At 46.2% G+C, this 286,686-nt stretch overlaps 7 protein-coding genes and 3 long non-coding RNA genes across 25 annotated transcripts; 4 read left to right on the top strand and 6 right to left on the bottom strand.

Annotated features, from left to right (window-relative positions):
• Positions 1–45,015: 45,015 nt before the first annotated feature.
• Positions 45,016–46,745, bottom strand: LOC310851286 (5'-AMP-activated protein kinase catalytic subunit alpha-1-like). The gene is made up of 2 exons (XM_083753506.1): positions 45,330–46,745; positions 45,016–45,262 (listed from the first exon to the last, which is right to left on the bottom strand). Exons 1-2 carry the CDS (start codon positions 46,734–46,736, stop codon positions 45,017–45,019), a joined length of 1,653 nt encoding a protein of 550 aa, XP_083609632.1. The 5' UTR covers positions 46,737–46,745; the 3' UTR covers position 45,016.
• Positions 46,746–72,967: 26,222 nt separating this feature from the next.
• On the bottom strand, positions 72,968–89,714 carry RCC1 (regulator of chromosome condensation 1). Of its 2 annotated transcripts, none has more exons than XM_083750889.1 (10): positions 89,618–89,714; positions 84,293–84,362; positions 82,670–82,857; positions 81,559–81,738; positions 81,334–81,457; positions 80,170–80,292; positions 78,364–78,519; positions 76,859–76,978; positions 75,432–75,584; positions 72,968–74,873 (listed from the first exon to the last, which is right to left on the bottom strand). In XM_083750889.1, the coding sequence occupies exons 2-10, from the start codon at positions 84,348–84,350 to the stop codon at positions 74,701–74,703; spliced, it is 1,275 nt and encodes a 424-aa protein (XP_083607015.1). In that variant the 5' UTR covers positions 84,351–84,362; positions 89,618–89,714; the 3' UTR covers positions 72,968–74,700. The 2 variants fall into 2 exon arrangements, with proteins under 2 accessions (XP_083607015.1, XP_083607016.1); XM_083750890.1 differs by having other exon boundaries at positions 89,606–89,710.
• Positions 89,715–92,341: 2,627 nt separating this feature from the next.
• LOC310849972 lies at positions 92,342–99,605 on the bottom strand. 3 transcript variants are annotated; one of them, XR_014567141.1, is made up of 6 exons: positions 99,551–99,601; positions 98,352–98,431; positions 97,132–97,269; positions 95,526–95,579; positions 94,614–94,758; positions 92,342–92,992 (listed from the first exon to the last, which is right to left on the bottom strand). It is a non-coding gene; the product is annotated as an uncharacterized lncRNA (long non-coding RNA). The 3 variants fall into 3 exon arrangements; XR_014567142.1 differs by lacking the exon at positions 99,551–99,601 and adding an exon at positions 99,161–99,182; XR_014567140.1 differs by lacking the exon at positions 92,342–92,992 and adding an exon at positions 94,096–94,539 and having other exon boundaries at positions 94,583–94,758; positions 99,551–99,605.
• A 576-nt stretch (positions 99,606–100,181) lies between these two features.
• SYTL1 (synaptotagmin like 1) lies at positions 100,182–142,485 on the top strand. Of its 9 annotated transcripts, XM_083750831.1 has the most exons (17): positions 100,182–100,317; positions 105,143–105,343; positions 108,007–108,158; positions 119,775–120,166; positions 122,415–122,563; positions 124,088–124,187; positions 126,613–126,661; positions 129,388–129,451; positions 130,044–130,132; positions 130,905–131,033; positions 133,048–133,214; positions 133,661–133,763; positions 134,306–134,467; positions 137,608–137,686; positions 139,425–139,524; positions 140,260–140,465; positions 140,877–142,485. In XM_083750831.1, exons 4-17 carry the CDS (start codon positions 120,039–120,041, stop codon positions 141,014–141,016), a joined length of 1,665 nt encoding a protein of 554 aa, XP_083606957.1. In that variant the 5' UTR covers positions 100,182–100,317; positions 105,143–105,343; positions 108,007–108,158; positions 119,775–120,038; the 3' UTR covers positions 141,017–142,485. The 9 variants fall into 9 exon arrangements, with proteins under 9 accessions (XP_083606957.1, XP_083606963.1, XP_083606959.1 ...); XM_083750836.1 differs by lacking the exons at positions 100,182–100,317; positions 105,143–105,343; positions 108,007–108,158 and adding exons at positions 108,212–108,467; positions 108,644–108,691 and having other exon boundaries at positions 124,091–124,187; XM_083750830.1 differs by lacking the exons at positions 100,182–100,317; positions 105,143–105,343; positions 108,007–108,158 and adding exons at positions 108,212–108,467; positions 108,644–108,691.
• Positions 141,425–181,036, bottom strand: MAP3K6 (mitogen-activated protein kinase kinase kinase 6). The gene is made up of 29 exons (XM_083750623.1): positions 180,433–181,036; positions 176,987–177,126; positions 172,198–172,221; positions 170,548–170,738; positions 166,290–166,458; positions 165,790–165,896; positions 164,997–165,167; positions 164,621–164,733; positions 163,706–163,865; positions 163,088–163,238; positions 160,972–161,079; positions 160,602–160,651; positions 159,214–159,309; positions 157,284–157,362; positions 156,956–157,089; positions 155,850–155,977; positions 154,209–154,345; positions 152,780–152,885; positions 152,503–152,660; positions 150,752–150,929; positions 150,246–150,393; positions 148,655–148,826; positions 147,440–147,643; positions 146,110–146,215; positions 145,409–145,658; positions 144,458–144,567; positions 143,885–143,997; positions 142,912–142,988; positions 141,425–142,088 (listed from the first exon to the last, which is right to left on the bottom strand). The coding sequence occupies exons 1-29, from the start codon at positions 180,776–180,778 to the stop codon at positions 141,944–141,946; spliced, it is 4,071 nt and encodes a 1,356-aa protein (XP_083606749.1). The 5' UTR covers positions 180,779–181,036; the 3' UTR covers positions 141,425–141,943.
• Positions 181,037–189,490: 8,454 nt separating this feature from the next.
• LOC310849953 (ficolin-2-like) lies at positions 189,491–199,008 on the bottom strand. Its single transcript, XM_083750984.1, has 6 exons — positions 198,580–199,008; positions 195,961–195,996; positions 193,270–193,397; positions 192,405–192,534; positions 191,294–191,428; positions 189,491–189,797 (listed from the first exon to the last, which is right to left on the bottom strand). Exons 1-6 carry the CDS (start codon positions 198,668–198,670, stop codon positions 189,556–189,558), a joined length of 762 nt encoding a protein of 253 aa, XP_083607110.1. The 5' UTR covers positions 198,671–199,008; the 3' UTR covers positions 189,491–189,555.
• On the top strand, positions 196,003–197,691 carry LOC310849989. The gene is made up of 3 exons (XR_014567171.1): positions 196,003–196,545; positions 196,704–197,349; positions 197,383–197,691. It is a non-coding gene; the product is annotated as an uncharacterized lncRNA (long non-coding RNA).
• A 2,982-nt stretch (positions 199,009–201,990) lies between the features above and the next one.
• On the bottom strand, positions 201,991–240,933 carry CD164L2 (CD164 molecule like 2). 2 transcript variants are annotated; one of them, XM_083751004.1, is made up of 6 exons: positions 240,602–240,933; positions 225,570–225,677; positions 221,780–221,857; positions 220,721–220,810; positions 215,716–215,878; positions 201,991–202,872 (listed from the first exon to the last, which is right to left on the bottom strand). In XM_083751004.1, exons 1-6 carry the CDS (start codon positions 240,690–240,692, stop codon positions 202,866–202,868), a joined length of 537 nt encoding a protein of 178 aa, XP_083607130.1. In that variant the 5' UTR covers positions 240,693–240,933; the 3' UTR covers positions 201,991–202,865. The 2 variants fall into 2 exon arrangements, with proteins under 2 accessions (XP_083607130.1, XP_083607129.1); XM_083751003.1 differs by lacking the exon at positions 201,991–202,872 and adding an exon at positions 204,880–210,843 and having other exon boundaries at positions 240,602–240,877.
• Positions 211,478–244,982, top strand: LOC310849985. Of its 3 annotated transcripts, none has more exons than XR_014567165.1 (3): positions 211,478–215,085; positions 216,293–216,472; positions 244,789–244,982. It is a non-coding gene; the product is annotated as an uncharacterized lncRNA (long non-coding RNA). The 3 variants fall into 3 exon arrangements; XR_014567166.1 differs by lacking the exon at positions 244,789–244,982 and adding an exon at positions 220,319–220,417; XR_014567167.1 differs by lacking the exon at positions 244,789–244,982 and adding an exon at positions 219,439–220,165.
• Positions 244,983–267,745: 22,763 nt separating this feature from the next.
• Positions 267,746–271,815, top strand: GPR3 (G protein-coupled receptor 3). 2 transcript variants are annotated; one of them, XM_083750946.1, is made up of 2 exons: positions 267,746–268,126; positions 269,471–271,815. In XM_083750946.1, exon 2 carries the CDS (start codon positions 269,487–269,489, stop codon positions 270,474–270,476), a length of 990 nt encoding a protein of 329 aa, XP_083607072.1. In that variant the 5' UTR covers positions 267,746–268,126; positions 269,471–269,486; the 3' UTR covers positions 270,477–271,815. The 2 variants fall into 2 exon arrangements, with proteins under 2 accessions (XP_083607072.1, XP_083607073.1); XM_083750947.1 differs by lacking the exon at positions 267,746–268,126 and adding an exon at positions 268,139–268,234.
• Positions 271,816–286,686: the final 14,871 nt, after the last annotated feature.

Raw genomic sequence — 286,686 nt, 5'->3', positions numbered from 1 at the left:
GCTGGGTTTTTAATCCACGTTCACACAACATTATCCAAAATGCATACATATCTTGTACTTTGTTATAATATACTGCTGTTTGGTGCATTGCTTCTGGAGCTAGTTTGAGTCCACAGATATGCAACTCACTCTCAGGTAAGTGTGGTTGGGATTTGCAGCCTTAGGCATGTTCATTCATTTCAATAGATCTACTCTGAGTAGGGCTAGCATTGGCTGCAATGCTAGACCTGCAACTCTAACCCCACTTACTTGTGAGTAAGACCTATAGGATTCAATAGTACACTCGAATGAGTGGATATCATGAGGGTTGCCCGGTAAGCTTACTTTTTCCAGACCTGTATTAACCAGAACCATTATATTTCAGAGCGCTGGCCCTCACAAGACAATGTCCAAAATAATTGTATAACATTATTATTAGGAGGAGAAGGAGGAGTAAATTAATAACAGTAACAATTTAATTTATGGATTGCTTCCCATGAAGTCGCTCAAAGTGATTTCACGATCCAATAAAAGCATATTTAAAACAACTGCACATATATATATATAATAAAACAATTTCAAATCCATTATAGATGCCAACTGGGATAGAAAAGAAAATCCATTTAGAAGGCTTGTTGAAAGTAAACATAAAACTGTATAAACATAAAAACTTGCAACATCAAATTAAAGCCCACATTACACCCCTTACAATGAGCAGTAGAGCATAATAAAAGCCGTATCAAATAAAATTAAAACCCAGATCGAAGCCCCTTAGAATGAGTCAATCAGTTAAAAAGCAAATTAAAGGCAAAACATCTTAAAGGAGCGATCCTTTCTTTATTGGTGCAGGAAATTCAGAAAATGGTGCAAATGCTGGAAGGACAACATGCCATGTGCATGCCCTTGGAAGTCCTCTGTTCTGCTTCGAGAAAAGTTTGCTGGCATAGGTGTCTTGCCAGCCAAGCAGGAGAAATGAGGCATGCTGGGGTTGGATGCAGAAAGGCCACCTCCTAACCTCCTTCACAATCCCAGGATAATCTGGCTTCAGTTATCCATGCTCTGAAAGCTTCTGATATTGTCTACTGCAACATGCTCTCCAGGGAGCTACCCTTGAAAACTGTTAGGAAGTACAGTGGACACTCGGGTTGCGAATGTGATCCATGCAGGATGCACATTCACAACCTGCAGCATTCGCAACCCATGTCTGCGCACGTGCAGGTTGTGATTCGGCGCTTCTGCACATGCGCAAAGCGTGATTTAGCACTTCTGTGGATGTGCGACTGCCGAAACCCAGAAGTAACCTGTTCTGGTACTTCCTGGCAGGGGAGCCACCATGATCAAGAAGTAACCTGTTCTGGTACTTCCGGGTTTCAGAGGTCCGTAACCCGGGAAAAAACCTCCACCTGAAGCGGCTGTAACCCGAGGTATGACTGTACAGCCATGTTTCAGTTGACATATTGTTTCAGAAAATGCAAAATAGGTGGGCTTGCCATTAAATGCTTGCCAGTGTGGTGTAGTGGTTAAGAGCAATAGACTCATAATCTGGTGAACCGGGTTTGCGTCTCCGCTCCTCCACATGCAGCTCCTGGGTGACCTTGGGCCAGTCACACTTCTCTGAAGTCTCTCAGCCCCACTCACCTCACAGAGTGTTTGTTGTGGGGAAGGAAGGGAAAGGAGAATGTTAGCCACTTTGAGACTCCTTCAGGTAGTGATAAAGCAGGATATCAAATCCAAACTCTTCTACGCTTCTACTCTTCTTCTTCTAAATGTGAACTGAATCCAATTCTTCCACCACCCCTATCACACCAGTGTAAGATAGGGTTGCTCAACCTAAGTTCTTTTAAAAGTTACCAGCGATGGGGCTGTGCCTACTTTCTAAGGAAGAGCATCCCATAAATACAAGCCAACTGCAAAAACTGCCATCATCCCTACTACTCATCAGCCTCTTATAAATGGGCCAGAGAGCTAACCCTGGGCAAGATATGACATTCCCTCTGCTTATTCATTTGCTTTAATAATAATCATCCTCCTCCTCCATCCAGCCTGCCTCTTCCCCAGCTGTGGTCCAGGACCCTGCAGGCATAGCAAAGCATTTGCTTCAGCATAATTTTGATTTAGATTTTTTGCCAGGTAATTGTTCTCAGTAATGGGAAAGTAATGAAAGGCAAGGCTTGATCTCTGGTGGCTTAACATCCAGCACAGCTCATACCTAAGAGACGTCTCACACCCTCTCTCTTCCCTTCTTGCCCTCTCTCAGATCCGTGACCTATATGGTAAATCATGTGGTGTCATGAATTTGGCTAGCTTGGTTGCTGCGAATGAGCAGATGGGGACTGGACTAAAAGAGGCATTTCTGAATGAGCGTGGATGAAAGAATTGTTTTGCAAAGCAAAATGTGTATCTTAGGGAACGATGCGACCAAATGTGTTGAGAGAAATTTGCACCCAAAGTACTGATGGATTTTCAACCCCGTAAGGTAGAAGAGCTGCCCCCACACCTATTTTGTCCAGATCTCGGGCTGTACTCTGGACGTTCCCAATATTCCAAGGGGCAAGGGCTAAAGGACGACTCTCTGTTTCTGGGTTCTCCCCAGGCAAATGAAGCCAAATTATACAGTAGCAGATGTTGCCAAAGAAGTCCCAAAACACCAGTTTACAACCTAAGGCTTAATCCAAATGAACACACCACCAAGATGAAGAGGTAGGTGTTTTCTTTTTAAAAAATGGCTCAGCTCTAATTACAACTCTCAGTATTAGCTGGCTAAGATGTGTCTTCAATTGGGCAAGAAACATGGACTCAATCTGGGCCCCTGTTTTGGGTGAATGTAATCTGAGCTGGTGGAAAAGAATTAGGAGAGTGAAATGCAGTGAGGCTGAACTGCAACAAATGCTCACATGTGACCTGCACACTGCACATGTAGAGAGCATCAGCGCAGGAAGGTAGTGGCTCCCCACAGCAATGCCAACAGCTTCCCTGCAATAGTTCGGCATGGATAAAAGGATTTAGATGGCTTGATCTCAGATGGATGGAAGGGAAGTCCTTCAGGAGATGGGTTTCCTTAACTAGTCCAGAATGGTTAGCTCCCTCCTTTGCAGCTGCCCCATATCTTCTGGGGGAACCACTATCCCAGCCTTCCCCAATCCTTTGCCTTCTGGATGCTGTGGACTACAACTCCCATCAGCCTCAGCTGCAGTTCAGCCTCTTCTGCAGGGTCACAGGTTAGCCATTACTGCTTTAAGTCACCTAGAGAGCACCTGCTGCCTATAGAATTTAGGGTAGACACTGCAGATGCCATACCTTGCAAGCTACAAGGACATGCTCACATTCTCATCTTCATCTTCTCATCTTCAAGATTCTTCCCTATCACTACGACACATTGCTAGATGCCATTTTCCATTTGTCAAAGTTTATAGAATTATGCATGGCACAGAGAGAGCGGAGAGAGAAACGTTTCCCCTTCCTCTCTTGTAACGCTAGAACTCATGGGCAGAGATGAATGTTAGAAGATTTGTGGCAGGTAAAGAAAAACATTTCTTTCCACAGTTCCTAGTTAAACTATGGCACTCACTTCAGCAGGAGACACAGATGGCCACCCACTTGGATGGCTTTAAAAGCGGATCCGCCTCTGAATACCAGTTGCTGGGTTAGGGTTAGGGGGGGACTCTGTATCTGTGGGATGTGAAACACAAGAGCAGTCAAGTACAACATTCCTAGAGTGAACATGTTTACACATGGGGAGGAATGTTTGTCCAGCCAGCAGGTAAACTTCCTGTTTCCTTCTAGGCTGGGACAGACTTCCTCTGCATGTGACTAGAAGTGGGTGTGGCCTCACCTGTGCAGGTAACTACAAAAGCACAGGGCAGGGCAGCCATCTCTTTGACTATATGCATCGAAGAAGCAACATCTGCTTAGCCAAAGATGCTCTCTTGGCCAAAAGGGACTGTCTCCTTATGAGATAGTTTCCAGGTGTATGTTGCTTTTCTAAGCTAGGTCTGCCTTCTGAGATCCGACTGTGAACAGAATGTGAGTAAACTCTTTTTTATACTTTTATAGAAGACTGTGTTGTGTCTTTTCTTTTATGAGGGAATAAGGGGGAAATACCACAATAGTTATTATTGAGGCTTTAGCGAGCCTGAGCAAACGCATCCGCTGTAAGTTTAAAAGGGGAATGTTACTCTGCTAAATTGTGAAACCTGTTAACACAAGTTGGAAAGGCTATAATCAAACAATATATCCTCTCCTGCATCCCTGAACATTCCCACATGCTCCACTGGTGTACCCACACTGTCTCGACCACCACCGTCCTGCCTGACTCCACACAATTCTGGTAAGCAGCAGCGATATCACTCTGGGGAGGTTGTTGCCAGCCACTCCTGCATAGCACAAAGTGAGAAGTATTTCAGGAGAACTACCTGAAAATGATTCACAGATGGTATATAACTCCAAGTAGGCTTTCTAAGAGGTATAAGACTGAATCAGAAAAGTGCTGGGGGTGCAAAGAGGTGGAGGGGACGTTCTTTCATATGTGATGGACTTGTAAAAGGGTAAAAGAGTATTGGGAAATGATCCATAATGAATTGAAAAAAATGTTTTAAAGTAAGTACTTTCCAAAAAAAAATAATAATCAGAGTCCTTTCTGTTGGGGATAATTCAGACTGAAATTCCCAGGTGTCATAAAAGGTTATTTATGTATGCTACTACTGTGGCCCATGTTTTGTTAGCCCAAAAATGGGCGAGGTCCCAACCAAAGAAGAATAGCAACTTAAGTTGACAGAGTATGCACAACTTGCAGACTTAACATATAGAATAAGAGAACAAGAAGAACATATGTTTAAAGAAGATTGGAAAACGTTTATTGAATATCAGGGAAATAATTCTGTACAGCTGAAAATGCTGGCAGCATTAAGATAAATTCAACAGTTTAAATAAGTTTTGATGGCTGAAATAATGAAATACTGAATTGTATAGTTTTTGTAAAATATGTAGGGATTTATGATATGTAAAATGAACCGTGGAAAGAGAAGAAGGGATTAATATTTTAAGGATGTAAAATGAGTATTTTAAATTGTAAAACAGAAAAGTTAATAAAAAATTTATATATATTAAAAAAAAGTGGGAAGTATTTCTTTCCTGTGTATATAAGAGCAAATGTGTATTTGATAGGAGTGGAGATCAAGAGCTTCTTGGGGCTTGCATATTGCTGCATCGGTGAAGAATTTCTATTACTTCTTTTCAACTTTGAACCTGCAGCAGCAGTATATATTGTATGAATGGAATATCTGTGTCCACTCACAAGGAAATGCCTTTCAAACAGATGCCACTGCAGAAAACCTTTTAGAAAAGCTTATAGAACACAGCAGCCTTTGCAACCATGGTCCTTCTTCTGGATTTCAAAGGCTTTGAGCAATAAACCTTTGTATCCTATTACTGTAGTATATCCAGAAGCTACAAAACATATTTAGCCAGCATAACTAGAATTTAGGACAGATTTACCGTACATGAGATTACACGCCGTGCTCATACTAAAACATTGTAAAGCCATGTAATACCATTTAGCCATTATTGTACATTTTTATTAGCTACCAGTTACAGAATTTGGGCCGTGTTAAAATTATTGCAAATGTGTGTGAAATAAATATGTTCAGTCAGTTTTATTCGGTTACTTGCACTCAGAGATCAGTCAGGGATTACGTTCTCTAGGTTTGGTTTTCCCAAGAAGCAGAAAAACAAAATATTTGAAACGCAAGATAAAACAGCCTTCCCCAACCCGGTGCTCTCCAGGTGTTATTGGACTACAACTCCCATCAGCCTCAGCCAGCATGAACAATGTTAGCTTAGCACAGGAGCCTCCCAGACAAAAAAAAGGGGGGGGTGCAGGTTACACCACAATGAGAAAATAGCTTTGGAGATCTTCTCAAGGTTCTTTGAGAACGTGTGCTTGTTAGTGGGCTGAAGAATAAAGGTTGCAAGGAGTCCATTTGCAAACGCAAAGCAGGAAGGCATAACACTGTGATATAATTTTAGTTTAATACCCTGACAATTTAAGGCTGGGAGGGGAAAAAAGTAATTTAAATGCAAATGAAAGCTCTGAGAAAATACAACAGAAGAGTCTGCACCAGCCAGGAACTTTCACTCTCAGTTTAATAAGTCTTTGGAATTTAAGTATTTATTACTTCTGCTATTTCAGTTTATCAAAGCTTTCTGTTCCCTCTCCCCTTTCGCTAAAGAATGCAAAGGATACAAAAGGTGATGAGATTAGACAGAACTGGGGTTTCAGTCAATATATATTACTGTCAAGTGACATGATGGGCATGCTCACAAAGGAAAATAAGATTATATCCTCCCAGTGTTCAAAGCGAAATACATTGATTAAAAAAATTAAATCATACAAAAATGTGATTTAGTGTCCCCACAGCACTAGTTTCTAAAGTTTTGACTAAGGGGAACATTTTATAGGATTAGTTAATCTCACATACAGAACCCTCTTTACACAGTATTATTCTGCTTTGCAAACCACTTATTTCAGGGGGTTTTTAAAAAATAAACTGCATCTGAAAGCCAGTGAGCTCCTGGCAGTGCTTTGACCAGATCCTTTATGCCTTGGTCAGCCATCACCTGGAGTACTGTGTCTAGTTCTGGGCATCACAGCTTTAAAAGGATGCTGACAAGCTGGCATGTGCTGTGAAGGCAGGCAGCCAAGATGATAGGGGCACTGGAAACCAAGCCTCATCAGAAAAGGTTCTGAGTATGTTTAGCCTGGTGAAGAGAAAACTGAGAGGTGATATGATAGCCATCTTCAAATATCTGAAGGGCTGTCACATGGAAGATGGAGCAAGCTTGTTTTCTGCTGCTCCAGAGGGTATTCACCTGAACCAGTGAATTCAAACTAAACATTAGGAAGACCTTTCTGATGGCGAAAGCAGTTCAAGAGTGGAACAGATTACCTTGGGAGATGGGAAACTTCCATTAGAAGTCAGTGCTGGGGCCCTGGCAGTTGTCCAAGGCTGTCAGATGCTGATAGTAATACTAAATACTGATACTGATACTGATACTGATAATACTAATTTATTTAAATCCCGCCCATCTGGCTGGGTTTCCCCAGCCACTATGGAGACAGTGACCACCGCAGGCAGCCATTTTAACTTCCCACAATGTGATGCAATGTTATGTTGGGGACATTGTGGGAAATAGAAATTGGCACCCACAAGCTTCCATTAAGTAAACTCACAGCCAGGAGACCACTAATGCAGTGGGGCGTCCACCAGAAGGTACTTTATCAAACTCAGCATCAGTGCATCATACAGACTATGCTATGGCATCTTCATAAACATTTCCACCCCCCATTGTTCTGCCCAGGCACTGAGGCCCAGCGCTGAGGGCCTTCTTGCGGTTCCCTCCCTGTGAGAAGCGAGGTTACAGGGAACCAGGCAGAGGGCCTTCTCGGTGGTGGCACTCGCCCTGTGGAATGCCTTCCCATCAGATGTCAAGGAAATAAACAACTGTCTGACTTTTAGAAGACATCTGAAGGCAGCCCTGTTTAGGGAAGTTTTTAATATTTGGTGTTTTATTCTGTCTTTAATCTGTTGAGAGCCACCCAGAGTGGCTGGGGAAACCCAGCCGGATGGGTGGGGTATTACTATTATTATTATTATTATTATTATTATTATTATTATTATTATTACTGGATCTGAAGGAACTACATTCAAGACCAGTGTTATCCGTGAAGCTCCCTATATGCAGCTATGGATGAGTGACTCTCTTCCAGCCTCTGTTCCCCCATCTTTAGCATGGGAAACCCTTGTGTCCTGGGGTTATCGTGAGAGCAAACTCTTGCAGCCTTTCTGGCTGCTCCAATTAGGCCACAAGTGAGACTGCTAAGCAAAATTTGCAAGTACAAAACCTGTGTCATGCACCATTTTCTGCATTTCAAATGTGTTGTTATTGTTTTTGTTATATGAGTCAAATTTACAGAAAAGAGAGGAGGGAAAGACAGAGGCAATCCTGAATAGTAATTAAGATATTTCAATAGTCATAGATCTGATTCCTCCCCCCCCTTCCCCTGTTTCCTGCTTTCTTATCTCAGCTTGATAAATGAAAGCCTGTCAAGCACAGGTAGAAATGCAATAGGGAGGATGAATTTCACATTGGGTCCTTGTGCTGAGACAGACAAAAGACAGACAGCAGGATGCTGTCACCTGTCTGGGATGGAAACAGAAGCAGTCCTCCATATATCATTCCTGACCAGCTTCTGCGACACACACACTCTCTCTCTTGTCTCCCTCTCTCTGTGTCTTTGTTTCCTCAGGGATTAGTGATGTCACAGGGTTGGGCCTTGGAGACAGATGTTAATTGGGAGAGGGGATAGATGGAAGGCAGACCCTGCAGTGCAAGGCAACCCTGGAGGCTTCAAACACAGCTGTCTGGAACCCTACCAGGGTTCAATGTTGTAGAAAGGTCAAAATATGCCAAATTAGCCCCCAAGTTCGGAAATATCTAAAAAGTACAACCCTTCCCATATACTCACTATCCTCCCATTTGAACTTACGTAGACATTTCTGTAGCAATGACAAACCTAGACAGCATCTTAAAAAGCAGAGACATCACCTTGCCAACAAAGGTCCGTATAGTTCAAGCTCTGGTTTTCCCAGTAGTGATGTATGGAAGTGAGAGCTGGACCATAAAGAAGGCTGATCGCTTTTGAATTATGGTGTTGGAGGAGACTCTTGAGAGTCCCATGGACTGCAAGAAGATCAAACCTTTCCATTCTTAAGGAAATCAGCCCTGAGTGCTCACTGGAAGGACAGATCGTGAAGCTGAGGCTCCAGTACTTTGGCCACCTCATGAGAAGAGAAGAGCTTGATGTTGAAGAAAAGACCTTGATGTTGGGAAAGATGGAGGGCACAAGGAGAAGGGGACGACAGAGGACGAGATGGTTGGACAGTGTTCTCGAAACTACCAGCATGAGTTTGACCAAACTGTGGGAGGCAGTAGAAGACAGGAGTGCCTGGCGTGCTCTGTTCCATGGGGTCACAAAGAGTCGGACATGACTAAACCACTAAACAAAGACATTTCTGTCAATCTCTCATTTTCTGGCTAATCAGCTCTTTGCAGTGCTCAGCCAATCCCATAGCTGTCAACCTTTCCCTTTTCTTCCAAGGAATCCTATTCAGAATAAGGGAATTTCCCTTAAAAAGAGGGGAAAGTTGACAGCTATGAATCCTACTCCAGAACTATTACCATAGCCAGGAGGTCCCTTCCCATCTATCTCCAAGTGGAAGAACAAAATCTTTAAAAAATAGCATTTTAGTAGGGTTAGTCCTAGCAGCTTTATGGGTTCCCACTCTCTCCGGTTAGGAAGCCAGTCAGGACAGAGGAGACAGCATGCAGCTACAGGATATACATACAGTCACACAACAACCTTAATAGATCTGTTTCATTGTGGATCTTATCTGAATCAAGTGTTCTGAGCATGCTCAGAGCTTTTTTCTTGAAGGCTGCACCTCCTCACCATAAAGAGCAACCGGAATTGCTTCATACTTTGAGCACCTTTTTATTTGTCTGTCAATCTCGTGTGTGAGAGGGAGGGAGGGAGGGAGGGAGGGAGAGCAGTGGTGGACACAGTGTGAGTTTCTCTGAAATATAGAACTATTTTTTATTTAAGCATTTTGCATTTATTTTTGTGAATGGAGGCACTGGGTAGAATGATAGGGTGTGTTTTAGCCACTTTCCTGCATTCCCTTATTAAAAACTGCAGCAGCTGCTGGCAGGGCAGGTTGATCTGAACCACATGGAATTCCAGAGTATTTTTTTTAGAGTATTTCCAGAAAAGGTATGCATGCATATGTAGAGATCTGCTTCTGATAGATTGTTCTTTCAATTTAGAGAAAGATGTGTTGGATAATGAAAAGTTAAATTGATTTGGGTTGGGGATGAAAACTGCATGCAACCAGAAGCAATTGTGGAACACTCTGCCCACCCAGAGTTGGTTAGCACCGATTTTATCTTTCAACACCAGCTGAAGATCTTCCTGCAGCAGGCATTTCAGGTTTGATAGAGAGCCAGTGTGATGAGAGATGTTTTGATACTCTGATCTACTGTTTTAACCTCATGGTTTATTGTATTCTGTTCTATTGTTAGCAACTTGCGATCTGTTATGATGAAGAGCGAAATATAAATTCTACAAACAAAGAAATCAATATTCTGTACTGTAACACGATGGCAGATTCATTATGCCTTAAAAAGCATGTAGCATGGCAATTGAGACATCCCAGGTCATATCAGAATGAAGCTTTTGTTGTTTGAGAAATCATATTTAGTCTATTAAAATATGTTAGATGGAGCAGAAATATCAACTGGGAAGTGTGCAATTTGATATGCTCTGATCTGTTTAAGGTGTGCGCAGCATGCATCCTGCATAGACCGATGTTCTTGCACGTTGTTGTTACTCATTGTTACGTGAACAAACCATGAAGCTGCTTCATTTTAGGACTGGCAAATGCTTATACGTTCAAGGGCTCAATACTTACCCTTGCCATTTTATGTGGTTTCTTTTTTAAAAAGGAAGTTTTATTGAGTTCCAGTAAATACATGTTATAAAATTATCTTCTGGACCTCTCTGAGATCTTATGATGAATATAACATCTAATAAAACAAAATCCCTGCAACAGTAACCAAATTATCCCCTTCTCTCAAGTAGGAGAAGATGGCTTCAACAGTGTCCATTGTTCCATAACTAGCCTTGTGTATGTGCTGGGTGCCAGGTTGCATTGTGTCCATTTAGAAAAGCTATAAGCAGATTCCATTTTTCAGATCCAGGCAGTTCCGGGCCTTTACCTGTTTTTGCATCAAAGCAAACGCCCGCACTTCCTGTCTCCATAACGCAAGCTGAAAACGATCCAAGTTCTTCCAATTCTGTGTTATAAGTTGGTGGGCTGCCATGAGAAGGAATGTGATCAGCTCTTTAAGTTGTGCGTTCCTTTGGTGTTCATGAAAAAGAGTTAACAGAGCCGGTTGTGGTGTGCATAACAGCATTTCTTGTGTAATGAGACTAATCCCTTTGAAGACATCCATCCAAAACTGCCTTATTTCATCACAGGCTGACTACCTATGGAACACAGTGCCAACAGCCCTACACTCTTGCCAACAAAGAGGTAAAGGTAAAGGGACCCCTGACCATTAGGTCCAATTGTGACCGACTCTGGGGTTGCGGCGCTCATCTTGCTTTATTGACCGAGGGAGCCGGTGTACAGCTTCCGGGTCATGTGACCAGCATGACTAAGCCACTTCTGGCGAACCAGAGCAGCACATGGAAATGCCGTTTACCTTCCCGCTGGAGTGGTACCTATTTATCTACTTGCACTTTGAGGTGCTTTCAAACTGCTAGGTTGGCAGGAGCAAGGACTGAGCAATGGGAGCTCACCCCGTCGCGGGGATTCGAACCACCAACCTTCTGATCGGCAAGTCCTAGGCTCTGTGGATTAACCCACAGCGCCACCCGCGTCCCTGCCAACAAAGAGGAGATGAGGACAAATTATGTTCGATGCCATTGGTGTAAAAGTTTAAAAGTCTTTTCTCTTTTCTTAGTTGAAATGGAATGTAGAGGCCCACATATTGGGAGTTTTTTTCCTTTTTAGTTTATACAGTTTGTAATCAGATAAGTATCTCCATTTATGGTCTGTAAGTACATTATATTTAATCTTGTTTCATTTATTTGTAATAAAGGCAATCACCACTTCTGTAACTCAGTCCCCCACACTCTTGGTCAACAACTATAAATGATTACTTTGAGGAAGAGATATGTGGCTGACTTGGTCAATCCAATTATTTCTTTCTTTCTTTTCTGGAGGAAAGGGCAGAAAGCCTATTAACTTTAATACTCGACATCTGATGTTGTCTGTCAGATGTCTTATAGGCATAAATGCAGACTGGTTGGTGGGTATTGCCCCCCCTCCCAAACTTTGCACAATTATTGCCTTCTAATAAATATCTTACCATATTAATAAATGGGAGCTATATGATTTTACTTTCTTGGGGTCCATGATCACTGCAGATGGTGACAGCAGTCACGAAATTAAAAGACGCCTGCTTCTTGGGAGAAAAGCAATGACAAACCTAGACAGCATCTTAAAAAGCAGAGACATCATCTTGCCAATAAAGGTCTGTATAGTTAAAGCTATGGTTTTCCCAGTAGTGATGTATGGAAGTGAGAGCTGGACCATAAAGAAGGCTGATTGCCGAAGAATTTATGCTTTTGAATTATGGTGCTGGAGGAGACTCTTGAGAGTCCCATGGACAGCAAGAAGATCAAACCTATCAATTCTTAAGGAAATCAGCCCTGAGTGCTCACTGGAAGGACAGATCATGAAGCTGAGGCTCCAATACTTTGGCCACCTCATGAGAAGAGAAGACTCCCTGGAAAAGACCCTGATGTTGGGAAAGGTGGAGGGCACAAGGAGACGGGGACGGCAGAGGACGAGATGGTTGGACAGTGTTCTCGAAGCTACCAGCATGAGTTTGACCAAACTGCGGGAGGCAGTGGAAGACAGAAGTGCCTAGTGTGCTCTGGTCCAGGGGGTCACAAAGAGTCGGACACGACTAAACAACAATAACAACAACATATGAAGCAACGTGCAGCTTGATGTACTGTTACTAGTCTTGTTTCTTGCAGAATTCAAAAGCTTGAAAAGTGTTAACAAAATCATGGAAAGTCCTGTTCGGGGGGGGGGGGTGACATATAAACAGGGAACTTGGAGAGGTCAAAAAAGCAAGGGCAAATTTATTTCTGCTTGGTATGATTTTATTGTTTCCATTTATAATGCAGGATACATCGAGTCTCCCTCCACCCAACCCTAGCCTATAAATGGCTGTGAATAATACAATAAAATAGGGATGTATGTTGAGCTCCACAAACTAATGTTTGCTGGAAATGCAAATCATCCCCCTGCCAAATATCCATGTTACTGGTGTTTCTATTTTTATAGGCTCGTTATAATTTCTATTATATCAATGATGCCTCTGGCCCCTTTTATGTACCTGCTTTGATATTTCGTGCCTGTTTTCTATGATGATTCTGTTCTAAGCTTGATTTAGCATTTTAATAAATAATTGATAATTAGTTTGAAAAGAAGGAAAGTAAGTATTAGGTGTAGAAATCGGATTCCTGAGAATATTGGTGCAAACAAGGAACACAGGAAGCTACCATATGCCGTGTCAAACCAATGGTCCATCTAAGTTCAATTTTGTCTGCACCAGGGTTTCCCAAACTTGGGTCGCCAGCTGTTTTTGGACTACAATTCCCATCATTCCTGACCACTGATCCTGCTAGCAAGGGATGATGGGAGTTGTAGTCCAAAAGCAGCTGGGGACCAAAGATTGGCAAACACTCCTCTACACTGACTGGCGGTGGGTCTCCGCCGTTTCAAGCAGGACCCTTTCCCAGTCCTACGTGGAGATACCAGGGGTTTAATCTGAGACCTTTTGTATGCCGGAGATGTACTCTCCCACTGAGCGATGGCATGACAGATCCATTCTTTGATCCTGACCCAGGATTATTTTCTGGGAGGAAGAAAACTAGTCCTGCATGCAGCTGTAGGTAAGGCAGGGACTCCCAAATAGAAACATACACCTGCAAAATGTAGCCTGAATCCAGATGCTTATTTCTAAGAGTCCCAGTTTAAAATTGAGTTTAATATTGTAAATAGAAACAGTTTATATTTATATATTTATTGCAGGGTATATGTTTTCTAATTTGAAATTGGAATATGGGGGTTAAAAAGAAAGCCTGTTTAAAATACAGGTTTCTAGCTCCCAGGGCTAGAAAGTCAGATCAGAAGGCTGGCGGTTCGAATCCCTGCGAGGGGGTGAGCTCCTGTTGTTCGGTCCCTGCTCCTGCCCACTTAGCAGTTCGAAAGCACGTCAAAGTTCAAGTAGATAAATAGGTCCTGAAGGACTCTTTCCCAGTCCTAATGGTCAGGGGTACCTTTACCTTTAGCTCTCAGGGCTACAAAGAGGTGTTTTAAATTTGCTTTGGGGGGAACGCCTGCTGAAATCTCAGTGTCCAGAGCAGTGGCTGAATACAATTTGCAACGAATGGTGTTCCATTCAGCTTCTTGCCCCTCCCTACAACTTGAAAAGCTGGCATCAGTTATGCAAAATATTTAATATTGAATGCTTCTGGTGGAACAATCATTCATGATTTGCATGATTTAAACAGACTGTCAAATTCACATTTGTTGCAATGGGTTATTTAATGTTTTAACAAAAAAATTAATAAAAAAATGCAGTGTGCACACAGCCCTACTAATTATTGCAGCCTCTGAAAGGCTGATGTGTGGCCAGGGGGTGGACTTGCTAACCTCCTGGCAACTCCTCCCCTTACATACACAACAAGACTGTTAAGATGAAGACAGGTGCAGATTATTTCAGGGGTTGCTCCCTGTCCCATGGAAGGGCCCTCATCTCCTTTCAGACAGACATAGAGCCTTCTTCCAAGGAGTGAACTTGAATTTGCCCGGTGCTGATTGGCCAGCCTTTCTGTCAGTCAGGAAGCAACTCCCCACACCTCTTCTCATAGCTGGGCTATGCTCAGAGCCAATTGGTGAGCCCTTGTGTCAGTGAGCAAGGCAGCTCGGATCTGTCCTGCCCCCACTTCTTCAGCTAGTCTTTCTGGCTCAGACACACATTTCCCAGCATCATAATATGAGTGACTCATCAGGTGTATACATGGGCATTGCTACCTTTCCATCTTCGTTTGATGGAGCATGAAGTCATTTTCTTTTAGCTTCAGGATAGAACTCATTCACGCCAGCCAGAACCTCTATCCACAAACAAAGCCCTCGTAATTGGTAATTGTTCCGTTTCAAAATGGCGCAACTTAAGCCTTGATGCAGCTCCCTGGGTTTTGTGAGAGGCTCCTAAATTCTGAATACATTTTTCAGTGTCCTCTCAAGAGGAGAGTTTGAACCACAGCCAAGAGAGTCATAACAAGCCATTTGCCATGTACATAATAATGCAGTTATGAAGTCACTCTAGACCTGAGATTCAGATAAAGGAAGGGACTGGTGTATACCGTAATTAATTGTGTGATGCGAGAGCAAAGACTTCTGCATTCATATTAGCTGTTAGGTTGCTTAATTAGAAAGAGTTTTATGTACAAAAGTAATTACCTCTAATACAAGTATTAGCCGCATAGGGTTGTCTCCAACTAGGTTTAACTCAGCGTAGACCCATTGAAATTAATAGACCTAACTTAGTATAGTTCAGTAAGTTCAATTGGTCTACTGAATATGACTAGCATTGGCTATATATGATACTTCACATTTACCTTGTTTACAGTGCTTCATCTATGTGCTAATTTGTAATCCTTAAAACAACCATATAAGGTAGACTAGTAATTTAATCCCTTGTTACAATTTGGGCAGGGTGAGAGAAAGAGAGTGGTTTCTCTAAAACAGAGATAGGGAACAGGTGGCCCTCCAGATATTGTTGAACATCAACTCCCATCATCCTGTCTTGGACCATGCTGGCTGGGACTGATGGGAGTAGGAGTCCAAAAGGATCTGGAGGACCACAAGTTCCTCGTGTTTGGTCTAAGGCAGCGATTCTCAACCTGTGGGTCCCCAGATGTTGTTGAACTAAAACTCCCATCACCCCTGAGCTCTGGCCTTGCTAGCTAGGGGTGACGGGCGTTGTAGTTCAACAACATCTGGGGACCCACAGGTTGAGAAAGGCTGGCAACCTGGTGAGTTCAAAGCAAACACTCAATTCAACCTGAAGACTTACAACCTGAAGACACTGTGTGTGTGTGTGTGAGAGAGAGAGAGAGAGAGAGAGAGAGAGAGAGAGAGAGAGAGAGAGATTGAGCGCATGTCATAAGCAAAAGCATTTTGTAGCACCAGGCTCAGCCCTGACTGGTACAACTAGACAGACGCTAACTGATTGCTGCCACCACATAATTTTATTTCATCATTCATCCTACAGGTGTAGCTGCTAGTAAAATGAATGGATTCTTTTACAGCCAGGTAGTGTGCTGTTTATATGAGTTTTTTAAATAGGTAATCCAGCTGCACTCATAAAGCTGGCACATATTTAGCAAAGGAAAGAGAGTGAGAACACTTGATGAAGAGACTGAGAACACTTGAGAGAGAGTGAGAACACTTGATGAAGTTGAATCCATTTAAGGCTATTATTATTATTATTATTGTCAGGGATGCAGCGGGAGCGCAGGGAGGGGAGGCGATGGAGAGCGAGGGGGAGCAATCCGAGGGCAGCGCAGGAGAAGATGACAGTAGCCCGAGAGATTCCATGAGCCTCTCCAGCGAATCGGAAGATTCACAGAAGGGGGCGCCGGTGGCCAGGGCAAGGGGGGCCCCAAGGGGGACACCCCAGAAGCAAGGGGCCAGCGGGGACTCCCAGAGCAGCAGTTAGAAATCAGGACCAGCTTCCCCACCAGAGCGTAGTGGGGGGGAGGAGTCCCAGGTATCGGGGCCAGCGGATTCACCACCAGCGAGAGAAGATGAGTCAGGATTGACCACGCCTCCATCGGAGAGTGGGGGAACGGTCAAGAGGAAGGTTGCCGGTTGGGCGCGCGCGCCAAGTTCAAACGTACAGGCGAGCAAAACAGCAGGTAGCCCGGATAGGGAGCCAGGTCCTAAAGCCCGCCAGAAGGAGGGGCAAGAATCAGGGGGGTCATCGTCAGAAGAGTCCAGAAAGGATGAAACCCCAGCGGGCAGGAGGGCCCAGAGGAGGAAGGAGCTAAGGAAGAGGTGGAGCAAGGCTAGAGTCTTAAACTGGTGTGGAAGGGGAGGAGATTCAGACGGAGCTTCGCCGGTCTAGGGTTTAAGACATAGAGCTGCACGCTGTGGCTTTGAAATGGAAACTGAACGTCAATAAAAACTTTTGTATATAACTACAGCCGGGCGTTGGTCCTCTGTGAGCTGGGACATAGGGGCGGCTCTGACAATTATTATTATTATTATTATTATTATTATTATTATTATTATTATTAATTTATATGCTGCCCTTCTGATTGGGTTGCCCCAGCTACTCTGGGCGGCTCCCAACCAAAGATGTTAAAAAACACAATGCAACTTCATCACCTTCAGCTAGGAGTAGGAAACACGTGGCCCTCCAGATGTTGCTGTACTACAGCTCCCATCATCCCTAACCATTGCTCACCCTAGCTGGTGCTCATGGGAGTTGGAGTCCAACAACATCTGGAGATGCCCCTGCCTTACCTAAGAACATAAGAATCTGGTAGATCAGGCCAGTGGCCCATATATGCTACCATCCTGTTGAAGGAAAATCAACTCAGGTGTGTATCTAATTCCTCTGAATGTGTGATCCACCTTTAACCTTCTGACTGAAGTTGTCCATCTCTACCAAAGTCCTCCTTCTCTAACGCAGTCCAAGTTCATGGGGGTAGGCCAGCTATTAAGACAAGACCATGAGACACCACAAACTTTTCACTATCCACTTTTTCCGTGTCATGCATCCTTCAGCTTCAGTCATGTTACTCCTCACTCCCCTTTTCTCTAAACTAAAAAGTCCGTATTGCTGCAACGTTCCCTGAAAGGAGAGTTCTTCTTCCACTGCCTTGATCATTTGGCTGCCTTTTCCTGAACTCTACAATATCCTTTTTACAGGTGTGGAGACCAGAACTTAGATGCCAAGGTGATACATCCGAATGCTCAGTGTGTTATTTTTTTAAATCGGTCAAGACTTTGCCATTGACCAGGCATAAGCAGAATAACTCCCTTGTCTGCACTGTCAGTGATGTCTTCAGCATCTCCCTCAAAACTGAACTCAAAACTCTGGAGGCACTTTGAGTCTGTTGCGTACTGTTCCAACAAAATGCATTAGCTCATAGCAAAAACAATTTAGCTGCAAGCATATATAAAAGAGGAAGGGAGCTGGCCAGTCATGAATCATATCTCCAAAGTGTAATGCAGGCTCAAGTCTTTATTATTCAGATAACAGCTCATCAAAGAAGAACTTGTTGGGTAGAATAATAAAGTGAGGACAACAATCGTATCTCTTCCAGGGGCGAGAAGAAAATAGAGCATGGAGACCTTGGGAGTGCTGTTAGCTAAGCTACCTATGCCCTGGAGCTGATATTTCAGCAGAGCTACTGGTTTGTTCCTCCCCACTACCTTTTATTTATGTATTGCATTTTTATTCCATCATTGCTCAAAGGATCTGAAAGTGGTATACACGGTTCTCCTCCTCCTATTTAATCTCTACAACAAGCCTGCGAGGTAGGTTAGGCTGAGAGTGAGTGACAGGATCAAGGTCACCCAGTGAACTTCACGACCAAGTGGGGATTTCAACCCTGGCCTCCCAGCTGCTAGTCTGACACTCTAACCATTAAACCACACTGGCTCTCTACACACTGCAACCCTCTGTGCCCTGAGAACTGGGAGACCCTCCTGAATCTTATAGGTTATGGCAGAGTTAGCCAGGACAGCTAACACCAAATATAAATTACAATAAAACGTAATAGAAAAACAACAACAAACAAACAATTAAAACACGGCTAAAATACAGCTTACAATGCAGCCTCATTTTAGTAGTAGCCCATAAATCGAGACCATAAAGGGAGGAAACATCAGATATTCACCTGAGCCAGCTATCCGTGCTGGTCCTACATGGGCCAGCAAAAAAGCCAAGGGAAAATTTATATACAAAAACCCCATACCGTATAAGGGGTCAGAGTGAGTCTAAGCCGAAGGCCAGGCAGAACAGCTCCGTCTTGCAGGCCCTGCGGAAAGATGTCAAATCCCACAGGGCCCTGGTCTCTTGTGAGAGAGTGTTCCACCAAGTCGGGGCCAGTGCTGAAACCAATCTAACCTCTTTGAGGCTCAGGACCTCCCAAGTGTTGTTATTTATGGACCTTAAGGTCCTCTGTGGGACATACCAGGAGAGGCGGTCCTGTAGGTACAAGGGTCCTAGGCCGCATTTCCCCTGATAATGGGGGATTGATAATCCCTGATCATGGGGATGGGGCTATTGGAAGTTGGAATCCAAAACCATTTGGAAGGCACCATGTTGGCTGCCTTCTATGGATACCGCATGGAGGGTTCAACAGCAGAAGTGGTGGGTGGTTGTTGTTTACTGGAGGGGAAGGTTGTACAAATGCTATACAAACATTACCAGCGGATACCATCTAACTCCCCTGACAATGCGTTTGCACTGCACCAACCTCCCCTCTTCTTCCTGGTAAGCAATAGTGAGCCACCAGCCAGGAAGCTAACGTAGCAGCTCCAACCCAACCAGCAAGTCCCTTCTGTTCTACCCAGGAGGAATGGTCTAACACAGAGAGAGAGAAACTTGGCAGGATATGCAAGCATTCCCCAACCCAACTGCACCAGTATAGCGAAGGGAGCAGAGTGTCAGACTAGGGCCTGGGAGACTAGAGTTCAAATCCCTGCTTAGCCATAAAGCTCATTGGGTGACCTTGGGCCAGTCGCTGCCTCTCAGCCTAACCTACCTCACAGGCTTGTTGTGGGGATTAAAGGAGGAGGAGGAGAACAATGTGGGCCACCTCAAGCTCCTTGAAGGAAAGGTGGGGTGTAACACAGATCAATAAGTAAATAAACAAATGTTTCCATTTTGAATTTCCTGGTGCGCAGGCAAAGTTTGTTTTGCAGAGACAGTTGCACCATTCAAAGGTAAGGGGGTGTGTGTGTGTGTGTGTGTGTGTGTGTGTGTGTAACCTGAACAAATAATAATAATTCTGAACCGTCATTTCTGACCTTTACAACAAATTAAGAATAAATGATCTGGGGGAATCATTAGAGCACACAAACAAATCACAGCGAGAGAATGTCCTTGCAAAATCTTTGCAGCTACTCTAGGGAAGGAAAGATAAGCAGATTGCACCTCGCTGGGCAAATTTACGCAGAGAGAGTAATTTTCATCAAGTCAGGAGAAAGGAATGGCACAATGTTCCCAATAAGAGACCCATTATTCTGAATTAATAACCCACCCTTCCCCAGTTTTGGGTGGATTAACAGATAATATGATAAATCCTTTAGGAAATCCATATAAAGACATCCCTCCCCATGAAAGAAACACATCAAAGCCATTCATTTCAGCGGCATAACAAAATGCTTTTGTTTCACAGGGAACGGGGAGAGACAAGGCGCACACCAGATGACAGTTCGTCCTCCCTCGGATACGGAAAGCTAAAATCACATCTTTCAAACATCTTTTGTGCGCCCGTTGAAAGCTCTTTGTGTTCATTGAAGACTCAACCAGAGAATGGGTGCCTGGGAGAAGAAAAACACTGGGAATGCGAAGATCCACTTAAGTCACATGTTCCTTCTGTTGGCATTCATTCCCCAGTGGCCCCTGTTGAGACCCAGTCCATAGAAGCCTCTGGTAAGGACTAGAGGGTGGTGCTAAATGAGAGAGAGGATGTGTATGCCACTTTGAGCACCTTGGAGAAACAGGTGGGATATAAATGCAATGGACAAATAAATACAGTGGTACCTCGGGTTACATACACTTCAGGTTACATACGCTTCAGGTTACAGACTCCGCTAACCCAGAAATAGTACCTCAGGTTAAGAACTTTCCTTCAGGATGAGAACAGAAATTGTGCTCTGGCAGCACGGCAGCAGCAGAAAGCCCCATTAGCTAAAGTGGTGCTTCAGGTTAAGTACAGTTTCAGGTTAAGAACGGACCTCTGGAACGAATTACGGTAAGTACTTAACCTGAGGTACCACTGTACTTTGGATAGATACTGCTTTAGTTCAGGCCAGGATAAGGAAAACTGCTTTATCCCTGGTCCATCTAGCCCTCAGACAAGTTATACCAGGTATAGTTAAGCACTGGAATAACCAATAAATAAACCCACCATGAAGGGGGTTAGTGGGGGGGGGGGTGCAGAGATAGTGCTTCTCCACTGGTCCAGGTCAACCTGGCTCAGTTACACCAGGGAAATGATTTACACTGTCCATGTATTTTGTCTGCTGTTAATAACAGAGCTCCCATCAGTGCTTACCATTCTTATTTCAATTCATCATATCCTAGAAGGCCGTTTTTATGAAGAAAAAACACCATTATATCCCATGCACCAGTGATGCCATGACAAAAGAGATCAATGCCTCCACAGTACATTTCAGAATATTTCCTTCAATTAGGAAAGCATGGGTCGGTCTGTTTCTGGTCCTGCTGTCAGTTCCACATTTGTTTGCGGCAAGAACAATTTCATAACAACAGCAATTGATGCCACCGCAGCATATAGGAAATGAATCCATGTGTTTTTTAAAAAAACAAAAAACCCACAGCATTTCAATAGTATAAATGTAACAACATTACACGTCTGATGGCGGCAGCAGAAATAATAAATGTGTTTGAACAGTTTCTCCTCTACACTGCCTCTGAAGTCCCGTCGTTTCTCGTAGTCGGTGCAATAGGGCCAAAGCAGGTGTCCTAGATGCTGAGAGGGATAGTGTCTCATCAATTTGGCAGAAAGGGATCTTCCAGATGTGTATTGCATCAGTCGGTTCAACTCCTAGCTACTGCTATAACATATATGGGGCTGTTTTGCATACAGCGCTGTCTCCTGCAGTGAGGGCCAGAGGGTGTGCTTGCATAGAGATAGGAGCATATGATAGTGCTGTATACCAGGGATAGAGAAACTCAGACCCAGGAGCAAGCTGTGGCCCTCCAGGTCTCTTGATCTGGTTCTCAGGACTCTACCCTGGGCCTTACCTCCTCGTCCCCTCTCTGCAGGCCTCACCCCTCACTCTGCAAGCTCCCTAAGAGTTTTTTGCTTGGTTGGAATGCATCCTCAGACTCTGATCGTGCTTCTTGCCTGCCTGAGTGGAGGTGTGTGACTGTTAGAATTCCTGCTCCATGATTGCAGTCATGGGATTGTTTCTTTCACACGACAGTATATGTTTTGACTCCACAGAGTGGGAAGTCACGGGGACAGGATGTTTGTGTTACTGCGTTCCGTGAAGTGGGACTATTGTCCTTTGTTCTTTTTCTCTTTGCTGTCTGATGCTAGAAAGAGAGGGAGCCATGTTGCAGTGCTCCGTGTGAAATGCTGAGCTGAAATGCTGAGTTGCTGAGGTCTGTCATGCATGATGCACAAATTCTGCAGATCCCTAAGTGTGCCAGTGTCTGTTGGCATCGGTCGCTGTGATGTTCGGGAAGAAGAAAGCTTTTGAGAGCCAGTGTGGTTTAGTGGTTAAGAGCGGTGGACTCGTAATCTGGTAAACCGGGTTCGCTTCCCTGCCCCTCCACATGCAACTGCTGGGTGACCTTGGGCTAGTCACGTTTCTCTGAAGTCTCTCAGCCTCACTCACCTCACAGAGTGTTTGTTGTGGGGGAGGAAGGGAAAGGAGGTTGTTAGCCGCTTTGAGACTCCTTAGGGTAGTGATAAAGCGGGATATCAAATCCAAACTCTTCTTCTTTTGAAGCTCCTGAACGATCGACCAGGAAGGAAGGGAATATGCCAGTCAGGCATGTGTCTCTGCCAGGGTCCTACTCAAGTGTAGGCTGAGCTCCTGACAGTGACTGTGTGTAGCCTACGGTACAAAGGCAAAATGTACGCTTGCTGCTCTGCTCACTTTTTGCCTTTGCCCCTATGTACCACTGACGTCAGTGATGGCTGGAGCCCCTTGGAAATGGTGGAGAAGGTGGCAAGGAGGCTAACAGTAGGTGGCACCAGAGAGCCAATGACAGGTGGGGCCAACTAGCTCTACTTTTGTCCCAGCCTCCTCCTCCCTGCTGAGTTCTTGCAAGGGCAAGACTGAGGCTGACTAGGAGAAGGAAGCTGGCAGGCACTGCCACTTCCTTGGACTGTGTAATTAAGAAAGCAGGTGGCCTTGGAGAAACCAAAACTGAGGATGGTGGGGTAGTACTTCACTTGCCCTGGTGGACTGGCCTCCACCGACTGGCGTGTGACACCCTTCTGGAAGGTTGCCCCTGGTGTCGCCTTAGGCCAGGGTTTCCCATACTTGGGTATCCAGCTGCTTTTGGACTACAACTCCCATCATCCCTAGCTAGCTAGCAGGACCAATGGTCAAGGATGATGGGAACTGTAGTCCAAAAACAGCTGATGACCCAAGTTTTGGAAACCCTGCCTTAGACTGAAGCAGATCATTTGGTCCATCTGGCTCAGCACGATTGCCAAGAGGGGGAACTTTCCTAATCCTGTCTGGACATAGCAGAGATTGCACACTGAAATTTCAGCACAAAGAATTCATGTTCTACCACTAAGCTACAGCCCTTTTCCCCTGGTGTGAACCAGCGCCAGCATACACACAACTGTTGCAGATTTCTCTGCCAGTACACACAAATGGTGCCTCTATGCAAATGTGGCTTGGCTGTGAGTCCAGTGGAAGATCTGCCTGCTCCAGGAGTGATCACATGGGAGTAACCCCCTCAGTAAACAAGGAGATGCTCATTTCCTTGATAAATGGTAGGTATATACTGAAGTGAGAACCGCCTGGCTCAGAAGGCTCCTTGTTTCGTTATAATGGTGGTTGTATTGTGCTTTATCACCTGCCCACTCCTGTTTTGAGCACAATTATGAATTCAGGATGACTCACAGGCTGCAGTAAGCGCTGACTGCATTCTACTCCCCTTGTCCACAGATTCAGACCCTGGAGCCTGAAACAATCCTTTCCCCCTTGATATAGGATGAATTAAAACTTAGAGTTAACATAAGGGTTTCCAGGAGATTCGGTGATAAGCAGAGCCCTGCCAGATCAGACCCATTTAGTGGAGGATTTTGTTTACCCTGACAGCCAATCGGACTCTTTGCTGAAGCTCACAAGCAGAACATGTGAAGGCAACATCCATCTTTCTCACTATCGTTGTTTTCCAGCCAAAGATATCAGGTCATGCTGCCCCTAGACCAGGCAGCCCCACTTAGCCATCGTGGCAAATAGACACTGACAGATCTACCCATCATACATTTTTCTAAATCTAAGCCAGTGGTCTTCACCTTGACTTGTTCCCATGAATTCCACACATTATGCATTATGTAAAGGAGCACTTTCTCTTGTCTGCCTTGAATCTCCTGCCAATCAGTTTCACTGGGTGACACCCCGCCTCAAGTTCTATTATTATTAATGTGGGACAAAAACTATCTCTAACTACTTTGTCCATACAATGCACAATAAACCTCGAACTTCAGTCATCTCCCCTCCACGTACTGAAAACCCTCAAATGCTTAGCTTTTAACAGTATTTGATACTCAATGCAGCATAATATTTAGCATTCAGTCATTGCCATGCAGTGATATTTGGCATAGGACTACTGCAGTTTTCTTTTTTACAAGCGGAACCTGCATCCAGTTGCAGGATGAAATTGTCCCCCCAGCCATGTCCAAGGCTGCTCTACTCCGTTCCCCCACCTCTTCTGTTTCTCATATCCTCCAGCTCAGTTTCTCTGCCCACTGAGCATGCTCACTGGGGTTTCCCTTAGGTTTCTGTACTTCCTCAAACCTTGGGGTTCCCTGAATTCTGCTGATATCAGCCTCTTGTGTGTTGCTAGTACCGTTTTGGCAATATAAGGATGGGCAGCTGAAGGCTGAGGTCACTGTTAGTATACAGCAGGGATGATAAACTTGTTGGACTCCAACTCCTGTCAGCCACTCCCAGCATGACCAAAGGTCAGAGAAGATGAGACCAGGGGCAGACTCTGGTCTTTCAAATGATCACCTTGCCAACAAAGGCCCGTATAGTTAAAGCTATGGTTTTCCCAGTGGTGATGTATGGAAGTGAGAGCTGGACCATAAAGAAGGCTGATCACTGAAGAATTGATGCTTTTGAATTAGGAGGAGACTCTTGAGAGTCCCATGGACTGCAAGAAGATTAAACCTATCCATTCTTAAGGAAATTAGCCCTGAGTGCTCACTGGAAGGACAAATCCTGAAGCTGAGGCTCCAATACTTTGGACACCTCATGAGAAGAGAAGACTCCCTGGAAAAGACCCTGATGTTGGTAAAGATGGAGGGCACAAGGAGAAGGGGATGACAGAGGATGAGATGGTTGGACAGTGTTCTCAAAGCTACCAGCATGAGTTTGACCAAACTGCGGGAGGCAGTGGAAGACAGGAGTGCCTGGCGTGCTCTGGTCCATGGGGTCACGAAGAGTCAGACACAACTAAACAACTAAACAACAACAAAATGAGTCCTAAATGCAACGCCTCTGCCACCTCTCACCTTCCCTTCTGCTCAATTCACTATGTTCTAGTTGTGGCACCCTGCGGCACCCCCTACGCTTGGCACCCAGTGTGGCAGAACCGCTTGCACTGCCCTAAATCCACTTCCAATGAGAGTTGTAGTCTAGCAAAAGTATAAAATTATAAAAATATAACCATCCACATCCACATTTGGAGATTCCTCTGAATCTCTGGACTTCCCACCTTCCCCACCGTGGGTCCTATGATTAAACCTTTTCTACTGCACCTTTTTCAATAGTCCATATTTTATATAAATCCATTATCTCCATAGTACTTACCACATTATGAGTGTTATTGCAACCCTGTTAATGTTTTCATCTGCTTACAGTGGTCTCCAAGATAAATTATAAAGTTCCCCCATTCTTTGTTAAGGTTTTGGTCTTCTTGGTTCTTGAGCTTTCTGGTCAGTTTTGCCATTTCGGCATAGTCCAACAGTTTAGTTTGCCATTCCTCTCTAGTAAGGACTTTATCTTCTTTCCATCTCTGGGCTAATAGCATAGTGCAGCTGTCATCGCATACATAAAAAGTCTTTTCTGCTCCTTTGGAATATTGGTATGTACAATTCCTAATAGAAAAGCTTCTGGTTTCTTTTTTATAAAAGTTATTTTAAACATTTTTTTCAGTTCATTATATATCATTTCCCAGAACCTGCAACAATCAATTTGGTTCAAAGATTCCAAAAAGTTCAACTTTTACATTTTGGTATCAAAGCGTTGCACACTAATTTTTCAGAAAGCTGCTCCAGTTCCAGGAAGCACTCTATATTTAAGTTACAGAAAGTATTTTTATTTTTATTTAAAAGAACTAGTGATTTTTTAAAAACTAAGGTTTTGACCTTAGGTTCGATTCTTCTGGGGACTATTGATATCACAGCACTTTCCGCAACAGGACATTAAAGCAACTTGCCGGAATAAATGGAAGTGGTTTAATATGTTAAGCAGCTGCAATTTTTGGTACGTGTGGTGTTTGGTTGAAAAGAACAATGGGAAGAGAGCTGAATCAAACAATGCAGAGTTAAAATTAACGCAGCTGATGAATCAGACTCATTGTCTTGGTATCTCGCATGACGACTTCGGAAGCTGTTGTAAGAAACAGCGAGAATGATGGGTGCATACAAAGTTGGGGGTGAAATAATTGCCACTTAATTGGTGAAAGGAAAACATCTTATTAAAAGCAATTGGCTGCCAGATATTTCCAGGTGGGGGATGCGAAGGAGGACTTAATGAGAGTGGGGAGAAGAACTGTTTTGCCACTGTGAACTGCAGACAAAATGGGTGAAAAGATCACAAGAAGATTCCAGCTTCTTTGGTGTCTCAACATTCTCTGGCTGGGCCCTTCTCACCATTAGAGCCTGCATGGAAAATGCTTCACCAACTGAATTCCTGCTTGTTGAACAGATGCAAAAAAAAAAAAAAAAAGCACAGAGGCCCTCCACTGTCAGAGGCAGTATGCTCTGAATACCAGTTGCTAGAAACCTGGGCTTGGGCTCAGGTCCTGCTTCTGAGAAGAGGCTGAGGAACTAGATGGACCAATAACCTGATCTAGACAGCTCTTCTTATGCCTGAAGAATGCTGCCAACTCAGCCTCGTTAACACAGAGTTGTTACTCCCCAAAGAACATAAGAAGAGTCTGCTGGCCCATCTTGTCCAACATCCTGTTCTCACGATGGTTAACCAGATGTCCATGGGAAATTCTCAAGTAGGACCTGAGTGGAACAGCACTCTCCCCCACAAACAACCCACTGCATGGTTCCCACAAAATGGTATTCAGAAGCACATTGCCTTTGACCAGGCATAGGCAAACTCGGCCCTCCAGCTGTTTTGGGACTACAACTCCCATCAACCTTAGCTAACAGGACCAGTGGTCAGGGATGATGGGAGTTGTAGTCCCAAAACAACTGGAGGGCCGAATTTCCCTATGCCTGCCTTTGACAGTGAAGGTTGAACATAACCATCAGGGGTAGTAGCCATTGACAGAGCAGAGAAGGTTAGTAAGGGAAGGCTGAAGCCAGTGGGAAACTTCGAAGTACAGGAGCTTGTGACATTATCCACTGAATGAGTTGCAAGATACCAGATTTTCCTTATGAACTTCCAGGAAGCACCCAGTCGGTCACCCTGTGAAATAGGATGTTGGACCAGATTGCGAGTAGGCAATCTGAAGACACAGAGCTACATGTAGCTTTTGTCCCAATTTCATAAGCCCCCTGCAAGCCATCCATTTAGACCTGTGGCAGAAGCCATGGGATGTCTGTAGCTCCAGGACAGAATGTGTTTTTATACACACAGAACATACACACACACACACACACACACACACACACACACACACACACACATCATATATGCATATAGGTTTATATACTAAAAATACATATTTATATGCACACTTTCCCCTAGTTTTTACATTTTTGTACACCTCAAAGAGGTGGAGAACGACATTGCAAAATTCAGAGTAGCACGGATTCCTAAGGCTGACTGTGTTTGGGTTCACATCTTTTTAGGGAAAGCGCAAATTTAAATGAAAACTGAATTGAATTTATTCTCTGTACCTAAGCTATCATCCTGATCCAGCAGTATCTTCTTATATTCTTATCTTGGTTCACACTGTTCCTTCTGTGAAAATGCACCCCCTCCATTCTCAAGCCGTAACTATGAAACCTCTCCCGCTGCTCTCCATCGTGCTGCCTTCTCTATTAGAAATCTATTTCCTATTCTGCCCCTCAGCTCTTCCCCATTTCCCTCTGAGCCATGCGCCTTAATCAGCCTGGCTGGAAGGGAGTTTCTGACAAAGCTTCAGTAAATGAAAACTAGTGACACATATCATTAATTCAGAACATGGGAGAGCAACAGGGGTTGGGGTTGGCAGGGGTAAAGACAAGGAGGAAAATAAATGAAGTTTATTATTTGCAACAGGCAATGACATGAGTGACAAATCATTAAGGGTGGTAATTACTTGCTAGATTAGACTCCCTCTAGATTAACATGAATATGTACACAATTAGATAGTTTTCGTCTGACAGCTGGGACTGTTTGCAAATTGGTTTTCTTTTAAAGGTGGATGTGTGGTATTTTACCTCCAGGATAAAAAAAGAGTGGTCTTAAATCCCTACCTGTCTTAGCAAAGCCTAGGCTGCTCATGTACTGCATTGCTAAAAAATCCTACCATAGGTCTACTTTTTCTATGTTAATTTTTACACCATAATGAGGTTTTCAGCAGGTTTCTTGGCAAAATGTCATCTGTCCCCTCCCCATCTCCCTGGTCTGGTCAGTTGACCTCTGTGTGCCTATCTGGCTGTGGCCACAACCGTGGGGGCAGCAAAACTGCCATCAGTCTCAGCTGCAAAGCACAGCAGCTAGATTGATGGCAAGTGCAAAAAGGCATGGACATATAATGCTGATTCTGGTCTGACTGCACTGGCTTCCAATTTGCTTCTGGGCTCAATTCAAAGTGCCGGCTTTGAAATTTAAAGCCTTGTGTGGCTTGGAACCACTATGCCTAAAAGAACTGATTTATGAATTTGAGATCAGCATGGCCCTGAGGCTATTTGAGGTCAGCATGCAGAAGTTTAATGGTTCAGTCCCTGGCATTTCCAGGTAGAGCTGGGAATGTCCCCCATCTGAACCCCTGGAGAGTCACTGCCAGTATACAATACCAATCTAGATGAACCAATGTCTGACTGAGTCTGCATTCACACAGCAGTGAGGTGCACCTGTCATTAACTTTCAGGAGGACTTTAAACACATTCCTGTTCACCCAGGTGTTTGGTGACTGAAGAACATGTTCCTGGCAAACCTGAGATCACTGGATGGAAGGATGTTTTAAACTCCAATTGGTTTTAGAATGTTTTAACTGTTTGTTCATGCTTTTCTTTCATTTTTAAATTCTGGATCTCTTTGCTGCCCTGGGCTCCTTTGGAAGGAAGGGCGGGATATAAAGTCAATAAACAGATAACTAAATAATGTGCCCCATTTCTGGAACAGAAATCAATCCAATGAACACATTCATTGTTTGCTGTTGCTATCTTCAATCCATAAATTATAATTTATTACTCCAGCCCTCCTCAATTTGCATTGTGTTTCCTTGGATTGGAATGAGTGGCGTTTGCGCTGAAATGAATGTCACAGAATAATATAATGAATTCCATAAAGGTCTGCCACAGTGGAAAGTGAGACGAATAGCATAGTTTTTATCAGAAGTCAAACTGCAGCAGCATGGAAACAGCGCTGCATGCTACAAACACAGGGCAGAATGGAAACCAAGGCCTTCTTACACCCATACTGGTCCAGTACAGTCATACCTCATGTTGCGTTAGGTTTATGTTGTGTCTTTTCGGCTTGCGAACACGGCAAACCCAGAAATGTATACTTCAGGGTTTCGCCGCATGTGTATGAGCAGAAGCATTCTGCACACTTTGTGCATGCGCAGAAGTGCTCTATCACACTCTGCGCTTGTGCAGAAGCGCCGCTCTAGTTGTGGACTTTTCGGTGCGCAAACAGCACCCCAGAACAGATCGTGTCCACAACTAGAGGTATCACTGTATATTCATTTTAAAATAGATCTTCCAGTAATATTAGTTTAGTGGATTTCTATAAAGGTGTGGCTCAAGAGGACTTGTGTTCTGCAGCAAGTTCCACAGGCCATCGAGAAAGAGGCCACATTTGACCCCTGGTTTCCCAACCCTTTAACTACTGTTACAAGGTGCTCAGGAGGCACCCGACTCATCCATTTCAAGCTGTGACCACATGGAGAGGGAAAGGACGACACAGCCATTTCTCATAAGCCCATCAAGCCAGCTGAGACTCCTAAACTGGCAGACATTTCAGAAATTAAGTGTGATCTTTCCTATCCCTGCTGCTTTTTGGAATAGGGATGTTTGGCCATCTGGCCAATTTAGATCCTGGAAATTGCAATGTCTATTTGACCCTCAAAACTGAGTATTTTGCAGTGAATATCTGACCATGATTGACAACAACAAAAGAAGGCAGAGTTGGTTGGTTGGTTGGTTGGTTGGTTGGTTGGTTGGTTGGTTGGTTGGTTAGTTAATGAAGTGATGGAAACAGACATGCCAAACTCTCACTCATTTGTTCTTTTCTCCTTGAAGCTGTTGGGGTGATCAAGGATTTTGCTCAGTCCGTTTTTCAAATTGAATTGTGTTGACTCTGTAGGCTAATATGTGGATCAGAAACACCATTATCCTTTGAATTCTGCAATGCAACTCTTAGCACAAAATCATACCAAAATTGCATATACCGTAAATAAAAGTATTGGTGGTATCTAACATTAGTGAGACTCCGTGTGGACTCACTGAGATGGGTGGGCGTGACTCATTTCGGCCCATTCATTTCAATGGGTCACCTCCAATGTTGCAGCTTTGCAAGTGGAAGGGACTTCTTTTGTTGCAGTGGGACTTCCTATTGTTTTCCCTTTAGCCCCATGAACACCCCCAAAATCAGATTAGAGGGGCATGGGGAGGAGAGGAATTGGAAGTCCCATTGCAGCAGCAGAACCCAACTGGATGCAACCCAAGAAGTCTACTCAGAGTAGAATTGAGTTGACAATGTGTGTGTTTAAATGCATAGGGAATGAAATATTTTGTAATATATATGTATATAATATATATTTTGAAAAATGCATACCTAAAAGAGTGCATTCTGCAATGTCAACCATCTTGGGCCCTGTGCTCAACAGAGGAGGCCCTATTGGTGGTGGCTTTGCCGGGGGCTGCCCTGTTGGTGGTGATCTGTGACAGGACCTTCTCAGTGGTGGCTTTCTATTTCAGGAATGCCCTTCCTTGTGCTGAGGATGTCCAGTTTGCCTCTGTTTCACTGTGTGTGAGAGAGCTAAGGTGAGAATTCCCAGACTGTGGTCCACAAGCCTCCTTCACTTGGTCCATGTCATGTCTGTGGACTGAAAAATCACATCAATGGATTGTTAGTTGCATTTTTATTGCCTCTTCTGTTCCTTATATTGTATTTTACTGTATTATGGCTTGAATTCTATGAATCTCAAGTTGTAACATGGTAAAATGCAATCTGTAAGAAATAAAAGAAGCAATAACGATACAGTTGAGACCCACTTGAGTGGCTCAAGTGTCGGACTAAGACCTGGGAGGATGGGATTCAAATCCTCATTTAGCCACAAAACTCACTGGGTGACCTTGGGCTAGTTGCAGCCCCCCCCCCCCAGCTTGACCTACCTCACAGGGTTGTTGTGGGGATAAATGTGGTGGAAAGCTCTGTCACAAGAGACTAGAGCCCTGCGGGACTTGACATCTTTCCACAGGGCCTGAAAGACAGAGCTGTTCTGCCTGGCCTTTGGTTTGGACTCGGCCTGACCCTTATGTTTCCCTCCCCTTATGGTTTTGATTTATCAGCTATTTTAAAATGAGGCTGCATTTTAAATTGCATTTTAACCTGTATTTTAAATTGGTTTTTTTTTCCTCCCCCCCCCCTCTTTTTTTTCCTATTACATTTTTACTGTGATTTTATTGGTGTTAGCCACCCTGAGCCCAGCTCTGGCCGGGGAGGGCGGGGTATAAATAAAATTATTATTATTATTATTATTATTATTATTATTATTATTATTATTATTATTAAAATGAGGAAGGGGAGAACCATGTACTCTACCCAGAACCTTTTGAAGAAAAAGGTGGGAATGTAAAGGCAATAAAGAAATTAAAAATCATAGAGCATCTAGCATAGAGCCTGGCAATTGCTGCAACAAACAGAAATGTAACTGCCAAGACTCTCAGCAATTTTCAAGGGATACATGGGGTGGGAGTGGAGGTGGAGGTGAAGGAACCACTGAGCTAAGAGGTTGCGATGACTAGCCAGCCCTCCTCAGTGCACGTCCACTCTCACTGCGACAGCGTTATATCTATGCTTACGCTCATCACCACAGCTTCCCAGTCTTTTCCTCCAAGGAAATACATTTCATGTAGTAATGGTTGAAACAGCCCTGACTTGAATAACGAATCAGGCATCAAGTTCTATTTCATAAGCGTTCCTACTCCGGCAAGATGTTATTGATCGCTCTTCTTGGCTTGGAGGATTCTCCCAAGAGAGTTTCTTTAGCATTGTTGTTGATACAAGATTAAGGAGCAAGTGAAGCTGCTGAGCAACTTCATCAGCAGGGAGATGAAGGCCCTGCTCATTTTGGGTTTACGAGGCTGCGTCAAACAACACTTTCCATCAAAGTGCTGGATAGGAAAATATAATATCATGCAGGGATGGAGGAGAAATTCTGTTCAGTCGAGTATTTCCAACTCAAATCTAATTTGCAGTTTTGAAAGCAACATGTGAACTGGAGCACAGCTACCATTTGAAATTTGTGCTTCTCCAGATCTTGTGATGCTCTCCTCGAAGCAAATAATGCATACAAAAATGAAATTTTTTTTTTAGGAAAGTGTGAATAGAAATATACAGAGAAAATAACCTATAAAATATATTATATTTGGTTGTACTAAATGTGTACGTCAGGTCAAATTGCATACAAAGAAATGTATAAGGAAAGATTTGCAGTAAAATTATGTCAAATTTTCACAATTTTGCATTTCCTCTGTCCTTTCTTTTCTTTTGAGGGAGAATCCAAGGAATTCAAGCTGATTCCACATTCAGGCAGGCCTGGTTGTTGAGCAGCAGTCAAGATGCTCAGTTCTTGCACACTTCCATCCTTGTCCATTCTGCATTGAAGGAATATTCTCCTCTCTGTTCACTTTAAAAGCCACTCTTGCTTCTGTGCTTTGGACCAGTGGAGGCTACCCCATTAGGGTAAGTGGATCACTGCCTCACCAACATCCACCTGCCTCCAGCCAGCCCCAGCTTGCCTTTGTAAAACTCAACAGAAAAGAGAATGGGGGCAAAACTGGAATTAGTTGGCTCTGCCTGTCATTGGCTCTGGCGCCACCTACTGTTGCCTTCCCTGCCTTCCGGCCCTACTGGTCCCAATGGGCACAAGCCACCACTGCCTTCAAAACATGGTAGACATCCTGCATGAATGGTCCTTAAAAGCATCTGATTTCTACAAGCCACTTAATTTCCCACCCCCTCTCTCTTTTTCCTTTTCTTTGTTTTCATGGCATCTAACAGAATGAGTTGACATGGAAAGGAACTGGTGTTTTTTTTAAAAAAAAGGAGAAACCAAACATGAAGGTTATTTCCACTTTGAAAAGGTCAAGTGCTTAAAAGTGAAAGGCAGGTGTGTGGAGGGGGGGGTGGAGAACAATAACCCAGCAATCAATTTTCTTCATATTGAGGAAATCAAAGATATTCGCTTTTTACTCTTGTCTCAACAGCTCTGTTAATTTGCTTTAGTGTAGCCCTTCAGAGTGGGACCCACTGCGTAATTGACAGAGGCCAGATGGCTGTCTCATAGACGGCAGGCAGGGCAACAAACAGGCAGCTGCAGCAAGGAATACAGGTCATTAATATCCAACATTTATGACTGGTGCTTCATTAGAAAGGGGACCTTGGTCTAGAGAGGGGCATCTCAGGAACAAGAAATAGGCAGAGTCCTCAGATCTTCCAACAGCTGAGGGACTTGTTTTGTTTTTATTTTCACAGTGCATCTCCTAGGTTTCCCTCCCTAAGGAAAGGTTATGGGTCAGATCTCAGTAGGTCTCCAGAAGCTATCTTAAATCAATAAAAAGTGCCCAGTGGGGCCAGCCCTACCATGAGGCAGAGTGAAGTGGCCATCAGGAAATGGCGGCAGTTCAGTGGTGGAGCAAATGCTTTCCATGTAGAAAGTTCAACCCCTGGTATCTCTGGGTAGGACTTGGGGTCAGGGAGAAGACTCAGGGGAGGGAGAGTTGCTGCTAATTAGTGTAGGCAAAATTGGGGTAGATGAGCTCAGTATAAGGCAACTTCTAATGTTCATCCTGGGCCCCTCTCCCCAGCCCCCAGCCACTGCCTCCTCCTGCCCCAGTGGCAGTAATGGCCCCTTGCTGCTGGTTTGGGCTGTACATTTCACTGAGTGACATTTCCTCCAGCAGCATTGAAAAAGGCAAACACAGAGGAAGGCGGCTGAATCTGGCATCGCACAGGTGCATGTGTTGCATACTATCGCTGCCGCACTGCAGTGTTTGTCACAGGGTGCAGTGAATCGGCGTCAGGAGGAGTTGTGCGCAAGCTGCAGCGAGGTGCTGGAAGGCAGAGCTAATCTGCTACCCTCCAGTGAAGAGGAGGTTGGGGTGGGGAAGGGCTACAACTCAGTGGCAGAGCAATGAGGTGGTAGAGTGGCGACGGAGTGAGCTCCCGTTGCTCTGTCCCAGCTCCTGCCAACCTAGCAGTTCAAAAGCACACCAGTGCAAGTAGATAAATAGGTACCACTATGGGTGGAAGGTAAATGGCGTTTCCGTGCACTCTGGTTTCTGTCATGGTGTCCTCTTGCGCCAGAAGCAGTTTAGTCATGCTGGCCACATAACCAGGAAAACTGTCTGTGGTCAAACATCGGCTCCCTTGGCCAGTAAAGTGAGAAGAGTGCCACAATCCCATAGTCACCTTTGACTGGACTTAACTGTCCAGGGGTCATTTACCTTTACCTAAAGCGATGGTGCTGGAGGAGACTCTTGAGAGTCCCATGGACTGCAAGAAGATCAAACCTATCCATTCTTAAGGAAATCAGCCCTGAGTGCTCACTGGAAGGACAGATCCTGAAGCTGAGGCTCCAATACTTTGGCCACCTCATGAGAAGAGAAGACTCCCTGGAAAAGACCCTGATGTTGGGAAAGATGGAGGGCACAAGGAGAAGGGGACGACAGAGGACGAGATGGTTGGACAGTGTTCTTGAAGCTACCAGCATGAGTTTGACCAAACTGCGGGAGGCAGTGGAAGACAGGAGTGTCTGGCGTGCTCTGGTCCAGGGGGTCACGAAGAGTCGGACACAACTAAACGACTAAACAACAAAGCGATGGCTTTGGAGGGTGGGGGCTCAGTCAGTCTCTAGGGCGGGCCAGCCCTGTCCATACGACTCTTACAGACAGAGGTTATACTGGCCTTGCCTGACAGCTTGGCTTTATGACTCTTTCCTGCCATTTGGAGTTAAAGGTCTAGAAGAGTGTCCATCTTTTGCATACTGCTGTAGCTCTATCCCCCAGCCCTTTTAAACTCTGAGGGGAATGTACGCAGCCACCATGTCATCCTGCCTGTTTTCATGCCCCTGGGATCGGGTTTTATTTCCTATTGTGTATGAGGAGATAAGAAACAGCTAGAAATCTGACAGCTGGCTTGCTAGGGCAACCATTGAGGCTAGTTTCCCATCTGGCCCTCCAGCCTTTCCATGCCTGCTCTGACATTATAGCCCTCTGGCAAAGTATTGGTTTCCCCCCCTTTCCTGTAGGATGGCCAAATTGCTGAGAGCTCAAGGCAGGCAAGCAGGCAGGCAAGCAAGCATTGCCCTCGGCCAGGTCTCAGCAGGAGGGTTCAAACCTGTTTAGGCTTTCAGCAATCTGGCCATTCGCAGACAACTGCTCTGGAGGGTGAAAAGAAAGAGGAAAAGCTATTCATATAATTTTTCCTGTCTCCCTGGGTTGCGCAAGGCTAAGCCAGCTCACTTCCCCTTCTGAAAAGACCCCTCCAGGTTTATTGAGTGTTCATCCTGATTTGCTTGCACAAAGCTTACACAGAGGCAAGATTATATCCTGTCTTTATTGACCATTCACTCCGATTGGTATACATGGGCAGTGGTGTGATAATAAGCAAAAAGAGCTAAATGAGAATAGACATGGAAGGCACGACTCCCCCACTGATGTGAGCTGCGCTTCTGGTCCATGGTGGACCACTGATAATGCTCCCCTAGATTTATCTCAGTGATGGACCTGGGACATACACAACAAGGCTTGAGGTATCTTGTGTATCAGCGGGACGCAGGTGGCGCTGTGGGTTAAAGCCTCAGCGCCTAGGACTTGCCGATTGAAAGGTCGGCGGTTCGAATCCCTGCGGCGGGGTGCGCTCCCGCTGCTCGGTCCCAGCGCCTGCCAACCTAGTAGTTCGAAAGGACCTCCGGGTGCAAGTAGATAAATAGGGACCGCTTACCAGCGGGAAGGTAAACGGTGTTTCCGTGTGCAGCTCTGGCTCGCCAGATGCAGCTTTGTCACGCTGGCCACGTGACCCGGAAGTGTCTCCGGACAGCGCTGGCCCCTGGCCTCTTAAGTGAGATGGGCGCACAACCCCAGAGTCTGTCAAGACTGGCCCGTACGGGCAGGGGTACCTTTACCTTACCTATCTTGTGTATCATAATCTTGCATTTGTCCCAATAGCTTTGAAACAGCTACTATTTTTGCTATACCAGTCTTATCCATCCTCTCCCCCCCCCCCCGCCCCGATAAAGGAAAATCTGCCTTAACAAGGTGGGATTAGGCTACATACAACACAAGCACAATGCCCGTCCCTCAAGAGTGTGTGGTTGGGGCACAGCAAATGCACCATAAATGTCTAATGTGGAATTGCCCACAGAGTCCAAGAGATCCTGAGAAGAAGCAAAACAAAGCTGTAATGAATCACCGGCCGCAAAGATGCTATGAAACTAACGAAGCTGATTTATTAAAATAGAAAGCACTTGTTATGTACTGAGTTGAATAGGATCCAAACTGCAGCAGTCTGATTGGTCCTAGAACAATAGGATCCAAAAGGCAGCAGTCTGATTGGTCCTAGAACAATAGGATTCAGAATGCAGCAGTCTGATTGGTCCTAGAACAATGCAGCAGTATGATTGGTTGGCAGGAACCACCCAATCATGCTCCAGATAGAAGTGAATCCACAACCTGATTGGCTTACAGTAGAATTCCGGAATTAGCCAATCATGTGCAGCCCATTGTGTAAATAATATATATAAAGCAGATACTTTGAGGGGACTTTCATTCATTCCTCCTCACCACTATGAGCTGAATAAAGAGCATGAAATCACTTTGCGACTCTGAGTATATTTCAGCACTAATATACAATTTTATTAAAAGAGGCAGCGCGGATATAAAATAGAAGATGCTAAGTTATTGAGCTGGCTTATGAGGATCCAAATCAAGGCAGCTGGCGAGTCTTAACAGAGATTTTATTATTGAGGGCCAAATGGGGAATAGGCTGTCTGGAGGGATACTTGACTCTTGTGGACTCTTCAAAAGATAATGTGAATACATTGGGCCGGTTTCAACTCTGCTGTTCTGCTCACTCAGCCTCCCTTTCCCTGCCTCCCCTTTCCCTGCCTCCCTTCCCATCACATGTTCCCTGCACCTTCCTCAAGACCACCCTGGAGGGTGGGGAGAACACCCAGGACAGCACAGGGGAGAGGGGAGACAATTCCATTGGGCAAGCAGAAATGCTAGTGCTGATTGATGTAGCCCTACGTTGAGCAATGCATTCATTTTAATTACTGATATCCTTCCCAATAGCGATAAATTCATTCTTCCCCACACCTCTGAGTCTTTCCTTATTTCTCTCCAAAAGCTCTTGTATAGTGATCCTTAAAAATATTTATATTCTTAGCTGTTGTCCATACTCCTAAATATTAAACTTTCTTCTCAATCATCAGTTCCATTACTTGTTGTAGGTCTTATTTAAACTGCTCTGTCACATTTTTCATCAACACTTTCATTTTGCTTTTATTTAGTTTAAAACCTGCTGCTTCTCTAAACTTGAGAATCTCTTCCAAGACCCTCGATATGCTCGCCACAGGGTCTTCTACTGTTTTCCTTTGGACCAGAACACCAAGGCCAAGGGTGGGCAGCCCGGGACCTCCATACATACTGTCTAGGCTTGTGCCCCAGGGACATCAGTTTGACTTCACCTCTGAAGGCGCACTCCATTGTTTCTGTTATAAGAATTCTAAGGTCCCAGATATAAAATAAACGTTCAAAAATGTACGAGGCAAACACATACATAAGTATATAAACCACGTGTCTGAAATAGTACAGGAAAGCTATCCTGAAGCCATTTGCTGAAGCCATTTTGACTTTCCCAGTGAACTCAAATATTTCTCTGCAAGGAGAAAGGGAAAGCGAAAGCCTCCCCATTCTCTTTTGCTTACAAATCCTGTCTTAGGGGTGTATTTGTGTATGAATAGGGTGAGCCTGTGACCTGGATTCAGGAACTAAAAGTATTTACCATCACAAAAGCAATCAGTGACCATTATCAGATATCCTGGCAGACAGGATTTCTGCTGTAGACCGCCTCCTTCTGCGATGTATGTATGATGTTTTAGGAGGGTGGTCTTGGGCTACAGGGTGGCCAATTTCAAAAGTCTGTGTAAGGGCTTGCGCACCATCGTTCTGGGTTCTCTCCTCCCTCCTGTGTGTGGTGAGTGGGGACCCTGTTGCAACAGTTAATAAAGATCAGGCTTACTAGCTGCTTTGCTTCTCAATATTCTCTGGTTGGCCTCTGTTATTTTCTCCAACCGATAGGGAACCCACTTAAGGACTGTATACTGGCTCTTGGATACCCCATAAGGAAAAGGAGCAGGTTTTTTTCCTATAACATCACTCAAGACAGACGGAGGCCAACAACAACTTTCACAAAATCCACACTCTGGCTTAAGCACAGTCACATCATGTTGCCAAAAGGAAAGAAAAAAGTCAGTCACTTGCAGTATGGCCTCTAGCTACTTTCAGCTTGTGAGAAGTCTTTTCCAGAAGAGCAGTTTGCCAGAGTATCTCTTGCTAATTACGAAGCCTCTCTCCCCTCTGCCAGCTCCACTAACTTGGCCAGGATCACGCAGTCAGGAATGAAAGGGCGAGGGAACATCTCCATCGACCCTCTGGCACAAATCAAACCCATTGCTGCCCTGCAGGGATACTAATTGGCGATGTGCTTGCCTTTGGAAGCATCTGAAAAGGCACCTCCGTAGGGGTGCAGTATTGGCAGTGAAAAACATACAATGAGATTAAACCAAGCGGCTCTGGGGGAAGATACACCTCCCGTCAGGATCACCTGCTTCGTAGTCCTCGCCTGCGTATTTACACAGAGAGTTTTCCGCCAATGCATCTGTGCTCAAACAGGGTCACGTTAAATAAATAAACAAATCTAAAACCAGTATAGTATAATAATGGTACAAAATAAAAAGTACAATATCTCTGCCAGCATAAAAAAGCATTTAAAAAGAAAGTCAAACATCAGCATTCATTTAACATTCATCAAGTGAAGTGAACTTAAAGATCACCAATAAGTCCAATAAAAACATCCAACAACTTCACATCCCAAAGTAACCTCCAAGCTGATGACTTATACCTGAAGGAGCATCTCCACCCCCATCGTTCAGCCATGAGGTCCAGCACTGAGGGCTTTCTCGGGAGTGGCACCCGCCCTGTGGAATGCCCTCCCATCAGATGACAAGGAAATAAACAACTATCTGACTTTTAGAATACATCTGAAGGCAGCCCTGTTTAGGGAAGTTTTTAATGTTTGGTGTTTTATCGTGTTTTTAATATTCTGTTGGGAGCTGCCCAGAGCGGCTGGGGAAACCCGGCCAGATGGGTGGGGTATAAATAATGAAATAATGAAAGTCCCAAACTTTTATCCCTCAGCCCAATAAGCCAGAAGGTCCCCTCTGTGTTCCTCTGGAGGCAGCTCTGTTATGATGGCTTCTGGGGATGGAGGGTGGGGACAACCATTTCCCCAATGGGGTTCCCAACACTGTACCTCTCTTGTCATGCTGTGTATGGTGTAGTGGTTAGAGTGTTGGATTAGGACTTGGGAGACCAGGGTTCAAAGCCCCCCTTGGCCATGAAATTCACTGGGTAACCTCAGGGCCAGTCACAGTCTCTCAGCCTGACCTACCTCACAGGGTTGTTGTGAGGATAAAATGAGGGGGAGTGAAACCATGTACGCTACTTTGAGCTCCTTGTCGAAAATAATAATAATAATAATAATAATAATAATAATAATAATAATAATAGTTATTTATACATTTATACCCCACCCATCTGGCTGGGTTCCCCCAGCCACTCTGGGCAGCTCCCAACAGAATATTAAAAACAAACAAGCTTCCAACAAAACAATAGTCCTTCAGATATTAAAAGCTTCCCTAAACAGGGCTGCCTTCAGATGTCTTCTAAAAGCTTGGTACGAAAGGTGGGATACAAATGCAAAATTATGATAATGATGGGCATTTGATGGGCAGGCGGAGTTATTTCAGAGGCCTCTGAGTCTAAATGTAAGCATGGCTTGGGGGGGGGCAGGGATTTAGGAAGGCATTCCCAGGGAGGAATTGGTGGATGCTGGGGATTGTAGCCAACTAACTTTTACTCAGAGTAAACCCATTGAAATTAATGGTCCTAACATAAGCCCCATCTGCACTACACATTTAATCAGCCATGGCTTCCCCCAAGGAATCCTGGGAGCTGTAGTATGCTAAGGGTGATGAGAGTCGTTAGGAGACCCCATTTGCCCCAGAGAAGTGTAGTTCCCAGAGTTCCCTGGGAAGAGGGATTGGCTGTTAAACAGCCCTGGAAATTGTCACTCTTTGTTGGAAACAGGGGTGTCCTAACAACTGTCAGGATCCTCAACAAACTACCAGTCCCAGAATTCTTTGAGCGAAGCCATGGGCAATAACCCCGCAAAAAGCATTCATTCCATTGTTCCTACATGCTGCCCTTCGAACCAAATTCTCTGGGTGACTCGCAGAAGCAATAAAATACAGAAGACAATTCGCAATGCAGTCACTGAATGCGGAACAAAATGAAGCCCCAAAACGCACCCGCCTACCGAAAACCACCACCACCACCAATGAAATCAGCATGAATTTCAGCAGCTCAGACAATTAAAACCAGCATAAAATCCAGCAAGGGGGAACTTGGCACAAAAATAGGAACACCCAATGGAATGCATTTTAAAAACACGGGAGAACATAGAAGACAGGAGTGATCCTGTTGGATTAGACCAAAGACCCATCTGTTCAGTCCGATTGAGCACTAAAAAGTAGTTTTCCTGGGGGGAGGGGAGCAGTGGGACAAGAGGAAGTGTGGATAACACTTCAATTGAATCACACCCCCCAAATCCATAATTCAGTGGCAAACTCTGTCCGATACTGGAGATTCGGGGTTTCTAAAACCAGCATTTTGAAAAGTAGAACTGGAAACAGAATGGAAGGAATTGCAAATGTGACAGAGCGTTGGTGACATACAAAGCTATTTAAAATTCCCCATCACTAACCTGACCACCTACTGCGTGGGCCAACTGAGGCACAGGGTATATGTCATGAACAGATAGCTAGCTCTCCAGAGACAGACGGACAGAGAATGAGAGACCTTCTGGAGCATGTCAAACATTTTCTAACTGATCCATATAACACCTCCCCAACTGTAAAAAACATGATTTCCCCCTGAATAACCCAAGCTCTCTTGTATCCTCAGAGGCAGTTTCCAACAAAAGTGAATCAGAGCTGGGAACGCAGCCCAGATGTTCTCCCATCTATATCGGCTACCCCGTTCTTTCTGTGTGCAAAGTTAATTACTATTTATGAAGAGCTTTCATCTTTATTTCAAAAGTGTCGTTGTTTGGTGAGCCACAACACTGGCACATGCATATAGATAGATAGATGTATGCTCATCTGACATCATCATGATTCAGATCTGCACCTACCAAGATAAAGGACACAGATGAAGGAGAACTGGGGTGGAGCAAGGTGCAGCAAAAGGGCTGCTGGAGCAGCAAGGATAGGGCCGGCCCTATCATTAGGTAGAATGAGGCAACTGGCTCAGGGGATCAGGAATAGGCACTGAGGAGTTGGAGGACAGGGCTGGGTATGCTGCTCTGTACTCCTCAAGTTGCCCAACTGCCCCTGTGGTGGTCAAGGATGCTTTCTCAGTGACGTAGTTTCGGGGGGCACAAGGCACAAAAGTGTTACAGGGTGCAAAATTACAACACCTGGCGCTGCCTCAATATAGCTGCGTGCTTCCGTCGCTGGGCTCCACTGAAAATGAATTTTCTTTGAAAACCAGGAATTCACCTCTCCAGACAACGGAACGATTCTTCTTTTCTATATCTCTGCGGCTGCACTCTCCTGGGTGATGCGGACCCTATTAAGCAGTTGAATGTGCATGTGTACTCTGTTTCCCTCCCGCACAGCCCCAGGCACTGGCAACCCATGCTACACCACTGCCAGAGTTGAAATGAGATTCAACACAAGTGTGGTAAACTCAGAATAAACCTTGGTGACAGCCAAGGCTTTTTTCAGCTGGAACTTGCTGGAACTCAATTCCGGCACCTCTCAGGTGGGCACCATTGCCATTATAAGAGAACAAGGGAGGTGTTCGTGGTGAGTTCCTGCACCTCTTTTTCTAGAAAAATAGCACTGGTTACAGCTCATGGTTTGCCTGGAGCAAGAATGATGCACTAAGCCAAGCCATAACTTAGCTTGCAGCAACAGGAGGACAGAACAGCTATGATCTCTTTTTTGGGAGCCCACACACTCACACATCTGCTCTAAGCCATGGTTTGGCTTAGCATTCCACCTAAAATTTACTGTGAAGAAATTCCAGAATCTAGCACTCAAGGATTGGGAAGCAAATCCTCCAATGGGGACTGTGCAAAGACAGCTTTATATACATGAAGAAATATCCACAAAGAATTTTCCATCTAAAAGGAGTTGGAAAGTAAAAGACTCTGGTGCTTGCAGAGACCTTGAAGACAGATGTGTCCTTGCTGGCAGCTTGCCTTGTTTGATTTAGAGATGCTGTTGAGAGAGCACCTTTCAAACACCAGACCATGCCTGTAAGATTTACACCCCAGTACTAGGAGATAACTCTTTTTGTTCAAACTGCTCTGCCCTGGTGAAATTATTTCGGGCTAGGTCATACATATTTGCAACTTCAGGTGTTAGATCTTATCATTAATTCAGTTTTGGAGATTAGATCCCACTGCCATTCGATTTCAGAATGGTTTATGATATAAAGTTCTGTTTTTAAAAGGGGGTGTGTGGATTTCTCCACTGTATGGGAATACATTTATCTCTACAACATCCATTATTTGTGGAACATTTTAACGCAAATCTGGACATCAGCTTCCACAGTGACAATAGCTCCAAATTAGGAAATTAAAGAGATTGTGCATAGTTGCCTGGTTTGACAATACCATTTTTGCTAGTTGTGTTTGTGTCTCTCGGCTGCTGAGTTGTCCACAGGGGTAGGTGAATGTATCAATTTCAATGTGTCATTTTCCCACTCTTAATTCCATTCTCCAGGTTGCTGCATCAGTTTGCATTTAAAAAAAATAATCCTAAAATTCATCAGCATTTTAGTGCTAATTTCCCGTAATGTAAACATTTGGGTAAACACTATATTTTCCCAAATATAATGCATTTTTATGTATTATTTTCAGCAATATACCCAGTATGCATTTCTGTGCACTCTTTCCACTAATAACTGCATTTTGCTACACATTATTTCATTGAAGAACTGCACCACGAAATTCAAGATATGCAAATTTAAAGCATTAACTGTGTTTTAGATTGCATATTGCATCAGAATGAGCAAACTTAGTTGTTGTTGTTTAGTCGCTTAGTCGTGTCCGATTCTTCATGACCCCATGGACCAGAGCACGCCAGGCACTCCTGTCTTCCACTGCCTCCCACAGTTTGGTCAAACTCATGCTGGTAGCTTCGAGAACACTGTCCAACCATCTTGTCCTCTGTCGTCCCCTTCTCCTTGTGCCCTCCACCTTTCCCAACATCAGGGTCTTTTCCAGGGAGTCTTCTCTTCTCATGAGGTGGCCAAAGTATTGGAGCCTCAGCTTCAGGATCTGTCCTTCTAGTGAGCACTCAGGGCTGATTTCCTTAAGAATGGATAGGTTTGATCTTCTTGCAGTCCATGGGACTCTCAAGAGTCTCCTCCAGCACCATAATTCAAAAACATCAATTCTTCGGCGATCAGCCACCTTTATAGTCCAGCTCTCACTTCCATATATCACTACTGGGAAAACCATAGCTTTAAGTATATGGACCTTACAAACTTAGTAGGTATGCATTAAAATTTGAACTGAACTAAATTTTGTTCCCTGTCCCTAGCCTAGGTTAGGCTGTGATTCAGTTTGTGCTTTGTTTCAGAAAGTACAAAACCAGTAAATTTGCCTTTATACGCGTGCTGGATCGAATTCCACCCCCACCCCCAATCCCTACTTCCTTGTAAACACACAGGATCTTAGCCTTAGTGGCTTGAGCTGCAGAAGACAATCCAAACTGAATGGAATTCCTATACTCCTGCAACTCATCAATCTTTCCATTTTATAATTGGTTTTCCACCATACTCATGCATCATCACCCCTTTCTGGAAAATAAAATGCTCTGAATTAATTTCATAAGGATTATTTATTGGTCCTCTATTGTCAACGGTCTGTTCCATGTTGCGCTTTCCAGTTTTATAGCATCTATGAGTTAAATAGAGGGGGGGGGACCCGTTAAGACTCCTGCTGGTGGATGAGGGCTGAAATAATTTCCTCTCTGTTCCAGAACGCGAAACTGAAAATAATCTGGGTAACAACAAAGCCATCATCATTCGCAAAGACAAGGTCCTGCTGTTCCCCAGTATTGTTAGTGATTGACTTCACCACCACCACCAACAGCATTCTCCCCACCCCCACCCCCAGCTATCCACTTCTAAATTGTGGGGGAAGGCTTTAATCCCCATTATATATATAAAAAAGCTGAATAGAGATGACTTGGCCACATGCTCCGGTAACTTCCAGATTGGATTGTTGCAATCCACTCTACTTGGAACTGCCCTTGAAGACAACTCAGAAACTTCAATTGGTCCAAAATGCAGACGCCAGATTGTTGGCTGGGGTTCCCTTCAGGTCTCATATGCTAATCGCTGTTTTAAAACAGTTGCACCAGCTTTCTGTTTGTTTCTTTTTTTTTTTCATTGTGCAAGTATTTTAATAAGAATTGCACACATCTCAAAAAATTCTATCGTGTGGCTCCCTGATCTTGGGGTTAACTCGGTTGCAGAGGAATCGAGGGAAGAGGTCACCGATGAGGTAAGAGACATATCAGAGGATTTTCCTTGAGCTTCAGTGTCCAAATCCTTCTGACAAGATCTGTAGGTCGTCACAGAGCCTGACCTCTGGGGAGTGGTAGTCCCCGATTTTCCTTCGGTAATTTCATTTCTGGGTTTGCAGCGTTTGGGAGCCGATTTCTTCAGGAGCCAAGCCGTTCGACAACCAAGGTACCACATCAATGCTACGAAAATCCAGTAGGTAAGTCCTACTGTCGACCTGGTATAACTGGAGGCTCATTTTGGAATACGTGCCGGTCACTGGATTCTTCCTTCGAACACGCAAGTAGTATGGATTCACCACCTTCCACTCGTAATCCAGCTGTTTGATTGCTCGACAAACTTCTGCCATGATGTCATTGGGTCGACTCTGGCTCCGGATTCCCAAATGCCACTTAGCTCTCCTGACCCCTTGATGTTTGGACTTCTGTGGGTTTAGCTCGTCGAGCGTATGGCGTTGCCCTGGCGTTTCAGCCACTAAAAATGGCACTCTTTCGGGGTGGGGGCGGGAGAAGTGATCATCGAGAAAGGAATCTGGTGGGCTTGTAGCCAAATAGAAGTCTTTTGCTTCATTCATTATTCTCCTGTTATCTATAATCAGGTGGTAGGCGACCGCTAAAGGATCCTGGTGGTTCCGGTTATACAGGCAGCCCAGCACCTCCTCCTCTGTGCATTCGAATTTATCGCAGACCTCTTTTAAGGCTTCGTCGTCAATCATCGTTGAACTGTAAGACGGGTCCTCGGGAAAGAGGTACTTGGGGAGGTCTTGCTTGAACCATTCGTGTTCCCTTATGTCTCTGATTGTAGCTCTCTTCATGGGATCCACCTGCAACATGTGTTTCAAAAGGCTAATTACTGCTGGATTCAGGTACTGAGGCGTATAAAAGATACCATCACATATCTTCTTAAAAAGAGTTGGCACATGATCATCATCAAATGGAAGTGTTCCACATAGCAAAGCATAGAGAATAACGCCACTGCTCCATATACCCACTTCAGGACCTGCGTATAACCTTCCTGAAATTACTTCTGGAGCAGCATAGTTAGGAGAACCACAGCTTGTTCTTAAAAATTCTCCATCTGACATCATATTTGAGAGGCCAAAATCGGCAATCTTGGCATTCATGTGTGCATCAAGCAGTACATTTTCAGGTTTCAAGTCTCTATGCACTACCATATGCCTATGGCAATAATCCACACCAGAAAGGATTTGCTGGAACAGACGTCTACTCTCCTTTTCATCAAGCCTTCCATTTTTACAGATGTAATCAAACAGTTCACCTCCTGAAACATATTCCATCACCATGAATATATCGGATGGGGTGCTGATAACTTGGTACAGCTTGATTATGTGCGGATGCCGGAAAAGCTTCAGGTTCTGAATCTCTCTGCGGATTTCCCCCACCACATCAAGGCTGCAAATCTTCTGCCTGTTCAAGATCTTCATGGCCACTTTGTGCCCAGTCAGCTCGTGTTTGCCAACCTTGACTTTGCCGAAGGTGCCCACGCCCAGCGTGTCCCCCAAGATGTAGTGCCCTATCTTCACCCGCCCGTGCTCATGTTTCTGTTTATCCGCCGCCGCCATCTTGCGCCGAGAGCCCCTTTCTGTTTGTTTCTGGGCCCAATTGAAAGGTGCTCACATTAGTGTTTTGTTATGTACTGAGCTGAATCCTAGAACAATGGGATCCAGAATACAGCAGTCTGATTGGTCCACAGGAGCCACCCAATCCAGCTCCAGGTGGAAGTGACTCAGTGACCTGATTGGCCTGCAGGAGCAGCCCAGAATTAGCCAATCATGTGGGGCCCATTGTGTAAATAATGTATATATAGCTAGACGTTTTGGGGAAAGTTTCATTCATTGCTACTAGGAGCTGAATAAAGAGCATGAAATTCACACTCAACTCCGAATATATTTTATGTTTAAAGCCCTACATGACTCAGGCCCCAAACACCTCCTTCCTTACAGACCTACTCAAGTGCTAAGATCAGCGGAAGATGCCCTTTTGGTTGCTCCACCACCTTCAAAAGCTCAAAATTCACTCACACACCCCCACTGCCTCTCACTTTCCATTCCACAGCATAGTTGCAGTGCTCCCTGTGGCTCCACGCTCAGTGGAACTGAACCGGTTGTGCTCTCCTAAATCCACCTCTAGTAGCCCAGCTCCTGCAGCCTTTTGCCTAATTTTATGAGGGTGGCAAGGAGGAAGAAACTTGAGGGGGGGAGCAGCATAAAGAGAGAGAAAATGAGAAAATGAGGTTGCCCCACTCACTCTACTAGCCACAATAGTGGGTTCTACCTCCACATTTAGAGGCAATACTGTTCTGAACCAATCCTTTGGTTCCAACCCTGCCCTCTTTTGACTCCAGTCTCACCCATTGCCAGCACACAAACCTGCAAACTACCCCTAGCTGAATGCAGCCTTTGACAGGAAAAAAAAGGTCTCCCAGCCCTGCTGCAGATTCTCTCTTTGTATGCCACAAACAAATCTGTTTCTTTTGCAAGTCTGGCAGAGCGAGATGAGTGCTTCTAGGCGCCTTGACAATCCAGTCAGCTGAGCACCCCGCCAGCGCCAAAATCCTAGCACAACAGTCCTTATAAAGCCTTGCGACTTGCACCTCTGTTCAAGTAACCTGCCTCTGGCATGAGGACTCTGCTTGTCTCCTGACAGTCAGCATTTTGTGGGGGGTGTCTGAGCACATATCTGGAAATGCAGATCTGTGCAATGAATGTGTATTAAAGCAGTCCATCACCCTTTCAATTTATTTATTTATTTTTAAACAGACTTTATACATTGAGGAAAACGATGGGGAAACGTGCTGAAAAGTGTGGGATGAAGGAACGATTAATGGGAAGACTCTTACAGTAAGTACCATGGAAGCAACTCAGGAAGAATTCAGAAGGATAAATGCTCATTGTCATATAACCAGCCCACAAACAAATCAGAAAGAATTAGCAATAGAGAGATCCAGCGCCGATGGCCTTCTGGCAGTTCCCTCACTGTGAGAAGTGAGGTTACAGGGAACCAGACAGAGTGCCTAAAAAGGGCTGCCTTCAGATGCCTTCTAAAAGTCTGGTAGTTGTTCTTCTCTTTGACATCTGGTGGGAGGGTGCTCCACAGGGTGGGCGCCGCTACTGAGAAGGCCCTCTGACTGATTCCCTGTAACTTGGCTTCTCGCAGTGAGGGAACCGCCAGAAGGCCCTTGATGCTGGACCTCAGTGTCTGGGCAGAATGATGGTGGTGGAGATGCTCCTTCAGGAATACAGGACCGAGGCCGTTTAGGGCTTTAAAGGTCAGCACCAACACTTTGAATTGTGCTCAGAAATGCAGAGCGAGCTTGTCCACTCCCCTCTCTGGCCCACAGGAGCACCAGGGCGGCAACGGCGGCGAAGGGAAAATGAGTGGCGAGAAAGGGCTAGCTCCAGAGTGGGGCTGCTTAAAATGGCGCTCAGCCAACTCAGCCCAGCCCCCTTCCTCCTCTAGGCAGGGCGGGGAGAAGCCAGGAGGAGGGAGGGAGGAGGCGCAGCCATGGTGTGTGTGAGGGAGGGGCAGGATGGAATGGCGCAAACGAACAGAATCCCCACACCAATCCACGGACAGTCCACGGGCCAGATCCTGAAGGCAATTGGGCCTGATCCGGCCCGCGGACCTTAGTTTTCCGACCCCTGGTCTAACCTGTACATTAGCTTTGTGCAAGCAACTCAGGATGAATGCTCAGTCAATGGGTCATCTGCAAGACCCATCTTCCTGGCTTCTGATTCTTCGGCTCTTGAGCTCTCTATCTGACTTTGATTGCCTGCCCAATTCTGTCTCCCCTGATTCTCATTTGCTGCTCTGGAAGTCAAATGTTGCCTGATCTGAATTACCAACCCACTTATTGGACAGGCAGGAGTCTGGTGTCCTGACGTCCGACCCTGCCGAGGCCAGATGCAGACAAAAGGATCAATTGGATGCTCTAATTGCCTATCCCCAACAGCCAGATGTTCCAACCTCCTCTTGCCCTCATCTGCCTCATCTTCTCTTTCCTTCAACGTCGCTTCTCTCCCCAGCTTTAATTAGCCCATAGCAAAGGTCAGCATTACAATGAGGAATACCAAATGACAGATCATTACATCAGCCAGACTTCAAGGTCTAGGGGTAGCATCCCCCTTCATCTCATAAATACCAAAGAGGGAAATGTGGTCAAGAAGAGGTCATCCCATTTCAGAGATCAGTTCAAAAAACTGCTGATTGGATGTCCGTGTTTTCTGCATCGTTGGCTGGGGCTGTAGCCTGCCAATCTTTTTCTACACCAGGAAAAAAATTCTAGGAAATGCTTGCCATAGAAATAGACATTGATTATTCCTTTTAGTCACCCTGTAGTACACAAAATGTGATGTTTAATTGGATCAAATCCGTATTCTGAATGAAGTGTCAAAGCTAATCAATTATTTCCAGCTTGTTAAAAACTTCCTGTGCCTCAGCTGTGGTTCTTAATTGGGGGGGGGGGTCCTTAATGGATCTCAGGAGGAAAATAGGGAATGTATCAGAACAGAAGATGAAATGCTTAAGAGTAGATGTCACACTGATACAAAGTTATAGAAACAGAAACTAAGTGAAGCAACAGGGCAAATTAAATATTGAACCTGCTAGTAGAAAGCTAATGGAACTCTTCTTCAGACAGAATCAGAAAAACTCAAGATCTAAAAATGGCTCCTCCAAGATTTATTTTATTGTTAAATATCAAGGTGGAAAACAATAATATATGCCAATACAATAAACACAAGATTCATAAAGACAATAAAAGATAATCACAAAGATGGCAGGCTCATTTTGGAAAACAACTGAATAGGACTGTTTTAGGTAACTCCTCCCCTTAGGAGACAGAGCTTTTAAGAGTTATTTGCCAAAGAACCCTGTTATCCAGTCAAGTTGCTGGAAAGAAATACAGTTCTTTCTGAATAACATAATGCAACAGAAGCATGAAAGGAATATTAGAAAACCACACAGAAGCAGCAGCTTTATAATAATGAAAGCTAACAAAATATTCCTCATGTCTGACTGCACCTCATGTCAGGAGAATTCTGAGCCAGACCTTTATTACTTAATATAACTCCATCAACATTCATGGTCTTTCCAGTGTACAAGAGCAGAGGTCTCTGCCTGAGGAGCTTACAATCTGAATGCCATTCCTCATAAGTTGGACTTGTGGCTGCAGACACCTAGACAAGGCTCTGGGTACAGAGGCAAAGGGATCGCCATTTTACCTGTGTTCCCATATTACTACTGTTATTCATTTATTTGTTTATTTACTATTAAGTTTCAAGGGTTCTCCTATCTGCGGAGGCTGATGGCTTTCCATTTGTGAGAGGAAGTACATATTGCAAACCAACTTAATTTCCCAAAGGCCCAAAGAAGACTTCTGTAATTACTTGGCTCCGTGACCACAAACCCCGCCTTACTCTGTAATGAAGCCAGATGGATCTTTAGCAACACAGAGGCTCAGGTGGAGTTTTCTCAGAGTTAGAAGATTGAAGGGAATTTCACTGGGTATGAGGAAATTTTGTCAGAAGAAGGGGAAAGCATAATAAAACCACAGGGTCCTGCCATCGTGAAACTGATGAGACTTTGAATACTGTCTGCTTGTTTCCTGAAACATTTCCCCCTTTTAAATATCTCAATACTAGGGATGGATGGCTGGATCGGCCTAAAGTCAGATTGTTTGCTTGGGCCGTGTACCAGATTCTGTCAAAGCCTGAAGTCCAAATGGAATTGGGCAAATTCAAGGGGATCTGGGCTTGGGCCAAGTAGGGTTGAGTCAGCCTGGGATTGCCCTGGGTCAGGCCATCTGGAGTGATCCAAAGATGTCAGGTGGCAAAATAAATCAGTTAATTTTGGGTATAATCAATATTTAAAGCTGGGGTTGGGAATCTGTGGATATGATCAGACTACAATTCCCATCATCTCTGAAATAATAGTTACTGGTGGCAAAATAGGGTTCCCATTTTTCATTTTCCGCAATAGCCTATCCTAGGCCTGATACCTGCATATATTAACAATTTATCCTTAATTTCCATAGTATCTTTGTTCATTAAACATTGAGGAGTATGTGTGCGTCCTTTACTTCCTGAAACATGCCTACCGGTTGACTGATGACTAGTCAGCCACCATCATCTCTCTGTCTTTTGTGGTTCCACACAAACACCAAAGCAGGTTAAATTGAGGCCATGGAGGGCCATTGCCCATTGCTGGTGAGGGTGCCTCTTCCTCAGTAAGAGCTCACCCACAATTCTGCTTGCCCTGTGCTTAGAAAGCATGTCTGAGAGGTTTTTCACAGGTTCCAAGCTTTCTGGTCAGAGGTCTGAGTAGTTTTTTTGTTTGTCCCGCAGCCTTCCCCGGGAAAACCTGCGGGTTACTGCTGAAGAGGAACAAATCAAAGAAAACCCAATTGATGTTTGCTTGGATTCAGTGGTAAACAGCAGGTTTTCCCCAGGGGGGAAGGGGCAGGACAAGTGGAATTGTGGACAAGCCCGTATCACCAGCAGGCCCAGTGATGATCCAGATTTATTTTTGCTCAGTGGGGGGAATGATGTACAGTCAAATAAATCCACAGACTTCTCAGAGCCAGAGGCCTCCAGCTTTTGGCAGTACCCTGTGTGGTGCTAAAATTCAGTGCCCCCCCCCCAGCCTCTCGCACTCTGTCCCACAGCATTGGAGCCACACCAGTCAAGCTACCCTAAAACCACATCTGGAGACTTACATGTCCCAGCAGTTAGAAATTTCAGTTCTTTGCAATCAGCAGCATGTGTGAAAATGCATTGCCATTGCGAGAGAAAGGCGACAGAGAGGTTGCACTTAAGTTGAGATACTCAAGAGCCACAGTGAAGAGCGAAGTGTCCCAGTCCCCATCCCCCAACTCAAGTGCTTCTGAACAGCTGTGCTTGACTGTAGCCTCTTTTCTGCCTGAGAGCCCAACAAATTGCTGGTACATCATAACGAGAGGCTAAATTATGACTTCATTGCTAGCCGTCTGTCTACTGTGACATGCAGGGAGTTTTTGAAAGGCAGAAGGATCTGGACAGACACAGTTAAGGGGGGGGGGAGAAATTAAGTTCAGTTCATATCTAAAGGCAAATCTGCAGATTCTGATGTAATGTGCAAATTGACGCCCTTTGAGATACACATATCTCCAAAATTGAGAATGCAGCACATTATAAACACACTCCTTTTTTTTCTGGAAAGCAATCATAACGTTGTCTGCCCTCTCTCACTTCGACTAAATTAGTCAATTTCTTCACATTTATTGCAACCCAACCTGTAATCGTTCAGTCTTCCAGTGTGGGAGTTCTTGTCTTTTCCCAGTTATAAAATATGGATATTCATGCAGCAGTTAATATATTAATAGCCCTTTCTTTGTTATCTAGTAAGATTATGATCTTTGACATATCCAAGGTCTGTGGCTATTGGATTAATGGGCAGTATGCCTTCTGCCATGGCTTCTATTTCTGTTGAAATCTTGCTCTAGAGTTTCTTTACTTTAGGACAAGTCCAGAAAATATGCTGCATGTTGGCGTTGTTCAATTACAGCACCCGGACAAATTGCTTGCTGTTCTAAATATAGAATTAAGACGTGGCAGTGTCTTATAAAAACTTACTTTGCAATTGATACTTAAGAGTTTGCAGTGGTATATTCAATCAAAGTCACTTCAATACTTTAGTTCTGAAGGCTCAGGTAGCCTCAGTAGTGCAGAGTGCCTTCCATCAGCTTCAGCTGATGGCCCAGATCCTCCCCTATCTGCACAGGGATAGCCTAACTTCTGTTGTCTAGCTCTGGTAACCTCTAGGTCAGGCTACTACAATGTGTTATACATGGGGCTGCCTCTGAAGATGTTTCAGAAACTTCAGCTGGTGAAGAATCTGGTGGACAGAATGACGCAAGACGGATTGAGCATATAATCCCAGTACATTTCCAAACACAATTCAAAGTGTTGGTGCTGACCTTTAAAGCCCTAAATGGCCTCGGTGCTGTATACCTGAAGGAGCATCTCCCCCCCCCCCATCGTTCACCCCGGACACTGAGATCCAGTGCTGAGGGCCTTCTGGCAGTTCCCTCACTGTGAGAAGTGAGGTTACAGGGAACCAGGCAGAGGGCCTTCTCGGCAGTGGCACCCACCCTGTGGAGCACCCTCCCATCAGATGTCAAGGAAATAAGCAGCTATCTTACTTTTAAAAGACATCTGAAGGCAGCCCAGTTTAGGGAAGATTTTAAAATTTAATGCTGTATTGTTTTTAACCCTCGATTGGGAGCTGCCCAGAGTGGCTGGAGAAACTCAGCCAGATGGGCAGGGTATAAATATATTATTATTATTATTATTATTATTATTATTATTATTATTATTACACCAATCCTGCCCTGACTGCCAATTAGTTTTCAGGCCCAATTCAAAGTGCTGGTTTTGACCTATAAAGCCTAAAATGGCTCAGGACCGCAATACCTCAAGAACCGCCTCTCCTCATATGAACCGACTTGGACCCTGTGATCATCATCTGAGGCTCTTCTTTGTGTAGCTCCTTCATGAGAGGTCTGGAGGGCGGCAACACGGGAACAGGCCTTTTCTGCAGTGGCTTCCCATTTATGGAATGCTCTCCCCACGTAGACTTGCCTGGCACCTTCTTTAGGCGCCAGGCCAAAACATTTCTCTGTGACCAGGCCTTTGGCTGATGAACCATCTATGGCTTTTTAAATGACTTTGTGAGAGGGGGTTATTGGTTTCTTTGCTTCTTACTAAGTTGTCATAGAATCGCAGAAACATAGAATTGCAGAGTTGGAAGGTACCACAAGGGTCATCTAGTCCAACCCCCGCAATGCAGAAACCTTTTGCCCAATGTGGGACTCAAACCCAAGACCCTGAGATTAAGAGTCTTCACGCTCTACCGACTGAGCTAACGTACTCTCCTCATTTGTATTTTTATGTTGTAAACTGCCTGTAATCTTTGGGTGAAGGGTGGTATAGACATTTAATAAGTAAAATAAACAAACAGATAAATAAAAATTGATAGTTTGGATCCTCATCCCTTTCTTTGTTCTTCAGTTCATACACCAGGGCTGGGCACAATGTCCAGTTTGCATGTGGAAGACACAAGGTTCCATCTTGACCTTCCCCAGGAGAGTGTAAGCAATATTGAGCTACATAAGTCAATGACTCTGTATCAGGCAGTTTCCTGTATTCCCAGTGTTCTTCCCTTGTTTGTTATTCAGAGAGACTCAGCCATGGTGTGTGCCTAAAGAGTGGCATGTCAGAAACAAAATTACAGGGTTTGGGGTTGGAGATTGGGGCAGGGTGCTGCAGAGAGAGAAACATTCAGAACCTTCAATAGCAGTCAATCGACAGCTGCACTTAACAATGGTTATGATTTCAGTGCTGATGTTGCCTTGCAGAAGGTTCTGCTGCTTTCATCATTCCAGCCTGAGTCACATTGGCAAGGGAAGACAACTGGAGGAGCAGGAGCGAAAGAATTATCATCAACATCAACACCACCATCTGAAAACACCTTTGTTAAAAAAGTAGAGACATCACCTTGCCAACAAAGGTCTGTATAGTAAAAGCCATGGTTTTCCCAGTAGTGATGTATGGAAGTGAGAGCTGGACCATAAAGGCGGCTGATCACCGAAGAATTGATGCTTTTGAATTATGGTGCTGGAGGAGACTCTTGAGAGTCCCATGGACTGCAAGAAGATCAAACCTCTCCATTCTTAAGGAAATCAGCCCTGAGTGCTCACTGGAAGGACAGATCCTGAAGCTGAGGCTCCAATACTTTGGCCACCTCATGAGAAGAGAAGACTCCCTGGAAAAGAGCCTGACGTTGGGAAAGATGGAGGGCACAAGGAGAAGGGGACGACAGAGGACGAGATGGTTGGACAGTGTTCTCGAAGCTACCACCATGAGTTTGACTAAACTGTGGGAGGCAGTGGGAGACAGAAGTGCCTGGCATGCTCTGGTCCATGGGGTCACGAAGAGTCAGACACGACTAAACGACTAAACAACAACAACATCCAGATGTCCTGGGCCCATTGTTGTTCAACGTCTTTATAAATGACTTGGGTGAAGGTGTTGAGGGGACGCTCATCAAATTTGCAGAGGACACCAAACTGGGAGGGTTGACTAATGTAGAGTTGCCATTATTTCAAAGAGCAAAAAGAGGACATATTTGCTACTTTTAACTATGGATCTCTATGATGACTCTCATCATGAAAAAGAGGACACGTCCTGGAAAAAGAGGACATATGGCAACCCTAGAATGCCACAGAAGATGGGGCAAAGTGCACATTAAAATGTATGTCAAAACAAAATTTTAAAAATTCCATCCAGTAGCACCTTAGAGACCAACTAAGTCAGTTCTTGGTATGAGCTTTCGTGTGCATGCACACTTCTTCAGATACACTGAAACAGAAGTCACCAGACCCTTATATATAGTGAGAGGGTGGGGAGGGGTATTACTCAGAAGGGTGGTAGGAATGGGTGATTGGCTGATAGGTGTGGTAAACCTGCTGACAACTGTTAACGACTGCAATTGGTCTTACAGGAAAAAGCAAATTCCTCTAGTAAGTTATTATTTTCACTAATATATACATTTTAATTACAGTTAGGTAGCCATGGTGGTCTGCTGTAGTTGAAACAAAATAAAAAAAATCCTTCCAGTAGGACCTTGGATCATGCTTTTTGCCCCTGGGCAATTCGGCTCTAGGAACCACGCATTTGCTCCATGAGATGTTGTGATGGCCTGGGATTCCGATTCAGAGGACGAACCAGAGGAATCCCAGCCTGCACAGGAGTCCCTGCCTCCAGGGCCGGCTGAACTGGGGCAAGGCCTAGATGCTGAAGAGCCTGCACCTGTGGCAGAGCACCAGGAGCTGGCCCCAGGTGAAACCCTTCTGGCCCCAGAGGGGCTTGAGGACTCAGTGGCTACAGGTGAGCCTCCTCCAGGGCCCAGTAACCCTTCGGCCTCTCCTGATCTGCAGAGGCTTAGGGCAGAGAGGCGAAGGGAACTGGTTGCTCCCAGGAGGAGTGCTCGCCTTAAGGTCAGAGGAGGTGGGGCTCCTGGGGGCCGGAACCGCCCCTGGCCTTAGAAGAGGATAAAAGCCCAGTCAGCCCGGCCCCAGGTTGCGGGAGCAACGTCGTTGTTGGCTTCGGACCTTCCTGTGCTCCTGTTCCCTGCCCGGCCTCCTGTTCCTGACCATCCGGTGCTCCTGTTCCCTGCTCGGCCTCCTGTTCCTGACCATCCGGTGTTCCTGTTCCCTGCTCGGCCTCCTGTTCCAGCGTTCCTGTTCCCCGCCCGGCTCTCCGCCTCGGACCTCGCCCCTCTTTGTGTGGACTCTGCTTACGCCCACGGTACCTTACCCCCGGGTCCAGCACAGTTTGCTCCCGCCAGCCCGCACTCCCCCTTTGTTGGGGTGCGTTCGGGGAAAGGCAGAAGCCATGGCCGACCAAGCAGCTACCCTGGTGGCATTGGCCCAGGAGAACCAGGCCTTGACCCACATCGTGCAGCAGCTCAGCGATGTGGTCACGGCACTTCAGCAGCGGTTGGACGCCCTACCGGCTCCTGGGGCCGACGCCCCGGCTCCTGGCAAGTACCCAGTGGCTTTGCCAGAGAAATTTGATGGGGACCCGGCCAGCTTCCCCATGTTCCTTGCCCAGGCCAAGTTGTATATTCAAGGGAGAGCTCAGAACTTCCCTGACGACCGCACCAAGGTACACTTTTTGATTAGTTTGTTAAAGGACCAGGCGTCCAAATGGGCATTGCCGCTGCTCAGGCAAGACTCCCCCTTGCTGATAGACTATATGGGGTTTTGCAATCTTTTGGAGGCCGCGTTTGGTAACCCCCAGAAGGGGAGTCAAGCCAACCGGGCAATCAGGCGGTTGAAACAGGGCAAGTCCACTGTGGCTGCATACACCACGGAATTCCGGCTGCTGGCACAGGACTTGACCTGGAATGACTCTGCTCTTCGGGACCAGTATCTCGAGGGGCTTTCAGACGAGATACTGGACCAGCTGGCCACAATGGAACGCCCCACCACGCTAGAAGCCCTCATTCAACGGAGTCTGCAAATAGACGATCGGCTGGAGGACCGTCGCCAGGCCCGGGGCCGCCGGCACTTCCAGTTCTCGGCGCCAGTTTCTACTAGCAGCTCCACGGCCACAGCCGAGTCATCGGAGGAGCCTATGCAGCTTGGGGCAGTGAGGCCACGCCTCTCCCCCGCGGAGAAGGTGCGGCGTCGGGAGGGGAATCTATGTCTCTACTGTGGCGGAAGCGAACACTACGCCCGGTCCTGTCCTGAGAAACGCCAGCCACAGGGAAACCGCCAACCCCCAGTAGCTGATGGCCCTGGCTACCTGGGGTCCCAAACAGCGCAGAATGGGGCCGCACCAATTGAATTGCAACACCTTATGGTTCCGGTACGTCTATACCCTCCAGGTGGGCCCTGGATCCTTACCCATGCTCTGGTGGATTCGGGGGCAACCCGCTCCTATATGGACGCTGTTTTTGCTGCCCATCATCGGGTGCCACTTCAGAACAAGCCAGAACCGGTACAGGTGGAGGCAATCGATGGACGGCTCCTGCGTTCAGGTGCCGTTACTCAGGAGACCCAGCCCTTGGTCCTGTGTCTCCAGCAGCATCGGGAGATGCGAACTTTGGACATTGCCTCCATGCCCCGGTTCCCCCTGGTGCTTGGGATGGACTGGCTGGAGGCTCACAATGTGCAGATTGACTGGGTCAAACGGACTGTGCACTTCCCAGACCCAAGCTCCCACGCCCAAACCGAGATGCTAGCAGCTGCGCCCTCTGAGGAGGCTGCATCTACGCTCCCCGCTGAATACCGGGACTATCACGATGTGTTCGAGGAACGGGAGGCAGACCAGCTGCCGCCACATCGCTCTTTTGACTGCGGCATAGACCTCCAGCCCTGAGCGCCTCTACCGGTGAGTCGCTTATACTCTCTTACAGAGCCAGAGCGCGAGGCTTTGCAAGACTTCTTGCGCAAGAACCTGGAGCGTGGTTTCATTAGGCCTTCTACCTCGCCCACCGCTGCGCCAGTGCTCTTTGTTAAGAAGAAATGTGGGGAGCTCCGCCTTTGCCATGATTATCGGGCCCTGAACAAAATTATCATCCCAGACCGGTACCCCTTGCCCCTTATTTCAGAGTTGCTGGAGCGGGTGCAAGGGGCGCAGGTGTTCACCAAGCTAGACCTCCGGGGGGCCTACAATTTGATTCGGATCCGAGCCGGTGATGAGTGGAAGACAGCATTCGGGACCCGGTACAGACAGTTCGAATACCTGGTGATGCCCTTCGGTTTGTGCAACGCGCCCGCTGTGTTCCAACGGTACATTAACCATGTGTTCCAGGACTTGCTAGACAAGTATGTGGTGGTGTACTTGGATGACATTCTGGTCTGGGAGACTCCAGGACCAGAGAGAAGAGACGGTGGAAGAAGATTGGAAGAAGTTTAAAGAATATTTGGAAAAAATATGTTAATATTTAAATCTTAGAATAGCTTTGGAAGTGGATATAGGCTGTAGGGTTAGAAGTAGAAGATAGTGTATTTTAAAATAGTATTACTTGTAAGGGATAAAATGTGAAGATTTTTATGGTAAAAGTAAGTGTGATTTAAAAAATGGTTAAAAATTATGATATATGTAAACTTCTAAAGATGAGGTAAAATGAAAATCAGATAGGGGGGACTTGGGGAAGCTTACCTAACAATGTTTAGGAAAAATAATGATAAGACAAGAATTTGTTTGTATTGTTTGTTTTTCTGTTTATGTTGTTTATTTGTGTTATAAAATGAATAAAAAAAATTGAGGGGGGGGGAGAGAACTTCCAGTGGAGGAGAATCCACCACCTGCCAAGCTAGTCTGTTTCACTGTTGAACAGCTCTTTCCCTCAGAAAGTTATTACTAATGTTTAATTGGAATCTCCTTTCCTGTAATTTGAATCCACTGGTTTAGGCCCTACTTTCTTGGTGCATGTGAAACATCCCATGATGGTTCCCAACTATAATCCTCCAATCCTATAAGAAGATTACAAATTCAGGAAGTCTACTTCAAGGGATATACTTGTTCCTTAAATTCCCTGCTCGAAATGGTCTTTAAACAGACCATAAAGGAACGGACAGATCAGCCTTTTTACAATTTGTGTCAGTTTCTGCATGTGTGCAGAATGCATTCTGTCCCAATTCCGCAATGATCTGCAAATAAATAAAAATAAAAATCCATACAAGAGTTTGTATTTGAGTATTTAAACACATACTTAAAAACATGTTTCATCCCAAAATATTATTTCATTTTTTCATCTTGGTGTACACCTTTCAAAATGTATTTTATCCTAACATATGCATTTTTACACATTTTTGTATGCTATTTTAGCAGAAGACTGTAGCGCTCAATTTTGAGGAGTGCAAAATCTAAAGGATAACTATGTTTTGATCCCCAGTACTTGTCCAGGAGAGGCAAACTAAGTTAGTTCTCTTAAATATGCAAACATAACATTTTCCCCCTACAAGATATTGTTATCCTTCCAGCAATCTTGAACCTTTCCAATTGGCATGACTGTTTCTCCTGTCAAAGCCCCTGAAGATGAACTGATTGGCCCACTGCTATTACTGATATCCATGGACCATTGTCAGCTACAGAGGTGAAGCATGAAGAAGTCTGGACTGAAAGCAGCCCCTGAATTACAATGCCTTCCTCAGCCAGTCAGCTATTGGCTGCTTTGGGTGGGAACCCACAACAGACATCCAGACTCAGCTCAGCTTCTGGAAGGAAGCCAGAGGTTCTATCCTCCATCAAGACATCCAACAGCTTGGCTTGATACAGTTAAGCTGGCTGAGAGCAGGAGGAGGTTGTCCCATATGACTGAAGCCTGGAGCATCATGCATTGGGTCTGTTGTTGTGCTGTTACGATTCATAGGCAGCTGAAAGGCTGATTTGGCTGCCTGTCAGCAGCAGCAGGAGGTTAGGAGGATTGGATTTTGGTGGCTTTGTAGAGTGGAGTCATCGTTGCATCAGCAAAAAAAGGTCACCGTACCTTTCATAGGACAGAAAACTGGTTCCAGTTCCACACACATTTTATTTTATTGCCCATTTTATGCAAAAATATATATATATTTGGCCCTCTTAATGAAGGAGGGGATTGATCACACTGACTCTTCCAGGGTGTCCTATCTGCTGAACAATTATAGGAATGACATTGTGGAGAATGTGGCAAGATTTTTGAGTGACGCCATTAAATTACATCACTATAGGTCCTAAAAGCCATTTTCATACCTGATAATGTCTGGACAGATTTATCCCAAGGTATCTCCTACTATGTTTCGTTAACTGTGTTGTGCTCTGATCCATGTATACAATGCACTTTTTCTATGCCAATAAAGGAGATTGATTGATTCATTCATTGATTGATTCCAGATCATCCTCACAACATATGGCCTTGAATGGGGGAGAGGGTCTTCTTTTTTCACTAAAACAGGATAGCGATAGGATGGCTCAGCTCACTCCTTAAAAGTGAGCTTAGCCTCCTTTCCAGCACCTACTATCCAGGAGAAAAATCTTCAATAAAATGACAGGCAGACCCAGACCCAACATCTGCAGTCAGTACCTTCAAAACAACTGCCAGGGCCCCAGCAGAACTCACCGCTGCACTGGTCCCCCTACTGGTGTTGGGGTCTGCAGCTTGCCATTTTAAGCGCCTACACACATATCCCTGTCCAGTTCTGAAGGGGAACAGGCTGGCTTCAGTCTGAACTAGGTAAGAACAGGACCTCGGACAGCTCCAAGGAAGCCTTGGTTGCACCAGCTCTCTCCTGAGATACAGCAGCTGCTGATATGTTGTCACTACAGGGAGCTATAGCCAGGTATCGTAAGCAGGCAAGACCTGGTGTGTGGTGTTCTCCATCTTCTTGTAGGACCTGCTTATGTTCAACGGAGTTTCAAGCAAAACACAACCTAAGTTTCTCCGGAAAAAGAAATTGAAGCACTCCAATTAATTTGCCTATGTACTTGCACAGAAACTAGCTGAAAGGCAACATTTGGAGATCTGCATTGATCATTACAATGCATCCTTAATTGTTATTGTTGCATAATAGAAGATTATTGTATAATCTTAGAAGGTTGTATAATCTTAGAAGGGGGCCAGGCTGTGAGAGGGCACGATAGTGGCTAGCATGAAGGCATACCTCACTTCTGAATTTGCTCCCAGCTCCCTCCAGAGGAAGAGCCATAGCTCAGTGGCTGAGCTTCTGTTTGGCATGCAGGAGTTATCTAGGGGAAATATCCCAGTCTGAATGAGCCGCTGTTCTTGAGAGCTGCTGCCAGTCAGTGGAGACAGATGAACCAATGGTCTGACTTAGTATAGGGCAGCTTCTTGTGATCCTCAGCGCTTGCTAACTCTTCCAGTGGAGAAGCCCTGACGATGTTACACACAAATGACTGTAAGAAAACCCTGACTTCCCTCCCCCCCTTTATTTTATTTTCACAAGCACACATCTGGCACACTGTGGGAGTCAAGGAAGCCGCTGGAGTGGCAATTCTGTGTGAAATGGTAGCAAAAAGGTTAAGCATCACTTCTTCCCAGTAGCTCCTCCACTTAAAATCTCAGCCTCGTTTACGCACCTTAGACTTGGGGCGGCGGGGGGGGGGATAGAAGAGTGGGAAAGAGTTTTCCCTGGAAAGGAAAGGAAATGAATTCAACTATTTTAATCTTGTGTTATGAAACCAAGGCATAAAAACTAGCATTCACACTTTTTAAAAGTCTAATAGGGAGCTCTAAATTTGCAAGCTTCAAGTGGGAGTTTCCAAGTATAGACACCCTTTTGTATTCATGCCCCATGTAGGGAAATATGAAGGTGGGGAGCCCTGCTGGGCAAATGAGGGGTTGCTGCAGGAGGTGTTGGGGTGCCATGTGCTCAACGTGGGCTCTACACACAGAGACACACACTCACAGAAGGGGAGAGAGATTCAGGTGTGTGAATGAGCAGTGGTTATGGAAGCATGGTCCCTTCAGGCAACCCTCCTGAGAAAATTAACCTAAAGGCAGATCCATGCTACGCACACAAAAAATGGGCAGATCCACGCTACACATTTAAAGCATATGCAACACAAATTTAAAGCACACGACATCTCCCCAAGAACTACAGTTCCCAGGATTCTTTGTGGGGGAAAGAATGCACTTCAAATGTGTTTTGACTATGCTTCTTTTTATATAATGTTTTTATTTAATTTTAAATAGTATAAACATATGACAAACAACAATTCAAAGTCCAAATCTCAAGATTACTCTGAGCCTCCTGACTTCCCTCCATCCCTTCCATGGGTCCTAATTATAATATTTACAACTGTATTTCAATATTTATCCAAATTTTTATCCTTCTAAATTATCCATACTTTCTGTTACTTTACAAGGGTGGTTAAAATCCTGCCAAGGTTTTAACTTGCTTGTAGTGGTCTCGTAAGTAAATCATAAACTTTTCCCATTCTTTTTAAAAGTTCTTGACTTCTGAGCTTCCCAGTTAATTTTGCCATTTCAGCATGGTCCATCATCTTGGTTAGCCATTCTCCTCTGGTCAGGGTTGTTTCTTCCTTCCATCTCTGGGCTGGTAGTATCCGTGTGGCTGTTGTCACATACATAAACATCAGTAAGTTATGTTTATGTATTTGAGTATGCTTTAAATGTATAGTCCGGATCTTCCTTTCATCTGTGTACAGTGGTACCTTGGGTTACCTACGCTTCAGGTTACAGACTCCACTAACCCAGAAATAGTGCTTCAGGTTAAGAACTTTGTTTCAGGATGGGAACAGAAATCGTGCTCCGGTGGCGTGGCAGGAGCAGGAGGCCCCATTAGCTAAAGTGGTGCTTCAGGTTAAGAACAATTTCAGGTTAAGAACAGACCTCCAGAACAAATTAAGTACTTAACCTGAGGTACCACTGTACACACTATACATTTAAGGCACATTTAAAACACACTCCCATCCCCTACAATATTCCCAAAGTTGGGAACAGAGTGATCAGGAATGTGGCATTCAGCAGTGTGTGTGTGTGTGTGTGTGTGGTAGAGGTTAAACCAGGCTTCCTCAAATTTGGCCCTCCAGATGTTTTGAGACTACAATTCCCATCATCCTTGACCACTGGTCCTGCTAGCTAGGGATCATGGGAGTTGTAGGCCAAAAACATCTGGAGGGCCGAGTTTGAGGAAGCCTGGGTTAAAGCTTTCCTTCCTGTGTTATTCCACCGCACAAAAATAAATTACCACCTCTGTACCTGCCTTAAGTTAGGCTGTTCTAAGTAAACAAATTGTGCTTTAACCAGGAACGGACTCTTTTTGTGAAAGGACTGTGAGTTACTGAAAACTAATCCCTAGGCTTGCAATGTGCTCAGAAGCACCCTGTTCTTTCATTCCAGTTCCCTCTTCCACTTGTATTCACACCTCTTTGTTTTCATGGGACAACCATCTGCTTTTAAATGATGTTTCACATACCATTCGAAGCACCCTTGGCAGAGTTTGCCCCCAAAAGGAAGCTTTTAAATATTTTTAAATAAAAGAATCACCCAGTCCTGAAACACAATTGAGCAAGCATCCCATTCTGTGCGCCCTCTACTGGAAGAAGAGTATCCCAAATGAGCCAATCATGCTCTCTCTTCCTTCTGTAGCAGAATGGCCCAATCTATGCCTTGGGAGCCAGTCAAGTAATTAGATAAAAGATAATGAAAGCACTGGACCCAATTAAAGGTACTACTGCTGGATCATGAAATTGTGAACTGGTGGGCTGTTTGAGTGTTGTAGCAAGACTGATGGAGGCGAAAACTGTTAAGGCCCAGGAATTCAGGCATCTGTTCCATTCTGTGGTTTTTTAAAAAGAATTTTTGAGAGCCAATAAGCATGTTGGCTGCTTGCAAGAAGTGACGGGGAGGGATGCAGGCTATACAATCGTTCCGAGTAAATCTAGGACTCCGTTTCTTACTTTTTGGAACTGCATTCATGAGAGTTCTGAAGCACAACATTTACATTTCAATAGGGTTGCCATATGTCTGGAATTTCCAGGACATAGCCGGGATTCAGCCATCAGAAACAGTGTCCGGGTGGAAATCGATGAAATGTCCAGGAAAATCTGGACATATGGCAATTCATGTCGGAAGTGTAGATTTTGGTGAATATCCTTAAAAATAGCTCAAAAACTTCTTTTGTTCTTTGAGATTTTGCAAAACAAAATTCAACAACTTTGCCAAACGAAAGCTCAATAGGATTTTCACTTTTTTGAAATATGGCAACCCTAACTTAAATAGCATGGCTCCCCCCACCCCACCCCACCCCCAAATTCTGGGACGTGTAGTTTCCCCCATCCTCACAGTGCTACAAACTACAAGATTCCTTGGAAGAAGTCATATTCTTTCAAACACAACAGTATTTGCACCTTGTCCTGCCTACTTTTTACACTTTGCAATGTACAGACCACCAGCAGCAGAAAGTCCTTTAATTAAGTCTGTTTAATTAAGCAGACTTTTGACCTTGTGCTGATATATTTTTTCTTTTCTGATGCTCTTTTCTTCCATTTAATTTACGGTTTGGCACATTTTTAACTCACCGATGCTGTTGGATTTGTAAGCCGCCCAGAGTAGCTGAGGAAACCCAGCCAGATGGGTGGGGTATAAATAATAAAAATATCATCATCATCATCTGCTCATATTTGCTAGTTCATTTGTTTACCATTTTAACGCAGGGATGGGGAGCATCCCAGAAGATACTGGCATACAACTCTCATCAACCAGCATGGGCAATGATCAGAGACAGTGGGAGCTGGAGTCCAGCAACATCTGGGAAAACCACAGGCAGGGCTGAATTAATAATAATAATAATAATAATAATAATAATAATAATAATAAATTATCTATAACCTGCCCATCTGTGGCCCTGAGCACCAAAAAGATTATGGTCCCCACCATATGTAATCCAAAATAAAACCAATTTTATTTTTCGGAATGACACAAAACTTACATGTATGCTAAAAGGCACATGCATGTATGTCATGTACAACACATGGCAGCACCTGATTTCCCCACATTGTTTTGATCTAAATCAGCAGGACAACCCGTAGTTGAGGTGGGAATAAGTAATGAAAAGAGAGCAGAAAAATGGGGGAAGAGTGCAGAGCGGCAAATTCTTTCAAAGAAAATATCCTCATCAGCTTTGCTGGTGTCCTAAGCACATGACCTGCTTCCGTCCAGTTTGGACGACTAGCTTCCATCCAATTGGAAATGCTGTGGTTAAGCCGATGTGTTTGCGTTGTGGAATCTGTTGCGCATGTGTAAATGACAAGAGCATGTGCCGATGATGTGCTTCATTGAAAGGAGTTGGGGGGGGTTAAAGAAACAGATAACAAATCAGGTAATGGTGTGTACAGCCATGCAAAATGTGATTTAAAATGCAGTGTGGGGGCAGGGAGAAAACCTCGCTGCCCTTGGTTTGGCAACAACTGGAAGGACACACATCCCTGAGTCAGATCAAAACAAATTCCATCCAGGGCTGCTGGGATTACGAAACAATTATTGTTCTCCCTCCCCCACTTTTATATGCCTGTTGTCTTTGTCCATGGAGTTTTCTTGGCAGGGATACTGGAGTGGCTTGCCGGTTCCTGCTCCAGCTGGATCACGTTTGGTCAAAACTCTCCACTATGACCTGTCCGTCTTGGGTGGCCCTGCACGGCATAGCTCATAGCTTCTCTGAGTTATTCAAGCCCCTTCGCCATGGCAAGGCAGTGATCCATGAAGGGAAAGATGGAGGGCACAAGGAGAAGGGGATGACAGAGGATGAGATGGTTGGACAGTGTTCTTGAAGCTACCAGCATGAGTTTGACCGAACTGCGGGAGGCAGTGGAAGACAGGAGTGCCTGGCGTGCTCTGGTCCATGGGGTCACGAAGTCGGACAAAACTAAACAACAACAACCCCCACTTTGGAAAAAGAGAAAATAGTTATTCAGGCCAGTCTCCAGCACTAAGCAAAACCCATGTTAATGTTCATTATTTTGCTTTTTCAGCAAATGTGCTTCTCCCAAGTATGAAGGTGGTGCTGCCACAACAAGACAAGGCTACACCTGTTGGATTTTCCAGGTCTCCTTGCTTAAACATAGCCCTTTTTTGTTGTTCCATTGTTTCCAATCAGACCCCACATCAAACATGCTCAGGTTTGAAGCATTTCCCTATTATTATCAAGTATCATGATACTCTCCAGTGAGCCAAACCCCTACAAAAGGCCATGAATGTCTTGTTAAGAAAGATTTTGCTCATCTTGGCTGTTTTCCCAAGCAGCCTTTTTAAATGGCTGCTACGTTTCCAGGGCACTTTGCAAGAAAGGCAGAACATTCGCCGCTTCATTCGCTCCCACTCCAAATCTAGCACTGTGGCTTCTCACTATTAGCCTTTCTGGACCTTGCGTCATTAATTTCTTTACAGATCTTTTGATCTAGCTAGAAAAAAAGGGAGAAAAAGAAATGTGATTTTCTATCCGTGGTCCATGTCTGCCCAACTGCTGCTTACTGCTGCCATCTTGTGAGCTGTTTTTAAAACTATAATTACATTTAAAGGAGTTCTACTGATTTAATCAAGGGTGAGTCGTGAATCCAGCAAGAATGAAATTTCACTAATGATTATTTCATTATTGAATAATGACTATAAAATGTTTGCAAATATTTTAGCAAATAGGATGAAAAAGGTATTAAAGGAAATGATTCATAGGGATAAACAGGTTTCCTTCCTGGTAGGCAGATGAAGGATAACATAAGAAATATAATCAACATAATGGAGTATCTGTCAAACAGGAAGGATAAACAAGCGATGTTGATATTTGTGGGTGCCGAGAAGGCCTTTGATAATATTTCTTGGGAATTTATGTTAAAGAATTTGGAATATATGGATATGGGTCAATCTTTTCTGAGTGGTATAAAGGCAATATATTCGGAGCAGAGAGCAAAATTAATTGTTAACAATGTTATAACAGAAAATATTGCCATAACTAAGGGTACAAGACAAGGGTGTCCTTTATCTCCGTTATTATTCATTTCGGTCCTGGAAGTCTTCCTAAGAACACTAATAAATAATGAAAAAATAAAAGGTGTGACAGTTGGTTGTAATGAATACAAGGTTAAAGCCTTTGCCGATGACTTGGTTATAACTATAGAAGATCCTATGCAGAGTGTCAAAGAGGTGTTAGAAGAGATAGAACATTTTGGTCAGGTGTCCGGCTTTAAGTTAAATAGGAAAAAAACTAAAATAATTGCTAAGAATATGGATCAAGAGACAATAGAAAGAATACAGCAACAAACAGAGATGAATGTTGTTAAGAAAGTTAAGTATTTAGGGATTACGTTAACTCCCAGGAGTATTGACCTGTTTCAAAACAATTATGTACCAATATGGAATAAAATTAAATGTGACCTAGAGGTGTGGGGAAGAATGAAACTATCATTATGGGGAAGAATTGCAACGATAAAGATGAGCGTGCTACCGAAAATGTTGTTTCTGTTTCAAACAATTCCAATAATTAAAGGTGTGACAATATTTAAAGAATGGCAAAGAATAACGTCAAGATACATCTGGCAGGGCAAGAAGCCAAGAATAAAATTTAAGATATTAACAGATGCAAAAGATAGAGGAGGCTTTGCCCTGCCAGATTTAAAGTTATATTATGAAGCTTTGTGTCTTTGCTGGGTGAAAGAATGGATAAAGTTAGAAAACACAGAATTGTTGGATTTAGAAGGTTATGATAATAGATTCGGTTGGCACGCATATTTATGGTGTGAAAAGAATAGAGTGCATAAAGGTTTTGAAAACCACATCTTTAGAGGATCGTTGATTGAAGTCTGGAATAGGTATAAAAAATTATTAGAGTTTAAAACTCCATATTGGCTATCACCATTGGAGATAGAGAGTGTGAAAAAGATCAATATGACAGGGAGATGGATTACATATGAGAATTTGATAATCAAAGAAGGTAATAAATGGAAATTGAAACCATATGAAGAAGTTAAAGAAAATGTGAATGATTGGTTGCACTATTTTCAGTTGAATGCAATGTTCAAAAAAGAGATGTCAGAAAGAGGTTTTCAGGAAAAGAAATCTAGGTTTCATCAAGAAATCTTGAATAGTGATGTTAAAATTTTATCAAAAATGTATAAATTATTACTTGAGTGGCATACAAAGGACAAAGAAGTAAAATCAGTTATGATTCAGTGGGCCAAAGATTTTGGTTATAATATACAATTTGATGAGTGGATAAAATTGTGGAAAGAAGGAATGAAATTCACTGCATGTACTACAATAAAAGAAAATGTTATGAAAATGATGTACAGATGGTATGTAACACCAGTGAAACTTGGTAAGATGTATAAAGTCAGTAATAAATGTTGGAAATGTCAGGAAAAAGGAGGAACATTTTATCACATGTGGTGGGAGTGTAAGAAAGTAAAAGGTTTCTGGGAAATGATTTATAATGAGATGAAGAAAATGTTGAAATATACTTTTGTTAAGAAACCAGAAGCATTTTTATTAGGAATATTAGGGAATGAAATTAAAAAGAAGGATGTGAAGTTATTTAGGTATGCAGTGACGGCAGCTAGAATTTTGATGGCCCAGAAATGGAAACAGGAAGAAATGCCGACGAGGGAAGAATGGAGAATGAAACTGATGGAATACACAGAAATGGATAAATTAACGGGGAAAATTTGGAACCAACGCGATCAGAGATTCACCGAGGACTGGAATAAATTTACAGAGTATATCAAAAATTTATGTGAGGAACAATTAACGCTTGTTGGCTTTCAAGAAGCTCTGTGAAAATGATTGATAGAAATGTTGCTTAAAAGATATGATGAGATTAAGATTGTTAAAGCGCAATATAAATTTAAGAAATGTGAGTAATTGTGATAATATGGAAAATTGTCAGACAGGCTGAGGGAAGTCTAAAAGATGTATATGTTAGAAGTGGATGTTAAACATGGATGGAATGCATATTGGAAATTGAATAAAAATTAATTGGGGATTCAACTTCAAGGAATAGCTTTTAGATTAAAAATTTTTGCACATGTTGCTAATTAGTTGTAAAACAGCGTTTCAAGTCCTGTCCTCCACTCTCACTCCTTTTAAAAAACCCATAAATCTAACAGCATTCATAACGGATTATGCTGGTGGAGCGGGGGAGGAAGGAGATGAATTTGGGAAAATATATATTCAGGGAACAAGCTAGACAAAACTGAGGATTTCAAAGTTTTAAATTGGCAAACATTAAGCATCTGCTGTGCAGCCTTACAGCCATTACCCAGAAGTCTCCCTGAGTTCCATGGAACTCACAGTTCAACATGTATTTAGAATTATAGCTTAACTCTCCCGCTTAAAACAAGATGTAAAATGTCCTTCATCTAGCTGGATCATAGCCTCAATATTTAATTTGTAAATCTGAATTGGATTGATTTATTTAGCCTGTTCTATAAGATCTGAATCCTAAACACCTGTGTCCTAAATACCTGATCTATACATCCAGAACAGACCCTCCAGGGACTGCACTTCAGAGTCATATTGCATAGTCCCCATGTCAAAAAACAACCCCCGAACATAGAAAGCTAGGTTCCCAGGGAAAAGATAGCCCATATCTTTCTTTCTGATATTCTAGAATTCTCCTTTTTTAAATGGAACTGCACTGTCTCCACACTGCATGCGCGTCAATTCTCCCGTTATGCCAATGAGCTTCTCCCGTTATGCCAATGAGCTTCTTGAATATAGTTGTATATGCCCATCGTTCATCTCAGTTGTTGGAGTGGGCTTAATTATTGCAGCTGTTCACACCAGAGTGGAATAAAGGACACTTCACCATTTAACAACTGAATAGATTTCAAGAGAGCAATTGCCCAGGTCACATTTCCTTCGCATTTCTGAAATGTGTTGGCAAATCTGTGCTGGTGGCTTAATTGATTTAAAGCAGAGGCGATAACTCTCTTTTTAAAAAAACAACAACAACCAAGTTTCTTGTTTTGGGAGTTTGTCCTTTGTGCATCAGGATCCTCACACTGCAGATTGTGCTGTTGCAATGGGGGCAAGTGATCAAGGTTAGACACCCAGAGTTTCTTAAATCACTTTGCCCCTCTTGTCTTAACACAAATGGAACACAAGAAAGGTTGGGTTACAACATTCAGATCACCTTCCGGGGATGATCTAATGCATGGTAGTACAGTGGTACCTCAGGTTACATACGCTTCAGGTTACAGACTCCGCTAACCCAGAAATAGTACCTTGGGTTAAGAACTTTGCTTCAGGATGAGAACAGAAATTGTGCTCCGGCAGCGTGGCGGCAGTGGGAGGCCCATTAGCTAAAGTGGTACCTCAGGTTAAGAACGGACCTCCAGAACAAATTAAGTTCTTAACCTAAGGCACTACTGTACCTAACATTCCACATTGTGGCACCACTCTGGAAGCTTGTTCTAAAGGAATGGATATTTGGAGACCTAAGAATTGTACTGGATTCACCAAAAGCTAGAAAACAGGTCAGTGCTGAGCCTCAAAACACCACTGGGTGAGAGAACCTAGTACAAGAAGTCAGAAAGAACAGGGGCTGTTCCTACTCAATCAAAAAAATCCCAGGTTGACTTGGATGTCTTTATAAGCGGGGGCAGCCAATCTGGTGCCCACCAGATGTTTTTGGGAATCTACTGTCCTCCTTTCCCAGCCAAGACGGCCAATGGCTGAAGATAATGGGAGTTGTAGTTCCAACAGTATTTGTATACAGTGATACCTCGGCTTAAGTACTTAATTTGTTCCGGAGATCCGTTCTTAACCTGAAACTGTTCTTAACCTGAAGCACCACTTTAGTTAATGGGGCCTCCTGCTGCTGCTGCGCCACTGGAGCACAATTTCTGTTCTCATCCTGAAGCAACGTTCTTAACCTGAAGCACTATTTCTGGGTTAGCGGAGTCTGTAACCTGAAGCGTATGTAACCCGGGGTACCACTGTATTTCATTATTACCGGTACACTGTTTTTAAAGAATTCTAGCAAACTGTCAATTGCTCAAAATTGGAAGAATTTGGACAATCTACCTCTATCCCTGTGGAGAGAAAAAAATATATGTAGATAGCATTAATGGGAAAACTTACCAGACCCCTGAAAGCTCAGAGAGGTGAACAAGACGCAAGACTTTCTCAACTGATAATCTTACAGTGTGGCATCCTCTGAACACCCTTGTTCAACTTTGGAACATTTTTAATTGAAAATTCTGCCCCATTCTTGCAGGGGGGACTTAGTGGGATGTTATTGCAATTACACAAAGACACACACACACACACACACACACACCAACATGTGATAGGACTTGAAGCACTAGGTAAGGCTTGCAAAGTCCTGAGCAGTAGTTAAACCACCACTGATCAGCTGAGGATTGGAAGTCACTGCCTATCAGCTGACAGACAGCATTTTTAAGCTTGCTTTCTGCAGGGATTGGCTGGGCAACAGAGTTCCCTGTGCGGAGCCGTCACATAGCCTATCCAGCCCCGTGCCTGATGACATATGTCTGGTACAAGGCAGGTGAGTGTGGTTTAGGGGAAAACGGCCTCGTGGGCCAAACAGACCCTTCCTGGGCCAGATCTGTCAGAGGTTCCCTACAGACAATACTAGGACTGACCAGATAAGACGAAATCTTCCTCTGTCCTTTCTTTCAGGTGGACTGGGCCTGTCACTATTCAGTCCCACTATGCACAGGAGAGCACCTCCTTCCTAATGAGTGAATACACTGACCATTTATAGCAGTTTCCCAACCCTGGGCCTCCAGCTGTTTTTGGACTACAATTCCCATCATCCCTGACCACTGGTCCTGCTAGCTAGGCATGTTGGGAGTTGTAGTCCAAAAACAGCTGGAGACCCAAGGTTGGGAAACCCTGATTTATAGTGTGGACCGGCCTTCCTAAAGCCCAGCACCTTTCACATGTTTTAAGTCCCAGCAGCCCCAGATGATATGGCCAATGGGATTTGTGGTCCAGCAATATCTTGAGAGCTCCAGGCTGGGGAAGGCTGACATGGATGTTACATGTATATACATACATACCATCAGTCTGGTATAGGATGCAGGTGTAGAGGAAGAAATACTATACCATATCCCCAGATTTTGCTCAAGATTTCAGGGCCTCATTCACACCATACATTTAAGGCACGGCAGAACCACCTTGAGAAGTCATGGTTTCCCTCAAAGAATTCTGGGAAATGTAGTTAGTTAAGGCTACAGAAATCTGCTTGGAGACCCCTATTGCCCTCAGAGCTACAATTCTGTGAGTGGTTTAGCAATCAGTTTCTCTTCGCAGGTAACTGAGAATTATAGCTCTTCCAAAAGTAACAATCTTTTTTTTCTGCACAGCTCGTTTTATTTTTGGCTGGAAGCATCTCATGGCTGGCTGATCCCTACTGTTGTCTACACGGGACAACCATTTTTAGATTATTATTTTTTATTGCACATAGTGTCACTCCGATGTTATTTATGGTTACTATTATTATTGCATCTTTTTGGCTTTGAATTATGTTTTACATGCTGCTAGAAACAGCCTTGAGGCTTACCTGAAAAGGCAGCTTATTAATATTTTCAATACGGCAATCACCCTATTCTGAAGCTGACTTGAGTAAGCATCCCATTTTTTGCTGCGTTTGCAAGCTGCACGCCCCTAAACTTCAAATTGGTCCTAAGGATGGTGTATAATAAGCAATAAAAATGCAGGCGACAAAAACAGAATCAACGGCCCTGCAGAAGATGTGCACACTCAAGAGTTATCAAAACTCAATTTATTTCAAATGTTAGAATTTTTACAGATTCACATCTCTCCTGCAAAAAAATAAAAACCACTTTTTGCTTCCCTTGCTTCCTAAAAACAAAATAAAAACAAAATAAAAATACTCAGGACGCCCAAATATTGCCGACAACTCGGCATTTTTCCCAAACACAGCCCATTGTAGGGCTGGCAGGATCTTCAAAACGTGGTTGAAGGAGACAACAGCAAGAAAGTGGGCAGAAGAGATTGACGCACAACGTTTCTATCCCAGTCAGATTACCGCACACGATCCATTCGTTGGTACAATTCAGTATTTTTCCTCCACCGCCTTTACCAAAGCCTACATCTGCCCCGCAGGGCCAACACTCAGCACAGGGTGTGGCCCTCCAATGTTGTTGGACTCCAATTCCCATCATCCCTGGCTGTTGGCCATACAGGCTGGGGCTGATGAGAGTTGTAGTCTAGCACCTGGAGCGATACAGGCTTTCTGCGGCTGATGCAGGTAGAAACTAAATATGGGTACCAAGATGGAGAGTCAGGGCAACAGCTCCCTTGCAACCTCCCAGGATTACAGACACAGCTTTAAATAGGCAGCCGTCTACAGGATATATCCAAAATAATAGAACTGATGCCTCTACCTCAAGAATTCTGAATCAGGGAAAACATTTGAGCACAGGCAACTTCCCTGAACCGTCACACAGCCACCCAGATGGGAGAAGCTGAACTCAAAGACCCTGGGGCTCTTGAAAGGACAGGCAATGGTCCTTTGGGGCTGTGGCAGGCGTGGCTAACCTCTGACCCTGCAGATGTTGGACTACAATTCCCATCATCCCTGACTGTTGGCCATGTCAGCCAGGGCTGATAGGAGCTGGGAATCCAACCATATTGGGAGGGCTACAAATTCCCCATCCCTGTGCTCCGGAGTCACTCCACAGCTGAGTTCGCAGCTGCCAGAGAACTCTTTAAGACGTCCATGTGTATAAATAAGGAACCAGGGTCACCCTCAAGAACCATCTCTTGCCTCAGCCAGGAAGGTGGCGGCAGAAGCTTGAAACTAAACCTAGATTAGAGAGGAGGCAGTCCTCCCCTTAAAAACAGCGTTCTCCAAACTGGTACCTGCCAGATGTCCCTAAACTACAACTCCCATCATCCCTGACTACACTGGTTTGGGGCTGATGGGAGCTGAAGTCCATAGCTTTCAGAAGGCACCAGGTTTGGTAAGGCTGCCTTCGATGGGTGTACAAATTAATCCATCTCCCAGGACCAAAGAGGGACTGAATGCCAAAACTGAGAAAATTGTGACTTTTGAGGTGAGCCATTAAAAACTGGGGGGGGGGGGGGGCAGTGGCAGGGAAGGGAAGAGTCTAGGAGATGAAAGCCCTGGGTTTGATGGCGAAACCAGGACAACTTGTGCAGAATTCAGAAGCAGGGCAAATCGGATAGTGGAGAGGGAACAAAAGGACCATGTGTATCCAAAGCCAAATGCTATCCCTTGTCTTGTTTATTTTTATTTTTTTTAAATAAGACCTTGTCCTGACTATCAATAGCTTTGAGAGCAGTGAGGGAAGCCATTTTTTAAACGAATACCAACATCTTAAGGGAATTATTTTATATTGGCTAATTTTTCTCCCTAGAGAAATATCAGAAAGTTTTCCGCAGGAGCCCCGTCCCAAAGACTCAGGAAAGTGCTGCCCCCTGGAGGGTTCTCTCTGGGGCTGCAGGAACAGTTTGTCAACTCTGCCGCTCCTTGACGAGGAGGACGGTGTGCTGCCCTCCGCCGGTCACCGAGAGAACGCTGCGATTCTCCAGCTGCTGGCCAGACATCTGAACGGGGCTCCAGGCATCCTCTTCGTCCCCAGTGGCAAGCTGGAGGTTAGACCCCATGCCCCAGGCAAATGCGCGGCCTACAGAGGACAGGGCAAGTCGGACAGTGAAAAAGAGGCCGAAGTAGCTATGCTCGAAGCTGGCTGGGCAATTCATGCCAGGGCTTCTCACATAACCATTGCATATTATTCACAGCATGGAGAGGTGCAATACTCAGTTTAAGTTTCTAGACCTCATGAGTTAAATTATCAGAAGACCAAAAATTCTTGCTTTGGGGGGAAAACCGAAGCTCAGAAACTGGAAACTTCAAGGCCAAAATATAAGAACAAGTCTCGAACTATAAATATTTAGGAATAGGGGTCCAGGCATCAGAATCCCAGTTGAGCCAGAATGAGAAAGCGATGCCAGTGTTGGGGGCTTAAGATCAGCTGAACCACTACATCCTAAGCTGCTCATCTTGCCATTGGATCCCACCCTACCCCCCGCAAGACAGAAAGTCATTTCAATGGGTCTACCCTAAGTAGAACATAGCTGAATGCCCTCCACCTGTATATTCAAGTTACTACTGACTAGTAGCTTCATTCCCTGCAGCGCCACAGATTCCGCACCTGCCAACCCAGCGCCCGATTCAGACTCACCGTCTTCCGTAACCGCAAAGCCAACCCGTTCCCCACAGGCGACCGATGACACTTTCGGCAGCCCAGGGACCGCCGTGGGGGCGTTCTTGTCCGACGCTCCCTCTCCCAGGCCCAACATGCCGTAGTCTGCCCTGCCCAGGCTGCACACGGTTCCTGCGGAAGGTGGGAGAAGAGACGTTGCTCTGTTAGGAGAGATTTGGTGAAGAGCGCTACAGGCAGGCTTAGGATCAACGAGGGACCGACCATCACCCAGACTGCATGAGGGTGAAGGCGGTTTGGGCCACAGCCCTCTCTGAACATCTGAAGAGCTGTTCAACGGTCTCCCTCGGGAAGTGGTGGTCTCTCCTTCCTTGGAGGTTTTTAAGCAGAAGATGGATGGCCATCTGTCACAGGTGCTCTTAGTTGAGATTCCTGCATTGCAGGGGTTGGACTAGATGTCCCCATGGTGTCCCTTCCAACTCTACAATTTTGTCGCTGGAGAGAGGTTGCTTAACCTGACAGGCATGGTAAGGCCTGGTTCCTTTTCATACATTCCATGAATACAGTGGTACCTCGGGTTAAGAACTTAATTCGTTCTGGAGGTCCGTTCTTAACCTGAAACTGTTCTTAACCTGAAGCACCACTTTAGCCAATGGGGCCTCCCACTGCCGCCAGAGCACAATTTCTGTTCTCATCCTGAAGCAAAGTTCTTAACCTGAGGTACTATTTCTGGGTTAGCAGAGTCTGTAACCTGAAGCGTCTGTAACCCAAGGTACCACTGTAGTTGCACACAGATCCTCACATATCTGCGCTGCACCATACGACAATGTGGAGAGGGCTGCCTGGATGTGAATTAACCTGTGGATTGTGTTGCTCAGCTATCATTGCATTGCAACAGGAAAAGATCCTTCGCCTTTGCATGCACTCCTTTCCACTTGACTGTGTTGAGCGTGGATGGTTTGAAAGCCTTAAATGAATAGATTTCTGATCGGGGGGGGGGGGGGGAATTACAGCATTAAAAGAGTCCTGTATTGAGAAATGCAACCCCGATTTCATCTAAAGTAGCCCTGGGGCCATGGCTCAGTTGCAGAGGAACTGCTATGCATGCAGAAGGTCCCAGTTTCATTCCCAGGAAGGGCTGGGAGAGACTCGCTTACCTGAAACCTCCGGAGAGCTACTGCCAGTCTGTGTAGACACTGCTGAGCTAGATGGACCTGCGGTCTCGCTTGGTATAAGGCATTTATGTTCCTTGGTACTGTTGCCTCTGCTCCTTTGAAGTCATGGAGCATGCAGCCCTCCCGATGTTGTTGGACTACAACTCCCATCATCCCCTGCCAGCGTGACCAGGGATGATAGGTGCTGTAGTCCAACACCTTCTGGAGGGCCATAATTTCCCCATGCCCATATTATGTTCCTCTCCTCCAGCCCATCAAAGAGCAGCCACTCACCTTCCGAGTCCAGACACACAGTGTGATGCTGCCCAGCTGAGAACCCAACCCAGGATCTGGTGGAGTTCTTGAACGCCGTCAGAACCTTTGGCGAATAGTAGGTGTCAATTCCTTGTGATCCTGGGCGATAAGCAAGAAAACCCAAGCCAGTTAATAATGTGTACTGTATAGTTATGGGAGAGAAAGAGGACTTGAAGAATTCAACCTGGCATCTTGGAGGTTTGAATCTCAACGCGTCTCGACATAGTCTTAGCCCCAAGCTTACAAAGGTTGCCACCAAGTTAGACTGGAATGATCTGAGACTGGTGTGGGCAACCTTTTGTCCGCAAGGGCTATAGCAGCAGCACACATGAACACTTTTGAAGTCTCTCTCTTAGCTGAGGCTGAAGAAGGGCAGGACCCATCTCCAGCCCAGCAGGAAGAGAAAAACCCTTTGAAAATCAATATTGCGCCTTGGGCCCAAGTCCATCCATTCTGGAATCATTTTTAGACCTTTACACAGGATTAAAAGGGAGGGGGGAAGGATGGGTTTCCAAATGTGGAAGAAGAATCTAATCAGGGTTCAAGATCTTGTAACTAAGGGATTGGTCACTTCATACTCAGAAGTTAAAAGCAAGTTTCAGGGCAGAAACCCCAGAGCAAAAATCAATTCACTTTTGGTCAAATAGGAAACTGAACTGTAGCAAATGAACGATTATTTTGTGAAATGGGTCCAACAGAAAAGGGGAAAGTCCCACTCACTGGATATCTGGGAAAAGCTATGGAAATCTGCACATGAATTTTCTTTAAATGTAGAGAAGAGAAAACTGTTTCATGAGAGCGGATTGTAAAGATAAATAAAAATGTAAAGATAAATCAAATCAACAAAATCTATCCAGACACATTCTGTAAGGGCCAAGAAGGCAAGCGTTTGATCTTTTTTTAATTAAAAAGAGGGCAGGCATCCAGGGGAAATAGGCTTGGCAATCCATATCCGGCATTGCACCCAATGTGTTTTGACTATACAAAATTTGGCTTTAAATGCAATCCACGGAACGTAACCCCCGCTTGCTGCAATGGCCAAACAGTACAGGAAGAAGGGGAAAGCCCTACAGGGCCTGCAGGATACAGATCTACGCAGTGGAGGCTGATCCATTAAGGCACACAGGACAGGGCGCCATTGACCTCCACCAGCTGTGTGCTGGTCACCCAGTTTCCTACCCAAGGGGCACCAACCATCACAGCACCTGCCATTTAGGATGCTGATTGTGGGAAAGGTTGCTGCATGTTCTTACTCTGTGGTGCAGTCCATGTGCTGGGAGCTGCTCCCTTTTCCCTTGGCAAAAGAGGGGCAACCAAGCCGACCCGACTTAACAGCTGACATGCGAGGTAGTGCAAGCCGACCCCACCTTCCCTCCCGTGAATTTGGCACATTTTGGAAGACCCTCAAAAAACAGCTCTCCCTCCCACCAAGTCCACTTGGCCCCTTCTGAGCCTGGACGGCAGCACGAAGGTAGCCAACTCACCCAGCTGGTAGTAATTGGAGAGGCCAAACCCAATGACATGGCCCTCCTGGGTGATGGCGATGGTGGAGTAAGAACCGCAGAAGACGTCCCGGATCTGCCCCTTGGTCTTGCAGCCTCTCTGCTTGATAGCAACAGCTTGTGGGAGCAGCAGCCGTTCTGGAAGAAAAGTGGCGGGAGAAGGAATGCTTAGGAGGATTTGGGTGGGGGGTTTGGGGGGTTGGTAGAGGGAAGGAAGAAGCCATCCAGCACAAAGATGCCCTGGGTAGCCAAGCCTTCCTTCTGGAATATAATGTAGCCTCCCTTATGGGAAATCTCAAAGGTCTCCTGCCTGGGTCCCCTCCCTTTAAAGCAGGTGTGGGGAAAGTGGGGCAGGGAAGAAGACCAAAGCTCTCTACCTTGGCCCCTAAAGACTCTTGCCAAGGCTGTGACAGGAGCAGGCCAGCAGTAAATGACACCAAGTAAGTTGGAGTTACCATATTTTTTCGTGGATAAAACTATGCCTTTTGCTTTAAAAAAAAAAGGCAAAAATTGGGTGTCGTCTTATACATGGATACTGAAAGCAGAGGGGGGATGTGCGATTAATGGCAGCAGCTAGCAGGAGATTGGCAGCGGTGATGGGGCAGGTGATTGGCAGCTGTGGAGAGGCGGCAGGTGATTGGCGGCTCTGGCAAGTGGATGGGCGGGCTGTTGGTGGCAGCGAGTGGGCAGACAATTGGCGGCTGCAGCGAGGTGTGCGATTGGCAGTGGCTGTGGCAAGCGATTGGTAGTGTCAGGCAGGCGGGTGAGCGATTGGCACCTCCCCCACCCCCCCAAAAAAGCTAAACAACTTAATTTCTTAATTTTGGGTTAAAAAAATAGGTGTTATACACGAGGGCGTCTTATACACGGAAAAATACGGTAACTCTTTATTGGCAAAAACAGGAGTGTCAGGCCAAATGAGCACAGCAACTCATCTCTGGCAGGTCTTGCCCACATTAAGCAGTTGTTGAGATTGAAGGTCCCCTGCCTTCCCACAGCTGCCTAAGTCTCCTCCTGAGACTGTGCCTGTGTGAAGCCAACTTCTCCGCCCTCTTCACGCCTCTTCTGATTCTAGGAGACTGGGGGAGGGGAGATTGTGAGAGAGGAGGAGACGACTCTCACCAGCTGGACTCCGCTTTTGGCTGAGAGTTAATGACTGTTACTTCAACACCATCTCTCACTGCCCCAATCCACTCTCAACATGCCCCCCACCCCATCATCACCAGTGACGCAGGGCAAGAAATGTCCCAGCGCCTTGTTTTTCCACGTGTGCATTCACAACTATGAACAGATTCAAAATGCAAATACAATATTATTGGGCAAGCTTGGCACTGTCAAACAGTTTTGCTTGAGTTCCAAAATACAAGAGAAATGCATGTGCGAAACTTTATCACTCTCTGGAGCAGAGGCAGCCAGGCTAGTGCCCTACAGAGGCTGTTGGACTCCAACTTCCATCAGTTCCAGCCAGTTTGTCCAATGGTCATGGATGACAGGAGTTGGAGTCCAGGAAAATCTGGAGGGCACCATGTTGATAACCCCTGCTCTAGGGCATCAGAAAATTTTCCAATGCAAATTCTCAGAGGGAAATTTGGGGGGGGGGGGACAACAACGACAGGGCATTTTCCCAATTCTATTTTTACTCTAAATTGCATAGATTTCCCCCCAAAACAGAATGGAATCTATAAAGTTTTCCCGATTCAAGATTTTCCAGAAAACTGTTATCACTGGTCACCACCACCCTCAGACCACTCCAAAGCAACGGAATGAATCAAATGCCACTAAACTCACCCAATCCTTTTCTTCCTCCTCTGGCAGTGAAGACTTGGGGGACTCGCCCCAGTTGGCCGTTGTCTCCGCAACCGCAGGTGTAAAGTCCTCCCGCCATGGACACTAATGCCAAGTGATGGCTCCCTGAGAAGCGAAAGCAGAGGCATACAACTACCCCATCTGTGATGAGTTGGTTCTTTAACCCCACATCAAACAACTAGGTTTCCAAAGCAGGGTTTGGATGGCTTGGGTGGGAGACTGAAAAACAGCCAGATTGGGACATTCTTCTGCGGCTGTATTAGCTACCTGACATCCCACCTATGGAAATTAGGAAATTACATCAAGGAGGAACATAGGAGAACAAGGAAAATGTCCTCTTTACTACAACCCAAAGCTATCAACTTGAGATAACCGCTTCAGTCTCCTATACAGGAAATAAAAATTCAACACTGGAAAGTCAACACACCAGTTTGCATAAGGGGAAATGGTTGCTGTGCATCACTCACTGGCCTGGTTCACACACAACACGAAACAGGACTTATATAACTATGCCTTAGTGTTATGTGTGAGCCCTGACCAGCAACTTAACTATGGTCTGTTTACTGTCAACCAACTTCAATCTGAAGTCATGCTTTGCTGTTGGCTTACAAACCTTGACTTGTTTTACCTATGGCTTTGTGTTATGTGCAAACCCAGCACTCATTCTTAAACATGGTTTCTTTGACCACCTCACCCCAGTCTACACACAATCAACACACCTTGGCTGGTTTGACAGTCAATGCAAAGCGGATAGGAAAATTGTGCCTAAGGCAATTAGGGATTTTTTTAAAGGCAAAATGATATTAGAATTGGAGCTGTCAGAGATGCAAAAGGGAAATTGTATATTATTGCTCAGGAACTTGGCAGTCATATATATACAGGATATAACAATTTTTTATATTATAGATGTATGTTCTGTATTATTTTAATATTATTGCCTCATACAAGTTTGTCATGGCCTTTGGCTCTAACAATAAACTTATGAACTTGAACCTTACCACACCGATCAAGGCACAGGGCAAGAACAGTTGGCAGACAAAAACTTTGGAGCAACAGGTCATGGTTTGTTTGACTGTCTGAAGGACAACTCCCTGGTTAAAAAAACATGGTTTAGCGTGAGATGCAAACCAGGCCTCTGTGACTCACCTGAGGCAATTTTAACGACTGGCACATCCAACTGCAGCTCCACAGGAACAGCACTGCCACTGCTAGACTCCAACTGCTCTCCGCCCTTCAAAGGAGCCAGTAAACCGATGACTCCATTCTCATCCTGAGTAGAGGCAGATGCAGAAAGAGAAAGGTTTAGCTGGCAATCCAGAACAGAGGGGCTGAATAAGTCTGAATTCCTCCAAAGCAAGGCAGGCAACATACCCGGAAAGCTCCCCAGATGAAGACACGCCCGTCGTCTGTCAGTGCCGCCGTGTGGCTGTCCCCAGCAGAAACCTGCACCACCTTCTCCTTCAGATCAACAAGCCCCGGCAAAAAATCTGACCCCTCCTCTGAAGTGTCCCTCCCCAAGGCACCCTCGTCGTTGCAACCAAAAGTGTAAATCTGTGAAACAGGAGAAAACAAAGAAAGCGTCTTGCAGGGCCAGACCAAAGGCAGATCAAGTCCTGGCAAATCCTGATTTCCACAGTGGCAGATGTCTCTGGAAAACCCACATGGAGGAGATTAAAGGCCAGCAACTGGTAACTCAGAGCTACCGTGACTAGCAGCCATTCTCCATGACTCTGTCTATAGGGAGGGCCATAGCTCAGTGGTAGAGCATCAGCCTTGCATGCAGAAGGTCCCAGGTTCAATCCCCAGCATCTCCAGGCAGTCCTGGAAAGGCATTGTCAGTCAGTGTTGACAATACTGAGCAAAAGGAACCAATGGCCTGGCTCAGAATAAAGGTAGCTTCCCCATTTTAAAGCCATCTATGGTGCTTGCTGCCAACACAGTTGTGGTCAAAAAGGGCTACACTGTGGAAAGGGAAGCCAAGAGGAAATCCAAGGGCCCGTTATTTCAGATGGAGGGATGAGACAGTGTGGCAATCGGAGAACAACTTTCAGCAAGAAGCAGGGAACCCTGCTGCATCTGCAAAGCAGCTTAAGCTTCAGCTGGCGGGGCAGGACTCACACGTAGGCCACCACCATGTCTTCATCACCACTGCCTGTCTCTTTGGCACAGGGGTGGAGAACTTCAGGCCCAGGGATCACATGCGTCACTCCAGGCCTTGGGACTGTTCCCAGGCGGACACTTTCCCTAGGTCTCGCTTCACGCCCTCCATGAGGCTAGTTTCTACACACACCTCCATCCTGGCATTTTTCTGAGTTCAAAATCAAGTTACAGCTGGGCAAAACGACTTGGGGTGCAAGGAAGGGACAAAAAAGGGGTGTGGGGAAGGGGCATGGCCTAAAGACCCTCACAAGGGCAAGACAGAGGGGTTTGCAAGGAATGCAAATTGTTACGACGCAGGTGGCGAAGGCACGACGAGACTCACTTGGCCTGTTTCACTGAGACACACCGTGTGAACCCCTCCCGCTTCAGCCTGGATGATCTTCTCGGGGAGCTGCAGCAGGGCGGGCCTCTTCCGCGCCAAGACATCCGGTCCGAGGCCCAATTGCCCAAGGTCGCCCTGCCCCAAGGTCAGAACCAGTCCGGGCTCCGTCTGGTGCGACTGATGGCTGACTGAAGAGGAACCGTGAGGAGGAGTCAGAAGTGGAATACATGGGGCAGGGGCAAGAGAAGAAGTATCACATGACCACCCAAGTCCATTCAGGAAGCTCTCGGCTCAGGACCCAACAGTTCTGAGACTAGCCAACATAGGGCCCTCCTGACGTTGGGCTCCAACACCCATCAAACCCCAGCCAGTATGGTAAATAGCCAGAGCTGCTGGGAGCTGCAGCCAACATCTAGAGGACAACAGACGACTAATAGCACCCTTAGGAAACTTCATTTCCCAGGATTCCTTCAGGGAAGGCATGACTGCATCACAACATGTCATGGTGCTGATGGGGCCTTAAACAAACATGGCTCCTCCACATACTGGTGTCAGTTACATGCTTTCGTGAGCTTTGAAGGCTACAGGAATTGCACGTGACAGCGGTTGCAACCCACAGCAGCCTCCGACAGTACAAAGTGGGTGGGTGGCAGAGAAGGCTCTCAGCAGATTGGCCTGGACAGGCCAAGACAGGGGACTCCCCATTTACGCGGGGGTTACGTTCCAGGCCCCCATGCACATAATTGCACAAAAATGCCAAGCACCCTGGAGAGCCCCCCTGGGTCAGAAACAGACCCATATTAGAGTCCGAAAAGGTTCTCTTCAGACTCTGGTGAGGATCTCCTCTTGAACCAGAGGGGCAGAGGAGCTTTGTGGGGCTTCTTAGCCTCCCGACTTAACAGCTGACATGCGAGGTAGCGCAGCAACATCAGCCACTTCCCTGTGCATCAGAGGAGGAAGCGCTGCTGACCCACCCGCTCGCGCAAAGACCCTCCCCAGAGCCCAAAGAGGATGCCGTCTTCAGGCTCCTGGGAGGGTCTCCTCGCAAACCGGATGCTTAGTGAGCTGGTCAACCAAGCCCCACCGTCCCTCTGGCTCGTGCTTGGTTGACCAGGTGCTCCCCCTTTCCAGGTACCATTTCTGGGTGCCCGGCACCACACACAAACAGAACATGAGTAAATGGGGAGTGGCCTGTAGTCATTTATTATTATTATTATTATTATTATTATTAGGACTTATTTCAAAAAGTCCTTAACAAACTAATGGGTGAGATCCCAATGGATTCTAGTTCCAAAAAAGGAGATTCTGACTAAACATCAGGAAGAACTTTCTGAAGGTAAGAGCTGTTCAACAGTGGAACAGACACCCATGAGAGGTTGTGGACTCTCTTTCCTTTGAGACTTTGAAGCAGGGGTTGTCACTGTTGAAATTCCTGCATTGCAGTGGGTTGAACTAATGAGCCTCGGGGTCTCTTCCAACTCTACACTTCTATGCATCCAATTGTCATAGGCTGTGTGATCCTTGTCGTATATTTTGCTGTTTCTATGGCTTGCAAACCACCCTGTGTAAAGAGATATAGAATGCCAGTATACAAATTAAATGAAAAACGGAACGCAACCTCACCTTTAGTCCGCTTCACTTTGACAGCGTCATCTTTTTCCAGCACCCGTTTTCTTGGCATGTTTCTTTAGTGCTGTTAGGGAGGGAGAAGTAGAAGAAATCCCCAGTCAAAACATGAAAGGCTGCCATGGTCCAAATCACAAAGCAGGATTACCTCACAGGAGCATTCTTGAGTTCTCTTTCACAGGTAATATTTTTAGTACAGTGCTTCTTATATTTTAACTGGGAAGCTGTGAGTTTAATGGAACACGCAAAGCCATTTTCTGAATTGAAAACAAATACTCCCTTTTTTTAGGTACAGCGATTTTTGTGCTCTGTTTGTATGATCCCTGCCCTCGTGTTTCATAATGCTCCTAGAGCTGTGAATCTCTAATGAAAACATCTGCCTTTCTGTTTCCATAGAAGACTGCTATGTTCATCTACAAATATTCAGCAATATGTTATGTGTCCCAAGAAAGTTTGTAAGAGGCATCTTGAAGTGTTTTGAATCCCCACCCCCAAATATATTTGGCTACCGGGGGGGGGGCAGATCGTAGAAAGGGAACCTGGGCCTTCCAAATGTGGTTGGACCCCCATTCAGTGTGACCCATGATAAAGAAGGATGGGAGTTTTAGTCCGGCCACATCTGGGGCCCACAGGTTCTCTCCATCCCTGCCTTATGTTCTACAGCTGCAGCAAGAGGGTAAATAGGATCCTTAAGTGTTGGATGAGACCAGGAAGATGACACCAATGCAGAAAGCGAGAACCTGTCCCTCAATAGCGATGAAAATATTTTGGCCGCCAAACTTTCAGAGCCTAACCGAAGCAAACTCAAAAGTCAAAGCCCTCCATTGTTCCACATCTCTCCAAGGCCATTTGCCATGGTGCCTGGCCAAAGAAATTTGGAGGGGGGGTCATTATCATTATACACACAGTGTCTCACTGGCCCCAGGGCCACCTGTTCCATCCTCTCATGGTTTGGCCTGGAAAAGCACACCATCAGAAAAGATGCGAGGGGGAAATTGCCATTTTTTTAAAAAAAGGACCAAGAAGGATCAGAAAACGCTTCGAGGCATCATACATGGTTGACTTTGGGAGATGCTTAAATGAACACTTTTCCAGCTCCAATGAACAGGGGTAATGTGTGAATAACTGGATTAGGGGAACAAAGGCCAGCTCTGGCAAAGAAGAATTTTACTTGACGTACTTTGCACAATGCAGGAAATTAACTTCACTGGTATTTACACCAAGCCCCCTGTCCCACCACCAACCCAGATTCTGCGCTCAGCGAGTTACGCAACTCATGCCACTTTGCACAGATAAATCCTTTGCAGGATAAATCACATAAAATGGAATACACTTGTTTAATTTAACAGTAATAGTGTTGAAGACTTGTTACTGACTGCAACGGGAATGTGCCTCTTTGGCTTCAGCAGGCATAGCAAAACTTGTTTTTTCTAAAAAGTGTGTAATTCATTGCAATAAATCTAAGTGTCACAGGACATCAAGGACACAGATTCCTCAACGCAATTTCTGCAGGAGAGTAGATGTCACGTAATCTGGTACGGTTATTTTAGCACCATGAAAACAAACTAGATTCATGTTTGGCTTTGGTCAAATCTATTTTAGGCAGTTTTATGCCACTTTAATTTCTCTGACTGCCCCCAAAGAACACAGAGAAATGCCGTCTTGTGAACTGGTGAGAATCCACAACACAGGGCAGGAATTTCTCCAGTGCTTTATTTTTCCGTGGGCGTGGGAAATTTCCCATTTCATAAGCTCATTAGTACCAATGAATGGATGTCAAATGCAGGCACAATGACTAGGCAAGATTCCCAATTTCAATGTTTTTAGCTTTGCTTACTAAATACAAGTAAAATGAACATGCTATCACACTAGAGGCATCACAAAAAAATACAATGCAAACTGAAAATGTTCCAATGCAAATTAGGTTAATTTGCACACGAGACATTTCCAGAAAACTTTCCAATTCAATTTTTTCCAGGAAACTCATGCCACTGCTGAGAATTCTTTATTTGGGATTCCTAGCTCCTAGTCTCACAAAACTACAATTCCCAGAAACACCCTGGGAAGTGGCCAACGACTAATAAATCAGTTTGCATCTGTACAGTATCATGCATGTATTTCCCTGGTATGATGCGCCTTCTAAATCCCTTCCCAGTGCAATATCCCATATAAAGAGAATAGCTGGAAGGCTCCATTGAGACAGGACTATACCCTGCTGCCTTTTTAGCCTTTTGGGGTGTAATTTTGTGTATTTCTACACAAGTAAGGAAATGTGTACAGTCTTCAAAGAATGGGGAAAAGATCTCAAAAAGTTGGCCCATTCTCCAGGGCGCCCTGATGCTGGTAATCAGTATGGAAAAAGTAATAAATAGCAACAATAGGAATAGACACAGATAGTGAGACTAGGTATAAAGACTTTGACTGGCAGCAGTCCAGGGTTTCAAGTTGTATTTTCCATCATTTAGTACTACCTGGTCCTTTTAACTATGGATACCAAGGACTGTATATGGCATCTTTAATGTACAAAGCATGTACATTACTGAGCTATGATTCTTAATTGACCATAGTAAGACCCCCCTGAGATAAGATCAAAGGTCTATGTATTCCAACCTCCTGTTCACCTAAGGCAGCGGTTCTCAACCTGTGGGTCCCCAGATGTTGTTGGACTACAACTCCCATCATCCCTGAGCTCTGGCCTTGCTAGCTAGGGGTGATGGGAGTTGTAGTTCAACAACATCTGGGGACCCACAGGTTGAGAAAGGCTGCCCTAAGGGGCCAACCAGATGCCAACGGAAAGCCTATAAGCAGAACATGAGAACAAAAGCTGGGCACTTACTCATCATAGAATTGTAGAGCTGGAACGGACCCTGAGGATCATCTAGTCCAGTGTTTCCCAACCTTGGGTCTCCAGCTGTTTTTGGACTACAACTCCCATCATACTTAGCGAACAAGACCAGTGGTTAGGGGTGATGGGAAGTGTAGTCCAAAAACAGCTAGAGACCAAAGGTTGGGAAACACTGATCTAGTCCAGTGTTTCCCAACCTTGTGCCTCCAGCTGTTTTTGGACTACAATTCCCATCATCCCTTGCCACTGGTCTTGCTAGTCAGGGATGATGGGAGTTGTAGTTCAAAAACAGCTGGAGGCACAAGGTTGGGAAACACTGAATTCTAGTCCAATCCCCTGCAATGCAGGAATCTCAGCTAAAACATCCAAGACAATTGCTATGGATTGGAAGGTGTCTTGTACCAGATCTAATTGTCCATCTGCACTAAACATTTAAAGCAGTATCATACCACTTTAAACAGTCACGGTTTCCCCCCAAAGAATCCTGGGAACTGCAGTCTGTTATGGGTGCTGAGAGTTGTTAGGACATACAAACACACACATAAAAAGGTAAAGGACCCCTGACAGTTAAGTCCAGTCGCAAACGACCCTGGGGTTGCGGCACTCATCTCGTTTTACTGGCTGAGGGAGCCGACGTTTGTCCGCAGACAGTTTTTCCGGGTCATGTGGCCAGCATGACTAAGCCACTTCTGGCGAAACCAGAGCAGTGCACAGAAACACTGTTTACCTTCCTGCCAGAGCAGTACCTATTTATCTACTTGCACTTTAACGTGCTTTCAAACTGCTAGGTTGGCAGGAGCTGGGACCGAGCAACGGGAGCTCACCCCGTCACAGGGATTCGAACCACCAACCTTCCGATCGGCAAGCCCTAGGCTCAGCGGTTTACACCACCCGCCACACACATACAGACCTACAATTCTTAGAGTGGTTTAACAATAAATCCCTCTTCCCAGTGAACTCTTGAGAACTGTAGTTCTGCAAAGGGAATATCAAGGGGCATGCAGAGGACAGCTGGGTGGCTTGTCACTAACTATATTTTAAAAAAAAACAACAACCAACACAACAACAACCCTGCAGTAGATGCTCACACAGCAATTAGAATCACAGAAATGTAGAGTTTGAAGGGACCTTGCACAACTGCATTCCACTTCTCTGCCAATGAACACCACACCTGTTCAATAGTTCCACCTGTTGCACAGCTGAGGGCATGAGAGGCTGTCTGGAAACAAAGATGAGCCCTGACTGCAAAATAAACCAGTTGTGCTGAAAGGCAAAAGGCAGCTAAGAAGCCAAGCCTCAGATCAGGACACACACACACACACACAGAGAGAGAGAGAGAGAGAGAGAGAGTTCATTTTTTCTCTCTCTGCAGCAACCAAAGAGACCCAGATACCTCGCTAATCCCTCTCAGTCACAAATTGCTGGAGTACAAAACAGGGAAATCAGTACTGACCTACCTAACAGGGTTGTTGAGAGGATTACAGAGAAAGCAGAAGTGAAGTGCTTTGAACACCCAACACCCTTATACACTTTTTAAAAAAGAGAGACAGAATAAAAAGTGGTTTATAAACTAGAAAATAAATGTAAAACTTTATCATTACATTGCAACTACTAAAATGTATCTGTGAAGCGTCCTGTTGTTCAAACAATGTTAGGTTGTGTTTGTGCGAAGGCTCCCTGGACTTACTTGGTCAAAAAAGAAGGAACTGTAAGATATATTTGAGAAGGAAAAGTAAAATGTACCTGGGAACTGGGTGAATGCAGTCTTATTATTTCTTCTGACTGACACATGACACGTGAAGAAAGAGCCTTCGGGCCAGATTCAACTACTCAGTTCCACCACCAGATGCCAGTGCAAGAAATCCAGCTGTCCCGAATCTCCCACCCACGCACCCACCTTCCTGTTTATGGGATGGCCTCAGGTCCCAGTACTACCAGGGAGGAAAACACCTCCGCCCGCTTTCTCCACCCGCGGATCATTTTACGCTCCTCTATCATGTTCTACCGCCGTGCCCCCACCCCACCCCCGCTCCAACTCCCCTTCTATTTCCCTTTCCCGCAACTCTCAAGGAAGCTGCCTGGATTTGAATTTCCCGCGCTGACGCTCCCTTCCTTTCCCGCTGTTGCAAGCCGCCCGAGGAGAGAGGGAGGGAGAGAGAACCTCCGACTTTCTCCTTCTCCCAGGAAACGTTCTCCCAGGAGGGAGCGCGCGCACTCGCCACCCGGCTTTGGAACGCGAGCCTGCAACTTCGCGTTCCATCCGTAGAACGTTCAGACAGCAGCCACGCCGCTCTCAAGCCACGTGGGGACGAGGCCGGTCCGGCCCTTCCAGAACTTAAGACGAGATTCAAAGGGGGCGAAGCGCACCAAACCCGGGCTGGTTCTCTTTCTCACCCCACCGCAACCGACCGTCCTCGGCAACCCCCGTTCCGCCATGCTGCTGCTGCCGGCGGCGGAAGACTCACCTCGTTACTTGCCTTATATTCGCTTCCCCACTCCCAAGTCCGACAAGTCTTCTGTTCCTCTTCCCCACAAGCACTCCCTCTGCCTTGCCCCCTCCCTCCCTCCCCTGGCGTCCTTATCCGTTCGAGCATGCGCACTGAGGTGCCCCGGCGCAGATACCATTGGCTGGCAAGAAAGGAGGAACAGAGAAAATTTACTCTGGAGCGCCAACTATCGGCCGCTGCAAAGCAGGGAAAGGAGATCCCATCCCCCAACCATTCGAACAAGACTGAGGTTAAATAGGAGAGGTAAAGCCCGGACGCCGCTTGAGAGGGTGGATCACTGATCATTTGGCTGAAGCCTGAATACACGTACACATCTTAATAAAGTGGGCTCTTTTTCAGGCCACGATCCTAGTTACACTTAGCTGGGGGAGTAAGTGAACACTACAGAGTACCTAGAATTTGACTGTATGTTTAGTTGCAGTCCTGCACACGTTTACTTGGGAATAAGCCCGGATGGACACATGGGGGACTTAAGACTATACTTTCAGGGATCATTTCTATAGTTTGTAACTAGAGAAGTGGACACATGGGGGACTTGGGCGTAAACGTGCCTCGGGTTAGGCTGTGTGGAGCGCAACAAAACTCTCATTACTTTTATTGGTAGTATTGCTTTTACTACTATATCCTTTACTATTATATCTTCAAAGAAGCTGAAGGCTCACCCAAGGCACATGGCTCACCCAATTTCCATTTTATCCTCAAAACAACCCTGTGAGATAGGTTACCCCTCACAGAGCTACAATTCCCAAACAACCCTTAAACAACAGTGCCCATAATTCCTAAGAGGGAGAGTTTCAAATGTGTTCTAAAGGTACCGGTATATAGTACAAGCCTGTAAGTCCAATTACCTCTGAAGAGAAATTTAGCTGGAGAGAACACAGGTGCCATGGAGGAAGGATTCCCCAACAGGGGTGAGGAATCTGCCATCTTCCAAATTGTGTTAGAATACAACTTTTCTCTTGCCCATGCTAGCTGGGGCTGATAGTTGAGAGTCCATCTGGACCCAACATAGTAATCACTGTCTTGTCAATCATCCACTCATTTTGCCATGGGCTTTCTTCCAGCAAGGGAAGGACAGAGATAGTCCTACAAAGGGGCTTAGAGGAGAAAGTTTCCACATAAACCTTAAAACCAGGAAATGCACACACCCCACACACAAAAAAACCCCTCTGCATTGGGACTCTTCCGTGGATGCCCTTGGGTTTTGGGAAAGTGTACTTTAGGAGTATACTTGCTTTCCTGTCTCACAAGCTGCATTAGTCAAACCCATCAGTCAATCTAGCTTGCATTGACTGTCAACAGCTCTCCAAGGTTACTTTCCCTGCCCTACCTGGATATGCTAGTGACTGAAGCTAGGACCTTTGCATGCAAAAATAGATGCTGTTCCAGTTTCAGCTTATCCCATGCTTGCTGCAGTTGCTGTTCGAACAGGTAATTTGGGAGGGCAGCAGCATGAGTCACTTAATTACAGGAAGCAAAGTTTTGCAATGCACAGAATACATGTACTGGCCAGTAAAGATTGATTGTTTGATTAAAGGTCAGGCTGAGCAATCACTGCATTAAAAATATACTTTCAATGGTCACATGGTGCTGTTTTTCAAGTTTTGCACATCATTTTTAGTGCTACCTGGAACCTGTTGTAAAATTTTCAAGCTTTAGCTTCTTCGTAACTGGAGAGTAACCATCACCTGCAATTTACCTAAAACCAAATTCCAGAGTGCACTAGGACTGGCTGAACATGGAAGTCTACATGCAATTGCTTAACATGTTGGACAAAGAGGCCTGGGTTTCTTTCAGAGGACAAACTGGGTGATCTTTGGCTAACCAAATGCCTAGTCACAGGACCGTTGTACAGATAACATGGGAGAACTGTATCCCCTTAAGCTGATCACTAAACTTCTAGAAATTTGCTGTCATAATTACAGACTATGTTATTTGATAGGCACAGGAATTACATGGGAAGGATGCGAACAGCAAGCTACAGTTGCAGTCTACTTTGAAGGAGGTACCAGAATTTGCAGGAGGTACCAGAATTTGCAGGAAAAGATACAGTATAAAGCTTCATTGTAAGAACTTACAAGAGCTTGTGATGGAGCTTGCTATGTCGACCCTCTTTCCTCAAAATGTCAAGCCTTTTTAACTTGTGAGCCTGAGGGATAACCTTAGTACTGATTTTTGCTCCGAGGTTTTGGTTAAAGGGTGGGGTATAAATGCCATACATGATCCAATACAGGATGCAAGGTATGTGATCACATAATCAGCAACTCACTGGTGTGTGCAAAGAACAAAATCTCAAGTTCACTTCCCACAATTGGTAAGCTAAAGAAACTGCACACTTCAATTAGGCAAACACAAAAGACTAGATAAACTGACGTGATCAACAATTCCAAAATATCAGATACTGTGCATCTGCCAATACCTTTGTTTTTTTCGGTTATAGCCAATGCTACTCCTACTCAGAGTAGACAACCAAAAATTATGGTCATAGCTATCTTAGGTCCACTAATTTCAATGGGTCTACTGTGAGCAGAACCTAGTTGGATGCAACCCTGTTTCAAAGTCCATTTTAAATTGTCAGACATTGTTGGAGCATGGTAGAGCTGCATAATCTCATCTTCTGTCGTCTGTATACCCATTTTTTCTAACAACGTCAATACCAACTGTAGATCATGTCCTAACACATGAATAAAAAAATTTACAGAATAATATGCTTTATTGGTGTTCAACAAGCCATCTCTTACAGGTAAATAGCATAGGAGTTCTGTTACTTGCAAGGGAAAAAAGGCATGCATGCAGTTGTCAAATTCTGCAAATGCAGAAAACCTCTTCATCCCAACCGGTTAATTTGGTTTTGGACCATTATCTTTGTCCGCATTTAAGTTTTTCCCTTGACCACCTTTGCTCAGAACACACAAGCAGTGTGTCACAGATCTTACTGTTTTGTTACCACTATGGCAGCACCTGCTAATCAGGGAAAAAGCAAGATGATAATTCTCCACATTAAGGCTTTGGAGGTCATTCCTGCTCATTAGTATCCACAGCAATGCAGCTTTTCTTCCATCATGTTGCTGCCAGAGAAAGCTAGCATAGTGCCCTGTCAATGTTGGGGCCTTCCGAATCCCACCAGCCTAGTCGGCAACCAGGGATGATGGGAACTGTAGACTTGAAGGCATACTGAAGGTGGAGACCAAAGGTAGCCATTTCTCCAAGTTTGTTCTGTTGATCTGTAGGACTCTTGTTCTCTTCTGACCTATGCTTAAATAGCTGATGCTTTCACGATTCCACATCCTCAGCATCTTCTCCAGCTCTTTTTCTCCTGGTTGTTATTCTTCCTTTTAAAATGCCCTGATAAATAAAAACAAAAACATCAACAGGCTGTTTCTGGTTCTCAGCTTCCCGAACATAAAATCAGCACATTTCAACTGATTTTAAAGCTTTTTTGCATTGTACGGACTTGTAAGTCACTTTGAGACTTTGAGGAGAAAGCAATGAAAAACTATCTGAAGGAGAGAAATCAATCAAGTATCCACTAATAAAAAGCAGGACCTCAATCATTCCAATGTATAAAAAAAAAACCAGACCCCTATGTAAAGACTTCAAACTAGTCACTGCACAAGCATTGAAATTTTAATAATAATATAATAATACATTTTTATTTATATCCCATCCTCCCCAGCCAAGACCGGGCTCAGGGCGGCTAACAACCAATAATAAAAACAAGTTGATTAAAATACAATTTAAAAGATTAAGACACAACATTAAAACAATTAGGGAGCAATCTCTTCATAGGAGAAAGGAAAAAGAAAGAGGGGGAGGGAATCAAACTGATTCTGAGCCAAAGGCCAGGTGGAACAACTCTTTCTTACAGGCCCTGCGGAAAGAGATCAGATCCCGCAGGGCCCTGGTCTCAAGAGACAGAGCATTCCACCAGGCCAGTGTTGAGAAGGCCCTGGCTCTGGTTGAGGCTAATCTAACTTCCTTAGGGCCCGGGACCTCTAGGGTGTTGCTATATACGGACCTCCGTGGGGAATACCAGGAAACGCGGTCCCATAGGTACGAGGGTCCTAGGAATTATGAGAATATATGCAAGGACCAACTTGAACAAGCCCAATTGTGCCGTTTATAAAACTTGCATTGAGTAAGACTCAATATATCTGTGGCCCCCATAGCTTCTTCCAACCAAGAACCACAAGCTTAGGCTTATTAACACAATTACGACATAAAACTCTGGTGCACATGCCTCTTACAAGGCCATTAAGTGCCTTAATTTTTCACATGCCTCATGCCATACTACCAAAAACTCAAAGAAGAGCAAGGCAAAAATTGAACAAAAGAGCCCTGTTGGATCAGGCCAAATGGCCACCTAATCCATCATCCTGTGGCCAACCAGATCCCCCAGTAGGAACCCTACAAGATTTAATAAGGGTTTATGAATGAAGCAGCAAACAAGCACATGTCTCCTGCATGGTTTATCTCCTCAGTCACCGTCCGAAGACTCAGAGAAGCAGTAGGAATATGCAGGTTGCAGACCACGAGGGCCCAGCTTGCTCTCCAACAGTGTGGAAGGGGACTATACGTCACAGAGCCCAAAGGCCTACGCTCCCATACGCCACATGGACAGAGCTGAGAGAGAGCAACCTCTCCAGATATCCCCATTGGTTGAAGGCAGGACAAACTGCAAAGTTCCTGCTCCAGTATAAGAAGTTACTAGCCTCTATACCAGCATGTCCCAAGGTGGTACCTTATATTTGTTGGGACTCCAACTCCCATTAGCCTCAGCCAATAAACCAGAGTTTATTGAGATGGGAGATGAGAGTAGTAGCCCAGCAACATCTGGCAAATTGGCAAAACGCTTGCTTAATATCCGCTTCCAATATAATGATCCCAAACTACTACAAAAACAGCTGTATGCAGGCCAGCAGGACATTAGCAAACTCTCTTCTGAAGGACAAAGCAACCCTTTTACCTGGTTGACTCTTGTGGAGCTCCAGTGTCCATGATGCAGACGTCTGATCCTCACCACACCCTGAAGTCAGCCCCTCATCCTTGCTCAGGACCCGGGTATGATATAAAACCAGTGGCATGACATACCAAATGCAGAATACCTGCTACTAAGAATAAAAAAGCAGGGTTATCTTTCAGAATTGGGCCTCTGAAAGTGGAGGGCATTTGCCCAACAAGAAAAAACAACAACAGACAACAAGAAAAAACAACAACAGCCATACCCTCCACCCCCCACAATATCCTTTAAAAGTGATTGTATTTTTTATGATCAGGAGAAAACTGTTGGGGTCTCTTTGAAAAGTGTATTGAAAACAAAATCCCATTAGCAAAGCTCTTCCTTGATGAGTGTCTCCTGCATGGTTTATCTCCTCAGTCACCGTCCGAAGACTCAGAGAAGCAGTAGGAATATGCAGGTTGCAGACCACAAGAGCCCAGCTTGCTCTCCAACGGTGTGGAAGGGGACTATACGTCACAGAGCCCAAAGGCCTACGCTCCCATACGCCACATGGACAGAGCTGAGAGAGAGCAACCTCTCCAGATATCCCCGTTGGGTTGACAGCAGGATCAACAGCAAATGCATTTGTAGAAAGCTGTCTATTGTCTAGGCCAGCATGGCCAATGGCCTAGAATGGGCACTGTGGTCCAACACAGCTTATGCCCTTTCAGAATTACTTCTACCAAGACAGCATTTTTTATTTCAATGCACTTTTAATGTAAACCTAAGAATACAGCAATATTTTCACAGTGGGGTTTATAAAGACAACACCCCACAGTGGTCTTAACGACACACACACACACCACAGGCCACAACAGGCAAATAGGAAAAAATAATTATTCTCGTGAATACCTTGAGAGTCAAAACTGCTGTACAGACCCATTTCAGGATTATATGTCCATTCCAACAGCATGCAATGAACTTTCAAGCGTACTGGAATGGGAAGAACAGAATTGTACAATAGTTAAGACAGCTGCTTCTCAAACTGAGAGTCCCAATATATTCCTGGGGTGGTCACACTATGGGTATGTGTCTGTATCATTTCTCTCTCCCTGCCCCCCCCAAAAAAAATTTCTAGGGATTTTAAAGAAAATTCATGATGGGCACACAGCACTTCTGTTGTGGATCCTCTTGGAGCAACTTGGTTACTGACCCCCTGCATATTAAATTCTATTTATATAAGCAATATGTACTCTAACAACAATACGCTAATTAAAACATGGAATATATAATATGCAATTGCCCAGTGTTAAATTTGAACTTGAAAGTCTTAATTTTCTTTTTCAGCGAGAGGAGATAGGACTAGAAAGCTTAGCTGCTTTGCCACCATAGTTTTTTGCTGATGTTATTGGGGGAGGAAGATGTTCTGGTTGATTTCTATGAATTGCACATCATTTTATAATATCTCTTTTTTACTTAAGCTCTTAAAAATATTGCTAAGTGGCCTGGAAACCTTTCTGCAACAGGCTACTTGTAAGTCCAATAACTAATAATAGAAGGAGCAAAGCTCAGTGGTAGATGATCTGTTTTGCATGCAGAAGGTTCCAGGTTCAATCCTTGGCATCTCCCAAGTAGGGTTGGTAATGACCCCTGCCCAAATCCATGGGGAGCCACTGCCAGTCAGTGTAGACAGCATTGAGCTTGATGGACAAATGGTCTTAACTCTGTATAAGGCAGCTTTCTATGTTCTTAGGTAAACTTTATTTATAAATGGACCTCACTCCCAAAGGTTTAAGCAGCACTGGATTAAACACAACTTTTTAACAATACCACACTAGCACAAAGCAACAGCTACAGTAAGGAAATACTATCAAAGTGAAGCAATGTCTCCTGCATGGTTTATCTCCTCAGTCACAGTCCAAAGACTCAGAGAAGCAGTAGGAATATGCAGGTTGCAGACCACGAGGGCCCAGCTTGCTCTCCAACAGTGTGGAAGGGGACTATACGTCACAGAGCCCAAAGGCCTACGCTCCCATACGCCACATGGACAGAGCTGAGAGAGAGCAACCTCTCCAGATATCCCCGTTGGTTGAAGGCAGGACAAATTGCAAAGCACCTCTACAGTATAAGAAGTTGTTGTTGTTTAGTCGTGTCCCACTCTTCGTGACCCCATGGACCAGAGCACACCAGGCACAACTTTTATATGCCTGTTGTCTTTGTCCATGGAGTTTTCTTGGCAGGAATACTGGAGTGGCTTGCCAGTTCCTGCTCCAGTATAAGAAGTTACTAGCCTCTATACCAGCATGCCCCAAGGTGGTACCTTATATTTGTTGGGACTCCAACTCCCATTAGCCTCAGCCAATAAACCAGAGTTTATTGAGATGGGAGATTATGAGAGTAGTAGCCCAGCAACATCTGGCACATTGGGAAAACGCTTAATATCCGCTTCCAATATAATGATCTCAAGTGACTACAAAGACTGTTGAATGCAAGCCAGCAGAACATTAGAAAACTCTCTTCTGGAAGGACAAAGCAACCCTTTTACCTGGTTGACTCTTGTGGAGCTCCAGTGTCCATGATGTGCAGGATCCTCACCACACCCAGAAGTCAGCCCCTCATCCTTGCTCAGGCCCCAGGTATGATATACAACTAGCGGCATGACATACCAAATGCAGAATACCTGCTACCAAGAATAAAAAGCAGGGTTATCTTTCAGAATTGGGCCTCTGAAAGCGGAGGGCATTTGCCCAACAAGAAAAACAACAACAGGCAACCCTTGAACAAATCTGCACTCCCACATACATGCCATACCCTCCACCCCCCACAATATCCTTTAAAAGTGATTGTAATTTTTATGATCAGGAGAAAACTGTTGGAGTCTCTTTGAAAAGTGTATTGAAAACAAAATCCCATTAGCAAAGCTCTTCCTTGATGAGTGTCTCCTGCATGGTTTATCTCCTCAGTCACCGTCCGAAGACTCAGAGAAGCAGTAGGAATATGCAGGTTGCAGACCACAAGGGCCCAGCTTGCTCTCCAACGGTGTGGAAGGGGACTATACGTCACAGAGCCCAAAGGCCTACGCTCCCATACGCCACATGGACAGAGCTGAGAGAGAGCAACCTCTCCAGATATCCCCGTTGGGTTGACAGTAGGATGAAGTGCCTCAATTTCTAGAAGTTTTATAGTCTCTAGGTCAGCAAGGGCCAATTATGCTCAAAATACTGGTGCCCCAACTCCCAAGGGTAAAGTACAAGGAGCAGAACTTTATTTTTGCAGTGGAGACAAGTGATGTGCTCCATAAGGCGTTTGCACTTTCAATAGATTAAAGAAAAACCTTTTCCTTTACATATCTCTGAGAAGGAGGCTGTGTACACACTACCTTCAAAATACATCCTAAACACATTCCCCCCCCCCCCAAGAATTATGGGCACTGTAGTTTACCCCTCATAGTTTCCAGTAACCGCTAAACTACAGTGCTACAGAAAAGCACATGCTTCAAAGTTATATACACGGCCAAAGTATAACATCTGCATATATTCCATTTGTATAAAATTATGCTGTTCCTATCTTTGCAAGTCTTCCCAACCAATTGCATTTCATGTATTGCTAGACTACAACCCCCAAGCATTCTTTGCTATTTGTCAAGCTGACTGGGGCTCAGTAAGAGCTGTAGTCCAAAACATCTGGAGTGCACCAGGTTGATGAAGGCTAGTTCAGGTAGCAATTTGCTGATTAAGATCAAACAGAATTCCCCCCCCCCAATACCTTTCATTTCCAAACTGGACATGTTCACGTGTGGATCAAATGCCCTCCTCAGCAGCATCTAATGAGGTTCTCAAGGCTTTCTGACCACAAAAAACAAAAGTGTGCATTAGTATACTGTATTTTAACTGCCTGAAATACAGCTTCATACAGTACCATTGGCACCAAGCAAGGTACATCCTAGCATCCAATAATACACTGCATAAACATTTATGCCCAAACTTGTATTTGTTTATAAATGCTTGGTTTCAGGCAATCTTTAAAGCATCACAAAGATCAGAAAAACTGTTAGGCAAGTCCGTATTCTTGCAGATTAAATGCTTCAGAGTCTCATAGTTTTAAACAAAATCTTGCTTGAAATTATCAAAGTTGAAAGGTTTCTCGCCACCCAACAGCACCTTGATATGCACATGTGTACACTGTTAAGAGGTCACTAGCAAGCAGATAAAAGGTTTTCAAATCAAGCATAGGATCATGCTAGTGCAGGTTTTTAGTGGTTCAATAAATATAAACCAACAAGCATGAGGCTTGTTGTGAGGATGAAATGGGAAGAGGGGGGAACCTTGTACACCACCTTGAGCTCCTTTAAGGAAAGGTGAGAAACTAACTCAACAATAAAACATTTTAGCGAGGTAGGCAAGATCGAATTTGCCTTGCAAGTTTAACAGAACTTCACAAAGAAGACACCCATGCAAACGGGTAGAAATGAGGCTGGTCATAGCTCTCTTCCCAACCAAAGAGGAATCCCAGATTCCAGGGAAGTGCACTGCAAGCAGAGGAATGGTTGCTGTAGGGCACCATTCTTTCCAGACCTCAAAAACAAATTGCGAGCCATGCCGGCTGCCGTCCTCCAAAATACACCGACTTGCAGTACTGGTGAATTTCTGCCTGCCGCCACACACTTTCAAGGTGCAGGAACTCTCCCCCTCCCAATAATTTATTTTATAATCTTTTGGATGGAGTTTTCTGTGGCACTAACTGCAACAACGGCGCTCCTTCAACGCTGAAATTCAATAGGGAAAATCTCATCACTGCATCTTCCGTAGTTTCCTTCATTTATTAAGATATCAAAACGGTGCAATTATAAAAGCAACTTAATTAATCACTTATAGTTATTACATTCACTAACTTATTGCTTCTTGTGAGATTAAAATGCCGCGCTTCCCGCTCTTTTAAGGCGAAGGCAGCAGCTCCCCACTTACCTCTTCTTCCCACGCGCTTAGAAAAGAATGTGGGACGCACAACGTGGGCATTTATAACGCGCAGGGGCTGACGGGAAAGATTAAGCCGCCCGACTGCACGGCGCATGCGGCAAAGGTTTCCCGTCGAAGGGGAAGGCTAAAAAGCCCACGAGTTTCATCTATTTAGGCGATCCTCACTTCCGGTTCTCAATCGGCTTTTCAGCATGCGGGGCAATGTGGGGCGGAAAGGCATATATGAATAGTATTATATATTTTTAAAAAAAAATCGAACAGCAAAAAAATGGTCCTCGGCGCATATTTGAGAGCACTGCACTTCTGTCTCCAGATTTCTCTCTCCCTCTCCCGCTTAAACCTTACTTCACTATAGCTAATTCTACCAGTTTTGTCCCGCACATGGGGGAGTATATCGATGGCCAATGGGAACCGAACTTTTTACAGATTCATGAAGACTGCACCTTTCAGGGTATTTTAATTTTTTTCTATTTAAACAACGGCGACACAACGCATGCGTAATAGCGAAGTGGGGGAAGGAGAGAGAGGGAGGAAGGGAGAGGATGGAGAGATGCAGAGGAGCAGTGATTGGTTGAACTCCAAGGTGGTGCCGAGTTGAAAGAGAAGGAGATTCTAAGAAAAGAGACTCCGACGCCGTTTTGACAACAAGGGCTCCCTCTACCGAGTGAAATGGCGAATGGCCACTCGTGCGGAACGGAGGCCGAAAGAGGAGCCCCCGTTATGTACTGTACAGGTAATTTAATAAATATTAGTTTGTATGCCCAACGACGAATGAAAGTCTATCTTGTATTTTTGCTTCACCTTCATATTTTAAATGATCTTAGAATGGCTGTCTTATTGCAAAAGAATTTTAGAAATACACTTGAAAGAGAAACAAATTAAAATAAAATAATTAAAAAAATCCTTCCTGTAGCACCTTAGAGACCAACTAAGTTAGTTATTGGTATGAGCTTTCGTGTGCATGCACACTTCTTCAGATAAGCTCATTCCAATAACTAACTTAAGGTGCTACTGGAAAGATTTTCTTTTTTCTTTTTTCGACTACGGCAGACCAACACGGCTACCTACGTGTAACTAGAACTTGAAAGAGAAGTTGCTGAATTGCAACTCATTACCAAACTAAAAACTATGGAGAGACCTGGTCTGACTAGAGATATTAGATTCATGTCCCATTATACCGTACATACTAAAGCTAATTTTGGTCATCTATCCTTTAAAAATCCCTTGCCCTTCCCTGTGGAACCAACTGCCATAACAGTCACCAACAGTTATAAGGCTGAAGCGATCTCTGCTTCAGAGTATCTGACAAAGTGTGTATTACACACGAAAGCTCATACCTTGAAAGCTTATATTTAGTTGATCTTTAAGGTGCCACTGGAATTATTAAAAAGATTTTTTCATCTTTCAGTTTGTTATTTATTATGACTATGACAGATCAACACGGCTATCCCCTGAATCTATATTTTAAATTAGTTCACCTATTCAACTATTTTTTTAAAAAAAACATCAGCTTAAAAAAATAAAATCGTTTGACCAAAACTACATGCTTAAGATCCAGTAATAATAATAAGCATGGCAGAAAACTGGAAAGTGTTTGGGACAGATGCTTGGAGCTGTGCATGGCTTTATATATTATCACTTGCAACATAAGAAAAGCTCTGCTGGGCTGCCCTGTAACCAGCCTAAAAAGTTCAGGGTGGGGACACCCAGCAAGCAGTTTGGGGCATCTTATATTAATGCTTTACTTTGTATTCATTAAGGATATGCTGGTGATAATGATAATTTAAGGTTCATTTGTCATCTGTTCTTCAATTGTACTCTGATCAATTGTCTCACAAAGTGGTAATGGACCTTCCAGCTGGTATACATTACACAACTGATAGCTAAATTTGCACTGGTAGATCAGAAGATGTGGTCTAGAGATACTGAAAAATATGATTGTTGGAGCCAGCCTCACAAGTGGCACTTGTTTAGTATAAAATAAAGACACAGAAGCCTGCAATATTTTCATAGTAAGGGAGAGCAGCCCCTCTGCCTGCCCTTCTCCGATTTATTCTCCTTTGTTCTGTCCAGCCGCATGGCCGTTTGCCAATCTCATGTTACCTACATCCGGCCAAGCTTTTATTGCCCCCATCATTACATTCCAATACATTGTAAAGCTCAGAGTGCTGGTCACGAGGTCCGGAGGTACCCTGCAGTATTTACAAACCTCTGCCATGGCTTTATGACTCCCACATATGATGTAGTATAACATTTTTTTCATAATATTTTATTGAGTTTTCCAATTTAATAATCCAATAAAAAACGCATTATATTCCAAATTACAACACAATCCAGGAGAAGGGTCCAGCAGGTTCTGCAAATTGGTGCTGCCTATCAGGAGTACTCCCCTTTCAGTAACCCCCCTACACACTCTCTAGCAAGGGAAGGTTGACCAGCCAAGGGAAGAGAAGTAGCTGGAGTCTCTGGTGCCACCCAAGCTTTCAGAGCCCCGCCGCCATCACCAACTGCATATTATTTCATAGTCCATATTTTATATCTTTCCATATTATCCATAATATTCGCTACATTACAAGTGTTATTGAAATCCTGCTAAGGTTTTCATCTGCTTACAGTGGTCTCCTAGATAAATTATAAATGTTTCCTATTCTTCGTTGAAGTTTTGGTCTCCTTGGTTCCTGAGCCTTCCGGTCAGTTTTGTCATTTTGGCATAGTCCAACAGCTTGATTTGCCATTCCTCTCTGGTAGGGACTTTGTCTTCTTTCCATCTCTGGGCTAGTAGCATCTGCGTTGCTGTTGTCACATACATGAAAAGTCTTTTCTGTTCCTTTGGAATGCTGGTACCTACAATTCCTAATAAAAGGCTTCTGCGTTTGTTTGTTTGTTTGTTTGTTTGTTTGTTTGTTTGTACAAAAGTTATTTTAAACATTTTAAAAAGTCATTATTTTGGTATTTCTTAGAACGGCCAGCTGGCAGGGAAACAGTTCAGGGCTAGGAGGTGCCTGGAGGAGCTGGTCCTGGAGCAGAGCGGATGGAATGAGCCCTGCTTCCTATCTCTCCCATTCAGGCAGCCTGATGGAATTACAAGGGAATAAGTTCCATTGCAAGAAAGCAAAGTGGCTGTCCAAGGATGCCTTACAAATAGCGGGGGGGGGGGGGTTGGGGGGGAGAAGGCAAGCAAAATGCGAGGGAGATACTGAAAGATACAGGAAATTGAATGCAGATTTCCAAAGAATAGCAAGGAGAGACAAGAAGGCCTTCTTAAACGAGCAATGCAAAGAAATAAAGGAAAACAACAGAATGGGAAGAACCAGAGATCTGTTCAAGAAAATTGGAGATATGAAAGGAACATTTCGTACAAAGATTACCATAATAAAGGACAAAAGTGGTAAGGACCTAACAGAAGCAGAAGGCATCAAGAAGAGGTGGCAAGAATACACAGAGGAACTATACCAGAAAGAAATGGATGTCTCGTACACCCCAGGTAGTGTGGTTGCTGACCTTGAGCCAGACATCCTAGAGAGTGAATGGGCCTTAGAAAGCACTGCAAATAACAAGACCAGTGGAAGTGATGGTATTCCAGCTGAACTATTTAAACTTTTAAAAGATGATGCTGTTAAGGTGCTACACTCAATATGCAAGCAAGTTTGGAAAACTCAACAGTGGCCAGAGGATTGGAGAAGATCAGTGTACATCCCAATCCCAAAGAAAGGCAGTGCCAAAGAATGCTCCAACTACCGCACAATTGCACTCCTTTCACACGCTAGCAAGGTCATGCTTAAAATTCTACAAGCAAGGCTCAAGCAGTATGTGGACCGAGAACTCCCAGAAGTGCAAGCTGGATTTAGAAGAGGCAGAGGAACCAGAGACCAAATTGCAAACATGCGCTGGATTATGGAGAAAGCTAGAGAGTTCCAGAAAGACATCTACTTCTGCTTCATTGACTATGCAAAAGCCTTTGACTGTGTCGACCACAGCAAACTATGGCAAGTTCTTAAAGAAATGGGAGTGCCTGATCACCTCATCTGTCTCCTGAGAAATCTCTATGTGGGACAAGAACCTACAGTTAGAACTGGATATGGAACAACTGATTGGTTCAAAATTGGGAAAGGAGTACGACAAGGCTGTATATTGTCTCCCTGCTTATTTAACTTATATGCAGAATTCATCATGCGAAAGGCTGGGCTGGATGAATCTGAAGCCGGAATTAAGATTGCCGGAAGAAATATCAACAACCTCAGATATACAGATGACACAACCTTGATGGCAGAAAGTGAGGAGGAATTAAAGAAACTTTTATTGAGGGTGAAGGAGGAGAGCGCAAAATATGGTCTGAAGCTCAACATCAAAAAAACGAAGATCATCGCCACTGGTCCCATCACCTCCTGGCAAATAGAAGGGGAAGAAATGGAGGCAGTAAGAGATTTTAGTTTCTTGGGCTCCATGATCACTGCAGATGGTGAAAGCAGTCACGAAATTAAAAGACGCCTGCTTCTTGGGAGAAAAGCAATGACAAACCTAGACAGCATCTTAAAAAGTAGAGACATCACCTTGCCAACAAAGGTCCGTATAGTTAAAGCTATGGTTTTCCCAGTAGTGATGTATGGAAGTGAGAGCTGGACCATAAAGAAGGCTGATTGCCGAAGAATTTATGCTTTTGAATTCTGGTGCTGGAGGAGACTCTTGAGAGTCCCATGGACTGCAATAAGATCAAACCTCTCCATTCTTAAGGAAATTAGCCCTGAGTGCTCACTGGAAGGACAGATCGTGAAGCTGAGGCTCCAATACTTTGGCCACCTCATGAGAAGAGAAGACTCCCTGGAAAAGACCCTGATGTTGGGAAAGATGGAGGGCAGAAGGAGAAGGGGACGACGGAGGATGAGATGGTTGGACAGTGTTCTTGAAGCTACCAGCATGAGTTTGATCAAACTGCGGGAGGCAGTGGAGGACAGAAGTGCCTGGCGTGCTCTGGTCCATGGGGTCACGAAGAGTCGGACACGACTAAACGACTAAACAGCAACAACAACAAGTTCCATTGAACTCAGTGCAGTAAGGGACCCCTGACCATTAGGTCCAGTCGTGTCCGACTCTGGGGTTGCGGCACTCATCTCGCTTTATTGGCCGAAGGAGCTGGCGTGGTCATGTGGCCAGCATGACTAAGCCGCTTCTGGCGAACCAGAGCAGCACACGGAAACGCCGTTTACCTTCCCACCAGAGCAGTACCTATTTATCTACTTGCACTTTGACGTGCTTTCGAACTGCTAAGTTGGCAGGAGCAGGGTCTGAGCAATCCCCGTCGCGGGGATTCAAACCACCGACCTTCTGATCAGCAAGTCCTAGGCTCTGTGGTTTAACCCACAGTGCCACCCGCGTCCCCAACATGCACAATACTATTGAGTGTTAAAAATGCAGCTTGTGGCCTTCTCTTTGCAGACTACCCAGCTCCCCAAATTCTACACTTTGAAAATTTAGCACAATTCCACTTTGTTTGAAGCTCCAGGCACCCTCAGCTGCCCCCTCTAGGTGATAGAGGATGCCCTAGGAAGGTGACTAAACACTGTAACTTCTCATTACCCACAGAACAGTTCAAGGCTTCCCTCTAGTGGCTAGAAATTGTCAAAAGGCATGTTTTGATGTGATTCAATGCAGAGGTGAACAGCCTTCCAGCTGGCAAGATCAACTTTGTTTTCTACCACACACCCATAACTGGAGCCAGGTACAAAAGGCATGCACTTAAAGATTTTGGAGGCTGGGAATTTTTTCTTGAGTAATGGAACTGAGGTGAGTTCACAGTCCTTCCATCCAAATATCTGTTCCTGATCAGCTCTTTCCTCCCAGCTTTACTCATTTTAGCAGTATAATTTCAGGGGGAAGTTGTTTTGTTGTTGCCACAGCATATCACCCAGAGATCTACCAGTAGTTCCCGATCTATTTTCTTCCTGCCCCTGTGATGTAGCCCAAGTTCCTACATATTTTGGATATTTCTTGTCAGGGGGCCCTTGACAGTGTCTTCCTCAGGGGTCAGCAAACTTTTCCAGCAGGGGGCCAGTGCACTGTCCCTCAGAACTTGTGGGGGGCCGGAGTATATTTTTGGGGGGGTGAATGAATTCCTATGCCCCCAAAATAAGCCAGAGATGCATTTTAAATAAAAGCACACATTCTACTCATGTAAAAACATGCTGGTTCCCGGACTGCCCCTGGGCTGGATTGAGAAGGCAATTGGGCTGGATCCGGTGTAGCAGGAACCCCCCCACCCCAATCATTCTGTTTGTACAAACTTCACACACACACACACACAACATACGCCACATTTCTGTTATAAATTCATAGAATATCAACCATACATCGGATTTGCACTGTTCCATTTTTATTTTACTCCATATGACAAGAACTAACAAAGGGGGTTGGCTTAGTCCTGGTCAGCCATAATCCCTTCACCGTCTCAGCACATCCACAGGAGCCCTGCCCAGTTGTTATGCCAACCCTGATGATCCCAGACAGAAGACAATCAAGATCACAAAGAACTTGCATATGGGAGTGGATTCAGCATGAACTGAAACAAAGGACAATGATCAGATCTTCCCTCTGGGGGCAGGAAACTGCAAACTCCCCTTTGTCTCCTGGAAGTGACTCATGGGGAGGGGGGAATGGAGGAACCAGCCAGGTGACAAGACACTCAGGTTACCACCAACTCCTCCCTCAACCCCTCCTTTCTGTAATGTATGCATGATGTTTCTGGGGGTGGGCTTGATCTAGAGGAGGGGAATTTCAAAAGTTTTTATAAGACCTTGCACACTATTCTTCTGGGTCTTTCCTCTCTCCTGCAAGTGAGGGGAACACCCTGTTGCAACAGTCCAATAAAGGCCAAGCCTACAGGCTGCTGTTTTGCTCCAAGTTATCCTGGTTGGTGTCTTTGTTTTGTTCAAGGGAGCCCTCAGATTTTTCCGGTAACACCGGCCCCCGGGCCTTAGTTTGCCTACCCATGCTCTTGCTCCTAAGGAAAGCATTGGGCTGAACACAATGCAATGCTTTCTCATAGAGGAGGTGCGGATCTGTGACTTGGGTCGTCCAAACCATCGGGTAGTCTGACCATCAGTTTGTTATGTGAAATTGTCAGGCTTGAATGAGGCCGACAGAATAGGTTGCAATGCCAGCTTGGCTCTGTGGGTTTGTGTGTGGTGCTTTCAACCGTTACTCTGGTTTGCAAAGTGGTTCACAGGCCCCTGAAGTCTGGCAAACCCTGGTGTTAGTGGTTAGAGTGCTGGACTTGGAATCTCATATTCAAATCTTTGCTGAGCTACAAAGGTCACTGGGTCACCTTGGGCCACTCACATTTCCCCAATTTAACCTACTTTGCAGGGTAGGATAAAATAAGGTGACTATTGAGTCTGCCACTCTTGAGCTCCTCAGAGGAAATGTGAGAGGTGATTGTGTTGAGAGATAAAGGGTGTGGGGAATATTCTGGCCCCTCACTCTGAGAATTTTTACACCTTCCTCTGAGAGTTGGAGAAGAAGATTAAAATCTTGTAACCACAGGCTAGTTGCTGTGAGATCCAGCTGTCTTCTCTATGCCCAAATGGGGCTGAGGCACGAACTCAGTTCCCCTCACATTTTAAAGTGAACCCTACCTAATTCACACATGCCAAAACAAAAATTGAATAAAAATGCATCTATCTTTAGAAATTCTCCAGTTCTCCAACTAAAACATGTATATTAGGGGAAAGAATATTGGCGAGAACTATGCACAAAAATCCATCTAGGGAAATCTGCTTGTGGAAAAAAGTGCATAGGGAAAATTTGCAATAAAATGCTAACAGATTTTCATGAGGACTTTAAAAAACACACCCACACATTGCAAAAATATGTATAGCAAAAATAGTGCTCCATCAGTGTTAGATTGATTTGATAAACATGAACTATCAGAGTGTCAAATTTAACATAATACAGTAGATAATAAACAATTGTCCAAGTTCTTATTTGTTCATCAACCATCAGGACAATATTCAACCACACAGTGCCTTTGCTTTATTGTAAATATGCAGACTGCATATAGATTACATATATGTTTGAATTTATGTTCCCCACATTTCCACATCAACTTGCAATTATTATTATTATTTTTAAAGGTCCTCAGGAAAACCAGCAGCATTTTAGTGTGAATTTCTCCTGATATGCATATTTTTCTATGCAACTTTGCCAAATGTATGCACTTTTACAAAGCAATTTCCCCTAATAGAGCTTTATGTTATTTTCACTAATATACATCAATATGCACACTTTACCTTAGTATATGCATTTTTGTACGCATTACTCGGCTAGCGAATGGCAATGCAAAAAGCAGGTTTTGAAGATGGCTTCTGCTCATGTATTGTTTTGGAAAATGTGAATTAGGCCTGTTCACTTTTACATGTGGACTGAATCAAATTCCTTCCCCTCCTTATGAGTTCCAAGCCACTTTTTGCATGGACACCCGACCCACCAGCTGGGCTCCTTAGACAGCTCCAAATGTCAGTCTTCAGCTGCTCGATCCTTGCAGTCCACTCCGGCCCAGGTAGCAGCTTTGGTTCCAGGCCCGGCTTTCCCGCAAGCTTTGTGGGTAGGTGTTTCCTCCTCTCTCTCTCTCTCTCTCTCTCTCTCTCTCTCTCTCTCTCCCCCCCCCCCCCCTTGACTCAGCCTTAGCTCTCCTGCTCGGGCTGTTTCTGAGCTGCACTGAGAAAGTACAAGGCAGGCAGAGGAGGAAGAGGAAAGTGGGGATGACTCAAGAGAGCAAACTTCTGCTTTGCTCGAGAAAGAGCCGAGGAGGCTCCTCCAGGATCCTCCTGCTGCCACAGTGACATTCAGTCGCGCGCACCCCACCATCCTCTGGCCGGCTGGGTCTTGCAGAGTAGGGACCCCACCTGGGCAGGTAACTTCCTCCTTCTCCTTTTCTGTTGGCAAACGCTTCGGGCGTGAGACTCAGGAGTCCCACCTTTGCAGGAGCATATGGGAGAGCTGAGACAGGATCCGGGAGGGAAGGAACTGTGTAATATGCTGCGGAGTTGGTTTGGCTCTCAAGTTTCTGCTTGTCTCTCCGTCTCCCAGATCCTGTTCAGCTGCGAATACCTGTTTGGGGAGTGCCTGGAGGGAAGCGTACGTATATTTGTGTGTGATGGCCGCTTGCCCATGCTGGTTGCCCGAGAGCTACAGTATACATATGCTTTGCCCGCGGTGCAATTTCAGTCATTTTAGGCTTGGATTTAATGGGGGCTTTTTTTCTTTTTCTTTTTTGGAAAGGTGGGCCCCCCTTGTTACTTTGCTTCACTGGTTTCAAAATGGGATGAGCCAGCGTTCTTGTGTTTCCGGGAGCCCCCCTGCTCGCTCTGCATGCTGTGGGACCCTTTTGCCACAAAATCCTGCCCTACCCTGCCCTGTTCTCCTATTTTGATGCCACTCAAAGGCGCCACACTTCCCCCTTCGCATGGAGCACCCAAGAAGATTGGCAGGGCAGGGGGTGTTTGTGTGAAAGAATGGTTGGTTTGCAGACCCAGCTCCCAAGTGATGGAGTCCGACTGAGAGAGGGGTCTCCTAAGGGGGTCCCCAGGCACCTCAGAGCTAGTGGTTCTGCCAGGGTGGGACTGTGGGACAAAAGTGTAGAGCCCCCACCTGAGCAGGAGCAGGAGAGTCTCCAATCACAGCAGGGCCAATTTTACAATTTTAGTCTCTGAAGTCAAGGGGAAGGTATAGCTCAGTGGTGCAGCGGCTGCCTTGCATGCAGAAGGTCTTGGGACTCCAGGTCTGAAATCCTCAAGAGCAGCTGTCTGCCAGTGCAGAGGGTACTGAGCTAAATGGACTGTTGGACTGGCTCAGTGTAAGGCAGCTTCCTGTGTTCCTATGTAACCATTTTGAAGTAAGTGAAGGAATGCACATTACTATTTAAAGCTCCCCGGCCCCAGTCAGGAGACCATTGGCTCTAGAGTCTAAAATTACCAAAGTGCACTGCTGTCCCAGAGGTGACACATGCACAACCCCAATAAAAACAGCAAAGGCAGTGAACTGGCAGTCGCTAGGCCGTCCATCCCTTTGCATGCAAGATGCCTGTGCTTTTAGCAGCTGGCAAAAACGGGAGCATTTTGTTCGGCTTGTGTTTTCATGCAAAGTTACCTGATTTGCAATTCCTGAGTGAAGGCATAGCTGTCCTTCAAAATGCATACTTCTCTGAATTTTTGTAGAGCAGTTTGCCAAACCAAAAAATGCAGAGATTGGTGAAAATGATGTACGAAACTGCTCTGCATTAGAGGGAAAGATTAACAAAAAGCTTATATTAGATAAAATTGGGCGCCAAACTGCATATTTTAGGAGAAATTGATGTGAAAATGCATATGGATTTTGTGCAGATTTTTGTGGGGGAAATGGCCAATTGGTTCAGAAACAGGGTGAACTGAACTTGAGGTTGGTAAAATGAGAGCATGAAAGAATCCAAATTTGACAGATTCACGTATCCCTAGACGGGAATCAAACATGGAGTGCTGTTGACTGTCATCACCCCCTTTGCTCTGAAACAAGTTGCTCCTGGTCAGTAATGTTTTTTCCCTCACAAAATGTGCAACTGCTTGACCAGACTCCATGAGCTGTTAAAAACGGAGACTGTAGTGTCCCACCCCAGAGTCGGGTGCAGATAGATAAAGGAAAGTGCAATGGGGTCAAACAGCACTAGGTTCCTTCTCCTTAGGTTAGTCGGAATTTGGAGGGACGTGAGCTGTCTTAAAGCAACAACTACTGCTCGTATTTGGGGAGAATGTTCTCCTTTTAATATTTTTCTTGTCTCGTTCCCTGTTTGATAGCCTCAGAAAGTAAACAAGGGCACCCTTAACTTCCCGTCCCTTCAATTAAGATTGGCCTTTATCTGTTAATCAACTAATTGTTTAACTGATTAATCCAATTAAAATTGGCAACCCTCATGTTTAATACCCTGAACTCATTTGTATGGGGTGTGTGCTGTATACAAATGTATATATGGCTGAGGGTGTTCTTTGTTTGGCTAAGGTGTACCTGTGTGTCCAACAGGTGGAGTTTTGTAGGTGCTTTTAGTGTGTCACGGGGCTATTTGCAAAAGTTTGATCAGCTTGTGCATCTGATTGTTTTTGTTTCTGCTGTGCTCTTCTGTATTTTGTGCACTGTATACTGCTTATTTTCCTGTATCCCGCCCACAATAGTGGCTGAGCACCTCTCTCTTGTTTCCATCGGAGATAGAAATAGAACCACAACCTGAACATATTTAGGAGTGTGGTAAGACTTCAGCCACATTGGTTCCTTGTGTGAGGAGGAGGCATGTTTGTTTGTGTCTGTAAAGGTCCTAGTTCTTCAGAAGAACTCTGGCCCTTGAGTTTGTTTCTGGCAGTTTCCTCAAGACAGTAGTCATCTTTGCCTTCAAGGGATGCTCATGGTACCACAATCATTTGAGACTGAGGGAGCCTGCTTAGCTCAGTTGGTTAGAGCATGGTGCTGATAACGCCAAAGTTGCAGGTTCGATTCTCGGTATGGGACAACTGCATATTCCTGCATTGCAGGGGGTCGGACTAGGTGACCCGCAGAGTCCCTTCCAACTTTACGATTCTATAATCTCCCACACTTCCGCTTGTCGTGTGATGAGTAAGCATGGGTCTGAGAGCTTTCCTGTCAATATTTCTAGGCTCGGGTCCTAGCAGTTTTCCGTTTGCCCCGCCGCTTTCCTCAGAAAAACCTGATTGACATTTGCTCTGATTTCGCAGAAAGCAGTGGGATTCCCCGGAAGGGAAGTGGCAGGGCAGACGGAAGTCTGGACGAGCCCTAATATTTGCTGATTATCTGGGACTACAGTGGTATCTCTGGTTATGAACTTAATTCGTTTTGGAGGTCCGTTCCTAACCTGAAACCGTTCTTAGCCTGAGGTACCACTTTGGCTAATGGGGCCTCCTGCTGCTGCTGCGCCGCCAGCACACAATTTCTGTTCTCATCCTGAGGTAAAGTTCTTAACCCGAGGTACTACGTCCGGGTTATCAGAGTCTGTAACCTGAAGTGTTTGTAACCTGAGGTGTTTGTAACCCGAGGAACCACTGTACTGGTTGCTGAATTGTAACACTTGGACTGCAGGTGTTTTACAAACCTAAAAGCATGTATGTACCCTGGAGTTGTTGGTTTCTTAATGAACAGTCATGACTTTAGTCACTGTGAAATTTGAAGCACTGCTTTTAACTACCTCAGTGTTTCTCAAACTTGGGATCTCAGCTGTTGTTGGACTACAACTCCCACCATCCCTAGCTAGCAGAACTGGTTGTCAGGAGTGATGGGAGTTGTAGTCCAACAACAGCTGGGGGGGCAGGACCCAAGTTTTTTTTTTTTTAAATGAGGTAGTTAAAAGCAATGCTCCAAAACATGTTTGGCCTTGGCTACATTCACACCATACATTTAAAGCACTAGGATAACACTTCAAACAGTCATGGCTTCCTGAAAAGAATGCTGGGAGTTGTAGTTTGTTTAGGGCGCTGTTTGGAGGCCCATATTCCCTTCACAGAGCTACAATTCCCATGGTTCACTGTGAAGTTGAATGGGAATTGTAGCCATGACTGTTTAAAGTGGTATCACATTGATTTAAATGCCATATTATATAGAATGATGATCCCTTTCTAGCATAACAGCTTCTTGTCTCTAAATCACATGGCAAGATCCAGGCCTTGTCTAAGATGGTTCTTTCTTGGTTATCTGAACACAAAAATGCTGAGCTGCTGCCTTTCATCTCTTACTTAAGTGCCTATCAAGATATGAAATGTTACTTTAATGTGTTTGAATTCTTTAAAAAAATATTTGCAAAGGTAACAAAAACCAGAAAAGAAATGTGTTTGAGTTGCAGCAATCCCATAATGCATACAAACATATCCAGTTAAGGAGCTGGGACTGAACAACGGGAGCTCACCCAGTTGCAAGCTGTCTGCAGACAATTGCCGGCTCCCTCAGCCTGTATAGCGGGATGAGTGCCGCAACCCCAGAGTCGTCAGCGACTGGACCTAACGGTCGGGGGTACCTTCACCTTTACCTTTTTATCCAGTTAAGATTTAAGGTAACATCCACTTAACTGGCAATAGGCCCTATTGAGCTTGGGGGAGGGGTATTTAGGCCTAATCTGCAGTATGCTTTTAAAGCAGTATTATGCCACTTTAAAACACCCATAGCTCCCCCCCAAATAATCCTGTGAACTGTCATTTGTTAAGGGTGCTGCAAGTTGTTAGTAAACCTCTGTTCCCCTCACAGGGCTACAATCAGGGGTACCTAGTGACAGTGCCCCCCCCAATCACTTTACCACACACCTTTGTGCTAGAAGGATGGGAAACTTCTGCATTTGATCTCACTTCAACAGCAGCGGTTTGTCACCATATACTTAAACTATACATCATAAACCCCATCATAGGATTGACTTCAGTGTATACAGCCTATTAATCACTCCTGAGTTTTTATGAAAGGAAACTTGATGAGCCATTGTGGCATAGTGGTTAGAGTGCAGGATTAGGACAAGGGGACCAGGGTTCAAATCCTCCACTTGGCCATTGTTATAAGAAAAAACTGCTCCTTTTCCCTTATGGGGTACCCAAGAACCCATATAGAGTCCTTTTGTAGGTTTAAGGCAGGATTTGTGAGCAAAGAGACAATGGGGAGGGTTTTCCCATTTCCTCCCTCCGTGCAGAGAAACATTTGAGGTCAATTTGGGAGAGACAAAATGGTTTCAGGACTTTTTTCCTGTCCTGTTTCAGACATGCAGTTTATATATTTATATGTGTTTGCTTGGCACATTTATTTTATATTTTAGACCTTATAATTCTCGTAACACCATGAAAACAACTTGCATACAAAAATGTCTTATATTAGGGGTGAGGTGTGTGGACTGCTTGCAATGTGTGTATCAGTCACAATTGTATATACAAACGTGTATATCAGGCTAAAATGCTGACAAATTTTCATGGGGATTTAAAATAAATAAATATATTGCTGAAGAAATGTGGCAAGTTGGATTTAGGATTGGAAAGACAAGAAACTGCAAGAACTGCTCATGCTGCCGTTTAAAAGACATCTTGAGTTTAATGAGCAAAACGGATGCCTGGTGTGATTTTATTACTTTAAAAGAAGAAAATAGCTTAAGGCTTAAGAGTGGTTCGGAGAGGCTTACAAATCATCAAGCGATCAATAAATGAGAGTCTCTGCCCTCAGGTTTGCAATTTAAAAAAAGACGCAGCACTGAAGGAAAATGGTTTAGGAGAAAAGAGAGAGTGACAGCGAAGCAAAGTTATCAGTTGCAAGTTGTTCTAATCAACAGCTAGAGTGGAGCAATTCAGGGAAGGAGGCACAAAAGGTGCTAGACTCTTAGCTGTGCCCATAAGGTGGCCCTGCTGCATCCCTTTCCCTCCTTCCTCTGCTGCATCCTGATGGAATGGTTGCTGCCAGGTTTTGGCTGAATATAATTCAGATGGATTGGGGAGGACAAGCTGAGACCTGCTGCAAGCTGCACACTCCTGAAGGGAGTGGGGAGAAGATCAAGGGAGAGAAGGGCTGGATCTCTTTTGCAGGTGGCTGGGGATGAAGCTTGCAAAACAGCCCGACAGCTGCCAATCTGCCTGTGGGGCACTTGTTAACACAGGGTGGGAGGGAGGGAAATGGGGAATTCCTTCTTCCTGTCCCAGAGGAATGAGTCCCTCAGGGTGGAAAGCAGGCTGAGCTGGGCTGGTTCAGAGTTGAATGTTGATTTTCTGGGAAGAGCGCTAGGCAAATCCTGGACTGGATCTCTGGGCTGGAGTAGAGACCAGTTTCCTTGTTCCTTGGCGGGGCAAGGCATTCCTCCATCCTCAAAACAGGGGGCAGGCCTGCCTGCCTGCCTTGGGGACGAGGCACATCCTATTCCACAAGCCAAGCTGTTTACTCAAAATACCATTATGCAAAGTAAGGCATTTATGACCACAAACTATTTGCAGAAACATTTGCATACCTTTACAGTGGTACCTCAGGTTACATACGCTTCAGGTTACATACGCTTCAGGTTACATATGCTTCAGGTTACAGACTCCGCTAACCCAGAAATAGTACCTCAGGTTAAGAACTTTGCTTCAGGATGAGAACAGAAATTGTGCTTTTGTGACGCGGCGGCAGCAGGAGGCCCCATTAGCTAAAGTGGTGCTTCAGGTTAAGAACAGTTTCAGGTTAAGAACAGACCTCCGGAACAAATTAAGTACTTAACCTGAGGTACCACTGTATTGTAGACGGAAGTGTTTGGAACGAGTTGGGGTATGTGTGGAAGTGGAGGCCTATGAGTTGCAGGGGCAGAGAGAAAAGCAGTTGAAGGAGCTGGGTGTGTTTAGCCCACAGTGTGTCTTTTAACAGAGGGGTTGGGAGCCTCTGGCCTGGGGGCTGAATGTGGCCCTCTAGGACTGTCTATCTGGACCTCAGGACTCTCTCCAGGCCCTACTGGCCCTACTCTGTGCCCTCCTTGAGTTCTTTCGCCTGGCTGACCTGTGATAATGTCTGTGGCTTGGCTGAGTTGTGCTTGCAGAAACTCCCTGCTCTTGCCCAGCTTGGATGTCACCCAAGGTGCATAGGGAAGAGTCCCACCTATTGCTCTGCCCACTTTTGTCTCTGCCCCTTCTGCTTTTCCTCTGGACCCACCAACCACTGGAATGTGGCCCCCAAAAGGATATATATTAGAGATGTGGCCCTCAGGCTGAAGAAAAGTTCAGATGGAACATGCAGAAGCCAAAAAACAACAACAACAGAAGGTTTCTCCTGATCTGTCGTCATTTGATGCTCTCTCTGCCACTGGCACATGGTGATAACCTGAAGGAGCAGAAATAATTTTGAATGCTGCTTTATAAAAATGGAATAAACGTGTCTGCTCCACCCCTTACTCATCAAGCACTATACCTGAGCAGCCAGGTGCAACCAGGCTGTCTCCTGAACCACCAGGTATTGCCCTTTGCCCTCTGGTATTAGGTGCCACAGCTCTCCAATCAACCCTCTCTCTGTTTGAGAGAGCTTTGGCAGAAGTTTTGGGCAAGGGAAAAACAACCAAGACTGGCTTCTTTTTTTGTCAAGCAAGCCGGTTGCCTCATTCTGGAGATAATGATATTTCTGGCTGTTTCTTATGCAACCTTCCTCCATCCAGTTGCCCAAGAATGCACCATATCTTTCCCAACACAAGCTTCAGAGGGAAGCTAGAAACTAGATTGCTGACTGTCCGAGAGGAGGTGGGTGGGGGCCGGGGGAGGTGACGTAGTCTTAGATAAAATGTGGTTGATATAACCCAGGGCCAGGGGTGTGGAACTTCAGGGCTGTGTGGCCCTTGGAAAACTTCCCCAATCACATTCTCTTCTCCACTAGCCACACCCCTCAGTATAGCCTACAGGGCAAAGGAAACATTCACATTTATTCCTCCGCCCACTTTTGCATGTGGCCCTCAGAAGATTGTACAGAAGGGAATGTGGCCCTTATGCTGAAATAGGTTTCCCATCTCTGTAAATAACCTATAGTAATGAAACAGCGCTGCCTGTTTATACTCCGTTCCTGTGATTCAGTAAGCAATATTGCACACCCCTGAAATTTCTTGCCACCCATTGCAAACAATGAGTACTGTCCTGACCCAAGACATTTTTTCTGCACCAAATTCCCCGCTCCTGGCAAGGGGTCGGGGGCTGTCCATTACCCCTTGCTCTGAAAAAAAATCCCAGATCTGTACTTCCTTGTATCTCACCATAACCTACCCACTGCTATACAGATTATAGGGCTGGGCCTATGCTACAAATGATCAGAATCTCTGTATCTTGGCATTCTTGACCAAAGTGATTTTGAAATGGGCAGGTTTAGTAATTAACAGAGTCCCCCCCCCCCCCCCCCGGCTACATGGCCCTTAATAGGAAACACCTGCCGCAATGTCTTTGTAATCACCTGCATAATTGCTAAGCAGTGAGGCAAAAGTTGGAACATGGACAAACCTTTTTGCTTAGTGCCTGAACGCTCTTTAAATAACAAGCAATGTTTAACCGTGTCTTGGGCTTGAACCTGAACCGGAGAAATGTTGTGGGAAGGGAGCAGCAGACTGGAAGCTGTGAGCTGAGCCCGTGTGTGTGTGTGTGTGTGTGTGTGTGTCTGTGTCTGTGTCTGTGTCTGTGTGTGTCTGTGTGTGTGTGGAGGGAGAGGCTGTGTTTGTGTAGGGTGTGATTCCTTGCACAGAGTAAACTTCAGGTGGCTGTAAAAAAGGAAAAGGAAAAGCCCATTGAAATCTCTCCAGCATGCAGGTGTGTGTGTTTGCAAGTAGGAATTCCCCAGAGTTCTATCCTGGACTTGGGCAAGGGCTAGGCTGAAAATGAAGGGAGTGCATGTGTCTGCGAGGGACTGAAGTGGTAGCAGTCTGGCAAAGCTTGCCCAGCTTTCCTGGGGAACCACAGACCCAGGAGCTGAATGTGGCCCTCCAGAAACTCTCCATCTGGCCCCTGGATCTTTCTCCAAGCCACACCTCTCCCTGGCCCTCTTGCTTGTCTGGAAAGAGGGGGGCAGCTAGCCCATTGTACAAAGGTAAAAGTTGCATTAGTTGCCACACCCACTTTTGCCTCTGGCCACATGTGCCTCCCAAAAGGTTGCTCAGGAAAAAATGCAGATCTTGGGGTATAAAGTTGGGCCTCCAGACCTACTCTAGGCTTAGGAATCACTTATAACACCCCAAATATGGAAAGAAATTGAATGTGACCCTAAAAGTAATTCTACTTTCATAACATCTGAGCTGAGGGTCACCCAATAAAGCTGAATGGTGGGAGATTCAGGACAGGCAGAGAGAAGCCTTTTTTCACACAGCCCTCGGGATGGTCTCAATTTTGTTTCTCCGCTTTCCAGTCTTAAATTAAGTTCTCCACATGCTGCAGAAATTTGCATAATAATATACATATATATTTAATCCCTCCTGAAAATTAACCAGCATTTTAGTGCGGATATTTGGCTTTGGGAAGGCGGTGCAAGGGCTCTGGGATGCTGCCAGAGCCATCACAGCTTTTGCACAGATGTGGTGGGAATAAATAAACCGAGAATGGGTTTCCTCCGCTCTCCATTTGTTTATTTATTTCTCACCCAGCCATGCAAAGTTGTGGCTGTGTAAATAAGTACCTACAACACCCAGGATCAAAAGCGACATGACTCTGAATGGCAGATACTGGGCAGCCATTGCCTCATATAATCTACTTGTGGGCTTCCCATGTCCACCAGCTAATGTAGGGATGTTGGACTTTATGGGTGTTTGGCCTGATGCAGCAGCGCTCTTCTTTTAGTGTTTTAAACTAATCTGGGTGTTCACATTATCTGCTATAGATAAAGACACAAACCACATCACATCCTGTGATCTGTCAAACTGGGTTTCCTGCTTTGCTCCCTGTTTTGCGGGTTGGGGGTAGCAGAAGGTGTACAAATGTTTGCATCCCACTGAAAAGGCACAACCTCCCTGTAATTGTTCTGGATGGCAGGATTATCGTCTCATCTACATGTTTGGGTGCTGAATCGTCACCAGTGTATTTCTTCCTTTCTCTTTCTTTTTTTGAATATTCGAATACTTTTGAAGTAATTGCTGAATGCTTGATATCTGTATTTAACATGGGATTTCAGTACTGGATAACATTCAGTTCAGAAGTGGTGGTCAGGGCAAGTGAAGAGGCGATGTTGATATGACTTGAGTAAAAATGCCTCTTCCAGATTATTGAGACATGAACTTTTGTCGCTTAGGGGCTGTTTCATCACATACAGGAAGTGGACCAAGAAAGTGGCAGGTTGAGGCATCCTGCACAATAGCACGCTGAGAAAGCAAGAACCCAAGGCAACAGGGATGTGAAACCCACATCCGCATTATTGTAGCATTTTCTTTTGGTTTTTGCATTTTTCTTGATCTTTAGCTTCTCAGCCTCTAAAATGCACCTTTTACCTTTGGATTGGTATAGGCTAACAGGGGTACACATCTGGAATACACATCTATAGATCCTGTCCAAGGTATTTTGGTGCCCAAGGCAGATTTATTTCCCCTAGTATAGTGCATTCTTATTGTTCATTTTCACTAATAGGTATTTGTATGCGCAGTTTACTTTAGTATATGTATTTTGTACACATTGCTGGAGTACAAAATTTGGAGAAGTGCAAATTACAAAGTGTTTCCCTGCAAATTGTACTGGAAAGTGCAAACTAGCTAGGTTTGCCTTTAATTGATAACTGAATTGAATAGACTACTTAACATTTAGGGGAGGAATTCAAAATAGTGTATGAGATTTTTTTTAAAATCCTAAAACATCATAAAATTACAACAAAATGCAAATCCATAGAACGACTATTTAGAGTGGTATGTTACAGCTTTAAATGTAAAGCACAGGCAAGTCCTTAGTTCAGTCTGCTTGAATTGCACTCCTTGAGTTGCACAGAAGCTGTTGCAAAGTGTCCTGCTTTAGGGCACTCCATCTGCGTTTGTCTTCCACTGCGTTTCTCTTCCATCTTCAGGATACAGCACAGATGCACTGCAAGTGTGCCTTGTTTCTACTCTAGCTGTGTCTCTTTCTCCATAAACACAGATGGGGTTGGATAACTTGTTGTAGAACCCCTGCTGTATCTAATTGTTCCATGTCCACAGTTTGGCCTTCCTTTGAAAAACCATGATCCAGAAGCATTGTTACTTAGATGCTTCCCATCCTGTGGCTGTAGAAGCATTTCCCGCCAGTGTACAGCTGAACTCCTGAAGCAGTTTCTTGAAGAGATGCTTTGGGCTGCAGTTGCTACCATCCTTGACCCATGACCGTAATGATAGGAGGGCGTTGGACAAGGGGGTGTTTAAAAATAAGGACAAGGAATCCGTGTCAACAGATTTCTTCTCAGAAATCACCTGGGGAGACATTCTCCACAAAAGCAGTACTTGGTAATAGGAAACAAACCCTTTAGTTTAGGTACATCTGTACAGCACAGATGTAGAACGGTCTTGCTCGTCATTCCCTCTTCCCTCAGGGAACTCTGGGAACTGTAGTTTTGTGGGGGGAGGGCTAGGGATCTCAGATAGCTGTCTCAGAGGCCCAGCCGACTACAGTGCCCAAGGTTCTTTGGAACAATTCATGGCAGTTCAACTGATTTTTAAATTAACATCAATGTGTTCCGCTTGAGAATGAGCTTCTGGCATTAAAATTGTGTCTTTCCTGCCTTTCTCTTTCAGCTGGTTGTGGCCTTGTCTCTCAAAATGGTCGATCAGGATGGAGTGTAGTCTCCCATGGAGCATCACCTAGAAGGCTTCTTGAGAGCCTATGGCAAAGAGTGGGATAATAATTCTGGCCTGTTGGCTGGACCTCCTGTTTCCATGTCGCAGGATGATGTACTGACAAGCCAAACCAGAAGGGCCTTTGAGAAGAGCAGCGTTTAGACCCTGGTGAAGTTGGCTTGAGACTCTCACACGGAGTACTTCCCCCCCCCCCCGCCCCCCATGGATCAAGACATTGGCATGGACTCCTTGCTGGACCTCAGCTTTCTGACTGAGGAGGAGCAGAACGCCATTGCAGAAGTGCTGCGGAGAGACTCGCAGCTGCGGATGTCAGAGGAAGGACGCATCAGGTGAGAAGCAGCTGGGTGGTGGTAGCTCCAACATGTATGGACACAGAGGCTTCCTTATACCAGGACCAGCTGATGGAGTCTGGCCCATTAGGGCACTGCCCCACCAAGCTGTCTTGGTCACTGAAAAGGAAATACAGTGGTACTTCGGGTTACATACGCTTCAGGTTACATACGCTTCAGGTTACAGACTCTGCTAACCCAGAAATAGTACCTCAGGTTAAGAACTTTGCTTCAGGATGAGAACAGAAATCGGGCTCTGGCGGCGCGGCAGCAGCGGGAGGCCCCATTAGCTGAAGTGGTGCTTCAGGTTAAGAACAGACCTCCGGAATGAATTAAGTACTTAACCCGAGGTACCACTGTAAATGCCATAGGCAGAGGAGATTCCCATAATCGCTAATTTATTCAGCTGAGTAAAACAGAGCAGGCGAGCCACACTCTCACCAGCGTGATGGTGAAGCCGCCGCAAATAGCCTTTGTTCATACTTTTTATAGGCACCCCCCTCCCTTTCCTCCTTTCGAGTTTCTTTGCACTGATCGAAACAGGACACCCTGCCTGGAGACCTTGAAGGGGAGAGTGGCCTGGCAGAGGGAGGTTTTCCTGAAAATCGGCCGGCAACGTTATCTGCTCTTCACATATTTGTGGCTCACCCTCCTAAATTCTAAAGCAGGCAGTTTTTCGCAGAAGCAAAATGGTGTCTGTTAGGCTAACCAAGAAACAGGACAAGGACAGGGCTCTGTGGCTCTTCCTGAGACCCCCCACACTAACCCCAGTCTTCCCTCAGCAAGCCTCCACCTGCTTTGCTTGCCTTTCCAGGTTTGTGGCACTGACAGTCTCAATGATACCCTTGAAGGAACTCAGCAGGGAGGAGGCTGGGGACAAAACTAGACTTAGTGGGCTCTGCTAAAAAGTGAAAGATATACAGCTGAGGAGAAAATAACAGGCTGAGAACCTCTCCCTCTCTTTCTCTCATTATGGCAACTGGCTGAAAAGCAATACAAAACAAACTGGCTAGGCTGGTTTATTTTGTATTCTGCCACCCCACCCCACCCCCCGCAATTCTAACCTGAGTTCTGTTAACAAAGGAGCACACTTTCTTTAGCTGGAATGGAGCAAATCGTAGCTATAATTCACCTGAGTCAGTAAAAATTATGGGAGGGGCCCTGGCTCAGTGGCAGAGCATTTGTTTTACATGTACAAGGTCCCAGGTTCAATCCCCAGCTTCTCCAAGTAGGGCTGGGAGGGAGCCCTTGCCTGAAACCCCAGAGATCTGCTGCCAGCCAGTGCAAACAGTACTGAGCTATAGAGCCCAATGGTCTGGTTTGGTATAAGGCAGCCTCCTTTGATTCTGTCTATATAGGAAGGAATTGTTGGGGGCAGGTGGAGGATGAAATTTTTCAGTCCCTGGATTCTCTCTTTGTGGGCATTTGGGGTGGAATTTATGAGGCACCTTTGAAAGGATTTCCTAGCTCAGCTGCCAGAGTGGAAATGGTTTTCAGAAATGGTTCTGAGCTGAAATGGTTCTGAAATGTGGTGTCCAGTGATGGCGAGTTGCAGCTGTTGTGCAGTTTTGGGCAATTGCTGAAAATGTGCCTTTTCACCCTGGCCTCAGACACCTGTGATGTATGTTTTCAGGCCTCACCCTGTTCCTGTGACTGCAATTGGCTTTAGTTGTTTTTAATGCTGAATTTAAAATTGTTGTAAACTGCCCTGGGAACAGCTGGTAAAGGGCATGTCGTAAATTTTATTTTTATTATTTCATATGAGTGGAAGCCTGCAACAAAATGTTGCAGCATGAAGTGCTTCAGTTCAGAATTCTAGCCAGCCTGCCATGCCTTCTTCCAGGGTGCTACCATTCTGTCACCCCACTCCACAATTTTTCACTTCCTGCCCCCAAAAGTCAGTCAGCATTCCATGGCCCAGATGGCAGGGCATGGGGAGCTTTGACCCTCTATATATTTGAACTACAGCGCTCATCATTCCTGGCTATTAGCAGTGCTGGCTGAGGCTGACGGGAAATGGAGTCTATCAGCACCTGGGGGTGGGACACAGGTTCTGCATCTCTGGGATATAGGATAGGGTTACTTATTCTTAGACGGTCAGCACAATATTACATATGTGAATTCAGAAGTAATTCCCATCGAGTTCAGTGAGGGTTACTCCCTGGTAAATGTGCCTAGGAGATTGCAGCCTGAGATTCTGCTCTAGAGAAGCAATCCTCACCTGCTCGCTTGTCTTTCTTCCCTCAAGCAAACTGCGTGAGTCCGTCTCGGATCCCAGCTGGTTGAAGATCCTGTCAGGGGACTGGTTCTGCGATGTCCGTTCAAAGCGGCACCGGCACAATCATTTTGGCGCAGACATTGTCCGGGCTTCCATCCGTCGCAAGAAGAAGCCCAAAGGTAAGGGAGAGACAAGACCTTCTTCCTGGCTGCCATCCCTGCAGTGCTAAAGCGCTGATCTCTCTCCTCACACTTCTAAACCAGGGGCAAAAGGGATGTGGATGTATTTAAGTCCACAAGTGGGATGGGAGAGTCTGTGGTCCTTCAGGTGTTGTAGAACAGGTGTGCAGACCTGTGGGCTGAATGTGGCCCTCTGGACCTCTCAATCTGGCCCTCAGAAGTTTCTCCAGTCACATACCATCTTCCCGAGTCACTCCTCTCACTTGCTCTGCATTGCAATCTCCTTGAGAGTTTTTGCCTGGCTAGAATGTGCCCTTGAACAATTAATAATAATAATATATGTATTACCCACCCTTCACCCTACGGTCCTAGGGCATGTTACAACATTAAAACACAATATTAAAGACAGTTTAGAATACACACACAAAGATATGTACAAGGCGTGACTGGAAAGTTCAGTGAATGGCCGCAGAAATCGTACAGTGAGAAATATTTGAACATACAGTCGGCATCAGAAACCCAGGAAATGCTCACAATTTTGTACTGAGATGAAGCTGTAACTCGAAAGACAGTGTATGAGTGGTTTAAGCGTTTCCGTGAAGGGCGGCAAACCACTGAAAATGACCTTCAGTCTGGCAGACCCTCAACAAGCAGAATGGCGAAAAATGTTGACAGAGTTCATGAGTTATTGATGCGGGATCGGCGTTTGTCCGTCCGAATGAGGGTGAAAAAATTGCATATTCCACGTGAAATCGTTACTGAGGTCACTGAGTTGTCCCACCCTCCATATTCTCCCGATCTGGCCCCACCAGATTTCTTTCTTTCCCCAAAACTGAAATCTGCACTGAAAGGGCACAGATTTTCCAACATTTCACACATCCAAGCTGCTGTGAGGAGGGAACTGAAAGCAGTATGAAAAGAGAACTTCTCCAGAAGTTTCCAACAGTTCTACGAACATTGTCAATGGTGCATTGTACCAGAGGGGGGCTACTTTGAAGGCCTGTAAGGTATGTATGTTCAAATATTTATCGCTGTCTGGTTTCTGTGACCATTCACTGAACTTTCCAGTCACACCTTGTATATGTATGTGTGTGTGTGTGTGTGTGTGTGTAGATGCACACACACACACACAAACATCTGTCTCCTCTTGCTTGCTTGGATGGAGGATAGAGATGGGTGTGTGTTGAAACTAGCCTGCCATACAAGGGTAAAATTTATATTTATTGTCCTGCCTAGTTTTGCCCCTGGCCCTGCCCACCAGTTGCATGTGCCCCCCCCCCCCCGAAGGGAATGCGGCCCTCAGGGGAAAGACTCTTCCTCATCACAAGAACATGAGAAGTGTGTGCTGGATCAGGCCAATAGCCCATCTGGTCCAGAATCCTCTAACTCCCAGTGGCCACCCAGATACCTGTGGGAAGCCTGCAAGCAGGACCTGAGCACCGGAGCACTTCCCCCCCCCCCCTCTTCCCACATGGCTTCCAACAAGCGGCATACGGAGAGACGCAGTTTTTACTTGTCACAAAGCAGGTGAACAGGACCCAAAGCAACGAGCCAGCTTAGGAGACTTGGAGGTGATCAGTGAACCCCCAGTGGAGGAGGAGAACGCGGCGGATGCAGTGGACGGGTGAGAAGCATGGGCAGTTTGGGTGTGTGGACGGGGGGGGGACCTTGCCTTTTCATTAGGGAATGTTGGCTCCTCCAGGAGAGAGGGTCCAATGTCTAAAAGGAGTGTCTCCACCCCCATCATTATACCCGGACACTGAGATCCAGCGCCAAGGGCCTTCTGGTGGTTCCCTCACTGCAAGAATCTACCCCTTCTTGGTAGTGGCACCTGCCCTGTGGAACGCCCCCCCACCAGATTTCAAAGAGAACAACAACTACCAGACTTGTAGACGATATCTGAAGGCAGCCCTGTCTAGGGAAGCTTTTAATGTTTGAGGCATTACTGTATTTTAATATTGTCTTTGAAGCCACCCAGAGTGGCTGGGGAAACCCAGCCAGATGAGTGGGGTATAAATAAATTATTATTTATTATTATTATTATTATTATTATTATTATTATTATTATTATTATTACTACTAAAAGCTGGTTCTTAGGATGAATAGCATCAGCTGAGGGCCAAATGACATCCTATGTGAACTGCCGGGCTACCAGTCATGTCTGGGGCTTAGAGGGGGGGGGGGAATCAAATCCTTGGTATTAAATAATGAGAGCAGCTTTGTTTAAGGTGGATTGCAGCTTAGTGGTGATTTTTAGTCAAGATCACAGCTGGGGAAGAAGGGTTATAATTTATGGAATTCACTGGAACTCAGTTCTGGCCCCTCTCAGGTGGGCGGCATAGCCATTCTAAGAGAACAAGGGAGGTGTTCATGGTAATTTTCGGCACCTCTTTTTCTAGAAAAAAATAGCACTGGTTATACAGTGGTTCTGCGAGTGTCTTCGTCTAGCAGTTTTTCGTCTTGCGAAGCAAGCCCATTGACGGATTAGCGCTATTAGTGGCTTTTGGCGGCTTAGTGGATAAGTGGCTTAGCGGCTTAGAAAAAGGGGGGGGAACGGGGAAAAAACCCCGCAGGAACTTGTAATACATTTTCGTCTTGCGAAGCAAGCCCATAGGAAATTCGTTTTGCGAAGCACCTCCAAAACGGAAAACTCTTTCGTCTAGCGAGTTTTCCGTCTTGCGAGGCATTCGTCTTGCGGGGCACCACTGTACCATCCCTCCCTACTGGTTGTGGTCCTGATGAAAATTGGAGGGGCTTTTGCACCTAGGGTTACCTTTTTAAAATATCCTGATGTGTCTGATAGCCAAGCAGTTAGCATAGCGTACCATTTAACCCTAAATAACCAAGATGGATAAAGAAGATAAATATTTTTAAAGGAGGCAGTGTTTTAGCACAGGGCTGGGGAACCTCTGGGCCTCCAGATGTTGGTGGATTACAGTTCCCATCACTCCTGTTTTTTGGCCCTGCTGGCTGGGGATGATGTCAGAGGGGGTGCATTATCTGGACGGGCCAACATCTCCATGATTTAACACAAGAGTTCCAAAACTGTGGTGTGTGGGCCACCCGTGCTCTGTGAGCTTCATTCAGGTGGTCCATGGCATGTCTGTGGATCTGAGATTGAAGACAGGATTTGGCACCTGCATCTCATCAAAGGTTCATCTTGATTTTTAAATCTATTCATGTTGCTTCTTTTAGTTCTTAAATTGTGTTTTATGTTTTACAGTATGCATTCTGTGGAATTTGAACTGTAACACAATAACATGCAGTATATAAGGAATAAAGGAAGCAATAAAAATGCAGTCGGAAATCATGCGGCATCTAGCACAGCACATCTACAACAGGCAGAAGAATCATTAAGACCCTAAATAATTTTCAAGTTGTCCATGGGGGCAGATGGGGGAATTTGGGAACCACTGGCTTAATAGAATCTTGTAGCTACAAAGATGAGGCTGCAATCCTAAACCAGTTTACCTGTGAATAAGCCTCAATAGCTTCTGAGTAGGCATGTTTAGAATTGCATTGCTTAGCCAAGTTGCTGGGCAAGAGGAGAGGGCAGCAGTGACTGCTGTTTGCCTGTATGTAAGCAGGGGGCAGATTCCTGCAAAGAAATATGGAGTTTAGCAAACCAAAAACTGAGTACATGTCTTTATCTCCTTTCTGCACTAGCGGAATGTGTTTGTGATAAGGCTGTGGTCTAACTTCATCAGAAAATCAGTGAGCATTAGCTGAGATTGGCGTTGGGTCTTAGAGGCTCACCAAAGATCTGCATGACTTCCAAGTGAATGATCAGCATCCTTTTTTATGTGTAAATGTGTTTATATTTGAATGTATTTTTATTCGTGGTTAAGAATATTGGGAACTGTACTTTACCCCTCAAAGAGCTACAGTTTCCAGCAATGTTAACAAACTAGGGATCCTAGGATTTTTCGGGTGTGTGCTTCAAACGTATGAGGTGGATGCAGAACTTGCTCCTTGGAGAAAAAAGAAAATAATTTTATGAACCAGAGAGCTTTCACCTAAAGAGGGAAAATCTCTCCATTTCTTCATAGGCTCCAAAGTGAGACAGATCCTCAGCCATCCATGTCGAAAGAGACTCAGGTGAGTTCACTTGGCTGGTGGGGTGAGCTTCACTGTGATAACAAAACCTATTTGATGGGGGGGCGGAATAGGAATATAGAAAGCTGCCTTACACCACTGGCCCATCTAGTTCAGTACTGCCTGCACTGATTGGCAGCAGCTGCCCAGGTTTTCAGACCAAAAGGTTAGTACTACTCAGAGTAGATCAATTGAAATTAATGGGCAAGATTAATTTAGGTCCACTAATCCCAATGGGTCTACTCTGATTTCAGTTTAGTTGGATATGACCCCACGAGTCTTTTCCAGCCCTACCTGCAGATGCCAGAGACTGAACCTGGGACCTTCTCCCCACAAGGCAACAAGCCTTCTCTTCATCTCCCATTTATAGAAGGGCATCTAATATTCCAAGTGGGTTTTGATATTGGGGCTTGTGTTGTATTTCAAAACAAAAGTCCTGGAGCAGCACCTAGCACATTTTGAACATAAGGAGAGTCATACTGGGTCGCACCAAAGACCTGTTTACTTTTCCACAGTGGCCAATAGTCCTCTCCCACCTGTGTTCCCCATCGACTGGCATGCTGTCTGGAGGCAGGAGATAACTAGCTTGTCTAGCAGCTCTTGATAGCCAGACCTTTAAAGCCTATTTGAAACACATTTTCTGCCCGCTGCCTCAGCAGGAATACAGTAGTACCTCGGGTTACAAACACCTCGGGTTACAGACTCCACTAACCCAGAAGTAGTACCTCGGGTTAAGAACTTTACCTCAGGATGAGAACAGAAATCATGCGGCGGCGGTGCGGCGGCAGCGTGAGGCCCCATTAGCTAAAGTGGTACCTCAGGTTAAGAACAGTTTCAGGTTAAGAACGGACCACCGGAACAAATTAAGTATGTAACCAGAGGTACCACTGTATTGGAAATTGTAGTTTACTCTTCACAGTCCTGCAGTTCCCAGCACTCTTAACAGATTGCAGTTCCCAGGATTCTTTGCGAGGAAAAATAAAACAAGCTTTTGAACGTGTGTGTGCCGCCTGAGTCAGACTGATGGTCTGTTTGGCACAGCATGGTCTACTCTGACTGGTAGCCGGTCTCCCAAGTTCTGTTCTGGTCCCTGGCCTTTTGTCTTAGCATTTTAGCAAGAGATGACGGGTGCTAAACCCGGGGCTTCCTGCATGCAAGTGTGTCTCCGCCACTGAACTGCGGTCTCTGCTGTTGGTTAGACACAAGTTCAGCGGTTTCTGCTTGAGATAAAGGCCAACTTGAGCTTTCCAAATAGTAAATCTATCTTATCTGTCGTGTGTGTGTGTGTGTGTAAATAATTATCTGTGGCCAGAGCCAGAGCCAAAAAAGGGGTGGGATCTGTTTTCCCTCCTTCTGCCAGTGCTTCACTCTCTCTTTCTGCCCCTCCTTGCCTTTTAGGCTGCAGGGAGCAGGATGTGAGGGAAATGTATGACCTGATAGCTTGCAGAAGGCGTTTGAAGATGCCCTGCACATTTTTCAGTTTGAGGAATAAGACACGGTGGTGCCCCCTGCCCAAATTTCTCCTTCTATGTTCAGAAGGCAGCTGAATCTTTGCCCATACCTTGGCCACATATTTAAAGAGCTCTTATTACCCATTAACAGTCGTAGCTTCCCTCAAAGTATCCAGGGAGTTGCCGTTTGTTAAGGGTGCTGAGAGTTTTAGGAGACAACCCTATTCCCCTCGCTGGGCTACAATTCTCAGAGTCTCCTGGGAAGAGGGATTGCCTCCGGGAACTGTAGCTCTGCGAGGGGGATAACAGCTTTCAGCCTCCTTAACAAAAAACCAAGGGTTAATAATAATAATAATAATAATAATAATAATAATAATATAAACCTTTATTGTCACTACACCATCTGTGTGCAGTGAAATTAAACGAGCCCCCCAAGTAGCTGTGTGCTTTAAATATATGGTGTGTTGTAACCAGGCTCTTAAATCTGATGTGCAATGAGGTCTCCAGGGTTTGTTTGGTTTGTAGGTGGGCAGCAGCATGGGGAGGGACGCTTGGGCAAAAATGCCTGTGCTCCTTCTCTGAGTCGGCTCGCTTCCTCTTGGCTGCCGTCATCGCTGCCTCTTTTCTTGCCCTCTCTCTGTGTGTCCCACCCACGCAGCCGCCCAAAGGAAGAGCACAAGCACAAGCGGGGTGGGTGGGGGGTGGCATTCTTCCATCTCCGTGCTCTGTTCAGGCTATGAGAGGATTTCCAGGGATTGGCAAAGGGCTCCCCTGCGGGGGCTGGGCCTTGGTAGATGTCTGATGATGCCAGCTCATCCTGACCCTGCCAACAGGTCAGTGGGGAGCAGGCAACAGAATGACACCAGCTGTCGGTGCTCCTGAAAATGTCAAGGCACAGATTTGGCTCCCTGAATGAAACTTCAAAATGAACATGCTTTAAAAACAACAACATCCCAGTTCCTCATTTTGAGAACCAGGCTTCCTAAAACCTACAGGGAGAAGGTGGCTGGTCTTTGTTTGCATTACTCTGAATGCAGAAGGCAGCAGTGTTGGTTTTTTTTATGTTTTTCACCTACAGATTGGTTGCCTGGGAGGTCTGAGGTGCTTTCATTATCTGTGCTCCTTTGGCATGAGGGTCACAGATCTGCTTTCTGGAGGGATGGGTGGTAGTAATTGATTCTTTTTGCATATGCAGATAAGAATCCAAATACATTTCCTATTATCAGACCATTTGTAGTCCTTGAACCCAGCTTGCGGCTTCTCTTTCTTTCTTTTTAGATGGCTGACTTGACTCTGCAAGATGTGATCCAGGCCCCAAAGCAGATGCCTGAAAACAAGCCAGGTAAAATAACAGCAACAACAACAGCATCACACACATTTTACTCAAGAGTAGAACCATTGAAATTCATGGGTCTAACTTTGCCATGTTCATTAATTATGGTGGGTCTACCCTGAGCAACACATAGTTGAATGCCACCCACATATTAGTGTGTGTGCATGCGTGAGAAAAAGCAGAGCTTAAGCAAACTGGACTATTATTGAGACAGTGATTTCCGAAGTACTTTAATCCAGTTCTGCCTCCCTTGGCGGCAGCTGAAAGGTGTGTGTTCCAAGCAATTTATTGTCATGTACAGCATCATGGCTGGCTGAGCCACCCATCAGGAAGACCCTGGTTTGAATTTCACCACAGACCATTCATGGTGAAGTGGCTTGATAACGCCACAGCCTCTTAGCCTCAGTCCTTCATCAGTATTATGGGAGTCGCCTACCGGGTTGTTGCAAGGATAGCAATAAGACTGTGTTTCTGAAGCTCTTTGGAGGCAAGCTCTTTGGAGGATTGGAAGCACGATGCCCTGCTATGTATTTGTTCTACTTCAATCTTGCACAGAACTGAGTTTCCCTCCCTCCCCTAATGTCCCTATCCTTTAATGCAGAGAGAAGCGACTCGTTTAGTAGCCTCAGCTCAGAGACTGGAGAAGAGGAGCAGAACAGCAGCGTGCCAGCCATCATGGTCACCATGCAGGTATGAGGTGTTGCTAGGCAAGTGAATAACATTTTCCCTCTGGACCAAGGGTGGGCAACCCACAGCCCTCCAGGTGTCGTTAGACTACAGCTCCCTTCAGCTTCATCCTGCAAAGCCGGTGGCCAGGAATGATGGGAGTTGTAGTCCAGCACTATCTAGAGAGCCACAAGCTGCCCACCCTTGATGTGAGCACTGTGTACTCTAAATAGAGGCCTGAGTAAACACAAGCCAAGTAAAAACTATTGTGTGTCCTAGTGCATTGGACTTGAGTTCGTGGGTTAAGATTTATGTTCTGTCATGGAGAAATTGAGTGGCTATTTTGTTTATGTTTATGTTATCATAGAATGATAGAGTTTTCTGTACCCCAATTCCCACTCTGGAAAATCGGGTACAACCTGTCCATCATTTACCCTCTGAGGGTTGTTATTGTTGTCTTAAAAAATCACTCCTACGGCATGGAAAGTTCAGCTCTGCCTGCAGCATTGGTATTTGAGTAGATCTCTTAATGGTGTCCTGCAGCTCAAAAGTCCAGAAATTGCCCTGTTATTCATAGGTGCTACATTGTAGGAAGGCTGTGAGGATAAGCTCCCATTTTCCTAATTGTTTTCCTAGAATCATAGAGTTGGAAGGGACTCCAAGGGTCATCTAGTCCAACCCCTAACAATGCAGGAATCTTTTTGTCCAATGTGGGGCTCAAACGCATGTCCCTGAGGTGAAGAGTCTCATGCTCTCCCAACTGAGCTGTTACCTACCTTGTCTTTTACATCCTTAGAGCAACGAGAGTCTTGAAAATGGCCAGGAAAGCACTTTGGATACATCACCTCCAAAGAACAATGCAGTGGGTTCCCGGAATAAACTGATGAGCACCAGTTCCTCGTTTTCCAGTCTAAGCTCATCCACAGTATGTGACTGGGGAGGGGTGGGAGGAGCAGTGGCTCAGTGACGGGGGCAGCTTTTTAGCATGGGGAATGGATGCGAAAATATATCAACTTTCACTTTGCAATCTGTCAGGGGAGCAGGTTCATCAACAGGTCAGAAGGGAGACTCAAAGTAAAGTCAGCTGTTTTATTCAGGAAATTAGTATACCACAGATATCACTCAGGCACAGCTACCCTCAGTGAAGACATTGCCAAGACTGGCTCTTGACACCTCCTCCTCCTTCTAAACCAGAGGTCGGCAACCTAAGGCCCATGGGTTGGAAGCAGCCCATGAAGGTCGCTTAACCGGCCCATGAGCTGCCCCCAAAGCGAGCCGCCCGCTTGGCAAGTCCTCACGTGCTGCGCTAAACCGGTGCAATGCGGCGCAGGGACTTTCTTCCGCGGCTCTGGAAACAGCTTCTGCCCAGACACCAGAAATTGCTTCTGCACAGGCATGATTTTTGGCGTCTGGGCATGCGCAGAAGCAATTTCCGGCGCCACAGACATGCGCAGACATGATTTCCGGTGTTGCGCTGCGCTGGTCGGGCCCACAGAGGATCTCCGTGGGAGTGATCTGGCCCCATGCCTTGCCAAACCCTGTTCCAAACCTTTTCCGGATGTCTTCCAAGCAGACACAAATTCTGGAGGGTAGGAGCTCCCCCCACCCTGGGCTTTTCTTGCTTTCTGTTCAGCTATGTGTAAAGTTCTGTGTGACCTTGGAGTCAAGGAACAAGGGGAACTCAATGCAGAGGGACTGGGCAGCTGTGAAACTGTTGCCCCTCCTTGTCTTCTCCTTCAGATCCTGAACTCAAATTGTGTCCCTCTGCACCCAGTCCTGTCCTTGGATGGCTCTGGTTGTTCTTCTTCTTCACTCAAGCCTCCTGTGCCTTCCACCTCCCAGCTTCCTCTCTCCTCTGATCTGTCTTCTGTGTCCCACCACCAGTCCCCTGGGTCTGAGGCTTCTTCCTCCATGGCTTCCCTAGGGGGTTTCTCAGCTGGAGCCTCCCACCACCCGTCATCATTCCCAGCCAGTTCCAGACAAACGTCCCCCCATTCGTTTTCCTCCCCACCCACCTCACAGTTCACACGATTGGGAAGTGTGGGCAAAAGTGCATAAATGAAAATGACACACACAAATACATTATATTAGGGGAAATTTCTTGGACGAATGTATATGGTAGGCATTTTTCACATGGACTTTTAAAAAAATGCAAACGGATGTGGAAATGGGGCGCACTGAATTTAAGATTGGAAAAATACAGAAACTGAGAAAAGCCAAGAGGTACTTCTGTCCATTGCTAGTCTCCAGGAGGAACGTCTCTTTTGGAAGTAAAAGCACAGATTAAAAAAAAAAAAAAAGGTAGGGCAGTGAGGGTAGAAAGAGACAAAACTATACAAAGAAAACCATAGAATCATAGAACTATAGAATTGGAAGGGACCATAAGGGTCATCTAGTCGAACCCCCTGCGATTCAGGAATCTTTTGCCCAGCATGGGTCTCAAACCCACGACCCAGAAATTGAGGCTCATGCTCTGCCCACTGAGCTATGCGCCTTTTTAAAGGGAGGTTGTCACCTGCCCTGGAGTAGGCATCCGATTGGTGAATAGAAAAAGTTTTATTTCAGAAATCCCTGTGGAAACCCTTAAAATTGCCATTAAGGCTACAGAAAATGAATTGGCTCCAAAGGCCCATCAGGCTTAGATGAATTGATTTCTAGCTTCAGAACTCAGATTTGCATTTCCCCTCTGCTCACACCAAGGATTTCCCCCCTTTTGTTTCTTAGCGAGTGGCAAAGTAATTTATTGCAACCAAGAGCAGGATTCCTTTGCACAGGGCACACTTGGGAATAATGAGCACTTTTACATGTTCTCTTTCATCTTCGCCTGTGAAGGCTCATTATGGAGAGCTCTGGGTTCATCCCGGATCTCCTGTCCCTCATCCATGCTCTCTGTCTGGATCCTGCCTCTTTTGACCCTGATCCCGCCTGCTTTGTTGCAGATGAGTGGCAGCATGATGAGCGTGTTCAGTGACAACGACATTGGAAATGTGGACGTCCGCGGCTGCATCCAGTTCTCCCTGCAGTATGACTCCAGGAAGAAGGCGCTGCATATTCAAGTCATCCAGTGCCGAGACTTGGCTGAAGCCAAGAAGCAGCGATCAGATCCGTAGGTTTGGGGTTGGGGGGCTTAGAATCGTAGAGTTGGAAGGGACCCAAGGGTCATCTAGTCCAACCCCCTAAAATGTAGGAATCGCAGCTGAAACATCCATGACAGACCACCATCCAACCTCTGCTTGCTCTTAGCTGTCACTTGTCAGCTTCCGTGCAACTCCCCTGATCTATCCAAGCAGCACAACTATTGCAGGTGGGTTTTTAGAGCAGGTGCAGGGAACACCAAACCCAGCGGACAAATGGGGCCCTCAAGCCCTTTCTGTTTGGCCCTCTCCCCAGACCACACCTCTCCCTGGCCCTGCTTTGCACCCCAAGAGTTTTTGCCTGGCTGGAATGTCTTGCTTGTCTGGATGGAGCATATGTGATTACATGTAGAAATTAGCCTAGCTAGCACACCAAAGTAGCATTAACACCGCTGCTGCTCTTCCTTCTTCCTCCCAGGTACGTCAAGTCCTACCTCCTTCCTGACAAATCCAATCACAGTAAGAGAAAAACTGCTGTCAAGAAGAGGAGCCTAGATCCCATCTTCAACGAGACCCTTAAGGTGAGGGTTGTGAGAGCACTTTAAGGAGGATGTGGATGAATTCAGGCCCGTGCAAGCAGGGCAGCCAGGTACACTTGCCCTGGGCCTTGGAGGGCTAAGCTGGCAGGGGGGCCTTGCCAGGGGCCTGCTGGACTTACATTGTCATGCCAAGAATGCCCTGTTTTTCCCAGCCGATGGGGGACTCCTGCCCTGGCCCTCAGACAAGCTCTGCATGGGCCTGGGTGAACTGGAAAGGGTTCAGAGGACTGCAAGGAAGACAGTCAGTAGGGTACGGGAAAAGAGTCCTGTGAGGATGGGTTGAAGGAGCTGGGCATGTGTAGCCTAGAGAAGGGAGTGCTAGACAGGGAATAGGTTACCACTCTTTAAATACCCAGACTACCCCCAGGCAAAAGAGGGCTTGGTTGCCCCAGGCGGCAGGACTATATCTTATGAACTTAACTTGCAGAAGGGTTGATTAGGCTCATTCCCATTGTTTTGTTTTGTTCTCCCTTTTCTTGCTTCTCTCCTCTTCCTGCCCTCCTGCAACATTCCTGGCTTTGCAGTACAAGATTGAGAAAGCTGACCTGCAAGGCCGGATCCTGAACCTCTCTGTCTGGCATCACGATGCCTTGAGCCGAAACCTCTTCATGGGAGAAGTGGAGATTGCGTTGAATTCCTGGGACTGGAGCAACACGAGTCCTCAGTGGTACAACCTCCAGCCTAGGGTAAGTTTCCTCCATACAGAAATTGCAAAATGATATAAACGATTCTGTCGTAAGACAAGCAAGCAAAACTACAGCAACCAATGGTCCTGGCAACACCCTCTTTCCCTCACCCTATTTCACTGGTGGCTGCTCACACATTTTCCCTATTGCCCGCTCCCTCATTTTTAGCTTACTAGGGTGCTACTTTATACTGAGTCCAACCATGGCTCTATCCAGCTCAGCAGTGACTGGCAACAGCTCTCCAGTGTTTCAGGCCAGGGTCCTCTTCCAGCCCTCTCTGGCAACCACAGAGGTTGGGCCTGGAACCTTCTGTGTTCGGAGCAGTTGCTGTGCCACTGAGCTATGACTGTGCCCATTTGGACACCTCTTTTGCGAGCGGAGTAACTGGAACATTTTACCACTAGCAAGCTGAACAGAAAATGGGGCTTGTCTTTCCTAGGTCAGGGGGGAAACTCCTCTGAACAACCTTTTCCTCCCATCTCCTCCAACTTTCAGGTCTCAATCAACTTCTGGCTTCAAATTCTTCTTTTTCATTGACAGTTAACTCCCAGACTGGCTCGAACTTGCAGCCAATTGGAGTCTGTGGTCATCCAGACCAATTACAGAATTATCCTTGTGTCATCTCTACTTTGTGCTTCCAGCACATTTAATGCAAGGCTGGGCAACACTGAGGGACCCGACTTGGGGGGGGGGCAGGATTTGTGTGTTTGTGTAGTGGGGTGCAAGCTGGCAGTGGGCACAGCCATAGCCTAAAATGGGTGAGGCCGCCTTTTTTCTCCCAGCCATAGGCTTTATGCCATATTGAGAACGAACTGGGCCCTGGCTTCCCATTTGTTTTGTAAGCAGCGTTGGAAATGTCACCTCTCCCCAAAGCCAGTTCACCAGGCTCATGCAGTGCTGCAGGTAGACTGTGGAGGTGGACAGAGGGGGGTTTAAGGCAATGTAACTGGTTCCGCTGCACTGAGTGCAGAGCCTAGGGGGCGCCACAGGGCGCCGCAACTGTGAAGTAGTGTATTGAGCAGAACGGAAGATGAGAGACCAGGCTGCGGGTGGGCAAATTTTGGCCTCACGCAGGGTGCCACTGAACTTTGAAAGAGCAGGGTCCACCCCTGAGGTAGAGCAGAGCCATGGTGGCTTGTAGCCACCAAAAGCCTTATCCTCCGTGAGTTCGCCTCATTCCCTTTTAAAGCCATTCAAGCCGGTGACGATTGCTGCATTTAGCAACTCCCTGGCGGTGTTTCCTCAAAGGGTGTGCCTGTGAAGGGCTCAGTTCAGTGCAAGTCATCCCTGCAACCCAAGCAGCAACTGTGCTCATCCCACAATAGTCGAAAGGGCTTGCTGCATCAGTAAGCTGGTGCAATCAGTGTCTGAGAGCCGTTGCATAAACCTCCACAAACTGTTTCATTGTTTTTCTCCCCACCCCAAATGCACCTCTTCCTCTTGAGCATTTCAAAACCTGCTTCTGGAGAATCGCCCAAAACAAGACTCAGACACCACTCAGGGCTGGGCCTGCCCCATCATTGCGTCTTAAACTAGAGGGTGTTTAAAGCTTTGTTCTCCTTTCTTAAACATCCAGGGCTTTTTGCTGCTGTATGGGTCAGCAACTGAAAGCCCAGGCCCAATCTTGGCTCCTCAAGGGGCATCTCTTGGCTTTCAGAGCTGCCGACACGAGGTAAAGGTAAAGGGACCCTGACCATTAGTTCCAGTCATGGATGACTCTGGGGTTGCGGCGCTCATCTCGCTTTATTGGCCGAGGAAGCTGGCGTTTGTCTGCATACAGCTTCCGGGTCATGTGGACAGCATAACTAAGCCGCTTCTGGCGAACCAGAGCAGCGCACGGAAACACCGTTTACCTTCCCGCTGAAGCGGTACCTATTTATCTACTTGCACTTTGACGTGTTTTCGAACTGCTAGGTTGGCAGGACACTAGAGGAGGCAAAAGAATGCTCTTTGTGTTTATTGTTCTATCTATCTCCCATCTTTCCTCCAAGAAGCTTCAGTTCTCCCCCCTCCCCATTTTCTCCTCACAACAGGCATGTGAGTTAGGTTAGGCTGAGAGCCGGTGAATAGCCCAGGGCTGCCCAGTGGGCCTAATGGCTGAGTGGGTGCTCTGAGCCCTGGTCTCCCAGCACTCAAACCACCACACCAGATTCTCTGGACTGAATAGCAACAGGAGTTGGAGAAAGAATGTTAGAAAGTAGGTGGCTTTGTAAGAACACGGGTCAAACTTAAGGAGCATAAGTATGCTTCATAGTACCAGTCATCAGAAATGGCAGGATGGGAGAGGCCTCCTGCACTCAGGTCCAACCTGCAGGCGTCCATCCTGGTTGACCACAGGATGCTGGACTAGATGGGTGACTGGTTGGATCCCACAAGACTCTTCTTACATTTATCTCAAAGAGTAGCAAGCGGGAGCCTTAATCCATCATTCCACATGCCTTTCTCAGTATGGACCTCCAGCAGGCACCGTTCTCCATGTGATAAACCAGGTCAGATCATTGGTTCTCCTAGCCTGCTGGCAGGGCCTCACCCAGAGGCCTGTCCCATCTACCTGCTGCCTGAGCCTTCTAACTAGAGATGCAGGGGACTGAGCCAGGGCGGATGCACAGCAGGTATCCTGCCAGTGAGCTCCTCCCCTTAAAGGGTGGCGTTAGATGGGAGTCTGAGCCTTGACTTTGCACCATTTGAGATGCCCCATCTGAGAAGTCTAGTGGCTACGCAGGGTGCCATTTGCTTTTCCTGAGTTTCTTCCTTCCCTTTTCATTTTAAGAATACGCTAATAGCTTTCTGTGCATATAGGAAACCACTTTATACCGAGTCAGCCCAGTCTAGCTCAATACTCTGACTGGCAGCAGCTCTCCAGTATTCCAGACCAGGGACATTGCTTGCCATACCTGGAGGTGCCAGAGATTGAAGCCAGGACCGTCTGCATACAGGGTGGATGCTATTTCTGCTAACCTACAGACTGTCCTCTACTTTCTTGGTTGCAAAATGTTTAATGCAAGATGTTCTATTGACCATGCAGGAACCTCCCATGTGGGTGTTGCTGTTCTGTCACAGGGGGAGGAAGTGACACAGAAGGTTTTCTCTCTCCCCCCCCACCCCACTTTTGTGACGGATTTCCTTTGCTTCTTTCCCAGACCCCGGTCACTCCTGATGCCCTCTGCAGCCGTGGCATCCTCAACCTGGCACTGAAGTTCATCCCGGCTGGATCAGGAGGTGAGATCAAGGCCCTGTTTCTTCCAGACCTCCCAGCAGCAGCACCACCCTCTGGGTTTTTGGATTGGGGTGGGAGGATTTCTGCAAGCCCCCGCCCCCCCCGGTAGACATTAGGCCAATTTGACTTGGCCAGGGGGGGGGGGGAATCCTTAAAGAAATATGGGAATCAGCCAGCCACGAACCAAACTGATGTTCCAGAATCTACGATTTAAGGGAGAGGTGCTGGGAGGTGAGAGGCAGGGGGAAGCTGGAGGAATCCTAACTTCCTTCAACCCTATAGAGCAGGCAGCCCCAAACCCGGCCCTCCAGATGTTTTGGGACTACAATTCCCATCACCCCTGACCACCGGTCCTGTTAGCTAGGGATGATGGGAGTTGCAGTCCCAAAACATCTGGAGAGCCGAGTTTGAGGGTGCCTGCTAGAGGTTTGTAGACAGAAAAGTCTTGAGGATGGAAGATCTGCCATGTACATTGGGTGCCCAGATGAGTTGTTGTTGCTGTCTTGACAGCAAAGGAATTCAGTTGGTCTGATGTCTTTGCGAAGAAGACATGCCAAATGTTCACCTGCCATTTCTTTGCCTTTGCCTATATTAGCTGGACTATTGGAAGCCCAAAGCGATTTTGTTTATTACATTTACATATCACTCATCCATCCATTTTCCTTATTGGACAGTTCAGCAGAGTAACTTGTAAAAAGGCTAGAAAAGGGGAGAGAAGGAAAGAACAGGCAGATGAATTATAGCCTGATAGAACCAGGGAATGGAATCTCCCAGAGAGGTCCTGATGTGGCTTCAGCCCCATTGGCCTAAATTGTGTTTTGAGGGATTATCTATTTGTTTCAAATGTGTGTGTGGAACATAGGAATCTGCCTTATACAGAGTCAGGCCTTTGTCTGCCTAACTCAGTGTGGTTCACACAGAGTGGCAGCAGCTCTCTGGGGTTTCAGGCAGGGTTCTCTCCCCGCCCTACCTGGGACCTTCTGCATGCAGGGCGGATGCTCTCTGACCAAGATATAGCCCTTCCCTAGGGGTATTGCTGTTCTTCTGTACTTGGTATTCACAGCGCCTTGACAAAAAAACCCCTAAAAAAAAACCCATTGGTATAATAAAAACCAAATGCCAGGGTTAAAATCGAGAGAACAAGGTGCCATTCTACATAAATAGCAACCATAAATGCAGCAGTTTGGCTAGGAGTAGACAGATCAACCCAGCAGAAGATTAAGTAAATAGGACAGGCTTTGCCCGATACTCAAAGGTAATGACAAAGGCATCAAGTAGATCTCACTAGGGAGGGATCTAGTCCATCTGCATGAAACTACAGGACTGGTCACCTACCTAACCTCTGCAGGTATGGTCTACCTCCTCTCAGTGATGTCAGCTGCTTGAAAAGGTTCATATGGGGTCAGGTGACCTTCCAAGTACCCCGGTCCCAAGCCACTTAGTGTAGAGGTGGAGAACCAGATATTTTTGGGACTCCCTTAACCCTGGACTAGCATGGCTAATGGTCAGGGTTGACAGAAATTAAATTCCAGCAGCATTTGGAGACCACAAGTTCCCCACCCCTGATTTAGGGCTTTAATCAGCTTAAGAACCAATAGCAGTTTCATCTGTCTTGGATCCAGCTGTCAGCAGGAGATTCCAGCTACCAGCAGGATTGGATCTAAAATTTGGTAGGTGTTGGGTCAGAAGAGACTGTGCTTGGCCTCTGAATCCACCTTCATTGTCACGGCTTTTTTTCAGGGGAAGGGCTTCCTCCCACTGGCGAGCTTCACATCTGGGTGAAGGATGCGCAGAACATCATTCCCCAACGGGGCAGCACAGCAGACTCTTTCGTCCAGTGGTAAGTGCCTGTTGCTCTTGGGTCTCTTCCAGATGACCTGTCTATTGAGCATGCATCCTGATCTGTTTGCAGAGTTTACAAAGGGGAGCTCAGTCAATGACTGTTATTTATTTAGCATTCATTCTGACTGGTGTGCGTTATGCAATGTTGCATCAAGCCGTTGCCATCCCACATTTCCCAGTGAATTTCGCCATCACTTTCCTTGTTGCAAAAATCCTGATTTTGGGGTGGGGAAGCGGGTTTGTTACAGCCAACAGAACCAAATCAGTTTTTAATTAGGCAACCTGGATTTGCCAGGATGTGATTGGATCCCATCAATCTGGAATTGTCCTTAAGCCCTCTTGCAGTGGGGAAGGGGCTGGGGTTAATGGAGGGGAAGGGGTGGTTCAACTGCTAAGCAGGGCATTGTATGCAGCCTGATGTATAGTTACAAGAGCACGTTTCCAGCTTTGGACTCAGAGTGGGCAATCACAGTTTGGTTTTTAGAATGAGCTCCTTCCCTGCACAGCAGGGAAACAGCTCTGGTTGGGCCTGCTCTCCTAGCCTGGCTAGTTTTCTATCTGCAGGGAGTCTTTTTGTTTCCAAGGAGGAACCTTCTGAACTGCAATCCATGACCTGCACTGGGTTCTCTCCCGGTCCTACCTGAAGATGCAGGGCTTGAGCCTGTGACCACCTGCAGTCAAAGCAGATCCTCTGGCCACTAGGCTTCAGAACCTTCCTTGTCTCCCCTTGCAGCTACATTCTCCCTGACGACAGCAAGGTGAGCCGGCAGAGGACCCGCATCGTGAAGAAGAGCCTCAGCCCCACTTTCAACCACACCATGGTTTACGATGGGTTCCAGGCCAAGGACTTGGCTGAGGCATGTGCAGAGTTCACCATCTGGGACCAGGAGACATTCTCTAAGCAGCAGCTTGGAGGCATCCGGCTCAGCCTTGGCACCGGTGAGGCAGCAAAGTGTTGTGGGAATGTTGGGTTTTGAGTTTTAGACTGTTGAGGGGGGGTGTATTCAATCTGCACCTTATTGAGGGAAGGAAAATGAGCCAGTTGCTGGATTCCAGATTAGAGGGGGCCCTTAGTACAATGTCCCCAATCCCTCAGTTGGGTTATGTAGGCCTGGTGTCAAACAGTAACAAAGTTCCAGTTGGCAGTGGAGGGGGGGGCAGGGACTCTTAACTTTCCACAATGGCTGAGAGTGTTGTGGGAATTGTGGGAAATTTAAAGGGTGCTCACCCAGAGTATTGAGAGTATTGGAGGGGAAACAGTTTAATGGAGAGGTGGGCAGGACAGAGGGTGCCCAGAAATGCCACGTTCTGGTGCCTTGCAATACACCTTTCTGTCTGATGGTCACACAGGGAACAGCTACGGCCTGCCCGTCTCCTGGATGGATTCGACGGAAGAGGAGCGCCATGCTTGGGAGATGGTGTTCAAGCAGCCTGGGCAGTGGGTGGAAGCGAGTCTTCCCTTGAGGACAAACTTGAACCCCAGGACTTAATCCCAAACTACAGCAGGACACCCGTTCTTGGGAGGATGGAGGAAAAGCTGATCGGCTTCCCTAGCAGCAGCCTCCTGGATGCAAATGAACAGGCCCAGAGTCTCTGCAGGACTTGCAACCACAGTGGTTTCTGAAGGGCAGCCCCTGGCAGGGGGACAGTAGATTTGGTGCCAGGAGCCCATGGGCAGGTTCAGCCTGGGCTGGCTGCTCTCCCAGACTTAAGGAGGGAGGTGAGCAGGTCTGACTCTTAAAAAGGACTTCTTTGAAGGCCTTGAGATGGTTTTCACACTGTACTTTAGGGGACCACCAAAAGATGCCCCATGACAAGAACCATGCTGTGGCTACATCCATCTTCAATCTCTGTCCATCTCCTCCACATGCTATTGACATTGACAAGAGGCAGTGTCATGCTTTGTTTTAAAAAAATTTATTTACTTCCTCCACCCTGGGCATTGCATTTCCATCCTTGTTGGTATTACGGCAAAACCTGAACAATCCCACTGTTTCCTTTCTGCTGTCCAATGGGACACCCAGAGTATCATTTCCCAGCCTCAATGGCTGCTACACTAATGACTCCTGGAGCTGTGTTTTCTGCAGCAGGCCAGAGAAGAATCGCCATCCAGCACTGCTGTGAATGATGCAATCGGGGCTTTTTCCACTGCTGACTCTGAAGTGACCTCCCACCCCTTGCAGGGTAGCTCAGAATCTCCCTGCCTCTCTTCCTCTGAAATCCAGGTCACAGGACAGAGCACCCTTTGTCTTCCTTTGTCTCAAGCTGAGAGAGAACTGCAGATTTTTGCAGTGCCACAGAAATCGTCTCCTCCAGACGTGATTTGCTTGAGGTGCCAGACCAGTACCACCTTCCCCATCAACTCTGTGTGAGGGCAAGTCTGGAATCTTGTTCTGCTTACTGCTGGGGAAGAAGGTCTATGCCAACCAGATCCTGCTGTCCTCCAAACAGATTAAGGGCTTCCCTTGGCCTGGCTCTTGCTCTGCTTCGGGCTGTAACTTCTGGCTGAGTGTTTGCCGATGCTCCGAGATGGCTTTCCAGAGGCGGCACACCATCCCCCCTCTGCCAAGACAAGACCATGGAAAGATTCAGATGGTGAACATGCTATATTGCACCTCTCGGGTCGCTGAGCCAACGGGACTTGCAGTGCTCCAAGTGACAGGGCACAGCAGATCATTGGAAGATGCCATCCAAACACCTGGACCACTCAGAACCCAACTAGACACAAGGGGTGATGCTTTGTACACAACTTGAATCAAGTGCCTTAACCTGTCAGCTGCTGCTTCCTAAGCAGCCTCCATGCTAATGGTGTTTCAGCTTTATAAGAGGTAGCAGCACTTGGGTTGCAGTCCCTCCGAGCAAGGATACTCAGGCTCCAGGCCTTCCTCCTGGGCGAACTGCAACTAAATTCTGTAACTATAATAAATAGCAAAAAATAAACAAATTCCTCTTAAAATAATCATGCAGGCAGAAGTTTGGATTTTATTTTTTTTATCGTGGGCTCGGTAGAGTGGTGAGAAAGGAGGGCTGCCTTTTGGGGGAGAGGAGCCAACATAAGTGCCTTACTAGATCTGATTCTGTGTTGTGTTGAAAATGGAGCCAAAACCACCCAGGGGAACAGCGGGATGTAATTATGCACTGTCCCCTCTCAGGGAGTTGTGCACAGGGAAAACACACGGCTGCCCCATGGACTCCGCATTTGCAGCAGCCCCATTTGACTGCTCTATTAAAAAGCGTGGAGGAATGCGTTGCGCAAAGGCAGCCGTCGACCCACCGCAGAGACTTCAGTGAGGAAGGTACAGATCTGGGAAGTCCATTTTGCAACCCAGACCCAATGAATTTCTTAATCTCCCCTACCTGCCCACCTAAGCTGCCTCTCACCTACCTGATACGGGTATACCGGAGGTCATCAGGCGTAGCACAGTTGAGCAAGTCAGGCAGGGTGAAGCCATGGTGTGAGAGCTAGGAAAGAGACATGCAACTGCTTTAGCTGTGGCTGGCCAGAGAACAGGGAAGTTGACAGACCCACTCCAGAGGAACAACCTCTCTGGCTAAGCCACAAACCAAAACCATACCTCTCCTCAGTTTAAAAGGCCAGAGATAGTTTAATTAGCTACAGAGAAATACTTTCATGTGGCACCTAAAGAGATGTAATAAAGGCAACAGGCGATCCTCCTCGGGGATAGCATTCCACAAATAGGGAGCCACCGCAGAAAAGGCTCCGACTCACGGTGACCAACCAGCTGCTTGTAGAAAACACCCACTTGTGATTCCCAGCAACTGCTTCTGACTATGGAGTCAGTACATAAGACACCATGGTGAGTAGCTGTTGATAGCCTAGCTTCCCATGAGTTTCTGTAATCCACTTTTACGGCCATCCCCACTAGTGACCAACACCACATCCCGTGGGAGCAAATTCTCTAGCTTGCGTGAAGAGTAACTTCCTTTGGTCTGTCCTGAGTTTCCCAATGTTCAACTTCATTGAACAGCCCCAGGTTCTAGTATTATGAAAGAGGGAGAAAAACCTTTAATCTATTTTTTTTCTACACCATGCATGGCTTTACACACACCTACTATGTCCCCACTTACTCACCTTGCCCCTGCCTGCCCAAATTAAAAAGCCCCAGAACTTTCCTTCACGGAGGAGTTGCTCCAACCCCTTGATAATTTCGGCTGCTCTTTTCTGAAACACTCCCAGCAATAAAATGTCCCTTCTGAGTTAAGCCAACCTAATGACATTCTCTTCCCCCACCCCCTACCAACTGTGTTTAAAAACAGGCACTTCTGCCTGGAGGCTGGGCCAAACCAGGGAGCCAGGAACTGATGCTTAAAACGCCCCCCTCCAAAAAGGAATCTACCGTTGCAATTGTGGCTTTGTCAGCCCCGTGTTTTTCCAACCACTCAGCGAGGACAGGATCTGCAGTCTCTTCTTCTTCTCTCTCCCAGGAATGCATTGGGGAAGTAGTGTCTCCTGGGAAAGCAGGAGAAAAAAGGAAGAGGTTTTTAAAAAGGTTTCTTCAGTGCCTTGTGTGATTAACTTCTGCTTCCTAAAACCATAAAGCGTGATCTTCCCACAGCAATGAGATAATGGGACAGTGGGTTAAAAATGTCACACGCAATGTCTTGTCTGGAGAAAAGGAAGAATGAAGTGTGTATTTGTGTGAGAGACACATGTATCACCGCATATCTGTGCATGATGTTGCACAAGCACAGAACAGGATACTGGTGATGAGAGCTGCTGCCAGTCAGTGTAGACGGCACCAAGCTAGATGAACTAACAGTCTGACTTGGCACAAGGCAGTTTCCAATGTTCCCATGGTTTCAAAATTATGCTTTTCTCAATTTTGGCTGGGTATATAATTTCAACTTGTTTAGCACAGAGGTTGCATAGCTCTGCTTACAGCTGAGCCTCCTGGTGCCAGTGACCTCACCTCTCAGCTTGGCTCCTCTTAGAGCCCAGGAATCGGCTTCCACACTCCACAGTGCCTCCTGCAGAAGCTTCTGGCATTCCCGCTCCTTCTTCATCAGCTCCCACTGCAGCCTGGCAGGGTCAGAAAGGGTTAGAGAGTGAACTTGCTTGCAAGTGCATGCATAAAAAGATTAGAGTGAGGGTCAGATTGCTCTGCTAGAGTGTCCAACTGCAAAAAAGTAGGTTGCATTTGAGATGTTGGTGTTCCTGGCTGCCAGGGCAGTCACATCCTCTGCCCTAGAAATTCTCGTCCTACAGAGGAGGAGTGGTTGGGATTAAGCCCAAGTGATGTGTGGATTCTGCACATGCTCAGACATGCACATGCTCCTTTAACGTGACGACACATATTTCAAAGGCCAAACATTGGCACTGAAAGCAGGTTGCTGTGCTTTACAGCTTCTGTGGCTGGGTCCTGAATAAGACTACCCTGTGCCAGCGAGTAGTCAACCTGGTGCCTGTTGGATGTTGCTGGACTACAATTCCCATCATCCCTAACCACTGAGGTCACCGGCAAGAGTGCTGCTCTGCTCAGGTTCCTCTGGGAGGCTTCCCATCAAGGCATGTGGGGACTCAATGGGCCTTTGATCTGAACCATCTGGGTTCTCCTTGTGCCGTTAATGGACTTGCTTGCCGGAGCTGGTAGGAACTGGACTCCAGCGACTATCGGTGACCACCATTCTAACACACAGCAGGAGGAGCCATTGTGATGCTTCCTTGAGATGCTGCTGGACTCCAGCTCCCATCAGCCCCAGCAAGCATGCCCAACGGCCAAGGATGATGGGAGTTGTAGTCCAACAGAATCTGGAGGGCGCCAGTTCTGCTCTAAAGCCCTCAAAAAATGGGGCAGAGGCCTGTTGACCCTTTGCTGCTCACCCCACCCCAGCCTAAAGGAGGGAAGCCAGAAAGGGCTTACCTTCTTGTCTCCGCCTGCAGCTCATTCAGCTGAGCCATGAGAGGCAAACGGCCATTCAGGGAATGCTGGGAGTCTATCCAGCTGCTGCTGCTGGTGCCGATCCCAGAACTTGGTGTGTCCATGCTGTCCTTGAGGGCAAGGTCCTGGGTTTTCAAAGACTGCAGCTCCTGGGGCAACAGACTCTCTTCCTCCTCATGGCTTGCGTGTTCGTGGCCTTCCTCCCGGGAGGACCACGGCTTCACCTTGAGTTCTGGAAAGGAAAATGTGTGCGATAGAAGAGGGGCGAAGGGTGGGCAAGGCGGTTGCCCAACATAGTGGCAGACAGCGGTGATTCCACAGCTCAGTGGTAAGAGCGCATGCGTTGGCATGCAGCAGGACTCCAAAGCTGTTCCCTGGCACCTTCGCTCAAAAAAGCACATTCCCAACTGTTTGTGCCAGGAACACACACATCCTGTGTCACCACCTGGGAGACCGTGGTTCAAATCCCCCCTCAGCCATGCAGCTCCTTGGGTGACCTTGGGCCAGTTACTGCCTCCCAGGATAAAACGAGAAGAGTGAGAACCACAAACACCACCTGGAGTTCCTTGTATGAAATGACAGAATATGAATGCAATAAACCCTCTTCTTCAGCTCCTCAGACCCAGAGTATTCCAGGCTGTATTCAGAGTGAGCCAACCTTCTATTCCGCCCATTTCTCCTACCTGTCAAGAGGATGGTGAAAGCTGCCTGGACCGCCTGCCCCATGAGGTTATCCAAGGCGAACACCCAGTGAGGCTTGATCTGGAGCTTCCGCAGTGCCTGCTTTACCTGTGGAGGCGGGAGACGGACAGGAGACAGGCTCAGGATGCACTGGGCCTCCTTCCTCTGCTTGGCTCTCTAGGCACTCCCCGCCCTTGCCATTCCAGCTTCACCAAAACACTGAATATAGTTGCCCCAGAGATGGCATTTCATAGGGTTGAGTGGGAGGACTTGTGGACTAGCTAGTCCAGGGGTTATTAATCTTTTTTGGACCAATCAGGACATTTTGAGAAAGTGCTGTGGCCTGCATGTTGAATTTTATTCCTGCCCTTTGAGATGGTAGCTATCCCTCCTTCCTTTGTCTTATCTGCAAATCTGGTAAGGGTTCTGTCCATCTAAGACCATCCTGGTGGGATCCATTTTTCTTAACTAGATTTCCCAAGACCCATCAACTGCAGCCAAGAGCTGGGTCAGTTGAGCAGACATACTCTTCAGCATTACGGGGAGGATAAAAGTACCCCTGAGCACGTGCTGAGGTATTTGAGGAGTGCGCTCTCAGCCTTTCTGCAGGCAAAAATCACTCCAGCCTCCCTTCCAAGTTTTCTTCATTTTAAACACATACAGATGAAAAAGCAGCAACAGCTATAAAAAAACTAACAGTTGGCAGTCAGATCCTGCGGCCCTTCAGATGTTGCTGGACTACAACTCCCATGACCACTGGGCCATGCTGGCTGGGGATGATGGGAGCTGGAGTCCAACAGAATCTGGAGAAGCACAGGTTCCCCATCCCTGGAGTGGTGAGGTGGAAAGAAAGAAAGCTGGATATTTATGATGCAGGCATGTGCATGTACAGGAGAACTGAAACAGTCCTGAAGCAGTCAGCTCCCCAGACAATCTTACTCAGCTATGAGTGATCGCCAAAGAAGCTATATAGACACCCTCTGTGCAAATATATATGATACTTGTGCTGTGTCATGCTAGAACTTTCTCAAAGCCTGGTAAGCACTTGCCAGGCTTCAGGAAGCAGGCATGAGGCCTCTGGCAGGGTCCTAGGGCCTTCTTCCTAAAGCTGGGCAAGGGCTTACCAGACTTTGAGAAGGAGGTAGGAGGGCTCTAGGACCCTGCCAGAGCCTCGCGCCTCCTTCCCAAAGCCTGGTTAGGCTGGCGCTGTGAGGGAATTAAATGGCCTTGCATAGGGCAGCATATTACCAAGGTCCGCCCCGAGCACTGCAAAGGAACACTGAAGACACTTTTCATGAGGGATCCCAGCCATACCGACCCAAGCCCACTTACGGTGTCCTGGAAGGTGAAGAGGGGCGCTTGCAGCTGACAAAGGCTCAGGCCATCCGCCTGCAAGCTGGTCTGGATTTGGAGCAAGTCGTGAGCCAGCTGCTTGCGGTTGGGGGAGCGGATGTATCTCTTGAGGCAGGAGACCAGCTGGGAGATGTGGTCCAAGGAGACTGGGCTCTGAGGGGAAGGCGAAGAAGGAGGCCAGGCCTGGAACAGAGACACAACCGGAAACAAAAGAGAACAGAGCTGAGGGCCAGGGGAAAAGCCATGGCACTGTGCCTATTACCAAGTGTGGGAATTCTGCTTTGCCTCTGTTTATCATCTCTCCTTGCAGGGATGGGATGAGGGAGGCGCTGCAGCCCAGAAACATCCGGAGGCCTGCAGATTCCTCACTAAAAGCCAGTGTGGTGTCACAGCTGGCATGTTGGGCCTGGGAGACCAGAGATCAAGTCCCTGCTCAGCCGTGAGAAACTCACTGGGTGACTGGGGGCCAGTCACGGTCTCTGAGCCTCATCTACCTCACAGGGTTGTTGTGAGGATAAAATTGGGAGGAAGAGAACCACGGACACCATCCTGTGCTTCTTGGAGAAAAGGTGGGATATAAATGCAAGAAAGAAAATAACTGGCACACTCCTCTCAGTTCCCCCTTTGCTCTGGGACTTGACGTCCAGTGGCTACAATATTCATAATCAAAGGTTTGGGTGGCAGAAATGCTGCAGTTTCTCCCACACCTTCCCTGGAGGTTGCTGAAGACTGCACACCCTGAGGGAAAGCAGAAGCAAGGGAGCCAGGCCAGGGAACACACACACCAACAGCTCCCAGCTGGCAGAAGAAGACTCTGCCAGTTTTCTTTTTTATATAACGTATTTGTTTTCATGTTTAAACTGTAAGCTACCTTGGCGGAAAGGGGGTATATAAACCCAGAATAAATAAACTTGTGCTCCCAACACAACTTCTGCAAGAATCCACAGGGAAGATGGGTTTTATTCCTCTTCCCTTTCTACATTTGGGGCTGAGGAAGGAAAGAGGAGACTTGGGATTTGGCAATGTTTTAATTCAGGCTTCCCCAGCCTGGTGACCTCCTGGGGTTTTTTTGAACTACAACTCCCATCAGCCTCTGCAAACATGACAAACTGCCAGGTATGCTGGGAATTGTAGTTCAACAACTGTCTGGAAGGCCCTAGTTCCTTAGCCCACAAAGGCCCGAGTGGTGCTTACCTCATCCTGGGCCTCAAAGAGCGCGGCAGAAATACTGGGCAGCTCCTCTGTCAGGACCTTGTGGAGGGTGGCTCTCCGCTCACTATCCTTCCTCAGCAAGAACAAGCAGCCGCTCTCCTCGTGGGAGGAAGAGGAGAGGCTGAGGTCAACATTGAGCAGTTCCTCAGGGGCCCTGTGTAGACACATAGCAATTGAGGGGACGGATCCCGAAGGAACATTGGCTGGGGATGGAGGGGTGGGAACGCTGCCACTCTGGGGCAGCTGGCAATGTGAGCCGTCCGTGAGAACACAGGTTGTGATGAATTCTTACCAGAAGCACAGGTAGGAAACCTCATTCAGAATGAGGGCTGCATTCCCTTCGGGGGAATCTTGTGGGGGCCACTTGCCAGAGCAACAAATGAGACTCACCAGGCAAGCAAGAGGCATTGGGACGAAGGCCAGTGAGAGGTACCAAAGACCAGACTAAGGATTCTCAGGCCATATCTCTCACTGACCTGAAGTGCTTTTGCCCAGCTGGAATGTGTCTTTGAACTGAGACAATGTCATATATATATATATATATATATGCGCCTAATTATTCAAGGTGTGCAGGGAGCACAAAAAGCTTTGAGATGGCAGTGGATCTGACCTTAGCCACCCCTGCTTAAAATTATTTCTGTTGTCATTTGGAAGTGTGTGGATATTGCAGTATCGTGAGGAGCTGTGGAAAATATTAGGAACATGTGACCCTCCAGATGTTGTCTCAGAAGCCTGGCCAGTGGTCCAGGATAATGGATGTTGCAATCCAACAATGTCTGAAGGGCCACACCTTGCTCATCCTTGTTGTAAGGGAATCAACATTCCCCAGGAACAAACCCAAAAGGTTGTCTTTGCTTTGGCTTGATTTACCTAGCTAAACGTACAGAGTGCATCTGCTCACTTGTTAAGAACAGAAATCATATTGTGACTTTTTGAAGAGTTCAAAAGACATCAGATTGCACACTACTATGTTAACACAGTATTGCTGGTACTGGAAACGCGCAGTGACAGGAGCAAAGGGTTGCCACCAGGTGGCGGTCAGATCCTTCTTTATTTTCTCAGCCACCAATTTTGTGCACAACCTGAGCTGATTAGTTTAGAACCAGGCTGAAGAAGACGGGCCAGCAGTATTTACCATTCTGGCCAAAATCGCCATTTGAGAGAAAGATGGCTTTCGTTTCTTTGCCTCCTCTGCTTGCTGTTTTTAAAAATAGCATATTTGTTTTCATTTTCTGTCTTGTACGCCGGGGAGCCTGTGCCTGATGGCAGGAGAAGTTTTCCACGCATGTGGGGCCACAAATATTAAAGTGGCTGCCACTTGACGCTTCCTGAACCAGGAGCAGCAATGCAGCTGCAGCTCAGGCACAGGCAGTTTCAAGACGGAGCTAATGTGCATCATCACTGTGGCAATGTGGATAGGCAGTAGAGCACACCAAGTTTCCAAGTAGATTAAATTGTCTGTTCAGACACCAATACTTTTGTGGAGTCTCAATTCCATGGGGCACAAGCTATACTGTAAACCTGCCCAAGTTAAGCTCCCCACTCCCTGCTTCTCTTCTGTTCCAGGCCTTACCTGAGATAGGTGGGCCTCTGAGCCACTTCACTGGTGCTCCGAGACAGAGAGACATTCAAGGACTGCAACGATGAAGAACGCTTCTGGGACTCGCTGACACCCTCTGCTGAAATCGACCTTTCTGGCACATTTGGAGGAGACAGCTCGTCTGTAGGAAGGAGAGAGAGGAGTGCAAGGCTGGCAGGAAAGTAATGCTGAGGCACCTCCCAAACAATCAGGAGCCCCAGCCTGACTTGGCTCACAGATTAATTAATAACAATAATTTATTTATTTATACCCCGCCCATCTGGCTGGGCTTCCCCAGCCACTCTGGGTGGCTTCCAACAAAATATTAAATTACAAAAGTCCTTCAGATATTAAAAGCTTCCCTAAACAGGGCTGCCTTCAGATGTCTTCTAAAAGTCTGGTAGTTGTTTTTTCCTTTGACATCTGGTGGGAGGGCATTCCACAGGCGGGTGCCACTACCGAGAAGGCCCTCTGCCCGGTTCCCTGGTTCCCTGCCTTACCTGTCACCACTGGGCTCCTGGATTTCCTCCTACTGGGTGCCTTCAGAAAGGGTTCCTGAAGCAAGGCAGCAGCAGTTGCCCGCTTGTCCGGATCAGCCTCAAAACAACTCAGGATAAAGGCCTTGGCTTCATCCGACATGGAATCGGGCACCTCGGGGTGGATCTTGAACATGCCCACCTGAGAAAAGGCAAATGACTGGCAATAGTATACACAGTGCACCACCCGAAACCATGAGTCTTGCTCCCCATTTATGGTGGGAATTGATAGGCCAGGGTAGTCAGCTTCTGTCAGTTTTTAAGAAATGAGGAAGATGTTTTATTACACCAAGTCAGGCTGTTGATCCATCTAGCTCAGTATTGTCTGCACAGACTGGCAGTGGCTCTCCAGGCTTCCTGGCCTATTTGAAAATCCCAGGGATTCAACCAGGGCCCTTCTGCACGTGAAGCACAACATGCTCTACCTCTGAGCTACAGCCCTTCCTCTTTATGAAAAGACACTAAGTCAAGGGCAGAGGCCTTGGTTTGTCAGCAGTGCTGGGTCACAAGCTGTTTATGGAACTATCCTGGTCCTCAAAGCTCAGGCTGAATAATGGAGGATGCTGTATTCTGACTGCTAGCCCATCTACAAAGCTAAGCAGGGTCCGGTATGGTTTCCAATTGGCTGGGGGGCCACGTGCTGAGATTCCTGCATTGCAGGGGATTGAACTAAATGACTCTCGGGGTGCCTTCCAATGCTCCAACTCTATGATTATATGCAGCGTCTAAATGGTGCAAAAAGATCTAATGGAACCTAAATCCTAAAGGACTGCACTACTTGCATTCACACATACACCAGACTTGCTGTAACAGTCCCAGACAGAGGCTGGTGCAACTAGCCAATGAGTTGGCCTGTTCTGCTGGTCTTCCACAAAGCGCTGAGCAACCCAGGAATACCCAGCCCTAGAATCATCTAAAAGGAGTCTGCTAAGAGGGCTGGGGAGCTGATGATGACCATTGTCTTCCATAAACCCTCTCTCCCTTTTTGGTATCCTGGCTGCAGTTAGAAGGAAAGGTGAGAAGGAATGCTATGCTGCTGAGAAAAGGGAAATTCCCCTAGAATCAGAGCTGCTTCGGGGCTGGGCAGCAAGTGAACCAGGGAAGAGGTTGTCAGTCCACTTGGACTACCCATTCTCATATACTTCTTTCTGCCTAGTGGAGCAACTGAGCAGAGACTGTTAGAATTCCTGCTCCATGATTGCAGTCATGGGATTTTTGTCTATCACATGACGGTATATGTTTTGATTCCACAGAGTGGGAAGTGACAGAGACAGGATGTTTGTGTTACTGTGTTCCATGAAGTGGGACTATTGTCCTTTGTTCTTTTTCTCTTTGCTGTCTGATGCTAGAGAGAGAGGCAGCCATGTTGCAGTGCTCCATGTGTGTTTATATGTAAATAAAGTAGATTAGCCAAAATGCTGAGTTGCTGAGGTCTGTTACGCATGATGCACAAACTCCGCAGATTCCTGAGCGTGCCGGTGTCGGTTGACTTCGGTCGCTGTGATGTTCGGGCTGAAGAAAGCTTTTGAAGCTCCCGAACGAAAGACCAGGAGGGAGGGAACATGCCAGTCGGACATGTGCCTCTGACAGGGTCCTACTTGAGTGAAGGCTGAGCTCCTGACAGAGACAACACCTGCAAGGATCCCCTCCTCCCTGCAGGAAAACTGCCAAGTGTTCTTCCCAACTGTGCAGAAGGGCGCAAATCCAAGCCTCACCTTGAACATGGCGGCCTGCGGGCTGCCCAGCTCGAAGAAAGGAGGCTTGCCTGTCGCCATCTCAATGATGGTGCAGCCCATGGACCAGATGTCAGCCGGCTTGCCATAGCCACGGGGTCCCTGATCAATGACCTCTGGGGCCATGTACTGCAAGGTGCCTAAGGAAGGAAGAGAGAAACCAAGAAGGAAGAAGTCATGGGAGCCACATCCCAATGCCCGAGAGCCCAGATGAGTCGGCTCTCTTCCCCAAGCGACGCAGAGCTGCACACACACTTACCTGTGAATGTCTCTGTACTGGGGCTGATCCCCGCCAGCCTCTTGGATGTGCCAAAGTCTGAAATTTTCAACACTCCACTGTACGTATTGATCAGGACGTTATCACCCTGTTTATCCATGAAAAGCCAAGTCAGTGCTTTGGAGATCAACAAGGCACTCAAGTTCTGAGGGCTTCCTCCAACTGCAAACAGGCCTGGCACCAGTGTCTTGGCATCCTTGGACGGCTGCAAGGGTCTCGGGACTACGAAGGCCTTGCTGATGATGTCTGCCCTAGACATGCACCTCAGGCAATTCCCTGCACATCCTGCGAGCGCCAGATGGCTAGATCCAGACAGCTTTTTAATTTCCCACACTGCCTCTGAGTGAGCATCACTCTGTGGCATGGAGACAACTGTACATGGAACCAGACCCAGCTGCCCAATGCTGTTCAAGGCCCTGCCTTAGCAGCCAGGGAAGCCTGTCAGGGATGACCAAAAGAAGAGCGGGCTCAACGGAAGACACTTCACCCAAAGCCTCTTCAACCCTGGACTGGGAACAGTGACAAAAGGAGTGGCAGTGCCAAAAACTACCCCCTTTCCACAAAAACAAAACCCCAAGGACTGTTGCTTAGAAATTCAACTGTAGTAATAACTTCATCATCAATTTATTATGATCCACAGACCAGGAATGCGGCAAAAATAAAGCCATACAATGCTCCATAATCTTAAGCATAGAGCAAAACAGAAAGCAATGTATTATCTAAATGCCACCAGCTCAAGTATACATATTGACAGGATAACGAATGTCTTAAATAGCTCCCAAATATAATATTTCCAACTTCAGGTGGTTAATTGCCTTCTTGTTCTCACTGTCCCTGATAAAGAAAATCCGGCCATTACTAATGACACACGCAGGGTTTTATCTCCCAGTAAATATTTAACATAAAATTTAGCTGACCTTCCTGGTTTGGCCAATAAAGGGGCAATCATCTGCTGATGAGTGCCAGCATAAAAAATATTTTCCACAGATGTTCCAGCTCCTGGTTATTACAAGGACAAACCCTCAAGGAACACCAGCCTATTCCTCCCCAGAGCAACCGAGAAAGGCATCACATTAAATCTGGCCAGAGCAAAAGCTGTGCGATAATTAACTGCATGCAAATTCCTAAAATAAGCAGCTAGCTGAAAATCATTAAGGATCGTCTTTAAGAAATGCCTAAGGAGCAAGGCAAGCAGGCTGTGCATGAGCTAGCCAAAATGTCCTGAAAAGAAATATCCCATGTAGTCTTTGTTTTACCAAAGCTAATGCAGAGTCAAAACCCAAATGAAGGAGGAAAAGGAAAGCTGCGTGAAAAGAGCTGCTTGATCCCTGCCAGGTCTGGCAATGCCACACAGAGATCTAGCACCAACAACATGTCTACACCTGGCAGCCCAAGCTGAGGTGGCTCTCACCTTGATGTCCCTGTGGACGATCTGGTTGTCGTGCAGGTAGCGCAGCCCCTCTAGGATTTGCTTGGTGTAGAAAACGATGGTGGGCTCGTTGTCTTTCAGGGGGCCCCACATGGAGCGCAGAAGAGAGGAAAGGCTTCCTGGATTTTTGCGGTGGGGAGAGAGGGACACGGAACATTATAGAGGCTGTTTTCTTATACAGGGATTAGACAAATGCACGGAGCACAAGGCTATCAACAACTACTAGTCATGTCCACTGCAGTCCTTGCATCAGTAACCTCAAGGCTGAATTACTGCAGTGCTCTCTGTGGTAAACCTAAACCCTAATATCGCGACTCAGTCACTGAGGTAAGACGCATTGTCAGTCATTCCCTGAGCTAAAACAAAAAAAAATCCTTCCAGTAGCACCTTAAAGACCAACTAAGTTAGTTCTTGGTATGAGCTTTCGTGTGCATGCACACTTCTTCAGATACACTTAAACAGAAGTTACCAGACCCTTCTATATAGTGAGAAGGTGGGGAGGGGTATTACTCAGAAGGGTGGTAGGAATGGGTGATTGGCAGATAGCTGTGATGAGCTTGTTGACGACTCTTAACGACTGCAATAGGTCTTACAGGAAAAAGCAAGGGGTGAGAAGGTGAAAAATGGCTTTGTCATGTATAATGAGATAAGAATCCAATGTCTTTGTTCAGACCAGGTCTCTCCATGGTTTTAAGTTTGGTAATAAGTTGCAATTCAGCAGCTTCTCTTTCCAGTCTATTTCTGAAATTCCTTTGTAGTAAAACAGCTACTTTGAGATCTTGTATAGAATGTAGCTGTTTTACTACAAAGGAATTTCAGAAATTCAGAAAGCCATTTTTCACCTTCTCACCCCTTGCTTTTTCCTGTAAGACCTATTGCAGTCGTTAAGAGTCGTCAACAGGCTCATCACAGCTATCTGCCAATCACCCATTCCTACCACCCTTCTGAGTAATACCCCTCCCCACCTTCTCACTATATAGAAGGGTCTGGTAACTTCTGTTTCAGTGTATCTGAAGAAGTGTGCGTGCACATGAAAGCTCATACCAAGAACTGACTTAGTTGGTCTTTAAGGTGCTACTGGAAGGAATTTTTTTTGTTTTGACTATGGCAGACCAACACGGCTATCTATCTGTAACATTCCCTGAGCTAGTGAGGCTCATCTGACAGCAACATGAAACTGAGCTTTTAGTCTCATTGGCCCAGTTGCATGTGGCCAACCAAGATTCAGCTTCTCTTTTAAGCTGTGAACACCTTTTGTGACAACCTTCCTGTGCTGCTCTGCTGATGCAAACAATTAAGAAAGCATCTTTATTGGTGGTCTCTGGTGTTTTTTTTTTAATTTTACATGGGTTTTTTCCCCCCACATTGCATATTTACTGCATATACAGTGGTACCTCAGGTTACAGACGCTTCAGGTTACATACACTTCAGGTTACAGACTACGCTAACCCAGAAATAGAACCTCGGGTTAAGAACTTTGCTTCAGGATGAGAACAGAAATTGCGTGGCAACAGCAGGAGGCCCCATTAGCTAAAGTGGTGCTTCAGGTTAAGAACAGTTTCAGGTTAAGAACAAACCTCTGGAACGAATTAAGTACTTAACCCAAGGTACCACTGTACTTACCCCCAGGTACCTCCTCCATGAAGATCTTGAGGAAGCCATCTTGACTGACAGAGCCCAAATAGCGAACAATGTTCTTGTGTCTCAGGCGTTTGTGCAGAGCAATCTCCTCGTGAAGGGGCTGCGAGTATCTGAAGCGCAAGTGTGGCATGTATGAATGACAGATGAACACACAACTCTCTCAGAGGCAGCAGCCAGGGGATGCCATGCCCCTCCCCCCATGCTGAGCATATTCCTGCCAAGTAGGATAGCCATGCGTCCTACTTTAGAGAGGACGGTCCTCTCTTTGAAGGGCTCTCCAGTCAAAGTCCGATTTAAAGACAAAGAACCCTCAGAAGGGAGAGCAGCAGCTGGGTCTTTGAAGCTGCCCATAACCTATTAATTGGGAGCTAAGTGAATCACAGGCTATTATTAATAATAATATTAATGATGATAATGATGATAGCAGCTTCTGAGCAGAAGACTGAGTAGCCACGAAGGTCATCTGGTCACAGTCTTCCCTAATATGCACTGGATTTTTGTTTAAGTTACAATCATTATTCCCAAATTTGCGTCTACACATAACAATTAGCATATTTGGGTTTTGTGCAAATCTTTTTTGGTGATGCGTAAGTGGGAATCTGATTGCAAAGGCATCCCAGAGTTCTTGCAATGTGAAAGAAGCCCTAGATTCCCACAGAGTGGTCTGGCCATTCTAAGGATAGGGGAAGGAAATAGTTGGGTTCACATTTTAGCATAAACACACTACCTGGACAAATGCACAAACTGAAAGATGGCTCACCTTTGAAATTTGAACTCCTCGCTAATTTTGTGATACAGCACTCCAACAAAAAATGTGCACAAAAATGTGTATATCAATGAAAACAATGTACAAAAAATGCCTTGTACTAGGGAAAATTGCTTGCAAAAGCATAGGCAAGACGGCATACAAAAATGGCAATATTTGGAGAATTGCACACAAAAATTAGTGTGAATGTTAATGACCTAATTAAAAGAGGGGAAAATACACACAAGTGCATAAGTGTGATGAACTGAGCTCAAGACTAAAGAAACAAGAAGCCAAAATTGACAATATTAGTAATTCCTTCCCTGCTTTTCACAACTCTCACCTGCTGTCACGCTCTGGGATCTCCTTAATGGCGATGCGCACCTGATTGCTGAGGTCCCGGCCAGCGTAGACCACCCCATAGGTGCCTTTACCTAGAATCACCCTGTCGCCTGCTTCCGTGCGTTCGTAGTCATACTGTGCAAGTCAAAGAACACACACAGAGTTATGGAACTTAAAAGGTGAAATCTCTATGCGCAGCACCCTGTCTTGGCCTGTTCACCACTCGGCTTGGCCATTTTCCACATCCGCCTTCACAGCCATCGTTCGACAGGCCCTGACAAAAGTTCCCAGTTCCTGAAACCAAGGAGTGTCCTCTTCCGCCAGCTCACCTCGAGTTCCTCCAGGGAGCTGCAGCTATTCACTTCCTCACCCATCTCTGCCATGAAGGAGCGGACCAGTTCACAAAACCTAATGTAAAAGAGTAGAGGGGGGAGAAAAAACCCCTAAGAGAATGGACACCAGCACAAAGAACAATCCTGTTATCATTGGGTTCAGAATCAAAGGCTAAAAGCCCAGACTAGACGGGTTGAATAAAAGACTGAAAATTTGAAAGAATTATGCAAACGGATAAGGGAGAGAGGACTGAGAACTAAACCCGAAGTTATTGCAGCTTAATGTGGAAGGAAAGGGTGAAAGGGGCCCCAAATCACTCAGGATATTTCAGAGGATGGGGCGGGTGAGTCGAAGCCAAGCAGGGAACACACTCTCTATCTCCAGAGATCCTTCTAGCAGCTACTATTACTATTTTAATTTATTTGTTTGCGCAAAGCTCTGGGAGAAAAGCTATGTACAGTGGTACCTCGGTTATGAACTTAATTCGTTCTGGGGGTCCGTTCTTAACCAGAAACTGGCACGATTTCCGTTCTCATCCTGAGACAAAGTTCTCAACCTGAGGTACTACTTCCGGGTTAGCGGAGTTTGTAACCTGAAGTGTTTGTAACCCGAGGTACCACTGTGATAGTAAAACATCATTCCAGCGGGGTTCAGGGGGGGGGGGGGAATGACAGCCACCAGTTGCCAGACAGAGCTGTACGAACAGAACTGCCCACCACCATTTTCAGTAAAATGCATTCTCCACCCACCCATTTTGTCACCTGCTAATTGAGTAGTAAAGTGGGGGAGGGGCAGTTTGGCTCAACTCTAAAAAAAGGGAAAATAAAAAGAAAACCTTGAAATTTAGAACAGGAACAGGAAATCTGGTGCTTCAGATTTTCATTTCCTTATTCCATGCAAACTCTGTGGATGTGAAACTATATTTGCAGCCATTTATTCATGCTGACACTCTTAAACTCCACACCTTGAGCCAGCAGTTTTCATGTTTGGGCATGCGAGGGAAGGTGGTGATTACAAGTTTAAAATTATTTCCCTCTGAGCATCAACAGGGTTTATCTCCAATTCAATTTCTTTAGAGCTGAGGGGGCAGAAATCAGATTTGAGAAACCGAACTCCTTTTTATTTACTTTGCCTTCCCTGACCCTCGTTGACTTTAATTTTTACAAACATGTTTTCAGAGCCCACACTGCAGCTGCAGGCCTGGCAAGCAGGCAGTGGAGATCCAAGCATCATGTGTCTCCATGGTCGCACATGATGAAGAAGAAAGGCCATCAATGGTACCCGGTTTCTTGAGTCTGCAATGTAACCCCTGGGAAACACTCTGTCTAGAGCAGCATCCTGCAGAAGATGCTCCCTTTCCCCGAGTGGGGAATGTAGTTGGGTTGTGGTTGTTTTTCATAGAATCATAGAGTTGGAAGAGACCACAAGGGCCATCAAGTCCAACCCCCTGCCAAGCAGGAAACACCATCAGAGCACTCCTGACATATGGTTGTCAAGCCTCTGCTTAAAGACCTCCAAAGAAGGAGACTCCACCACACTCCTTGGCAGCAAATTCCACTGTCGAACAGCTCTTACTGTCAGGAAGTTCTTCCTAATGTTTAGATGGAATCTTCTTTCTTGTAGTTTGGATCCATTGCTCCGTGTCCGCTTCTCTGGAGCAGCAGAAAACAACCTTTCTCCCTCCTCTATGTGACATCCTTTTATATATTTGAACATGGCTATCATATCACCCCTTAACCTCCTCTTCTCCAGGCTAAACATGCCCAGCTCCCTTAGCCGTTCCTCATAAGGCATCGTTTCCAGGCCTTTGACCATTTTGGTTGCCCTCCTCTGGACACGTTCCAGTTTGTCAGTGTCCTTTTAATTGTCCCTCTTCCAAAGGTTGCGGGTTGTCCCTCTGCTGCCCATTCATGTCCCCCCACTCACCAGCGGCAATGGTACTGGGTAGGGAAGTACAGCTGGAAGTCTTCTGCTGTGTGCAGAACATAGAGGAAGCAGCACCGCTCATCGCACTTGGAGATACTGGCAAGAAAAAAATATAGGAGTGGAAGGACTTCAGCAAGTCTCCTTTCCTTATCAGCGCAAGCCTGTGTCTTGCTTTAAAACCTGCCCCTCTCTGTGTCCCACCACCCCAAGTTGCTCACATTAGCCTCAGGGGCTTACCAGCCACAGGCCAGACCCCATTCTCCTTGAGATGCTAGCTTTCTAGGTGCAATGATGTTTTATTTATTTCTATTTGCATGGAGGAGCATTGACATGTGAGCTACAGTACGAAGTGGGAGAAAAATACATTTTAAGGACAAACTGACCTAACTCACCAATCCAAGACTTCAGTGTAGATTGGAATGCACTTAATCTTGGGGGTGGGCTGTGACTCACATCATAAGACAGATGCTTGGAATGTAGAAGGTCCCAAGTTCAATCCCTGGCATCTCCAGGTAGGCCTGGGAAAGATTTGTACCTGAAACTCTGGAGTGCTTCTGCCAGGCAGTGTAGACAACACAGAACTGGATGGAGCCAGGGTCTGACTCCATATAAGGCAGCTTCCTGCATTCCTCTCAGTCAAATTACACACTTATCCAAATTTTGCAGTGCATTTTCTTTTGATAGAAAATGCACAAAAATGTGTACTGGGGTCTTGTAAAAAGGCAGCTTCTCATGTGCCCTCTCTGCCCAGTGCGCTCTACTGCGAGTGCCACCTGGCTAGCTCTGTTTTCTCAGGGGAGGGGCTGTACGTCAACAGTCTTATTGGCTTTGCATGCCAATTCTTGTGGGTTAATCCCCAATGTCTCAGGAGGGCTGGGGAAGACTTCTGCCTGAAATTGTAGTGACCTTCGGCCACCCAGTGCACTAGGAGTAGCCAATGCGGTGCCCTCCAGATGTTGCTGAACTACAGCTCCCATCATTCCTGACCATGGACCATGCTGGCTGGAGGTGATGGGAATTGGAGTCCACTATGGAAGGCACCATGTTGGATACCCCAGGAATAGGCAATAGTGTGCTAAATGCACCAATGGTTTTTCTTGACAGTGTCCTATGTCCCTATTTAAATCAGCCCTTTATTTCAGGGTCTTGAGATCTAGAACTTTCTTTTTTTTAGGGGAAGAACTGTAAGTCAGTGATGTATCTCAAGGAAGGACTGGGAAAGCTCTTGAAACCACAGGGAGTTACTGTTTCTTAGTGTAGCCAATACTAAGCAATGTGGCTTATTTCTCTGACCTGGTATAAAGGCTGCTTCTTATCTTAAACACTATCCTAGCCTTAAAGACAAGGAATTCAAACTATTTGTTTTATATAAAAAAAATAATCATCACCTGATTCCACGGATGGAAGATGTTGGGAATGTCCACTTGGAAATCCCTTCCTGTAAAGAGACCCAAAAGGTGAAAGAAACATACAATGCCCCGAGTGGGGAAACACAGGAAATTGAGACACACACCCGGAGGGATAAACAGCCATGAAGATTTATAATGTACGGAGATTGGAAATCTAAATAGAATGAAAGTAATTACATGAACTTTTGTTACTTGTATTTTTTGTAATTATAAGTTTTTTTAAAAAAGTTCTATTTTAAATTGTTGTAACTTGTTTTGCAACCTTAGGGTGGTGGGTGGGTAATAAATTAAAATTTAAAAGTTTAAGATCAGGAAAAGAAACTGAGCCAGGACACAATTCTGGACCTACCTCTTCTGGAGAGCCAATGTGGCTCAGCGTCACTGATTTTTGCCCTTCTTGACTGCAGACACTGAGCTGAGATGGCTGCAACACTCTGCCCAACTCCAGAATCAAGACCTGTTGGAACAGGTGGCGAGTTAGATTGCTAGTTAACTTACATGCCGCTTCTTATTTCAGCAAAAATCTAAAAGCGGCTGACATATGTCATAGTGAGCATACACTTAACTAAGAGAAGACTGCACACATAACCTCTCTGCTAGTTGCCCTTTGATCTGTGCTGCTTGCTCATTTGCTACGGGACCAGGCTCCAGGTGTTATTATTAGTATATGAGGCCCTCAACGGCTTGAGACCAGTCTACCTGCAGGATCACCTTAACCCCACATGTGCCCATTTGACTGCTTTGATCTGCAGAACCGTCACCGAAATGAGCGCAGTGATGGGAGGAAGTTCCAAAATCTGGGTGCTTCCCTACAAATGTGGAATGAGTATTATGTGGTACCTGTAACAGTGCTGGTTCATCAGGGCAGCCAAGGCTGACTCAGTCCTGTGGTCAGGTGTGAGCACAGCTAATTGACTGTTTCATCTTATGGGATATAGTGATGATATTCTCAGGTGTGATGCCTGGGGCGACAACTGGAGGCCAGGAGGAAAAGGTGTGTGTGTTTGTGTTCATACACACTATACATTTCCAGCATATCTCTCCACCCTGCCAATAATCATGGGAGCTGCAGTTTGTGAAGGTTGCTGGGAATTATAGCTCAGTGAGGGGTGAACTACAGTTCCCAGAACTTTGGGAGAAAAAATGCGCTGCAAATGTATGGTATGTATGCAGCCTGTTGTGTGTCGAGATTATAAATGACTGCAGAGGAAAGGTGGCTTGAGAAAGCTTGGCATATTCCAGAGTTTCTTGGTGCAAGCTGAGAGGGCTGCATTGGTGTTGCTCCAGGACCAGTTTTTGCACGGCAAAAAAAATCAACCTGCGATGTTTTGCAAGCCGCCAATCTGCAAGGTAAACAGGCCCCTGTCTCAAGGAAACTACAACCCAAATTTCCACAATGGAGGGAGACGAGAAAAGGAAGGGTTGGGAGAGACTAAAGTTCACAAATTTGAGCAGAAGTAGATAATTTGGCTTTGTTTCACCTAGCAGTAAGAACTAGGAGTTATCCCAAAGGCTTCTCCCAATGAGAAGATTTCTAGAGTGGAATTCAAGGGAGAGAGAGAAGCATCTGCACAATTTTCTCTTGCCCCGCAAATCTGTCAGCACATGAATTTCACACAAACAGCGAGAGGGTGGGGGGAGAGAGAGACTGTCCAGTCCTCTCTCCAACCCAGCTATGCAAAGCTTGCCCTGAATTTTATATAGCTTAAGGGAGGAAATATGAAAGAGCACCTTAGGCAAGAAAGGCTTTGCTAGAACAGAAGAGGAAATTTCCTAAGAATCTCATTCTGCAACTCTGCTGAAACTGACAGATGAGCAAGGCAAAGTTTTGCATGCTTAAGGTCACAGCACTGATATGGCCATCAGAATGCCATTTAATCCAGACTCAAACTTTCTGGGCAAAATCGGATAAATTTAAAAAGCCTCTTGCTGATGGGCAGCTTGCAATTTCTGAATGACTTGTTTACAATGTTAAGTCACTATCTTAGAAGCACCCAAGATCTCAGGCAAAAGGGCTGGAAAACCCTCTAAGACCTTGGAGAGTTGCAGAACAGAAAATCGTGGGGGAAATGGTTTGATGCCATGTATATGACCTTTTATGCAGACTGGACTATGCCACTTCAGACAGCAGGTTGGGCATAGCCTTTTTGATGGCTACCCCATACAAAAATGAAACAGAACACACACACCCCATAAAAAAAGAACTAGCATATTAGTTATGCTAGCTCACACCTCATCCAGATGTGCTCATTTTCTAAGCCACAGTTTGAAATGGCAAAGTCCGTTTTACCACTGCCACCCATTTTACTCTGCCACCCCCAGAACCACTTTGTTTTGCTGCTACTGCCTCTAGTAGGATGGAAAGCAACAGATGCCACAGTAGTGTAGCAAAGAAGCAGACAGGAGGAAAAGCTGGTAGTTCAGTAGAGGTTTTGCCAAAGCACCAACGTTCATTGCCTCCTTACCAGACACTCCTCTGTGGAGACAAAGGGCTGGCAGGAATCCATCAAGAAGCCCAGCCAGAAATCAACCAGCTCCTGTTTAGATGACCAGGTGTCGGGGGCAGTGTTGAAATGACTATAGATTACGTAAGTCTCCTTGATAGATGTCAAGAACCTGAACCAATAATTGGGCAGGGGGCAGAAGAGAACAGAGTTAAAAAAGAGAAAGAAGCACACACTTCAAACAGACCCACACAGTCTGCAAAGGGTGAAGTAAGTTAAAGTTTCTACCCAATGCAAGTGGTCTGCGCCACATATTATTATTATTTCCTACATTTATAGACCACCTTTTCAGTCAAGGCAGTGTACATGGTTCTTCCCCTCCTCATTTAATCGCCACAACAACCCTGACTGGTCCAAGGTAAGCCAGTGAGCTCCATGGCTGAGCAGAGGTTCAAAACCTGTTGTCCCACCACACTGAACAAGGAGGAAATCACTTCCTCTTCAGAAACCTGCCCTCTCCCAGCACCTCCTTCGACACTCACAACTCCAGCTCATCTCAATGGGTTGTCAGCTAGTTAGTCTTCCTTGCCCCCCACCCCTACCCCGTTCCCATGAGGACACAAAGTTCCCACCACGCACCAAATTGGAGCGTTGAGCTTGTAAAGTTTCTCCGAGGCCTGGATGATTTTGTCAAAGTCGCCGGTCAGGATACTGGCGCCCAGGTAAAAACCCACATCCCAGTAATGTTGCATCTTTTCCAAGCATCCCTTCCTGCCCAGGACACAGCTCACCTTCATACCTAAGGAAGGAAGGACGAGAAGCAAGGGAGATTTTTCTAAACTGCAACAGGTATGTTTTGAGGGAGGGGGGCGGGGGCAGTGGCAGGGATTTCTGAGGGGAATTTTCAAAATGGTCACGACATTCTGGCTAAACCGGGGGTTACCATTCTATTGGCTACAACATAACACATTTTTCAAGCCTCATTTCAGCAGGGAGAAGAGGCAGAGGGAAAGGGGCCCTGAAAGCATCTTACCACTTTGAACAGTCACAGCTTCCCACAAAGCATTCTGGGAAACCACTACTCCCCACATGGAGCGACAATTCCCAGAGTTCCCTGGGAGCAGAGATTGGTTGTTTAACCACTCTGGGAATGGTAACTCTGTGAGGGAAACAGGGCACTCCTAACACCTCTCAGTACCCTTAACATACGACAGCTCCCAGGATTTTTTTTGGAGAAGCCACCACTGTTTAAAGTGGCAGGATAACTGCATTAAATATATAGTGTAGATGGGGCGATAATTGCTCTTTTCATATGATCCCGCCCACCACCCAGCCAATATTCCCTGTCTCAAAACGTTCATTGAATTGGACACTTAACACTATCATTTGGAAATGGATCAACCAGATTTTGTGTTTATATATATATATATATAGAGAGAGAGAGAGAGAGAGAATAATAAAGAACACTGTCAATATCTTGGTTTTAGATCAGAATGATGATTCACACATCCGGCTACCCTTACGAGACGCAGATGGGAACAAGCAGCCCCGCACCTAACTGCCGAAGTTGCATGGAGGTTTCGAACTTGTGTCCAGCAGCGATGAGGAAGACAACGGAGTTAATCCCAGCATGGAGGCTCGGGTCTGTTAAAAAGGCCTTGTGATACCTGAGGAATCAGAAGCACAAGGAAATATCAGACCTGAAAGCTAACTAGGAAGGCTGCAATTCAGACCCAGCAAATAAGCCAAATGGGTGAAAAAAGAGAGGACAGGTTGCTTGCACCTTCAATCATGTCTAGGAGTTTCACCTGGCCACCCTACCACCACCAAGCCATCCCACAAGCAATGAGCATTTAGGAGATTTCCACGCCTGCAGCCATAGTTTAAAGCAAAAGTGCAAGTTCAGCAAAGATCCCTTTCCGTTCCTCACCAGTAAAAGGCCTGGTCTCTCTTTTCGGCATCAGTGAAGCCAGAATCAATGAACATGTCCTTATAGATGCGGCCGCACATGCAGTACAGGTCAGGCGCTGCCCGTTCAGGCTTCTCCACCAGGGGCAGGATAACAGAGAGAGCCTTCTCCCGATCGCCAGGCTGGTTCCGCCTGCAAATGCATAGCACACACAGTCACACACACAGCGTCAGAAGCCCCAATGCTGGGACAAGAGCAGCCACGTTGCAGGAAGAACACCAGCGCTGCCCATCTGCTACTGTGTTAGGACCTTAATGTCGGGATCCACAGGGATCAGAATTTCCTGGTTACGAAGGCACAGAGACTCCAGAGTCCAAGGTGTGGGTTTAGCACCATGCAGCAGAGGCCAAACATCCATGTTGTCTCAGCATAGTCATTGACTAGAGACCCTGCCCACTGAGTGCTGCCTTCTGGGGCCACTGCCTTCTGCTACATCCATTGGTCCCATCAAGATAATGGGCGTTCCAGCTGTGGGGATCCCTCCTCCATGCCCTCTGGATTCGCTGAGGAGTCTGCAAACCAGCCATGAGAGTCCATTAGCAGAGGTGTGTCCTGAGGGCTTAGGGAAAGCTCTGGTGTCTGCAGGCACCCATGGGATAGACCAGGGAGTGGAACCATCTCCTCTGCAGAGCTCCCATTGCCAGATGACCCCTGTTAAGTGTACTAATGTTTGTGGGCATCAGAGAAGCAGAGGGTAGGGAGGCCTAACAGGGCTGAGAATAGAGGCCCATCCTTACCTGACAATGTTCCTCACCTGTCAAGGGCAAAGGCATAGTGAAAGCAGATGTTGTGCTGCTCGGCGACATTGCAAGTCGGCAGGGCCTGTAAGGTCTCCACTAGGGTGATGATGCCATTACAATCCTACAGAAGACATAAAGTGAAGCCGCAATAGGCAGGCGGCACACACAGCCTTCAACTAAACCCAAACTCAGTTCAGCCCCAAATACACATGGCTCCTACTCTAGGAACCTGCCATGAAACACCACAGACCAGGATGTGTAAGGGGCAAGAGGTGATGGTCAGGTGCTCAGTGGTAGGGCATCTATCCGTGGGTGTTGAATGCCTGCAATGGCACTGATGCGCATTGCTGGAGTTGACCGCTGCAATGGAAGTTGGGTTGGCAGGGGGTCACGTCTGCCCTGGGGAACAGACGTCAAAACATTCTGCTGGCTGCCGCTGACGGCATTTGGGCTGAATTCGTTCGCATTAACTGGCCACGGCATGAGAGTCGAGGGGCCCAGTGGATCAGCTCACCTGTGCATCACGGTAGGACAGAATAAAGTTCATGACAATATCAAGGCTGAGGCATTCGACGCTGTCCAGTCGCTGCTGGATACTGGTCAGCTCACGGCTCAGCTGCTCCCCGCTGTACCTTTCGCGAGCCCTGCGGATGTCCCTTCGGATCATCTCCCGAAAGTAGCCGCTGGAGAAAACAAGAAGCTTTATTTTGATCTGAGGAAAGAATAGTGCCCCTTGGCTTACCCCAAGAGGGGAAGGCACGTTTACCCAGGGCCAGTGCTATATATAGCAGAAGTGGGGGATCTGGGGGCCAAATGCAGCCCTCGAGGCCTCTCCCTCTGGCCCTCAAAACTCTCCCCAGGTCATGCCCCTGACTGGCCCTTATCCACAGCGCACATGTTTTTGCCTGGCTGAAAAGCCGTCCTTGCTCTCTGATCACACCTCCTGCTTATCTGGGTGGAGAACAGAGACTGGTGTTTGTGTACATGTAGAAACTGCCTTCTGTATAAAGGTAAAATTTACACGCATTGCTCCACCCACTTTTGCCTCTGGCCCACCACTGGTATGTGGCATCCGGAATGTTGTCTTGAAGGGAATGCAGTTCTGGGGCTGGAAAGGGCTCCCCATCCCCGCTAATATACTAACAGGAAACTCATTCTCCCAGTGCCCTTTCCATGTAGCCAAAACAGGACCATCCATGCACAAGAGGGAGGCATCAGCAGGCTTGAGGTACCCCCAAGACTGGCAGTATGGAAAACCTTTAGCGGGGGGAATGGCCTAAGCAGTGGAGGTGGGAGGAGGACCCAAAACAGTCCAGTGTGGACTGACTGTGCTCAACAGCCACTGAATGCTGCACTTCTATTGGGGGAGGTGGAAATGAAATGGAGTATCCTGGCAAAGAGCATGCCTGGCTAGAACCCTAAGCGGTCCCACTTGACTTCCATGTCTGTTCCCATTGCTCAGACAGAATAGCTTTAACACTCAAGACTTTCTTCCATACACAGGGCTAATGTGTGGAGGGTATTTTTAAATTTTATTTGAGCTAATTTATATGCTGCTTAATCGCTAGAATTTCTAAGCAGTATCCCCTTTTTTAGAGAGAAAATGGCTAAAATCAATGAAAACAGTATCATTAAAAGCAGGGAGCAGACAGTGGGATCATGCCTCCTTGCCCTGCTCCTGACACTGCACTGTGAGTCAGCCTGCCAACTTTTGCCCATGGGCCTTGGATGGCTGCAAAGGGATGCCTATCTATAGGACGCAGGGCTGCCTAGTGTTAGTAATAATTTTATTTTATTTTTAAATTACCCACCCTTCAACCTAAGGTCCCAGGGCAGCTTACAGATTTAGAACACAATATTAAAAACCACTTAAAACAGACTGCCACTGGTAACAGCGTGCTCAGTTGTGATGCAATCGCAGAGGCCCACCACAGCTTCCTGCAAAGTTCTAGAAACAGTAGGAAGGATCCATTTATTCTGGTTTTCAGCAGAATGGGAAAACACACTGCTATTCTAGGTTCCTTTCCTAAGATGAAAGGCTCCCCAAATGAGATGGCACTTCCTGCTTCTTTAAGTCCAGCAACCTGCAGGCCAGCTATGGCCCCAGGAGCCTCTTCATCCAACTCAGAGAATCCCTTTCTTTCCCGCCTGCAGCAATTAGCAATTTGAGCCAATTAGAGGCTTTTTTTTTCACGCCAGAGAGCAGCGTGGAACTGCAGCTGAGGAACAGTGAAGTTAACACTTCCCTTTCCATGCACTATGAGACACACTCTCAAAATCACTCAGATTTTTCAAGATTTAATTGCTCCCACAGAGGAGGTTTCTTGATCTGGCAGGTTGCAGCTGGGGATGGGAAGGTTAATCCTCTGCTCCCCATTCCCCCATGATCTTTTCCCCCACCCCAAACCTGCTGCATGACATTCAGGAGCTTGAAAACAGCCTCCTCTGAATGCCAATGGAAGGTTGTTTTCAAGTCTAATTGCTGTGTGGCTCTTTGTGGGAATTGTAGCTGCTGGGCAGGGAAGCACTAACTGCAATCTCTATGATGATCATTTCCCCCTCTTGAAATTAGGCTTGGGGAAAATGCTTTCCCCTCACCCCCCAAGTCTAACAGCTTACTGGGAGGGAGTGTACACAGTGTATTTAAGTTCTGGGGATGAGAAATGCTGTTCTCCTGCGCCATTCATTCTGGAACACAGGAAACTGCCATGTGTTTTTGCTCTGTTTCAGGGTGCTAGACTAAACGATCCAGCAAGCACTTTTTCTTACGTTAAGAAAACCATCCAGGGCTTGGAGGTTCGTAAGTGCATGGAATACCACAGAGGAACAGCATCTCCCTGCATCAGCTATAGGCCTGGCCACCACCACCCCCTCACTTAAGTCTTGCATGACACTGTGCGGCTGGCTGCCCTGTCCTCAGCTGCTCCTCTGCTGCAACTTCCTGTTTTCCTTCAGAAGCTCAACAGACCAACTCACAGCTACGCTTGAACAAGAACCTTTTTTGTCCAGTATTTCTCCATTCACCAGCTCAGCGTGCTACACCTCGGCCATCAAGATGTGCGGCATTTCTGTAATTATATCCCTTGCAGGGTAATGGTTACCACCTCACCTAGATCATTCATAAAACCAGGTCTGTCTCTAGAAGAGCTAGTTCTCACCCAGCCATGCAGTTTCACTGGATAGATTGTTAAACCACCCTGGGAAACTGTAGGACTGTGAGAGGAATAGAGGGTCTCCTATCAACTCTCGACACCTTTTGCAAACTAGAGTTCCCAGGATTATTTGAGGGAATCCATGACTGTTTGAAGTGGCATTATTTTTTTATGAAAAGGGAGAAAAATATATACAGTCATACCTTGGGATAAATACACTTCAGGTTGAGCGCCTTCGGGTTGCGCTCCGCGGCAACCCAGAAGTAACGGAGTGCGTTACTTCCGGGTTTCGCCGCTCACGCATGCACAGGTGGTCAAAATGACATCACATGCATATGCGGAAGCGGCGTAATGCAACCCATGCACACAAAGACACGCTGTTGCGTCTTACGTTATGTTCAGGATGCGAACAGGGCTCCAGAACGGATCCCGTTCGCATCCCGAGGTACCACTGTAAAGTGGAATGAGACAGCCTTAAATGTAAGGAGAGGGTGTAGCCAGAGTTCAACAGGTTCAAGTACCCGCTCTTATTAAGCAATAGGCTTTCCCTCTTTCTTGGGGCTGCCTTTGCTTCCCCAAAGGTAGTGTGTCATAACCCTTCCCCTTAACTCGCTGGAAGGCCGTCTTTCCTGATACTCTAACTGGAACTCAGTGAAATGCTGCACTTGATTCTGCTGCACCTCCCGGGATTCTTGAGAACTGCCGTGAGTTACAAGCCGTCCTCAGCAATTCTAAGAATCTGCCCCAGCTATGATTAGGGCACCGATAACAGAATGCAGAGGATCAAGACGACCCTGGTATCTTTTTACGGAATCTCAAACATCTCAGTTTTGCTGTAAAAAAGAAAGAACAGCTTACATGGTTACTAGGAAAACTATGAAGACACACAAGGCCCAGCAAGAAATCATAGCCCAGTACTTTGCTTGCGGAAAGTCCCAAGTCCAACCCCCGGCATCCCTAAGTACGTCAGAGAAATGCCCCCTGGAGAGCCACTGCCAGTCACTGCTAACAATACTCAGCTAGAGGAACCAATCGTCTGACTTGGTATGAGGCAGCTTCCCGTGTAAGGCAATGGGCGAGTCCGGCAAGCACCCCATCAAGATAATGCATAAGCTAGGCCTGAATTGCTATGGCAAAAACCTGTGACAATGAGTGGAGCGGGTTGTAGAATTTTACTGTTAATCTGGAAGTTATCACGCCAGATGCCCCAACTGCTAAAACAACCTCCCCAAAATACCTTTGGACAGAAATACGAATAAGCTGGGATACTCTCTCGAGATTTTGAGGGGCTGTGTGAGTTCCCACACGACCATCTGCAGGCTTCCAGAGCCGGCCACACCAAGAGGACCTTGCCTGGCAAGCACGGCAGGGAGCTTAAAAGCTCTTTTCGCACCAGGAAAACCACGTAGCAGAAACTTGCACTCTCTCACACACACACCTCCACCCTCTACTACCTAGGCAAGATCACAGTGCAAGGACTTCTTCAGCCGGGCAAAAGCAGCTGGGGAGAGTGTGGAGGATGTCCGATGAGGAGTGTGATCCTGGGAGGGCACACCTAACTCCCATTGGTGCGCTAGTTGAGTTCATGTATTGAAAGATGACCGGGGGGGGGGGTGTTACCAGGTGTTGGTGGAGGTGCCCTCCAGCAGCCTTGCAAGCTGCGCCGTCAGGGGGGTGAAGAAGGCCTCCATGGTGAAGTTGTTAGGCTGGCAAAGCTCGCTCAGGCACATCATCGCATTCGGGTCGCAGCAGAAGACCTTGTTCTGGGCTGCCACCACGTAGGGGATTAAGGTATAGCTGCCATTGCCATCCTAAAAGAGAATTAATGCTATGATTCCTCCACACACCCAGTTCTAAAACACACATGGCACTATGAACATGTCAAAAAAAAAAAAACAAACCCAAAAAATACACCCGCACTGGCATCCTCCTGGAAGTTGAAGATTACATTATTCTTTTGTTTTAAATCTTTCACGTGCCTTTGGGGGAAAGGAAGACTTATAGGCCTTCCACTTTACCTTCACTGGTTCTGGAGCTGAGTTCTGGGTCAAAATTAAACTATTAGCTGAGGTGGCAGTAAAATAAGTGTTGCCACCTCTTCTCTAGGAACTGTTTCTATTCTGGGAAATCTGCTCAGATCAGCAAGATAAGGATCAAAGCTATGTGGTCTGAAGGCACATGATGCAGAAACCTCACAAAGCTAAGCAGGTCTGGTCACTGCCTGGGTGGAAGATCACCTGGGAACCTTATGGATGCCACCCTGAGGCCCATTATGGAAGAAAAACAGGATACAAGGCAGGTGTGGGGAACGTCTGGCCTTCCAGATGTTGCTGAACTACAACTCCCATCATCCCTGGCCATTGGCTATGCTTGATGAAGCTGATGGGAGTTACAGTTCAGTAATGCAATGCAATGCAATAAATAAGGAATGGAAAACCTGTGCCTCTCCAGATACTGACTCCAACTCCCATTTGCACCAGCCAGTATGGGCAATGAATGATGGAAGATGGAGTCCAACCACAACTGGAAAGCCACAGGTTCCCCATCTATGAAATAAATAAACAAATAAGCAGACCTATTAGAGGTAGTATGTACCCAGTTCGTGGGGCGCAAAACTGTCCACCACATGAGTTTTGAGCAGTATTAGGATGGGGGCAATTTCTTTAAGCAGCAAAGAAAAAGAGAATTTTGGTTTCCAAAAATTGTGCCCAAAACTTGAATCAATGTGGACAAGTTTTTTTGGGTGAACCTTTATGGCAGGGCTGGGGAATCTTTGGCTCTCCAGATGTTGCTGGACTCCAACTCCCATCAGCCCCAACTGACATAGCCAGTGGTCCATCATGATGGGAGTTGTAGTCCAACACCTGGAGGGCCAAAGGTTTCCCAGCTCTGCTTTATGGACTGAAAGGAGGCAGCATTCAAATGTAATGGTATTCTTTCAAAGAGCAAATCCCTTTCTCTTCTTAGTTCAGTTCCCCCTCACTGGTGGGGTGATGGTGGTTGTTTTTAGAAGACATGCTTGCTATTTCACTTTGCAAACTACCCAGTCTCCAACATATATTTTTAAAATTCAATCATAAGGATTTTGCCATGCGTGTTCCAAAAGCTGAAACAGCCGAGTTGGATAGATAATAAATCATGTGCAGTGCAACCTTATACACGTTTATGGAGAAGCCCCCACTGTGTTCTGTGAGGCTCACTGTTCTCAATTCCCAGAAACAGATCATGAGTCTCATATGGTGCATGGTCAGAAAACCAAGTGGGACTTACTGAATTCTTCTGGAAGATCTCCTCCTAGAAAGGAGAAAGGCAAGGGGAGGTTATCATTAGCTGCTGGTACCAAAGAGCCAAACTGGATTTACTCGAAGGCTGATTAAGACTGTGTACACACCATACTTGAAAACACAACTGAAGAACACACACACATATCCCCAGTGTATTCTGCTAAAGTTTGCTGGGAATTACAGTTGTGCCTTGGTTTTCAAACAGCTTAGTTCTTGAATGTTTTGGCTCCCAAACACCGCAAACCCAGAAGTGACTGTTCCAGTTTGTGAACTATTTTTGGAAGATGAATGTCTGGCGGGGCTTCCACGGCTTCCGACTGGCTGCAGGAGCTTCCTGCAGCCAATCAGAAGCCGCGCTTTGGTTTCCGAATGTTTTGGAAGTCAAACAGACTTCCAGGACAGATTCCATTTGACTTCCAAGGTACGAGCATATAACTCTCAGAGGGGTAAACTATAGTGGCATATAAAAGGCACCATATAACTGTAGTAATAAATACATTGAAAAAATTAAAAGCAGCTGTTAGGGACAATGTACAGAATACATGTAAGCTATTAAAACTTTCAGGAACTGCAGGGGTTCAGCAAGGCACCACCACCAAGGGTTTCAAATCCATAGACTTTCTGAAGAAGCACAAGAACTTCCTGCAGGCTTGTTTCCGGTGTGTTTCTGGTTTCCGGTGTGTTTCTGTATGATGCCATAGCAGGCCAGAAGCCTCCCTTGAACTTGGTTGCCTATCTTGAAAACCCATGCCTGCAGGAAGTGAGGCAAGAAGGTCTCCTTCCAGTGACTTAATGCATCACTTTCTCTGGAAGCCTCCTGGGCCTCAACGCATGCCACAAAGTCACGCTCCTAGAGTGGCTGTTTACACATCACCAAGGAGTAGAAGAAATGCATCACCACAGACAAGGATACAGACCTCCATAAAAATGGCTTGCGCTAACTGATCCATATGAATGCGTCACTATAATTTAATGCAATCCATTTCATGCTAGTGGGGAAGATTGTGAGCAGGTGATCTACTTAGTCTGCTGCCTGGGTGCTCAAAGCCTATTGGGGTGTTTTTTTTAAAAAACTGATGAAACAATGAATGTCCCTTTGCACAACAGGCTACATTCAAGCCGTGCAAAAGTCGAAGGCTTCTGCAGACACACACACGACATCCAGGCAAGCAAGAGGCATTATCATGATTCAAGGACCCATTCCAGGTAAAGTGTCCTTCAATCACTAGGCAATACTGTCCAGTTTGGCCTCTATTGACCCTTTATCTAATGTCCCACCAAAAATTAATCTCCAGCTTATGTTAGGAACTTAGATGGTAGGTTATCTTTCTCCATATCTAGGATCCCACTCTTGAATGGCTGAAATTACACTTAGGTAAAGGTACCCCTGCCCATACGGGCCTGTCTTGCCAGACTCTAGGGTTGTGCGCTCATCTCACTTAAGAGGCCGGGAGCCAGCGCTGTCCGCAGACACTTCCGGGTCACATGGCCAGCGTGACAAGCTGCATCTGGCGAGCCAGCACAACACACGGAACGCCGTTTACCTTCCCGCTGGTAAGCGGTCCCTATTTATCTACTTGCACCCGGGGGTGCTTTCGAACTGATAGGTTGGCAGGCGCTGGGACCGGACGACGGGAGCGCACCCCGCCACAGGGATTCGAACCGCCGACCATACGATCGGCAAGTCCTAGGTGCTGAGGTTTTACCCACAGCGCCACCCGCGTCCCTACACTTACTTGTAGTGTAAATTACTTGTAAATTACACTTACTTGGATACAATACCCCTTAAATTTACTGGGGCTTACTTCTGAGTAGGCATGCAGAGTAAAGGGACCCCTGACCATTAAGTCCAGTTGTGGACGCCTCTGGGGTTGCGGCGCTCATCTCGCTTTACTGGCCGAGGGAGCCGCCGTTTGTCCGCAGACAGTTTTTCCGGGTCATGTGGCCAGCATGACTAAGCTGCTTCTGGCAAACCAGAGCAGCACACAGAAACGCTGTTTACCTTCCTGCTGGAGGTTTACCTATTTATCTACTTGCACTTTGACATGCTTTCAAACTGCTAAGTTGGCAGGAGCAGGGACCGAACAATGGGCGCTCACCCCGTCGTGGGGATTCGAACCACTGACCTTCTGATCGGCTAGCCCTAGGAATACATATGATCACACTATTAAGCCATTTATCATACTTGCACCAGGGGTGCATCACTTCTTCCCCTGTAGCTTCCATATGTGCTTAGAAGACAAAACATCAATCCTGATCTGGATGGGTTGCACGACTACACAGAATGAAGCTGGAGTGGTCTTTACTTCTGATACGCTAATGAAGAGCACAAGGGTTTGGTCACATGTAGGTAACAGTGAGATAATGAGCTCTCTACTGAAGCTGCTCTCTTGCCATGCTGCAGCCGTGCGATGTTTCCTTATCACATTAGATAGCTGTTAGTACAAGATCATGCAGAGTAACCACAAACTCATTAGAGCTTGCTGCTCCTACGCACAGGCAGCCCCCCAAAGGGGAATCCAAAGCAATTCTTGCAAGTGTTATCATGCATTAATATGTTGCACTGAGAGCCAGTGTGGTGTAGTGGTTAAGAGTGGTAGTCTCGTAATCTGGGGAACCGGGTTCGCGTCTCCGCTCCTCCACATGCAGCTGCTGGGTGACCTTGGGCTAGTCACACTTCTTTGAAGTCTCTCAGCCTCACTCACCTCACAGAGTGTTTGTTGTGGGGGAGGAAGGGAAAGGAGAATGTTAGCCGCTTTGAGACTCCTTTGGGTAGTGATAAAGCAGGATATCAAACCCAAACTCCTCCTCTTCTTATTCACATCATCTGTGTGAGATGATGCAGCTTTTCTACAATGTACTACCTTATGCAGTGCAGCATGTGCCAAATCTGAAGAGGGGCTTTTGCTCTAAATAGGTTGTAAGTGGGGCAGGAAATGTCAAGCCTGGATGCTGAACGCAACCCCCCAGGCTTCTCTGCCTGGCTACTGGGACTCTCCCCAGACCACACCCCTTATAGGCTCGGCTCTGCAACCTCCTTGAGTGCATTTGCCTGGCTAGAATGTGTCTTTAAACTCTTACAATACATCTTGCTTACCAAAATGGAGGGGAAAGGTTGGTGTGTTTGTGTGTAGAAACTAGCCTACTGTACAAAAGTTGTCCATAAAGGAAAGTGGCCCTCAGGTTGAAAAGCGTTCCTCATCCCTGCTCTTGCCCTCTTCAGTCATCAATGCTTCTGTGTTACTCAGTATGGGACCAGGAATGTACCAGGTAGCACTGCCCCATAGAGTCTGTGTGAACATCTTGACCATCTGGGCCTTTTGTACATGCACAGCTGTACAAAAGAAGGATTCCATGTGAGCTGGAAATCTGGGTGATTGGGGTCCTGGGTCGCATGGGAACCTTTGTGCATATACCTGCATACAGAAAGGCTCTGTGGGGACAGGTGGTCATGCTGTTCAGGTGGACCATAGGGGACTGGGCTACAAAAGGGTCTCCCCACTTCCATGTTAGGTAATACAGAAGCATTAAGGTCAGAAGAGGACTTCTGGCATGCACAGAACTGCATCCTAATGCAGCAAGTAGCTGTTAAGAGAAAAACTTTCACAATTTTGAAGGTGAAAGCACCAGCTTCTTCGGAGAACACACACTTTGCATGCAGAAGGTCCTAAATTCAACCCCTGAAATTCCCAAGCTGGGCTTAGAAATACCCCTTTGGAGATAATACTGAGCTAGATGCACCAATAGTCTGACTCAGCATAAAGCAGCTTCCCAGAGAATCTGTCTCTCCCCACTCTCCACTGGCCTATAGCTAGATTGCTGTAGGACTGATTTAAGCCTTACATGTTGAAGGTCTTGCCTGTTTGCTTGACACTATCTGTATCTGGGCAGCAGTGGGAGATGGAGGAAGGCTTCTTTTTGCAAGATGGCTGCAGATATTTTATACCCATCAAGCATTCATAGAAGGGAATAAACTATTTTTAGGTGTGGTTTTACTGATATTATTTGCTGCTGAATGGTTGCCGTTATGACTTTATCTTCTGTAATAAAGTTCATCTATAACTTCTTAGCCACCCTGTCCTGCAGACTGGAGGAGTGGCAGAACAGAAGGCACTTGAATCAATCCATCAATCAAACATTGCCCTGGGGGTAAATCTCTCTCTAAGGGCCGTATCCTACAGGACACTCGCCAACTTTGTTTTCTTTCTATTGACAAAATCTGTCATCTGCCACACAAACATGCACTCACACCCGTGTTCTCCATTACGCACAAAAACATACTTGGGGGAACATTTCAGCAGAACAATCGCTGCACATGAAACATTTAAGAAACTCCTCCTATCATTACTTCAGTCTTTCAGAGCAGATTCTAAGTGTCTTGATCATCAAGTCGGTAATGCTATCAGAGCAGGACTTTGGGGCAAAGGTCCAGGATTCCCCACCACCACCCACAGAATGAGCAGGAGGGCACTACAAATGCAGCAGGGCTGGCTGACCATTATTTTGAAGAAAGCGGGCGGGAGGGACACTGCACATATTTCTACCAAAAGACAGATGCCCCAGAAAGTCCAGATTCTAAAACTGCCTAACTATTCCCCTGCATGAAGGGTTTCCTCAAATCCCAACTGTTTAGCAAGTCTAAAGGGAGCCCACTCCTGCCCTACAGATGTTCCTCTGATCTGATCAAGTGGCCCTTTTTCCGGGTAGTCCAGCGTCTCAAAGCAATCTCCATGAACAGACTCCACCTGTAGAATTGAATTGCATCCCCGACTCACCCGGAGAGCCTGCAGCTCCGGAAAATCAGTGTAGCAGCACAGGAGGATGTTGTTGGTCATGCTGAAGCTCTCCCTCACCCCCAGGTGATAGAAGAGCGAGGGCTGGCACAGGCTGTTGCTCATCTCCACCACAACCACATCTGCAGGGAGGGAGAAAGAAGACACAGATACTACCACAGAGAGCACTAGCTTGACCCCATCCTTCAGTTTGTTCTCACACCTTCCATCTTGTTTCTTGGGTTCAATCTTTTCTGAGACAGGTAGTTGGCAAGGGCTGCTGATATGGGGCTGTATACATACCATCAGCTTAAAACACAGCAAGGTTGTCCCTTCTCTCTATTTGGATTGAAGCCGAGTTGGGCGAAAATGCATCAAAGCACAGTTTTTCTCAAGAAACAAGATACTTATGAATTCCAGTGTTAGAAACTCAGAAAGCTAGGGGCCAAATGGTTTCTTAAACCAAGGTTACAGTCACCAAAACAGAGTGTTTAGTTGCAATTTTGGGGCAAGGTGGCACTCAATTATTATTTTTCAAATGATAGATAAATATCTGGCTAGTTCAGATGACAACCTTGATATAGGTTAAGAAATCTAAGAACTTAAAGAAGAAAAGTCACTTGATCCAGGGACAATCCAAACACATATATATATTGGCCTATTTTTACCTTTTATTCTTAATGGTGACACAGATCATTCATAACTTAATAATATTCTTAACACCTGTGAGCAGGGGAGTGGGGTGGGGTAAGTGAAGACAAGCTACAACAATTAACTACAGTGGTACCTCAGGTTACACATGCTTCAGGTTACATACGCTTCAGGTTACAGACTCCGCTAACCCAGAATAATGCTTCAGGTTAAGAACTTTGCTTCAAGATGAGAACAGAAATCGTGCTCTAGCGGCGCGGCGGCAGCGGGAGGCCCCATTAGCTAAAGTTCAGGTTAAGAACAGTTTCAGGTTAAGAATGGACCTCCGGAACGAATTAAGTATTTAACCCGAGGTACCACTGTATAATGTTCACCAATCCTGCTCAGGTTGCGCAGAAAAATAATTTTGGTTCCTGAAATTCATTCTGATTGTGCAAATAGAATTATACAGGATGTGCTGCTAGTAGGTGAAAGCAGTCCAGATCCAATGATGCCCAGGCATGTACCTCCTGGGGTGGGGGTGTCAGGCACCATCCTGGTGCCCAAGCATCTTCACTTGATCACAATGCACCTGGTGCCTGCCTAATTTCGAACACTGTTTAATAAATAACAACAACAACAATAATACTTTATTTATACCCCATCCATCTGGCTGGGTTTCCCCAGCCACTCTGGGTGGCTTCCAACAAAATATTGAAAATACATTAAAACATCAATCATTAAAAACTTCCCTCATCCTTCAGATGTCTTCTGAAAGTCAGATAGTTGTTTATTTCCTTGACATCTGACAGGGCGTTCCACAGGGCAGGCGCCACAACCGAGAAGGCCCTCTGCCTGGTTCCCTGTAACTTCACTTCTCACAGTGAGGGAACCGCCAGAAGGCCCTCGGAGCTGGACCTCAAAAGGCATCGGCCCATCTCCCTCATCTCCACAGAGATTTAACTTCTATAGATCATGAGGATGGGGCTGAAACCTAAAGACAGGCAACAGTCATCCATTTGTGCTCTTGAACAAATATTTAAAAGGCATCCCCGAAAGACAAGGGACAGCAGTTGATCATAAGCAGGTACCAAAAAATTTAGGTTGTCCCTGGTAAATGGGGGCCTTTTGAAGTATAGGATGTGTCATCCAGCTTCTTGAGTAGTTACTTGCCCAAGCTGCTCAACTTGTTAGGCAAGCTGTTCACTAGAAAGGTGTTCTACTCACACCCTTTGTGACTGCCATGAAAATTACTTGGCTTCTGTTCTGTCCACAGTGCAATTTCCACTCATATGCATAGGCTCCCTCCTCTGTCTGCCTGTCTGTTGACGTCTCTGTGTGTGTGTGCGCCTCTCCCTCCATCATTCCCTCCCTCCCCACACTTAGCATTGGGAACAGCTGTATCATGCCTTCCTGCAAGGATCCTGCATTAGGTGATCCAGCTAATTGTTCTGTTCTGAACCACAGTCACAGTTACTCTGAATCCTGGAATCCTTCACAAGATCAACATGAGCCAACAGTGTGATGCAGCAGCAAAAAAAGCTAATGTTATTCTAGGCTGCATCGATGGAAGCAGTGTCCAGATCAAAGCAAGTAATAGCACCACTCTATTCTGCCTTAGTCAGACCATACTTGGAATACTGTGTCCAATTCTGAGCACCACAATTTAAGAAGGCTGTTGGTGCAGAGGAGGACAACCAAGATGATCAAGGGTCTGGAAACTAAGCCTTATGAGGAGTGCTTGAAGGAGCTGGGTATGTTTAGCCTGGAAAAGAGGAGACAGAGGAGATATGATAGCCATCTTCAGATATCTTAAGGGCTGTCACATGGAGGAGGGAGCATGCTTGTTTTCTCCTGCTCTGGAGGATAGGACTCAAACCAATGGCTTCAAGTTGCAATAAAGGAGATTCCAACTAAACACTAGGACAAACTTTCTGACAGTAAGAGCTGTTCAGCAGTGGAAAAGACTCCTTAGAGAGACAGTGGATTCTTCTTCCTTGGAGGTTTTTAAGCAGAGGTTGGATGGCCATCTTGTCATGGATGCTCTAGCCGAGGTTTCTGCATTGAAGGGTTGGACTAAATGACCCTTAAAACCCTTCCAACTCTAAGATTCTCTGATAAGTATGCTTGGGGTGGAGTAGAATTAACCATATGACCCAAACATCACAAAACACAATTGGTACAGCCTGTGCAAAGTTTCTGTGAGAATCATAAAATGTGTAGATGATGATCATTTAACACAGATGTAACTGATAACAACAACACAGCCTTCATAGCCTTTAGGGATAGGCCATAGGTCAGTGGTAGAGCATCTGCTTTGCATTCAGAAAGTCCCAGGTTCAATCCCCAGAATCTCCAGGTAGGGCTGAGAGAGACTCCTGCCCAAAACCCCAGAGAGCAGCTGCCAGTGTGCAATACACTGAACACCTACGGGAGGGGGGACCTTTGTCAACATTGAGTCCTGAACCAATAGACTCAAACTTGCAGAAGAATTCTACTTCCATTTCACCAGGCTTGCTGTCTTTCGGGACACTAACAGCTGCTTATAAGTGCCAGTAGAAATTCACTAAATGGACGACATTCCAACCCTCGTGGGGACATGCAGAGGAGCCCTGCAGCGGTGGACGCTGGCAACATCTGATCACATCTGCAGCGTCTCGGTCCACCCGAGACAACCCGGACGAAAACCGCGGCGTTAAGCTCTGACTTGCCAATGCCCTCTGCTCTCCCACGGAGTTGCCCTGGGCAGGTTTCCTTCCCAGGTGAACTGACGGAACCGCTAGCCGGCCGAGGCCGAGGCTGCGTTTGCAGGGACTCACCTGCGTTGTAGAAAGTATCCAGGGGCGCGGTGTCCCCCAGCGCCACGGTGCCAAAAGGCAGCGTCGTCAGCTCCGTCGCCGGGACCTCTTTGCAGGCTTCCCGCAGGCATTGGAGAGGCAGAGGCTCTTCCAAATCCTCGGGGAAGATGTAAACCACGCTCAGGGGTCGGCCCCTACCGCTGCCACCGCCGCTGCTGCTGCCGCCCCCGTTGCTGCCGCTGCCGCCGCCGCCCCCTCCGGCGCCCTGGCTCCCTGCAGAGACTGGCTTGCTGGGGGTGAGCGCGATCGCCAAAGGGTCCTGCCAGAGACTCCCGGCGCTTCCCAGCTTGCTGCTGTCCTCTTCCATGCTGCGATTCCCTCGGAGTCAGAAAGCGCCTCTTTTAAAGAAACAAACGAGCCATTGGGCGGATTCGCCCCAAACGAACCAACAGGCAGAAAAGTTGCGTTTGTTTTTCCGCCCGCCTCCGATTTTAGGGTTATTTACAGCTCCCAAACTTGGTCCATATCAGCCCCACGTGGGATCGCCAAGCCCCGCCCCGCCAAACTTCCTCGACGAGTTCCCGAGGTGGGTGGGTCTCGCCGGGCATTTTTCTCCTTCCTGTGCTCCGCTGCTAGGGATCGACGTGGAGGCGCGCAGCGGGAGAGAAATGCCCCGCAGCCGGGAGCGGAGCGCAGGAAAGGGAGGCGCGGCGGGCGCGCTCTTCCGCCGCCTTTCCTGTTGGCGCAAACACCCCGAGACCAGCGCCCCCGGGGCGATTGTGCAAGAGGGGGGCGGAGGAGAGCGGCGAGCGCACACGCAGAGCCGTCTCCATGGCGTTTGCTCCGCGGTGCCTCCTCCTGCCACCCGCGTCCGGCTCCTTCCCCCCCCCCCCGCCGCTCCCACCTCGAGTAAGGGCGATATCCGGCACGTGCGCCACCTAAAGTATACAGCAAAGTAGAATGGCAACACGTGTGCTCCTAGGGCGCACACCGGGCGCACATTCTGCCCCCGAAAATCATGGAAGCTGTAGTTTACCTTTCACAGAGCTTTAATTCTCAGCTCTTTGCAAACTACAGTTCCCAGGATTCTCTGGGGGAGTGCTTCAAAAGTATGGTGTGTATGCAGCTGGTGTTTAATGGCGCTGTGGGTTAAACCAGCACCTAGGACTTGCCGATCAGGTCGGCGGCTCAAATCCCTGTGACGGGGTGAGCTCCTGTTGCTCTGTCCCAGCTCCTGCCAACCTAGCAGTTAGAAAGCACACCAAAAGTGCAAGTAGATAAATAGGTACCGCTCCAGCAGGAAGGTAAACGGCGTTTCTATGCGCTGCTCTGGTTCGCCAGAAGCGGCTTAGTCATGCTGGCCACATGACCCAGAAGTTGTACGCCGGCTCCCTCGGCCAATAAAGCAAGATGAGCGCCGCAACCCCAGAGTCGGCTACAACTGGACCTAATGGTCAGGGGTCCCTTTACCTTTACAGAGCATGATTAATGTGATTTCAGCCAGCAGCTGTAAAATTCTGGAGAGCTACGGCAGGTCAGTGTTTCTGAAACAGTGGACCTTGGACAGCTCTCAGGTGGGCCTCAGGGCCACACAGGGTAGGATTATGTCATGTTATGGCCCTAAACCAGGTGGGGGAACCTCTGGCTCTCTGGATGCTGCTGAACTACAACCCCCATAAGCCCCAGCAAGCATGGCCATTGGCCAGGGATGATGGGAGTTGTAGTTTAGCAACACTAGGAGGGCCAGAGGCTCCTCACACCTGCCAGTTCTAAATCACATTTAAGATGCTGCATATCCTGCACCTGATGTCACCTGCCGCCAATGCTGTTTGTCAGCTTATGGACACCTGGCCCAAAGAAATGCTGATTTCTGCAGATTTAAACCAAACATGACATATAACATTGTGGCGATTACGTACTGTATATTTTTGTCACATCAGAACAATAATGTCTGTTTTAGAGCCTGTTTCCCTGGTTTTCTTACTTTTTTAACCAGTTGCGTAAAACTTGAAATGTAGTGTATTTATTTATGAATTGGTATTCAGCTTGTGTGCAAATCCTGCACTGCCTCCACTGCACTGACGTGGCAGCCTGGAACATGCCATTCCTGGTCATTGAACCTCCCTGGGCGATGGAATACTGCAGGTTGATGTGTGAAGACACCAGTAGTATTTCTGAAGCTTTTTGTAATGAGGATGTGTTGGTACTAGAATCGGGGTGGGGCTGTGTGGGTTGGAGGCTGCGACCTGGAGAAAACACCTGGTGCTGATGCATGGAAAACTCTTAAGAGCACAAGTAAGTCCTACTGGTTCTTAGTTGAGGCAGGAGAGAGAGGAAGTGGAGAACTGAAAGAGGGCATATGGAAGGAAAAACAACCACCAGGGATGGAGAGGTGTAAAAGTCTACAGTTAATTTTCCCCGTCTTCTCCAGACAGTCCTGCCAGCAGGAGGTCAGCGGGTGCATTGCCTAGACTGGATCACTCTGTTAGTAAATTTGTCCCACGTCACTTTCCAAAGAATGAGAGTTTGCTTCTAAGAACTGGAACACTTCTGGTTTGTTGTTGGTTTTCTTATATGCCACCCAAGAGTGGAAATATTCTACCCACCTAAGCCTGGCCTGCACAGGACTTGCCTCATTCTGGATTTTTTTTCTGATTACCATCATCCTTACTATGTGCTTAAGTAATTGTGGTGGGGAATCCCCTTTTTCTCTCTTAAAGGGTGTGAGGAGCAACATAAGGAAGTTCTTTTAAACAAAAGTTGTTTTTAGCTCAGGCTCAATTCCTGGCATCTCCACATAGGACTGGGAGAAATCTCCCAGTTTGTGTGTAGACCATACTGAGCCAGATGGAGCAGTGGGATGACTCCGTATAAGCTTCCTGTGTGAGCCTAAGGGAAAGTAATAAAAATCTTTCCAGGCTGAAAAATTACTGTTCTTTTTCCATTGGTGTCATCAGTGCAGGACTTTTGGACAGAGTGAGCAGGAGAGCCCTCAAACCACAGGACGACTGGTGTACCACATGCTAAAGTAATTCACATTTCCATCAAAAGTGTGGAGTGTTTGTAAGATCACTACCACCCCCAGCCCCTCCAGTCAAAAATCACCTAACTTCACTACTGCTTACTCAGCATGTCTCTTGCTCACAATTTTTAGTCACTTTAAAAACTCATGTGGTTCTCTTGGCTGGTTTCAAGATGCTTCCAGGTGGGAGTTTATTGTGGAATTGGTGTTACGCGTGCACTCAAGTGTTTTACAGTGTCTACATGTCACTATCAAAATGAAAGCCCATTTTTTAAAAAAAACCCAACAACAACATTCAACCCAGATTTCCCCTTACTGTGGAAAAATCTGTTAATAAAAAAAAGAACCTGTTACACATCTGCAGTTACTGCTGAAATATAAGGTTATTTTGGCCCCTTCCCTATATTTGCTTTTGCACTCTGGTGCACTTTTGGGAGCCCCCCCCCCCCATTTTATTAGTGTTTCCTACTTACTAGAACTATGCTGAAATAACGCAAAATGCATTTTCATTGTGACACCTGCACAGGCACAATAAATACTTGAACACAGACCCTAAACTATGGTTACCAGACGTCCCCATTTCCCAGGGACAGTCCCCGGATTTACAAATCTGTCCCCGGACAAAATCCATCCCCGGAATGTCCCTGGATTTCATTTAATGTCCCCGGATTTATATTTTAAGTGTTGTAGATTTATTAGTAGGGAATGAATGTTGCATGGTTGGTTCAACGGCACAAGACTCAAAATATGGGGACTTCTGGCGAGGCTAAATGGTGGGCGCCACAGCAGCAAGCAGCTCCTGAAGCCAGCCAGAGCCAATTGTGCTACCAGGCTGGCTCTGGGCTGCTGAGACTGCCACTGCCGAGGGGGAACCAAGGATGCCTGGCGTGACAACTGGGGGAACCGCTGACCTCCTCCCCCATGACCCAAATCAAGCTGGGAGTGAAAGCGCCCGGCCACCCAGCCGACTGCCCAGCAGCGCTCCAGAGCCAGGAGAACCCTGGAGCCAACGCAGGCAGAAGAAGAAGAGGAGGAGAAGGAAGAGAGAGAAAGAAAGAGGAAGGAGAAAAAAAAGAGGGGAGCCCCTACCTTGTTGTGCTGCTGAGAAGGAGAGGTAGGAGAGCACCAGGAGGGCAAGGACATGTGGCCAAGCCCAGGCCTGACCCGAGCCTACTCCATGGCGGCTAACACTCCAAGAGAGCAGGCCAAGGCCCAGAGGAAGGCCGCACGACAGAGGAGACCACAGAAGAGAAGATATTCTTTTTTAAAAGGAAAAAGAACCTTTTTTAATAACTTTTTTTTCTCTTTTCAAAAATAAAAGTGTCCCCGGATTCTTTGAAAAAAAATCTGGTAACCTTACCCTAAACAGAAAAAGTCAGTGGAGGGCAAGAAGGGACCGCTGGGAGGGGAGAAGAAACGCCATGGTGTATCTGTAGCAGCAAAACCAGAGGGCTTCATCTACCCCAAGTGCAATAAAACATTTCTATCCCATTTTGGTCTCTACAGCCACAAAGGGCACTATAACTCTCCAATGGTTTGATTTTACACCCCCCCCAGTGTATTCTTCCATTGTCTCCAGAGACAGACAGATGCCAAAAACATGCAGGGCAGACAGAAACCTTGACCATGTGGGCTGGGGTAAAGGAGGGTTTCCAACCCTGCTTTTTGCGCACTTTGAGAGAAAGGTGTAGCAAAAATGGTTTTCAACCTTCCATAAAAACCTCCAACTCTTTCCTAGTAATTGCAGGCCACTGACCTGTAATTTCCCTAACATATAGAATACTTGCCAAGGCCATTAAGGTATTCTCCAGCAGCTGCAATTTTTCCATTGGCCCTTTCCTGTACAACAATGTCCTGTTCCTCCTCATTAACCATTTAGAAACCCCAGAGTGTATTCTGCCAGAGCTTTCACATCCCTGTACTAAAGTGTTCTGAAATGCAGAACACCCAATGAGAAAAAATTAATGACGTCAAGTTAAGATGGCAAAAGATGTTACAAGTAAATTTATATCAGAGAACCATGTTAAAATAGATTACACATTTGGCTGAGTCACTACCAACACATATGATGGGGAATTATTATAATGTCAGTTGGTAGAACATAAGACTCTTAATCTCAGGGTTGTGGGTTTGAGCCCCCACATTGAGCAAAAGATTCCTCCATTGCAGGGGGTTGGACCAGATGACGATTGTGGTCCTTTCTAACTATGATTCTATGATTGTTGGTATTTAACCTCTGATTAGGAAAGGTTGAGTATCGACGCTGGATCTGAAAGGAACAGGGGGCTGATTTCTTGCATATGTAATGGAACTGTGATAAAGTTAAATGAGGGGGATTCTTTTAAAAAAAAAAAAACACCATTGAAGATATAATGGGATATATTGAATTTTTAATCCTTTCCAAATTTGGGATATTGGAAGAATAATGGTCAAATCATACAATGACTGGGAATTCAATGGGAGCTGGACAAAATTTTGCTAGGCACTGAATTCAAAGTGTTGGTGCTGACCTTTAAAGCCTTAAATGGCTTCGGCCTAGTATACCTGAAGGAGCATCTCCACCCTCATCATTCTGCCCGGATGCTGAGGTCCAGCGCCAAGGGCCTTCTGGCGGTTCTCTCATTGCGAGAAGCAAAGCTACAGGGAACCAGGCAGAGGGCCTTCTTGGTAGTGGCACCCGCCCCGTGGAACTTCTTCCCATCAGACGTCAAGGAAATAAACAACTATCTGACTTATAGAAGACATCTGAAGGCAGCCCTGTTTAAGGAAGTTTTTAGTGTTTGATGTTTTATTCTGTTTTTAGTGTTCTGTTGGGAACCGCCCGGAGTGGCTGGGGAGACCTGGCCAGATGGGTGGGGTATTATTTAACAACAACAACAACAACAACAACAACAACAACAACAATAATAATAATAATAATGAATTCCAGAACTGCTTTCAGTGGAAGAATGAGAGAAAGACAGACGTGAAAGCAGTTTGCAAGTTTATGGCCCCCATCCATGATATTAAAAGTAATAACCAGCTAGAATTATTTGATGCATTTCTGTTGTTAAAGTGATAAATAAGCTTCAAAATACCATGGATAAATGATTAAGCATACTTTCCTTGGAAGTGACAAGTATAGGAAATACAATGTTATAGTATATTAAAACATAATTATTTTGTTTAAAAAAAGAAGAAAGGAAATGCAGAATACCTGTCTGACCTTTACCAGTTTAGAAACATATTAACTTTCTTGTAGGTTCCAGTAAGACACAAGTAAACAAAGGCGGAAGCACTAATTCCAGCAGGGAACTGTCTTATCTCCAGTGCGAGTTAATATCTACCGGTATATGAATCCACTGAGAGAGGTCATTAGTTTTAGGGCAAGGTGCCATCAGTGGGCCAATGACACTCAGCTCCATTTCTCCATAAAATGGAGGGGCTGTGTAGTCACAGTGGGTGAGATGGATGAGGAGAAACAAGCTCAGCTTGAAACCTGGCAAGATGGAGATGCTGTGGGTGAGTGGCTTCAGTGCCCCTGAGAAACTGACCAACTGCCTGCCCTGGATGGGGTTGCACTGCCCCTGAAGGAGCAGGTTCACAGTCTGCAGATGCTATGTCCATCTTTGTCATTGGAAGCCCAGGTGGCCTCACTGGCTATCTGCGGACAGGATGACAGAAAAGGCACTTCCTGGATTAGGAAAGCTTGGCCCCAGTGGTTCAAGCTTTCGTTACTTCAGGATTGGATTACTGCAGTGTGCTCTATGTGGGGCTTTGCTTTTGCTCCTTGGATCTGGAAAACCACAGCTTGTGCAGGATGCTGACAGCGATGCGACCCTGTCAGCATCTAACACCTTTCCTCAGAGACCTGCACGGATTGCCAATTTGCTATTGGGCCAAGTTCAAGGTGTTACTATTAGTATATAAAGCCCTTAACAGTTTGGGACCTGTTTACTTTCAGGACCGCTACCCCCTCCCATATATATATATATATCCAATCGGCCACTTTGATCTGTGGAACTGGCACTGTTAACTGACACTGTTAATATTTTAGTGTGGCAGCACCTTCACTTTAGAACTCCCTGCCTGTTTCCATTATTCAGGAGTTTTGTTGTATCCTTTGGTGCCTGCTTAAAACATATTTGCCTATGGCAATTTAAACTGATGGAATATGCGCAGCTTGCGAACCTAACATATAGAATAAGAGAACAAGAAGAACATACGTTTAAGGAAGATTGGAAAATGTTTATTGAATATGTGGGGTCAAATTGTGTGCACTTGAAAACATTGGCAGATAAATTCAACAGTGTAAATAAGTTTTGATGGATGTTATAATGGAACACTGAATGTTTTAGTTTATGTAAAATATGCAGGGATTTATGTTATGCAAAATGAACCATGGAGCCTATCTGCAGAATCCAGACATGTGTTTTAATTTCTTTTTGGCATTGCTGATTTTAATGATATTTTGAATGTTCTTAATACTTGTTTTTACCTGTTGTTGTTGTTTTAACTGATACTTGTAATGTTTTAATATTGCTGGGAGTCTTTTTTGTTAAATCACTCAAGAGTTTTAGTTACAATCAAATGCTGTGAAATTAAGTAACTAAATAAATTTGTAAATAAACGTAAATATTACAAACCACCCAGGAGTCTCCAGTGATCTCCTCCCTAAAAGGAAACAAAATTGGTTAAGTGCTGTTCCACAACTCCTGGGATTTCTCACCACTCAGAGAAACGAGGTGTTCATAACTATATGTTTGTTAGTATACTTTTAACAGGTATTACTACTTCCCTCAGAACTATGATAATTGCTGTTGTGTGATGGGAGGCCAGTGCTAGAGGCTGCTAACAGGGAATTGTCAGCATCCTTAGCAAAATACAATTCCCAGAATGCTTGGGTGGGAACGATCAGCTAAGTTGATATAAAACCAGTATCAGTCAAGTAGACAACCACAGTCTGACAACAGAAAACAAATGGAAATACCTGGTGGAAGAAGTAAAGAGGTTAATGGCAGTATGAAAACAGAGAATGGATAGGCCTGAAGCCTATTTTGACTCACTTTTCCAATACCAATGCACTCACGGTCTTCCTGATTACAGCCCTAGCTTTATTAATGCCTCTTTCTCATCCAGATATGACCCATGGTTGAAAATTGCCTTGTCAAACATTTTAATATCCCTACATAACCTCCCTTGGCAACCAAAGTGAACTGGATAGAGACTTAACTTGAGGCCGAGGACATCCTGTCCTCTGCTCTCTCCTATTAAAATCTCCCGCAAAAAATCAGGACTGGAAAACGAAAGGACTCCGCTTGAAACCTTGGAAAGCTGTTGCCAGTCACAGCAGACAGTTCACACCGCCCATTTAAAACACTACACTACTAAACAGCCATGGCTTCAAAGGATTCTGGGAGCTGTAGTTTGCTAAGCGTACTGATAGCTGTGAGGAGGCCCCGATTCCCCTCACAGAGCTACAGTTATCAGAGCGGTTCAACAAACAATCCCACTTACAGTTTGGGAGGTGAATACTGCTCTCCAAACAGCTGTCGGCACCATTAATGAACTATAGCTCCCAGAATTCTTTGTGGGGAGTCATGACCGTTTAAAGAGGTATTGTAGTGCATTGAATGTATGGTGTGAATATTGCCAGAATTAGGCTAGAGGGGACTGCTTCATTTAACTCAAAACAAAGTCAGACATATCCATTTACAAAGGTTGCCAAATATTAAGTATTCTAACTGGCAGTGGTGGACTTTAGGTGTGTTTTATTTTCACACTGCTTAGAGAGCTCTTTGATCAAGTAGCTAACAAACAAATAAATAAATAGCTAGCTGCAGTTTCAATATTTGAGTATTTTGTTGAATAAACCAGGTACTTTGGGCTGGATTGTATTTTTATTATTATTGATTTTGGCCTTTGTGATTTGAAATGTTTTGCTTCTTAGGCATCCTCAGTATGGACAGTAAACGTTTTGCCCTAATGGAGCCTCTCCCTCACCTATTAAAAGCTTGAACGGATTTTGGAAGCAGAATAATCCCTCATGCAAAATAAAGAGACACACAAACACCCATATAGCTGCTTAATTTTTGCTTTACTCATTCCCTTTGGTTGCTTTCTAGGCCTCAAATGGGATCTCTTTAGCGAATCTTCATCTCTGTGCGCTTGTAGGAGGTGCCAACGCCCTTGCCAGTTGCCCAGTCAATGCCATAGGTCTGCCCTTTCCGATCACCAATAGGATAGCCTCCGTTCAGGTTGGACCTATAGCAGTTGAGATACCACCAAGCTCCATGCACAGTGACAGCGCAGTTCTGTGTCCCACTGTCATTGTCATTGTCATGGGTGGAAAAACGCTGCCCGCTGTGAAAGGTCATGGAGTCACCTGCAGAGCAGAAAGAGGTGGTGTAAAAGTGCTCTTTTTTTCCCTTTGTCTGCTGCCCATTACATTTCTCTTCCCGCCCCCCACAGCATCAGTGCCTCTGGGTCTGAGGGAGCTTCGGTCAAAGTGCCTTTTCCATGTCAGTAGGCCCTAGTGAGCTCATCTGGTTGGGAGGAGAAGCAGCCCTTTGATCAGCATTGAGCGGCTGCTGGGTGTGAGAACAACCATTTTAATGTCCCACAGTGCCCCCAATGCAGTATGGCTCCAGGGCACTGTAGGAAATTTAAATGGTAGCTCTAGGAACGGGTGGGGGCAGGTAAGGTGCCAGTGATGCGTCTGTCAGGAGCTGGAGACCTGGCAGCTCCTAGCTAAGTCACTTAAATAATGCAAATGGAGTGCAGTGAAAAGAGAAATCCTGATAACCATTCACTGAGGAAATTGAACAAAAACAGTGTATAATGTGACAAGAAAGGAACAGAGGTTTTGTCTTTCTTTTGGCAGAAGCCTTGTACGTCAACCAAGCATACTGAGGAAAACTCCCTCAGGGCAACATAACCAATCAGAGCATGTGCTACCTCAGCAAACATCAAGCTGCTTTGCCTAGTTGCTAAGCCACACCTCCCCTCTTGGCTAGCTGACTATAACAGTAACAGAATTAACTCTTTAGTTGCACCCAGGATGATCTCTGCTGTTACACTTCCAACAGCAGCCATTGCTGGAGTAACAAAACAGCAATCCCAGGTCTGGAATGAGTGAATACTAAATATGTTGGTCTTCAAAGTGACAGGGCCAGCTCAATATATTTAGCTGCCTGAGGAAAAGGACAAGATTTGCCTCCCCTCCAATTCCATGTACAACAGCTGTTGGATCATCCTTGATTCACCATGTTCACCATATACCTGACAGCAGCAGGCTAGAATAGAGCAGGGGTGGGTAACTGTTGGCCTGCTATATCCCTTCATTCCTCCCTGCTCCTGCTGCCACTGTGCTAAGCCATAGTTTGGCTCTGTGTTTCATCCAAACCCAGAGTTGTGGTTTATTTCCCCCCTACAAACAAACCAAGAACAAACCTTGCTTAAAGTTCTTAGTCTGTTTGGAGAGAGACAAACCACGAGTCCAAGTTCTAATGATGACTTAGCTCACAGCACTGTAGCAGAGCAAGCAGGGAGGAGAAATCTCACCAGGTGCACCAGCGCACTGTACATTCACCTTCAAACCATAGGTAAGCTTAACTATAATTTAAAATGGTAGCCGGGAGCCTTTGGCCTGTGGGCCTAATTAGGCCCGCCCACCAGGCCTCTGCATTTGGCCCAGATGACCATTTTAGGCAAACCATGCCGACCTGTCAGTCACCTGATACCATCTGATATCAGAGATCCGTTATCTCCAGTATATGCACTAAATGCCACTGACCAGGTCCAGTTCCCCACTCCTGGTTTAAAGCAGCATGCAAACCAGACCACAGTGCATGTGGAAAGCAGGTTTGAAGTCCCCCTCACCTGCAGTGCCACCCAGGAATTGCCCCAGGACAAGCTGATACTTCTCCTCTTCTCCCCTGAGCTGGAAGGACTGGTAATGAGCAAAGGTTTTGCGGTCGTCAAAGTCTACCAAGTCTACACGCAGCTGGTGCTCCCCTAAGGAAAAGAGGACAGAAATTCAGCACAACTTTGCCTTTTGCACACTTGAAAAACTTATGTGCGATGTGGCACAAGAAATATTTCCAAAGCAGCCTCTAGAAGGTTGGGGACGTGGTCCTCAGGATGAAAATAAAATAATAATAATAATAATAATAATAATAATATGAAGAAGAAGAAGAAGAAGAAGAAGAAGAAGAAGAAGAAGAAGAAGAAGAAGAAGAAGAAGAAGAATTTATACCCCGCCCATCTGGCTGGGTTTTCGCAGCCACTTTGGGCGGCTTCCAACAAAACACTAAAATACAATAACCTATTGAACATGAAAAGCTTCCCTAAACAGGGCTGCCTAAAAAATGGTTCTTGCGCCTGTCATATCAAAACAGATCACTGGGTGTCTTAAATTTTGAACTGGGGGCTGCTATCAGAAGAGTGGGGTGGAAGAGGGTAGTGGAGACATTGTATTTTAAAATCCTGCACAGATAGGCTGCTGCAAATAAATCCAATATTATTGTTGTGATGGAATAAAAACACAGCTCTTTTTTGCCTCCCAGAGGCTCACAATAGCATGGCAGGTCCCTGCTACTGGCCTGGAAAGAATGTTTTTCCAGATAGGAATTGGCACATAAGTCCTTTCTGGTTTCTTTCAGATTTCCAGTTTTAAGTTCAGTTCCCCACATGTTTACATCAGTTTTGAATGAATGAATGCATTTGTGTGTGAATATACACATTTATGCACACTATTTCCCCCAATAGTACGCTGTTTCTAATACATTCATTTGTATGCAGACTTTACCTCATTTGTATGCAGACTTTACCCTTGCACATGCACTTTTTGTAACATTACTTAGCTGGAGAACTGCACTGCAAAATTCAGAGAAGTGTGGATTTCAAGGTATGGCTGTGCAACTTCAGCTTACATTGTAAACCAAATCTAATTTCCCCTCCACCCTTATCCCCAGATCAAAGGCGGGGTTACCCTCCCGTGTCAGGAGATGAATGTTTTCGTTGCCCAGCCAGAATTCCGATAGCTGGTTCCCAAAGCCTTTCTTGTAGTCATTCCAGGTACGGTAGAAATCAACAGACCCATCCAACCGCTTCTGAAACACCTGAGAAAGAGATATAGAAACAAACACAGCAGAAAAAATGAGTACATCGCCTGTAAATGTATTGTTTTCTCATTCAGCCTCTCACATCCAGTGTTTGAGTGGCAGGGGCTATGGCTTGACTTCACATCCTAGCACCCTTAGCTATTGACCATGCCTGATAGGGCTGCTAAGAGTTCGAATCCAGCATCATTTGGAGTGCAAGAGGCTTCCCACCCTAGGTTTCACAGGCATGGAAATGCGGAGCTGGAATAATGACATCCTGGATTTGGGCTGCGTCGTGTTGGAAGGTATGGGTAGGGGATTTTTAAGGCGGCCAACTTCTGGGCAACGGAGTGCAGGAGGATCAGTGTTTGTGTTTTCATTTTAATCTGCTGGTTAGTGGGTTGGAAAAACTGCCATGTTCTTATGTTAGCATAATTACAAAGTTTTCCATTGCTGTAAGTGTGTGTGTGTGTGTGTGTGAGAGAGAGAGAGAGAGAGAGGGAGGGAGGGAGAGAGAGAGAGAGATTTTCCCATGTTGTATGGAATGTTAATGTTTTACATGAATTTTCTTCTCTATGTTATGTGTGTATATGTTTTTTTTAGTGCAAATTACTTGGAGACCATTTAGATGACAAGCGGTGAATAAGTTTAATAAATAAATTATCAAACCCAACGGGAGCAAAAAATCCCAATAACAATACAGGGCGTAGTATACTGCAGTAGCGCTGCCTTCACCTCAAAGCAGCCACTCACCAGCCAGCCCCCTCCATCAGTATCCATGTCACAGAAGACCCTCAGGGGCCAGCAGCCCGGCAGATAGATGGTGTACCAGCCGCTCAGGAACTCCCCCTTGCTCAGCAGCTCCTTGCAGCTTCTTGGTGCTGGGAGAATATGCCAAATGACAAAAGGCAAGATGAAAGGCAATGGAGGCAGGAAACGTAGCAAGCTAGGGACACCACCATAGTTTCCAATTAATGTTGTTTTATGATTACTATTTATATGCCACTTAATGCCAAATTAGGCTTCTAAGCTGTTTACAAGTATAAAAACCAATGAAAGAATCATTCAGATAGATATAAGCATCTGGAATAAAAACACATAATAAAAGGATCCAATTAAAACTATAAAATCCAAGTCATGGCACCAAAATAAAAAAAAACCAAAAACAACTCTAAAATCCAGAATTAAATCCTGCTAAACCAGAACACCAATTAAATAGGTCAAGAGGTCAAAGGAATGCCTGTGCAAACAGTTCGAAAGCCAGCAGAATGCCAATACAGATGGGGGCCTCTCTTATCCAGCAGGGAGTGAATTCCATAACATCAGTGCTACCAATGAAAAAACCTGCAGATATTGATGACAGTGCATTAAGACAACTCCATAGGTTCATTTTCACTTGTTTAATGCAGCGGTTCCCAAAGAGGGTGGTACCATCCCTGGGGGGATGGGGGGGGCGGATTACCTAGGGTGGGGAGTGCTGGAAGTGTGAATGAGATTTTGAAAGCTGGTATCACTGGATCAAGTTCATTGGATTTATCTAACTAATTGGTTTTAATTGGATTATGAATAAATGTGCAATTAATTGTGACTGTTGTGAATTTTATTATGTTATTATCTTCCCTATTGGGCTGTCCAAAAATATTCAGAATAAATATTTTTATAGGGTGGGGTAAGGGAGCACTGGGGAACCAAGGGGGCAGTGGACAAAAAGGTTTGGGAGCTTCTGGTTTAATGTAATATTACTGTTGCTTACGACACAGTTTAAAGCTCACCTTTTTCACATTGTAGACTATAAAATGTCCACACCAAAGCTGGGTTTCTCATTTTGCTATTTGTGTTTGTGAAAGTGATCTTGTTTAGTCTGTCTGCTTTTAGCCTAGAAGTGTTCCTACAGGTCGCTAATGCAGATTACAAATTTTACTCCACATTTTTAAACTGGCCCTTGGGTAAAAGAGACATCCTTTTATCTCCACGTTTTATAACACTTCTACATTTATAAGGCGTGTGAAACTTCATTCACTGGGGCTTTTGAAGCATTTAGAAGCAGCCCCTGCTTTGCCTAATGATGTTGGGATTTTATCAGCAGCTCAGTCGCGTTTCGTACCACGAAAAGGGAATGTTAAACCATATATAATGAATGAATGAATGAATGAAAGGAAGGAAGGAAGAAAAGCTGAGGAATTTCAAAGTCCGCATATGCCTTTGAAGAAAGGAGAATTGTGGGAGGCTTTGAAGAGCTCACAATGGGCTCGCTTCCTTATCGTGGCAGTCCTGAGGAACTACTGTCACATAAGCAATTAGGGTAGGCAACGTGGTGCCCTTCAGATGCTGCTGGACTACAATTCCCATCATCCCTGGTGGCACCATGTTGACTACCCATGGCGTAGGTATTTGGGGGCAGTTTGTGGATCGTTATATAGTACACTGTTGTCTTTGTGTACTATGTGATGTATGGAAGTGAGAGCTGGACCATAAAGAAGGCTGATCACTGAAGAATTGATGCTTTTGAATTATGGTGTTGGAGGAGACTCTTGAGAGTCCCATGGACAGCAAAAATATGAACCCTATCCATTCTTAAGGAAATCAGCCCTGAGTGTTCACTGGAAGGACAGATCCTAAAGCTGAGGCTCCAATACTTTGGCCACCTCATGAGAAGAGAAGACTCCCTGGAAAAGACCCTGATGTTGGGAAAGATTGAGGGCACAAGGAGAAGGGGACGACAGAGGACGAGATGGTTGGACAGTGTTTACGAAGCTACCAGCATGAGTTTGACCAAACTGCAGGAGGCAGTGGAAGACAGGAGTGCCTGGCGTGCTCTGGTCCAGGGGGTCACGAAGAGTCGGACACGACTAAACAACAACATATAGTACACTAGGGTTGAAGCCCTACTTGCTTCTCTCGCCAACCCCCTACATCCTCCCTTTCCAGCTCATCAACTGCTGCCCCCCTTCCTTTGAACTCTGTCAACCCCCACCTTCCTTCCCTGGCCAACCCCTCCTCCCTCCCTTTGCACCTCACAAAAGAAAACCTTGGACCTCACCAGGTCTCTGCAACTCACCTGGGCCCCCTGCTGGCTTGCCTGCATCTCTGTCCTCCAGTTCCTTCATCCTTTCCTCACCTGGGCCCCTTGCCTGGGCTGCCCACCGTCATCTCTGTTCTCCAGATCCCTCCCCTTTGCTTCACCTGGGTTAATCGCCTGAGCTGCCCACCTGCCTCTCCTCCTCCCATTACCTTGACCTGCATCTCTGTCCGTTGGTCCACCTGCCAGACGGCCCAGTAGCTCGTCACACTGTAGTTATCAGTGCCACTTGTCTGGGGCAAACTGAACTGTAAAGCGACAACATCCTTGCAATTTTGTATTATTAGAGTTTGAGGATTATTATAAAGTTGAGCCACTAGATGGCAGAGGGTGCATTTCCCAAGAGAAGCAAGAAAGAAACTCACCGGATTGGCAGAGGGCCAAAAGATCTCCTCGATCACCTGATATTTAGAGAAAACAAACTTGTTACTAAGCAAATCGTAACAATACACTGAAGGCGAAATGAATCCAAAACCCACAATTGGGCAATACCTTGATTAGGACTCACCAAATGTCACAAATTTGTGGCACGCTTTCCACTTCTCCAGATATCACCCATAAAGGGTGGGGTAGAGAGTTGAGGGAAATAGGGGGTGGGTGGGGAAAGTGTACAAAACTTAGGTTGATGTTGTAGCCATGAGGTCAGCTGGTAGACGGAAGGGAGTCTACAGGCTAAGTTCCTCCCAACAAGTGCTGCAGGTATCAAGTTTCACACCTGCCATCCAAAATCAATCCCTGGCTTTGCTGAACTGAAGATTGCCATGCTTCTCTTTATTTCTGTTTTTGGCATATCTAGGATCTGGAATGTTTATTTTTAAGAGGTGGGACAGATCCTACTCCCCTCACAGAGTTAGAAACCCCAAAGTGGTTTAACAATCAATGCCTCTTCTCAGGGAACTCTGGAAATGGCAGCTCTGTGAGGAGAATTGGGGTCTCTTAACAACTCTGAGGTCTGGAAACTTCTGTTTCAGTGTATCTGAAGAAGTGTGCATGCACACGAAAGCTCATACCAAGAACTGACTTAGTTGGTCTTTAAGGTGCTACTGGAAGGAATTTTTTTTGTTTTGACTATGGCAGACCAACACGGCTACCTATCTGTAACTCTGAGGACCATTAACAAACTACAGCTCCCAGGATTCTCAGGGGTTCCTGCCACTCCAGGAAGCCCAGGACATCCCTTCAGGAAGGCAAAGCTGCTCATCACCTGAAAGACCCACAATCTTCACTTCTGTGGGAAAAGATAGGAAATGTAGTATTTCACCCTCTGTGCTAACGTCAGTGTCCACCTGAAATTAGACCCTGTTTCAACAATGGGGAGGCTCACATGTGGCCCTCGAAGCCTCTCTTTTCTGGCCCTCATCAGTCTTCAACAAGCTACACACCTTTTATGCCTGGCTGGAATGTGTCCTTGAACTGCCCATTTTCAGGTCACCATGATATTCTGTCATTGGGAAGCACAGGTCAAGGAACTTTGCCATCCCTATATGCTCAACACTTCCCTTTCTGTAGGGATCAGCTCCACAATCCAGTTCCTCCCTGATGCAGCAGGCTTGAAGTCACCGCCCATCAGCCGACAAGCAGTGAGCAACCTTTCTCTCTGCAAGGATCAGCTGTGCTATCCATGGGGAACTGGCATGTGCAGCCATGCCAGCTGCATCCCTACCTGCTCCACACCTGATGTTACACATTGGCCCAGGTGTGGGGCAGGTGGGCATGGTTTGAGGAAAATGGCTCCACGGGCCAAACTGGGACCTGTGCTGGGCCAAAATTGCCCCACAGACCAGGAGTTCCTTACCCCTGCTATGTTCAGTAAACACTTACACCCCTGGGCATTATGCAGAGGACCACGATCCAGGGCTGGCTGCTTAGTATATAGGGGTATAGGACAGGGCATGTGACACTGACAACTCTATCAGAGGAGAAAGTTTCAACCGGGGGACATGGGGAAAACAGCCAGGCAGGTGCTTCCATTGCCCTAACATCTGCTGTTTGAGGCAGTCACCTCCCTTTGCCTAATACTAGTCGGCACTGCACCAGTGTCACAGTTCAAAGGACAGCACAATTCCACAGAGGGGGATGAAAATCAAGTGGGAAAGGTAGAAATAAATGTCAGGTGGTACCTAAAACAAAATGTTGCAGTGTATCCCCACCTGTTAAGAGGAATGCTTTTGCTCAGGGCTTCAGAAAACCTTATAGCCATCGTGTGTGTGTGTGTGTGTGTGTGTGTGTGTGTGTGAGAGAGAGAGAGAGAGAGAGAGAGAGAGAGAGAGAGAGAGAGAGAGAGATATTTTTCAGGAAAGGGAAACAGTAATCTTTCCCCTTTCCCAGGCTCCGATGCCTTGCTTTCTAGGACTCAGGATTGAAACCTATTGCTATATCTTGGGGTGGAGGTTCTGAACAGCTGGAAAATATGCCCCCCCCCTTTCATCCTCCTGAAATAATTCTGGGAGCTGAGTTATTTAGCCTCTCAGCTCACATTCCTCCAACCCTAGTTTATCTACCAGAAACTATTAAGGGCTTGAGCACACCAGTTCCCTCTTCCGTCTCCACCCCCCCACAAAATCTCATCTGACACATGAATGCTTTCAGAAGTTCAAAGGTCCTCATCAGACCATTTGGTGTTTTGCTTTTAAAAAACAATAATTTACATGCATATATATTTCTGTGTACCCAGGGATATGCCAACCTTTAAGTATGTAAAAACGACTCACAAAAATGTAGAAACCACTCCTCCCATCATGAGCTTTGTGTGATGTCCAGCATTCTCCAAGGGTGGAAGAAGCCATGGTTCATTTGTGGAACACATGCTTTTCATGCAGAAGGTCCCAGGCTCAACCATGGCATCTCCAAGTACGACTGGGGAAGACTCTCCTCCCACCCTCCATATGAATCATGGAGAGCTGCCAATATGGAGCTGGCAGGACCATTGGCCTGACATGGTATAAAATGGCTTTACTTACTGGCAAGAAATTAAAATCTCTTACCTGCGCATTTGTTGGAATCACCAGTTGCCTCCATCCAGGTGGGAAAACAGAGCAAGACTGCAAAAACCCTGCAACACAGCTCCAGATGCATGGCTTCCTTGTTCCTCTGTGCAATTCACTGTCTCCCTGTCCTGCTCTCCTTATATACTTGCTGGGACCAATGACACGCCAGGAGGCTTATACTGTATTGGGAAGATTTCCCAACATGGTTCCAAGTGAAGAAAGCAGCAATGAAGAACTATTATTGGCTATTAATTTCTCATTTCCCAGAGGGTATGTGTAGAGGTGGTGAAGAGGTCATGTTTTGCCTCACCCAAACAGCATAACGTGTGCCAGACTTCAAATCAATAGTCTCTTTCTTCCTTTAAAGGAAACTGTAGCACGCACAACTTCACTTTGTGCAGAAGACTTTCCCCTTCTATTTGCCTAACGAGTAGGGGTGAAAACAACATTCAGAAAAGGCAAATTTGATACTGAGCTTTTCCTTGTTTGCATGTTCATGAGCCGATCAGGTTTCGAGTGACTGTTGGCATTTTCACAGGAAATTTTTTTGCAGCACACACACACACAAAAGCCAAAAAAACCAAACCTGAAGGGCAGCTGTTTAGAAGATGGCATTATAATGTTGCAACTGTTTCTCGAACTGTGTATTTCCTTGAACTCTGTTTTATGGAGGCGCTAAAGGAGCCATTAACATTTGTTCTTGTGTTTCTTATCTGTTTTGTCTCTCCAGTGCATGAGGACAGGATTGTTCACTTGGGGGCGGAGGGAGGTCGTAAAGCTTACTGGTTCGAGCCTAGCTTTATAAAGAAAACAGAGGTCATTTCTTAATTACACAAGGATTCTCATTTCTTGCCCTCAGTTCATCATGCGATGTTTTTCATTTATTTCTCATATGAAAGAGGAAACAACCCAGAGACTTTTCTAACATTGGGGAGGACAGGCAGTAAATATTTTCACCTAAACTGTAAATGTTACTGGATTTTTTTGGGGGGGGGGTCGTGTTTCTTTTCTATATTGAGCAAGTAGCACATTGTTAAAGACACAGAATTCATGAATACAACCCATACCCTGGCCTGGAAAGTCAAGACTTCTGTGTTAGTCACTCATGCCATACCCATTGTCTCATGCCATACCCATTGACTTCTATATATTCATACCACCCTGTGAATGTATTCTAAATCATGGAGTGGGGACTATTAAAAGCAGGTTTGGAGAGGAAGAGAGAGGATGAGGTTTGCTACGGCAGCTATACGTAGCAGTAAGTCCAAGAGAACACCATGGGGGCTTGGCCTCCAAGTGCAGGGAAGAATGAGAAAAGGGGGGGGGAGGGAAGGAGAGAGAGAGCGTGGGGTGAGGGGAAGGCAGAATAAATTAGGAATGGAGAACATTTATCCTGATCCAATGCATGTTTATTCTGCAGTTAATTCTATCCAGTTCAATCCTGGTTACTACCTAGCAAAATGTGCATATGATTTGTTTCACCTTGATTCTTTCCCAATCTTCTTGTGGCAAATAATATATAAATAATATATCGATAGATGATAGATAGATATAGATAGATAGATGATAGATAGATAGATAGATAGATAGATGATAGATAGGTACACTCACAGAAACAACACCCAAGTAACTTCCTCTACCCAAATACACACTTTAAAAAAGCAGGGTATGATTCTGTAAAAACTAACTGAAATGGACGTTGCGTTTTGATGACTTCACATTGTGCACAACTCAAGATAAAATTCAATACCTCTGGGGGCGTACAAATGGATGGCGATAATGGGTAATGAGAAGCTTTACATTTACAGGGCTCATAATTTTTCGAAGAATCAAAGCCAATTAGGTGATAAGAATAGTCCAAAGGTTCCCTGCTTGAGTTTTTATGAACCATTTTGCAAAATGAATAGTGTTTGTCCTAGGGAATTGCAGGGGGGGGGGACTTGTCATGTCAGTCTGTGATTGTGAATCCCATCCCTACTAATGAGTATGTGCATATGTGGGCTTCTGTTAGGAAGGAGCTGAGCTTTTTTCCCAGGGGAAACTCACAGGAACTCAGTTCCGACATCTCTCAGGTAAGGCACCATTGCCATTCTAACAGAATGAGGGAGGTGTTCATGGTGAGTTCTGGCACCTCTTTTTCTAGAAAAATAGCACTGGGGATGAGAGAGAAATCTGATCCAGTTTGCATTTAAAAGACACAGAGAAGCTGAAACTGTTCTGCGTGGAGAAACAGAGTTGTGACTTTGGTGACCCCCCTGGAAACCTAATGGGGATGCAAGATCTGTTGGAGTGTTAGTGCTCAGGATGCATATATGTATAGAGAAAAACATACATATCCTAAAGTATCAATTCAGGGCACTATGGAAAATTTAAACAGTGGCTCTCAACCTCCCAGCATTCAGGATGCTGCTGCTGCTCCCTCCCTGTGAAAGCTCGACAGAGCCTACTAATGGGCACCTCAACCCCACCACCCTGCAAAATCCATCCCTGCTGCTAAGGTCTAACCTCTCCCCTCTGGTACTCTCTCAGACCAGAGCCATCATGCTGTTTTAGAAATGTACCTTTTCCAGTGCTTGCATATATTTCCAGGGATGCATCACAGTGAGAACGGCAGGGACCACCTATAAATCTGATTTTATTATCCTGAAACCGCTTTGAGAGCCATTATGGCTGAAGACTGCAAATAAATAATCAAGGTAAACAACTCTGAGCACAGCCTTTTCTTTAAAGGAAATAAGAAACAAGTTGCTATATTTCACTGTGCCTCTGCTTCTTGGGGGGAGGGTCCAGTGCATACATTCTTTGCTCAGCTCTGCCAAACACAGCAAATGAACTCACGCAACAAGAACACATTGCCTCCATATCATCTGATATGAAGCTCCCAGGTTCAATAGCTTTAGCTAGAGTAATATTAAGTAGTTGTTACTAGGATGGTGATAAAGTCCTGCCTGCCTTGGACTCTGGGCTAGGAGTGCTGTGAAGAGTTGTTTAATGAGTACATGTATTGGTTTTTATCTTGGACAGTTGGGGAAACAAAGAAGATATGTGTGTGGAAGGGTTCTTTTCTTTTTTACATTATGCATAAATTTTCACTCTTGCAAGCTGCACAGAAAAGCCACTTAGAAGTATTTCAATTAAACAAAATTTCCAGTAGAATAATGTTATAAAAGCAGTAGCTGACAAATATTACAGCAGCCTTCCCCAAGCCTGGTGCTGTCCAGACGCTGTTGAACTAAAACTCCCAAAATCACTGACCATCAGCCATGTTTGCTGGGGATGATGGGAGCTGGGAGTCTGAAATATCAATGGCACTAGATGAAAGAAGGGCAGGTTACAACATTGTGGCTATAATCAAAGTTATCCCCAAATGCGTAGAAGTACGAACTGTTCAATAACAAAAACACAAAATGCGTTCCACAAATATTTTGTTTTATTTTAGAGGCGTCTTCCCCCATTGTGTTTGCTGCCATTACACAGTAAGGGGTGTTCTTTGTTTTTCCAGGGAGGCAGCTGAGAACTGGACTCTTAGAAGGATCCACTCTTTAATGGAGAGGCAACTTCCAATGAAGTCCAACATCGGTTGGGTTCGGCGTTAACAAGTCAGCTGCTTCGATGCAACTCCCCTACTGGAAACTCACTCGCAAGAACGAGCGTGAAGGAGACCCACCCAAACTCTCTTGTGCAAGAAGTTAACATTGCGACTCAAGTGTCTTGACATCTGTATAAGACTCTGACCTTTTAAAGTGATCTGCCTTAAACAATATTGGGTGGAGGGAGAAAGAAGTCACACGGGTGAAGTAGCCCCAAGTTCCACTGGACATTCCACTTTTGGTGCAGCATTTAAGAACAAATATACAGGACCGGCAGGTACTGAAACAGGATCCATGTGGGCTTAGAATAAGGATAATCAACCAAAAGCAGGTTGCACAGAAGGGGAAAAAATAGAAAGAAAACCCCACAATCATTTGAAGGCGTCCTTAACCTCACACAGTTACATACGAAGCAGATCCCTGCAGCTTGAGCTTGCTAGTATCTCGTGTATATTTATACTATTTCCGCAGCAAGTCTAAAGGGTCCAGGTATCTGAGCCAAGCATCACCCATCGTGACAATAGGCTGTTTAGGTCTGGAGCAGATCTCCCACTTCAGCAGCTCCATTTGAAGAAGAGAGAGAGAGAGGGAAAGAGTCCTGGCTCCTAATGCAGCCACAGGCAGCCTCCTCTTCTCCAGCAACTCCTCCCGCAAGAGAAACGCTTATCAAGGCAGCTCCCTGGAGATCAGCCATCAGATCCTAATGTGATGGAACAAATGAGAAGGGGGGGACACAGGGGTGGGGGTGGGGAAAACACTTCACCAGGCAAGAGAACAGACAGCAGGGGGAGCACCTCGCTCAGCCAAAATGGCAGATCTATAACAGCGACTTCTCCCTTGCTTTCATCAACGCTGGAAACAACTTCACCTGGTAAACCAGGAAGGTGCAACTTGTGTAATTTGTGAATGGCTGGATTTCATGACATGCACGTGTCGGCACTGCCAGCTTCACCATTCACATCTTTATTTGCATACCTCTTTAATTTGAAAATTTAGGGATTTTAATTGCAGAATTAGAGCAACTTAGACTTCTTAGCACCTTGCTCCCTGTGCCCTAGTTAGGCAGGTGGGCATCATGAAATGTGAACGGCTCTCTATTACCAGAACCTATGCACCATTGCATCTTATCAAACATACACCACATCAGGTGCCGTGCCATTGCATGTCACTCCCTGAATGCTGTTAAATATGAAACATCAAATAAAATAATCAATACATAGTAATATCCAAGATACGAGGCATTTGGGCACCAAATTAGATACTCAGTTTTGCAGAAGAGAAGAATTAAATTGTTGGGAACAAGACCATCTCAGCTCTACGCTGGCCATTCTCAAGTTACAAGAGGCACTTTCCCCTTGTTTCTGAAAAGTGAGGAAAAGTTAAGTTTGCAGCACAGTTCATACTAGCTCCATCCAACAGTGTTCAGTGCAGCTTATTCCCAGGCGACTTACTTCTGAGTAGACATGCAAAAGACTGTTGTCAGGCAGCAGTTCTATACTCACCTACTTGCAGAGCGACCCTAAGCATGTCTACCAAGATGTTCCCTGCTGGATTCAATAGAACACACTTCTGAAGAGGTATGGTTAGGAATGCGCTGAATCTCTGAATTCAGCAGGGTTCTCTCCTGGGTGACTGGGTATAGCATTGCAGCCTTAATTTCTGAACAGATGTTTATCAGGCCCAGAAACCAGCGCCCCTCTAGTTGCTCTCTTACTCCAACTCCCACCATCCCTTGTAGGAGCTGATGGGGGCAGAGTCCAACAACATTGGGAGGGGGCGGGACAACAGGTTGTGCACCTGATGCATATGATTACAGTGTTAAAGCCTCAGACCAGTTCTAATGTTAAAATTTGTACTCATGGGGGTGTCTAATGGCCACCCAAACATGCAATGGAAACTAACCAAAAAAACCCCCATATAATACAGGGTCTTACAAGACATATATGCAGAGACTTGTGGAGGGAGATCAGCTACTTTCAAAGGCGATGTCCAGAATTCAGTCCCAGAATGGTTGAACCGTGATTCAGAACAGTCTGTGTGTGTGTGTTTTGATGAAAATAACACTTTCTCCCCCCCCCCAGTCCATTTTAGACATTATATAAAAATTCCTTATAAGCAAAGAGATTTTGAGATATTCTGTGGTATGAAAAAAAGGTAATCTCAACAAATTATCATTAATTGTATCGTTTGTTTGTGGGTTCTTGTTGTTTGGGACAGCTAAAAACGTCCCAAACAAGAGGAGATCATTGCATTTTGCAGTAAATCTTATCCCTTTTCTCCCAGCCCATCATCTGAAAAGCAAAACAAAAACCTGAGGTGACACTCCTGCTGTTGAGACATCTCTTGAGAATAAGACACTGTTTCCACCCCCACATGGAGGACCAAGTCCTGTAAATGTCCAGTGTTTGTTTAGACACTTCTCACAGTGCAAATGCCGTTTTGTGGGTGGACAGATACACTCCAGGAAGGGGAAGAGCAAGACCCACTCCTGGGATATTCACACGGATTACACCCTATCACTCAGGGAAGGACAACTTAGGCCCTTCAGATATGGCTAGACTCCATCAGCCCCAGGCAGCACAGTCAGTTGTCAGAGATGATGGAGTCGTAGTCCAGCAACATATTCTGGAGGGCAACAGCTCCCTGTTCCTCCTGTAACTTCTGTGCTATCACTTGGGATGGTGTGTTCTCAGCCTTGGTTTTTAAAAAACAAAACCACACGAACACACAACAAAAAATATTGTGCTAAGACTCGAAATACTACACACTGACCTGCATAATTTTGCAAACCTGCCTGATTCTACCTAACTTATTTGAACTTTGCTATAATGAGGAAGGGCCAGGGTGCTGCAGCCCCCACCTCACAAATCACTGGAAACTTAAGTTTGCAATTCCCCAGGCTTCCAAGACTGCAGCATCTGTTGTATGTTTTCGAGCAAATGAAGAAACCTACTTGCTTGCTTTTCTCTCTCTTTTAAAAACAGACTATTTTTCTGGGAGGTCAAATTCAGTGGCTTTTATTTGCATCTGTGGGACTGCACAAGCACACCACCACGGGGGAAATTGGTCTTGTTTAAAGTGGGGCTCTTTGTTACTCCTGTTCTTTCCACCTATTAAACACCTCCCCCAGCCTGAACAGTGCACAAGTTAAAGAACGTTAAGACTTCAGATGTGTTCACTAATGGGAAATAACTGATTAGTGCAGCAAGGGATCTAAGCAGAAGCAAATATAGGTCCTTATTGCCCTGTGCACAATAATGGCCAATAGGCTACTGGTTCATTCACCTAAGAGGGTGAGAATGACAAGTCACACATACCAGGGTGTGCCTACAAACTGTATCGAGGCTGAAATTTCACACCCTAACAATTTTGTGCCCAGGGCAATTGCCCCTGTAGCCCCCCCCCCCCCACGCTAGTAGGCTTGAGGTTGCAGCCAGCCAATCAACCTGCTTCTTGCATTTCCAGGCGCAAATAGGGTTAATTTATTAAACCACTATCAAGTGGCTCCTCAGCTGCCCCAGATCCACCCTTTCTGCAACAGCTTTCAGTCTGTTGCTTGTGGGAGAACCAGGTTTTGCCCAAGGCAGGATTCCCCTCCCCCCATGCACTGCTCATCTTAGGCTACTCTTGGAAAAATGCATGACTGTTTTTGGGTAGGGATTTCTCACCAAGGGAGACCCAAGCCTCAGGTTGTGCTCCCTGCAAACAGGTCACACTGCAGAAGGAAGACCGCAAGCAACACCACTACTGGAGCCCTGGAGAAATCAAACTCCCACAAGCTTTAATGAAGAAGTCAGGATCACAAGTCTGTGCCCCAGATGGCATACAACACTCGGCTAGTCTCCCTCTCTCCTCCCCCCCGCCCACCACTTGCCAAGGAAGGCTCCAGGACTACAAAAGTCACACGGAAACACACAAAAGGCACAGCAAGAACACACAGAATTCATTCCTCAGCTGGGGGGAGGGGAGTAGAGAAAGCCGCTAGTTAGAGAGCACCCCCATAATTCCTTTGCTATGGGTCTGCAGGCTTTTGGACTTGGCAGTGTCGCCACCAAGGAAGGGTTTTAAGGAGACATCAGATACAGAAAAGCTGGCTTACCATATTTTGACATAACCTGTGTTACTGTGCAAAGAGATGGGGAGAATAAGACCAAAGTCTAACAATACCTAACTGCACCACTGAGATTTGGGAGCGAGGAGGAGGAGGAGGGAGGAGAGGAGGAAAAGGAAGATGACAGCAGCAGACATTCCTGATTTTTTGAATCACTATGAGTTTGTGCCGATTGCTATTAATTGTTTTATGGGTTACCTTATTGTGCTTTCTGATTATACGTACTAATGTTTGTCCTTTTTTAATGCTACCATTATGGTGAGCCGCTTTGAGTTCCACAATGCTCTTAGAAAAGTGGAATACAAATATCAAATCAAATACAAAAATAAATATCAACTCAAACTTTAAAAATCTCCCATCCTGGCAGCAGACCTGCCAGTGGTTTGGAAATGTTGTTGCTAAGCAGATTCCCAAGGAAACCTAAAATGGCTGCTGACACTGATCGGTTCTGATTGAGATTACTCTCCTCACAATGACGCAGTGCTCAACTCCTGAGTCCCAGTAGCAGCCAGTCACTTAAATGATAGGGGAAGGAACCCCATTTCTGCTGTTGGGAGACTCTGAGAGCAGAGGTTGCTATAAGGGTCTGCAAGTATCAGGCTTGATTACAAAAAGCAACCATAGATCCCAGGGAAGTACTGAAGCTCAGTGGCAGAACACTGAATGCAGAAGGCCCCAGATTCCATCTCCAGTTTAAAGAACCAGGTCAGTAGCGATGGGGAAGACCTCTGCCCAGAATCCTGTAGAGTCACTGCCAGTCAACAGTAGACAATACTGGTCTGGATGGACATATAGGCGCAATCTGCAAGATAATGCTTTAAATATGATACTGCTTTAAATGTATCATACCGCTTCTCCCTCCCATAAGAATTATGGGAAGTGTAGTTTGTTAAGGGAGCTGAGAGTTGTTAGGAGACCCCCTATTCCCCTCACAGAACTACAATTACCAGAGTTCCCTGGGAAGAGGGGTTAATTGTTAAACCACTATGGGAAGTGTATCAATCAGAGGAAGCCATGACCATTTATAGTGGTATGACGGTGCTTCAAATCTATGGTGCAGATAGCACTTAAGTATATCCAGGATTGCAACCTAAACGATCCACTTCCACCTATGAATGAGCTTGTGTGATGGCTAATTAGGCTATCAATTTATTGTGCACCTCCTTGGGTATTCCACAGCAAGGCATAAGATTTGAAGGTGCAAAAGGGAGCATGGGAAGAACTTTCCAAAAATCAGGATGTTACACCCAGCTAATCACCTGGAGGCACTTATTTTTGTATTTGTTTTTTTAAATGTGTAAAGTTTTTTTTAAATGTTTACGATAATATTTTGTTTTCTTGTTATTATGCTTCTTTAAATGTGGATCAGCATTGTACCGTAATTGTGTCTGATTTTCTTTTGTACTGCTTGATAGTTTGTAAGGTTCTACTTGATTATTTAAGGCAGGTTACAAAACTGCTAAGAGATTGTTTCCTTTGCAAATGTGAAGCGGTATAGGAATTATTTAAATAAATACATAAATAAATAAAAACTTTAAAAGCCCCTCTTAGTATGTGCAAGGAAATAAGGCCCATGAGCCCACTGTTAATGAAATCAAGTTCCCATAAATGTAAAAACATGGACTTGCATCCAACCAAGTTGCACTCAGAAAAGACCCATTAAAACCAATGGAGCTACACTAGTCATGCTCATAAATGTTAATAGGACTACTCTGAGTAGGAATACCACCAACTACAATCCACGATTTATTCTTTCCTGGTGTGTACTTTTTAAAGCCACTTTTTAAAGCTTTTCTTGGGGTGGGGAGGAGAAAAGAACTAAAAGCAACAGGGCATAATAATACCACATTTTAACTAAGGGCGTCAAAGTCTTTGCTTTGCCCCCCTCTGAGAACAGCTATTTCTCAATTGAACAGCTACAAAAAACAAGGGGGAAAAGGAAAGGGAAAAGAGATGGAAAGCCAGCTGGGAATAGAATCCAGTAGTCGCCATGGTGACTCCACAGCTTCACATTTTCGATCCTTTACTTTCTCAGCCACACCACAGGGAAGCCATAGGACCAGCACAGGGAGAAGAGGCCTTGATTCTGAGCAGGATGTACTGGGACACCCCCACATAATACACTTGCCACGTGAGAGCTCCTTAAAGTTTCGCCACTACAGGAATAAACTAATCCCAGGGTGGGCAGACTTCAGGCTGATTTACTTAATTACTTAATTACATACTTAGACCCCTAAGGTCCAACCTGAGGTGCAAAATGTTGTCATACTTACCATGCATTAAAAGCACAATACCTACCCACCCACCCCAGCCAAAGTGTAGTTAAATATGCTGGGAATTGTAGTTCTATGAGGGGGTAAACTACAGTTCCCAGAATTCGGGGTGGGGGGAATGTGCTTTAAATGTGTGATGTGTACCCAGCCTAAGAATTAACAAGATGCATCTGAGCAGATGTGATCAGTACCAGAAGCGAGCTCACAATTTCCTTCACAGAAAAAAATCCACTTCTGGTTGGTTCCCACTCCACCCCCAAATTTCAGCAACACTTTTTTATTTTCCTTTTTTTTTTAAGTGAGGAGACCTTTTAAGGTGGTGCTGTTGTTAAGACAAGTGGGAATCAAAAACCCTTGTGGCCTACCAGAATTCACCCACAGATCCAGCAGTCTGCATGCTTCTGAACACATGGGCAACAGTTAGCAGAGGAAACTCACTAGGGCAATGGGAGCTTTTCCCTAGATTTTTTTTGTGTGTGTGTGTTGCTGGGGTGGTGGGGAGGAGTTTCATAGGGGCCTCAGTGGGTGATAGTGGTGACTGGTTCCTGTTAGGAACGGGGCTGCTTGGAAAGTATACAGCATATTCAAAGCACATCAACTTCCTCAAATAATTCTAGGTACTGCAGTTTAACCCTCACAGGGCTACCATTTGCAGCAACCTCACAAACCAACTACAGCACCCAGAATTCTTGGGGGGGGGGGAAGCACTTCAAATGTGCTTTAAAGCAGCAGCACACCTTGGGGTCTCAAATTTCAGCCGTGCCCTGTGAGACACCAAAATGTGGTGCCCCCACGCCTCTAAATAATCATTGCACCACCACCCCAAGCTCTGCACCCAATTCAACTGAACCGAATCAATCACACTCCCCTAAATTTAAAGGTATAGCATGCAAGCAGCCTGGTAGGGTGACCAAGAGCAGGTAGGGCCAGTGACAGGTGGAGCAAACCGATACTAGTTTTGTTGCAACCCTCCTCCCTGCTCATTTCTACAAGGCGATACTGAGACTAAGGAGGAGGCTGACAATCTCAGGCACTCCCTGGACGGCTTGTTAAGTACGAAGACAGGCAGGTGGAGCCAGGCTGAGGGCACACTGAGGCCAGTGGGGCAGTGCCCCATTTGCCCTCACAAATCAGCCTCCAGTGGTGGGAAAGGGAAGGATTTGACCACAGTTCCTGCGACCTATATTGTCTGTAGCAACTTCCCCAACCTCCTGCTCTAGGCATTCATTTTAAAAACCTCAAGAAGTACCTGCACACTACATAATTAACGTGATGCGTTGTTTTGAGCCTAAGGAAAAGGGCTGGAGGAGTTAGAATTTGCACACACAGATGAAAGTGGAGCTGCTGTTTGGTCGTTTTTATCTCCTGACCCAATTTCCCCCTCCCGTCTCCCCATCTCTCTTTGCTTATTGGCTATGCTGGCAAGCAAGTAGATCCTATGCCACTCAGTGTGCAATTTCTGCGTCCCCTGGTTTCTCTGCCAGTTGGTAGAAAAACCTTTGAGATTCAGCTGCTCTCTCGTGGCAAATGTAACATGTGGTCATGCTCTTAGTCAAAAAAATAAGGGGGGGCAGAGGAGGGAGAGAGACAAACTCTGGTCAGCTCTGAATAGCTCATCTCCACTGCTCATCCCTCCCCTAGGGAAGGCCCATAGTTTCAAAAGCAAACAAGAGCTGGTTGTTTGCACATTCCCGTTACACACACAATCAATCAGAAAGTTAACAGTATTCAGTTCAAAGCAGTCCCTGTTCTCCATCCATCCCTCTGCTGAATGCAGGAAAAGGGAAAGGCATGAGGGAAGCAGGATCCCCAGAGACAGTTTTATGCCTTCAGCAGAAGCCATGAGTTAACAATTTCCCTGGCCTGTACCACTTCAGCATGGAAGAGAAGGATGCACATCTGAATATTCCTGCATATATATATATATATATATATATATATATATATATATATATATAATCACTGGCACATGAAAAACTAAAAGGCCAGGGATTTCAAGGTAGCTTTCTCTGAAGACATGCTACGTTTCTATGTGCAAGGAGGAACAATCAAGCATGCAAGCTCCTCGCGGCAGGCTAATGTTCTATGGTCCAGGAAAATCAAGATCATTTGATGCTGCTGAATGCATAAAACCAGGCGCATAATAGCCTTTCTTGGCTCTGAGGAAAGAGCCCCACGAAGGGGGTGGGTCTAAGAGAAGGTTCGTAGGTTTTCCTGGTTCCAGAGACAGCCCATTACTTCCCACTGTTCTTTCACACACAGCTACACCTACTGCTGGTTGTCCTCTCTGACGACAGGCAGCGTGTAAGGAGGATACAAAAAAAAGGGGGGGGGGGAGATGGCAATTGGGGACATGATGTTAGAGACAATATCAAAGCACAATGCCCCTTTAAACACGCCCAATACACACATTTCTGGTAGAGAGTCACTGATACGCCAAATAAATAGAAGGTTCCCCTTGGGTAGCATTAGTGCTCTGGTTAACGGGGTCTGGAGAGGAATAGACATAATAGAGCTATGGCAAAATTATAAGCTTTAGTTTGGAGCCAAGGACAGGGGTACAGTTCAGAACAGAGAAACAGCATGGACCAAGTTAAGAGAGAATAAGGTGTTAAGAGATTTGTACTTTATGCTCCCGATTAAGATGGGGGTTACCCCCAGAAGGGCAGAGCTTCTGTTCCCTTTAAAGAACTCTGAATTTTCAGCAAGGGCAGTCCTCCTCATAAATGCACCACTATTTGTTTTTTTGTCAGGAGGGGAGATGCACCCAGTGGCGTAGCGTGGGTTGTCAGCACCCGGGGCAAGGCAAGTAATTTGCACCCCCTAACCCGTGGATTTGCGCCCCCTAACCCTAACCCCCAGATGTTGCGCCCGGTGCGGCCGACACCCCCTGCACCCCCCATGCTACGCCACTGGATGCACCTGCCTTTCAGAGAGTTCTGAAAAATGACAGGAGCAATGGGTTCATCCAAACTACCTTTTGTGCCGTGTTACTAGGCACAGTTCTGGGCTTTGCAGCCCCATGTCTGAATGTTTGTTTGTTTGTTTGTCCCAATGCTATCCCTGAGAAAACCTGCATTTCAACACTGACTAGCTTGGTTTTCTGCAAATTGCCATCTGCTCTGATTCAGCTGTAAAACGTGGGTTTTCTTGGGAAAAGCGACGGGGGGGAACCCACCAGGACACAAAGCTTTAAAGCGCAGGCCTGTGCCTGGAAAGTATGGGGCAAAAGATAGCCTGAATGAGCCCAATGTTCTATTGGGAATAGAATCAAGCTAGGGCTAAGCAATTTGTTACACAAACAGAAATAAGAGAGTGAGAGGGATGCTGCAAACAAAAAACAGCAGCGATCACTGTCTGGTTGACATCCCAGCCACCCCCAATAGCGGCAGCTTTCCCCAGTGCTGGAATGCCAAACAAACCCCTCTCTCAATGTGCCTGAACAATTACGATTTAGGGCAGGAATCAGCATGAGCAAACGCACCCACAGTCAAAATTTGGGGATCACGCATGGCTGCAATCATCAAGGAAGTTAAGCCCTCAATAGCAAGGCTTCTGGAGTGATTTTGCCAAACTGGCTTTGGAAGGGAGCCAGCTGCCCAAGGATGTTTTAAAAGCTGGAAAGGAACATTGGCAGGCTTTGGCTTGCACAGCTTTTTTATTATTTAAAAAGCTGCAAATACGGTCCAAGGCTTTGGGCAAAAGGATACAACTGTCTTATCTTGCCTCAATTTCTTCCTCCCTGGCCCCCAATAATGTGTTCCTAGCTGGCCCGCTGTTTAAACTGAGCCTTGACTGAGAAGAGATCCAACACTGGGGCAAAAAGATTCAACTAAGACCCAGCCAAATTTGCTGAGGGAAGTTTGAGCACCCTTTTCTACACAGAGGTATTTTTCTTTACATATATCCAACTTCAAGGCTGAAGACAGCAGCTGTGTACACACCATGCATTTAAAGCACACTGCTTCCCCCAAAGAATCCTGGGACTATAGTTTACCCCTCACTGAGCTGCACTTCCCAGCACCCCTAACAAACTACAGTTTGCAGGATTATGGGGGGGGGGAGAGTCATGTGCTTTAAGAGTATAGTGTGTGTGTGCAGTTACTGCTGCCCTCCAAGGCAAAGACCAAAATGGTACCACCACCCTCATTCCATGTTCAGAAGCCAACTGGACTTTTGACTGAAGTCAACACTGGTGACTTGTCCAGCGTACCGCAGGACAGCAGGCTAGCTGGGCGTGCAGGCCAGGCTGCATTGCAGACACACCTCTGGCCTCTCAACCCCTCGTCATCACCCACTGCCAGCCCCCAAGCACCTGCCACCTGAGGCAGTCACTTCACTCCATAACAGGCCCTGCCCAACTGGCTTCCTTGCACACACAACTGAAGCAAAAGATGATGCTCATGCCATAATCCACACATGACTATGTCAGTGGAGTACCTGTGTAGGAGAAAGCATCATTGTGTGAAGCAGGCTTCAAGAGATCTTTTGATCCCACACTCTCCTATGAGAGGTGGGTGGGAGGAAAGAAAGAAAGAGAGAGAGAGAATCAAGGACAGATTGAGAGGAGGAGAACCCAGCTGGTGATTCTCTGAAAGGATCTGTCAGAGACAGAGATGGCAGCAGAAGATACAGATGAGAAACCCAGAAATATTGTTGGGCACATGCGAGGAGGAGAGTCCCTCACAGAACATTTGAAATTTCCTTTAACACTGACCAAAGGTTACACACAGCAGGGATGGAGAGCTATTTGGCTAGGATTTTGTTCACCACCTGCCGACAAAAGTATAACCCACTTTGAGCAGGGCAAACCACAAGTTATAGCTTTCGCAATTTAGCAAAGTATGCTCAAACTGGCCTCTCGTTATATGGATAAAGCATCAGTCCCAAAGATGTTCTCTCACCTGGGGTTGGTTCGCCACAGACAACACTTTCACTCTCTCCCCCTCCAGCTATTTGCCCTCTGAAAGTGCTGCTTACAGTAAACAGCACCAACTTCACAGGGAAATATCAGCTTGTGGGAAGGTGTTGCTAGGAAATAGCACAAGGCCCCATTCTAGTGTGAGGCCTTTCTAGTGTGGATTAGGAGAGTTCTAGATTGGAGGGCTATTACTATATTTCCTTTATTTTTATTGTATAATTTAATTTTCTCTGCGTGTTTTGCTTTTTTTGTAAATGGTTTTTATACCAATTTTTGAAGCCTGCCCTTCCTCCCAAAGGAGCCCAGCTCAAGCATGCTTTTCAAAAAGTGTTGTACCTCCACTGATGGAGGCAGTATGCCTCCGATTGCCAGCGGCTGGTAACCGCAAGTGGGGAGGGCTCTGTTGCGCTCAGGCCCTGTTTGCAGACTTCCCTAAGGCAACTGGTTGGCCACAGTGAGAACAGAATGCTGGACTAGATGGGCCACTGGTGTAATCCAGCAGAGCTATTCTTACGTTCAGAGAGAAACCGTTCCCTGCTGCAGACGGTTGGCTTCCATAAATCGGAGGACAATGAAAATAGCAACCCAGAGGAATGAGAAAGATAATAAAAACAGGGACCCTAGGTGTGTGAAAGTAGCCACTGATGTCACACACACATCAGTGTTTTAAGGCATGTTCACACATTACACTAAACACAAGTACAAGCTGTTTCTACACAGGCACATGTGTTTGCGTAAAACAGCTCAGCTACTGCGTACATAGACTATACACTCGTTGAATGTTACATGTGAATAACTGTACGAGTGTGCAGCTGAACTATTTGTGTTCACAGGTATGCTGACATTGAATGTAACATGTGAACGCCACTACCTGCTGCCACTTTGGAACATCTAAAGAGAGCAGTAATCACAACACAGCCACAATGAATGTGAGAAAGATTTTTAAATAATAATTAAAATTTCAAAGCTTTGCTTTGCTGCCCTTCTTAAAGATCCAGAGTCCTCATTTAAAGTGAGTCACAGTTTTGTGGCCAGGGGGTAGAGGGAGAGAAAGCAGAACAAAGGAGGAAGACGGCAGAGAAACCCAGAACTGCAGACAGCCAGTCATGGGGTTGGATATGAGAAGACTGCAAATATCTGTGTTGAGGAAATAAATGAGCCTTCACCAAAAGTTATGTGGTGTGAGCAGGCTGGACCAGCCCCTTCCTTGGCACAAAGAGTGCTGAGCTCAGTGGCATGTCGAACTGCCAGTCCTTGAACACAGTCAGTAGCATGTATGTGAGAATTGCACAGCAGCAACGAAGGGAAAACACAGGACACAGGAATAATGCGAAGGTGGGGAAGAGGGGAGGGAGGTTATCAAGCGTAAGATCCCTCTATTTCTGTGTTTAGAGGGATATAAGAGCTGATCTGCCGTGCTTTATCCCCTGAAAATGCACAGAAGACAAACTGGGGGGTGGGGTGGAGAAATGAAGACAGCAAAAGAGCTGAAACTCACAGCCTGAACAGCCATTTTGAAAACACATGGAAAGTTATTGTGTGATACAAGATGGCCGACCATCATGAAGGCAGGCTTTGCATCCCAATGGATGCTCTTGGTCTTCATGTGTGAGTAGTCAGTTCCAATAACTTTCCCACTAACACCACCCCATTGTCTTATTTTTTTAAAATGAATATAGTTTCTTAACTGCCCTGGGCCACATCCACACCATAATACCACTTTTACAGTCATGGCTGCTCCATGTCTCAAAGCATCCTGGGAACAGTCATTTGTTAAAGGTGCTCAGAGGTAGGAGCTCTAATTTCCTAAGTTCCCTAACGAGAGCGGTTGACAGTAAAATCACTCAAAAATTGAGTTCTGTTAGTTCCTAGCAACTCTCAGCACCCTTAATAAACTACACTTCCCAGGATTCTTTGGGGGAAGCCATGGTCTAAACTATTATAGCTTGGGCACCAAATGAAAAACAACAAAAGGCCCTGAGGCATCTTAAAGACCATCAAACATATTAGGGCAGGCGCTTTTGTGCACCAAGCTCATGCCATAATAAAGCTGTCAGTCTTTGAAGATGCCACAGACTAAACAAAGCAATTGCTTTGGAAACTACCCCAAAATGAAGATCAGAATGTTCTTACGGACAGACCATCTCCCTCTCTGCTTCTCAGAGGACAGCACATTTCCCCCACCACCACCACCAACCCCCCCCCCCCCCCGCTCCCAGCTGCTTGTAGGGAACTTACAGTGTCTGATAGGTGCTGTCCTTTGCCTTGAGGAATTTCACCACGAAAAATACAACGGCTTGGAGGCTGAGTACCAGGATGATTCCCCCGATGAAGCTGGCAGAGTCAAATCCTGGCGGGTGGAACTCCGGGGAGTCAGTTAGTGGAAGGCTGGCCGTTGTACCTAGGGGGAGACAGAGAAAGGGGGTTGTGAAGGTACTTGGCAAAAAGGGAAAAGGCTGTAGCTCAATGTGGGAAGAGTATATGCTTCGTATGCAGAAGACAGCCCTGCACAAAAATACTAGAGAGCCACTGCCAATCAGTGAAGACAATGCTGGTTTCACTTGCATGTTCTTAAAAGAGTTTACAACTGAGAGATCATATTCTTTACTTTCCTACCAGTCCATTAACTAATTATTACTGGCCCCTCCAGATTGAGTGGGGGGTTTTTGGGGGGAGGGGAGGGGGAAGTGTGTATTTTGTATTGAATCGCTTATACATTAATATTTAAGCATTTATAGGCTGCACCTTTCATAAAAATGCCACAAGACTGTATACAATACACAAAATGACAACAAGATTTTGTTTTCATATACAGGTTCCAAAGATGGAGTAATGATTAGTTCCGTCATAAAAACCCCCAAGCTAACAACTTATTCAAAAATTCAGCCACCTCTGAGCAGTCCCACATGTGCTTCTATGTACCAACTACACAGCAGCCCCTCCAACACAGTGAAGATGGACCTGTGTGCACAATGGAGAGCAGTCCTGGAGTAAGGTTATCAGTACTGTACTAACTTTAAAGAGAGCTCTCGAGTTTGAGCTGACGAAGATCTGTATGGAGGCTTGGCCACAGATCATATAACACCTCTGCTCAGAGATCTGTGCTAGTTGTTGATTTGCCAAGCTCAAGGTGTTACTAAAGTGGTGCCTCGGGTTACATATGCTTCAGGTTACATACACTTCAGGTTACAGACAGGGGCGCCGACTTATAAAAAATATTGGGGGGGCCCATACCGGTGTCCTGCCCCGGGAAGTTTTCTAAATTTTAGATGAAAATTAGTGAGTTTTAAAGTTTTTTAAAAGTATTTTAGAGTCATATGATCAACATTAGAACCCCGAAAACTCGACTCTCTATAACTCCACACTCGGGGAAACTCGACAAGCCTGAAACACTTTTTGGCTTTGAAAAAGAAACAAAACATAAACACGCACGGTATTTTCGTAAAAAGCTAATTTAATTTACAGTAACAATTATGCTTATAGACTATTACAGAACAGTGAATATATAGCTCTGAAAAGACTGAAATGATATTTAAATAAATCCTAAACTATCATTAAAAGAATAAAACATAAAATATTGCTGTCGCACAGTAATAGCACTTTGATTAATAAGTGAAATAGCTAATTTAAGCTTACTTTGAATAAGGCTGAGGGTTCATTAAATAAAAATAATATCTCAAAGTTAATGCTTTAATACAGTTAATAAAGTTAATACAGTATGCCTAATACTGTATGTAAATACTGTAATACTGTATGTAAATAACGGGCTTTAATTGGGTCTTACACCCTAAAAATATTTAAGTATTTGAAAATAACTAATACAGTACTATAGTAATATAGAAATACAGTACTAAACTAGTACTAATATTTCGAAACTGAAAATTTAACATTCTGTATGTATTTAATTCTCTATTTTATAAAGATTTTTAATATCTGACAGTGAGTTTGGAGTAGCCCAATGCAAAAATCCTGAGGATCCATGTGGATCCATGCTTTGTAACCACGTTTTTGCACCACTGTGACCCTAGGCAACAGTGGGTGCGTGATTTTTTTTGGTGCAAGATGTAGCCATGGACATGCTATGTGATCTGATGGTGAATTTGGGGTGACCCAGTGCAAAGATCCTGTGGATCCATGCTTTGTAACCACGTTTTTGCACCATTGCAGCCCCAGGCAACAGTGGGTGCGTGATTTTTTTTGGTACAGACTGTAGCCATGGACATGCTATGTGATCTGATGGTGAATTTGGGGTGACCCAATGCAAAAATCCTGAGGATCCATGTGGATCCGTGCTTTGTAACCATGTTTTTGCACCACTGTGACCCTAGGCAACAGTGGGTGCGTGATTTTTTTGGTGCAAGATGTAGCCATGAACATGCTATGTGATCTGATGGTGAATTTGGGGTGACCCAATGCAAAAATCCTGAGGATCCATGTGGATCCGTGCTTTGTCACCACGTTTTAAATGGGGAGGGAAGGAAAAACACAGAAGGGACAAGAAGCACAAGAGGGGTGTGCGGAGAAGCAGCTGGCTAAGAATGCAGGGGAGGAGTTTAACGGGGTGGGGGGGAGGAAAGGAAGGCAAAAGTCCCCCCCCCCAAGCCAGCCCTCTCTCTCTCTCTCCCACCTGCATCCCTAGAGCACGGAGAGGAGGAGGTGGTGGGCTGGAGCCTGCACGCAGTGTGACTAGGAAAGAATTAGAAGGAAGGACTCGATCCTTTCCTTAACCCTCTGCTTGCCAGGAGGGCAGGGGATTCCCTGCTCTTTGTTGAGTTTGAGCAAACGCAGCAACAGAAGCAGGTGGGCAGTAAGACCCAGAGGCAGAATGCAGGAAAGCAGCAGCTTCCGCCTTCCCTCCGCCCGACCCGCACGATCTTATTTTTGCCTGATTTTTGCCTATTTTTGCCCCTGCGCTCCGGCGAGTCAGCTCCAGGGACCACACATTCACTCAATAACACGCACAGACATTTCCCCTTACTTTTTAGGAGAAAAAATCTGCGTGTTATAGAGCGAAATTTACGGTAATAATTTTCTTAAATTATTGGGGGGGCGGAGCCCCCCAAACGAATTTTTGAGGGGGCTCGGGCCCCCTCAGGCCCCATGGAGTCGGCGCCTATGATTACAGACTCCACTAACCCAGAAATAGTGCTTCAGGTTAAGAACTTTGCTTCAGGATGAGAACAGAAATCGTGCTCCAGCGGCGTAGCGGCAGCAGGAGGCCCCATTACCTAAAGTGGTACCACAGGTTAAGAACAGTTTCAGGTAAGAACAGACCTCCAGAACGAATTAAGTACTTAACACAAGGTACCACTGTATTACTGTCTGGAGGCAGTTGGAGGATGGATGGTGGCTAATGGATTGAGGCTGAATCCTGACAAGAAAGAAGTACTGTTTTGGTGGGGCAGGAGGCTGGCAGGTATGGGGGACTACCTGGTCCCGAAAGGAGTAACTGTGCCTCTGAAGGACCAGGTGTGCAGCCTGGGAGTCATTTTGGACTCACAGCTGTCCATGGAGGTGCAGGTTAATTCTGTATCCAGGGTGGCTGTCTACCAGCTCCATCTGGTATGCTGGCTGAGAATCTACCTGCCTGTGCACTGTCTTGCCAGAGTGGTACATACTCTTGGTTATCTCCAGAATTCCCTACAGCGTACAGGGGGTACCAAGCCCCTTGCAAGTCTTATGATGATCTGTTGCACAGAAATTCCAACAGCCTCTGCAGCCTAAAATTCCTGCTTTTGCCAAAAACTCCCCCTAGCAATGTTAATGGCTCACAGTCAAAAATCCCCTTAAGGAACAATTTAAGCTTTCCTGATGGTGAAAGAGATTAGGTGACTGGGCAGGCAGTGTCTGAAATGGCACCTCCTGGCCAACCTTACACCTCACTTTACAAGATATAAGGATCGAAAAGCATCATTTTGTTGCAAGCTTCTTCTTTTTTTGTCTTCCACCATGCCACGCTAGTCAGCTGATGTACAGGTTGTATTGCAAAGGCTTAGCTGCTAGAACTTAACCCTTCGTTCCATGGACTGTGCATTCACTACCCATGTTTTGCATCTCCATCACAAAAGCAGCCACGCAATGCTGCAGCATTGCTACTGAAGGGGTGCACTTTGCAAGGGAACAGAGGAAGCAGTTAAACACAGTGTGGGCAAGACTGGTGTGGAAGCCGAAAAACAGGAGCCTTTGCTCACGCAGAGATAAATGAGCGCATACAACTTCCCGTCGGGAGCCTGCACTGGATCAATAATTCACAAGGATTCAGGATAGAGTTACTCACTTTAATTAGCCCAAAGCTCTTCAATTCTTGCTCTTCTTTTCGGCAGGAAGATTCATTCTCTCTGAGAACACATACATCCATCTCTCCTTCACTTCTTTATTAGCTAGCTTTTCCCTTTCCGTTCCTTTGGCTTGCCTTGTTAAGCTTTCTCATCCAAACCAGCAATGCTGTACAGCAAGAGCTTGCCAGGCCTCTTGGCAATAGCAAAAGGATCTGTTTTATTTTATTAAAGCCCCTTAATTTTCACCTGAAATAGTGGTGGGAAGTCTTGCTCTCTTCTAAATTGCTGCTAAAAGCACAGTCATTTTTCAAAGGTAAGGTCTGAATCACCTTCCATGTAGGATTGGGAACATGTTGTGGGCTTGTAGGTGGTAAGAATTGGAGTTAAATTCTAAGCAGAATCTGAACTGAATCATAACAACAACAACAACAACAACAACAACAACAACAATTTATTATTTATACCCCACCCATCTGGCTGGGCTTCTCCAGCCACACTGGGCGGCTTCAAACAAAGTATTAAAATACAATAATTAATCAAATATTAAAAGCTTCCCTAAACAGGGGTGCCTTCAGATGTCTTCTAAAAGTCCAAATTGTTGGAGAAGCACACATTGCCCTGGATACAATCACACTGAGACTCTGGGTTTAGGAAAACAAGAAACCTAACATTTATTATTGGAAATGGATGTTTGATAGGAAAGATCCTAGTTCTACTTAGGTAAGGTGACGATGCAGTCAAGCCATGTTTGCTCTCATGTCTCAAGGTAAGCTTTGGTCCTGTTCCCTGAGTGACAAGTGTTTACCACAACAGAAGGGCTTGCTAAGGAAAACAGTGCCTGGAGCACATATGACCACCAAGAAGCCGCTCTGCATTCCCCACTTGGAGATGCTCTAGCACTAGCTCACCAACATTCAAACCCTCCCCTTCTCCAATGCGCAAAAGATAAGGGGACTCACACTTACCAAGTGTGATGATCTCATGCTCCTTAGTGGCTGGCTTTGGAGGCTCTTTGGTGGTTGGCTGTGGAGGTTGCTTGGTGGTTGTTTCGGATGCTAAGAAAAGAACCATCATTAGCAGGGGGTGGGGGGGGGGAGGTCAACCCACACCTCTTTCCTACAAGAAAATTCCCCTACCACACATTGCATTATCCAAGCAGATCATCACATTAGAGAAGCACACTCAGGGTTATGCACACTCGGTGACAAGAAAAGCCACACTACATTTATATAAAGTAGAATAATTAGAGCAAACTAATAAAAAAGTAGTCATTCAAATACCTGAAGGGAAGAAGACAAAGATTTGTTATCTACTGCCTCACAGGACAGAGCTAGATCTTAATGGAGACCATCTTGCCTGTGTCGAGATACAATTGGCTCCCAATGTCTGCACTTTCTAGAAACTACCGAACATGGTAGGACAAGCTTTCATAGCTGGATAAATGGATATTTGCCACGAGCGAATATTTTGTATTGTTTCAGTTCTGTTTTAAATGCATCTGCTTTTTGTGATTTAACTATTTATTTATTTAGTGCTGTTTTTATTTAGACAGCTGTAGAACATGAATAAATAGACATAAACAGCTGTTAACATCAATAGCTAGGAATGAACCCTTATGTACCTTATAGCAAGAAATTCCATAAAGATGCCTGATAAGATGTCAGTAAGGGCAGCCTATATTGGATCAGATGGGCAAATGGTTTGAAGAGGACTCCTCCAGCTGGTCATGTGAAAGTGTCCTATATGTCAGAGATAAAGAACCTGTGGCCCTCCAGATCAGGGAGTCTCCCCCCCCACCCCAGCTACTTTTCTGATCCTTCAGGGAGGAAGTGCCACCCCACCCAGAACAGGATGTCTCCCTAATTCTTTCTTGCTTCTGTATCAAGAGTCAGAAGCAACAAAAATGTTTGAGGAGGTCCTGGTGATCAGGTTCCAGAATGAACAGGCAGAGGCAAAGGTCCTGAGGCAGATGATGAGGCCTAACAGACAGCATGGTAATCAGTGGTTGGGCAGAAAAGCATTACCTTCACACCTGGAAGTGACATTGTAAAAGTGACACTTCTCCTTGGCCGGCTCTCCCTTCACAACACAGCTACCAGAACCTGAGGATAGAGGAGAGAAACCAAGTCACATTGAAAATCCTGCATGTCTCCAAACAAACACACATTTCCTCCAGTTTTATACAGGGCTACGCAACCAGAAACAAAGTGAAAGACAAGCCCTATTCTGGGGTTCACATCACGTGACTGGCATCATGTGCCATGACTGCTGTCTCCTCTCCCACCCCTGAACGTTGGGTGAAGGTCTGGAGAGAGGAGTCACACATAGATCACTAGCCAACAAGAAGTCCTCCAGATGTTGCTGAACTACAACTCCCATCATCCCTGAACACTGGCCATGCTGGCTGGGGCTGATGGGAGTTGCAGTCCAACAACGCTTGGAAGCTGCCATGTTGGCTACACTCCATGGTCACACGCACACCGTATGGCTTCCTCCAAAGAATCCCAGGAACTGCAGCTTGTTACAGCTCCTGGCCACATAGACCTACAATTCTAAGCACTCTTAACATGACTCCAGGACTGTTAAATTGGTCTAAGAATGCTTCAAATGCATGGTGCAGATGGGACCTTAGGCTCCGGGTGCGATTTAGAATCCTGCTTGCATAGAGCAGGCTCAGGTCATCTGATCTTCCCCCTCCCCAACGTGTGTGGAAGACGGGGCTAATGCAGATGCAAGAGATGGTGAGGGGAGCTAAGTAGGCATCACCCAGCTGCCCTCCTCACCACACAATTGTGATGGCAAGAGGGAAGCAGTCAACAGCAAGCATGATTTAACACAGGAGTGAGTGAGTGAGTAAGTAAATACAACAACAACAACAACAACAACAACATCTTGCCCAGCTGACTGGATTGCTCCAGCTACTCTGGGCAGCTTCCAACAAATATAAAAGTATAATAAAACATCAAACATTAAAAACTTCCCTATACAGGGATACACAGTTGTATTAACTAGTAGCACCTTAGAGACGTGTGCATGCACACTTCTTCAGATTCACGAAAGCTCATACCAATAACAAACTTAGTTGGTCTCTAAGGTGCTACTGGAAGGAATTTTTTTATTTTGTTTCGACTATAGCAGACCAATACAGCTACCTACCTGTAACTTGTATTAACTATATAGTAAAGAATGTGGAGTAGGGAATTAGCACCAGAGGAAACCTGACAACCCAAACCTTTCCTGAAAGAAGGATCCACTCTAGAGTTTGCTGGGTGTGAGATGGAACTGCTGTCCAAAATCCCTTCACCTGAGATCAGGGGTGGGGACCCTTTGGCCCTCCAGACAGGGGTGAAGGAAGGCTAACCAGCACCCAGTGGTGGGTGCGGGGCAAACAGCCTGGAGGCACATGTGCTTGCGGCGTACGTGTGACGCATGCGCATTGCTGCTACATACTGCGCATGTGCGTGCCCCGTACGTAGCATGCACAGTATATAGCGGTATTGCGCATGCGCCGTGGGGCAGTTTGCCGACGGCGCTGCTCAAGCGCCATATGGACAGCGGTGGGATCCCTCCACCGCTGCTGCAGTCACAAGCGGAGGATCCTCCGCACGTGACGGCTGCACGATTTTGGCAGCTTGCGCTGCTGCGCCCAGGGGAGGTGGGGCAAGCCCCCCGCAGGGTGCCTTCTTGCCACCCCCCTTAGAGATGGCACCCAGGGGGCACTGCCCCCCCACCATTGGCTATACTTCCTGGGACTGTTTGAGCTACATGAACCAAAGGTCTGACTCAGTATAAGGCAGCTTCTTGTATTGGGAAGCAGCCGTAGCTCAATGGCTGAGCGTCTGTTCTGCATGCAGAAGGCCCTGGGGTTCTTTCCTTAGCATCTCAGTCTGGGAAAGAACACAGTCTGGGATCCCGGAGAACAGCTGCCGGTCAGTGTGGACAATGTTGAGGTGAATGGACCAATGGTCTGACTGAGCATAAGGCAGGTTCCTACGTTCCTAACCCAATCTCTCCCATCCCAGTTCACATCTTTCGCCTTGCCCTTCTTCCACCTGCTGTAGCAAGTAGGGCTCCAGGTAGTCTGCACACCTGATGAAGTGGACAAAAGGGCCAGGTAGCAGCGAGGAAATGAGCAGGACACCACCCCCTGTTTCTTCTCCATACAAAGATAAGCCCTTCGGCAGGAGCTTCCAGGACAACGTTGTGAGATGGGAGTTTGTTTCTGAACCAGCAGAGAGCAGAAGGCTGTGTCTTTGTGGCTCCCATCTATCTATCCCCCTGGGGATGGCAGTCATGGCAACAAACGAAGTACACAAACCGACACAGATGCAGAGCTTGAGGCGATTCCACTCAGAGGGGTAGCCACAAACTCCCAGCAAAATGGAAGGAGGGATTTCCAAGTATCAGCCAGGGAATAGACCTTAAAATAGCAAGGTCCTTTGCTTTTTGCTTTCAAGCAAGACAAGCAGAAGGCAGAAGGCCATGTAAAGGATGCCGGATCAGGCCTGAGGCATCCTTTCCCTACTTGTGATTCCCAGTGACTTTTATTCAGAGGCATATTGCCTCCAGCAAGTCAGGGACTGAGTGGTCCTTGGAGAAGGTGGCAACTGACGCAGTGCAAGGCATATGTGCCAGAGATTCTGGGACCTTCAATGAGAAGGGGCTGGTGGCCCCACTGGAGAGCCAGAACCAGCCAGAGAAGGCAGGAAAGGGCTGGATGCACCATTTTATGGCTTCCTAACATCTTGGTAATGTGTAAGGTGGGGTGGCTCTGGCAGACTGCTCAGAGGAACAAAGGGAAGCGGTCAGGCTAGTTCTCCATCTGGTCCAGTATTGTCTATCCAAGTCTCAGAAGAGGGTCTTTCCCATCATCTGGTTGGTGCCGAATCCTTTTAACAAGAGATGGTAGGGATTGAACCTTGAGACCTTCTGCATGCAAGGCCTGGTCCTAGGGTACGGTCTGAAGATCCACAAGCCACCAGCTATGCAGGTTTGGGTCTGGTCAGTGCCTGGATGGGTGACTACCTGGAAATTACATTGTCTTGGTTTTCAGTGATGCATGAGATATACATATTTAGGGTTGCCAGACGTCTGGGTTCTCCCAGACGCGTCCGGGAATCGCTCTGCAAAATGACGCTCAGCAAAATGTCCTGGAAAACCTGGATGTATGGCAAGTTGGGCTAGTTTAAAAAAAAAAATTCTTTAAAAATCAAAGAAAAGTCCCAAAATGATTTGGGGGGACACTCAACAACTTTGATTTTCACTTTTGGAGATATACACAGCATCTCCACTCCATGCATGAAGAGACGTTCAGGTGCTGGAAGAGCTTGACGAAGCTCCTGCTCTCCCTGATGACCTCCACCCATCCTCTCTGGCTCTCCAACTGCCTTCCCCTTACTCCCAAACTATTTCTTCTCTTCCTGGGACCCTGGAGAGCTGCTGCCAGTCAAAGTAGACAATATTGAGCTGAAGAAGTAGCCACAGTGCAATGGCAGAGCACATGCATCATCCACTGAAAAGAGGTGGCAGGTGATGGTAAGTCAGAGCAGACAATACTGAGCTAAGTGAGCAAATCATTGGACCCAGCAGCATTATGTAGCACACACACCATGACGGAATTCTTCGACCATCTGGGGGAGAAGAGGGAAGCCATTACAAAAACTCAAAGCACTGGGAGGATAAGGCAGGGAAATGGAATTACTTTAGTCAAGTATGTTCCACTTTGCAGAGAACGTGTAGAATTGGGCCATTCTTTGCAAGGTGTATGAACTGAGTTTTTGGCAAGCATCCCCGCCCCCACCTGCCGCAGCTCACCTGGCTTCTCCTCTGACTCTCGGCAGTGCATCCACACGCAGTTCGTGATGTTCAGAGTAGCATCTCCTTCAATGCACTTGTCACATGACTCCAATTCTTTGCATTCTCCTGCAAATTAGCAAAAAAGGAACAGGCTGAGTTTTCAGGCAAGTATGAATCCTGCCTTGCCACTTTGGAGTAGGCTGCAAGAGAAAACAAAAAACAGGAAGTGGAGCACTATGTGGTCTGGGGTTGTATAGATACCCAACGGCCTGTTGATTTCTGGAATCTTTGCCCCACATTTTGCCTGTGGTCCTGTATGCTACAGCCCCCACTATTAGAAAAACTGTAAAGACACACACACACACACACAAGCGTAGATATATTAAAGGATTCAGAGATGGAATCCTCTGGTATCTGATACTGTGCTATCCTGCCTCTGAACATGGAAGTTTTATTTAGCTATCATGGTTTGATTTGATTTCATGTGAGTGGTACCTCTTGTTATGTACTTAATTCGTTCTGCAGATCTTAACCTGAAACCATTCTTAATCTGACGTACCACTTTAGCTAATAGGGCCTCCCACTACCGCTGTGCCACCGCTGCACAATTTCTGTTCTCATCCTGAGGTAAAGTTCTTAACCCGAGGTACTACTTCAGGGTTAGCAGAGTCTGTAACCTGAAGTGTTTGCACCTGAGGTGTTTGTAACCCAAGGTACCACTGTATTCATAAAATGCATATGCCACTTAATGGAAAAAATAATAACATATCTTAACTGAGGCCCAAACCATCAGCCAACCAGGCACCAACTGCTGTTTGGTCAGCAGCCATTCCAGCCAGCCATGAGGAAAAACAATCACATATTTTTTTGGAACTTTAGCACTTAAATTTTTGCTTGCTTTCCCCCTTTAGTACCCAGTCTATCCGACTGTGAGCCCCCAGGCAGGCAGGGAGTGCTGTAGTCTGGAAAACATCTGTGCCATGTTTCTAAAATGCTAGGTGCTGTACAAATCACCACCACCGCCATCAGTTTCGTTATCAAGACACTGTGAATTCTATTATCAGCTATAAATACATAAATATTTTAAAAGCTGCTGCCTATTACAGCTGTGGCAACATGCTAGAAGAGTACCCAGCTATCTGGAGGAGATTGCACTGAATGTACCGTACCCAGAAGAGCTGCCTGCATGCACAACACATGCGGAATGAGCTCTCACCAAACTCGCCTGTTTTATGTATCGATGCTGACCTGCCAGTGGCGGAACTGCCAAGAGTCTCTGCATGCTGGAGCACAGATAAGGCTGCAGCGCATGGAAGCTTATTCAACTTTTATTAAACCCATAAATGTTGGATTACATTTCTGCCACTGCACTCCATGCTCAATAAGTCACCTGGCCTTCGGGAGATGAAGGCTTTCGGTTGAACACGAGAAGATCAGAAACTGTTGGTGACCTGACTTTCCTTACACCAGGAGTAGGGAGTCATTTGCAGACCAAGGGCCCCATTCCCTCCTGGGGCAGCCTCTCAGGGGCCACGTGCAAGTGTTGGGCAGGGCCAAAGGCAAAAGGGGGTGGAGCAATGAATGCACACACCCCTCTCTACCCTCCCTCCAGTCAAGCATGAGGTGCTATCAGAGTTCAAGGACACATTCCAGACAAGCCAAAGCACTCAAAGAGGCTGGGAAGCAGGGCCAGTGAGGGGCATGGCCTGGGACAGTTCCAAGGGCCGGACAGAGTGGTGTGTAGGGCCACCCAAAAGCTGGCAACCTCTATTGCAAAAAAGAAGAAGAAAAGGATTCACACTTCAAAGTGTGGAAACCTCCCATCACTGAAAACTAGATGGGTCTCTAATACAATTTGCAAACTTTTGAAAAGTTATCTGCTTCACACAGGCTATGTCATATAGACCTGCTTTTATTTTATCTATTGCTTTATTACTGCACCAATATCCCAACTTTCCTCCAGGGAGCTGACAGTGCCAGGCATAGTTCTCTTTCCCAGCCCCTTGTATCTTAGTGGGTTGTTTTTGTTTCGATTATGCATTTTGTGTTTTTATATTGTGATTTTACGTTGTAACTGCCCTGAGACCTTTGAGTATAGGGCAGTATACAAATTTTAACAACAACAACCCTCACAAGCTAGGCTAGGCTAAGATAAAGGTAAAGGTACCCCTGCCCGTATGGGCCAGTCATGTCCGACTCTAGGGTTGTGCGCTCATCTCACTTAAGAGGCCGGGAGCCAGCGCTGTCCGAAGACACTTCCGGGTCACGTGGCCAGCGTGACAAAGCTGCTCTGGCGAGCCAGCACCAGTGCAGCACACGGAAACGCCGTTTACCTTCCCGCTATAAAGCAGTACCTATTTATCTACTTGCATTTAGGGGTGCTTTCGAACTGCTAGGTGGGCAGGAGCTGGGACTGAAAGACGGGAGCTCACCCCACTGCGGGGATTTGAACCGCCGACCATACAATCGGCAAGTCCTAGGCACTGAGCTTTTACCCACAGCGCCACCCGCGTCCCAGGCTAAGATAGGGGAAGCCAAAAAAGTGCCCTCCAGATATTGATAGACTCCCAGCTCCCATCAGTCTCCGACAGCATAACCAACAGGGAGAGATGATGGGAACTGTTGTCCAACAACATTTAGAAGACATCATGTTGGCTACCCCAATATGCTGCCTTATACCGAGTGAGACCATTGGTCCATCTAGCTCAGTATTGGCTAAACTGAGTGGTAGAAGCTTTCAGACTGGGGACATTCTCCGCCCCACCTGAGATGCCAGGGGTTCAACCTGGGACTTTCTGCACACACTGCAGATGCTCTACCACTGAGCGGCAGCCCTCATGACTGTCTCAAGATCAATCGGTGAGCTTTTTAGCTAAGAGGGGATTTAAACCCTGATATGCCAAGTGCAACACTCTTAACTGCTAAACCACACTGTCTCTCTTTTTTGACAGCTGTTTCCTTTAAGTTGACCATGATAAGCAGCGGCAGTGAATTATGGGGCAAAGCAGTTATACAGCCAAGAGCAAACTATTTCTATTATGCTTCCATAAAAGGGCCCACTTGTCATATTTAAAACAATTTTCAAAAAGCTTCCAAGCAAGAAACTTTACACACACACACACACACAGCCACAAATGCAGCTTAGCTGCAAGAGGAACTATGATCCCGGCTACGTCAGTGTAACCTTCCCTTCCAAGTGTGGCCAAAAGTGCCTGTAGCCTTTGGTGAAACCCAATATGACTTCGCATCAAGCATGACCGAATCTAATTAAAGCCCACACAACACTTCTCCATTTCAGCTTAGGGCTGGCGCAATCTGCAGGCTCAGGCTTGTAATATCTGCTTCCAAACCCTTGTCGGTCTTCCACTCTGCACCCATTTTTAATTATAATCCTAAATTATATTTTTTGACCACCCTTCAACCCAGGTTCTCATACAAAGAATCCTGCGAAAAGCAACACGTAAACACTGAAATCATTTTTAAGATAACCAACTCATAGTTCAGTTACAGACACTTCATTTATTTAATTTATATCCCTCCTCCTCTCCAAAGAACTCAAGGTGGCATACGTGGTTCTCCCCTTGCTTTCAGAGTTACAGATTTCTTGCTTAACATCTAGCCTCATTGGTCCTAACAATGGTTTCCTTTAGTTAAAACTTGCGACTCCTATACTAGAATAGATGGGGGATGATGGGAAAGAACGAATGGTTAAACTCCCCCACCCACATTCCTTCCATCTACCATGACATACATTAATCCTAAATCCTATTACCATGGAATGCCATCTCTTTATGGCAGCCCCCTCCCTCGCCCCACATCCACTTGCTGACACTCAATTTTTTAAAAATAAAAAACGAGCTAGGAAAAAAAACACATGAGTCACAGCTTATTAATAGCAAATCCGTAGCTTTGTTTTATGAAATCTACCTAGAGAATTCTTTTCCCTCCCCCATCAGAGATTATGCTTCTGCATGCCAATAGAACAAGATTCAAAAGAGGATTTATACTGGCAAGTTTCTCTCCCGGTCATAAAAATATGCTATGATAATTTTACATACGAAAGAAAACAAGGTTTGGAACTAGTTTGGGGAAGGCAATAAAAGAGGTCAGTTTCTGAGGATGCTGAATTTTTGTTAGGGCCCTCCAGTTGTTGTTGGATTCTTATTCCCATTATTCCCAACCACCATGCTGACGGGGGCTGATGGGAGTTGGAGTTTGACAACTAGGGCACAAGTCCTTGTTCTAATCAAACCTCAGGTGCCCGAGGGTTTGGTTTTTTTCGCCATATGTTAAAGAGCGTTTTACCAGGACCAGGGAGACCAGGGCCAAAATCCCCACTTAGCCATGAAGCTCACTGGGTGATTTGGGACCAGCCATTGCCTCTCAGCCTAACAGCTTTTAAAAGGGGGCAAGATAAATTCAGGGACGCAGGTGGCGCTGTGGGTTAAACCACAGAGCCTAGGACTTGCCGATCAGAAGGTCGGTGGTTCGGATCCCCGAGACGGGGTGAGCTCCCGTTGCCCGGTCCCTGCTCCTGCCAACCTAGCAGTTCGAAAGCACGTCAAAGTGCAAGTAGATAAATAGGTACCTCTGGCGGGAAGGTAAACGGCATTTCTGTGCGCTGCTGTGTTTCGCCAGAAGCGGCTTAGTCATGCTGGCCACATGACCTGGAAGCTGTACGCCAGCTCCCTCGGCCAATAAAGCGAGATGAGCGCCGCAACCCCAGAGTCGGCCACAACTGGACCTAATGGTCAGGGGTCCCTTTAAGATAAATTCACTGGAGATTAAGGCCACTGGTCACCACGGCTGTATGAAGTCTCTACCACCTGAGGCTCCATCTCTCTAAATACCAGTTGCCAGGGAACAACACAGCCTTCGTGTGTTCTCCTCTCCAAGACCCTGCTGCCTTTCTTCTCTGTTTGATGAATAGTTTTGTTGATATGTGGAAATTTACACATCAGCCACACAGCAGTTAGTTAAAGGATATTCTGGGCATAGGGTTAAATATGAGAGAGTGTATTGCCTATCCTTGAATGCAACCACATTTTTATTTCTTTATTACATTTATATCCCACCTTTCCTCCAAGGGGCTCATGACGCTGTATGTAGCTCTCTTCCCCCTCCCCATTTAATCCCCACAACAACCCTACAAGGTGAGGCAGAGACTGGACGACTGGCCCAAGGCCACCCAGTGACAGCTTCGTGACCGAGCGGGGATTTGAGCCCAGATGAGCTCTTGCTCTGAGCTGAAAATGTGGCAGTTCTGTGCGAGCAGGAGGGGTCTCAAGAGGTCAAACTGCGCTGCCCCCAACCCTCCAAATATCCTTTTAAAAAATCACACTGGTGAGATGTATCTAAGAAATCTGCCAATCAGCCTGCTCCCACAGGGCTTACTTCCGAGTCGGCACACACAGGACAGGAAAGAATTTGGAACTGGGAGGCAACGGTAAGCAGGTGACACCCACTCACTTGGAGCTGACTTGTCAACAAGCAATGGATAGGTGTCCAAGTCAGCGTGAGTCTTCTCTGCTCATGCGAATATACAAGCTAACCAATTACCTTTCCACGGTGGAAAAGTTCAAAAGCTGACGGGGCCTATTGCCATGGATACGGGATTCTGACTACAGAGCTTTGCCTAGCAGTGAGGGATTGGTACTGTAGCCAATCAGGAAGCGGGACTTTGCTCTCCAGATTTCTGGCAGGTTTCGACAAGTCGAGTTATTTTTATCGTGGCAAAAGGAAAGATGCTCACAAATCAGACGCTTTACTTGACTCCTCTGAATCCTGGCATGCTTTATCGGACAGCAAGAGGCATGGGGGGTGGAGTGTGTGTGTGTGGCGCACCGGCTGTTTCAAAATCTCTCTCAATCTGTTTCAGCCACACTACAGATGGGGCCTCAAACAGTAACCCCCAGAATAAGCAAATCACTGCGAGGGAAAGCGTTAACGAAAGTTATTCCCACTTTCCCATCTGCAGGACCGTGGGCAGTTATGGGCATCCACGAGGCTGCCATTCCGTGCAGGCACTTGGAAGCAAACCCCATTCAAATCAGAGTGAGGTAAAACGGGCATCAGAGAGAGCTGCAGGACTTCTTTGCAAGCATGGGGGAAGGGCCATAGCTCAGTGGAAGAACATCTGCCTTGCATGCAGAAGGTCCCAAGCTCAATCCCTGGCATCTCCAGGTAGGGCTAGGGATGTCCCCTTCCTGAAACTCTGAAGTCACTGCTCAGTAGACAAAACCAAGCTAGACGGACCAATGGTCTCACTTGGTATAAGAGGACAAGGCCCTTGTACATTTGAAAGGTGTGCAGAAGAATTTTGGTTAGGGCAGCTTCTCATCACCTTGCAGGGCAAACTGCCCGCACGCTGAAATTTCCTCTTCTTGCACAGCTGGTAAAAAAGAGAAAACCATGCAAGAAGCCCAGCACCTTCCTTGGTCACCTGGTCTTTGCACCTCTTGCAAAACTTTCAGCAAACACCACCATTCATCTATAGAGTTGGATGACACCCTGTGCTATTCACAGATTGCCTCCAAGCCATTTTCAGAAAGAGCAAAGACCAAAGGAATGCAAGTCTACAGAATGTGCCTTTTGGCTCCAAGTAAGGTGAGTTGCACCTTCCAATTTCACTCTCAAGGTAGCCAAGGTAGTGCCCTCCATCCGTTGTTGGGAACGACAACTCCTATCAGCCACCTCCACCCCCACAATGTGGCTAATAACAAGAAATGATGGGAGTTTTATTTATTTGGAATGCACCATGTTGACTGCCCCGGATCCTTGCTGTGCACTGCCCTGAGATCTGCAGACGAAAGGTAGTATACAAATTTAATAAATAATAGTAATAATAATGATGCTGAGACACCTCCAAGATATTCAGGGGTGCCCACTGGGACAGGTAAGCCAGAAGGCACAGAGAACAGCAGCAGGTGGCACCAAAGCCATTGAGAAGTATTTCCCACACCCTCCTCCCTCCTGAGTTTACAAGGCCAACACAGAGTGCCACCCCCATGGAATGGTTGTAAGGAAGAAGGCAGGCAGAGAGGCTGGTTGAAGGGAGAATATGTCGATGGGGCAGTGTCTCATTGACCCTAATGGACTAGCCTCCATTGAAGAGACATTGACTTGCATCCTACCATCAATGAAAACTCACATCATCACGGCTCTGTTGGGACAACTGGAATTATCCCACAATTGTTTCCTCCCACTACCAGAAACTCAAAGAGGCATATCACTAACTGTGGGCATTGAAACAGCTCTTATGGGGGCAGGCAGGTCAGCGTTGGCTCCAGTCTTTCAGACATGATGCCTTCAAGGGGGCTACCTCTTCCTCTTTGCTGCTACTGCTGCTGCTGCTACCCACACCCTTGCTCTCCTCTCCCTCTCTGCTTCCAAAGGAGAGGGCGAGGCAACAGAACCTGGTACTCCTTTCCTTTGTCCCTGCTGCCACTCCCTCAATTGGAGAGGGAAAGAGGTAGCACACACCTTGAGAATCAGAAAGGTTTCAGAAAGAGACAGAGTTAAACGTGGTTAAAAAAGTAAGATACCTAGGGGTAAACATAACAGCTAAGAATCTGAGTCTATTTAAGGATAACTATGAAAAGTGTTGGTCAGAAATTAAAAGGGATTTAGAAGGTTGGTCAAGATTGAAACTTTCCTTGTCGGGCCGAATTGCTGCTATAAAGATGAATGTATTGCCAAAAATGCTATTTTTGTTCCAGACTTTACAGATTGTGGACAAAATGGAGTGTTTTGGGAGGTGGCAAAGAGATATTTCCAAATTTGTCTGGCAGGGCAAAAAGCCCAGAATTAAGTTCAAGATATTAACTGATGCTAAAGAAAGAGGGGGCTTTGCCCTGCCAGACTTAAAGTTGTATTATGAATCAGCAGCTTTCTGCTGGTTGAAAGATTGGCTGCTTCTTGAAAACACTGATGTTTTGGATCTGGAAGGTTTTAACAATGCTTATGGATGGCATGCATATTTGTGGTATGACAAGGTTAAAAGTCACAAGGCTTTCAAGAACCATATTGTCAGGAAAGCAGTGTTTAATGTCTGGACAAAATATAAAGACTTATTGGAAAACAAGACCCCAAGGTGGTTATCACCAATGGAAGCTAAGGCCCGGAAAAGACTCAATATGGAGGCCAAATGGCCGAAATATTGGGAAATATTAGAAAAAGATGGAGATAATTGGAGGCTGCAGAGTTTGGAGAAACTAAAAGATAAAGTGCGAGATTGGTTACATTATGCTCAGATTAAAGAGGTTTTTAAGTTGGATAAAAAGATAGGATTCCAGGTGGAAAAATCAAAGTTGGAAACGGAATTGCTAGAACCTAAGACTAAGGTACTTTCAAGAATGTATAACTTGCTGTTAAAATGGAATACACAAGATGAAACGGTTAAATCGGCTATGATAAAATGGGCACAGGACATTGGGTACAATATCATGTTTGCTGACTGGGAAAGGTTATGGACCACCGGTTTGAAATTTACGGCATGTAATGCCTTGAAAGAAAATATTATGAAAATGATATATAGGTGGTACATGACTCCAGTCAAGCTTGCAAAAATATACCATTTGTTTGACAATAAATGTTGGAAATGTAAAGAAGCTGAAGGAACGTTCTTTCACCTCTGGTGGACCTGCCCTAGAGTTAAGGCTTTCTGGGAAATGATATATAATGAGTTGAAAAAGGTATTTAAGTATACCTTCCTTAAGAAACCAGAGGCCTTTCTTTTAGGCATCGTTGGCCAGAGGGTGTTAAAGAAGGACCGAACATTTTTTATGTATGCAACAACAGCAGCAAGGATACTTGTCGCCAAACACTGGAAAACCCAAGATTTGCCCACACTGGAAGAATGGCAGATGCAACTGATAGACTATATGGAACTAGCAGAAATGACTGGCAGAATCCGAGACCTGGGAGAAGAGGCTGTGGAGGAGGACTGGAAGAAATTTAAGGACTATTTACAAAAATATTGTAAATTGTATGAATGTTAAGAAAGATGTAAGATTATAAATAATATGGCACCATTAAGTTAGTTGAAAGGAATATGAAGATAAGTGAAAATACAAGAAAAGATAAATTTTGGATAAATATTATGCTAAAATTAAGCTTTTAAGGTTTGGGTAAAAATATCTAAAATTAGGGACACAATATTGGAAAATTATAAAATAAGAATTGAAACAAGGTGATAAATTGCTGGGTAAAGTTTGATAAACTTGGAACGAGAGATGTGAGGAAGTCCAAAGAAGCGAAGAAAATATGGCTATTGTAAAGTTATATGTTATTTTGTCTGGTTTTTTTCTATTGTATTAAGAAAATCTTTAATAAATATCTTTTTTTAAAAAAAGAGGTAGCACAGAGAGGATGTTGCACTCCCAACTCACACCAGCATATAGCCAAGGGTCAGGTAGGTGAGAGATGGAGTCCCAACAACATTTGGATGGATGGTCAAGCATGCTCCATCCCTGCAAGGAGTTCACTTGCAGAATTGCCTTACCCCATGTATGCCGACCGTGATCTGTGAAACTGCTATTCTTACAGGTGCCATACTCCTTCTGCACTTGTGAGAAGTTGATTTTTTAGCATGGCATCACCGACACATTGGGACTCCCTGCCTATTGACATCAGGCAGGTACCTTTGCTGGCCTCTTTTCAGCACTTGCTTGTGTTTGTTTAGGCAAGCCTATCCAGATATCTAGGGTGGTGACATGTGTTTTAATCTATTTTTGCTTGATTCAAATCGGTTTTGGAATGTCCTTAAATACATGTTTTGATCATCTTGATGTTTTTAATTTATTTTTCCAAACCGCTTGGAGGTTTTATTACAGTCAGGCAGTGTGTAAATGTTGCAAAGTAAATAAAATTTATTAAGGAGAACACAGTTAGGGGGCTCTGGGAGTTAGCAGTGGGTGGTCTGCAAGGAAGGAGCATGGGAGATGCTCAATGAAGTTGATCCCTGATGCTGATTGACCATACATGCATGCTTGCAGCTGAAAGTTAAAATAGCCCTGTGCTGTGCTAGTCTCTCCTATGCAGCTGCTTACAAAACCAAGGAGGGAGAAGGAGACTTGCGAGTCGGCAGTGAGACAAGGGTCTCAGCAGTGTCACAGATCTCCACTCAATTAAATGCCAGTTCACAGCAGAGCCTTGCTTTCTGCATGGAACATTCAGATACCCTGAGCGAACAAGTGACTAGATGCATTATTAAGGGAGAACCAGTTCTGGCAGTTTTAATACCTGCATAGAAGGGGGACATCCAGGGAGTGCAATTTTTCACCTGAGTTGCGCTTGGGTCATTAGCAACCTGCACTTGCCACAATCTCCTGCAGTTCCCCGCAGGAGCTGGGCTCTTGCCTTAGACCCGACTACATTAGTTCAGGCACTGACAACCTCAAGGCTGAATTACCACAATGTGTTGTTCTGTGTGGGGCTGCCCTCGGATCTGGTCTGGAGATGGGAAGAGACTACAGCCAATGTATGACACCTGTGCTAAAAGACCTGCACTGGCTTCCCGTCTTCTACTGAGCAAGGTTCAAGGTTCTTGAAGAAGTGCAAGCCCTGAACAGCTTAGGCTCAGGATACCTTTAGGACTGTCTTGCCCAGTATGTCCCAGGCCAATCACCAATATCATCTGGGGCAGCACTATTAGTGGCTCCCAATGGTGCAGAAGCACGACTCATGTCAACATGAGCCTTCAGGACAGTGGGCCCAAATCTCTGGATCACCGTCCCAGTAGAAACCAGGCAGGCACTGCCCTGGCGAAGTTTCAGATGCCAAAATGGTTTTATTTCAGGAGTGCAGCTCTGATGTTCTCCCCTCCTACAGATGTTTCAGTCTATGCTTTATATTTTGTATGTTGTATTTGGTCTTCTTTGTGAGTCATTTTAAGGCACCTGTGAAAAGCAGGTTGCACATTTTAAAAACAAACTGTAACAGTTTGCTGCTTTCTAACCAAGTCAAGCACAGAGGAATGACACATATGTAAGGAAGTAAAGTTGAATAGCAAAAGATCCAGGAGAGACCACCCCTTTTGCTGTAGTTGTTAAATGACTTATGCTTACCCTAGCTGCTGAACAGAGACACCCCACTTCTATACAGGTGTTAAAAGTGCCAGACAGGTGTGCCATGCAGTATAGTGAGAAAAGGACTGAACTAGGAAACTTGCACCCCAATCTATCCATGCTTACTAAAGTCAGCCTGACAACTGAATGGAACTCACTGGGGAAAAAGAACACACGGAATTGTAGACTTGGGTTTCCCTGGGTGACCTGGGACAAACCATTTTCTATGGGTCCCGTCTGCAAAACGGGAACAGCAGCACCTTCCTTGAAGGGGCCCTGAAAAGATGGGTGAAAAGGATTGTACAGATCTTAGCACGTTAAAAAGAGCTTTTTGGGGAAAATTAGGGCAAAGGCCTTGTCAACTCAAACATCAAGGCATTCCAAAAGGAATATACAGTAGTTTGCTGCCTTATACGGAGTCATCAGACCAGTTGTTCATTTAGTACAGTCCTGTCTACACGTGAATGGCAATGGCTCCCCAGGTTTACAGGGAGGGAGATGGCAGGGATTAAATCTGGGACCTTCTGCATGCAAAGCAGATGCTCTACCACTGAGACGAGGCCCACCCCTTGAAGAATCAGGGAGCCTTTTGTTTTTATGGGGTAATTTTCTCGGGATGAGCCCAAGGGATCTTGGGAGGGGGGGCATTTTTAAAGCACTTGTACAACACTTGTCGTCCTTTGCTTTAAAGCCTTTTCTGCTTCTTTGAGAGGTCACTTATTTACCGTCTCTCCTTTCCCGTCCCAACCCCAAGGACTCAGATTACACTTACAATGCATCCAACTGGCACTGGCACCCTAACAACAACTTCGCAACATTAATTAGGCAACAGCAACTTGGCAAAGGCTTGGTGCCAAGGTTACATCTAGGGCTCAGTGGTACAGATCCATAGTGAGAGAGGACACATAGATAAAGTGTTGATTCACTTCCTCAGCCAACAGGCATCCTGGAAAACCTTAAGTGACAGGTTTGCAGAGCACATGTCAACCAGAGAGGTCACTGAATCTTAGGTTGTTCATACAAACAAAGGAACATAGGAGGTTGCCATATAACCAGCCAAACCATTGGCATAGCCAACTTAGTATTGCCTACACTGACTGGAAGCACCTCTCCAGGGTTTCAGATGGGGGACATTCTAAGCCCTAACTGGGGATGCTAAGGATTGAACTTGGGACCTTCTGCATGCAAAGCAGACTGAAAAACCACCCAGAGTAGGAGAAAAGCAACTGTGGGAGCCCTTTTTTCTTAGGTTACAACATTACTAAACAGCACTAAATGCCCTAGATTGAACACTGAGAGGGATGAGAGCTAAATAATGCTAACATGCATCTTCTGTGGAGGAAACTCTGAAGAGGGCCTACTTAGTGGTGGCTCCCCAGTTGTGTAACATACTCTGCAAGGAAGTTGGCCTATAACATACCTTGTGGTCTATTTTATCAACAGGGAAAGTTATTTCTATTTCTCAGAGCTTTCTAGATTCAGTCTGCTGCATAAAGATTAACAGAAACAGTACTGGATAGGTTTCCCTGGGTAGAACATTCCACAGGCAGGGGCCACCACTGAAAAGACCACCTTGTACACCTCCCTCAGGTGCAGCACCCAGAGAAACGCCTCCGATGAAAACATTAATTTCTTTCCATTAGTCTGCTTTTGGAAGCAGTTCAAACACTCACAGCTGCACTGTCCTACACAAAGGTAAGAGCAGGCTGTTTCATTCAAATGTGTTCCACTTATTACCAGGTTAAGTGAGTATAGATGCAAATCAGACATTCATATGTACAAATGAATGCCTGACATTCCCCATAACCCTTTCCCTCCAAAGAGGAACATGGCTGGATGGCAGATCTTTGCTGAATTAGGAACACAGGAAATTCTCTTATTACTGATTCCTTCTTATTACCTTGTTCAGGACCTACTATGCTGGCTGGCAGTGTGCGGCTTCTCCAGGGATTCAGGCAGGGGGGTGGCATTCCCAGCCCAGATGCTGGGGATTGAACATGGCACCTTCTACAGCCACTCCCTTAAATTACACATCCATTTGACCAGTGGCTGGGCTCACATACAGTTTTCTGTGTGGCAGCATGCCTTCACAGAGTGTCCAAGTGCAAAGGTGGATAGGGCTTCTGAACTTTTAATAAGCAGAAGATGACATTTCTGCAAGTGCAACTGTATGACAAAGCTCAGATTTCCTCTTCTACACAACTACTAAAGGAGCAGAAGGCCTGTCCTGTTTTTCATCCGGACAGCCTACTACTTCCCAAGGCTCAGGCCCACTCAGCATCCCAGGCAGCATCCCAGCCTGCACCTGAATTAGCACTGGGGTGACCAGCAGAAGAATGTGCAAATTTAAGAAGCCCTGCATCAACATAAGAAGAGTCGGTTGGATCAGGCCATTGGCCCACATGGCTCAGCGGCTAACCAGGAGCTTATGGGAAGCCCACAAACAAAACCTGAGCACAGGCGAAATCTCTGCCCCACTCAGTGGTTTCTAGCAACATCCTGAACCATGGAGGCAGAACATAGCAAATACGTGTAGTAGCCATGGATAGCCGTATCCCCCGTTTATTTGTATAATCCTCTTTTAAAGCCATCTAAGTTGGTGGCCATAATTGCCTCCTGTGGGAACAAACTCCACAGTTTAACTATTCACTTTGTGTAGCATTTTCTTTTATCTGTCCTGTATCTTCCAACATTCAGCTTCACTGGATGTCTACGAATTCACAAGTTATAAAGGGACGGAGCTTTTTCCCTACCTACCTTCTCCACGCCATGTCTAATTTTATACATTCCTATTATGTTGCCTCTTACTTGCTTTTTCTCAAAACGGAAAAGCATGCAAACACTGCAACCTTTCTTCATAGGGGAGTTGCTTGAGCATTTTGGTTGCCCTTCCCTAAACATTTCCCAACTCTACAAGATCATTTTTGAGGCGAGAAGTGGCAAGAATTGTACCCAGCATTTGCATTACGATATCAGCTTATTAATTTCCAATTCTTTCAGGAATGATCTCTAGCGTGGAATTTGCCTGTTTCCACACCTGCCACATAGCAGGCCTATATTTTCATTCCAATGTGACAGAAAGGGTTATCTATTCTATGAATTATCCAGGTCTGTGGTGAGCAATTCCTGTGTGCCAAGCTTCTCTTAAATCAAATGCTAAACATCCATTTGCACACTGGCTATACATTTGGCCTATATCAAGCATCAAACTTTGAGAAGAGAAAGCTGGTTTCAAACCTAGAGTGGCTCCACTCATTGCGCTTGGGTCCCTCTCTCTCTCAGAGACACACATATACAGCAGTCGAACCCACCTCAAAGGATTGTTGTGAGGATTAATGGGGACAACGGCAGGAATGTTGCTCTGAATTCCTCCGAAGTTCAAGAATAAAACCAAAATGATGGCCTATATGCACAGCATGAACGCCAACATGAGAGTGACTTCTTCTAAAAGCAGAGATGAAAAACTTGTGGCCCTCAAGCTGTTGCTGGACTCTTAAGTCCCACCATCCCGGCCGTACTGGGGCTGCTGGGAGTTGGAGTCCAACGAACACGCGTGCAACGGCAATTCAGAAGAGCAGGCGCTGCTCTCTGGTTAAGAAATGAACCAAGGAGAGAACTTCCAAGTTCTTTCCCGGAGAGGCTCCTCGTGGATCAAAGTACAGTAACGCCTTATTACCCACTAAAGAGCCGCAAGTAACGTCGAGTCTCTCGCGGAGCGATGGTCGGGTCGATCCAACCCTGTCCCAGGAAGCAAACTCGCCCGCCTACCGCTAGGTCCTGAGTGGCTCGGAGGAACCGGCCGTTGGCCCACGATCCAGCCCACCTCGGGGAAAGCGAGAGCTCCAAAACTTCCCGCGCGCACGCCGCCCCCCTTCCGAGAGCGAGAGAGACCCCTCCCCCAGTGGAGGGGGCTGGGGTGGAATGGAATGGGGCTTAGGAAGGGCGGGGGGGGGGACAGACAAACCCACGCCGGATCTCACCCACCTGCCTGGCTGGGGACCCCGCCGTGCGCGCAAATCAGGGCGCAGAGGAGCGCCGCCCGCAGGTGCCAGGCACGGGCCGCAGCAGGAGGCATGTCTGGGTCCTCTCCGGAGCAAGCAGCAGCGCCAGCAGCGAGCGCCCAGCTCAGAGTGGCGCTTGTTTTTCACTTTGGGAACAATGATCGCCTGTAAAGTGATCGGGGCTCCCGGGGACGCAGCCGAGCAGCAGCAGCAAGAGGAGGAGTCGGCGAGCAGAGGCGCCCACGGGCGGGGACCGAGGGAGGAATTCAAGGGGGTGGGGCAGGCAGGTGCGCCGGCGGGGCTCTAGCAGCTCCGCCCCCGCCGGAGAGGGGCGGGTCTTCGCCGCCCTCGCACGCCGCGGCGCGCGTCCGTTTCTTATGCTGAGGAGCCGCCGTGCGTAAACGGAACCCAAAGAGCCTTCGCCAAAACGAAGAGCTTCGCCCGCTTAATTTGAGCTGCTGCAGTTAAGAAGCAGGCTCCATCCTGGAAGTTTTATACGGTAATGGTGAATAAAAAGGTGTCCATGCGCGCGTGCAGTGTGTTTTTCTCCACCACCCACTCTGCACATGATCCCAGGCCTGCCCTGGAGGTTTTGCTACCTGCAGTGATTAGGGGAAATGTCATTATTTTTTTTGTCCTGCCTTTTAAACCCAAAGAGTGCTACAGAAAAGCATTTGTGAGATGCACACATCGATGCAAAGGTGATAAAAGCAACAATGTAAATAAAATACGAATTACGAAAGTTAAAATTATAAAAATCAGAAAGGATCCAGTTGCTGGCTTCGGAAGTAATTTTGGCATGTAAGTGGTATATATTAATTAATTAACAACCCTATGGGTTTTGCATCACCCATCTTCATATTACTATTATTATATTTAAAAAGGTAAAGGGACCCCGTGACCATTAGGACTAGTCGTGGCCGACTCTGAGGTTGCGGCTCTCATCTCACTTTATTGGCCGAGGGAGCTGGTGTACAGCTTCCAGGTCATGTGGCCAGCATGACTAAGCTGCTTCTGGTGAACCAGAGCACGGAAACACTGTACCTTCCCGCCGGAGCGGTACCTATTTATCTCCTTGCACTTTGACATGCTTTCGAACTGCTAGGTTGGCAGGAAAAGGGACCGAGCAACGGGAGCTCACCCCGTCACGGGGATTCAAACCGCCGACCTTCGCATTGGCAAGTCCTAGGCTCTGTGGTTTAACCCACAGCGCCACCCTTATTATTATATTTCTATACTGCTTAATGCCAAAATAGGCTTCTATGCAGTTCACAAAGCATAAGAATAAATTGCACAATACTGAAATATAAAAATCCATACTGGGAGATATGCAGTATAGCAGTATCATAAAACACTGAAATATAGAGACCCATAATTAAAGTATGAACTAAAGCAATCCAACTGAAACAACACAGCAATTAAAACAAGACACTGAGTGATCAGGGGAATGACTGTGTCAATAGAGATGCCTTCAAAAGCCAATACAGATGAGGCTATAATACTGGTGCCACAACTGTAAAAAAATATACATGTTTTTAAAAAGAACCTCCATGTCACCATAAGCATCAGGTCAGGCCTCCAGAAACAACTGTGTCTTGATCCAGCACATAACACAGCTGCATTCCTGTGGGGAGCGGATTCCACACTTGGGGTGCAGCAACTTAAAAGGCCCTGCTGCATGTAGTCACACCATGGACTGTAGCTGTAGGTGGAACTATGAGCAGGGTCTGCTCCACAGATCTTACAGCATGGGTCACCCAGAAGGAAGGGATGCAATCCTTCAAGTACTTGGGGCCAAAGCAGTATAGAGCATGGGTAGGCAAACTAAGGCCTGGGGGCTGGATCCGGCCCAATCGCCTTCTAAATCCGGCCCACGGACCGTCTAGGAATTAGTGTGTTTTTACATGAGTAGAATGTGTGCGTTTATTTAAAATGTATCTCAGGGTTATTTGTGGGGCATAGGAATTTGTTCATTTTTTACCCCAAAATACAGTCAACCCACAAGGTCTGAGGGACAGTGGACCAGCCCCCTGCTGAAAAAGTTTGCTGACGCCTGGTATAGAGCTTTATAGATCAAAGCCAGCACTTTAAATCAGCCTGTGTAGCAAACAGGCAGCCACTGCAGATCTTTAAGGACAGCTGTCACATTATCTTCCACCACACCTGAGGACAGCAGGCCAGTTAAAGGTAGGGGTGGGAAACCTTTTTCAGCCGGAGGGCCACACTCCCACCTGAACAACCTTCCAGGGGCCACATGCCAGTTGTGGGCGGGGCCAGAAGCACAAGCAGACTGAAAAGCTACCTTTTTGTGCCATAGGCTAGTTTCTACACCCTTCTGCCTGCACTTCTCTGTCCTCCATCTGGACAAGTAAGAGGCACTATCAGAGTTCAAGGACCCTTTTCAGCTAGGGAAAAATGCTTGGTATGGGAACCTGTGTCAGATAGCTTTTGAAAGAGATAGTCTCCCATCCAAGTACTAACCAGGCCTGACCCTGCTTAACTTCCAAGATCGGATGGGATTGGGTGCATTCAGGGTGGTGTGGCTGTAGGCTTGAAAGGGATAGTCAAATTTTCCATTGATGCCCATTGTCCCCTGTCAAGACTCAGGGCACAAAGAGCCTAGGGATTTGATCCATTCAACTTACTCAGTTTTATTTAGGAGAATGTCATTCATTGTGTGCAATCACAATAAGTAAGCACATACAACTGCCTGAAGAAATAAACTCTCTCTTCTAATCATGCATGCTGGCCTATAAGCCTTTCCTGGCAACTTTAACGCACATACCTGCAAAGTGAATGCATAAAATAGCACCAGACAAATGGTTAAATTGGGAAAACCTGTAAGAATGCAAGTTGAGAATAACATTAGCTAAAATCGCCCCCTAGTGGATTACTAGGACAAAGTCAGCAGGCAAGTTAGTACATACAGTACTGGCCTACCTTACAGAGTTCTTGTCGGGTGTGAGAAGTGCTTTGAGCAATTAGCAAAAGAGCCGCAGACAAAGTTTTAGCCCAGATCCAACTCACAGGCAAGTAGTCATGCACACCCAATCAGCCTACCCCAATGTGGTAGTTCAAAACAGCCGTAGAGCAAAGGCTGGAGGAGGCACTAACAGGAATGCTGGAGAACGGCCACTGAAGTAGATAGATAAGTTTCCTTCTGCATGACCATGACAGGCACACACTGAATTTCTGAATGGTCCCTGGGATGCATGAAAGCCGGAGCTGGTGGAATAAACCCTGTTCTTTGAAACTATTCTATTCAGTTGCAGAAAATTCCATGCTATGAAGATTGCTCATAGATGGTTCCTCACACCTGTGCAAATAGCACATATTCAAAACTCAAGGAGTAAGTAATTTCGGAGGCACTGTGGAGCCATAGGGACTTATTGGCACATATGGTGGAGCAGCCTGTGGGCACATACTTTCTGGACTCCAGTTATGGGGGCGGGAATTAGCAACAGTATTGGAAACTTAGTCCAGCCAGATCCAACTCTGTGCCTCGTCTCTTTGTTTACTTGCCCAGAGAGCTGCTTTGCAAAATTCATTTAAGTACAAATTTCAAAGCACGGCTGTGTTTTGGTTGTCATATTGTTTTGGAAAGTGCAGATGAGATAGGTTTGCCATTTAAATGACTAAATACCCCCCACACCTAGTATTCTCCTGTTGAATTGTCTCAGCCTGCCTTTGGTTGGCCTGCTATATCCAAAACATTTTGCAGGGGAGCCATAAATCACTCAAGAGACTGTTACTATGGCAACACGACTTCCAGAATTGGGGAAGCACTTTTGAAAATCCAGGCCAAAATAATGCTTGGGAGGCGTGTGTGTACAAGTGTTGAGTTTTCTGGAGATTTTTATTTGTCTCATAGTTCTAGGTTAAGGGGAGCAGGGTTTTAACTCTCCTCTTAAAATATTATTTCAACACATAAAGAAATAAATAACAGCTGTGTTGTTTTCCAGTTATCTCCAGAAGTGTGTGATCAGGTGAGCTTAGGTTACCTCAGCGGTGGGAAACGTTTCCTCAGGCCTTCTGGGTAACCTCCCAAGGGGCCCGTGGCAGTGGTGGGCGGGGCCAGAAGCAAAAGTGGGCGGAGAGATGGACATCAATTCTACATATGCACAGTAGCCTAGTTTCTACCACACACCCCTCTCTCTTTCCTTTATCCAGGCAAGGAAGAGGCATTATCAGAATTCAAGGACCAGTTAAGCAAACACACCAAGAAGAGCAGATGATAGGTATGGCTTGGAAGAGGGGCCTGCAGAGACCTCCGACGACCATATAAGCTGGGAAGGACCATGGTTCAGTGTCCTGCATACAGAAAGTCAGTGGTTTGACCCCCAGTAACCTCCTTATCGGGGAAGAAAGAGAGAGAAGGAAAATCAATTTTTAAAAATTAAAAAATGCAAGACCAGGTCTCTCCATAGTTTTCAGTTTAGTAATAAGTTGTGACAAGTCTGTTTCTGAAATTCTGGACTTGAAAGAGAAGTTGCTGAATTACAACTTATTACTAAACTGAAAACTATGGAGAGACCTGGTCTGAATAGAGATATTGGATTCTTGTCTCATTACATATGCTAAAGCTGTTTTTGGTTATCTGCATACTATCCATTGCTCCCCCCCAGACTAATTGCAGTCGTTAACAGTCGTCAACAGATTTCCTACTACCCTTCTGAGTAATACCCCTCCCCACCCTTCCACTTCATATAAGGGTCTGGTGACTTCTGTTTCAGTGTATCTGAAGAAGTGTGCATGCACACAAAAGCTTATACCCAGAACAAAATTACCGGTAGTTGGTCTCTAAGGTGCTACTGGACAATTCTTTAATTTTTTTATTTATTTTGACTGCGTCAGAACAACACGGATACCTACCTAAAAGGAAAATCAAGTAGGGGTGGTACGAGAAATCTTTCTGTGCTTAACACCCTGGAGAGCCACTGCCAGCCAGTGTAGACCAAGGGTGGGGAATCTTTTTTCAGCTACACAGACAAGATCCTTATCAAGATCAGCCTGAAGGGCCAAAATTGGCAGCTACCTGTCAAAATCCCTTAGGGAATGAAGCTGAGAAAGATTTCTCTGCTTGCGGCTCTCCTGCCCTGGAGGAGGAAGAGAAGGAAGCCTGTGTTTTAAAAATCTAGGCTTTCTTCTCTTGTTTACACCAGGAGCAGGAGCAGGAGCGGCAGCTGTGGGGGGGTGGGGAGAAAGAATTATTTCCTTTATCTCCCCCACCCCCTGGTGGTATATAAGCAGACTGGGAGAGAGAAGCAGTTCCATCAAACCACTTCCTTCTCCTTGTGCAAAGTGTGCACCTACCGCACCATCAGCTTCCAATGGGTAGTTGAAAGCACACTTTGTTCCAGGGTAAAGGATCCTTTGGGAGCCCAGCTCCTGGTGGTTCCATTGCAGGGCCTGCTTTACCCTTCATCATCTCACATCTGATATCAAATGGGGAGGCCTGGCAGGCCAAAGGTTTTCAACCCCTGGCATAGACAATACTTAGCTAGTCCGACTTGGCATAAAGCCACTTCCCATGATTCCTGTGGTGTGTGGGAACCAGAGAAAGGACTATATCTCAGTGGCAGACCATCTGATTTGAATGCAGAAAGTCACCGGTTCAATCCCTGGCATCTCCAGCGAGGGCTGGAAAAAACTTCTATCCAAAACTCTGGAGAGATGTTGCCAGTCAGTGTGGACAACGCTGAGATAGATGGACCAATAGCCTGACTTGGTACAAGGCAGATTCTTAGGTTCACATGTCACAGGGTGGATCTGAAGTGGCCATCAAGCATGAGTACATATAGGCCCCAACTGCAAAGAGGGAATCCACTGAAGTAACATTTAAGCACATTCGGATACCTGCATTTATTATTTGGTTGTTCTGCAGTAACACCCCTCCTGTAAGGGCAATGGTAGCTCTGGGATAGAGCATCTGCCTTGCATGCACAACGTCTCAAGCCTAAGCCCCAGCACCTCCAAGCAGGGCCTGCCAGAAACCCTAGAGAGCTCATTCAGTGTATGGAAGACACAGGATCTACCCACTCTGGAAGAATGGCAGATGAAGGTGATGGGATTCGCAGAAATGACTGGCAGAATCGGAGACCAGGGAGAAGAGTCGGCGGAAGAAGATCGGAAGAAATTCAAAGACTATTTACAGAAATATTGCAAAATCAATGAATGTTAGAACGATGTCGGATAGAAATTAAGTGGTTTCCAGCTGTAATGTTTTAAGAGAATATGGAAAAAAGGTTTAGAAGCAGGTTAAAGTTTATTGATAAGGATTTGCTGAACTAACGATTTGAATTGGAATACAAAAAAGGGAGGTATGAGGAGGTCTGGGAAATAAGTTAAAGGAAAATAAGTTATGGAAACTTTGTGTGTTTTTAATTATTTTTATTTTTGTATTTTTGCTTTTTTGCTTTTTGCTTTTTGAATTTTATTGTATTAATATTGAAAATTCTAATAAATATCTTTAAAAAGAGAGAGAGAGAGAGAGAGAGAGAGAGAGAGAGAGCGCTCAGTCAGTGTAGACAATATTGAGCGAGATGGACCAATGGTCTGATTCGGTATAAGGCAGCTTCCTATTTTCCCTGGGTTAATAACAGGTTACTTGTGGCACAGCTGGCACTGCCTTGAAGTTGCTCCCTGGGGGCCTTTTCCCAGTGCTGCATTGGCAGCTTCTGTTTTGATTGCATGGGTATTTCCATGCATGATCTGACAAATGGGGGGGAGGAGGAAAGTGTGCTGGCATGGAAGTGGATGCACCAACTAGGGCAGCCTTTTCCACCTTTGCACCCTCCAGCTGGGGCTGATGGGAGCTGTTGTTCCAAAGCGCCAGGTTGGCAAAGGCTGGACGATGCATGCAGGGCTGTTTGTGTTGATTCGGTATCTTTTATCTATATTGTAGTGTTATTTATTAAACTTGTTTGTAGCTTGTCACCTAACGGGTCTCCAAGAGACTTGCATGGAAGAACATACACATATAGTATATAATATGTGATGTATTATAAAATCCAAAGGAAAGGGAAAATAGATAATATAATTATCAACATGCCATGCAGAAAAAGAGCAGAATTCAATAGAGATCCAGATGGATTGTTACAGGGGCTTAAGGTATTTCACTAAGAAGGCTGCCACATGCAGTTCAGTGGTTCGCCACATAGGGGTGCTGCACACCAATCCATCAGCTCCTAATATGGTCCGGCAAATTTCAGGCTCATCACCTGATCAGTCCAAGTTGCCACTCAACTTTTTATTTTTCTGAATTATGATGACATCTACTTCACAGCTTCCCTCCAAGCAGCGTGAGGTGGCATGTATGGCTCTCTCCCAATTTTATCATCACAACAGTCCTGCGAGGTGGGTTAGGCTGAGAGATGGTGGCTGGCCCAAGGTGAGCTTCCTGGCTGAGTGGGGTTTGGAACTCTGGTCTCCCAGGTCCTAGTCCAGCATTCTAACCACTATACCACAATGGCTCTCTACAGAATCTGGCGATTCCTTCCCTTCTACTCAGTCCCCACCCCAGCATAAAATATAGTTGAATGAGTTAACAAGTGTTATCTGGTCCAACCTCCTGCAATTCAGGAATCACAGCTAAAGAATCCAGGACAGAGGAGCATCCAACCTGTATCACAAAAACCTGCAAGGAAGGAGAGTCCACCACCTTCTGAGGATGGGAATCTCCTGAGCAGATTATCATGGCTCACAATGGAAGATTCAGCAACTGAGTCAGGACTCTAGAAATGGGAGGAGGAGCACCTTTGTGGAAATAACCATAATGAACATGTGAAGCAAATGAACTGGAGCAATCATGCTGTCAACATATAAGGTCCAGTGCCGAGGGCCTTCTGGCGGTTCCCTCACTGCGAGAAGCCAAGTTACAGGAAACCAGGCAGAGGGCCTTCTCGGTAGTGGCACCCGACCTGTGGAACGCCCTTCCACCAGATGTCAAAGAGAAGAACAACTATCAGACTTTTAGAAGACATCTGAAGGCAGCCCTCTTTAGGGAAGCTTTTAATGTTTAACAGACCACTGTATTTTAATACTTTGTTGGAAGCCGCCCAGAGTGGCTGGGGAAAACCAGCCAGATGGGCGGGGTATAAATAATATGTTGTTGTTGTTGTTGTTGTTGTTTCTGCTTCAGCTGCGTAAAACCTGCAGGAGAAATTTCCTTTCCAAGTTTAACCTCTGAGCTCCAAATTTATGGAAAACCAGCATGTCCTTTCTTATTTAGACTGGCTACAGATGTCCTGCTTGAACAAATGCCTATTTGGAAACAGGATTCCCCCCCCCCCCCCGCCTTTCCTCAAAATGGTATGAGACAGCTGCATATTCCCGCATTGCAGGGGGCTGGACTAGATAGTCCACAGGATCCCAACTCAACAATTCTATGATCTCCAGGTAGGGTTGGGTGTGAACCCTGCCCCAAACCCTGCAGTTGCTGCCAGTTAGTGTCAACAGCCCTGAGCTGAAAAGGGCAAGCGGTCTGGCTGAGTATAAGACATTGCTAGCAAAGCTTCTGGGTTTGAATGGGGGAGCTACCTGGCTTCTGGCGACTGCAGCAGCAGCGGAGCTGAGTTGGTAGGCCTAATGTGTGGGCTGTTACTGCTGGGTTAGGAATCGGTGCGAGAGCCAAAACAGCAAGGAGGGATGCTGTGACGGGGTCCCCACACCCTCGCTTGGTGACGTTCATCCCCGGGAAAGGAAAAATCCACTGCTGCAACGGCGGCAGCAACAACAACAATGCCACCACAGTGATGCTTCCCCGCTGCCAACTCTGCTCTGACAGCTCATCAGAGGTGGGGAAAGGGAGGCGGTGCGTAGAATCCTAATCAAAGGCGGCAGCTGACTGGGCCCTGGAGAATGAGCCACATCTAATTTTGCTTTGCAGTCTGACTCAAGGAGAAGGGGGGGGGGGAGCGGGTGGTCTTTGGGAGGCCAGGCATGGGGTGAGCGTGACCTAAGGGGGTTTCCATTCAAGCTAAGCCCCTCTGTGAAGTGTGCTTGGAAACACTAGGGCTCAGCACTGAGAAGACTGGCTGTCGTGAATTATAAAAAGAGTCCCTCTGAGCATGTGCTGATGAACACTGCCACACATCTGGGATGGGGGAGAAGGGATCCATGTGACCGTAAGTCACCAGCGGGAGTCTTTCAGGCACACGCGTGCCTTTTTCTAAGCAAAGCACCACAACTGAGTGGCCAGCACTTTGTCAAGGAAGGGATAGATGAAAGAACAACTCAGTGAAGGCCCCAAGAGTTGCAGCAATCCTTGCTTCACCCAGCAGGGGGTGCCCTATGGAACAAGGGAAGAGCACCCACACTGTACCCTGAACACACACCCAACACACATTTAAAGCTGTAGTTTAGTAAGGGTGCTGGGAACTCTAGCACTATGCAGGTGGTAAACTAAAGTTCCCAGAGGGTTCTTTCGGGAAGCCATGTGGTCTAAATGTATGGTGTAGGTGTGATGAGAGAGATCCCTTCTCAGATGTTTAAGAAATTGAGGAAGTGGTGTAATAGGGATTGCGTACTCTGACCTTCATGGGTTCATTAGTAAGTTTTGGGCAAAACCAATCATGCTTAGAACTGGGCATGCATAGAACTCTACAAGATGGCCTCTGGCATCTCCAGTTAAAAGACCCCTGGTACCACAGGATGGGAAAGAACTCTTGCCCGGAGAATTGCTGCCGGTCAGACTAAACTATGCAACCAGGCAACATGGAAAGTTGGACCTGCTTCAAGGGAGCTTCCTATAGATACATCCACACTGTTTATTTAAACTACATTTATATGACTTCAACAGCGGTAGCTTCCCCTCAAAGAATAATGGGAATTTGAGTTTACCCCCTCACAGAACTACAATTCCCAGCACCCTTAACAAACTATAACTCCCAGGATTCTTTGGGGGAAGCCATGTGCTTTAAATGTAAGGTGCGGCTGTCACACAAGTTGTTCCTAGTGCTGGTTCCATCCAGCTAGGTAGGGGAGGGAATTCCTAAGCACTGCATTCCACACCTTTGTCCATTGTGTGGATTGTAGAGCCTGGTCTCAACCTGAATTTTTCTTTACAGTTGTATATAAATTTGGGGTGCTGGTTTTTTTTTTCTTTTTTAAAAAAGAAATCTGAGCAACCTGTGCAATCCAAAGGACTCGCCTCTCTTTATCTTTCCTGGCATGAAGGTGAGCAGCTCCACAACTGGTAAGAATTCAACAGATGCTGCTTTGAAGGTGCACTTCACCTGCTGAATGCCTACCTGTTTTGCAAGCTGCTAATGGCCCAGGAACCCAGGCAGGTGAGGGGGAAAGGCAATATCCCTAGCATGTGTGATAGATGCTAGAGCGATGCTCTCTGGGTCTACCAGGTTTGGCGAGAGAGGGGGCAATTAAAATGCCTACAGAATGCCTACAGAAGTTGCAGTGTTCAAAGACGACAGTATTGATTCCTTTTTGCTGCAGTTCTGAAACATTTGTGCGTCTGAGGGGATGAATTGTAAGCCTAGCAGCGCAGAACCTTTGGAGACCACAACACCCTCCTGCGCTGTGTAGCTGACACCTCATCCTGCGCCGAGGGATCGCAGCGTAAACACTCTGCAGCTTCTCTGCATAGGTGCCTGGAATATTAATAATCACTTTAATGGGTTTCCTCCTCTCCCCCCCCTTCTCCGTCACTCGCACACTTTCTTTTTACTCCTTGTTTTATGAGCTCTGGAAATTACCACGGCTAATGACGACTCCCTCAAGGATGGAAGCCTTTCAAGGCTAATGGCAAGAAGGTTCCTTGAGAAGCAGAGGACCTGTCTCTGGGTACACACACAATTGTGAGCATTCGTGAGCGGACACATGCATCAGCATCTTTTGATCTGGGGGTCACCTGCAAGAATCAAGGAAAGCAGGACGGGAGGCAGTGGTGGTGGAGAGGGGCTCCCTCGCTTTTGCTGAAGCTCAGAAAATAACCCACTGTGGAATCTGGTAAGAACTGTTTGATCGTGGAACCGTCTCCATCCTTGGAGGTTTTTAGGCAGAGGTTGGATGGCCATTTGTGATGGATGCTTTAGCTGAGATTCCTGCATTGCAGAGGGTTGGACTAGATGACCCTCGGGGTCCCCTCCAACTATACAATTCTATGCTTCTATGACCTGCTACAGGGACGCGGGTGGCGCTGTGGGTTAAACCACAGAGCCTAGGGCTTGCCGATCAGAAAGTTGGCGGTTTGAATCCCCGCAACAGGGTGAGCTCCCGTTGCTTGGTCCCTGCTCCTGCCAACCTAGCAGTCCGAAAGCACGTCAAAGTGCAAGTAGATAAATAGGTACCGCTCCGGTGGGAAGGTAAATGGCGTTTCTGTGCACTGCTCTGGTTCGCCAGAAGCAGCTTAGTCATGCTGGCCACATGACCCGGAAGCTGTACACCGGCTCCCTTGGCCAATAAAGCACGGTCACGACTGGACCTAATGGTCAGGGGTCTCTTTACCTTTACCTATGACCTGCTACAAATACTATAGATCCAAACTATATAGTATCAGAATTGTAGGGTTGGAATGACCCCGAGGGTCATTAGTCCAACCCACTGCAATGAAGGAATGACAGCTAATTTTTGGTAAAGCCATGTGCTTTAAATGGATATGGATGGGACCTGAGTGTGGAGGCTCCTGTTCAAGATGCCAGCCAGCAAGCCGTGCCCTTTCCCTAAGCTTTCCATTCCACCACTCCAGGTAGACAGCATTCTGTGGTTGCCAAGCATGCTCGGTCCTCACTGGGCTGCTTGCACTTCCATAAACTTTTCCCTGAGCCAGCCAACATTTAGTGTACATGTAGTGTACTCTCCTTCACTGGAGGGATTTAGTTCAAGGCTGGGACACCATCTGCCATGGATGCTGTTTCCTTCAGCGGTTGCCAAGCACCTGAGGCCATTCGTCAGTGAGTGACATGGACACCACCTTCTCTGGTCAGTTTTCTTTCTGCTTCCCCAGATCACCCACCCTGCGCCCCAAGAGACCAGAGAGAAAGTGTTGCATGCACACACTTCACTTCCCCAAGGGCCAGATCCCGTGGAATTAATCTGAGCCATCAAATGCACATGAAGCTGAGTGAGGAAGTGGCAAAGTGTGGCTCTTTTCCAATGTCCTCCTTCAGCTCTATGCGATTTTCAAAGATGAAAAAGGTCCCCATCCTCACCACTTCATAACCAAGGGGGCAGTGTTTGTGTGTGTGTAAGCTCAGAGACTTTGTAGGTGCCAAGGGAAGACTTCAAGGGTGCCATAGCATCCATAGGTGCTACATGGGTGGCTCCTGCTGTGGTTGCATCCTGCATTGCGGATCCTGCACTGAGCAGATGGTCTTACTAGATGACCTCTGAGGCACCTTCCAACTCTTATGATTATGGGATTATATCACTAAATAGCATACAGTGAGCCATCCCTGTGCAGTGATTCACCGGGCAGTGGGTGCATAGCCGGAACTGGCCAATTTACTTTGGAGATTACCTTTGAGGCATCTTTTGCATCCCCCGCATATCAAAGAGTCAATGACAGAGACACATGTTTCTTCTAGGGCACCTAAGCCCACATCCTTAGCCCTGCAAGACTGGCTTCTCAGGCAAGCAACACCAGCAAAACCATGGTAGCCAGTGAAAGATGGGGTGTAGCAAGGTGGAATGGTATATACAAACCTTCTGGAAGGGCAACAGCAGGGATCATTCAGTTTGTCACTTAGGGGTTAACACAGTTGTCAGTAAATCCACTGGGCAAGCAGGTGGCAGCAGTGTTGCTTAGCAACCAAAGAGTGGCAAGATCCTCAAAGAGGCAGTACATGCTCTGTTTTGTTTTGCCACTCTGAGGCAGCTTTCCTCTGGAAGTTTGGTTGAAGCTTTCTCAACAAGGCCTTTCCCAAATAGGCAAAGCGCCTCTGCTTCTTTCTCCCCAAGTTGTATATACTGTTGTGTTCCCTTTGTTCAGTGAAGGGCTGCCAAGATTTTCCCTCCGGTCTCCACTTGCTTTATTTAAGTGATGATGATGATGATGATGATAATAATAATAATAATAATAATATAATAATAATAATAATATTAAACCCATCTGGCCGGGCCTCCCTAGCCACTCTGGGCAGCTTCCAACAGGATATTAAAAACACAATAAAACATCAAACTGCCTTCAGATGTCTTCTAAAAGTCAGATAGTGGTTTATTTCCTTGACGTCTGATGGAAGGGCGTTCCACAGGGCAGGCACCACTACTGAGAAGGCCCTCTGCCTGGTTCCATGTAATCTCACTTCTCTCAGTGAGGGAACCACCAGAAGGCCCTTGGAGCTGGACCTCAGTGTCCGGGATGAACCAACAGAGCATTATAATGCACACAGCTGTATACATTCTTCCACCATAGAGCATTCCTAGTTTCCACCTGACTCCCCTCATTATCATAACCCCAGGGCCATCCACTGAAGCTGAATGGTGGAAGACTCAGCACAGACCAAAGAAAGAACTTTTTCAAACAGAGTACAGTAAACATGGAACTCGCTGCCACAAGATGCTGTGAGGACCACAAACTGAGATGGCTTTAAAAGAGGAGCAGACCAATCTGGGAAAGATAAGGCTACTAGCCATGACAGCGATGTTCTTCCTCTACTGTCAGAGGCCTTGAGTCTCTTATATATAGCAGTTTCTGGGAATCACAGGTGAGGAGAGTTGCTGTTGCATTCATGCTCTGCTTACAGGCTTCCCAGGTTGGATTTTTTAGCAGGATTCAAAACTTAAATCAAACACATCACTGACAATAATTCCAGGCAGCCCCCTCTGACCCTCTCTCTGTCTCTCACATACGCATGCCAGCCTCTCCACAGCTATTTCCCTCTGTTGCTATGAAACCGCACATAAGTCTCCAGACCGATCAGACCTCGGCAAAGCAGCCTTTCGATAAACCATGAGGACCCCAAGGTCTCAAGGGCTTATGGAGGTTGACAGACAGTCCGGCTCACGCAATCTCCTCCAGAATCAAATCAGATCAGATCAATGCCAAAACAGGCCACAAGGAAAAGTGGGGGGATTAGGCAAGCAATTAAAAGGGGAAGATGCACAGGTGAAAAACAAAGAGCCCACAGTGAGGGCAGTAGGGCTGAGAGGTTATCAGCCTGCCCATCCTTCTCAGTAGCCCACACAGCAGTTTAATTAAGCACGTAGGATTTATTGGCTGGCTGGCTGGCTGGCTGAGACTTAAAAGCCCAGCTAGATGAATCTCTATTCCAAAGCAGCCAACTTGATGCCTATGGGTACTCTCAAATAGGGCATGATGAAGATGGTGGTCTTCTCCTACTCTGTCCCTGCAATCTGGCATTTAGAGGTATACTGCTTCCATACATGGAGGTTCTATTTTATTAGTAGTAGTAGTAAAGGCAAAGGCAAAGGACCCCTGAACAGTTAAGTCCAGCCAAAGGTGACTATAGGGTGTGGCGCTCATCTCACTTTCAGGCTGAGGGAGCCGGCGTTTGTTCACAGACAGCTTTCCGGCTCATGTGGCCAGCAGGACTCAACTGCTTCTGGTGCAATGGGACACTGAGACGTAGTATTCAAATTGCAGTTAACAGTCCTGTTCCCCTTGAATTATTCCAGGGGTCACATAGGCTCCCTCAAAGTTATGTTTACATGAAGAAGAAGAAGACGAAGAGGAGGAGGAGGAGGAGTTTGGATTTGATATCCCGCTTTATCACTACCCAAAGGAGTCTCAAAGTGGCTAACATTCTCCTTTCCCTTCCTCCCCCACAACAAACATTCTGTGGGGTGAGTGAGGCTGAGAGACTTCAGAAAAGTGTGACTAGCCCAAGGTCACCCAGCAGCTGCATGTGGAGGAGCGGGGAATCGAACCCAGTTCACCAGATTACGAGACTACTGCTCTTGACCACTACACCACACTGGCTCACTACACTGAACATTTTAGCATCAGTTTGTTACTGCAGAGAGGGGCATATTATCTACACCCCAGATGTCAACTGGTTAAATCAGGACTAAGAACCTAAGAAGAACTCTGCTGGATCAGGCCAGTGGCCCATCTAGTCCAGCATCCTGCTCTCACAGTGGCCAACCAGGTGCCTGTGGGGAAGCACACAGGCAGGAGTTGAGCCCAAGAGCCCTTTCCCCTCCTGTGTTCCCAGCAGCTGGCATTCAGAAGCATTACTGCCTCTGACCATGGAGGCAGAGCCTGGCCATTATGGCTAGCAGCTTGTGTGGTGCCTTCCAGATGTTGTTGAACTATGACTCCCATCCTTGGCCCAGTCAGCAAGGCCAACAGTTAGGGGAAATGAGAGTTATAGCCCAGCAATGCATGGTAGGCACGGCATTGACTATTCCATGATTAAATAGTTATTCCTTCTGCCTTTGGGCGACTAGGAATCTCCTATCTAAAATTTCCAGCACCTTCACATTATATTTCAGGGATGGGAAACTTGTGACCCTGCAAATGATACTGGACTCCACTTGCTATCAACCCATCCATCCAGCATGGCCAATGGTCAGGGGTGATGGGAGCTGCAGCCCAGGAGAGGCACAGGTCACTCATACCTGACAAAGAGCAACATTGAACACTGCTGCTGAGGTATGATTACCAGACTGTGACTGTAATCAGGACTGTGTCACCAGAACTGGGCTGCGGAGAAAAAAGGGGGTGCTATTAGCAATGATTCATGGAAAGCCAGGTTTTGCACATGTGGGTGGGGGTGGCACAGTCTCCCCCATGTTGTCAGAGCCAAAAGCTGTTGCAATCCAGCAAGGCCCCTGTGACTGGAAGAAGCTGCTCCTAACAGACTAAGCTGAAGCTCTGCTTGAGTTTCTATGTGGCGGAAGCACGATTCGAGCCGGCTTGTATGAATTGTGAGACTGAGCAACATACGAAGCTCTATCCAGTGTGCTACCTATAACTTGAGCTTTGCTTTTTTGCCATCCTGGGAACTAGCACTTTACTTTGCCTAAATGGAAACTGAACTTTGCCTTGCTTCGCTTGGTCAACATGTCATCTAAGAACCAAGATGCAGGTGCCTCAAAATCATATAGTACTGATTTCCATGGGCTGGATGGTACAACATCTGCAGGACAAGATGGAGCATGCCTCCTTGGGGAGCAGAGGAAAATTCCCAGGACAAAGGAAACCAGCATGTCAGGGATTTCATAGGCTGGCTTTCATCCTGACAGGCTAGCATTTTCTGCATAGGAAGGGCTCCCCATCACCCCAAAGGGAGAATTCAAAAGCATGGCACACACAGATGCACCGGCTTGCTGCCTGAAGCAACACAGTCCAAAGCAGTCTGTATCGCATGAATGATTCTGCTGCTTACATAAGGAAATTTCCTTGACCACCTTAGGAATCATCCTGGTATCATACAGGGAGCCTACCTTGAAATAAAGCAGGCAATTCTGTAGCAGAAGCAACTGCCCCCCCCCCCCAGGAGAAAATTCAGCTCTCACCTTGTATCTTAAATGACACATCTGAGGTTATGGAGGAGGGGAAGAATTCTCACTGACTATTGAAAACATCAACTTCAATGCCTTCCTGCCTTCCTCCCTTCTTCTGAGGGAGGGAAATATGCCCAAATGCATCCAGGAAAGGTTAAGACAGGTAATGAACCAAAAGTACCAGGAATTGACGGTGTCCAAAAGCTATTGTGCTCTCAAGAACATTGGGGGGGGGAGGAGAAAGAGAAGAGAAGCGAATGTATCTGCAGTGCGCTGAGTCACCAATTCAGTACAGCCTACACATGTTGATTCATAAAATGGCACATCAGCCCCACTGTCATAAGCCCTGAGTGCTTCCCTGAGCATTTAGGCACTCTCTTAGACTTGCCTCTGTGCATGCATTTGTGCTCACATATACAGCCTGTTGCTTTCTCCCCCCAGACATCCACTCACAGGCCATTAGGTCCAAGCCAGATTTCCCCAGCAGCACTAACAAGCTGCAAGCAGCCTCTGCTCTGCTCTGCTGCTGGCCAGCGGATGTGTGGAGTAATGTGGGTGGGAGAAACTCATTCATTTGGAGAGGGGTGCAATCAAAATGAGGGAAGCCAAGGCCAGTGCAATGCCTCATGTACACCCACACGATCTTAACAAGGTTCCTGCTGTCAATCCTTCTCCAGCATTGCATTGTGCTGGTTAAGGATGTTTCTGCACAGCTAAAGCAGCATGTACTAAATGCTGCTGCTGATCCCTGGTGTACATTTCATGTGAGACGCACAGCTTGGCACCAGCAACCCTATCTCCCTTCCACATGCAAAGAAGGGAGCCCAGTCTTATTGTGGCTTCAGGGATTCCCGCTGAAGATCAGGGATGGAGAGCCTATGACTTTGCTAGACTACAATTTCCATCATCCCCAACCACAGGCCATGCTGACAGAGGGCTCATTCACATTTCCTCTTGTCCCTCTGCTTTTCTCCAGGGAAAATTACTCTTTAGTGCTCAATCGGAGCATATGGCAATTTGGGTTTTCTCTGGATTGACGTTTGCTCCAATTCAGCACTAAAGAGTGGGTTTTCCCTGGGACAGGAGCAAGGCAAGTGGAAAACCACTCAAACCCACGCTCGCTAGGTATGGGATAAGAGCAGGCATAGGCAAGCTTGGCCCTCCAGATGTTTTGGGACTACAACTCCCATGATCCCTAGCTAACAGGACCAGTGGTCAGGGATGGTGGGAATTGTAGTCCCAAAACATCTGGAGGGCCGAGGTTGCCTTTGCCTGGAGGCTGATCAAAGCTGGAATCCAACAACATTTGGAAGGTCACAGGTTCCCCGTCCCTGATTTATAACTACTAAAGGAATGATCCAGTTTACAGTTTTCTTTATTCTATGATATCAGGTGTGATTGATTGATTTCAGTTTATACCCACCTTCTGACACAAAGCACCCAAGGCAATTAACCACAGCAAGGACAGTCAACAATAAAGCAATTTTTAAAATCAAGAGCAATGTGGTTGGCAGAGTGTTGCATTTGGATTAGGGAGAGCAGGGTTCAAATCCTCTCTCGGACATAAAGCTCTCCGTGTGGCCTTCTGCAAGTCTCTCTCAGACAAGCATCCCGCATAATATTAGCAGAGGTTTCCCCATTAAGCTCTGATGTTGTTGAATACAGGGCATCCCTCACAAGAAAGAAGATGGAAAGGAAGAAACATGAACACCTGGAAAGTTTCAGCAATTAGTATCAGCTGCCTGGCTCAAAAAGGGAAGCAACTTAATTACAGGTGCAAGTTGGCATTACTATTTTAAGAAGCAAAACACTTGTTAAGAGATGTAAAAGGGAAAAATCAAGCACCGGATTCTCTTCGCTCAAAAGTCTTTAATTAATCTGGCTTGGTGGTAGGTTGAGAGTTAAAGAAACGGGCAACTGTTTCCCGCATAGGAATAGAATGTGTCGTCCTGCAAAGGCTTGAAACAATGGGTAAAGCTCCACTTTTGCAACTGAATATATTATGCAGATGAAGCACAGTTACCTGTACTTTTCTGTTTTGCATGAGCAGCACCAGGTTGGTAAAGGCTGATCTACAGCTCACCTTGTCAGTGGCAGCACAAGGGACTTCCGTGGTGCGGCTTGCCTATCTCCAGCTATGGCTGTTCCTGGACGAGGCCACAGAGATCCACGCTCTAGTTACTGCCTGTTTGAACAATTGCAGCGGTAGCCAACATGGTGCCCTCCATATGCTGTCGGAGCTTGCTTTTATTAGCCATAGCTAGCATGGCCAATGGTCAGGGACAACAGGAGATGAAGTTCAACAACACTGGCTTCAAAAGAAGATCATGGAGGACAAGAGTATCGACTGCTACTAGCCATAATGGCTATGCTCTGCCTCCATGCTTGCAGCATTGGTGCAGAAACACCTGCTGAAGATCTTGCAGTTAACTCCCTGCCCTTTCCCCATAATTTGTGATTTGTGTCAAAGCACACACACACACACACACATGACAGCCCTAGTGATGGCGGGATGGTCTGAGATGCAGCCGTCACCAAAAGGCTTTGCTTCAGCTTCATGCAGATTAATGAGATGCTGTTTGCAGAGCCAGCTCTCTCCACTGGTTCCCTACAAGGCACTGCTGTGCTTGCCTGCTTCGTACAGGCTGCATAGATTCCAGACACTCAGCCAAGTCTGTGGAAAGAGCGTATTGTGACTTGAGCTCAATAGCACCATGACAATGCACAAAGAGGGTCAAGGACACCCTGAACCAGAGCACTCTCTGTTCTTTTATAATGTGTGTGTATGTGTGAGAGAGAGACGGCGTGCAGCAGCATCACCATACAAATCAGTCTGGAGGAGAGCTGCTCGGCTTCCCATTGAGGGTGTCGGACTGACAGTTACATAGTGTTGCCCTAGCGTGACGCAGTTTAGCAAATACCAATGTTGGACTTAGACCAGGAAGATCTGGGTCCAAGTCACCAGTGTGTGTTGGATTACTTCAGCCCCCTTGCCATATCTGGGGCCCAGAGCATGTTATACATGAGCACATGATTCTGGCCCAGCCTTGTGCCCTCCAGGTGTTTTGGACTCCCATTCCCATAAGCTCCTGCAAGCTGTTCTTTTTCATTATTGAGAGTCAGTGTGATGTCATGGTTAGCTTCCATTGACCTTTTTCCAAAGAAAGCCATGAGACACTCCACAGTCAGTCTTCATTTTATATAATGCATTTATTTTATTCTTTTAAGATTGTAAACCGCCTTGAGTGCCTTGGCAGAAAGGTGGCGTATACATCCAATGAATGAATGATTAATGTGCAAATGTAATTTGAAATGCAGAGGGGTGGGGGATATGAACACATGACCTTGCTCAATTTTAGGCTGGTGATGTGTGCACAGCCTTTATCTGGAGGTATCGATGAGGCAATGCTTTCATTTATTAACCTTCAGAGGCCCCTTACAACCATCCTTCCTTGATTTCTTTTGCTGTATTTCCTTTTATTGTTTTGACCTGGCTTCACCCGGTATCCTCAACTCACCTTGTATCAGAAAAGGCTGCTTTTGCTGCTTTACTGGCATTGTTGCTTTAAAGAAAATTAAAGGGGGGGGGATCAGAAGTGCACGGTGACTGATGAAGTGAATCCCTGCAGCATCACTCACCTTCTTAATTTCCTTTTTGTGAAAAATTGAGAACGGCATCTTCTATGATTTCTGTCCTCCACTCTTTCCCTCTGTGCCATCCTTTGCCTGGGATAGCTCAGTAGGCAGAGCACAGGACTCTTCATCTCAGGGTTGTGGGTTCGAGTACCATGTTGTGCAAAATATTCCTGCATTGGAGGGGTTGGACTAGATGACCCTTGTGGTCCCTTCCAACTCTACAGTTATATGAAACAAGAGAACAGAGAAGGCAACAGTGAGGTGGAGGGAGACCAGAGGGGAAGAAGGCTCTTCAGTCAGTGGTAGAATATCCATTTTGCATGCAGAAGGTTCCAGGCTCAGTCCTCAGCATCTCCAGGTATAGCTGGGAAGACCCCCATTTGACATCCTGGAAAAGCCACTTCCAGCCCGTGTATAAAGTGCACAGCTAGATGGACCAGTGTTCTGACTCACCATAAGGCAGATCCCTATGTTCCTGACGCATTAGCATTTTCTATTATTAATGTATGTGTTCAAAGGCACCTTGGGAGGGCTTTATCCCAAAAGGCAGACTACAAATATTTTAAATAAATAAAAATCCGGTATCATGTTGAGAGCCATTGGCAGACGGCATTCCTTACAATGTGCTCCTAGACTTTAATGGGGTTAAAGAGACAGCATTTCCCAAATTTTGGAAATAAAGTGTGGTTCAGTGTGCTTCACTCCCAACAAGCCATAGTAGAATGTGAAAATATGTGAACTGGTGACTGCTAGCAGGAACAGCGTGGGAAGAACAAGTAAGAGCAGTGTGTATGTTAAAACTCCTAAGCAAAGACAGTTGCCCTCTAAATCTTGCACTCTTCCCTCATCTTTCTCTCTTATGCACTTCCAGCAAAACACTGCAGGGCTAAATCAGCTGCAGGAAAGCTGCCGTAAAGGCTGGTCCAGATTCCCAATTTGCTTTCCCCTGCCCCACCCTGTAACTTCCTTTCCAAAGCTCCCTTGACTTCACCTCATTTCTTGTTCCCCCTCTCCAAAAAGAGATTCCCTACTCTATTTTCCAAATCACTCAGGCTGTTTTCCAGCTACAAATTTCAGGGAATAAATTGCCTCGGCACTGTGATTGGTTTGGAGATTAGGGGTAGGGAATCATGGGCGTAGCCAGGATTTTTGTTAGGGGAGCAGGACTTGCTTGGGGGAGGCAGGACTTTTGTTAGGGGGGCAGAACTCACATGATTGGCCAGTTAGTTAAGTATTTCTATTGTTTTACTAGATGGGGGGTGCCTCCACTTGACTACGCCCATGCAGGGAATCCTTTTAAGCCAGAGGGTCACATGTCAGTGGTGGGCAGGGTCAAAAAAGTGGGCAGAGCAACAAATGAGGATTTTACCTTCATAACAGAAGGATAGCTTTTTCCACACTCCCACGCCCCTCCCTATCCTCCATCCGGCAAGCAGGAAGCAGGATCTGATTTCAAGGGCATATTCCAGCTATGTAAAAAGCACCCAAAAGGAGTCCTGGGGGCCAGAAAGAGAAGATGAGGGGGGCACATTTATCCCCAGGTGTGTTCTGGAGCTTTCAAGTTTCCCCATAACTCAGAAAAAAAACCCCAAGGATATCCAAATTCACTCTCCCTAGGAAGCCAAGGGGCTGAATATCCAAGAGATAACGAGAAGCTTCCCCCCCCCAAAAAAAAGGAAAAATGGGTTGTGACTGCATAGTATTTAAAGCTGTGGAGAGATGAATATGGGGCAGGAAGAGAAGCCTCCCGCTCTGAAATCTTCCAGTTGAAGCAACGGCTTCATTTTGCTTGATGGTAAGGTGAGCCCTGGAGCTAGCAATGCCTTTCATTCAGAGTCGCTGGGTCAAAGAATGGATATTCAGCACCACAGACAGCTCCCTGCTCTGTAGCCCTCGCAGAGCAACTTGAATCTTCAGCAGTGATCAAGATCCTAGGGCAGTTTGTTGTTAGCCTTGCAAACAGACCCACAGGCGACACCTACAACGGGATCAAGTGACCAACCCCTTGTTTTATTTCAAGGCAAAAAAAAATTAAAAATCCATTATGCATACGGGAGCACTCAAGATCATCATCCCGAAATACTTCAAAGGGTGTTCCTTCCACTGCCTGCCTGCTTTCTCTGGTGGGATCTAATTACACATGTATGGCATGCAGTGGGCTATTATATAACTGGTGCTGTTTGATATTCTGCTGGCAGAAGCACCAGCTGAAGAAAAGGGAGATATATTGCATTTCATTCGCTTCAACGGTAGAGTCACTAGTTAAAAATATAAAATAAAAAGATGGAGACAGATGATGCATCATAATCTCAATTAGGATGTTCTATTTTGAAAGATATTCCCCACCTCCACCCCCAGGAAAAGTTCTGAAAAGGAGTTATTTTAAACTGATGATTGTCCACCCCATTCACACTGAAGCACGAGCTTCCACTCTGCTTGAGATGTCTGTAGTGAGAGGAATTGGCACGCACCAATGATTTATGTGACGTAGAAAGGAAGTCTATCCTAAGGTCAGATTGACTCTGGTAGTCTGTCCTGGGGTGGGTATCTTAAAAGGTCATGAAAGTAAATTATATGGTTAAGCTAAGAAGTTCCAAATAACAGGTCAATCAATTTCTCAATCTAGCTCAGTATTTTCTAATTCAGGCCTTTCAGATGTTGCTGAACTACAACTCCTACCATCCCTGGCTATTGGTCATGCTTGCTGGGACTGATGGATATTGTCATTCAGGTATGTCATAGAGAGCCAAACTTTCCTCATACCTCGTCTACTTGGACTGGCAACAAATCTTCAGGGCTTCAGGCAGAGTTCTTTCCCACTACTGCTACCTGCTCCTTTAAATGGAGATGGGAGGGACTGAACCAGAGACCATTCTGCATGCAAAGCATGTACCACCAAGAAATGGTCCCTCCCAGATCTTTCTGGGCCTCAGACCCCAGAGGCAGCCTTATCACATGGCAAAGTAAGGCAGGTTCAGTGGAATATGCTCAAACTGTCTTCCTAGTGAGCAGCCTGGCTGCCGAATTCTGCACCAGCTGAAGTTTCCAAACTGTCTTGGAAGGTTGGCGGTTCAAATCCCCATGATGGGGTGAGCTCCCATTGTTTCGTCCCAGCTCCTGCCAACCTAGCAGTTTGAAAGCACATCAAAGTGCAAGTAGATAAATAGGTACCGTTCCAGCGGGAAGGTAAACGGCATTTCCATGTGCTGCTCTGCTTTTGCCAGAAGCGGCTTAGTCATGCTGGCCACATGACCCGGAAAAACTGTCCTCGGACAAATGTCGGCTCCCTCAGCCAGTCAAGTGAGATGAGCGCCGCAACCCCAGAGTCATTTGCGACTGGACTTAACTGTCAGGGGTCCTTTACCTTTACCTTAGTAATCTAACCCAGGGGTTACCAAAGCGTAGAAAACAGAAGTTAGGCTATCTCTGTCCAAATAAGGGCAGCTGGGTCACCAGCCAAAGCTGATGGAAGACACTCCACACCACTGAGGCCACTTGAGTCTCAAGCAACAGCAGAGGATCCAGGAGTACCCTCAAGCTACATATCTGCTCCTTCAGATGGAGTGTAACCCCAACAAGAACAGGCAACCTGCCATCCATGCAGTCTAAGGAACCACCCACTAAGAGCGCCTCAGTCTTAACTGAACTGAGCTTCACATTGTCCTCTCTCATCCAGTCCATTACCAAGGCAAGGCAATGGTATAGCACTTTCACTGCCTCCCCTGTAGATGCAAAAGAGAAGTGGAACTGTGTGTCATCAGCATATTGCTGACACTGCACTCCAAAACTCTGGATAACCCCACTCAGCAGTTTCATATAGATGTTACAGATTATAGGTGATAAAATTGAACCCTGAGGACTCCATGGGGATGAAAGGCACTCCCCAAGCATCACCCTCTGGAGATGACCATCCATGTAGAACCACCACAAAGTGGGGCCACCCATCCCCTACTCCAGAAGGATACCATGGTTGATGGTACGGAAAGCCACTGAGAGGTTGAGAAGAATTAACAGGGACACATTTCCCCTGTCTCTCTCTCCCAAAATGAGTCATCATGGTGACCAAAGCAGTTTCTGTGCCAGAACTGGGCCTAAACCCTGATTGAAATGGATCTCGAAAATCAGTTTCCTCCAAGAGCACCTGGATCTGGTTCTGTGACCATTCACTCAAGAACCTTGCCCAAGAAGGGGAGATGGGCAACTGGCCAGCAGAGTAGGAAGCAGACAGATCTGATCCTTGAGACATGATCACAAGGAAGGCCTCTGTAAGCCCCTCTGAGCTTCCTAAAAGGTTTATGCATGGGGCGAGGGGGGGGAGTGTTAACATACATGTCAGATTTACATACCTGAGCAAGACTTGTTATTTAAGTTTACCTGGGCAAGCACGCGTAAACAAAAAAGTTTTTAGGAGGTGCCGAAAAGTGTACAGCAAAGATGCCTGCCTTCTATCAATAGGCTGGGAGTTACACAGCGTATGTGCTGCCACACTTGCAAGTGTGAAAGAGCCACTTCTGCCAATCAAAGTGGGCATATATGGGGTAAAGCAATTCTTCAAAGGGAACAGGTCCCAAACTGTTAAGGGCTGTATATAGTAAGAGAGAAACCTTGAATTTCACCCAGCAGCAGCCAATTCAGATCACTGAGCACAGGTGTAATATGCTGGCAAGTTTTCACTCCTGTCAGTAATCACATCACAGCATCCTGAACTGTTTTGGACTCCAACTCCCATCAGCACCAGTTTGCATGGCTGATGGTCAGGAATTACGAGAGTTGTAGTTCAAAGCATTTGGAGGACACCAGATTAAAGAAGGTTTCGACAGAGCAATGAGTTTTGGATTTCCAACAGGCTTTTCACCATCCCATTTCACTGTCTTTAATAGCCCAAGAGAGAGAGGCTGAAAATGTAGATTCAAGCACGTTTCCCTTTAGCCGCACAATGATGTAATGCAGCTAATGAAGGGGAATACAACTCTGTAGCAAATTACCTGGAGACCGGGATTGACAATCAGGCAGTGATTGCAGCTCTGCAAAACACTGTTATCAGCCAGAGTGCCTTGATTCCAAATTAGTCAAAGCCCTTGCTGCTGCTATTTAAAAATGGACCTCCAAATGGATGAACGGTGCTGGAATAAAATGAGTTTGCCCCGTCCAATTTAGAGTCTATGAAGACTGATGAATAAGATCCTTACATGACCACAGATATGAAGGGTTTCCCACAGGTAGCTGGTTGGCAGCTGTGAAAACAGGATGAAGAACATCTATGAAGCTCCTCCAGCTCAGGACTGTCTACACCAGGGGTCTGCAACCTTTAAGACAAAAAGAGCCACTTGGACCCATTTCCGAAGAAGAAAAAAAACTGGGAGCCGCAAAACCATTGCGACATTTAAAACAAATATATCTCCAGAGCCGCGATCTGACAGCGGGTGGGAAGGTGACGTCGGGACAGTGCGTGACTAACGCACGCACCGCCCCCATGCGACATCACAGCCAGTACAGCGCCCGTCACAGTGGGGAGTGTCAGGGCGCACAATGCGCCTCCTCCCCTCGCTAGTATCCGCCCCGGAGCCGCGGCAAAGGTGTAAAAGAGCCACATGCGGCTCCGGAGCCGCGGGTTGCAGACCCCTGGTCTACACTGACAAGCATTGGTTCTCCGGGGTTTTGCGCAGGGAGTCTCTCCCAGCCCTACCTAGAGATGCTGAAGACTGAACCTGGGACCTTCAGCATGCAAGACAGATGCTCTGCCACTGAGCTGCAGCCCTCTCCTCCAGTGCAGGATTAGATGGGCTGTTGGCCTAATTTAGCAGGTTTCTCTTATGTTCTTGCTTAAGGCTCATTCAGAAGTCCAGATTTGGTCAGAAAACCTTTTAAAATCAACTCAGGCACGATGTCCCACAACAGAGCAGAGGTGGCCTTCCAGAGGTGGTTGGACTACAACTCAACCTAAGAGGCCTTGCTGGCTGGGGATAATTTAAGCTGTGGTTCCAACAGCATCTGGAGAGCCACAATTTCCCTACTTGTGTCACACAGGCTCATGCAGAACTATACCCAAAGACTTCAGACAAGGAGCACAGGCAGAAATCCAGCATCTAAGTACAAAGTAAATTGAGGTAAAGCTTTGGTCAGTAAAACCATCCCATGGAGAGATGTCCATGCTCTCAACTTGAAGGACAACGCTCAGTGTGGCAGATGAATCATTATGCCCTCGGTGAGAGATAAAAGGAGAGGGAATCTCCATGATCTGACTTCCACATTTGCTTGGGCATGAGGTTTAGGGACATATACTGATCTACATCCCAAACAAGGGTGGAAGAAGAGAGGCAGCACCTCCTATTCGCCAAGAGGGAGGCTGCCAAGAGGACAGCAGATCTGGCCTCCAAGGAGTTATTCCACAACTGTTGCTGTCACTGTGGCAGCAGGCAATGCATTTCTTGGAGGCTGGACCGGCTGCCCTGGTGGATTCTGCTGCCTGAGGCGCTTGCCTCACCTTGCCTCATGGGTGAGTCGGACCCGAGGCTCGAAATGTTTTGTCCCCTTCATGCTTCGTCCTCGTAGAGACCTAACCTGGAGCATCACAAACCAGCCACACCACCAGCTCTTCCCTCCATTACGTCCTTGGACTAGAGGCGGATTTAGGGCAGCATGACTGGTTCCACAGCACTGGGCACCCAGCCTAGCGGGTGCCACAACTATGACGTAGTGAATTGAACAGAGGACATGCCGAGAGGGTGGGAGGTGCCGAATTTTGAGCCAGCAGAGGGTACTGCTGATATTTGAAAGACTGAAATCCGGCCCTGCTTGGACCACAGTGCTGCTCCCGGTCGGGGAATCCTGGGGCTGGGGAGTCTCTTCCTCCCCCCTCCTCCTCCCTTCACAATTCCTTTTCCGTAGAGGACTTTGGAAGGGCAGGGTGGGCGGGAGGAGGAGGAGGGGGAGGAGGGGGGAGGCACCTGCTGGTTACGCATCAAGAGCCCCAGCGGTGCTGTCTATTATTATTATTGTTATTTTGCATACATTCCCTTTTTTATGAATGGAATTCTCCAGCTTTACTATGCCACACGGCGCGCGCGCGCCCCTATCCTCTGCAGCCAGGTGATTGGCTCCCGCCGCCCATTGACGTCACCCGGGAGAAAGACATGCGAAGTGAGGAGCCGCCCCAGCCCCAAAGCCTGAAGTGTGAGTCACCCTCAAAAAGGGGGCTTGTTCAAGTATAACTCGGCGCTTCTCCTTGCCAGTCTGCCTGCCAGCCAGCCTCGCTGCTCTTCGGATTGCAGCTGCAACGGAGCCTGAAGTCCGCAGCCCTCCCGGTATAGGAGGACCGCGGGCATCTGCATTGAGAGAGGCGGATTCCTTGTCCTGCAGCCACCCAATCGGACGCGCAAGGCAGCGGACCCCCCTCCCCTCCATCCCGATTGAATGTGCAGCCTCCTGTTCTGGAACATCACCCGAGGTAAGTGCCGCCGCCGCCACCATCGCCGCCCTCCTCTTTTCCGCAGTATTTGACACGCTCAGGACAGACCAGCTTCTCTGCATCAAAGCCCCTTTCCCAATGCGAAAGGTGAGACCCATCCCCCCCCAATCCATTTAAAAATTAAGCCTTAGAGCTGCAATCCTCTATGCTTTTACCTGGGAGGAAGCCTCAGTGAACTAAATGAGACTGACTTCTGAGTAGACCTGGACAGGGTTGCAGACATGCCATACATTTAAAGGACACCCCAAAATAGACTCCTGGGAACTGTAGTTTGTTAAGGGTGCTGGGAATTGTAGCACTGTAAAGGGTATGGTGTGCATGCATTCCTAGTCCCCCGGGGAAAAGAGAGGAAGGGGTTTAGAAGCACCCAAACCTCTGTCTCACTTTCTCACCCACATATAGCATTCCCCACCGTAGCCCTGTCTCCAGGAAGCAAACCAGAATGTAGCTCTGCAGTGTGAATTTGGGGGAAATAATTTCTAATAGATAACTGCCTGAATTTTACTAGGCTCGACATGGCATGATGACCAAATAGACTCAAGCGTTGGGGGTTAGTACAACAGACAAGCAAAGAAGAAAAGGGAGCAAAACCGGGTCTTTGGCATATGTAATAACAATGTCAGCTCCGTGGCAAAGGCTGAGATGAGCAGGCTGCTGCCAGACCTTACAAATCCACCGGTGATGCTTTTGGTGCCAAAAGACTGTAATCAGCCTAAGAGTTGTGCTGTAAGGCATCATTGCCGTCTTACAGTTTTCCATTATAGAGTCTTGCGTAAACTTTGGGGAAAGTCAGTGATTTGAGAGAGCTCAGTCTGTGTGTGTTTTGGGCAAGGGAGGGGGTGAATTAAGTAAGGAAGGAAGATTATTGCCAGGTACGCAGTGATGATGTAATCCGGGGAAGCGTACGTTGACCAGAAACAATAGTGGCATTTTGTTTACTATCCTTTATCTTGATGGCTTTATTTGAGAAAAAAGAAAGGAGGGCTGGGGGGAGGGGGAGAACGATGGCAAACAATGACAGGCCCTTGCCAGAAATATCCCATCCAGAGACCATAGATAAGAAGCATGCAGCCATCACGTGCAACAGGGATGCATTTTGATGGGCACTCCTACCACCAGCAGCAAACTTCAGCACTGAAAGGCAGCCTGTTTGCCTCTGCCTTGATTCCCAGCACCATAAAGGCTAGAGTTGGTTCTAAAAACCCCACCCACCTCCATCAACACACACACACACACACCCTCTGGTCCCCAGACACTTACAACGCCTGCCGATTTCCATCATGTCTCAGAGGACGCTAAGTGGGTGTTTTTGTGCCACTGCAGGTCATCAGAGGACAGCATGAAAGAGGAGGTGCGCCTCAATGCCACTGAAGACCAGCAGCCCGGCTGGTTCCTGCCCAGCAATGGCAGCAGCAATTCCCTGTATCTCTCTGAAGCTCCTCCTTCTCTTCCCTTGAATCCTTGGGACGTGGTGCTTTGCGTTTCCGGGACCATCATCTCCTGCGAGAATGCCATTGTGGTGGCCATCATTTTCTACACCCCTGCCTTCCGGACTCCGATGTTCCTCCTGATTGGGAGCTTAGCCACCGCAGACCTGCTAGCCGGCTTGGGCCTCATCTTCCACTTTGCCTTTGTTTACTGCATCCAGTCCCAGGTGGTGAACCTCATCACGGTGGGCCTCTTGGTGTGCTCCTTCACCGCCAGCGTGGGCAGCCTCCTGGCCATCACCATAGACCGGTACCTGTCCCTCTACAATGCGCTGACCTACTATTCGGAAAGGACGGTGACCCGGACGTACATCATGCTCATCATCACCTGGGGGGTCTCTATCTGCTTCGGTCTGCTGCCCGTCATGGGCTGGAACTGCCTGAAGGATGACTCCACCTGCAGCATCGTCAAACCCCTGACCAAGAACAACCTCATCATCCTCTCCATCTCCTTCTTCATGGTCTTCGCCATGATGTTGCAGCTCTACGTGCAGATCTGCAAGATCGTCTGCAGGCATGCACAGCAGATTGCCCTCCAGAGACACTTCTTGGCCACTTCGCACTACGTCACCACCAGGAAAGGCATCTCCACCTTGGCTGTCATCCTGGGGACTTTTGCTTCCTGTTGGCTCCCCTTTGCCATTTACTGCCTCCTCGGAGATTACACGTACCCAGCTCTCTACACCTATATGACAATACTCCCGGCTACCTACAATTCCATGATCAACCCTGTGATCTATGCCTTCAGGAACCAAGAAATCCAAAAAGTGTTGTGGACTATCTGCTGCGGCTGCATTTCTTCCACCATGCCTTTCCGGTCCAGATCTCCCAGTGACGTCTGAGTCACCCCACTCCTAAGGATCCTGCGCTGCTCAAAGACTAATTCGCAAAAATCCTTTCCCCCTCCTTCCTTTCTCCCCTTCCCAATGTCCTTTCCCTTATGTGAGTGAACTTGCCGTTTTATCTTTTTATTTATTTTTCACTTAGGGAAAGAAGAGAGAAATATATATCATTTATTTTTTTAATCCATACATTAAAAAACAAAACACAAACGTGTTTCGGACAGATTGGTGTGTGTGTCTGTGTGGTTGCGTGTGTGTGTCTGTGTGTTATTTACTTGTTCAAAATCTGATGTCAGTTGTTTGTTTGAGATCTTTGTAATGCATTATTTTCTTAAATGGGAAGAAACCTCAAGACCTTTTGACCTTGCTTTTTGAGTTCCTACAGCCTTAATTACCTCAGATCTTCAGAAAATATTTTTCTACATTTAAACAAATTCCGTTGTATCCCCTTCTCCATCTTTTATTTCTCCCACCCCACCCAACTGATGGAAGAAGAGAGAGACCCAAAATTTGCCAGCTTCTAAAATAAATGTACACATTATTTATTTGTATTTTCCAGCTTTTAGAAACAAAATAGACTTTCCCCTGTTCTGTATTTTGCTGCCCTCTGGTGTTCGTTCTGTTTTAATGCACATAAAAATATGAAGGTGGGGGAAAAGGGAGAGAGGAGGATTATTTTGCATGTCTCGCAAAGCCAGTATTAACAAATGGAATGTATAACTATTAGCTATAAACAATGTGAGTTGAAAGAGATTAATATGTTGCTAAGGCTACAATCCTAGACACATTTACCAGGGAGCAAGTCCCACAGAACCCAGTGGGACTTACATCTAAGTAGGCATGCCTAGGATTGTGCTATCATGAACCTCAGAGGTAATACTCTAAAATAAGTGATTTAAGGATCACAGTCATTGCACTAGAAACTGTCATGCACAGGAGAGGGGGGGGCATTTCTGACTACGGGGAAACAGAACAGCCAACATTGAAAACCATGGATCACATAGTCTATAAATCAACCTTTCTCAACCTGGTGCCCTCCGGATGTTGTTGGGCAAAAGCTCCCATTGTCCCAAGCATTGGCCATCTAGGGTTTTTTTGTCAAGTAACATCCAGGAAGGGGCTGGGGCAAGCTGATCTATATACTGTATTTCCTCCCCTGCTCCCTCTGAATTTGCACAAATCCTGGCAAGGAAATTAATGTAACAAGGCACTTTTGGAAATCTGATGTTTTTACTACTGTGTTGCAGAGCAGCTTATAGAAAAGGCTCTGTATGAGTTGAGAAGTACTGTACACTTTTGTTTACAGCCATCAGAGAAATAAAGATAATTTTGTGATACACGTGGCTGCCTGCTGCTTTTGGGGTGGTGGTGGTGGTTTTGCAGATGGCAGATGTTGCTCCAGGGCCAGCTGCAGAGACTGAAAGGGCTCCTGTGCTGATGCTGCGCGTTCTCACCCCTAAACCTGTTGCTTCCCCCTGCCTGGCACCCACAAACAGCAGCCTGCTTAGTCATTTCAGGTTGAAAACACCTTGACAGCAAAAACTTATTTTGGATATGAAACTCTGGGAGTTGAGTCACAGCAAATACCAGCAAAGTATTGCCACAACCCTCCTGCACAGAGCTATTCTTGTCACCGAGACTGTAGGTATTACATGCAAAGGCATGTTGTTAATTTCAGATCTTCATTTTATGGTCTTACGGGCCACGAACAAGGTCCCTTTTAAAAAACAGCAGTGTGTGTTACTTCAAGCTGTGAAGCACACAACTAACATGGCCCTTCTCTTCCCCAAGTAGTATCTGGGGTTGCCAACGTGGTGCCCACAGGCACACATGCACCGCCCACGCTTCTTCCTACTGAAGACTTCAAACTAACATCCCACTAGAGCTAACAGAATGGGTAGTGGGGTGTGCTTTGTTGTGGTGGGGTGCCCACAACAGTCCCTCTGGCTTGCAAAGATCCCCACAAGATCCAAAAGGTTATGGGACCTCTGCTTCACAACTATTTGTTCACCCCTGAGGGGGGAAAGAAATACTTTGAGCATGTGCCGTTTTCATTTAAGACTCTTTCAAATCATAGCATTGTGGTGACGGCAGTTTACTTCGGCCACACAAAACCACCTGGATTATATCCAATGCAGCACTGAGTAACTTGTTCCAGCAATGCAAATATTTGCATGTGTGCAATGCAACTTCCCCTGCTTCCCCTGCCATGTGCCCCCCCCCCCCTAAATCTGTTCTGGGGTTTCCCCCAACCTTCCGGCTCAGGTTTGGAGAGGGCAGGGGGCATGTGCAGGGGGAAGAGGAGAGCGGGGAGTTCCATTGCAGAAGTATAAATCCTCGTGCTAGTGGAACGACGGCACCAGACAGCTCCCTTTGTCTTAGAAATAAGCATTTTTTTATTGATTGATTGATTGGTAGAAAAGGCCAATGTATTTCTAAAAGGAAAAATAAGAAAAGGGGCATCTGTAACCATTTACATAACTACAGAATATTTCGTATAAGATGGAGAAAGGGAGCTGGGGTGATCAGCCCCAGCTGGATCAAGTGCAGATCATTTGCAGATCATTTGCTGCTCTCCGTGCTGACACTTGCAGGGTGGGGGGCCCTAGGCTTTGTGGCTCTGGCCAGACCTAGCTGCACCACTGTGCAAAGGGGAGCATAGGGTTGGGGCACTCTTTGACCGATTGTGTTCATTGGTCCCGAGTGGGAAAACCAGCAGAGCAAAGCCAAAATGCACACCATTTCCTGGGAACTCCTAGTCACGTTAGTGTGTTGCAGCAAAAACAAGGAAGAGTCTTCCACTGCACCTGAAAGCCTGAACAGATCTACTGGATCATACTCTGATAGACCAGCAATCCACAAATCAGCACATCGGAGCCAAGTGCCCCCAACCCACTGGTGGGCTGAACACTTGACCTACCACCACCCTAGAGGTGTTATTTCCACTGCATTTTTTGAGGAGGTAAGAAATTGCAGGAGTCCCATTCTGAACAGTAGGAGAGAATCCTTCTGCTTCTTACTTTCACACAACCCCATCCAGATGAGAGAAGGCCCTGCCTCTCTCCCAAGTCACCTCTGCATGCCAGAAGATATGGGGGAAGCAAATTGGTGGTGATCACAAATAATGGTGGGCTAGCAACTGGTCCCATCACCTCCTGGCAAATAGAAGGGGAAGAAATGGAGGCAGTGAGAGATTTCACTTTCTTGGGCTCCATGATCACTGCAGATGGTGACAGCAGTCGCGAAATTAAAAGACGCCTGCTCCTTGGGAGAAAGGCGATGGCAAACCTAGACAGCATCTTAAAAAGCAGAGACATCACCTTGCCAACAAAGTTATGGTTTTCCCAGTAGTGATGTATGGAAGTGAGAGCTGATCGCCGAAGAATTGATGCTTTTGAATTATGGTGCTGGAGGAGACTCTTGAGAGTCCCATGGACTGCAAGAAGATCAAACGCATCCATTCTTAAGGAAATCAGCCCTGAGTGCTCACTGGAAGGACAGATCGTGAAGCTGAGGCTCCAGTACTTTGGCCACCTCATGAGAAGAGAAGACTCCCTGGAAAAGACCCTGATGTTGGGAAAGATGGAGGGCACAAGGAGAAGGGGGCAACAGAGGATGAGATGGTTGGATAGTGTTCTCAAAGCTACCAGCATGAGTTTGACCAAACTGCGGGAGGCAGTCGAAGACAGAAGTGCCTGGCGTGCTCTGGTCCATGGGGTCACGAAGAGTCGGACATGACTAAACAACAACAAGTAAGCCAAGTTAACACATGTGGACCTTTGGTACAGACTTAACCCTTTAGAGGTCATTGACATCAATGGCACAAGATTTAGCTGTATGATGATTTGGAAATTCATCAGCCTCGTGCGATGAGAAGCAGCTCCAGCAAAATAACAGCTCCACTGGGCTCTTCCTGCCCCTGAACTGTTTCCATAGCAGCTGACCATTATCAGAGCTACTATTTAACTTAAAGCATTTGTGTCCCGTCCCCCCCACCTCTTCCCTCCCCATCCCCTTTTGTGTTGCATCTTTTAGATTAAAATCCTCTCTTGTTTTAATCAAATGTCGGTAAGTTGCTTTGGGAGCCTTTTCGGCTGAAGAGCAGGTTAAACGTTCTCAAGAGAAGAAATTTGCAGACAGATATTATCTTACATCTGATGAAGACGGGCTCTAGTCCACAATGCTGTAAGACTCTGTTGTCTTTGGACACAAAGAGTTACTTCTAGAGTGACATTTCAGACCGGCTCCTGTGTCAGTATAACATTGCTCTGGCAAGGAGGGGGCGTAAGCTAAAACACTGCAATCTGATTCAATGGAGAGAGATGAAATACATTGATTTTTCCCCTCACCCCCATTCCACTGCAATAGAGCCTAGGATTCTGTCTAGCCTGACACCTAATCACAGCATATATGTGGTCCCAGGAAACCACCTGATTATACTCAGTTACTAATTGTCCTGAGCCCCCAGGCCTACCTGGCATCCAGACAGTGTGCTAAGGCCAAGTTCAAAATCAGCATCCGCAAAGTCCACAATCCAAGATCCAAAGTTGAAAGGCCGAGGGTCATTAAACAAGGTCCAGTCTCAATGCAAATCTGAAGTCAGGATGCAGTGCAGCATCAAGCCCAAAGTACAGTCCCATGGAGGTCCAGGAATATCCAAGCCGAGGTCCATCAACATGGGCAGTTGAGCAGACACAGCACCTCAGCTCTGCTTCCCTTTGGAACTTTGCATGCTGATTGCAGCATCTGGGCTTGACGAGGCAGATGACCCTCACCTGTTCTGAGCCAGCTCCAGCTGAGGAATCACACCTTTCTTCCCAGAGCTAATGAGCCCCACCTGGCCAGCTAGGGAGCTGGGCTGTGGACCCTTGCCTGCGTCAGCCTCCTGGGGCACCCTGCCCGCTGCTCCCTACGCCTCAGAGCCAGCTGTGTTTGTGGAAACAGGGCCCCCTTTGGCTCTGGTGATGGGTCCTGCTGCTCTGATTTCTGTGCACCGACCCCCATCCTCTCGTCCTCCTCTGGCACCCTGTGAGTACTTCCTATACTAACATCTCCTTCCCCACCCCCAGCTTGTCCTGGTGTGTCCCAGTCCTGGCTAAACCCCTGGCTGGGATCCTCCTCCTCTTCCTTTTCCCCATAGTCCTGCCAGTTCGTGGCACTAATCTTGGCATGCAATCTAATATTGCAGAGTCAGCAGCATATTTAAAATATTGAAAATTATTAAAATTAACAACAGCATTTGATTTTGTATCTCATCATGGATATCCAAAACACCCTTAAAATAGGACTGCCATATCACATATTCACATCCGGGAATCAGACTGTTAAAAAGGCATCAGGGAGGATTTTTGCTGAATCGGCAAAATGTCCAGGGAAACCCAGAGGTATGGCAAGTAGGGCATTTTTTAAAGGGGAAAAATGCTTTAAGAATTGAAAACAAGCCCCAAAACTTAAATATATTTGGGATAAATATTTGGGAATCAACAGATTTTCACTTTTGGGAATATGGCAACCCTACGAAAAAGAAACCATCATGCAAAGGAGGAGGAGGGATTACTGAAAACATCGCCCTTCCTGCAAGGAGAGGGACGAAGCGCTGACCTCATCCTGTAACTATGCTGTGAAAGTTCGGTCCTTCCTGTTCTTTTAAGGCAGCTGCTCCACGCAGAATAGGCTCCAGACCTCCAGATCGGAGCAAACTGTTCAGAGAATGATTAGAAACCAAACACCTCTGCAGAAGAAACAGTACTTTCCTACGGAAAAGATGGCAATCACATTAATTTCCTGTAGAGGAGGCTTTCTTCATGTAGCCAACTTACTTTTCTTTTTAATTAAAACAGAAGGAGCCTAACAGCATGATATCCCACCCTCCACCCCAAGGAAATGTGGTTTGTCCCTAAGCCTTTTGAAATCAAGGGACTTGGGCCCATCGTGGCTACTAATCACAATGGCTATATTACCTCCAGAACCAGACCTTTGAAGACCAGCTGCTGGGAATCACAGGTGAGGAGGATGCTATTGCCCTGATGTCACATTCTTGGGCTTCCCATAGGCATCTGGTTGGCCAGGGAGAGAACAGGACGCTGGACTAGGATGAGAATGGGAAGAACAGAGTGCCTTGGGCCTGATCTGGTTCACATTTTGCTCACAGTCTGATGCTTTGCAAAGGTCCTTGTCCTAAGAGCTCCAGGCACGCCAATGCTTTCACACAGGTCAAGAGCAACAATCCTGCCTCTTTCTCAGCAAACCCTCCTCCCTAAATCTCTCAACACTTCCCAGCTCCCACCCTGATTTTCTCTTTGAAGTATGATGGGTTAATCTGGTTTGTGATATATTTTGTGTTTGTTTCATGAGTATTACTTTTGCACTTGTTCTATGAGCGTAATTTTATTGTGCACCACCATGATAGTGCCCTTCCCTTAATGTTGGTACCATATGAACATTAATGAACCGGGGGGGGGGGGGTGTATTTGCATTGCTGATGCTACTCAGCTGTCACCCAGGGGGGTTACCTCACCCTGACAGTGGCGTAGCGTGGGTTGTCAGCACCCGGGGCAAGGCAAGTAATTTGCGCCCCCGAACCCGTGGATTTGCGCCCCCTAACCCTAACCCCCAGATGTTGCGCCCGGTGCGTCCGGCCCCCCCTGCACCCCCCACGCTGCGCCACTGCACCCTGAGTATGGTGGGAAAGCTACCTTGGTTGGAGGGTTTCTGGTGCCATCAAGGGTACTGGAGAAGGAGGCTGGCAGTCTTTCTAACCCATGCAATGCAAGCCATCTGTAGGGTGGCCATGTGTCCTACTTTACAGAGGACAGTCCTCTTTTTCAGGGTGCCCTCTCTTTGAAGGGCTCTTCTCTAGTCAGCTAGGTTTTACTATATATATATATATGCAGAAGTAGCTTTACAAATCCAAGTCTGCAGAGTGACTTGGGACTTTGGGGAGTCACTGATCCACCTCAAGTCGCCTTGTAAACAACCACATCTGACTTAGGCATGTGCAAGCCTCTCCTAAATCACTTGTCCTTTTCACATGTGCTGCTAGTAATCCAGGTGACCCCTATCTTATATTTTATATTGCTCTCCAAACTATACCTGCACTAGTGTAGGGTTGCCATATTTTGAAGAGCAAAAAAGAGGACACATTTGCGTAGATAGATAGATAGATAGATAGATAGATAGATAATATACGTTCACATCATAACACTCCACTTTATGTTCCTGGCTTTTTAGAGCCTGGCAACTTCCTCCCCTCCTGCCTCATGGCTTTCAAAATTAACCTTTTTATTATTGCATTTTTGTACATTTTCCAATTCTAATTACACACATTACAAAATAACTCAAAATTTAAATAGAAAGGTAGAGAATTTCTCATTACAAGTCTTCAGACAACCCTGCTTAGTGATGTTAATTGCTTACAATAATCTTTCAAATATCGTATAAGTTTACTCCAGTCCTTTTGGAATGCTTGATCATGCTGGTTTCGGATTTGCCAACTTCTACTTTTAACTATGAAGCTACCAGCATGAGTTTGACCAAACTGCGGGAGGCAGAGGAACACAGGGGTGCTTGGCGTGCTCTGGTCCATGGGGTCACGAAGAGTCGGACACGACTAAACGACTAAACAACAACTTTTAACTATGGATCGCTATGGCAACTCTGCTCATGGAAAAGAAGGCATGCCCTGGAAAAAGAGGACATATGGCAACCCCACAGTAGTGGATTTCCTGCACTGGGCAGGAGGTCATAACAGATGACCTTTGAGGTGCCTTCCAGCACTGAGTCTACAGTACCTTCTCCTCCATGTCAGCTTTCTGGCAGTACTTCTGCCTGCTAATATCAGCGAGGCAGTTCAGGAAGTGAAGAGAGGTGGACGGGCATATTTCATTTGCCCACATCTGGAGTGTTTGATAGATGATTGGTCGACTTTCCCATGTGCACCAATGGAAAGGGGAAGCAACAGAAGCCACCCTAAACTGTTATGACCACGGTCAAGCAGTAAACACAGTTGCAAATGTTAGGCCCAGTCAGATCTTCCTTGTATACATAGTCCTCTGATTAAACTGAATCTGGCAACTGCTTGAGTAACATCCGGCCTTTCTCTTCGGTAGCCAAAAAATCCTGATTTGCCAAAAAAGAAAGGCGGAAGGGGAGAGCTTGTGCTGGAAGCAGTGAAGGAGAGTAAATGCAGCCTTGCCTAATTGCTGTGCCACTAGATTGCTCTGGCCCATCTGTGTGGACCCAGGCATCTGACAAAGCTCTCTGCTCTAAGCCTTTGGCACGTAGGAGCTGGCCTTTGTTAAGTGTTTGAGCCTCACACACTGCCAGGCAGCAGAAGCTTTGAGTTCACATTTCCTCCTGTGGCAGCCTGTAGTTATTTGCAAACAGGTTGGGGAGTGAGGATGGGGGACGGGAGGCTAGGAACAAAGCCACTCCTGGCTTAAAAGGCCGTTTCTGCTTCTGACCCAGCTGTGGAGTCAACAGTAAAAATGTCAGCCATTTCTAAAAGCTTGGCTTGTAGGCTTTCCACACAAAAAAAGCCTGCAGAATCACAACATAGCAAGGGATTGGGGAGGCATGAAGCAACACAGAGAAAAGTTGGGTCACTGAAATGGCAGTCCAACACAGAACATTTCCAGATACCACCGCTATATCCAGGTTGGATTCAATTACACACCCAGAAATTCGGGTTGTGCATTGTTATTTAAAAAAACTGCTCTTTTTCCCTTATGGGGTACCCAAGAGCCCATAGAGCAGTGTTTCCCAACCTTGGGTCTCCAGCTGTTTTTGGACTACAACTCCCATCATCCCTAGCTGGCAAGACCAGTGGTGAGGGATGATGGGAAATGTAGTCCAAAAACAGCTGGAGACCCAAGGTTGGGAAACACTGCCATAGAGCAGTGTTTCCCAACCTTGTGCCTCCAGATGTTTTTGGCCTACAACTCCCATCATCCCTAGCTAGCAAGACCAGTGGTCAGGGATGATGGGAGTTGTAGGCCAAAAACATCTGGAGGCACAAGGTTGGGAAACACTGCCATAGAGAATCCTTATGTAGGTTCTCTACTGGTAGGAGAAAATAACAGAGGCCAACCAGAGAATATTGAGAAGCAAAGCAGCCAGTAAGCATGATCTTTATTAACTGTTGCAACAGGGCGCTCACCCTGACCCCATGCAGGAGGGAGGAGGAACCCAGAACACTGGTGTGCAAGCTCTTATACAGTGGTACCTTGGGTTACATACGCTTCAGGTTATATATGCTTCAGGTTACAGACTCTGCTAACCTAGGAATAGTACCTCGGGTTAAGAACTTTGCTTCAGGATGAGAACAGATATCATGCTGCAGCGGCGCGGTAGCAACGGGAGGCCCCATTAGTTAAAGTGGTGCTTCGGGTTAAGAACAGTTTCAGGTTAAGAATGGACTTCCAGAACGAATTAGGTACTTAACCCGAGGTACCACTGTATAGACTTTTGAAATTGCCACTCTGTAGCTCAAGGTCACCCCCCAATACATCATTCATACATCACTGAAGGGCTGGTCTACAGCAAAAACCTGTCTGCCAGGATACCTGATAATAGTCACTGATTGCTTTTACCTGGGCATCCTGGCCATTCTGGTAAATACTCAGTTCCTGAATTCAGGTCACAGGCTCACCCTATTCATACCCACATACGCCCTTAAGACAGGACCTGTGAGCAAAGATACAGTGGGAAGGTTTTCCCATTTCCTTCCTCCTTGCAGAGAAACATTTGAGGTCAATTTGGGAGAGTCAAAATGGTTTCAAGAATGTTTTCCTGTATTGTTTCAGACATGTAGGTTATATATTTATGTATGTGTTTGTCTGGTACATTTATGAACATTTATTTTATATCTTAGACCTTACAATTCCCATAACAGCGTTTATAGATTACGTACATACCATAGCAAAGATGTGTTTCCAGCAAATAATCCTGAGAACTGTGGTTGGTTAAGGGTGCTGGGAATTGTAGCTCTGAAAGAGGCAAACTGCAGTTCCCAGGATTCTTGGGAGGGAAGTCATGTGCTTTAAATGCATGAGGGGTATGTGGCCAGAGATGGTTGGGAAGTCTTGAGCAACAAACTCACTGCCCACGGAACTAGAATTACTGTGATAAGGGAAGTGCTGGGAACAACCCCTGCTTTTGGCACAAACAAAATCTAACCACTCCACAAACAAGTCGGAATAAACGCTCATTAATTAGCCTGCCATGCCTGATCTTCCTGCAAACTAATCAGGAGCAATGCTCAATAAACAGGACATCTTGAAGCCTGCACAGAAAAACCACCCCGCACTCCTAACGGTTTGCAACATCCACTGCTTTGTCCTCAGCGGATGGCTGAATTGTGCACCCTGCCGACGCTACCGAGATGACAGCGGCAGACCTGCACTGCTAACGCTGATTGGCGCTGGCAGCACCTCATCTCACCTCCGTCTCAGAGGGGGAATTAAGATGGAGGGGGTGAAAGGAGGAGCATGACGTCAGCGTCGGAGAGGATAGACGGTCCCCGCTTGTCCGAGTTAAGGCGGCAGCATTGTCTCGCCGTTGCTGCTAATGCCACCTTGGAAGGAGAAAATTAAACAGGTCCTGGGAGGCCAGACGCCTGTAAAAGCAGCATCTGGACACACAAATGCATACACTCTCCTCGACTCCAAGAGCCCATGGCAGTTGGAGCTGTGAGGAGCTCCATCCTGAGAAATCACAGCTAGCAGAGAAGAATGATAGTATTTTAGAGTTGGAAGGGACCCTGAGGGTCATCTAGTCCAACCCCCGCAATGCAGGAATAGGCAGCCTGAAACCTTGGCATTATCAGCACCAGGCTCTAATCAGTTGAGCTTGGGATCAAGTTAATGCTGGCGGGCAATGAGCCTCTCCTTCAGGGTACCTGGACCAGGTAAGCAGGTGCCACGAGGAAGTCAGAGCAGTAGCCAGCAGAAAGTGCCTTTGAAACCTCCAGCTTCATGAAAGAAGCTTTTTGTGCTCATTGCAGATTAGAATAACTGAGGCCTACCCCAGGGGAAGGAGAACCGCAGGTGGCGCTGTGGTCTAAACCACAGAGCCTAGGGCTTGCTGATCAGAAGGTTGGTGGTTCAAATCCCTGTGACGGGGTGAGCTCCTGTTGCTTAGTTCCTGCTCCTGCCAACCTAGCAGTTCGAAAGCACAAAGTGCAAGTAGATAAATAGGTACTGCTCCGGCGGGAAGGTAAATGGCATTTCTGTGTGCTGCTCTGGTTCGCCAGAAGTGGCTTAGTCATGCTGGCCACACGACCTGGAAGCTGTATGCAGGCTCCCTCGGCCAGTAAAGCAAGATGAGCACCACAACCCCAGAATCATCCGCGACTGGACCTAACGGTCAGGGGTCCCCAGGGGAGGGAGAACCTCAGGCCTGGAGGTCAAATGCAGCCCTCTAGGCACCTCAGTCTGCCCCCCCCCCCCCGGCCACACCCCCTCTTGCTTGTCAAGATGGAGGACAGAGAGTGGTGTGTTTGCATGTGTCAATATTGGCCTACTTTAGGAAGGTAGAATTTGCATTCTGGCTTCACCCACCGCTGGCATGTGGTCCTCAGGCTACCCAGAAGGTTCTTTGGGAAAAACACCTTTCCCATCCTTGGCTCAGAGAGGCTCACATGTTGATCACTTTGTTTGCCCCCCTGCCGTGGCGCAGACATTGTCTGCTGCCAATCTGCCTAGAGGCCCCTGCAGCTCTTGCTTCCACTCCTCACAACTGCCACCCCCCCCCTCTCTTTAAGTGTGTGGCTGGGGGGGGGGCGTACAGTTTGGGCAGGCTTTGAAAACTGCCACTTTGGAAAGACTCTTTAAACTGCTCTCTGTGCGGCTGCTTTGGTATTAAATGGCTATTGCAATGTTTCATTGTTTTTAAATAATTGTGTAAATCACCTTGAGCATTCCCTCATTAGGGAGCCGATCAATTTTTAATAGGGCTAAAAGCATTTGTTAGTTTAATCAGCTGGTTAAATCAATTTAAACCTTTTAGTTCATTCAGTGGCAGGGCTCAGAAATGCTGAGAGCAGATTCTGCCCAGTGCCAGATAGCAGATTTGGGGTGGCATGGGAGAAGAGTCTTTTTATTTGGGGCTCTGACCCTTCTCTACATGCCCCTAATCAGTGGAGGCCTGTCAATAAGGGCAAGTGGGGCACTGCCTCACCAACTTCAGCCTGCCCCTATCTGCCCATCTTCTTACAACCAAACAGCAACTCTGCCTGCCATTGCCTCTAGCGCCACCTACTGTTGGGTCTTCCTGCCTTCCACCCCACCACTCCCAATGGACACCAGCCAGCATTGGTCCTAATTGGTCCCCTCAGCAGTTATTTATAGTGTCTTTTTGTTATAAAGTGATGCAACACCAAACTATGTTGGCAGATACCAAAGGGTAGCTTTTTAATTGCAGTCTTAGAGACATATCTGGCAATAAGTCTCATTAAACTTAGTAAGTCTGATATGCCTACAGTTGTGCTGTGTGTATCCTAAGTACCCTCCATAAGCCCCAGAACGAACAAAATAAAAATGTGTCTGTTCCATGGCAGAAAGCCGTATTTATGACCAAAAGATCTTCCGGGTATCTTCTGTCCTTCACTGCAATAGGAAAACTCCTTGAATACTGGAAAACAGTAGCCGCTCGTCCTTTGTGACTTAGTAAGGTGGTCCTATTATACCAACCTCCTTCCACAGAAAATCCTGGATTGAAAGATTGTTCAGTTCAAGGCTGGTTCACAGAGCAAAGAACCCTAGGAAGGGAGAGAGAGGAGGCCTTGAAGTTGCCCATCAACTGTTAGTAGCAGCTGTACGGCAGACTGGGCAAGTGCACAGACCAGTCTTTACCACTATGTGATGTATTGTGTTTCTGTGTACCGCATCGAATCATAGAACTGGGACCCAAAGGAAGGGACCCAAAGGCCCATCTATTCCAACCCCCTCCCTGCAATGCAGGAACCACAGCTTCCTATGTTCACATATTCAAGAACACATGCCAATTTTATGCCAGCCAGTGCCCTCTTTTGTCCCTTTTCAGTGCAACGAATCTCTTCTGACTTGGCAATACCTGAACAACTACCCTGCCACCTGTGCCACAACTTACGGTACTTTAATTCAAACCAGCCTTCAGTTGGTTGGAAACGGGATGCTTATCTTGGAATGCCATTCTGAGATTCCTTTTCCACAAGCCCTGCCTCTTGCAATCTCTACACCCTGAACCATTGTGGCTCAGCCCATATTGACTGGATTTGCTTTAGTGATGTGCTTGTTTGAATCCTTTGGGTAGCTGTTTTGTGGGCTCACATGGGCCAAAAAAGGGTATCTCCAGTAAGTGCAATGGAATAAAAAACAATTGACAAGGCTGGGAAAGACAGGCTTCCAACCTCCCCCTGACAGGCTGGCAAAGCACAAGGATTTTTCCTTTAGTGCGGGGAGAACCTCAAGCCCAGCAGCCCTTCTCTCTTTGGAACTCTCACTTAGCCACCCCCCTTACTGATCCTGCTTCCTCCCCCCGCCCCTGTGTTTTTGCCTGGCTGGAATGTGTCATTGAACTCTGATGATGCTTCTTGATGGCGGACAGAGGTGCAGGGATGTAGAAACTAGCCTACTGTACAAAGGTGCGGCCCTCCAAAGGTTGCCAAAGGGAATGCAGCCTTTGGCCTGAAAAAGGTGCCCCATCGCTGCTCTAGCACAGGCATGGAGAACCTAACCTTGTTACTGCTTGATTACAACTTCCATCATCCTAATTATTCCAGTTACAGATAGTAATCTGAAGAAGTGTGCATGCACACGAAAGCTCATACCAAGAACTAACTTAGTTGGTCTTTAAGGTGCTACTGGAATGAATCCTAATTATTGTCATACTGTCTGAAGCTGATGGGAGTTGCAACCCAACACCATCTGAAAGTCCACAACATCCACCATGGCTGTTTTTGTGCATTAAAGAAAAGTTATGAGTCAATGGGCAACTATTAGCCAATCGGTGCAGAGAGGACAGAAAAGCAGAGCAGTGTTGCCGTTAACACATAGACAGCATGTAAGATGGATGTCCAATTTGCAGGATTTAAAATGGCAACTAATCATATCTAGTAACCTTAGGATCATCAGACACCCATATAGAGTTTTTGCCCATAAACAAAAGTGTTTTTCAACCATGTCACTGATTTTGCCCATCAGTTAAACAGACAGACAATAATAATAATAAACTGAAGCTTGATTTGGTCAGTGGAAACCACCAAGCAGTCACCCATCAATCCAGGTTAAGAGGAGAATCTGATCTGGCTTTAAAACTTTTCCAGCACCTGCCAACTGACAAGAGCTACCCCTTTCTAATTTTTCAGAGAAGGGAGGCTGCAAAGCGAGGTTTCCGTGGTTAATGATTTCACACGCCAGCTAGCAGCTCTGCTTGGAAAGCAGCAAACTCCTGAGGGAGAAGCCGCAGCTGTGATATTTCTGCTTGCTGGGATTTGCCCCTGGCAGGAGCAGCCGTCACCACCACCATCTCCAAGTCAACCAATGCAGCTCACTGCTGAGATGAGCTTACTTTCTAGCCCCAAGCATATGCAGAGGGCAGGATTTCGCTAAGCACCCCAGTCCCTGACTGCTCCCCACGAAGTATTTCCTGATTACAATCTTCCTCCTTAATTAGAGAGGAGTTAGGTACACAGAAATGGGAGTTAGGGATGTTAAGACTCTGGGTTTAATGGTCTTGCACTGCCACCCTCTTTTCATGGCAATTTGTATTACTTTTCCCTCAGAATGTGGAAAGCATTTATTCTTCTTTTTGCAAATAAAAAAGGGGAAATGGAAAAGGGGCAGGGGGAGGGGGAGACCAACCCATCCTAATCAGCTCCTATTAACAGCAGTAATCAATCAAAACTAACTGAAATATACATTAACTTTAAAAACCCATATATTTGAAAATGTTCTCGCACGCCTATACTGTGACGTGCTAACTAACAGAAGTGGATCTTGTGAACCCATATGGTTGCAGAATTGCAAGCTGGAAGAGAAAATACCCACTCAGTGGTCTTAACATCTTACTCCCCTTTTCCACATGGAAAGGTGTAACTTCTATCTTGTTTGGACATCTATTTGGACATGAGTAAAGCACGGGTGGCGCTGTGGGTTAAACCAGAGCCTAGGGCTTGCTGATCAGAAGGTCGTGAGCTTCTGTTGCTTGGTCCCAGCTCCTGCCAACCTAGCAATTCGAAAGCACATTAAAGTGCAAGTTTATAAATAGGTACCACTCCAACGGGAAGGTAAACGGCGTTTCCGTGCACTGCTCTGTTCGCCAGAAGTGGCTTAGTCATGCTGGCCACATGACCTGGAAGCTGTACACCAGCTCCCTCAGCCAATAAAGCAAGATGAGTGCTGCAACCCCAGAGTCGTCCACAACTGGAACTAATGGTCAGGGGTCCCTTTACCTTAAATGTGAAATACTAGCAGCACTGCTGGATTTGGGAGGGGGTCCTCCAAATGAGTGAACCCCTGCATTTTCTGCTGCAAAGTGCTCACTTTGCGATATCACCACCAGATACCATCACCTCAGCAAACAGTTGCCTGATCTGAAGCTCTGAACAGAAATGTGAGGCTTCCTCCTCAGGGTCTCCAGAAGAAAGGAGTTAAGTGGCAGAAGCAAGGGTGGTTCAGCACTGCACAAGTCCTCCCCACCTTACTCTTCCCACAACTTCTAAAGCCAAACCTTTGCCCATTTTCAGCATGGTCTTGTTCTCTCTTTTGGGATGGTGGTGGTTATAAATTATTTGCTATCTTTATTATTATTATTTCCTGCCCTTCCTCTCAAAGGAGCTCAGGGCAGCAAACGTACAGGAGACAAAACAACTAAAACCAAATTCCAATACAGATGCAGGCTGCAAACGAGCTTGTTAGAAGTAGGTCTTCAGTAGGTGCCAAAAAGACAATACTGTAGAGACAGAGGGGAGGGAATTCCAAAGGGCTGGTGCCACCACACTAGAAGTCCAATTCCTACAATGTGCAGAACAGATTTCTTGATAAGATGGCATCTGCAGGAAGCAGGGATCAATTCAGTGAGACGATCTTTCAGGTATTCTGATCCCAAGCTTTTAAAGGACTTTAAAACCTTGAATTTAGCCCAGTGGTTTATCTCTGGAATAACTTGTAGGTCCAGGTTCACATTACGAAATCTTACATGGGGCATGTCTCATGTTACAATCAACTGTCAT

This window comes from Podarcis gaigeae, assembly GCF_964106915.1.
Source record: "Podarcis gaigeae genome assembly, chromosome: 8".
NCBI classification, from domain to species: domain Eukaryota; kingdom Metazoa; phylum Chordata; class Lepidosauria; order Squamata; family Lacertidae; genus Podarcis; species Podarcis gaigeae.
This window is presented reverse-complemented; position numbering and strand designations above follow the sequence as displayed.

Coding starts and splice junctions, on each gene's coding strand:
- LOC310851286 (XM_083753506.1), bottom strand. CDS start 46,736: ATGGCGGCGGCGGATAAACAGAAACATGAGCACGGGCGGGTGAAGATA. Junction 45,263..45,329: donor TGGATTTTCGTAGCATTGAT/GTGGTACCTTGG, acceptor TGCAAACCCAGA/AATGAAATTACCGAAGGAAA.
- RCC1 (XM_083750889.1), bottom strand. CDS start 84,350: ATGCCAAGAAAACGGGTGCTGGAAAAAGATGACGCTGTCAAAGTGAAG. Junction 75,585..76,858: donor TGTGTGTCTGGACTCGGAAG/GTGAGTGGCTGC, acceptor CACCTTCCGCAG/GAACCGTGTGCAGCCTGGGC. Junction 74,874..75,431: donor CTTTGCGGTTACGGAAGACG/GTGAGTCTGAAT, acceptor TGTCCTCTGTAG/GCCGCGCATTTGCCTGGGGC.
- SYTL1 (XM_083750831.1), top strand. CDS start 120,039: ATGGATCAAGACATTGGCATGGACTCCTTGCTGGACCTCAGCTTTCTG. Junction 124,188..126,612: donor GCGGCGGATGCAGTGGACGG/GTGAGAAGCATG, acceptor ATTTCTTCATAG/GCTCCAAAGTGAGACAGATC. Junction 126,662..129,387: donor CCATGTCGAAAGAGACTCAG/GTGAGTTCACTT, acceptor CTTTCTTTTTAG/ATGGCTGACTTGACTCTGCA.
- MAP3K6 (XM_083750623.1), bottom strand. CDS start 180,778: ATGGAAGAGGACAGCAGCAAGCTGGGAAGCGCCGGGAGTCTCTGGCAG. Junction 163,866..164,620: donor CATGCAACTTCGGCAGTTAG/GTGCGGGGCTGC, acceptor TTCCTTCCTTAG/GTATGAAGGTGAGCTGTGTC. Junction 147,644..148,654: donor TCTTTGAGGCCCAGGATGAG/GTAAGCACCACT, acceptor TCTCTGTTCCAG/GCCTGGCCTCCTTCTTCGCC.
- LOC310849953 (XM_083750984.1), bottom strand. CDS start 198,670: ATGCATCTGGAGCTGTGTTGCAGGGTTTTTGCAGTCTTGCTCTGTTTT. Junction 195,997..198,579: donor TGATTCCAACAAATGCGCAG/GTAAGAGATTTT, acceptor TCTAAATATCAG/GTGATCGAGGAGATCTTTTG. Junction 189,798..191,293: donor ATTCCTGGGTGGCACTGCAG/GTGAGGGGGACT, acceptor TCTGCTCTGCAG/GTGACTCCATGACCTTTCAC.
- CD164L2 (XM_083751003.1), bottom strand. CDS start 240,692: ATGCCTCCTGCTGCGGCCCGTGCCTGGCACCTGCGGGCGGCGCTCCTC. Junction 225,678..240,601: donor CGGGGTCCCCAGCCAGGCAG/GTGGGTGAGATC, acceptor GCTAATTTGCAG/GAGAATGCAAAGAATTGGAG. Junction 215,879..220,720: donor GCATGAGATCATCACACTTG/GTAAGTGTGAGT, acceptor GTCTCCCCCTAG/GTACAACGGCCAGCCTTCCA.
- GPR3 (XM_083750946.1), top strand. CDS start 269,487: ATGAAAGAGGAGGTGCGCCTCAATGCCACTGAAGACCAGCAGCCCGGC.